The 287,075-nt window shown below is 41.4% G+C and overlaps 13 protein-coding genes, 1 long non-coding RNA gene and 4 other non-coding genes across 29 annotated transcripts; 8 read left to right on the forward strand and 10 right to left on the reverse strand.

Annotated features, from left to right (window-relative positions):
* Positions 1-30,066: 30,066 nt before the first annotated feature.
* LOC141014946 (retinol dehydrogenase 12-like) lies at positions 30,067-35,450 on the forward strand. Its single transcript, XM_073488889.1, has 7 exons — positions 30,067-30,165; positions 30,433-30,548; positions 32,357-32,512; positions 32,598-32,702; positions 33,971-34,180; positions 34,327-34,519; positions 34,892-35,450. Exons 1-7 carry the CDS (start codon positions 30,152-30,154, stop codon positions 34,992-34,994), a joined length of 897 nt encoding a protein of 298 aa, XP_073344990.1. The 5' UTR covers positions 30,067-30,151; the 3' UTR covers positions 34,995-35,450.
* A 2,248-nt stretch (positions 35,451-37,698) lies between these two features.
* Positions 37,699-45,814, forward strand: fasn2 (fatty acid synthase 2). Its single transcript, XM_073487818.1, has 6 exons — positions 37,699-37,756; positions 38,243-38,396; positions 39,214-39,374; positions 39,498-39,704; positions 39,838-40,019; positions 40,262-45,814. The coding sequence occupies exons 1-6, from the start codon at positions 37,699-37,701 to the stop codon at positions 45,812-45,814; spliced, it is 6,315 nt and encodes a 2,104-aa protein (XP_073343919.1).
* Positions 45,815-47,771: 1,957 nt separating this feature from the next.
* On the reverse strand, positions 47,772-54,991 carry pks1 (polyketide synthase 1). Its single transcript, XM_073488076.1, has 6 exons — positions 54,934-54,991; positions 54,697-54,850; positions 54,463-54,623; positions 54,166-54,369; positions 53,355-53,536; positions 47,772-53,267 (listed from the first exon to the last, which is right to left on the reverse strand). Exons 1-6 carry the CDS (start codon positions 54,989-54,991, stop codon positions 47,772-47,774), a joined length of 6,255 nt encoding a protein of 2,084 aa, XP_073344177.1.
* A 1,351-nt stretch (positions 54,992-56,342) lies between these two features.
* On the reverse strand, positions 56,343-64,598 carry LOC141014495 (ATP-dependent zinc metalloprotease YME1L1-like). 2 transcript variants are annotated; one of them, XM_073488312.1, is made up of 18 exons: positions 64,379-64,598; positions 63,625-63,744; positions 62,596-62,764; positions 62,339-62,440; positions 62,108-62,217; positions 61,527-61,677; positions 61,296-61,403; positions 60,665-60,838; positions 60,358-60,510; positions 60,138-60,270; positions 59,976-60,038; positions 59,174-59,286; positions 58,793-58,948; positions 58,498-58,649; positions 58,277-58,403; positions 57,983-58,056; positions 57,428-57,514; positions 56,343-57,332 (listed from the first exon to the last, which is right to left on the reverse strand). In XM_073488312.1, exons 1-18 carry the CDS (start codon positions 64,412-64,414, stop codon positions 57,180-57,182), a joined length of 2,181 nt encoding a protein of 726 aa, XP_073344413.1. In that variant the 5' UTR covers positions 64,415-64,598; the 3' UTR covers positions 56,343-57,179. The 2 variants fall into 2 exon arrangements, with proteins under 2 accessions (XP_073344413.1, XP_073344414.1); XM_073488313.1 differs by having other exon boundaries at positions 61,320-61,403; positions 64,379-64,594.
* Positions 64,599-65,002: 404 nt separating this feature from the next.
* Positions 65,003-70,914, forward strand: mastl (microtubule associated serine/threonine kinase-like). The gene is made up of 12 exons (XM_073488429.1): positions 65,003-65,317; positions 65,401-65,538; positions 65,634-65,773; positions 65,860-65,948; positions 66,048-66,154; positions 66,243-66,402; positions 66,580-66,731; positions 67,059-68,063; positions 68,150-68,291; positions 69,597-69,710; positions 69,843-69,944; positions 70,603-70,914. The coding sequence occupies exons 1-12, from the start codon at positions 65,150-65,152 to the stop codon at positions 70,758-70,760; spliced, it is 2,475 nt and encodes an 824-aa protein (XP_073344530.1). The 5' UTR covers positions 65,003-65,149; the 3' UTR covers positions 70,761-70,914.
* A 683-nt stretch (positions 70,915-71,597) lies between these two features.
* On the reverse strand, positions 71,598-79,859 carry acbd5a (acyl-CoA binding domain containing 5a). Its single transcript, XM_073488121.1, has 13 exons — positions 79,768-79,859; positions 79,360-79,486; positions 78,533-78,653; positions 77,790-77,862; positions 76,637-76,754; positions 75,959-76,189; positions 75,592-75,774; positions 75,178-75,272; positions 74,860-75,085; positions 74,412-74,614; positions 73,593-73,652; positions 73,385-73,494; positions 71,598-72,964 (listed from the first exon to the last, which is right to left on the reverse strand). The coding sequence occupies exons 2-13, from the start codon at positions 79,454-79,456 to the stop codon at positions 72,952-72,954; spliced, it is 1,530 nt and encodes a 509-aa protein (XP_073344222.1). The 5' UTR covers positions 79,457-79,486; positions 79,768-79,859; the 3' UTR covers positions 71,598-72,951.
* A 1,611-nt stretch (positions 79,860-81,470) lies between these two features.
* Positions 81,471-139,457, forward strand: abi1a (abl-interactor 1a). Of its 5 annotated transcripts, XM_073488122.1 has the most exons (11): positions 81,487-81,681; positions 99,528-99,695; positions 117,451-117,627; positions 123,287-123,390; positions 123,999-124,151; positions 130,256-130,356; positions 131,582-131,776; positions 134,296-134,601; positions 136,539-136,625; positions 137,724-137,909; positions 139,108-139,457. In XM_073488122.1, exons 1-11 carry the CDS (start codon positions 81,565-81,567, stop codon positions 139,281-139,283), a joined length of 1,770 nt encoding a protein of 589 aa, XP_073344223.1. In that variant the 5' UTR covers positions 81,487-81,564; the 3' UTR covers positions 139,284-139,457. The 5 variants fall into 5 exon arrangements, with proteins under 5 accessions (XP_073344226.1, XP_073344223.1, XP_073344224.1 ...); XM_073488123.1 differs by lacking the exon at positions 136,539-136,625 and having other exon boundaries at positions 81,488-81,681; XM_073488124.1 differs by lacking the exon at positions 131,582-131,776 and having other exon boundaries at positions 81,488-81,681.
* LOC141014171 (uncharacterized) lies at positions 85,948-86,910 on the reverse strand. Its single transcript, XR_012180471.1, has 3 exons — positions 86,636-86,910; positions 86,373-86,511; positions 85,948-86,289 (listed from the first exon to the last, which is right to left on the reverse strand). It is a non-coding gene; the product is annotated as an uncharacterized lncRNA (long non-coding RNA).
* A 1,925-nt stretch (positions 139,458-141,382) lies between the features above and the next one.
* Positions 141,383-146,496, reverse strand: pdss1 (prenyl (decaprenyl) diphosphate synthase, subunit 1). 2 transcript variants are annotated; one of them, XM_073488128.1, is made up of 11 exons: positions 146,316-146,496; positions 145,611-145,678; positions 145,041-145,173; positions 144,616-144,743; positions 144,302-144,443; positions 144,110-144,221; positions 143,799-143,908; positions 143,616-143,696; positions 143,358-143,471; positions 143,171-143,251; positions 141,383-142,265 (listed from the first exon to the last, which is right to left on the reverse strand). In XM_073488128.1, exons 1-11 carry the CDS (start codon positions 146,469-146,471, stop codon positions 142,125-142,127), a joined length of 1,266 nt encoding a protein of 421 aa, XP_073344229.1. In that variant the 5' UTR covers positions 146,472-146,496; the 3' UTR covers positions 141,383-142,124. The 2 variants fall into 2 exon arrangements, with proteins under 2 accessions (XP_073344229.1, XP_073344228.1); XM_073488127.1 differs by having other exon boundaries at positions 143,616-143,908.
* An 81-nt stretch (positions 146,497-146,577) lies between these two features.
* On the forward strand, positions 146,578-151,568 carry LOC141014590 (protein adenylyltransferase SelO-like). Of its 3 annotated transcripts, XM_073488442.1 has the most exons (20): positions 146,578-147,240; positions 147,341-147,532; positions 147,610-147,728; positions 147,811-147,939; positions 148,241-148,305; positions 148,404-148,460; positions 148,570-148,668; positions 148,897-148,964; positions 149,059-149,146; positions 149,252-149,321; positions 149,430-149,502; positions 149,582-149,665; positions 149,755-149,884; positions 150,030-150,074; positions 150,161-150,242; positions 150,408-150,500; positions 150,629-150,705; positions 150,778-150,821; positions 150,937-151,016; positions 151,111-151,568. In XM_073488442.1, the coding sequence occupies exons 1-20, from the start codon at positions 147,156-147,158 to the stop codon at positions 151,231-151,233; spliced, it is 1,803 nt and encodes a 600-aa protein (XP_073344543.1). In that variant the 5' UTR covers positions 146,578-147,155; the 3' UTR covers positions 151,234-151,568. The 3 variants fall into 3 exon arrangements, with proteins under 3 accessions (XP_073344543.1, XP_073344545.1, XP_073344544.1); XM_073488443.1 differs by having other exon boundaries at positions 147,157-147,532; XM_073488444.1 differs by lacking the exons at positions 150,629-150,705; positions 150,778-150,821; positions 150,937-151,016; positions 151,111-151,568 and having other exon boundaries at positions 150,144-150,242; positions 150,408-150,496.
* A 118-nt stretch (positions 151,569-151,686) lies between these two features.
* On the reverse strand, positions 151,687-174,201 carry apbb1ip (amyloid beta (A4) precursor protein-binding, family B, member 1 interacting protein). Its single transcript, XM_073488317.1, has 14 exons — positions 174,030-174,201; positions 168,683-168,742; positions 167,497-167,584; positions 165,646-165,932; positions 164,090-164,167; positions 162,059-162,218; positions 158,232-158,353; positions 157,334-157,408; positions 157,046-157,189; positions 156,604-156,714; positions 154,620-154,718; positions 154,395-154,518; positions 154,218-154,279; positions 151,687-153,541 (listed from the first exon to the last, which is right to left on the reverse strand). Exons 2-14 carry the CDS (start codon positions 168,740-168,742, stop codon positions 152,912-152,914), a joined length of 2,040 nt encoding a protein of 679 aa, XP_073344418.1. The 5' UTR covers positions 174,030-174,201; the 3' UTR covers positions 151,687-152,911.
* A 3,823-nt stretch (positions 174,202-178,024) lies between these two features.
* Positions 178,025-183,683, forward strand: nell3 (NELL (neural EGFL like) family member 3). Its single transcript, XM_073487867.1, has 5 exons — positions 178,025-178,147; positions 178,278-178,978; positions 179,451-180,010; positions 180,597-180,663; positions 180,853-183,683. The coding sequence occupies exons 2-5, from the start codon at positions 178,297-178,299 to the stop codon at positions 182,382-182,384; spliced, it is 2,841 nt and encodes a 946-aa protein (XP_073343968.1). The 5' UTR covers positions 178,025-178,147; positions 178,278-178,296; the 3' UTR covers positions 182,385-183,683.
* A 14,898-nt stretch (positions 183,684-198,581) lies between these two features.
* Positions 198,582-214,311, reverse strand: gad2 (glutamate decarboxylase 2). The gene is made up of 16 exons (XM_073488378.1): positions 214,236-214,311; positions 213,896-213,958; positions 213,603-213,749; positions 212,702-212,935; positions 209,908-209,998; positions 208,084-208,196; positions 207,454-207,569; positions 207,009-207,088; positions 206,457-206,511; positions 206,255-206,371; positions 204,666-204,730; positions 204,492-204,570; positions 204,247-204,396; positions 203,569-203,676; positions 201,845-201,934; positions 198,582-198,960 (listed from the first exon to the last, which is right to left on the reverse strand). Exons 1-16 carry the CDS (start codon positions 214,309-214,311, stop codon positions 198,787-198,789), a joined length of 1,758 nt encoding a protein of 585 aa, XP_073344479.1. The 3' UTR covers positions 198,582-198,786.
* A 3,591-nt stretch (positions 214,312-217,902) lies between these two features.
* myo3a (myosin IIIA) lies at positions 217,903-271,925 on the reverse strand. Of its 4 annotated transcripts, XM_073488553.1 has the most exons (39): positions 271,749-271,916; positions 269,173-269,307; positions 260,293-260,397; positions 260,027-260,126; positions 254,289-254,365; positions 250,957-251,102; positions 246,940-247,005; positions 246,650-246,805; positions 246,189-246,230; positions 244,810-244,906; positions 243,915-244,031; positions 243,255-243,359; positions 243,018-243,101; positions 242,580-242,782; positions 240,242-240,340; positions 240,020-240,134; positions 238,848-238,974; positions 238,203-238,413; positions 237,135-237,282; positions 235,156-235,309; positions 234,840-234,928; positions 234,592-234,721; positions 234,029-234,111; positions 233,731-233,772; positions 231,955-232,035; positions 231,662-231,742; positions 231,375-231,580; positions 231,175-231,286; positions 230,387-230,549; positions 230,199-230,285; positions 230,002-230,125; positions 229,711-229,908; positions 228,543-229,557; positions 228,309-228,453; positions 224,738-224,829; positions 223,391-223,431; positions 219,658-219,765; positions 219,469-219,579; positions 217,903-218,025 (listed from the first exon to the last, which is right to left on the reverse strand). In XM_073488553.1, the coding sequence occupies exons 1-39, from the start codon at positions 271,914-271,916 to the stop codon at positions 217,911-217,913; spliced, it is 5,478 nt and encodes a 1,825-aa protein (XP_073344654.1). In that variant the 3' UTR covers positions 217,903-217,910. The 4 variants fall into 4 exon arrangements, with proteins under 4 accessions (XP_073344654.1, XP_073344656.1, XP_073344655.1 ...); XM_073488555.1 differs by lacking the exons at positions 231,955-232,035; positions 246,189-246,230 and having other exon boundaries at positions 219,469-219,546; positions 219,679-219,765; positions 228,543-229,135; ... (1 more) ...; positions 229,869-229,908; positions 271,749-271,925; XM_073488554.1 differs by lacking the exon at positions 231,955-232,035 and having other exon boundaries at positions 219,469-219,586; positions 219,650-219,765; positions 228,543-229,908; positions 244,810-244,912; positions 271,749-271,925.
* Positions 240,566-240,647, forward strand: trnas-gcu (transfer RNA serine (anticodon GCU)). The gene has a single exon. It is a non-coding gene; the product is annotated as a tRNA-Ser (tRNA).
* Positions 241,175-241,247, reverse strand: trnaa-agc (transfer RNA alanine (anticodon AGC)). The gene has a single exon. It is a non-coding gene; the product is annotated as a tRNA-Ala (tRNA).
* Positions 241,529-241,601, reverse strand: trnaa-cgc (transfer RNA alanine (anticodon CGC)). Its single transcript has one exon. It is a non-coding gene; the product is annotated as a tRNA-Ala (tRNA).
* trnas-gcu (transfer RNA serine (anticodon GCU)) lies at positions 241,716-241,797 on the forward strand. The gene has a single exon. It is a non-coding gene; the product is annotated as a tRNA-Ser (tRNA).
* Positions 271,926-287,075: the final 15,150 nt, after the last annotated feature.

Consider the following 287,075-nt stretch of genomic DNA (forward strand, 5'->3'; position numbering starts at 1 on the left):
TGAGGGCAAACTAACAGAACTAAAGGTGCGAATTACACCAAAGATGTCCTTTTTATCATGCTCCTGCTGGCATTGATGACTTGCATCCCCCGCTGCCTTTTCAATACAGCTTCCTATTTCCACAGTCTTGTTATCTCACCAGTGCTGCCTTTGTGTTGCATCTTTTCATCTCGCTTGGTGTTGTGACAGCTGGGTCAGAGGAAAGATCCTGCTGAGTACCGTCATGTAACAGATGTGGCCACGCTTATTTGCATGTTTGGTCTCCCTGGCACATGCTTTCATACACTGATGAGAATGTAACACAATGGCCTTGTCTGTCAAGGTCAGGACCTATTCTTATTAGTCACACTGGGCTGAGTCCGACGTGAAATATGGGAGAAAGTGGTGACATATTGGTGTTTAAATGGATTTTATTGAATCTGTAAAGTGAGGGCAAACAAATCAGGGCTAATTCTTTATGGTCAGCGCATAACAACAGATTTGACACACAACACGGTCAGCATGTCACACATTTCTCCCCCAGGGCGTCTGACCAGCGGTGCAGCTTGTTGCGTAATCAAGCGTGGCAGGCGGGTGACATATATTAAGGAGACAGGAACCACGCAGACACCTCGAAGCCGAGTGAAGGGAGAGTGAGGGAGTCCGAGGAGAGGGCTGTTTAAATGCACACCACTGCAGTATGCAGCCCACAGGTCTGACGTTGCACTTCTGTGTGATTAAGAGCCAGAGTGGAATCTAACCTCCAGTCAAGGGCAGTGACAGCGACTTCCAGAGGAAGAGATGCATCAGTCTACTGTAGAGACACAGCACTTTTACTCAATCTCATGCAGTCAGGATGGTAAACACTTAATAATTATTACTACAACCTCTATTATGCGGACATTTCTATGATTTGTATTGTCAGGAGACTAAGCAAACAAGCATTTGAGGTAGATAATAATAATTATTATTCATTAAACACTGGGAATAACTATTGATCTATGCTCGACTGTGAAAGCAGCTTATTACAACCCATATTTACGTTTTTCTGACGTTTGGTGGCGACATCTAGTGGTGGTAGTAATTATTACAACAGCAAAGGAGGGAGTCAGGCGAAGAAGTACAAAGAGCGAAGAGTCTGCATAGGCAAGAGTTTCTCCTTGAAGAACAGGATGTGTTGGTTTGATGTGTGAATTTGTCAGGCAGTCGAGTGCAACACAAGTCAAGATGGGGGCATTGTGGCATCTTTATCGAGTTGAGGCTCCCTTTTGGGCGGACAATTAAAGGACAGCAGTAGCTCAGTCAATACGAACTTGGCCTCCTGCCATCAGCGAGGCGCCGAACCCCCATACTGCGCGGGGACCTGATTATATGTCAGCCCAATCACTCTAACATCTGTCCCCAACAATTGGGTGGGTCTTTGTGTGCATATTATAACAATGGAGTGAAATTACATTTCCCTCAAGAGGATTATAGACTTATTCTCCTTCTTAACATCACACAATTGGTATTCATGCTGTTTAATGCTGTTGCAGTGGAGGTAATGTCAACACACTCTTGGTCAGGAGTTGAATTTGTGATTAAAATTGTCTCACCGAGGAACCGTGTAACTCTATATACCGCTGCAGGAAGGGAATGTGCTGATGCACAACACTGAGGTTGACCGCTTGATGAGTCCAGAGCTGCTGGGACACAAGTTGGGGTCTGAACAATCCTGGCTCCCCTATAGGTGGTGTTGATCATTTCTTGCTAATGAGGCCATGTGACACACCATGTGTGGGTGTTTAAGGAGGTCTTTGTGTGTTACTAATAATCCTGATGATGAACACTGTGTTTGAAACGTCATTTGTGGTAGGAATAAACCATTTTTGCTTTGTTTCCAGGATTGCAAAACTCCCCAGACATTTGTGCGCCTTCTCTTGGTTAGGATTATTGTAGGAGTGTGTGTTTTGTAATTTATGAGGAAATTATGAGGAAATTCCTAAAAAAAAAAAAAGATGCGGTTGACAGTTAAAGGTAGGGAGGGCGATTCTGGAGAAAGATTGCAGAGTCTCGTTCCCAGATCGTCAAACACCAACACTTTGGGTTAGAATTTCGGGCCGAATACCGACCAAAAGCATCTTTGTGGCTTTCTGTGGCCTGATCGAAAGGCCCCATGAATTACAAAACACACACTCCTGGATGGAAGAAACATTGTTGGGTTCATATCTGGGAGCTCCAAGTGCAGTTTTGTTCCTTAACTTGAATGTGTTACCTTCAGATATCAACTTGAATCCATGTTGTTTCCTCCGATTCACAGCTGTTACGTTTAAAAAACATTTTTTTGAGATGATAAAGCACAAAAACAATATGCATGACAATTCATATCTGCTTCTGTGCCCACATGTGCTGAATCTAGAAGTCATCAGTTTAAAGATAGTCTTCAGGAAGCCCTCCACTTAGCGCTAAGCATTTTTCAAACTGTGAGCAAGAATGGCCTTGTGTAAACATTTCAAAAGCAAATTTCCTCTGTAATTTCCTCCCCTCGGTCTTCATTGCCATTTTTATACAAACACCCACTTCTCAAGGAGAGTGTTTCACCGTCGTATCTGGAAGATCTGAAGTGCATGGTGACAAAAGCGGAATTCATTTTATTCTCCAGTATTGTTTGATTAGGAAATAAAGCTTTCAACGCCCGCCGGCCTTTAACCTGGCAACATGACGCATGAGGCAGACCTAATTTAAACAAATGCATTGCATCTCACGGCTTAATCCTTTTGTATAAAGCACATGCTGGTGTGTACTTTATATTACAGACATCCAATATTAACAAACATTGACCCTGTGTGTTACTTTGAAACCTACATGCAATAAGTTCTCAAGGAAGTTGGAGCTACAAGGAAATAATTTGGGAATTCATTATATTAATGTGTATATTCTTTAAAAACTGTGTAAATTATTCAAAAACATATTCAATAAATGTAAAGTTTTACTGTTGTGGTTGCAGCCAAGACACTTTGGGACAACAGGATATTTGCTTCAAACATCAACAGCAATGTTTTTACATGTTAATCCACCAGGACGAAGCAGTTCCCTCGATACACAAAGCAAGAATGCAAATATTCATGTAGAGGGGAGCCACTTTATTTAGATTCTCATGAGGGAAAAGCAAATAAACAGATGCTGTCCAAATTAATCATCTCCCACTGTGGCCTCTTCCTTTTCTCTTATCTCACTAGAATCAAAACCTCAAGTGCGTCCGATCTCCAGTTAAATATAGTTCCTTCCAATGAACAAATTAGCCGCAGTGTGAAGCTTTATCTTGCAAATGGAGAAATAAAATCACACATGCGTAGCTTTTTTGTGAGTATAAATAGATGCCAAAAAAAAAATGTTTTCCTGCTGCTCCATATTTACAAGAAGAAGCCTATTTCAAGTCCCCATACTGTAGCTGTGAGTTTAATCTGATCATCGGATAATCCTGCTGAATCAAACAATCTGGGTGTGTCATTAAGGACGGTTAAGACACATGGTGCGTTCACTGACACGCTACGTTCGGTTTAGATTCAGCTATTTAATCGTCCCTGTCGTGGGCAGGCTGGAAAATGATGACTGTGCGTTTTGTGTGTGGGCCTGTTTTTCAAACCCATAATCCACAAGATGCTTATTCATCTCGATGACATCACTGGGCACCGCATTCGTAAACTCGGTCCAAAGGCAGTGAAAGTGGACCCAACTTTCCATCCAACAGTGTCTATAAATGTTATGTCTGGCTCAGAGGTACCCAGGTTCACGGAAACTGCGTCTAAGCTAGAATTAATCATCAGAATTCATTGGAATCGGTGAAGAACAAAATGACCACATATGATTTTGTGCATAGAAAATATTTCACCCCTGTTCGATTGTATAGGATGGCTGTATCTGGCTCTGCTCTCTGTTGGCACTGCGAACACGTTAAAGGTGTTTCTGTCACATGGTATGGACCTGTACCAGAACAAACCCTCTGTGAAAATGTTATGTAATCCCTGGGAAAGGTTACGTGTCATACAGTGCATCCAGAAATCTGTTTTTTGAATTACACTGTTGAAGGAACCTGCGCCAAGCACACCAAACAAATTATAAGAACTGGATACCAACAAACTGGACGGATGCAAATCAGCCGAAAGAGGGACTGTGACCTCATAAGTTCCCGGAGACAAAGAGGCTTTTCTCACTTTTGTGCTTTTTTACTTGGAACTGACCCTTCGATTTATGGTGGACGTTGCTCATGCAGTTCTTTTTTATAGTTATTGCAAGCAAGCATGAGCTATTTCCTTGAGAAATCAATTCCTCTGAGAAATCCTTATGCAATCATGAAGTGGAAACTATCACGTATCACATGCAAGTTACGGATGGCGAATTGGAAACAACATGACAACATGATGTTTCTTTTGCAAGTGCGCACACAACTGAACCCTCAGCAGTGCAGCATCCTTGCATAAAAAATGAAATAGAGGACGGAAAAGGACACAAGGTAACAAACGCCATTATACATTTTACTTTACAGTACGTCTAGAATTGGAAATGTATCTTAACATTTCATTCAGTGGCTTTATACAAGTACTGTAGTCAACACATACACCCTACCCACTCCCAGGGGTGCTGCCATAGTTGTGTGATGTCAAACAACTGCTCCCTCACTAAGGTAGATAAATATGCCTGAGTTCATGAGTAGAAGAGCTACTGCTGTAAGTTGAGAGTGAGAACATGTTAGATGCACACACCATGTACACTACCCTGGACAACAAGCAACACAGTGTTGGGGAACTAGCCTCAGATGACATTAATGTAAATGTCCTGGCACTGCTCTCCACGAACGTCTTGCTAACAGGTTGAACCTGTGCCTCTGCATGCTATAACTCAATCGGCACGCTGCATTTCTAGCTTGAAATATAAAACCTGTTACTTCCTGTTCACCGTGAATCAGAACTCTACATCTATCTGTATCTTCGAACTAGATGGTCACAAGACTTCAGCAGCGCAAGAAACAAGATTATCCAGTTCACCGTGGACGGCCCTGTTTCTGACACAGTAGCGCTTCCTTATAAATGGTTGACCTTATCAGACTTGTGAGAAACCGTGTCACATTCCCTGTGAGTTTCAAGTTAAATTGGCATGAGAATCATAACTAAAACCCCTGAATCAGAGAGCCAAGTTGAGTTTTTTTAGCATGAGATGTTGCAGGAGAGGCAGTCGAGGCGAAAGCCATATGATGTAACATGCAGTATTGACTTTGTGCTGTTCAGCGTGAGGTCCCCTATACTGATATCTCCTGACTAACATGTTAGTATTTTCTACTGATAACAGAGAGAAGGGGGGTTTGATAACGGAGGGGTGTGCCACCCTTCGGAGGCCGCCCCACATGCATTGGTACAGTTCAGGAATAACCTTATCTAGGTCACCTACACAGAGCCTCACCACCTCCTCCTCCTCCTGCTCCGCTGGCCACACTGATAAGAAGAATGAGTCTATTCACTGAGCCTATCAGACTGGTGGTTTGCTCAGTGAGACCGTGCCAAACCTGTACCAGTCCCAGCCACCTCATTGTCCGTTTGATTGTTCCTTCCTCGACTCTCTCTCCCTTTCGCTCTTTGTGCCTCGCTTTTTCTCACACACACGAGGAGACGAACTTTTTTGAGGTGGAGAGATGTTTCGCCTGAATAGATTACAACAGTCACTCATTCACTGTCTCACTCTGTCCTCCCTTTGTTCCGTTCTTTCCCAGTCGCTCAGCTGAACGCGTCACCGTCGTTATCCACCGATTCCCCCCCCCCCCCCGCTTTAATTGCTCCTTGACCAGAGTCAAATTAATCCAGCCATAGACCGGATTTCTGTTCATGCTCCCGTGCTCCGTCGGTGGTATGCTGGCTAGCATTACCCGTAGGAGTAGAGTTTCCTGTGGAGCTGCAGGAGGTCATGTCTCTCGTGTTACCACCTCTTAACATGTGCTGGTGAAGGAGTGCAGCAATGTGACGATGTAGCTGCAACGTTTTCTGCTCAGCTGTCAGGTGAAAAATGTGCTCAATGCACATGTAATAGCCCTCGATGATGTCAGAGCTTTGATAAAGTTTCATCATTATTATGAGAGGGAGCGGTCGTTTATAACAATTATTTGATCTAAGTGGTTGGACCCTGACCACCATCAGAAGTTGAAGGTGTGATGTGTTGGTTTTAGATTATGTATTAAGGATCTAGTGTTTGGTTTACCTCTCCCCACTATCAGGAGATTACTGTAATCTACTTTTTTAGTCATCACTCCTTATAAATTATTTGGCAGCACTCGATTTAAAGATTACGTGACAGATGATTACTTATTGATGCAAAAATCTGCCAGTGTTTTGTTTATCCTAACTGATAATAGCATGAAAACATTAGACAAATAAGATTTAATGGATAATAAGTATTGACAATATAAACCCAGTCTGTCACCTAAAGTTCGGTAAGAAAACCGGATCTGATGTTTGTTTTTTTTAATGATATTTTAGTTGCCTACTTTAGTCTTGGAGTCATGTGTGGACATATTGTATATCGGCAGCCTTCATCACTCATAAAGATAAGACAAAGTAAATCACCTTGGAAGTTAAATTCAGGCCTCGTCTACATGTATATAAAATATTTTTTCTCAACGTGTAAAAGAAAAAAATTCTGCCTGCCTGAATTCTCCCTTCGTTTTGAAAAGTATCTAGCAAAAACAGTTACAAACGCTCAAACAAGCAGGTAAATGATAAATAAAGCCCACTTCAACAATACAGAACGAGCTTATTCTATTTAAATAAAATTATCCAAAACCGTAAATACCTAATTAGAACTAGCAGTGCTAACAGAATGCTAACCAAATTTAAACAAACCGATAGTCCGTCGCTGGTGTTCAAGGCAAATGCTAATTACCCAAGTGGGCATGCATTTGAAACCTTACCTAGAGGTGCAAATTTAAGAGTCCTTTCTACCAGCTGATCCTGAAGCTCTGCCCACACACACCAGCGCTTCAGTAAATCTGAACTTTACCTGACCCTAAACAGAGAGTATATGGTGCTGTGGAGTACCTGACCACCGAGACTTATATAAAAGTAAGGAAAACGTTGAACAGATGCCAGGCTGTGTTCACCTTGCCGACAAAAAGAGCCTGAGACAGAATCTCACTTCTTACTCTACTTTAAGAGAGAAATTATTTTTGAAAAAATCAATAATATATATCCTGGATTTATCCATTTACCCAACCCTCAGGAACAGTCAGAGAAACAAGCTCTACAATAAATGTTTCTGAATGATTATAAGTGTGTATTTTCAAAATGTATTTCTTTCTTTGTGATCAACTTTATAGCTTTCTTATCATTAATATATATCATCAATATCATTAACAGCTTATATGCTGGCAATAATGTAGCTTAAACATTCATGTTAGTAAAGCTTATCTGAATTTGAATTCAGCATTTTAAAAAATCTCTGTTTTAATGACCTAAAACTCCATTTGCATGTGAAGGAGAGGCCAAAACATAGACATACATCCACGTACTGTATGTGTGGACAAGGCTTTAGTCTAAAATACAGAGGAAAGCAAAATGGCCCCCCAAGATGCTTTGAAACCATTTTGATTAGGACGATGGTGACATAACATGTTACATAATAGGTACAGAAACAGTAAAATGCCGAGTGGATTGACTTCCAAATAACATCGGAGACAGATTCCCTCTATTCAGCTGTCACCTGAAAGTGCCATTGCCCTCAGTTACACGTTGAAAATACTGTATACATCGAATCTATTTAATGACGAACCACTGCACGTTGTTCTCCTCGCAAACACACAAAGATAAACCTTCAAAAAAACAGTAAAATCAAAGGTTCAGCACTTATCACACAGCACAGACACATCTGTCAGCGCACCACCACTTCGACAAAACATCACAGCTATTGTCGATATTCCTCAAGAATCCCTTTCATTTTAAGGGAACACTCGTCTGGCGCCATGTATGTTCAGTAGAGGAGGAAATTCCTGCACATAAACAGAAAGTACAGAAAGATCACGCCTTTGATAGACCAACATAGCCTAAATAGCTTCAATGAGAGTCTTCTGAAGAAGAGGAAGTGTGTGCTCCAACATGGGGTGATGAGGTGATAAAGTGCAGCAGCAGTGGCCCTCATCAGCTTTCAAACAGGCCGGAGATGATAGAGATTCTGGAGGTCCCCTGACAGGTCAAACACACGAGTACACGAATACTGTATGTTGAAGGACACGACCCGAATTCAGCCATGATTAATGATGCCTGGTGAGCTGCTCCAACACTAAAAGGAGCTCTCATTTCAACAACAGTCACGTCTTGACTCAAATCGCCAACTCACAGGCCTTCAGAAGTATCATTTCCTATTTCTCAGATATCTGCTAAACAGGAAATTCATCACATTCTGTGCCCCCATGTCGCTACTTTCAAAGCTACTGTGGCTTATTTTTTGTCGAACCTTGTGCGTCCTGATCAGACAGTTTGACTTCCTGTGATTGGCTGGTCAGTGGGCAACATGCTGATTGGTCAGTCAGCGCAGGTGTAAAGATATAAAAAGGGCATCGGGTCATCTGATCATGATAAACATCGTCAGTGAACTCGCAGTCAGACACACTGTGTTCATCGATACCACACAAACCAAAACCTCAGAGGAAGTCGGGTTTCATGACGGGTTTCACAGTCTATATGCCACCTGCAGAGCTACGGTTCTCGTTAAATTTACAGAAACTGACCTCATTCCCACGGATTATGAGGAAGATAACGTGTGAAATGTATCTTAAATTCTTGCCAATCGACTGAGTGTTCACCCACAGACAGAGAATGCAGCAGGGCACTAAATTGCATTTGTGTTGTGGGAAGCCGACGGCCATGGTTGTGACACTGTGACACAGAACTGAAAGCAATTAAACAGAATGAGCTGTGTGAATTTGATATTTATTGATGTTTTCAGATTTGTGGAAAACTTGGGTGTATGTAATTAAGCTTAACATTGGCCATTGACAGCCCACTGCCCTCTGTGTACATGATGTTAATGGTTCACCAGGGTTATCCTTGTTCAGACCACTGTATGGTGACAGCCCGAGCTCTGGTCAAATTTCAATTTTAATGTTTTTTAAATGAGCAACCGTCAATGTGTTTTCTAAGCTCTGTGCAAACAGCGGGAGAGGGCATCAGATACGATGCTTCATAGGGCGCGGTTGTCTTTTGTCTGCTCCAGACTTCTGGCACCAAACAGTATGTTGGTTCTCTGATAACATACAGTTACTATGATAACATAATGTACTGTATGTTCCTTCTGAGGACAGCATGAGAGGGGGAACGACCACCCAAAGCTACACTAACCTACAGATGAACGTACGAATCTAAATTATTATTTTTCCTCTGATACGTCTGCTTTTTAACCGAACCACCTGAACCACATATATAAAAAAAACAAGAAATATTTCTAAGAAATGAAGGCAGAAGTGAAACAATCCTAATACAAGGTCCATTTAGCAGCTGTTTGGGGCCAGATAAAATTCTTAGCCACCCCTCTCGTGAGTGCCCGCCCCCCCATCACGAACCTACATGTCCCCCCTACCCTCGTGAGTCTCATATGCATAATATGCATGTCAGTAAAGATAACTGTACGCATAATACGCTTGTAGCTGATATTTTACATTGGCAACTTTTTATATTCACTACAAATCAATAATAAATATAAGGGGGCTTGCCTAACATGCAGTTTAGTACACTAAAATGTGTACAGTGTGAAAGCACTGGACACTTAGCTGGAATAAATATGATAATATGACATTTTACAGCACAAATGTATTGAATTTATTTGTGTGAGGCAATTCTTCAATGTCAGTATTTACACTCTGCACAATTAAATCAAGTATTTACACTCTGCTATTCTCAAAGCTCTCCCTCGCCGTGGTTATAAAACACTGAAGTATAGGCCCATAGTACAAGCGATCCTGCAGCATGTCTGTGCAGTGTAGCACAAACTGAACGTAACTGAAGTGTCATCCACCACAGCCGCGCGCCTCCGGGCCCGACGGCTGTTCAACAGAACACGAAACGACAGCTCCGTTGTAAATGTGACAAAAAAGAAACGAGGAAGACCTCGAGGGTCAGGGCTGAAAATCTGCGGGATGTTTATGCAATCATGTTTGTGTGTGTGTAGATGGTAGGAGGGGAAAAAAAGATAAACAACAATCGCTTACAAATGATGCATGGACACATTCCAGCACGAGCATTGTTGAGCCATCACTACATCTGTTTCATCAGATTAACACGACCTCTCTCGCTGTCCTGAGCAGGTGCATTGTGAAATGTTTTCTCTGAGATACTGGACAGCAGCCGGATGCAGCTGAAGACTCACTGTTGAGACAAAGGCAAACATATTTCTCCACATAATTATGCTCTGACCTTTGACGAAGAATTTGTCCTCCAGTCTATTTAACAGAATCTCTCGTGCACAGTTTTTGAAAGATTTGCATCAACTGTTTACTTAATGCTAATGCTCATAATCCATTTAAAGAATAGCCTTTGCGAGGTTATAGCATCAAATGGACGTTAAGGTTCACGTGTGCAGTTTATGACCACTTGTAGCGCCACGGAGCAACGTTTTGATGAGTGGGCTCTCATTTTTGTTAGTATCTCAGGCTCTTTTATAAGGATGTACATGCACATTCCTACATAATGGGCTGCAGTAGGTGGTAATCAGCCTCTGTGGTACATGCTGAGGAAAACGAACATGAAAAACAAAGTGTAGCTCAGTTGGGACCATGAATTCTTAGGATTCGAGTTGCCAAATGCAGTGGCAATAAAGCAAATTCACCTCAAAGAATGATTAAATGTTAAATAAAAATGTGTGCACCAGAAACTGTGGCCAAGATTGCGTAATCATGAATTAAAACGAGGAAGGAAATGCATTCTGCACGTTTGTGAAACATCGAATGGTGATTTTTTTTTTTTTTTTTTAAGAATTGGTAATAAACAAATTAGTTAATTACTGTAATTTAAGTAGTTGTGGTTGAGGTTACTTCCACTCCTGCTATTGATGGCTTGGTCTGTGGTCTCTAGAGAAGAAACAGGCATCATTATTACAAGAAGAGTTAAACTGAACACTTCTTTTAACCTTAGTCATTTTTTTGGGGCACTTGCACTTTTATGAGTCTGTAATTGTACTCATAAATGTAGTCACGTTTTTCAAAAGTTCCCTGGGACCAATTTTTGCATTAAAATGGCATTATATTTGTATTCCAGGATTATTCTCCCTTCACAGAAACCTCACATGGACACAAAAGCAAAGTGGGATGTTTGAAAATGGGTTCATCACATATTAGGTAACAGCATCACTGTGCTTCCTCTTCTGCTGCTTTGATGATTTGTCCTGATCTCCACGCAGATAACGATGATTGCGGTTAATTATCTTGCTGTAATACACACAGGCATCAGGAAGCCGGTGCTGTTTTCTATCGCCGTTGCCTCATGAGAGATGCTGTTTCCCAAATCTGCTACATAAGCCTGCTGACCTGAATTCAGCATTTGGATGCTCAGTTTTTAATACTCTTTGACACGCAGGCACACACACTGCTCCGGGGTTTCTCTGCTGCAACAAATGCTCATATTTCAGCTTGAAATAGATGTAGAACGGACGACTTCATTTGCTTGACATTTCTCTGACCTACACATGTGATGTCGCCTTATCTACCCAGCTCAAAAACCAGATACTGACTGTGTCTCAGTGTTGGCAAAGCAAACACAAAATGCCTCCGTCATTTGAAGTAAAAACAGACGGAGTAATAGCCCAGCTGATTGCCATCACACTTCCTCCCCAGCGAGCATGAGGGGTCGAGAGGCGTCTTTATGCAACCAGACACGATCTGTCTGGCACCAACATATCAGCGCGAACTGATGTACAAATAACGAGAGAGATGAGGGAACAGGTTTGTCCTAAAGAAAGTCAGGTGTTCAGGGATAATGATCACCTTTATCTGTTTGTACATCACACATGAGTGGCCATCAGGGTTTAGACATGTATTTATAGAGGATGGACCAAATAAAAGAAATGGTATAAGCAGTATTTAAGCGGTAAAACTGAGAGTGTCCAGTGTTTTGGAGTAAGTCTTGGCAGATTATGATTCAGTTTTGTTTAATTGTTTTTGTGACAACAGACCAAAAGGTCAGTTTTGGTGCAGGACCCATTTTATTTTGTCATTTTTGGCAGTAACGTATGTTTATATCAAAATCCCCAAAACTGCTTACATATGTCAAACCCTGCTGTATTTTGCGACCATTCAAAATCAGTGTTGGTACAGCACATTCACTCAAGTACTGTACTTATGAGATACTAGTACTTTTTTATATATATATACTTCCATTTACCGCCACTTTATATTTCTACTCCATTACAATTTGGAGGCAAATATTGTACTTTTTATTATAATTATTTGATAACTTGAGTTATGTTACTTTGAAGACTAAGTTCAGTAATACAACATGTAATCAATGAATCAAATTAAGTATGTTATATTATAGGTTAAGATAAAACGTATATTACGTAGTTATACCACCTTAACCAGATTCAACATGTGGCACAAGAAAACAAATCAACAGAAAGGCAAACTCGTCTCCTTGCAATGTGAAAAAGTCTATTATAACCTGGTTTACCTGCATTTAAAAAAAAAACATAAACATGCTAATGTTGGCGTAATAGTATTTCTGCACTATGCTATTGCTACTTCAACTTAAGTCCAAGATCTGGGTGAATCTTTTAGATTTGTTTAAAAGGAGATGAAGTGCATTCAAGCATTGTTTCCTGCAGCGTGTCAATAAAGGTGAACACAAACATATTGAACACCTGATAAATAAGGGAGAACTTGTTCTTAGCGCCGACGAGCTACATGGTTGTTTCAGAGGCTAATATTTAGAGTCACAACACAACAACAAACTGTTTTCAGGTTCACAGGGATTACATTTCCTTCTACTCAAACCAGCATTTCCCTTAAGGTGATTACGAATGAACAAAGGTGTGCATTTATGAATAATTAAGACAGCTTTAATTGTGTTAATTTGCACCTGAGGCTTAGCCCCTGTTCTGAGGAATTTAACCTGATCCCACGAGAACTGCTGAGTATTTCTTTCAGAAACAATGAAAAGCATTGTAAAAAACATGCTGAGCTTGTGAGCGTCTCACTCTCAGTTATGTGTCAAGGTCGTTCTTAAGATCCGTCCTTAGAAAGTAGATCTCATTATCTTAATATAGCACACGACAGCTTTAATCCAAAGCCTCGCTGCAAACGCACAGTCACAGTCGCCGGCTGTAGCGCTGTGAGACGGCGTGCTCGCTGACCATTTAATATCTCAGGTAGACAGGTTTAATAAGATTTTCCATTTTCACCTCAGACTTTAATTCTGTTGGTCAAACAGGGCTTGAGTTCCCCAAAGACCTCTGAACAAGCCTCTCAGCAAGAAAGCATATCAGACAGACGCTTGATAAAAACAGGCAAAATGCCTGGAGCAAATTTGTATTTTAAAGCTGCCGTTGGAGGACCCCTTAAAATAAAAATCAGACATTGAGTGGGACAGATTTTACACATTAAAGTCTGTTTATCAGTTTTTGGAAGAACTACAGGAAGAAATGTTGTGTAAAGCCTTTTGTAGCTCCAGAAGGAGCTGCGTGAAATCTGAATGATGTCCTCAAATGACATTTCTACAAAACGTGTCATATCACATTATCATTAACATTTACATGTTTGACCAGAGTTTCATATCTGGAGGTGACGGAGGTGGTGATGGAGTAACAGTGTGTCAGTATTGGTGTGACACCAATGAGTATTTTCAAGTAGACCTCTGGACGATCTTCAGACATGTTTGTGTTGACCGAAACGGGTCATTTACGCCAAAACATGATCTTCTACGAAACCCCTAACCAAGTGTGTTTTGTGCCTAAGCCTAAACACAGCATAAGCACAGCATTGTCACAACATAAATTAAAAATTAAACCTAAACAAATGCAGAGTTGCAACGCAGAGATATGTTAAGTTTCAGCATTCGGTTTGTAGAAACATACATTGCCAACATTTATTGACTCTTTTCAGCTAAACATAGCAATATTGATGTCACTGTCTGTCCTTGCGGGTAAAACATCCGTAAAGGTCGTCTATTTCGAGCCACATTTTTTTTTAGGTGGCGACCTCTATGACAGGAGCAAAGGAGGAAGTCAGGTGGCATAGTATGAAGGGTGACACATGGTGGATTCCTTTGCATTTTTACCTTTTCGTCACTATTTACTTTATAGTGTTTTTCTTGTGAAACGTGCAGTGAACACAACCTTGTAGTTCTCATTTTCACTTTCATCCAGTTGATTTGTGCTCAACAGAAGTCCTAAAGACTTGTCACACTCATTTGCAGCAGGCATCCATGTTTTTCAGAGCAGGTGCACTGGGACGCTTTTAGCTTGGAAGTCGGAAGTACTGACTTGGGATATATTGGCTTCTGACAAAAGATGACATCGTAACATACTTAACTTGCTGACTGAATGTAACTTAACATATTTAATTTCACCCAAACTACGTTCTCTTCCCAAACCTGACCGAGTATTTTTGGTGCCCAAACCTAACCAAACTGTGTCCGTTTCATGTTAGCCACGTGACAACAAAGTTTTGGTGCGATTAACTGTTGAGTACGTCTGTTCTTGGTGCTTTCCAACGATCATATACGTTAGGCTATGTCGTTTTAGGAGTCATCGGCATTCAACCGACGGTTTCAGGACGTGTTGTGATGTCGACACATGACAAAGAATGAATGCTCTTCACTTGGATTACAAGCTAATAGCCACAATGTTGTTACTGTATTTTATTCCATTTCTCTCCGTCTCATGTCTGAACATGGCAACAGAGGATTAAATGCATTGTTTCCTATCGCACAAAGAGGATTAGCATATTAAAGTGCTGCAGGCTTTAACACAGGCAACAATCAGTAATGACCTCAACAATTGTTGCGGACTTTGTGCACTTGTTTACAGGCTTTACCGAGGATCTCTGCCAGGTTGTGCCGTTTCACCACAATGCTTCTTTTTTGCCACACCATGCCAAACCCATATGAGGTCCTTGTTGTTGTGGTGAGCAGGTACAGTAAAAAGCCCTGTGAAGATAAGATATGGTGAGAGGTTATGGATCTATGTCAGGAAATGAGGTCGATGCAGCAGTAAAGGTTTAAGACTCTGCAGTGAGGAAACTAGAGCACACAAAGGGCATAAAATGCAGTAAGCAATAAAGAGAGAGAAAAGAGGCTGAAAACAGCAGCTTTTGTTTGGGGATTACAGAGAAAGAGGTGTGGAAAATGTATGGATTTATTTACAGTATCACCGTTAAATGACTGATTACTCACTTAAAGTAAAGCTGAATTATTTATTACTGAATTTGTGTCCTGTAAATTGATTTAATGGCTTTAAGAGTGTACATAATTTAAAGTCGAAAGAAACACTAAACCCAAAATCTACAAAAAAAAGTCTAAATAAATGTTGATTTTGAGACCTCAAATGAATTTCTATGATTATATGCCTTAAATTCATTGTACCAGCAACATCACGGGGCTGGTTATGTAAGTTGTACCCATTCTATCACAGGGATTGGATCCAACCGAATGGATAATCCATCATTCTACATTATGAATATTATAACAGGGTTTCCAGGAATCTGATGCCCTGCAGATATCAGTGTTGTCCCCTTTTGCTCATTTATCTAAGTCATAATTCATCAGCAGTCCATTAAAAATTCATGTATCGTATGGTCACCATACTCTGCATGTCCCAGCTATCACACCAAACAGCCTGTAATATAGGAAAAATGGAGTATTGATGCAATAAATACCAAATGAGCAGATTTTTGCAGCTTAATAAAGTACAGATAGATAACTTTGGGTCCAAAAAACACTAAATAAGCGAAAGAGGCATTTTGTTGTAGTCACTTCCAACAGATGGTCCTCCTGACAGATGGAAGGTCTCCCTCCTCACCTGAGGACGACCATCTGTTTGAAACATTGTCACTCATGTCCGCATGAACTCAAATAAGCTTGGGAATGAACAAGACAGAACATTTCTGTTATTTCTCCTCTATTCAGTCCCTAAAAAGAAACCCTACACAAGCAAACAGACGCACTTTTGTGGCCCTTGGCTCTTGTACAGGAGGACGAGTAAGAATGCTGTCTTGCCAGTAAACCAGGGGGAGATGGGTAACTGGGAGCCAGAAATAACGGGTGTGGGGGATTGAGCATACACGCTGCGTTTGCCAAGTCTTCCCTCAAAAAAAAAAACACTCTTGTACGCCTTATAAATGGAAGGCACAGAAACAAGGCCAGTTCCCTTTTGTGCCTATTGAAGCCTGAGCGACTGAAAGCACAGAGGACGCCTGCAGTGACACACAATACCCTTCAATTTGCAACATACAGTGTGATAAGATGTGAATATGAAGAGTGGCAATCTCGAGCCTTGTCTGTGCGCTCTGTGAGCTGGCGGAGGGATTTCAGCATCTTTTCTTTTTAGCTTTCCAACCACCACCTGCCACCCGTTCGTCACCTGTTGGTTGGGTGTGAGCCGACTGCACAAAGAGCCGAAATGCAAAAAAGGATTTTCTGCCCACATCTTCAACAGATCCATTCACCGCAGTCTCCACACACTGTACAACATCATGCAGGAATTCATTTAAAACGGGTTTTGGTATCGATACAGGCCATTTTTGGGTTGGGATGCGGTCACACACACACAGAATGAAACATCCGGTCGCAATGCAAATCCACATCTTGGCTTCATGTGGCAAAATTTGCAGCCACAACCAATAGCAAAGATGCGTGCGTGCTTGACCCCACAAACGGACTACAAACCAGCACACTGAGCTCCATGTTTTTCACATCCTACACTGCTCAACACCGGCATTTGCATATGTATAACCACAGCCTTATCCAGGAGTTAGCTGGAGTCAGGCACTACCAAGTTGCCACACTGAGCTTCACGCAGCTCTTCCGAAACCTATGGGTGTTTTTTTTGTAGTTTAAAGAATGAAAAATATGTGATGTTAACTTGTCTCCATTTTCACAACTCATGAGTTGTGTTGAGTTGACTTAACTAGGCTGATTATTCAAGTTCAAGTTGGAAACTCTTCTAAAGTAAACCTGCATAAGATGTCTCAGTCTTGTTATTGTGCTGTTCAACAATCTTTTAAAGCCTGAGAGTTTTTGTTGTTTTTGTTTCATTTTCTTTTCCTCTTTTCGTCTCGAACACAGTTTGATTTCGTCAAAGTGGAAAAAACAGTCTGAAATGGTTTAAATCCTTGATCATTCTTTCCCACGAGCCACAGGGGAGCTTCAGAGTTCAAAGCTAACATTCTGATTTTACTGCTTTATTGCTCATCACAAATGAGAAAAGTAGGAATCTTGTTTGTTTTTGGGAAATCTCTCATAAAGTGAATTGATGAAAAAGATTAAAAACCTGAAGCCATCAGGATCCAGCCTGCTGCTGGTGAAAAAAAAGTGTTTATACAACAACTTTCTGGGTGATGGTGTGTGTTTAGCAACCGCTGAGACCTGAAATTCCCTCAGGGACACACACAGAAACAGGCATGAATGGAATATCAATAGTCCGTGGCTTGACCGCTTCTTCTTTTTTTTCTCCACCAGAATAAAAAGAAGTGCCAAGGATCACAGCTTAAATCCGGTGTGTTAGGCGCTCATTCAGATGCATATGAACCCTGCGAGTTTCTCTCTCGGCCCTGTGCTCCGGCTCGCTTTTCCTTTTGAAAGTCCAGTTTTCTGTCCCTCCGGCTCTGCAGCTCGAGTGGGTCCTGTGAATAGCAAAGAGCTCCCTTTGCAGCTGACCACTTCTCCTTTTTGACAGTGACAAAAGTTTCCAGAGAAGACGTGCTTTGCATGGTAACACTGGGTAACATTATGTATTTCAGTCTATTCATAGTCGTCATTCTGCATGTTGGATTGTTGGCGTCAGAGATGTTGACGGCTGCAGAGACAGCAGTTGAGAGCACAGTCTATGTATAAACAGTACTTCTATATATACTGTATGTACTGTATGTGTGTGTGATTTACAGGCAGCAGCAGTTGTACATACTTGTCTGGCAGTATGTACAGTTTGGTGCAGTGTTTAATATAACACCTACTAGTGGAATCACTGCAGTGCACAAATATGGCAAATTTCCAGCCCACCAAGAACAAGAACAGCATTCAGCCTGCGTTTCAAGGTCCTTGCATATCTGCAGTAAGCTTTTATTATGAAAAGTCATGGATGAATTAAAGGGCAGCTACACCAATTTTAGTGTGTTCCTTTAGTGTTCTCCCGCCCATATTGACGTTTGTTGTCTGGCGGTGACCTCTAGTGGTCGCGGTACGTATTACGGCAGCAAAGGAGGAAGTCAAGTGATTAAACAAGCACAGGACTTTCATCCAGGAGGCCGCTGTTTGTGCCCAACCCAAAGTCAACGCCGAGCTATTTTTAACTTACGTCAAGTACATTACGTAACTTAAGTTACCTGTACGACAAAGGTCTGGCACCTGTTGCTATTTTGGGAAATATAATATATGTTGTTTTGGGAATCACTGACAATCGACCTATTTATTCTCTTAGGTATGAGGATGTGTTGTAAAATATCCAGTGGCTTCCTGTCCAGTGGAAACACCGTCTCGATCAGTGGTGTCTGGCTTGCCAGCCCTCTCTATCACACCATCACCATCCCCCTCACCCCCTGACACGAAACACAGCTCACATACGTGTAATGTGAACGTAATATAACTGAAGTTGATATGTCAATATGGATCAGTACAAATTTGAACATGCCCGTGGTTTGTAAAATATTTTTCAACTGGGCTGAAAACAAATATTCAGTAACAGTGTCATACTGTTGTAAAGCAAAGACAATATATAGATAGCACAGCAACTCAGTGACCCACTACAGTGGTGATTTATGCTCAGTGTGTGAGCTCTTTTTAATCCATTTGATCAGCGCTGTAGTCTAAATAAAAATTGGGATTATGTGAAGGCTTACATAATGTAATCCCTGCACTGAAAGGAGACTCAATCAAATCTGCGTCCGAGCGGAGTTCTTCAGAATTTCATTTAACCGGCAGTGAGCGTTTCACAACCGGTTGAACTCCCTAAGAAAGGTTTTAGGGAACTTGTGCATACCGCTCTTGTAATTTATGTGATTTCCCAGCTGTCAGCGAACATACACTGACCAGATGTGTGAGGCCTGTACCTTCGTGTATTTCCTCTACGTGTCAAGGGGAAACTAAAAGAAAACAAAACTCTCAACTTCAACATTTGCCAGATCATTCTTATCATTCTTCCTCAGCATCTCTCGAGATGTCTAAAGTTTCACTGCAGGCTGACTGAGTTATCAGTCATAATATCCCACATAATGAATATGTGGCAAATTCTGGCCCTGGATGAATGAGGCCCTTAAATAACACAGATTTGTACTTTGTCATCATGTGTGGCTGTAATGTAACCCACTCAGATTACATAAAACATTGTCCCCAATCCAGTTGCTCCTAATGAATCATCTGGACTCAGTTTGTGTATTTTTGGACCCCGTCTGTCTGAGAAAAGGGCAGAAGAGTTCAGAGTCGTTTGCTGTTGTTACTCCCCCTTCAAATGTTTTTTCATGCCACTCATCCATCACAAACCCTGCCCTCAGACCAAATGTGCTCTTTATCTTTGGGGCCAGCATGCACATGTGTGTTGTGTGTGCGTGTGTGTGTGTGTGTGTGTGTGTGTGTGTGTGTGTGTGTGTGTGAGTGTGTGCGTGCGTGTGTGTGTGACTGCAAAATGACCCTTTCCAGCAAAGTCACAGGACGTACTCGTTTCTGCATAATTACATAATTACTGTGAGTTAGTATTTACTTTGTACAGTACACTAAAATGTAGCAGGTGAGTAAGCAACCTAAAGTGGGCATACATTACATGCAAACATCTAATAACTGAGCAGTACAGCGTGTTCTCAAATCAAACTCTTCTGTGACCTGAGGTTCAGTTTACTGTCGTGCCAAGCATCCTTGTTTTAGTGCATGTACTATATTATGTTGTGCATTTGCTGATAAGCAGTGGCAGTAAGTTGCTGATGCGTGTTTGGAAAGAAACTGAATTTAGCAACCGGTTAAGCACGTAAGCTCAAACAAATTGACTGATACCCTCAATTAGAGTGACTGGCTCGTGATGCCCACCTCTTCCAACCACTCTGTAAGTCGAGCTCTCCATTTCAAACTTGTATGGCTGAACTGTATCTAACGCATGGCAAACAGCAGAGTGCGAGTGCCATTGCTAGTTTCCCAACTGTGTGCCCATGGGCCGTGTTGATCTTAAAATGAGGTGTGGTGAGGTGCATTGATGGCACGTTGCTATCTTGAGGCAGCAGGGGGTGATTGCTCATGCCATTGACCAACAAAAAAGTCACTGGTGCAGGATTTTTTGTGGAAATTTAAAGGATGCGTTATTCAGATAGCAAGATGCGCTCGGCTTTAATGATCAGAGAGGCGGCTTTCACTCATTTTAAACATTTTCAGCTCAACTCTGTATTGCCTTTTTTAAGAAAGAGAACATTAAAAGGGCATAATTCAAACAAATCAATGGACAGCATTGCAATCAACATACAGAAACAACATCAACAACAAAAAATACATACAGTACATGCACATAATACAAATGTAAAAGAGAGAAATAAAAAGAAGAGAAAGATAGAAAGAAAGGAAAATACAAAAATAATCAGTAAATAAAATAAAATAAAGAATCGCAGCCCTATTAGCAGTACGTCATTGTGTTCCAGGAAATGATTTAAAAAAACATTCACACACAAGAGCAAGGTAAAGAGTCATTCCTTTCACCCTTTAACATTTCAATGTTTAAAAGAAAAAAATACAGATTTTTCTGGGTTTTAAACTTTATTGGAAACATTTGGCATCATGTAAGTACACAACTCAACAAAATAAATAATAAAGGTCCAGACTTATTCAGCATCATCAGCAAAACAAAGGAACAAATATAGAGTGTGTTTTTTTTTCTATAGACAGAAAGACAGAGAAGGTACAGATCAAGGATGAGCCTTGGTTTTATTCATTAACATACCAACTTAAGCCTCAGTGCTTCCAGTCCATGCAAATCATCCAAACCAAGAGATAATGATTTGTTTAGTTACATATTCTGGTCAGCATTTAAATGCCTTTTTGATTAGCCAGAGACACACAAGGATGTATTTCATCAGGAATCCTCACAGAGTCATTCATCAGAGAGCATGCAGCTGTTATCTCCCCCTCGCTCTATCTTAAATCCTGCTCATTGTGACTGCGGGATAAGGTTCACTCATACAAACACGCCTTATTATTGATTGTTAATCTCAGGGAGATGTGTGTGTCAATAATTGCTAAAGAGCTTCCATCGCCACTGTTCCTCCTCCGTCTGATGAATTATGAGGCGTACTGTAAATGTCAAAGCGTCAAAGCAGCCGGTGTGGGAACGATGGACACAACAAACACCCACGATATAAATAACTCTTTCATGTAGATTTTCTGATATTTACGCTTTTAAAGGCATCATAAAAGTCATGTTGACAGGCAGAGAAGATATCAACAATCTGCTGATCCAGTGGTTTAACTTCCTGTGACAAACTAACGGCGTATGGAAATAAAAGGGCAAAAGGTAGCTCCAAAAACATCATTAATGATTGATATTAATATCAAGATATTCAAGCTATTTTGATATTATAAAACTCCATGTCACAGGGGTCTGTGGGGAAATCCTGGTGAGGTCAAGGGTGAATCACAGGGATCAGATGATACAGTCGGGTCACTAAGGCAGACACCAGTTGCTCAAGTGCTGACGGGTGATGGCTTTCTCTTTGGCACTAATTGTTGGATAAAGTTCATACCAAGTGGGGGCTGCACCTGATACGTCTGAGGGAAGAGGAAGCTGGCACTGGATCCAGCTCAGTCGGATAGAGGGTTACACTTTAACTGTAGTTCTTTAGCAATAAAAGTTAAGAATGTTGATAAAATTCATCTCCATACTGGTTGATTTATTATAATTGCTTGCGTAAAATAATATATTACACTCTGATATCGCATAATGAGGGTGCCGCTCCCATGAGAAGTATTTGGCAAAGGTGACAACTGGGACGACCAGGAGAGTAAATGTGTCATGAGGCGAGGACATGGAAAGATACTACAGGATCAGTTACTGTGCAGGGTTGTGAAAGGGTACATCATGTAATGATAAATGTTTTTCACATGGCTGTAGAAAGGTCATAAATTCATTCATGATTAAAGAAGTCAATTACGGTCGACAACACAAGATGATCACAGCCAAATTAAAGTGAGGACACACGAAATATGATAAGGACATTAAAAAATAAGTAAAAAAATACCAAGAAATACCAAAAAATATGTCTACAGTGATCTAGAAACTATTTCATAATAAGCATACCGGACCTTCACCAGAACCAACAGATAAACAGATGATGCCATATCCACAGCCACATCAGAATGCTGTTTGTTGACGTCAGCTCCACACTGAAAGCAAACTCACCCGTGAAGCTGATTGGAAAACGTCACACTCTGGGCTCGAGTACCACACTCTGCAAATAGATATTGGACTTCCTCACAAGCAGACCCAAGGCAGAATTGACAGTCACACCTCCTCTAATCTAGTGCTCAACACTGGAGCCCCTCGGGGATGTTTGCTCAGCCCCTCCTGTTCACCGCTGACTGCACTCCCAGACATCAAGAGCACTCTATGAAGTATGCGGACGACACCACCATCATCGGCCGCATTACTTGTTATGATTTCTCGATCTTGATCATCCATGTGCTGCCTCAAAAGTGTAAGAAAACACTGAGACGATACTTGATGTGCAAAATTGTTGGAGAACCCAACAGAAAATACGATTTCCTTTTGGTTTAGTGCTGAGATTTTTGGTGCGTATTCAACCTGGAAAGACAAAGAAGTGTACCGACCTCTTGGCATTTCAAACACTCCCAATGCTCCGTGACCTAGTTGTAAATTGAGCGTCTCAAGGATGGAGGGCAATGACCTGAGTGAGGACATAAGTTGTGAAGCCGGAACAAGAGACACTGGGGAAAGCAGTTGTAGACTTGTACAACTGTGTGTTTTATTTACGTACAGGGCATCAGAGACTTGTCTTTCTTGTGACTCCTAGTGGCTCCTCAGTCACAACTAGGAGTCATTTACCCTGGATTCATAAGGTCTGGGATTCGAACCCTGGTTGGGGTAGGGCCTATCTGTTCTCATGTTTGCATGTTCTCCCCATGCGTGTTCCTGTTTCCTCCACAATCAAAATATGTAAAAGAGGTTAATCCTCTGGTCAGTGCCATATATCAGAGGGCTCTAATCTCTAGTCAAACTATCCTCACTTTTTCATCAATAGCGTAGATGCTGCTGTAGCATCAGTTATTTCAGAGCTGGAGAGTGTATGTCAGTGAAAGAAGAGCAAAGAACTGAAGGCTTTTCTCGATGGAAAAGACGTGTCGCCTCTTTTCTCAACTGACTTCGGTAAGAGTTTGATTTACCAGCTGACTTCGCTCTCCTACTGTTGATCTGATTGGTTGAAGCTCGCCCATGAGAGACGGTGATAGACAGATGGTTCGTCCGATCACATGCCAAGTATTTTGATAAAGTTCCCTTTTCCATACAGCTTCTAGCAGTGCCTTTCCAGATGGCTCCATGTAACAAACCATCTGGCCTCTCAGACGAAGGGGTCAGTAGGACTCACAGTTGCCTTATTCCCCTTTAGCCTGACCAAATTTCAAGCAAGCTTCTTAAAAACATCCTGCTAGTATGATATAATATACAGACTTTTACACCGAAATGTGATTTTATATCTCACACAGCTATAAATGTCATAACGCAGCCATTAAAACAGGCCTTCCTGTCCCCGAAGGAGCTCACTGTCACAGCTTTGAACTACAGTATTGACTCCTTGAGACGGCTCTATAAATAGCACTGGACGCCTGTTTTCCCAGGGCCCTAATGACTGTCTGCTCACCCTCAAAGGGCAACGCAACCTTAATCTACCACAGTGCCATCTCGCGACAATCTTGAATTATCTCTATCATGGACAGAGCAGAGCACATTAACAGCTTTAAGGTTGGTGTTCGGACACAGATGCGGGGGTGATGCACGCTGCCACCGAGATGAAACAGCGAGGATCAAAAGCTGGATATTAAATTAAGGAGCTGAAAGGTGGGATATCTGCGGAAAGCTGATTAATGCATCTGGTGCACCTCTTCTGGAGTATTTTAGAAAGGCAAGGTGAGATTGTAGGAAGAATCACAACCTATTTTCTCCATCAGCTTCTTACTGTGAGTGGTGAGGTCTATGATCACACAATATTCTGCGAAGCTTCAAACTGTTCTGGTGATTTCAAGTGATAAATTTGCTGTGTTTTTAATGTATTGTGTGCCTCTCACTGGTTTGAACAGTTGAATCAGAATCTGATGACAGTTGTCGGGCTGTTTGCTCATTACTGCTCATCAAATATGATCGAAACCAAACCCAGGCCGTCGTGAAGAGGCAGATTAGAGGAGTTTTATTGTGTTTCACTTGAAATAAATCATAATATGAACCAATGTTTCTACAAATTTCTTCTACAAAGATCTTATGCTTGCGCCCCTATGCTGCATTTTTAGTGGCTCTCTAGACCCCTTTTAAAGGGACACTTCACCAAGATTATCCATGTGTGTTTGCCCCAATGGCTGATTATTTCTTAGATTTTTTTAACCTTTACGAAACTATTTTTCCCATCTTATTGAAATGTTCTTTGTCAAGTGTTTTATGATGATGATGATGAAGGCCACAAACCAAAACATGCTGGTCTGACATGGAGTTGTTGTTTATACTATGGGCCTAAGGGTTGTTGGAGTCTTTAACTCTTTTTAACTGAAATTTAAATGTAAATAGCTGCTTATAGCACCACAATGGAAAATCAACTCACCTACATCCCCCTGAGTAGGCAAAAATCTGTTGAAGCCAAAAATAGTTTAATATTGATAATGTTGTTGTAGTCTTTAAACATAATAAAATATAACAAAAAATAAAATAATTGGATTTAAGAGAAATTAAACAATCTGTAATATATCCCATTAGTTTCAAACTCATAATCGTACAAGGGGAGATTTGGATTCCTGCACACAGGCTCATACACAACCTGTACATTAACACCAAAAAGCAGAGTTGAGTCCATAAGGGGTGGAGGTGTTGTGTAACATGTGTTTTTTCACAAACATGTTGTATGATTTAGATAAACGAGACAGGAAACACTTCCCATTCCTTCAAAAAACAACTCTGGCCTGCATCACACAGGGAAACCTTTACATGACCCTCCAGTTTGTGCAGTGGCTGGTTTCTCCTGAGAAAACCAAGACTGGTGAGAAAAATGCTGTCGGCCAATTACATGGGGAGCTGATGAGGCAGAGCTAAACACTGCGGTGTGTTTGAATCAACAGTGAGGGGGTAAGATGAAGAGATCTGTCATCTGGTGTTAAAGCAAGACCTCAGTTTAAAGAAAGACTGTAATTATGAAAGTATAGATCGCTATCTCGGGGGAAATGGTGCAGCAGTTGAAAAAGCCATTACAGGTCGGAGATTTGAATCAGTAAAGAGGGACAGTCTGAGCAAATGAATGGCACCGTTTATGTGTTATGTAACCAGTGCAAGAGGTGAGGGAGGCTAAGAGGGCGAGGATCTAAATACAGAAGCACAGCGGGGGGCTAGACTAAACAGAGTATGAGTGCTGGGGGAGCCGGTGAAGGTTTGCCTGTACAGTAAAGGTGATGAAGAAACTCGGAGATGATTGTCGCCTCCCACAGCTTCAGATCATTTGAGGTTTGGTAGATGAGAGCTCAGTGTACAAGGCAGACTGCTGGTCGCCTGTGTGTGTGTCAGGGGAGGCAGCGAGGGATGTGACCTTGGAAAGATATTGTTGTAATGTAAACAGCAGGGCGGATCGCTCTGCCAGCTTTGCCACTGACCTGATTTTTAGAGGTCAAGAAATGTGTTATTTGTATTCTGTATTTAAACACAGTCATTCTCCAAACCACTGTGTTTTAAATGTTGACGTGGACCTTTCAGCCCGTGTACAGCATCACGGAAAGTCATACTTCAAAGTAGGATCACGGCGTTACATACACTTTTACTTAGAGATACAAGTTTTCAAGACATAACATTGTTAAGAAGTAACGAGTTTTGTTTGTAGTGAGCACCTACATTATGTGGGATTTGTATTTACGACAGTGGTGTTTCACTCAGAGACTGTAGGAGGCGGCGATTCGCACAAAAATGCCAATTTCTACATATAGTTGCTTTAAGGAAGAGGAAACAGCTGCTATTTACTTGGTTAAATCTTAAATCAATTTAGCTAAATCCTACAGGTAAATATATCTGAAAGATACACTGTGACTCCAGTATATAGTCACAGAAATACCTCTCTACGGAACGGATTTCCACGAAACTTGGACGGAGGATGGGTCACGGACCAGAATAGACCCCTTTAACTTTTGCATGATAAAGTAAAAGCTGCAAACCTGAGTTGTTTACATACATGTGGTGGTGGTGGTGCATTAGCGCCACATGTTGATGATGTAAAAGTGGGAGTGCATGTTTGTATGTATACATGCAAGAGACAAGCAAAACAGATCCACGTGTAAAACATTGCTCCACCTTTTAATTTTTTTTATATCTGTCTTACGTTCTTGTTATGTCTTGCAGGGTGGGTCTTGGCCCAGAATAGATCCCTTGCTGGATAAAGGGACGGATCGAGGAATTTTCTCTTACTTTCTTTAACATTGTGAGTCTTTTTCAACATTTTCGGTAACTTCTCTGGGAATAATGCATAGATCTTTATTAAAAAAATTTTAAAAATCAGGCATATTTTTTGGATGGTATGAGTGAATGCAATTTGATGTCGATCCTAGATCTGGTGATCCTAAATTATGAGCAGTTATGGGTGGTTTAAATTTAGAGTGATACAAGGCTATTGAGTTTGATATTGGATTAGATTTGATAAAATTAAAGGGGTCTGATGGGCCTTGGTGGAGGTATGCGCTCTATTGAATGCCCTTGCAGGTATAAATGTAATGTGGTTAGGGTTGGAGAGTGTGGGTGGAGACATTTTTCTTTCTTTTTCGTTTGTTTTCCTGTATTTTCTCATACAATTTTTCATCCTGCATTTATATGTTAGTCAATTGTTTTGATATGTTTGTAGCTTTCTGTCTGAACAGTGTAAAACTAATTGTTTTTTTTTAAGTTGGTCACAAAAAGGTTTTGAACAAGGTGATTAAACTTTTCTGTGAAAAACATTTTATCAGTAACAAAGTTGTGCATGTTTTTAATCTTCAACCTCTTCTTACCTTTATAATTATTTTCTTATGGAAGTGCTCTGTAACTTTGTTTTGAAGTGCAACATAAATAAAAATGTTATTTTCATTTATCTTTTATTACCTTGATTGTTATTATTCAGACATTGAGTCTTGTGTGATGAAAGCCAGTCAGAGTTGGTGTGAAATCTTAATAATTAATGTCTACTAAATGCCATGTGTAGTTTAATTACATTTCACAGATTAGTATATCACGCCACTGACCACAGTGACTCAGTGGTTTGGATTATGTTTCACATTTCTTGTGTGTTTACACATTTAAAATCAACAACTTCATCACCTTTAAGTCATACTTTTGCTAAACCTGCAGTCATATCAACCTTGGATGTTCTCCTTCAGCTTCTTCTCTCTCGTTTATTTGTGTTTTCCCTCCCATGTACCAAAATAAAAACTGGCATCCTCTTGCTCTCCATCTGCCGAAGTAAAGTTAATATCCCATTATAGCTAATGGATTGTTCTCATAGTTTATTCAGTGCATCCTCTTGACTCTCCATTGTCTTCGGCTGCTGGGAAGCTGCTAATGCGGCGCCACTAATAGCTCATAGGTAAACTGTTATGTCTGATGGTTTTTTTGCCCCCGATGACAAAACAGTAGCTCATCAACAACAGCAAACATAAGGGAGGAAGATGACGTGCAAATAATACACAAATAAGCCAGAGATTGTTATTATATCACATGAATGATGTAACTTTAATGTGTATTTTCGTTTGTTTACCTGTTGCACCTGTTAAATAACATGTACACTGTGAGTTAATCATAATAAGTCATGCTGTCATGTAGTATATGATATAATAAATAAATCAAAAATTAATCAACAGCCACTTACAACCACTTCCTGTCCCACATGCCACCACTTGTTGCTTAAATAAACATGGGAAAAGGAAGTCAAAGACAGGAGGTGGAGGGTCTGGGGATACAATCAGGACTGGAGACTGTTTTCTAATCAGCAAGGATCCAATTATATCCCACACACACACCTCTGTCTTTGCTCTTTGTCAAAATGCACATGTATGCAGGCACACACACACACACACACACACACACACACACACACACACACACACACACACACGACACACACACACGACACACTCATACACTCCTTTGCTGACTGATCTTGCACAGAAAAGGGAAGGAAATGTTTGCTTACGCACAATCAGCTGATGACCGGCACAGTGTTTCCTGTTCTAATGACCTTCTCGCCACAGTGTAATCCCACTGTACGCTGTAATAATGTCTCTAAGGTATGAATGAACCATTCATGGAGCTCTGGAGAGGCTCGACGGGTGATTAGGTCTTTTCTGTTTCCTGCAAATGATTTGCCAGCAGAGTGAGAACTCAGCCAAGGACATGATCTCCCCAAATACCAACCTGTTAATCTGTCTACAGACACAACACAGTATCTCAAGGCTGGTGGCTCCCACAGCTGATTCATGGTGGTAGGTGATCATTGGCTGCCATCTTCTGGAGAAAGCTTGAAGTACAGAGGAGTGATGGGACATAGTACTGAGTGCTGTATTTTTAAACACTCCAAGTACTGTACATGTTATATCTCTTCACAGCCTACAAAACTAGGACATTTTGCTTTGTTTTTATTAATTTCCCCTGCCATTTTAAACTATACACATACATTATTTATTTTATTTAATAATTTAAAATCATAAATATCTCTAACCAAGTAACATAATTGAGATTTCTTTGAAATAACTCCCCAAATTCATCACAATAATTACCTCAATATTTATGGGAAATTATCCCAATATTATTCAATAATAATATTCAATTTTCCAACAAGCAGTTAATAAATACCTCACTGCTATTTAGTGGACATAAACTAGTTTAAAAAGCAGAGACCCGTTGGAAGTTTCCTGGAAATATATTAAAGAAATTGCAATTATTATTACTATTTATCAACTGCTTATTGGGGAAAAAAAAGGACAATATTATTATTAAATCATGTTGGGGTCATTTGGGGTCATCAAGGATATACATGCATGTAATAAATATAGTAGCAAAGACGCTTATAAATAAAATAAATGTCTATAATAAATAACAACACTTGGGATAGTCACAGTCATCATCACTTTCTGAGTTACGCGTGGCTCTCCCTTTATCAGATGTGGCATCTGTTAATGGGAAAATCACAATAATAAATGTTAGAGATAAACTTTGGACTCTGGCAGTAAATGATGACCATGATCTGGTACTATAAGTCTCCTCTGATCCAAGTACTGTCCCCAGCAGCATCACCTCCATGCCTGCTAAACATAGGCAGGTGGGAGACTTCCTTTCTAATTCAGCAATATAAGACTAAGAATAAGAATAAGACACTAAGAATAGTGGTCAGAAAGCACTTTGTCCTAATTGACTTGCCAGTGTCTTTATCTAATTGTCAGATAACAGCTTCTGTCAACTTTACCCCACTTCCCACCCTTCCGGCGGCGACAGTATTACTAATCGAACACCCACAACACAGAGGACGGACCCAAACACAACGCTCAACCAATCAGCGTTCTCCGAGAGCGATTGCGTCGCAGCTGATTGGCTGAGGTCCCTGCCTATCAAGTGTAATTACCCCACGACATTTCCGCATCGCCGGTTTTCAATGTAGCGACGTTTTTTGTTTTTTTTAAAGAAGTTTGGTCCTGTTGAATGTGAGATTAAAGGTTTGTTTTCAGATTTTGAGGACAGCCACCACCTGACAGCTTGAAGTAAAGTCAAGATGCAGTCTTTAAGGTATGGACTCTTTACATTACATTCATGGAAATACTCATAATTAGCCTGCTGCTAATAATGATGTAGTATCAGTTATGCTCAGGTGGATAGCTAGCTTAATTTTGAATAACTTTATTGACAAGTTAATTGCTACACACTTGTTTTCTTCCTTTAGTTGACAGCAAACAAGCTTTTTTATTTTATTATTTTTACGTATTTTTGGAGGATGTGTTTTTGCTTCCCCTTTTCTGCTGGCTGTGAAGTAACACAGATTTCTTAACACCCTAGAAATCTCTTCTCTGGCCCCTGGTCGTCTGCTGCAAAGCTAGATGGCAAAACTGTGGTCATCACTGGTGCCAACACTGGGATTGGCAAAGAGGCAGCCCTCGACCTGGCTACGAGAGGTTGGTCTGACTGAAATCTGAGGATACACTTTGAATTTGGACTTCTGAATTTACACCTCACGCTCCTCTGATATTTGCTTTGTCATTGTGACGTGCACATTTTTTTTGTCATACCAATCCCAAATTGGGTGGAGCATAATTTGACATATTTCAGGTAAGATGGTGGTTTGATACCTTGGTTTCTGCAGTGACGACACAACAGCACCTGGAAAAATATAGAAATATTTAAAGACTAATTTAGAATAGACAATTCTAGCTCTAAAAAAGGACACATAAATAACAAATTGTATTGTATTTCACTTAATTTACGTGTTTGATTTGTTAAATTTAGGCTTTTTAAATCTGCCATACAAGAACTGTGACTGAATTAAATACAGTCTTAAATTGACAAAAGTATTAATCAAACCAGGTGTGCCCAACTGTTTCTTTGGGGGCCAAACTTGAAAGTTAGTGGTGGACCATGGGCCAAGCACCTGCTGTGTTGTGTTGTGAAGATGCAAAATTATCCCATATGGAAGTCCAGTGAGGCAATTGAGTAAAAGAAAATTTGGCGATACATTTCTTATGTCTAATCAAAATAGTTTCCTCTCCTGTGTGATCCGCGCCTCCGGCATATCGATTCACACAGACGCCGGCTCGCCTCTGCTGCAGCTCTGATACTACCTCCGGAGGTGGATCAGAGCCGCATCTGTAACTTTCACACAGATGGTGATGCGGAGAATTGGCGCATGATTCCTGCACTGAAAGGGCAGTGTGAATAGGGCTTATGGCAGAAGAACAGATGAAAAAATGTTTGCCAGGATAATATCTTGAAGCTCCTCTTCAGTAAATAACTGAAGTAGATGGGGACCTGTTTTAAAACGTAAGAAAGAAAAAAGCAAAGACCAAAAAATAAAATAAAATGGTTCCATACAGCTTGTCTGTTGTCATTCAAGTCTCTGCCTAGAGATCCCAAATTGATTTGAAAAGATGTTATTTACACCTTTTTGTTTGTTTTTTTAAGCTAAAAGTGTAGCTGCTAAGCTAGAAGAGTTAGCGTGCAACCCGTCTGAAGTCTTTTCAAATCAACCAGCTAAAAGTTGCCATTGTTGGGGCGTTTTTTGGTTGTTGTTTTTTACATTGTAAAACAAGTCCCCATGTACTTTAGTTGTTTAGGAGCATGCTGCAACACTGTTTTGCTGTTAAGCTCCAGAAATGTTTTGTGGACTACGAAACATCACCCGACCTTCCATCAGTATGGGGGTGAGAATATAATGACTGAATTTTCATTCTTGGGTGAATTTGTCCTTTAAAGCACTTGAACTTGATAGTTTTTGCTCAGTGGCACATGTCAGTCTGTACTTAATCAGTATCAGAGTTTGATATCCAGCTCTAATGAAAAGTTACAAAGTCTTATCTGTAGAGCTGAATACATGACTTTGTAGAGCCTGTAGTTCAGAGACTAAATCCTCTGGTTGCTTTACGAGAATTTCTTTTGAATTATTTTATTAAATGGTATTCATTTTTCATGTAGCTGCTTCACACAGTACACTGACATGAAATCACAACAAGGGAAACCTTGTTAAAACCCAGCAAATTGTAAAATATTATAGAAATAATGGCCTATTTCTTTTTGACCAGGTTGAGACTTTCTTTCTAAATTCCCCTTTACTAAACCCACTACACATCATGTAAACATTATGTCACAAGGGGGCGCTCTTCACCCAGATTACATGCACGTCTGTGAGTGCAAACTACAAAATCAGCATGTGTATACAAACATTGCTTATGCTGATGTCTTTTAAATGTTGTTTATTTTTCCACTTCAGGGGCAAAGATCATCATGGGGTGTCGCGACATGGAGAAAGCAGAGGCCGCTGTGAAAGAAATCATCGAACGCTCAGCCAACCAAAATGTTTCCTGCCTGAAACTCGACTTGTCGGACAGCAAGTCGATCAGAGAATTTGCTGAAGCCATCAACAAAGGTTTACAGTTGTTCCTCAGAGAACTGAGCACATAAAGGGATGTTAAAGCTGCACCATTTGACTTCTTAATGTTGTTTTCTTGCAGATGAGCCCAAACTCGACATCCTCATCAACAATGCTGGTGTGATGGTTTGTCCTTACGGGAAAACAGCAGATGGCTTTGAGATGCAGATTGGTGTCAATCACTTTGGTAAATAAAACAATGTTGTCGCTTAAGGAGTTAAAAATCTGTATCTAACACCTAAATGATCATTAATAACATATCCTTTTCATATACAATAGTTTAGAAAATCCATTTTATATGAATGTTTGCAGATAGTTGGCCCTTTTTGTGTCAGAGGAACTCTAATAATTTTGATTACCTGTCAGGTTGGACTGCCACCATCACTTAATTACTCTTAGTCCAAGGTTTGCTTTTATGTCTGCAGTGGGAGTGATCAGGATATTCAACACCTCCCACACCTACATGTAACGTCCATGAGGAGGCAGACTTGCTTTCCCCCTGCAGTTGGCAACTGTTTAACTTTTGCTGTAAAAATGTCTTGTTTTTTACTTTGGAAATGGTAAAAGCTCAAATTATAACCACATTCATACAGAGAGAGAGAGAGAGAGAGATGAGTTTAAAGGGGATTTTACATCTATTCCTTTCACACTCACCTGTATATAGCCCTCTATTGTACTTAATATCCTTCTGCTGTTAAATATTGATTGATGTATTAGAGCCTGCTCTCTGATAAGGCAAATATGTCAGATAAAGTGACCTATTATCACCGTGTGATCAGAACATTTGTCCCTGCCAAAGTTACAAAGTACCACATTTTTAAAGACACTTTTAATAACATCTTGTCTGTAAATTTGGTCGGTAAAAAATCCATGCAGTTTTTCTTTTTGATGAACATAAAGACACTTTTCTCACACTGCCGGACAAGTTTTTTTTTTAATACCCTATATGTAGGAATAAATTGAAATGAGGAAGGAGGTAATATAACGGAGATATTTTTATCGGAAATGGCAGAGGTCTAATTACCTCCGCCAAGGATGGGAATGTTTTCACCTTGTTGGTTGGTTTGTTGGCAGGATTACACAAAAACTACTGGACGGATTTCCACGAAACTTGGATGTAGTTTCATTGCGAGATGTGAGGCAGTTTTTCCACATTTACGTTTATTTCTCTGGGAATAATGTCATTCTAGTTGGACATAAAAAATTCAAATTTTGGCTCGATCAATATGACACTTTTGCCATTTTGTAGCAGTCCATTTATTATGTGTCTTAGTCCAATCAGTCCTGCGTTTACACCTTGGTGATTTACGTCTTTCACATCCTGTTATGGGTGGGATATTCCTCAGCCATTCTGCAGAGTTTATCAAGCTTGGAAATGTAAAACAAGATTCATTTTGCTTGTATGATACAATATCCTCTTTCTGCTTCAACAAACTTTGTTTCCTTGATTTCTAGGTCACTTCCTGTTGACGTATTTGTTGATTGACCTGATTAAGAAATCGGCTCCAGCCAGGATCATCACTGTGTCTTCCATGGCTCACTCCTGGGGCTCCATCAACCTGGAGGACATCAACAGCGAGAAGAGTTACGACAAGAGCAAAGCCTACTCTCAGAGCAAGCTAGCCAACGTCCTCTTCTCCCACACTTTGGCTAAGAAACTAGAAGGTGTGCATTTTACTCATCCCTGAGTCGTTTTAGCCATTTTAAATGCATCTTGTATCCTGAATTGTAACAGAAGTCAGATATTCAGGTATTGCACACATACTGTTTCATTCATGTTGTAGAGTAACTGTAATTGATTTGTCTATCAGGCACCGGTGTGACGACCTATTCCCTCCACCCTGGAGTGGTCCAGACAGATTTATGGCGTCACCTGAGTGGCCCTCAACAGTTTGTCATGAAGATGGTCAGTCCGTTCACCAAAAACTCAGTCCAGGGAGCTCAGACGACCATCTACTGCGCTGTGGAGCCATCACTAGAGAATCAGACTGGTGGATACTACAGGTACAATAAACTTCAAGGCCATGTCTCACATTTCATACCAACAAGAATGACATTAATTTTATTTTCCCTTCTCAGATTGATTTCTTTGAATAATGTTTAAAGGCCTGGAATACCAATCATATTTCATTTTAATCCCGTTAATCATCTTGCAACCCTTCACGTTTACATTTGGTCAACATACGTCCTGAGTGATCCGTTTCCAAGTGGACAGCTTTAGGTCCGTCAGTTCACACCTGGCATTGACATGCATCTCACTTCCCCGCTCTAGGAACTGAACCTTAAACTTATTATGCATTGAATCATGCAAGAACAGACTGAACATGTGAAAGAGATCAATCTGAAGTTGCTCACCTTGTCTGTGTTTGCTCACAGTGACTGTGCTCCTGCCAAGTGCTCAACGGCCGGTAAAAACGACGACCTTGCAGAGAAGTTGTGGGACCTGAGCTGTCAGCTGCTGTCGTTAACGTGGGAATGAGGCACTTGACCTAAAATCCTTCCCTTCTGTCTGTTGGGTGTCTTTACTAAATGGTGCAATATACTGTAACTTCTTTCACTACTGTCTGCCAAGAAATAATGTGCAAGACATTATCTCAGCATGAGTTGTCTTACAGCTACTTATTTTTCTAACACTTCTTATATGGATTGTTTTACATACTAACATACATATTTACACAACGTGGCACTACTTATAATTAAGAAAAATACTAAGCATATAACGTTTACGATTCTGATTTGAAGAAAGTATTTCAATCTTAAATACATTTCAGTTATTTTTTTGAACAGTTTTGCAGTGGATACTTGGATAAAGTTGTAGAATAATGCAGACTAAAACTGTTTTCTAATGAGTCATACTACAGTTGTCTACATATTACATGTTTCAAATCTTTTGTGTACCTGTATTTTCTCAAATTAAACTCAATGTTGCACTGCATCCTTTTGTTTTTGTCCCTACTAGCACATCCTTGATATTTCAATGTATACAGATTAATATTATTTAAAGCCTTAATAAGCATCAACTAACGGTTAATTAATAATTAAATAATGTGTGGTAATTATTTACTTGTTAACGGAGGTATAAATTTACACATTATTTAACGTTAAGATGCTTTTAACATCTGTTGGTATAGTAATAAGCATTTACAGTTAATAGAATAATTAGCATTGAGTAACTATTAACAAATGTCTCTTGTTAGCATTTATTAAGGGTTTGCAGTGCACGGTCCACTTGTCCACTTACTTGGTAAGACGGAGGACGGACGGTGGACAATGACTACCCTTATATACACTTTTATAAAAAATAAGCTGTTACATGTTAATTTACATCTTTTATAAAACATATACTGATATTATTTAGTACCTTAATTGATGGTTATTACTGTATAAATCAATATTAATAGTATTTTTTACAAACCATTAAATACTGTGTACCTTAGCTTACATGAACTCCATTTGTAAATGATTGCTAGACACTGCTTATGTGTTAAATGACTAGTTAGTTAATGCTTATTACTTCAGTAACTAATGTTTATTAATGTTACTCCTATTGTAAACCAATTGTTGCCAATATTTCCTCGCAAGAAACACATTTTTGTCCAACTGCATACTTATTTACAACGGAAAATGTGAATAGTCTGCACCACATTCTTGTCCAATATCTGCTGTTGTTTGCTGAGTTGCTCACCTTTACAGTGAAAAAGTGTCACTCAAGCATCTCAAGGACATAAGAGAACTAAATCCTTTTCTTGTGAGCATTCAATTTGTGCCTAAAATGAACGAGTCAGTCATTTTGAAACAGGGTGGAGGTTCTTCCTGCCTTCAGAATACAGATTAACGTGCTAGCATCTGTCAACAAACGTGATTTAACTAGCTGAGCTGCTACATTATTGCTGTTTCAGAATCAATCTAAAGGTTCAGTTATGGTCAAGTTTCTTTCTGATCCAGATGATTTCTTTTATTACTAACACTTACACTTACGCCCACACATTACCTCTATGACCTTTTTGATAGAGCACAATAAAGTCAACCGCAGTTTATGACTTTGATGCCACTGAATGATCTGTTATTGACTGTGGTGGGTTGATAAAGACAATAAAACAATGATAAAAAGATTACCAGGTTCTGCTTCACACAGCGTAGTTGGAAAATCTATTCATTGGCCAAATTATCAAACCAAAAACAAAATCATGTTATATAAGGTGAGGCTTTTTTGGTTGGTTTTTAGTTATTTCATTTAAAATAGTTCAATTGCTACAGTACAAATGAAAGCAAACACAGCACCTTTGAGTGAATTTTTGGTGTAAAACCATCTATAAAAGTTATCTTTGGCTGATTTTTATTAGCAAAACATAAGAACATGCAAACCTAAGATATTTTGCATACATTGTTATTCATAGCCATTATATATTTGAATGTGGAAAGAAGAAGAGAGTCTACTGGATACAGACAAAAAACATCTGGAGAGTTTTTTTTCGCTGATTGGTCGAGAGTGCATCTTCCAACATCTACTTTGATCTTAACGTCGCAACATAAAGCTCATTTAAGGTGAATTAAGGCCACACTCTTATTTAACATGTGTTGCATACATTGCATAATGCATTGGAGTAATGCTAAAACTGTTGTCTCATAAAGACAACTTCGCCTATTTCTTAACAGTTGCTTAATATAAGAAGCGGTAAATTATTATCTTAGATGAAGTTGCGAGGTTTCGTTTAAAAACGTTGCCCATGAGAATATTTTAAACTTGACTTCCTTGATCGATTGGATGATTGTTAGTCAGGGTATTAGTGTGATAAGGTCCAGTGAAACAAGACCCAGAGTCACCCCTATTGTTTAACATATTGATTTACTCATTAAACTTGGTCTAATCATTTGCGAGGCGCCATAAATGTGTGCACTGAAGTCCTTCATCTCCATGGCCACGTATACAATCAATCATTAATGTTTAATAAAGACAAGAAGCTGGCTATAAGAATCACCCGCAAGTCCAGCAGTGATACCATCACTGAGGACAAAGTCAAACGGTATGTAAGGATGCAGTAAGCCATTTCAAAACTGGACCAATTACACAGTTTTAAGAATGCTTAACATGTTTATTCCTGGATGCTGGAGGAAAAAGAGATGCTGACATGGTGATGCAGTAAAGATTTTTGATTTTTCTTTCTCAGTGATGTTCAGTCAGAATGGAAGAAGCTGAAGACGGTATTGCAGTGGTGGGCATCGGATGCAATTTTCCTGGGGGTGAGCCATTTGCTTTTGAGAACTCGATTTCAACTTTTAACTTCATATTTTATATGAAAATGTGTGATTTACAGATTTCTCTGTCTCTCACAAAGTGCATTATGATAAATGAACAATATCCCGGAACGTAGTTATGGAAAATCTAAAATCAGAAAACTACAATAAAATAACAATGTGCATCATTTCAACATTATTGGATGGAAAAATGTTTTCACTTGAGACATACAACCTCTTATGACCATCAGGGTTTGTAAAAATGAGTCCCTGTTATCCTAAAAAGGATGTATATTTTGTTCAATTTGGGATGCTATGGCCAAATGTTTTTCATAAAAGAATTTATACCCTTTTCATGATAACTTTGTCTTTGCAAATCAGGGAAATTATGCAGCTATAAAATGTTTTAACAACATCACCAGTATGATTATCTACTACAATGTATAGTACCACAATTGAGCTCCTCTGTACTTTATATATGTTTCCAAACAGGAGAAGGGCTTGACAATTTCTGGAAGGTTTTGGTGGATGGGAAAAACTGTTCTGTGCCAATTCCCAAAGAGAGATTTGACCTAACCAGCTGGTATGATCCCGATGACAGCAAACCGGGTAAATCCCGCACGGCCAAGGCTGCTCTCATTGACGGGTATGTCCTTTAAACTGTATGATAAAACTTCTTAAGATAGCCCTACTTAAATATATTTTGTAAATATGTGTTTAAGATAGTCTTATTGACTTGTCTTTGTCTTATGTCTCTAAAAGATAAATATTTTTGGCTTGGGCCACTATACATTTTTTTTTTTTGTAATGGGTAAATGAAAACAGACCATTTCTGTATTTTTGAGACATCTAAACATTTTTGGGACATTAATCCAAAAGTCTTCAAGGTATGTTCTTGATGACATAAAAAATATTTATGGATAGAAATGTTAATCCCATTTTCTCTTCAATATATATGATTATATTAATCATTACGGAGCAGCTTCTTTCCTCAGGTCATGAGACTCCTTAACTCATCTTTCACACTCTAATATAAAAAATTGGGAATTGGGAAACTATAGAAAAAGGGTGTAACTAGTGATAGAAGTGATTTTAGATTATCAAACATGAAGAAGGGGCTTTCCTCACATTTAAAAAAAACTCATATCTAGACGCACTTAACACTTTGGTATTTGAAACAAACCTGTCCAATGAAAGACTGCAGGTTAAGGTTCACCATCAGTTAATCTGCTGATTGTTTTCTCAATTAAATGATAAATTGTTTCGTCTATAAAATGTCAGAAAATGATGAGAAATGTTTCCCAAAGCTCAAGATGATCTAGTCAATTAATCATTGCAGATTTTCTCATTTTAAACTACTGTCATCACCAGGTTACGTAATTTGACTTTAGGCAATTTAAGTATTCAATTGTGATCTGTTTATAAGTTATTAAATTTGATTGAATGGTTTTGAATTTTCTCAGGTTCAATGAATTTGACCACAAGTTTTTCGGCATCAGCGACAGTGAAGTGGAACAAATGGACCCTCAACACAAACAGCTCCTTCAGTGTGCCTACAGGGCTTTGGAAAATGCTGGAATTCCTATGGAGAAGGCCAGCGGGACCAGGACAGGAGTGTTTGTTGGTAAGTTTGAATTTCCATCAGATGTTTACTATTGTTCCCTGACTTATCTCTGAATAATCTTCATGCGGTAACACCCAGTTTATTTGTAGTTTTCGTAACAGTTTTATGGTTCTTTTATTGCAGGCCTAATGAACAGAGATTATGAGACAAACGCTTCACACGTGCACCCAAGTGTGATCAACCACTGGACTGGCACAGGCCTTGCCATGAGTCTCGCAGCAAACAGAATCTCCTACATCTTCAACTTCACTGGACCCTCGCTGTCCATAGATTGTGCCTGCTCATCATCTCTTGTGGCTCTTCATTTTGCCTGTCAGTCCATTAAACAAGGTCTGTACAGTATGTCTGACTAAAGTCACTGACATTTTTTAGAGCAACTAATTGAAAAGCCGTGCCCTAGCACTGTGGTTTTAATTTAAAATATGGGGTGAGATTATGATTAATGAATGTTTTATCTTATCAGGTGATTGTGACATGGCTGTTTGCGGAGGAGTCAACTGTATAATAGAGCCAAGAGTGTTTGTTGCTCTCAGCAAGGCCAAGATGATCTCACCTGACGGGACCAGCAAACCTTTCTCCAACAGAGCAGATGGTTACGGTAGAGGAGAGGGCTGTGGTGTTGTTCTCCTGAAGCCTCTGAAACAGGTCAGAATATCAGAGTAATAAAAATGCAACACTTTCCTTTTTCTTTTTATTAACAGCCGACCATATCAAATATCAGATTAATATTGATTAATAGCCAACAGTCTGGACAGTCAACAACTTCCTTCTTCCCGTTAGACCTGTCTCTCGTCAGTAATGCTTTACAAGTCATAAACATTTTTTGAGATGATTTGGAATACAAACTCTCACTGATGTTTCATTTTAGTTCTGTTGTTGCTTTACAGGCTATTCGAGACAATGACCACATCTGGGGGATAATCAGCAAAACGGCCGTCAACCAAGATGGACACTCAGTCACTCCAATCACCAAACCTTCCATGACACAACAAGAGGAACTCCTGCGAAGAATCTACTCAGAGTCGGACTTCGCAAATGTCCAGTACATCGAGGCACATGGCACTGGAACCCCAGTTGGAGACCCAACAGAGGCAGGAGGCATCTCAAACGTCATCGCCAAAGTCAAACCTCCCGGTTCAGAGACGCTGCGGATTGGCTCTGTGAAGAGCAACATCGGACATACAGAATCTGCAGCTGGAGCGGCCGGACTCATTAAGGTTCTTCTAATGATGAAGCACGAGACCATTGTTCCCTCAGTTTTCTACTCTGAAGAGACTGCAAGCGTAGATACCAAAGCCCTGAACATTAAAGTTCCCATGGAAGCAGAAAAGTGGGAAGCCTCTGGTACAAGAATTGCCGGAGTGAATAACTTTGGCTTTGGGGGTACAAATGTACACGCTGTCGTCAAACAGCACAAACAGTCAAGTATTGAGCAAAAGAATGGTGAGAAACAGACAAAGTATTTTGTCATGTCAGCAAATTCACCAAAATCTCTTACTCTGATGATGGAAGACACCATTAAACAGCTAGAGGAAGGTAGCAAAGTTGACCTAGATTCTCTGTTATACACATCAGCATGTAGGAGGAGCCATCTGAAACATAAATACAGAAAGGCCATCGTGGTTTCATCTGTAGTTGATCTTAAAGAGAAGTTAAGTGCCACTGTAGGCAAAAACATTAGCCCGTCCTACTCAGATCCAAAGTTAGTGTTTGTCTTTTGTGGAAATGGCGTCACTTACCATGGCATGTGCAAGCAGCTACTAAAACAGGAGCCTGTATTCAAAGATAAGATCAAAGAGATTGCACAGCTTTTCCAAAGATTGAGTAAGCTGAACATCTTGGACGCACTTGAGAGTGAGTTTGAGGACAGTGACTTCAATAACCCAAATGTCATCCAACCACTCCTCTTTGCTATCCAAGTTGGTATTTCCTGCCTGCTCAGACACTGGGGTGTCAAGCCCGATGCAATACTCGGACACTCTGTTGGCGAGGTTGCAGCCGCTCACTGTTCTGGCCTCCTGTCTCTTGAAGATGCGGTAAAAGTCATCTTTTTCCGCAGCACTCTCCAGTGCAAAGTCACTGGGGGGAAGATGCTTGTGATCAGCAACATGGCCGTATCGGAGGTAACTGCTCTTCTCCCTCGATACTCTGGTAGAATTTGCCTGGCTGCTTTCAACAGCCCGCAGTCCTGCACCCTCTCAGGTGATGCAGATGCAATTGAGAGCCTCCATAAGGAGCTGAGCACCTCCGCTAATGGTCAGAATCTGTTCCTTCGTGTACTGGATGTCCCTGCTGCTTACCACAGCCACATGATGGACCCAATTCTGCCAGAAATCAATGAGACAATTGGCTCCTTACAGGTGAATGATCTCGACACAGAGTTGTTCTCAACAGTGACAGGCAAGGAAGTCCAGCAGGGTGATTTCTGCACAGGGGAGTACTGGGCTAGAAATATTCGCGAGCCAGTAGCTTTTGAGCAGGCAGTGAGGTCAGCAACTAAAGGAAAGAAGAACACAGTCTTTGTTGAGATAGGGCCAAGAAGGGCGTTGCAGAGAAACATCATGGAATCTCTGGGTAATGACACTGCTGTTCTTGCATCGGTGCAGCCAGAGAAAGATCATGAAACAATAATGTCTGTTGTTTCTAAGTTGTTCGAACTGGGTGTCCACGTAGATTGGAACACCTTCTACAGAGGGCATGAGACAATGCCACTACCCATCCCGAAATACCAATTTGATTGTTCGAAAAGAGATGTTATCCTTGGAGGAGCCCAAAAAAACACAGCAAGTAATCATCCTGTTCTTTGTCAGACAGGAAGTGAAAACAACATTTTCAGCTGTGATCTGAAGTCTGACTCTTCTTTCTACCTGAAAGAGCACAAGCACAATGATGTGTCCATCATCCCCGGTGCCTTCTACGCTGAGTTGGGTTTAGCCGCATTCATGGCCACTGCCAAACCGAAAGTGCCGCTCAGCTCAGTACAGCTCACTGTCAATTTTCACAGCCCCTTTGTTTTAACCCAGAATTCACCTGAAATGAAGGTGCAGCTAGAACAAATGGAGAAAGAAACTAAGTTCACGGTACTCTCCCCATCTGCAGTGTATGCATCAGGCACAGTGGTTTCAAAGAAAGAGAGGTTGATTGAGGAGCAGTGCATTTCAATACCCTCCATCTACAAAAGATGTAAGTCAGTGGTGAGCTCCCAGGAGTTCTATGGGTACCTCTCTTTAGGAGGCTTCCAGTATGGAGACGTCTTCAAGAATAAGGGGGATGTGCACTATGGGGAGGATCTCAAGGAGGCTTTTGCAGTTGTCACAGTCCCAGATGAACTGCAGCCTCAGTTGCATGACTACTGCATTCATCCTGTTGTGCTGGATTTTCTGATGCAGCTCCTCCCAGTTGCAGTAGAGCACATTTTTGCAGGTAGGCCAGGATTTCCTGCCAAAATAGGAAGTTTGACCGTGTTTGAACCCTTGCAAGATGAGATGATTGTCCATCTGAGAGCGATTGATGTGGGCGTTAACCACTTTGAGGTTTGTGGTTGCTTTGCAGATAAAGAAGGAAGAGTGTTGGTTGAGGTTAAAAATGTGATAGTTAGGTACCTTGGCAGTCGCTCTCATGTGGTTGAGGAGTATTTCTACCATAATGCCTTTAGTGTCGTCCCTGAAGGCATCACATCTGCTACTCCGCCCAGGGCCTTGGTTTTCTGTGACCATATAGGGATCGCTAAAGGCCTTCAACAACATCTGGACTCTGGGTCTAGGTATGTTTCCTTCACACATGCAAAAGATATCTTGAGCCATGGGTTTCCTTCTCTGTTGGCAAATCTCAAAATAACAGATATTGAGAAAAACTTTGATGAGGTCTTGTTTTTGTGGGGCAAAGAGAACCTCACTTCTCTGTCAGCTGATGTTGTCCTGCAGAATTTGGCAAGCTGTCTTGAGACATTCCGCCAAATAGTCCTTGAGCTAAAGCGAATCCGCTTTCCGAACTCCATCAGAGCAGTCACCTACTGTTCATCGGACATCACACTGGACCACATAAATCCAGGTTTTGCTCTCGCTGGCATGACCAGATCATTTGCCGCAGAGATACCAGATCTTTCATTTCAGCTGATTGACATAAGCACTGTCTCAGCTAAGGACATTTCAGCTCTGTCTGAGGTCCTAAGATCTTGTCCTTGCAACAAGTACCCAGAGTTGGTGGTGAAAGACGGACTGATTCTGAAACCTTCCATTGTCCGTACTCCGCCTGAAATCATTGACAGTTCAGAGGCCAGTTTTAACACTATGACGTCTAAGCCTTACATCCTTCAGACAGCTGATGCCCATAAGATGACTCAACTGAGTGCCATTCACTTTGAGGAGGAGGTCCAGCCACTAAGTGATACATCAGTTGAAATTCAGCCTACTAAGATATGTGTTCATTCATCTGATTACTTCCCTGTCAGTGCTTCACATCTGAAATTTGGCCAGACACTGTACTGGGACAAACACTCAACACAGAACCACAAGCTCCTGGCTCTTGATTTATGCGGTACTATTACAGCAGTCGGAAAAGATGTCAGGAAATTGAAAGTGGGAGACCATGTTGCTTCCTGTTATCCTGTGGTGGCAGGCGGCAAGGTCAGAGTTCCAGAGGAAGTGTGCTACAGCACCAGGCGGTTCCCATTCCTTCAAAAAACACCCTGTGTGTCCTACTTTGTGCTAGCATGGGAGATCCTGCACCGAACCTTGCCCAGAACCAAACATAACCTTGGAATCGTATCATCTGTGGCTGATTCGGCTCTGATGAAAGTCTTGGCACTCACCTCTTACAAGTCAGGTTGGAATGTGGTTGTTGGCACCAACCGCAATGGATCTTTTGTAGACGCCAATCAAATAGATGCATTTGTCCTCTTGCCTCCATTTGATGAGTCTCTGATTGCTAAAATTTGCAACTTCCCAGGCGTCCAACATGTTGTCTTGATCTGTGAAACTCAGACTCAGTGTTCACTTGCTCAGGATGTGTTCCAAAGTGTGAAGGAAAGTGTTCGTGTGCAGACAATTCAGATGCCAGTCATTTTGCAAAAGGGATCGTTGAGTGCAGAAAGACCACACATTTATCACTGGCTGAAGTCCTTGAACCTGAGTAGGAAATTTGCTCTTGAAAGCTTCATCTTGCAGGGTGTGAAATCTGAAAGCATCAAGAGCCTTAATTCAGAGAAACAACAATCATACTTCAACTCGAAGAAGCTGGCTGTTGTTTCTCTGAAGAAAGAAACCAGCAGTCCGCAGTCTGACATTCCTCTGCTGCATACAAAGAAGCAGCTTTTCCGAAAGAGAGCAATGTACATAGTGGCAGGTGGGCTTTCTGGTCTGGGCTTTGAAACCGTCAGGTTCATCTCACAGAAAGGGGGTGAGAACATTGTTATACTCTCCAGGAGCAAGCCCACACCAGATGTGCAGCAAGAGATACATAATGTGGAGAAACAGTGTGGAAACTACATCACTGCCATGGAGTGTGACATATCTGTGTCTGAGTCTGTGCACAAGGTTATCAGTGTCATCGGCCAGAAATTCCCTGGTTGTCCAATCAGAGGAGTGTTTCACAGTGCAGTTGTCTTGCATGATGGGCTCATTGAGACCCTTGACAGATCTCTTTATGAGAAAGTTCTCAAACCCAAAGTAAACGGTGCGCTGAATTTGCACAATGCAACACAGCACTGTCAGCTGGATTACTTTGTGTGTTACTCCTCCATCTCAGCTTTTCTGGGAAACGCATCACAAACAAACTATGCAGCCGCCAACACATTCCTCGACATGTTCTGTCAGTACCGGCGCAAACTCGGGCTGCCTGGCCAGTCAATCAACTGGGGAGCTCTAAACCTCGGCCTCCTCTTGAACAAGGAACATTTCCAGCGGTTTCTGGAGGCAAAGGGGATGATGGTGTTGGATGTGGCTGAGATTCATAAAAGCCTGGAGCAATGCCTTGTGATCAATCGACCCCAACAGGCTGTTTGCAGGTTTCATTTCAGAAACATCAGGTACAACATCCTCTCTCAAAATGTGGCCTTGACCCTGCGCTTGTCCGCACTGGTAGAGGAAGCTTTCCAAAAAACCAAAGAGACAGAATCTCAGACTAAACAAGCAGAGTCTATTTCACCTAGAGAGTACGTTATCTCTCTGCTCAGTGAGACCGTTGGCATGGACAGAAATGAGCTGAAAGATGATTCACCTCTTTCATCTTTAGGCATCGATTCCATGCAGGCCATGACTCTGCAGAATCTCATCTTTCAGGGGAGAGGTGTGAATGTGCCGTTGGTGAAACTATTGGATCCCAATGCCACACTGTCAACAGTAGTAGATATACTGAGTAAAGGAGGTGAAGGTGAAAGTTTCAGTGAGGACTCAGAGCCTCTTCCAGTCGCAGTCATTAAGGTTGATTCTACAAGATTGTAAAAATTACAAATGCACATACAGAAATGTTAATGCCACATGTTTTTGTTGTAAATTTTTGGCTCTGTTTATTGTTTTGGTTCATTTTGGTATTTCACTTTTACTACAGACCATATTATTTTACTCACTCTTTTGGAGACATGCTCAATTTGAAATGGATGGGTGTTTTTTTAATCACAGTTTTATTCGTTCTGTTTATTGTTTGTTATACAAAAGAGAAAAGAGCCAGCAGAACAATGAAATACCCAATTTTTGTTGATATTTTTTTAGTTGCGAATAATTTGTAAATTAAGTACCTTCTTTTTTTTATTACTTTAGTAATGTTTAATAAACTTTAAAACTAATCTGTAATTTTTTAAGTGTCCCACAGGCTTCGGTACACATAATGCTACCGTCAACCTTCTTTTATCTGCCTGTTTTACATTCACTCATCTCTGTTAGGTCATGGTCAGTTGTTATCACTGCCAGCTCATCAATTTTGATGTTGATTATCACCTTTATGATGATGGAAAGAAGCATGTGATACAGTATTCTGGCATGTCTCATAAATCTTCAATTGGGGCGTATATGATTATTGAGCCATTTGCTGTTTGACCACTAATTTATCACACTGTGTGGACAAGGACATTGTTCTCTTTGTGCATGTTGCCACCACAAGGAAATACATGCAAATAACATAAACACAGATACAGTAATCATTTTGTTCATGTTTATAGCAATGATCTTCTACTACAATATATATCCTCTCAATCAAGAAATGATTTGGCTATAGATGGACAGATATTTGGCATATTGCAGCAATTGTAAAATACTGTATTTTTTTGATAATGTAGCAATTTTTAATGACCATCGCTGTTGTTTTAAAATGTAATACCAATGAATTCTAACACTTGTCATAGCAACATGTTATTGCTTTTATTTTCTGCCTCTTTATGAGCAATAAAACAATCTGCCATTTTATCTGTGCTCTTGATAAGGTTGAGTTATTTACAATTGTTTCTTTCATGCAGATTACACAATTGCAATTTACAACACAAGAAGTCAATTTGAAGGCCTATTCTTTTTCTTTACACTGTCAAATATGCAGCTGCGCGTCAGTGATTACAAATATTACAAAATCAAATAAATATGTACAGCTACAAAAATCCATCTGAAAGTCATTTCAGACAGAAATACATTTTAATTTGAATGTTAAGCATTGAGTGTCCAAATAGTGACAATAACAGCTGTGTTCGATGGCATGAAGACATGAGCTATATCAGGCTTTGGGTACATAAACAATAGTTATACTTAAACAATACTTAAAACATAACATCAGTGCTTTTGTTTATTGCTATCTCATTTTGTGATTTAATAAGCTGTTTTGCAACAAGACTTAAGCAAAAGAAATGTCAGCTGAATAACAACACATCCAGGAAATGTAAATGTAACAAAAGTACACTGACAATCACAGTTATTTTACAGATATTCCAGAGAAAACCTAACTTAACAACATAAATATACACATTATAATCAAAAATCTGAAAGTAGTACAGCACTGTATTTAAAAAGTTGGAAATGTGCCAAGATGTCAGTGTAACCACAGCTATAAAATATACTTACTAACTATAAAACATTATTGTGGGTTGTATAAACAAGCACTTGCTCACCTATGATTTCTGCTCCTGTCTGGGAACCTAGTGAGATCACTCTACTCTGGCTCCTGGCTCAACCTGTTCACCTTCCTGCCCTCGTCTTCGTCAAAATCCCTCTTTTTTATAAAAATAAACCTTTTACTCAAAAACTCCTCTCCTTGTCTCTGCCTCTGGGTCCGCCAGCAACCCGAACATAACACATTTGACTGCTACCCTAACCCTAACAGAAGTGCAGTCCCTGTACAAAAAACTAAAATTAGTTTACAATCACAAAACCTTGACTTACTTTTATTCAAAGCATTTTTGATGTAGTACAGTACAGGGAATTATTCATTCTTCATTACAATAGTTTCCAAAGTGGTCAGTGTACTGTTGGGGTCCAATATTCTAACCAAAGGTATATTCACACCTGTCTCTTGGAAGATCTTATTCTGCAGAGTCATGGCCAACATCGAGTCAATACCCAGCGCACACAGAGCTGAGTCATCACGCAGCTCGTCTACACTAACATTGCTGATGTCACTCACAATTGTTCTCAGACTTCCATGTGTGGAAGACAAATGCTGATCCTTGAGTTCATTACTTGCATCATCTTTTAGCTCAATTTCCACTAAAGCTGAAAGCCGCTCTCTGAGAGACGCATTTTGTGAAAGTACATGAATGTGAAGATTTTTGAAGTTGAACCTGCATATGACTTGTTGTGGTCTGTTCATCAGAAGACACTTTTCAAGCGCCTCTTGAATGTCACACACATCCATTGTCATCATCCCTTTTGCCTCCAGGAACTTTTGGAAATGGTCTTTGTTCAACAAGAGACCAAGGTTCAAAGGACCCCAGTTGATGGACTGTCCAGCAAGTCCAAGGTTTCTCCGATAATGGCAGAATGTGTCGAGGAAGGAATTGGCTGCTGCATAGTTACACTGTGAGGGATTACCAATGAATGAAGAGATGGAGGAGTAGCAAACAAAGAAATCCAGTTTTTTGTGAAGTGTTGCATAGTGAAGATTTAGAGCTCCACTCACTTTGGGCTGCAGCACCTTTCGAAAAAGGGACTGATCAAGGGTCTCGATTAAAGCATCATGTAATACTGCTGCACTGTGAAACACTCCTTTGATTGGACAAGAAGAAAATCTGTGTTCAATCTTTGAGATCGCATCAACGACCTGCAACGACACAGAAACGTCACATTGGACATTCATGATTTTAACCCTATATCTTCTCTGGAGGAGCTCCATTTCAGACTGCATTTCATCAGTCGGAGTACTTCTTGACAGTGTTGCAATACAACCTCCACCATTATGGGCAATGAACTTTAATGTCTCAAGCCCCAAACCCGAGAGCCCTCCAGTAACAATATAAACACAGTTTTGTTTAAAGAGTTGCCCAGGCCTTGTCAGCAAAGGGATATCAGACACTGGACAATCAGATTCTCTGTGATGCAGAACAACTTGTTGCACAGTCTTTGTTGTGAAGTAGGACTCAGCATCTGTGTTAGTCTGAGGCTCTTTTGTGCTTGATACTTGAAGAGTCTCCCTTTTTAAAGGTAGAGATGCTGTATCGAAGCCTAAAGACATCAGCCAATTAGAGATATTCCTGTTATTTTCTTGCAGATTGGCTCTCTGGAGAACATTAGCCATGTCTACTTTATGTACATGCATGTGTTCACACTTCAGTGCAAACATGTTTGCTGGCAGTGAGGATGACATTTGATTGCTACATACAAAAATAAAGTGTCTGTCATGTCCTCCACTGTTATACAACTCCTGCCAAGTGTGATCAAATGGGGGCAGAAAAACAACTGCAAGGCTCTGATCAAAATGTAAAAGTTGTCGTCTGTAATGTGGCCGAGAGGAAACGTTCCAGCCTGACCTGTTTGCTGTCAGAGCCAAAACTTTCATCAGAGCAGAGGCTAAGCTGGAGGAGATAATGAGCAGCTTTCTCTGCTGTTGTTTCACCTTAGACAGCACTCTCTGCAGGATCTCCCATGCTAGTATAAGGTAGGAAACACATGGAGTCTCTTTCAGAAATGGGAGTCTCTTTGTGCTGTAGCACGCTGCTTCAGGTATTATAGTCTTTGCAGTAGCAGCGACTGGATAACATGAAGCAATGTGATCTCCCACTCTTAGATTAAAAACATCTTTCCCAACAGCGGTGACAATGCCACTAAAATCTAAAGCGAGAAGCTTATGATTCTGCGACGTATGCTTGTTCCAATACATTGTGTTGCCAAAGTTCAAATGTGAAGCGGTGACAGGAAAGTAGTCAGATGAATGCACGCATAAGTTGGTTAACTGGATCTCAACTGACTTCTCTTGGACATGATTTATGTTTGTGTTGAAGGGGATGGCAGATAAGTGAGCCATTCTGTATGGATCAGATGTCTGTAGAGCAAAGTCGCTCACATTAACTGAGTCGATATCAATGTCATTTAAACCACCTTCCTCGATCGGGGTCCTTGCTATTCTTGTTGTTGATGCTTTCCCTTTGCTGATCATGACCTCTTGTTGCTCGCAGGTGTTTATTACCTGAACCAACGTTTGAATGTCTTCACTTGTCACAGAAGCAAGATCAATCAGGTGAAAAGAGAGACCCACCATCTCTGCTGCACAAGCCCTTGTCATACCAGCCAGCACAAAACCAGGATTGACATGGTCCACGATTGTTTCTGTCGATCTATAGGTTATGACATGGACAGTCCAAGAGCGTTTGCTCTCTTTCAAGGCTAAAACAATCTGGCGAAAAAGCTCACAGCAGGACACCAAGCAGTCCAGTGTCGTCTCAGATGACAAGTGACTTAGATCCTCAACACCCCAAATAAAGAGAACATTTGTTAAATCCTCATTGGTGTCCAGTGCATGGGACACTACATTTCGAACTTGGTCTGCCATCCAATGCTCTTTGCTCTCCACAAGCACTGACTCTGGGTGTATGTATGGCCTGAGTCCTTTAGCAATGCCAAGTTCATCTTCAAAAACTATTGCTTTTATTTGGCAGCTCTGTAAGTCTCTCTTCACAGGAATTGCATTGATTTCATTGTGGAAGAACCAAGACAGAAGAACATTTGAGCAGTTGCCCAAAAACGAGATCCTCACACCCTTCAGTTCCACTAGTACATGACCTTCTGTGGTGCAAAAGCTACCACATACCTCAAGGAAGTCTGGAGTCTCTTGTGTGGCTCCTAAGTACATGACCATTTCCTCTTGTAGTGGTCCTGATATGACTACACTACTGAGAGCTGAGGGGAATCCTTGCTTGGCTGTTAGCTGTCTGATAGCTACCACAGCAGTCATTTGCAAGAAATAGTCTAATATCACAGGGTGAATGAAATAGTCATGAAGGTGTTTCAGAAGTTCATCGGGAACTTGAATGGTTGCCACAGCTTCCTTGAATTCCTCTCCAAAATGCACATCACCAAGCTGTCTGAAGACAGAGCCATATTCAAATCCCGCTTGTGAGAGAATTGAATAAATCTCTTCTCTCCTCATAACCGATTTGCACCTTTGGGAAATCAAGTCAAGACAAATGGTTGGTTCTTCCAACAGTGGTGTGCCATCTGTACATCTGTATGTGCCAGAGGCATGTGTTGCGACAGAAGACTGTATCTTAAATGAAGCGTCATTCTCTGCATGATCCAGCGTCACTTTCAACTGATTACAGTTTGAGCTGAGTGTAAACAGGCTCTCAAATCTTACACTGAGCTGGATCAGAGAAACAGGTTTCTTTGGCCTTAAACTTGCCATCACTGATGCATAAGCAAGCTCGACATACAATGCACCTGGCACAATGGGAACACCGTTGTTTTTATGCTCCCACAGATATGATGCAGTGTCTAATGAGAGGTTGCATGTGTACTCTTTGTCACCCTGCTTTATTTGGGATATGAGCGTATGAGGATAAAAAGCAGATGATTCATTAGCTTTTCTAACAGCATCAAAATTCAACTCTTTCTTTGTGTTGTCGAACTGATAGACTGGAAAAGCTGTGGGTAATGTCTCACAACCCTTGTAGAGCTGATGCCAGTCCACACTGATGCCCAGTTCAAATAGTTTGGCCACGGTAGATAAGATTGTGTTGTAATCTCTCCCTGGCTGGACAGAGGAAAGAACTATGGCGTTATCGCCCAAAGTTTCATGTATGTTTCTTTGGAGAGCCCTTCGAGGTCCAATCTCCACAAAGACTGCATTTCTTCTTGACTGCTTGTCTTTGGTCACAGCACGCAGTGTTTGTTTGAATAAAACAGCCTCTCGGATATTCCTTGCCCAGTACCTGCCTGTTGTAAAGTCACCATCAGAATAACTGTCTCCAGTCACAGTTGAAAAAAGTTTGCAGTTCTTGTCATTGCCAACCAAAGGATCAATACTTTTTTCAATGTCATCTAGAATAGGGTCCATCATATGGCTGTGGTATGCTGCTGGAACATCTAGCTCATGGAGGAAGAGATTTTTTTCTGTAAAGACAATCCTCAGCCTCTGATGGAGGAGGTTAATAGCATCTGCATCCCCTGATAGAGTACAGGACTGGGGGCTGTTGAACGCTGCGACACAAACTTTTCCAGAAAACTCTGGAAGGATTTTCAACACCTTTTCCACATCCACATTACCAACGATAAGCATTTTCCCTCCTGTGACCTTGCTCTGAAGAGTACTGCGGTGGTGCAACACTTTCACAGCATCCTCAAGAGACAGGAGACCAGAACAGTGAGCAGCAGCGACTTCACCAACAGAGTGTCCAAGCACGGCATCAGGTTTGACACCCCACTGCTTTAGGAGAGCAGCAATGCCAACCTGAATCGCGAAAAGAAGAGGCTGAACAACATTTGGCTTGCTGAAACCATCATTGTCATTCTCACCAGCAAGCCACTGACTGATGCTGAAACTTTGATGACTCTTGAATAGATTCTCAACTTCTCTGACCTTATCTCTAAAAACAGGAACCTCTCTCATGAGCTGCTTGCACATACCCTTGTAGGCAACTCCATTTCCACAGAACACAAAGACCACCTGGATGTCAGACCTTACTGACTCAAACTTGGTTTTCAATGTAGATGTCAGCTGACTTTCTAAATCTGAGAGGGAAGATGTTGGGAAGACCTTCCTATATTTGTGTCTCACATGACTCCTTCCACATGCTGAAGTGTACGACAGTGCCTGTAAGTCAACTGTTTGATCGCTGCAAAGCCTCTGGTGGGTGTCAGTGACGGACAGGATCAATGATTTCTCAGAGGCTGCAGATATTACAAAGACTTTTGGACAGCCTTTTGGGATCTGTGAGGGAACGTTGGTCTGTCTGTACTCTCTTACAATCGCATGTGCATTTGTGCCTCCAAACCCAAAGCTGTTGATCCCAGCAACCCTTTCTAAAGACCCATTTGTCTCCCATCTTTCAGCTTTAATCGGAATATTCATCCTCAGAGATTTTACATCTATACTGGCACTGTCTTCTGAGTAGAAAACTGAGGGAACAATGGTTGAATGCTTCATCATTAGGAGTACCTTAATGAGTCCGGCCACTCCAGCTGCAGATTCTGTATGTCCGATGTTGCTCTTCACAGAGCCGATCCGGAGTGTCTCTGAACCAGGAGGTTTGGCTTTAGCAATTATGTTAGATATACTTCCTGCCTCTGTTGGATCTCCTACTGGGGTTCCTGTCCCATGTGCCTCGATGTACTGGACATTTGCAAGGTCAGACTCTGAGTAGATTCTTCGCAGGAGTTCCTCTTGTTGTGTCATGGATGGTTTGGTGATTGGAGTGACTGAACGACCATCTTGGTTGACGGCTGTTTTGCTGATGATCCCCCATATTTTGTTGTAGTCTTTTAAAGCCTTTGTATAGAAAGTCACACTGTCACACACTGTACATCATTTTTTAATGACGTGATATTAACGTAAAAAAACAAAATACTTGCTTACGTTTTTCAGAGGCTTCAGGAGAACTACGCCGCAGCCCTCCCCTCTACCGTAGCCATCTGCTCTGCTGGAGAAAGGTTTGCTGGTCCCTTCAGGTGAGATCATCTTGGCCTTGCTGAGAGCAACATACACTTTTGGCTCTATTATACAGCTGACACCTCCACACAGAGCCATCTCACAGTCTCCTAGTTGAAATAGAAAGTTAAATAAAAGATGGAACATTTAAAGGTGTAATTTGTAAGAATTCGAAGGCAGTTCCAAAATTATTGGAGGCAGCATTGCCGTTAACTACTGTTCACTATTCTCTATGCCTCAGCTATCTTTGGCTGCAGCTACTAGCTTCTGTTAGCAAGTAGCTCAGTTAGCCGTGGAGCTAAGTGGCCTTACTAGCTGCCTTCAGGGATCAAGGAACACGGTAGTCGGGGACAAGAGAGGTATGAAGCAACGGAAGAGCAAAAGGTGAGACAGAGGGGATAAAAACATTGTGTAGAGCTGGAATATTTTCAAATCTGACTCAGTGAATTGAGTATTTATTTCGACCAAACTAGAGGGGATTTTAGAAAGACAAATGAGGCTGTTTTGGTGAGTGAGGACTATTGCCTTGCGCGTTACAAAGTGGTATTGGGAGACAGGATGGGCCAGGGCTAGCCGGTTAGCATGCTAACTTAAGTAGACCTCTGCAACACAGTACATAGATGTCTTCCACGAACACTTGAACACTTGTTTCTTTACATGTTGTGGACAATATTAGTTCATTTCTTTAATATTTTAAACTAAAATTATGGTAATTTGTTGGGAAAATAGAACCAAATACCTTGCTTTATAGCCTGGCAGGCTAAATGTAGAGCCACCAGAGATGAAGAACAGGCACTGTCGATGGCAAAAGAAGGTCCGGTGAGATTAAAGGTGAAGGAAACTCTATTAGCAGCCACACTCATTGCCGTCCCAGTGCAGTTGTAGTGGCTTATTGTAGTGGAACTGTTACTTTGGAGCATCTCGTAATCCTTGTTCATCAGACCTGCAACACCATTAGAAAAGCAGAGTATGTCACAATTTATGCATGATGAAATCTCTTATAGTTTTAAATGTGTCATTGAATGATAGCGGTCACCTATGTAAACTCCAGTTCTGCTTCCATTGATGCTTTCCATCGCCACTCCTGCATCTTCTAGTGCCCTGTAGGTACACTGCAGGAGAAGTTTGTGCTGAGGGTCCATGGAATCAGCCTCGGCTTCAGTAATGCCAAAAAACTTGTGATCAAATTCATTAAACCTGCAAAAAATGAAAATAGCATGTCATAATTGAAATTCAATAGAGGAATAGCACTTCATTTTAATCTGCTTACCCTTCTATAAGAGCTGCTTTGGTTGTCTGTGTCTTTCCTGGTTTGCTATCATCAGCGTCATACCAGAAAGTGGTGTCAAACCTCTCTGCTGGAATATCCACAACACAGTTCTTCCCCTCCAACAGAACCCTCCAGAAATTGTCCAACCCCTCACCTAAAAAAAAAAAAAGATAATTACCTTAAAACAAATGAAAAAGAAACATAAACTCCTTGAAATTCAAAATGCTTTCATATTACCTCCAGGGAAATTGCATCCAATCCCAATAACAGCTATGTCATCCTCTGCATCCTCCATTGTTCCTTTGAGATGCTGGTGAAATTGCTTTGGAGACTTGTTATTGTTATTTTATACAAAAAGCCAAAGTGAAATTTCGAGCCTCTCCATAGTGAAGCGTAATGTTCAGGCCTGCTTGCTGTCTTTTGTCAGAACTAGTGCCTTTGTAGATCCCACCCTTTATAAACATTGTGCTAGGCATCAATGAAAAGGGAGAAGGGGGCACAACAATGCCCTGTCTTTATGCATCTCAGTTGGCTTCATCTGGAACTAAATACACTGTAAGTTAAGATCATTCAAAGGGAGCAGTGAATACGCTTTTGTTCTTGTTTTTGCAGACTAACAAAAGAACACACTGTATACTAAGAATCTAATTTTAACTAGCAGACTTCAAAGTCCTCTGACTTTTCATTTTGACTGCAACCTGTGGCCACACTATCTCTGACAGGATTTTCCTGAACATATCATCATTAAGGTGAACATTACTGCATTAATCAGGTGTTCAAAGAGATAAAGAACACAGAAGAGGAAAGACATTTTTCTATAATTTAAGACAAATGTATGCTTCCTGGAAAATAAGAACATTTAATTGGATGACTACAGAATCTCATATGGATGTACAGTGTAGTAGTGAATTAGTTAAAGCTGGTCTAATTGAGCTTCTCCACAGGGAATACACTTAATGGATACCCTCATCTGATTCCTAATGGGATGGGAAGATTGTATTTGCTTGTTTCTTATGATATGAATATAAACTGTGTTGTGTTTCTTTGATTTTTTTTTTTCATATAATGAGACTTATGTTTGAAAAGGTTGTGGCTCCCTCTTATGGGATGTAATCATTGTGCTGGTTGTAGTTAAATATAATTGCCTCATTTGTGTATATTAATTGTGAAATTGGCTCGATCATTATCTACAAAGATTATTCTCTTCACACCATAAACATTAAATCCGTCATGATACTCTACACTGCAACATTTATATGATTATTTTATATCTGTTAGTTATATCGGTTGTTTGGCAGCCTCCCCTCCACCTCCCAATGTGAAAGATGGTTAATAAGCATAGGTTAATGTGACATGTCACATTTGGTACAAATGTCAATCTTGGATGAATCTGTGGTGTAAATGTTAACTAATAACATATTCAGGTGACTGGACTGGCAGGCAACTGTTTCAAGCTAAAAAGCCAGTAGGTGTCTGTATCTGTACAGCTCCAGCAGACTGAGAAAGTTAGCAGATAGCAGGTGAACATAGTGGAATATTAATGTATTCAGTGCCAGGCTACACCTTGTTGCGCTGCCCCCCAGTGGCCAAAAACAGTCAGTTAATGCAAGCTTATGTTTGATTTGAGTCAAGAACTGTACAACACCTTCATGGGTAAGAGTAACCTTTATTTGAGCTTCAAAATGGCCTTTGTCTAAAGGAACAAACAGAAGCACAAAGCCAAATCCTTGTACACGCTTACAGTATTTACAAATTTCCCCTCGTTTATCAGTTACAGGTGATCTTAGAGTAGGGCATGAGGGCCTATCACTAATGTCAGAAAAAGAGGACACACCTTTGGGCACTTAAATAAATAAGAATACACAAAATAGATAGCATATGGTGGATGCAACTGAAGGACATCATGTTTTTGAAACAACACTGTAAAATGAAGAGTTCAGCATGAACAGCGATCGGTATCACCTGTACCTTGCTACAGCCAAATGGTACATTCTAGATTGAGGTAATTTAAGGTCCTACGGTGTTCACACGTCTGTACAGATTTAAAATGAGACACAGACACATGAATTAAATCATCTCACCTTAATTAATCATGATCTTTGTCTAAATCATTTGTATTGGAACCTTGTTATGATACCAAATATGACTCTGATGTATAAAACTACGACAGAAGTCATTTATCTTCAGAGCAGATGACAAAGAGGCCACTGATATAACATCTTTGTGAACTGTAGTAGACAAAAATGTGGAGAACAAATCCAATTAAACCTCAAAGTGCTTTAAAACTGCTGTGAAACCTCTACAGGGAAATGCAAGTAAATGTATCAAATAAAACTTTGTATAAGGGGGTGAAACTTAATCGTTTCAGTGTCGTCTTCACATTGATAATAAGAGGGATACAAACAAATGAAATAAAAGGCCTCCAAAAGGCCTGTGCATAATTGCACAGCTTCATATATACAGGATACAAGAGTCTAAAATATCTACTGAGGTATCTGGTGGTCCAGTGATTTGCCCTCCAGCACCATCTTGATCTCTTTGGCGTCAAGAGTTTCATACTGTAGCAGGGCGTCAGCTAGCGTTTTGTGCTCCTTGCTGTAGGTCTTCAGGAGGTTTTTAGCACGTTCGTACGAGTCCTGGATAAAAGGGAAAGATTGATTAATTAGAAAAGGTAATGAAAGAGGTGTTAATAGATTAAAATAAACACAGAGAGTGCCGTGGGAAAGCTCACCTTGAGTAAAACCCTGACTTCCTGTTCGATGGCAGCTTGTGTCTCGGGGCTCTGCTTGGTTACGTCACCGTAGGTCATGACGCCGAGCTGCAACACACAAATTACATCCTTAGTTGAATGAACAAAAGACCTTCTCAAGCATTAGTTTCCATCATTATAAGCTATGGTAGGAGTTCAGGGTAAGACAGAGCTGAATTGTCTTGGGTGTAATTATATGTTGTCGTGATGTCAGAGGATTGCAGGTTTTCAGTCCAACTTCACAATAAATCTGTGTCTGAAATTAACTACTGTAGTGTTTTGTTGTAACAAAAACAACCTTACATGGTTCAAGTAGGTAAAATGACAAAAAGAAGTCAAGTATTGATAACCTGTTCAAAAGTATATTAACACTTGGCTTTGTGTAAACACTTTCCTGTATTAAGTATAAATAAAGGTTCCTATAGCAATGTATACACAGTAAAAGCCCCAGGAGAGCACTGTTCAGAAACTTTGTCTTCTATGCTCATGGAAAGGACAAAAATGTTCACTCATCAACCACATAAATTCAAATTTTACCTTGTCACTCATGCCGAACCTGGTCACCATCATTTTAGCTATTTTGGTTGCTCCATCGAAGTCGCTGGAAGCTCCTAAAATACACAAAAACAGGAGAAGATTTAACCAATGCCTTATTACAAACAACAGAAGGATAGAGTCAAAATTATCACACATGTTAAATATGAAATTAATCACTATCTCTCTAAAGATATTTGAGGATGTCATCTTCAGCTTTTGGAAACGCTGATCGACATTTTTCAACATTTTCTGACATTTTACAGACTAAAAAGTCAAGTTGTCTTATTCTCGCACCTGTGGTGATGTTGTCATCTCCAAAGATGAGCTCCTCTGCTACTCGACCGCCCATACTGACATCCATCTGAGCCAGCAGCTGAGCTCTCGTCTCACTCCAGCGGTCATTCTCTGGGAGCATGGACACCTAGACGACAGAAAACAGGACGGATTAGCTTTAGTTTATATAACACTGAGCACTTTCTGTTAAACTAATGTTAAGCCACAAGTAGACAGCTCACATGTCCAAGAGTTGGGCCTCGAGGCATGATAGTGGCCTTGTTGATGGGCATTGCATCTTTGGTGAAATAGGCAACGATGGCATGGCCCGACTCATGGTAGGCTGTGATGGTCTTGTTCTTCTTGTCGATTTCAACGCTCTTCCTCTCAGGGCCTGGTTTAAAAAAGGATAAAATAAAAGGATTCATGTTATCTCTTGGTAACATTCTTCCTGTCTCCTAACCGGAGTGTGTCGAGCTAATCCGTCTCATGTGACGTGAGGGAGGCAGAGCGGATCTAAACACAGCGTGTATTCACCCATGAGGATCTTGTCCTTGGCGAACTCCAGATCCTTCATTGTGACCATCTCTTTCTCGTCCACGGCTGCCTTCAGGGCTGCCTGGTTGACCAGGTTCTCCAGCTCCGCACCAGAGAAGCCCACTGTGCCTCGGGCGATGATCTCCGCATTCACAGCTGTAAAAGAACAAACACAGAAGAAAATGCCTTCTTTATAAAAAGGTTGTCAGTGTTCGAGAGGCAACACAAGAATTCTCACAGCTCTGAATGCTTTTAAAAGAGTTTCAACAGCTTGTAAGTGCAGGATCACTGAAATGCTAACAAAAACTATGACCGGTAAGGACGCATATTAGTTTCAGAATGTATCCTTAATCATTTGGAATATTTTACTCTGAGACTGACCAGTGTCCACTTTGATCTTGGAGAGGTACCAGTTGAGAATTTCAGTGCGTCCCTTCACGTCCGGGCGAGGGACCGTCACCTGCATGTCAAACCTTCCTGGTCTTATCAGAGCACTAAAAAAAAAAAAAAGTAGCAAAGTAGAATTAATTAAGATTCATAGTACACAAATCTTGTGTTTTCTTTTGTTTGATTAAATTAATAAAAATAAGTTTACTTCTTTCAGAACCAGGTGGCAAGTGAAACTCCTGGATAGGTACATTTGTTTCTGTGCTGGTTGTGTTTCATAATGTTTGAAATGAATGCTCTTCCTCAGGAGGAACTTCAGTTTGTAATAAGAAACTGACAAAATGTGGCATAATTGTATTATTTTCTTCAAATATACCCTAACCCTAACCCATGAAATGGTTCAATTCACAGTGTCATACAGAAACTAGGACAAGGCTAGAAGGCCGAGGCATCTGTCAGAGGACAAAGGTTACAGAGTGGGAAGTTAAAAAAAAACGGAACAGTTTTGTAACATTGACTATATCTACATACTCAAAGGACAACCGTCATACTATATCTGGAGGACCCTGACACCTTTCCAGCTTCAAACTTTTGAGAACAGCTTGTATATTGAGTTATGGAAATGATAAATACTTCTGAGTTTGTATTATTACTTCATTAATATTGTAAATATTAGATTTCTGAGTTTGAGTTTCTTCTCTAAAACTGCATAGTGCCCCTTTAAATAAGCAAGTGAAATGCTAGAATTAAAAAATTAAATGAAATACAAACATTTGTGTTTGTATTGTAAACATACTTATCCAAAGCCTCTGCAAAGTTTGTAGCACCAACAACGATGACGCCTTCATTTGGTTTAAACCTGTAAAATACCAAAACATTAAAAACAGGCAGTAAAAGTTCTTCACAACATTTTGTGAACACTACAGGGTATTGAAAATGTCACATCCTGAAAACTGACCCGTCCATTTCAGCCAGCAGCTGGTTGATTGTTTGTCTGGAATAGGGATGCATAGGAGACTCAATCCTCTTTCCGCCAACGCTGTCCAACTCATCGATGAAGATCACACAGGGAGCATTCGCTTTTGCCTCTTCTGCAAACCACAAAAAAGGAGACATTGTCGTCGTCTGGTTGGTTCCTCAACTGTTTACTCAAATGTTCTTACATTCAGCAGACTTACTGAAAAGGTTCCTGATTCTGCTCGCACCAACACCCACAAACATCTCATCAAACTCTGAACCGGAGGCGTAGTAGAAAGGCACGTCGGCCTCCCCGGCCACAGCTCGCGCTAACAGAGTCTTTCCTGTGCCTGGAGGACCTACAAGGAGGATCCCTGAGAGCATAACAGAGGAAACTAATAAGGATACAATCACAGCATATCAAAAAACACAAGACAAAACCATCTGACAAATTTGTGCATTCAGCATTTTTTGCTTGGACAATGAAAATAGAGGAAATGGAGCATGTGGAGAAAATATAAAACAGACCTTTAGGCAGCTTTCCACCGAGAACAGTAAACTTCTGGGGGTTCTTGAGAAACTCGACAACATCTTGTAATTCATTCTTCGCCTCCTCCACCCCTTTGACATGCTCAAATGTCACATTCTTCATCTGGATGGGGTCGACTGCTGAGTCGAGACCAGATGTGGTGCGGAACCTCACTGTGAAATCCAAAAACAACTGAGGTTCAGTACAGTAACAGCAGATAAACGTCTTTACATTGTCTCAAATGACAGACAGTATAACTGCTGGTTACATTATTCTTACTGCGTCACATATGTAAATACGATAACATCCAATATGCTTCTTTTCTACCATTATCACTTCCAACTATTTGAAAAGTCCCAGCACCCTGGCATGAAAACAGACATAGTTGATATCAATATTTAAGCATGACTACACAATAGTTTGTAGCAAGTATCAGTTTAACTCTACATGCACACCACAGGAGCTGTCTTATCTGATATACTTTAAGGGATTAGCTTGAAAGTACACATTAAAAATATATGATATCAGCCATTTAAGCTGAAAATAGAGACTAACAAGCTTTGTTCTGTTTAACTTGTGCATGTAGGGTTGTGGGTTGCAAGCGTAGGAAAGAATAAAACTGAAACAAACCAGCATCAGAAAAGGAGCCTTTACCCGAGAGAAACGGGGTTCTTGACAAGCCATAAATACCAAGAAGTAAGAGGACCAACAGGATCACCCTGGTTCTCCTCAGCGAGTCTGCCAAAACAGAGCAGGGATAAAAGGTTAGATAAGAAGTCCTTTGTGCCAATCGTAGGATCTCTGCGTCTTAACTCAACACTGCCAACCGAAGAAACCCTGCTACAGCTGCTGACTACATACCTTGTGTTCTCTGAGTGTAGGCCTGAGACCTCATGAAGCCCTCAGTGAAACCAGTCTTGAAAGCCTCCTGCTGGTTGTCTGGAAGATTCTTCTGTTGGAGCAGGTGGTCCAGCGATTGCGCCTCTGGTCCCTTTTCCCTCTGGAGCAACCCCTGTGATGAAAAAAGATGGAGAGTTGGTTGGTAAGCTTCAAGATTCGACTCTTGTCTCAGTGCTCACCGTATAACCAGTTTGTTTTTGTTTGCTGTGCTTTGACACATCAACATGAGAGCTACAGAAAAAACACACAACAGATGGACAGACAACGTTGTAGTTGCTCCCAAAAATGCCATTTGAAAAACCTGTCACTTTCCTATACGTCAGCAGATAATGAATCTAAACTTCACCGGTCTTTAGACTGCGATGGAAATGCAGACAATAGCCGGCTGAAGGAACCTTTTAGTTCCTTGAAAAGAAATTCCTGGGACTAAAAGTTTTAGCTACTTTTGGTTTAAGTCTCATGTGTACAATCACAAAAAGGTGCCACTAATCTTTCCATTGGACACAATGTTACACTGCTGAACTGTGCAGTGACATGCTGACCTTCATGAAGGCTGGTGTGTAGGGTTCAGACTCCACCGGGCCGTCATAACCAGACTCCATTCGTCTTGGCTTTGTTCTGAGTGTCTTGAAACCCCGACTTTGGACCCATACTAAACAGAGACACACACGTAAGGAACATGAAAACATTAAACACTACCCTGAATGCCAAGCTGTTCATACACACAGATAACTTACACAAAGCAGGTTATGTTATTAAAGTCACTTTCTCACCAGGCAGGAATTGTAGCTCTGAGCACACTTCTTTTAGAGGACTGTGGTATTGTCTGTGGAATATTGGAGAGCCAAAAACCGACAACCTTCTGTGTGAGAACCCTGTCAGACAAAAAGTGCAAAACTTAACCTCACTTTACATATATCAACAAATGTGTAAAATTTGTTTCTTAAAGTAACAAAAAAGTCAAAAAGACGTTTTCTCAGAAAACAATAAAGCTGGGTCGCCTTTCAGCTCAGCGGCCCGAGCTGCTCACCATGCTTGTTGTGGAAGAAGCTGTCTCCGGAAACGTGACTCGTCCTCCATGGCGAAGGAACAGCAAGAGGTTCTTCTGGTCCCGATGTAGGCAGTAACCTGCTGACCAGCTCATCCAGCTGACTCACCCTGATATCTGACAGGCCAAGGTCCCTCAGACTCACAGTGGGCTGTGAAGGAAGGAGAGTAAAATCAGGTCATCTATACCTTTTGTAAGGCAATAATTGTGAAAATAATGACCTCTATGTGGCTTTTTAAAGCCTTTACAAACTTTTTTGACATACTTTTGAAGAGACATACAGAAGTTAACTTATTGAAAGATACACTGAACAAGTTTGACCTGCTTTAGTGCTCCAGGATTTGCAAAATACACTACACAAAATTAGTTAATGCATGTGCATGGATATGCAATTAAAGTCAAGTGAAATGTGTCGCATTATTTTCGGGGACCAAAAATATTCACAACACACAAAATAAATTCAGATGTCAAAGAATAAGCAATCAAGTGAAACACTAAAATATCCCAATATCCTTAACTAATTGTGAGTAATCAGTGTGAACAGTACATGGACAGACGACTTGACAGGTACTTGTAGGCTTACGAATACATAATTTAGCTGGTGTAAAATTGAGAAACACCAAACCTTGCAATTTTAAAGGCATAATGCTTAGTGTGTGTTTAAGAAAAATTCTACTGTCGTTATTATTATTTAAGATATTTTTTTCCTATGGGAAAACCTGTGGTATGAATGATGAAATGAAATGAAAACACTTAAAACAACTTTAGTAAAGATTCAGTTAAGTTTAAAAATAGGGATTTGTTTTAGATATATTTGATTGTGTCTGAAAAGAGGTTTCCAAGATGTTGCTGGCTACAGATCTGCTGTTTACCACAGGCTGTCCAAAGTAACTAATCCATGTTTCTAATGTCCTGTCCAATATCACCCACTAAATCTTAAAAAAAACAATGTCATTGATGATGCGCCCTCCTGGAATAAAGCCACGAAGCCGTCCATGATGTCCTTCTCACCTCTTTGAGATATGAACTGTGCTCTGGAGCGAAGTCTCTGTGCAGGGTCTGGACTGAAGCTGTGGCTGAGTTCTTCAGAGAGTGGAGGGCGTTGATGAGCTGGCTGAGAGGCAGTATCATCTGTCAGATACACAAACAAGAGAAAGGTGAAAAACAGTCTACCAAAACATGGAAAGACATGTATAATCTTATATGTGTTATGTGTACTAAACGCTGACATAAGTTACTGTTTTAAAAAAACACTCCTTCAGGTTAGTATCTTCCAGACAGGACTGTTATGTCAGTGTTATTCAAGCTGACTCCACACAAACACACACAGAGCTGTGTGGGTCACATACGTCAGATGTATGGGAGTTATGTAACCTCGACCCTTTGGAGATTTCGTTTAGCACACTTAATTTTACTTTAAACATCTTTGTTCCCACACATAGCAGGTGACACAGCCACGATGACCCAAACCGCACGTACACAGCTCGTCTGCTCTCATATAGCTTACGAAGACAACGTGACGTAAGCGTGGGCTGATTATGGAGATATGCACCGTTGACTTGTTACTGCTAGCATTAGCCGAGCTAAAGTTGTCATTGACCGTGAGAGAAGACGGGACATAAACAACGATAAACAGAGCCTGTTGTTGATATAACCCCCCCTTACATCCTTTCTGACATTATTGCTGAAGGACACATGTTGCTAAATTGTCAAAAGGGCACACACCAGCTAGCTTAATTAAAGAGCTGCTATCCAGGCGGCTTACCTGCTGTGGCTGAAACGACGTTGACAGAGAAAACATTTTTGCCGGATGATAAAGCAAAATCAGGATTAGGAGGGTTAATATATGAGGAGGTACCCTCTGTGCAACTTAAATGGACGAGTCCTCCCGGGAGCCGTGTCCTTTTTGTTTTCCTTGTTACACAACTTTCAGCAGCTTAGCTTTACGCCAAATGGATTCTCCGGCATCCGAGGTCAAATGGACTACAAAGTGACGTCAAAGGGGAATCATTACCGGTTGCTGCTTGCATCATTACATCGCTTGTGGCACTCAACCCGCAAATTTGTTTAAAAAAATGAATTGAAAATGCCTAAAAATATATGAGAACATATGTTTTATTTTCATTTTCCCATTGTGTGGCTTACAGGAAAAATAAGCTCGTCTGTTCTTACACAATTTCTATATTGACTTCCATGTCTGTTCCTGACCGCCTGACAAAAAATAACAATATCGAAAATGTGAAAGTCGTTCTAAAACATATCTTATTTTGACAGAAAGTAAAACACGTGATTATTTTGCACCTGAAATGATCAACTAATACTTAATTACCGCGCACTTTAAGGACATTTTACGCTTTTCACGCAGGCATTTACTTGGACAGCTAAACGTAACGACAGCGGACCCCGCGAAGGAGCAGTAGAATTCAAAATTTCAAAACAAACCCGAGACAGTTGTTTTAACATGCAAGTGTTTACTCCCAGCTCGCTGGCTGTTACGGACACAACCCAGTACCTCTTTTGAGAACTAGTTAACAACATGGACGCGGATGAAAAGCACGACTCCGGCGCGAATGAAAAATCCGTGGATATTCCTAAACCGCCCTCAATCGAGGATTTCACCGTTTTGAAGCCTGTCAGCCGCGGCGCCTTTGGCAAGGTCTACCTTGCACGGAAGAAGTGTAATGCGCGATTATATGCCATTAAGGTGAGTCGGTTTGGTCTTTGACGGCTATGAATTAACGAATAAGGCTTATTTTTGTTTTTAAATGGTGCATTTTTTGCCTTCAGGTGATGAAGAAAGCAGACATGGTTGATAAAAATATGACGGGCCAGATGAAGGCGGAGAGAGATGCACTTGCTCTGAGCAAAAGCCCCTTCGTGGTTCACCTGTTTTACTCCCTTCAGACAGCCACCAAAGTCTATCTGGTAACATTTATTGGCAGTTAACTTACAGTAACTACTTTGTGAAGTTGTTACTTGTACAGCTGTTGTTAAATCTTGTATTTTTATGGTGCTTACAGGTGATGGAATACCTCATTGGTGGAGATGTCAAATCCCTGCTTCACATTTATGGATACTTCGACCAGGATATGTCTGTAAAATACATTTCAGAGGTTGCACTGGCTTTGGACTACCTCCATCGTCATGGTATAATCCACAGGTACTTTAAAACTTATTCTTCAAGTGAGTATAACATTGGTTAATTAGTCTCACGACAATGCATTTACCCAAATTCTAACTTTTTAGGGACTTGAAGCCAGACAACATGCTCATATCCAACGAGGGTCACATCAAACTCACAGACTTCGGCCTTTCTAAAGTGAAGCTTGACAGAGGTAGGGACTCCTATCAGCCTGTCATTGAACAAATTGTGACCATCACCACTAGTAACATTAGTAATATTTCCCTTATTTTGTCTCCGTTCTCTCTCTCAGAGCTCAGTCTTATGGATATCCTCACTACTCCATCCTTGGCGAAACCAAATAAAGATTACTTCCGCACCCCGGGTCAAGTTCTCTCCTTAATCAGCTCCCTTGGATTTGTAAGTGACTTTCACGTGGAGAGATTTCCTATTTATTTGCATGCTTCATGCATAATGACTCTTCTTAATTTAATTACCTTTAACACAGAATACACCTGCAGCAGAGGGCAAGCGTCACTGCAGCACATCTGCTGTGTCCAGCCCCATGTCCTGTGGCAAAGTAAGACAGAAGAATAACTCTCTTGGTTCTCCTTTGATGAAGAAGAAAGATCAGGCGTACTCTCCGACTCGCTACCCTTGGAAAATGGGTATGTCACGGCGGATATCCAAGAGACGTCATTTGTTTTTCATTCATTAATCTTGTGGAATAACTGGTTATGCAGGACTGAGGCTGGTGCATAATATAACTCCCTGGTGAGATCTTGGCAGTGAAAATGTGTGTCAAATACATTAACTGTGTTGGCTTATCTCTTTTGTCTCCATAGGGCAGAACAACATTGTGTTCAGTCCTCATAACCTGGCTAAAAATCTGACTCCCACGCTGCTGAAGACCAGGAAGAGGTTTGAGACGATGAGTGCAGGCAGCGCCACCACCGACACTGAAGGTGGCATCAGCCCACTGTGGGAGTGTGAGGAGGTCAGTGGTTGTAAACCTATGTAACTTATGACTTAATACACGTGGCATAATATTCAGGTCCTTAGTTTTATAGAGATTGATAGATACATACTTAGTTGATCCTGAATCCACACAGTTTCTGCATCTACACAGGATCTTCATTTCAGATACCGACACACATCCACAGGAAAAGACGCGTGATGTTTTAATGGAAAAATTGTTTTGTTTTGTTTTTTAAACCCGGCCCTAACTTTGCTACTGATTCATTGAAAATGCGTTCATCAGATCCGACACTGTTCATTCCTTGCTCTGATAGTAATTTATTTTTCTTTTATCTTTCTTCTTCAGAAAGAAAATGAGCATACAAATGGGCAGAAGGGAGGGGGGCATCCTCAGTCCAAAAGGCCTGAACAGGACTCTGCGCCCACCAAAGCCGGCACCTTTGGCCTCTCTGCTAAGGCCTCAAATGAGTCAAATCTGGACCAGTTTGCAGAGAAAAAGTCTCCAGCAAACCAACCAGCTCGGGATGATATTTGTCCATCAGCCTTGTCTGTAAAAAGAATGTTTTCTGATGTTGAGAGAAGTCCAGAGCCGTTGGAGATCCAAGCCAAGAAGAGTAACGCAAACTACAAGAGATGCTACGAGATTCCAGAGGAGACTGCGAGGTTTCACACTGGCCTGACTGGAACATTTTCCACCATCCAAATAGGTGACTTCATAGCCTCCACAGAGGGGATTGGGTTAGTTGAAGAGCGGATCCCCAATCGCTCCAGCCCCATCACTGTGACCAAAAGTCTGTTTTGTGAACTGGAGGAGCCGACAGAGGACGTGTTTGAAGATGGAGCCAAAGACTTGTCGCATTCAAGCTTCACATCACCACTCGCCGGGAGCAGTGACATTTGCAGGAGCTTGAGCCTCGACTCTGACGGGTCTATGCATGAAACGTCTCTCACTATTGAAAGTCAGGCATTTCTGAACTCAAACAAGTGTTCAAAAAGCAGGAATTTAGTATCACCTGAGTTGCTCCCAAAAAATCCATGTGCTGTTTCTACTGAAACACCCAAACTTGGTAACTTTGGTTGGAGAGGTGAATCTCAGTGTTCCTTTTTTAACCGGCTCCCTGATCTGGCCTGCAGTGTTGAACAGTCGCCCTCGTTCCTCAAGCCGCGAAATGTCGTAGCTTTCCGTAGCTACTGTAGCTCCATTAACCGCTCCAGCATGTCAAGGGTGTCCCGGCTTAGCATCGGGTCCGTTGAGGCTATGGACATGTCCACAACAGCCTCTTATCACACTGCGTCCGGCACTGCAACACCAGTGCAGAAAAGACCAAACGGTTACAGCTCTCTCAATCAGGTAAGCATGAAAGCTCACTTATTGATAACATGTCATACAGTTTTTGCCATTTTTCCTCATTTCCTGTTGTTTCCCTCTCACATCAGACTCCTCAGCCCATGACGACCTCTCACACACCCTTCAGGACTCCAAAGAGTGTCAGAAGGGGTGCGCTGCCTGCTGAGGGTGTTCCCATTTTAGGAACTCCTGACTATTTGGCTCCAGAGCTTCTTTTGGGAAAACCACATGGTAAGAAAAGGGAATTCAAAATCCCAAACACCACACCAGCGGCTCTATTGAGTGCTGCAGGACTTGATCCTAAAACCCAGAAATTAGTTGGCATTTTTGCACGTCCGGTTACCTCGGCTGCCTCAAAAGACATAAAAGAGGCGTTCATTTGTGAAGATTATCTTGCAGAATAAAGTATGCAAGTATCATAAACTTTTATTTTCTGCAATAATCCAACATCTACAGGAAAAAAAATGGGTTTTTTGTTGAGGGAACCGGGGCAATGCTAACTTCCGGGTTAGCCTAAAAAATTCCCTGCAGCACTCAATTTGACTGCCAAAAATAGCCCAAAACAGTCTTAATGAAATTGACACTGGATGGTTGACTTGGCAGTCCTTGTGACAGACATTCTCTTTAAGTTTCAGGAAGTTGTCAGTACGGTAAGTTTATAATGATATTGCTGTTTTTGCAAGCGAGCTTGCATGATCACCCAGCCTGCTAATACGCTAGAGGAAATGAGCTGATTCTTCCCCCGTTTTGCTTTCCCCTCTGGTTCTGTTTGTTCCCCTTGGATTGGTGAATAAACTGGGGGCTTGATCAGAGGAAAGGGGATGGCATTTTCAATGTGTGATTACAAAGACTAAATAATGGGATCATCTCTTTAACATTAACCTAACATCATTGTTAACGGGTGGGGGATCAGAATTGTTGTGGCTGATGTTCTTTTAACCGGACAAAACGTTTTTTCTGCTCTTGAAATCTGCAGATTTTGGGTAACTCTGGCACATATCAATGTGCTGTGGCACTGGCTTTATTTCTGACATTCAGCAACTGACATCTAAAATAGCATCTAATAATAGCCTATTGATCTGATGTGCTATTAGTCATTGAAATTTGAACCCACTGAGGCCAGTATCTCCTGTCAGTTGCACAATGCCATTTGTAGCATGATTGCCGCTATTCAGATTCATGAACAGTCAGTCTGTGGCATGAACGATCCTGTGTGTCAGTGTGTATTCATCGGCTGTCATGGTTTTTCTCAGCTCCATGATAGATGGTCATGATTATTGTAATTTAGGTATTGAGAAGCAAAACTATTTAAAACTACAATGCCAGACACAAATGTTCAAAGTCCATGTGTGTTAAATCGGTTCCTAATAATTCTAAAGAAATGTGAAACTTGAATCCCACAGTCTTCGGTCTAACTTAGTCCTTGCTTCTGCCACCGCAGTTCAATTAGTGCACACTCTAACAGTAATCGCGCTGTTTGAAGCCAGCTGCTGTCTGAAATGAAATGTGACTGTTTTTTTCTCTGCCCCCGTCCAGACTGCATGGTGGATTGGTGGGCGCTAGGCGTGTGTCTTTTCGAGTTCCTCACAGGTGTGCCGCCTTTCAACGACGAGACGCCTCAGCTGGTCTTCCAGAATATTCTCAACAGAGGTGGGTTTGGATTTTACCACCAAGACACTCTAAAATATATGATTGACAAGTATTGTTGTGTGAAAGTTTTAGTTGAACAAATGACTTGATGCTGTTAATGACGGGCTTCTTTTACCACCTGAACAACTTTAGATATTCCCTGGCCTGAGGAGGAGGAGGAACTGTGTGTCAACTCAAGAAATGCGATTGAAATCCTCCTGACCATGGACATGACCAAAAGAGCTGGCCTAAAGGGTGAGGACAACTCTTTTTTAAAAAAAAATTATTTCAACAATGTATAACACTGCTGGTCCTCAGATAAAGTGATTAATAAAGTTGATTAAGGGAGAACAAGTGATCGACAGTGTACAGGCCAATTTTGTTTTTGTTTTTTTGAGATAGTTTTCATCTCCAACCCATTTTTCAATTATGGTAAAAACTTGAAACATATTTGATTAATATATATATACATATGGTACACTTGAGATTAGTAATGCTTAGAAGAGCAGCAGGCTTATATTTTATTGCAATATCTCAGTATAACGGTTTCACGTTATCATTGTATATGATTACATAATTAGGACTGAAGTGAACACTGTTCTTTTTTATATAATTTCACAAAATATCTAACACATTTTTAATGACTCTATTACGGTAGCATTTAATACCATAGATAAGTAAATGTACTTAAAAGGTAAAGGTTCATTTATTGTCATTTTACAGCACCGGTGTTGTAAAAGTGTGTTTAGTCCCTTTATGCTACATGACAGAAGAATAAATAAAAGAAAAACAATCTAGTCTGTACAATGGAGTGTTGAGGATGTGTTCAGGAGTGTCAAAGCCTGTTATATATGTTATAACTGTCAGTTAAATGGGAAATGCACTCTGATCATTTCGTCTCAACATCCACCAGAGCTCAAGCGTCACCCCCTGTTCGAGGGCTTGGACTGGGACAACCTGCAGAACCAGCCGATGCCTTTCAAACCTCAGCCAGAGGACGAAACCGACACCTCGTACTTTGAGGCGAGGAACAACGCTCAGCACATCGCCGTGTCTGGCTTCAGCCTGTAGAGTTACAAACAGCAGCAGTCGACCACGTTCGGCTGTCGATGAATCACTTACTTTCATTGTGAAACACTCGGAAAAATCAGATCCGTTAAATGAATGAATACACGGTAATGATGATTATCTGTTTACGGTTGTTATATTAAAAAAAACAACATTTTACCTATGTGCAATCACTGGTCATAAGAAGACTGCTCACTTACTGTAGTTTTGCATTGTTTAGCAACTTCTTTTAAAACTTAGTATTACCCAGTTCAGTTATGTCTCTTAAATGTCTTCTACTAGCAAAATACTAGTAGATACTTATAATAGGCTTTGGTTTGTGTGTTGGTTTAGTGTTATATTGATCAAACACAAAATGAATATGTATGTAAAGTCATGACCAGGGCACCTACAGCCTTTCTTTGCTGCACTGTTAATGTTCCCCTGTTGTTGGCAGACTGGGTGGGCGGGCCCCCTGAATTTCTCTATGAGGGGTTACAATACTGCTGAAGAGAAACATGCTAATATATTCACCAATGATGTATTTTATATGTAAATCTTGTTAATAATGTTTAGTGCTGTTGTTTTAAGACTTGTCCAGGTACTCTGTGCTCTAACAGGACTGTTTCTTGCTGCTTTTATGTTATTTGTATTGATAATTTTGATATCTCTGTTTTCCACACTACTAGTCTTTTTTTTTTTTTAGATAAGTTCACTTGGCTTTCCTTTTACTTGTGAAATTTTATCTTGTTCAACCTATAAAAATGAAAAATACAAATAAAATCTGTTTGTAACATGATGTACTTCGTGTGATATTTTTTCTGTTAAGTAGCTGTTAAGCTGTTAAATAATCTGGACGAATGATTTATGAAAACTTTATTTTAGGCTTGGATTATCACATGCAAACACCACTCTATCCACAGGCAGAGAGGGTGAGAAAGCCTTAGTACATTTCAGTAGAAAGTTAAACCTATTCATTTTTTATTAAAACATAATGGCTCTGGAAAGATTAGTGCTATCGCAGATGCAAACATTTGTAAATATGATATAGTATTCTATATTAATAATAGTTATTCATGGGAATGCAATTAAAATACTGCATTTTAATCTGAACTGTACAGCTATTGTATACAATTTGTATAGATCTCACTGCTTTGCACACAATTCAGGATTACTTTCATTCACACAAAATCTTTCCACGATAGTCGTACAAACATTGTTACATCACACATTAAAATTATACAATATAGAAAAACGTGACCGCGTAAACAACACAGACAGTGACGGGGGTTATGCATCAGACAGCTGTCCACCTCATGGCTCACTAGGTAGTATGATTAATGATTATTTGGTCCAGCACTGGAACGGTTATGCTACTATATGTGGATGTTAGAAAATCATAATGCCACCTACAGTATAAATGTACCTTGTGATGTTGAGGCACTTCTTCTATTTGAAAAAACAACACAGACTCGGACGTAAAGCACTGAAATTGATATGCTGTAGGACACGTGATAAGAACCTCGCCTAGCCTATACACAACATTAAAGCGGTCACCTTAAACAAAAATCTCACGTACGCAGCAGAAAGCTTGCCTGCGATGCCTTCACTGTAACTGTTGCTAAAAGCAATAAATATTAACTTATTCTCAGGATTTAAAAGAATCTCACATATGAATATATTTTACATTCAATTCTCCTTTCTAAACTATTACAGTTATTACAACATTTTATCATAGCAGCATTGCCTGGGCAACTAATGACAGTGAACTGTGAAATTAAAGCATTATGCTCAAAACAATAAAGTATAGGGCCCATTTTTGTGCAACAAAGCCTTAGTTATGGGAATAATTGAGAAGCTATTGTGTTTGTTGGCTTATAAGGACGCTGACAACATCCCAACAGTTTCCCCCTGTCAATCTTATAGAGAATAAGATTCTGGTACAGTGGTATCAGCTTTCAAAAGGTTGTATAATCACAGGCTGCAAGCCCATACATTCATGTTTCTATTTGATTCCACATCCACAGTACAACACACTTCAGAGGTATCGCCCTCTCGCTCATTACTCTAGGTTCCTTCTTCATAGTGCAAAAGCAAATTACTGGGCTGTGGGTCGAAGCAGGGGGGAGTTACAGCCATTAGCAACCCAAGCCAAAGACATAAAGAGGACTCTTCTTTATCGTCAAAGCCCATGGGTGTTTGGGTGAGAGCAGGTTCAGTTGATTCGTCTGTAAAAGAAGGAGAAGATAAAGGAGTTAAATTGGGTATCGCATGAAAATGATAGTAGATACTTCGGATGAGCTAGCACACCACTATCTGTATTTTATGGGAGCCCATTACTGCCAGTTAAAGACAGAAAATTAGGAAAATTTAGCCTTGATAAAAATATATTCTCATGGTAAGTTTTTTTTAAGTAAATGTCAAAATTATGAGAAAAAAGTAATAAGAAAGAAAAAGCAGAAATTATGAGATATTATGAGATGAGAGAAAGTCATAATTATGACATGAGAAGTCCTGACATTGATATGAGTTGATCAGAAGTTGCTTTATTCCTTATTTATTAGACAACTATTTCCAGAATAGCCTCAGAATTGAGCTTCAGAACACAACCCTGGTAGATACGTTGATATTTTGCTGTGAAAGAATACCTTCTCCTCCTCTGCAGGTAAAGGCGAATAAGCCACTGTACCACAAATGGCCATATCACCGCAAAGGCCAAACTGGTTGGAGAAATGTCAAAAGGCCACCAGGATGGTTTCTAAGAAAGTGGAAAATTGAGTAAGTTAAAGTAGCAACAATGAACATTACTTCAAATGAAACATCATAGTGGTCAAATATGTTTAAATCGTTTTATACCCGACTCTTCTTATTCACTGGAGGTGGTAGATAGGCTGGAGACAGAGACATTGATCTTGCCTGCAGAGGGCGAGAAATAAAAAAAAAAGAAAAGTCCATAAAAGGAAAAAAAGTAAACGGCATCAACATATGAGCGTTTCAGTCAAAAGTACAAAGTACAAACTCCTTATCTTCTGTCCTCAAAGCCTCATCTCCGCTCAGAAGTCACAGCTAGCAGTGTTAATTTTTACACAGTGTTACTGTCTAACCAACGTGTTAGTCTTTACATGAAGTCAGAATATGATCACACTCATTCAAAAGTATAAAAATAAGCTTCCTCTAGAGTTACAACATCTATAATATGACAGACAGACATCCATAATAAAAACATTTCACAAAAAAGTTGTATCGAGTACTAAAATACAGTCAGATTAACACACGTTTAGATATTAAAAATTGTTGACTCACTATATTGGATGTAACCAAATTGCTTTGTAAATTATTACAACAAAGCAAACATTTATTCAAACACCAAAAATAGATCGTCACCTTTACCCCTCTTTTATTTCCATCCAGTTTCTCTTGTTATTCAAACAGAGTAAGTCGTCCCAAGCGGTTCAAACCAGGTCATGATTTTCTGTGATTCCAACCAATCTTCTAAAAACTCACAGTATAATCTGAATTATTTGCTTTTGGTATTTGCACTGGAACTCAACCAGCTGAATCTCTTAGTTATCTCTCTTATAATCACCTAAACTAAACTGTTTTAGGACCGTTATTCCTTTCATGTCGCTCTTCTTTCTGAAGTTAAAGATGAATGAGAGGACAGACTGGTCTGACCTGGCTTGCAGTGAGAGCCTCCAAGGTGTGCAGCCTCTCAAGGACGCTCTGCATGTCCTCCTGCAGTCGGGCCAACGCCACGACGATCTGCTCGTTCAGGCTCCCTCCGGGTGTCCCTGCTCCTCCCCAGTTGCCCCCGTCCCCATCGCCACCACCGTGCATGGGCACCAGAGATCCAGGGCCGAGGCCTGGAGACTTGGAGCCTTGAAACACAGAAGTTATTTGTGCTTAATACATGTTCACACAATACATACATCCAAAGAACATGTTAATGTGTCAGTGGCCAATCAAATCATGTAGATTTGACAGTAAATAATAATAATAATCTGTTTAAATGTAACTTTTTGCCCCTAAAACAAATCACCCATAATTTTCAGAGCCAACTGTGATGTCTTTAAATTCCTTGTTTGATTCCTGGAATATAAAAACCTTGTTAGGATAACCTTACCTCTTCCTCTTCTGACCAAAGAGCTGTCCGGCATGCCTGCATTCAGCCTCTGTCTCTGTGTCATCCCTCCACCGTTCTCTCCATCTTCCCCTCCGCACCTGATGACCCGTGGTGGACTGTGAGCTTCCTCCTGGAGCTCCTGCGTCACCTGTGACTCCTCTAGAGGAGGCAGGACGTGGTTCTCCTCTTCATCCAGGTCGTCTAGAGAGCGGTTGTGCTCTGAGCTCTGTAAAAGAAGCACATTACCATGAATCAATAATGGAGGAAGAGCTACGGCGCCTGTGCTTAAGAAGAAGGGGGATTTAAACGGCTTCTTGCCTCTTCCTGGCCGAATTGGTCCACAGAATCACAGTAGACTTCGCTGTCTGAGTCGCTGGCCAGGTGACCGGGACCGGGGGCATCTACACCAGGATCTGAGATCAGTACAGAGGGCACAAAAGGAGAAGAGAAAAGCTCAGACTGCAGAGTATTTAATAGTGACATAAAGATAGGCAGCGTTCCTTTAATTTGGGACTATAGAACTTTGTGTCCCATTTCAACAGAGCCATTAAAACTCTTCCTGGAGCAGCTGATGTGTGAAGTGTTACGTTTCAGCCACAGCTCCAGGAATGAAGTTTAGCAGATTATGTGATCACATGGTGCACTGATAATTGGGCACAGGCAGCGAGTGAGCTGAACCATTTAGAAACATTTCAGACACAATGTACCATCAAGAGAGTCACTGTTCCTTACCTGTGTGGTGACCGTTGAGCAGCGGCTCACCCTCCTGGGAGTCCTCGCTGTTCAGGGCGATCCTGGAATGATTCCCATTGGTCAGATGGGTGCCCCCGTTAGCCATTTTACCATTCGACACGGGCGTTTTGTGCCTCCTGGCTGAGCCCTTCTTCTTTGGCTGTGAAGCTGCTGATTTCTTGTCTGAAATAAAATCGCAACAAAGAAAAAGTATAGTTAAGTATAATTAAGTATATTCCTAACCTTGAAAACATAACAGGTAATGAAGGATTTTCCAAACTTTCAAGACTTTGTAAGAAACCCTTTAAATGCTTTTCCTAACAATATTTTCTGGCAGTTTATATAAAAAAAGAGAGAATTTTGTTACCTTTTCTGACCTCCCTTGTCACTACTTCTTCTTCTTCCTCCTCCTCCTCCTCCTCTTCTTCTTCTTCTTCCTCCTCCTCCTCCTCTGGTGTCTCTTCCTCTGACGTTTCCTTCACTTCCTTTGATTTGAGCCTGGCAGGACGAGTCTCCAGAGTGCCGTTCATTTCCATCGTTCTAATGATGCTCTTCGTGACGCCTTTTGACTGCATTGAATTCAACGCTGTGCCAAAGCCTGTGTACAATATAACAACAAACTAAAGACAATGCTTACTTGAATAAATGAGGTATATAGTAATCTCTTGACCTAATGATTACTTTAAAACAACACGTTTTATCATCATTTATCTGAGAATGAAAATGTCTAATTTTGATAGCAAAAGAAACCTTAAAGCGTGCTATGCCAGATGTTCTGTACAACTAATTAAGCATACGTGACGCTAAAAGCATCTAAGCTACAAAACACCAAACAAATTCTAAACTATGCCACCACAAACACATATTTATACAGTCATATACTCGCCTTCCAGTTGCCTAGCAAACATTGTCAAACGGGCTGAGCATCAAACAAGAGGCAAATTATAAAAGGTTAAGCTCCACGTGCTGTTTATGATATCAACAACAAGCAAAGTTAAAGGTGGAGGAGGAGGTGGAGGAGTTACACCTGCTGATAAAAACCCACCTGTGCTCAGGTCTGATATCTGTGAGATCTTTTTCTTCTCCTCTATCAGCTCGTAGAACGGGCCAAGGACACGCAAGAGCTCCTCCACCTCGTCAGTCATGGGCATCCCCTCCAGGATCTACGCATCAGATACAGCAACAAATGCAGACTCAGTTAGAGAAAGGTTTGAATTTAAGTTCAAACTGTGAGTATTTCTTTATAATAGGGCTGTGCAGTATGACAATATCTATCCTGTGTATGTAGCTTTTATTTTAGTGATGGTTGGTATGTATCGGAGATATAAATCATCTGATATTGGGAAATTTATATCATCTTCTATTTATCTGTATCGGTGAAATTACAGCTAATAAACTGAGACAATACTACGCAGCCAAACTGCTTTCACTGATCTAGCGAGGGCTGCATCGAAATGCTCAGCAGGTGGCGTGAGCACCTTTAAAGTTGGATTGCATTCCGTGAATAAATTTAGAGGAGAAGAAAAAAAAGAAGAAGAAGAAGCATGGCATGCAATATGCACGATATAATGTAGAGCTACGAAAAATTTAATTTCTTTCCCTCAGGTGTGTTTATACTACAGATTAGGAACTTCTTATCGTATCGTATCGGCCATTAAGAAGCAAGTAATTATCAATTCTCTGTATCGGCTTAAAAAAAATCCTGATTGTGCATCCCTAGTTTATTTTGTTATGCTGGAAGTCAGCACAGCACGAAGCAGGCAGCAACTTTACAAGAAGGCAACACAAACAAACATGGAGGACCGAGAACGTGAGACACAACTGTGTCAATTCCAACAGGACCGGCAAAGTGAAAATACAGCTGCTATAGTTTATACACTTTATTATTATTTTCTAAAATATCATCTCCTGACAGAGACAAAACTTGAACTATTTATCCTGTTAATCACGCTAATATGGTAGAATTCAATGTTGTAGATTATTAAATGTACATGATAAAAGTTAGTTTAAACCACCATAAAACAATATATCTCTGCAACCCTAATCTGGATATGAAATGTCTTCTAACAGGATATGAGATTTTGGTCATATTGCACAGCCCTACCAATAAAACTGTTATTGTGCAACATAATCATACAATATAATAATATTATCATTATCTGCTGTCAAAGTAACTTGTGGAGAATGGAGAAACATACCAGCTTCATTTCATCAACATAGGCAGCCATTGCTTCTTCTTTTGGCATATCTCCAAGAGAATTCCATGCATCCCTGAAGATTTAAATTTAACATAATCTGCATAACTATGATATCACTTTATCAAGTAAAAATCAAACGTTTACTGTGAAAAGTCGAAATCATCAAGATTCACTTGGAACACTTTTTTTTTCTGTCATAAGGCCAGTTTCTGTGCGGTCAGTGCGTTCTTTGTTGACAGTGGGTCAAACGCTGAAACTTAACTATTCATTTGTAACAAGAGCTATGACTAAACTACGTGTGTTGCAACCCCCCTGCTAACGTAAGGGGACCATGAGGGAAAACTGTCCAAGCTAGTGGGTAAGAGGTTACATTCCAAGTAGAGTCCAGAGATTAGCTTACACCTTGAGACCAAACAGAGGGAGATGAGTGGAGAGAATTTTTACCCTGTTGTGTTTATCACGGTGAGGTCAAAGTGGGCAAAAAGCAACATGTTGAGCAACATGCACAAGTCAAATAATGTTTCACTGCATGATCAAACATTAAATGTAATGATTTGCCTTGAAGATTGTGGCATTTATGCGACTCTTCAAGGTGACAAATATCAGAAACAAACAGAACAAATGGTGCAATTAAATTCCCAAACTTTTGTCCCAATAAATGGCGAACTAGCGTAGAAGCCCTGTCTGCACTCAAGACAAAATACAAATATATTAACGGAGTGGAAATTTTGTTTTGTCATTACCATTTTGCTTTGCCAACTGCGTCCCAGAAACCAGGTCGGGGTATATTGCACGGTCCCACAGTGGCTTGTTTATAGTAACTGTAGAACTTGAGCATCATGTCATTGGACGGCTGAAAGGGACCTGAGGGAAATAAAACTATGATTATAGAAGCTGAAAATGTGCAAAATGTCTGTTTACTAACCACTTCATTTTACAGGTCCAGAAATTGCAAGGTAAGTAGGTGGTAATTACCAAGCACCATATTTGAAATTTCTTTAAAATTACCACAATTATTACCTCGAAAATTACTCTCACTAACTGAGTAATTTGATTCTTGTTTATGAAGTTGTATTTATATGTGGCTGCCTATTAAAAAGGAAAACTGCTCCAAAGTTGAACTGATCTGCTTAAATTATAGAAACTAGTAGTAGAACGTATTGAAATTAAGCTTCAACGACACAATATAATATAATGGCCTGCTGAGAGGAAGTTAGACAGAAACTAGTTGGAAGTTTCCTGACAATAGTTTTTAAAAGGTAATTATTGTGGTAATTTCAAATATACTACTTTGTAATTGTCACCTACTTAGCATGACATTTCTGAAACAGCCTCACATCTGTGAATGACTGAGACAACACAGACTTTAATAAGTGACTCTTGTGATTGTGCATTAAGACTGCTGGCAGGGAGACAAGGGTCTGTACACAGCTAGTAAAGTGGGTTAAGCCTTTTAAATCCAGCGCAGACCAAGCTGTTGCACTGCACCTGCCTAAGTCTGATACCTATCTGTTGAAGCCTTGCAGTGAACTGGTTAAACTGGCCTGAGTGCAAGTTGCAGACCACTCACCATCAGGGGGTAAACTCTTGATGACTTTGACGGCGGCATCAAACCTCAGCTGGATCAGACGCCTCTCATCCTCCACGTTAACTCTGTCCACCTCCATCGTGACACACCGAGGCAGTCAACACAACACCTACAAGACAGTAAACACACCACTGCAACACGAGAAGCGCTGACAAAGATATGTTAAAAGCTCATTTCTATAATAGCATTTAAGCTAGCTGCGACTAGCTAAACTTGTCAGATACTGTAGCTACAGTGTGTTGTTACCACCAGTAGGAGGAGGCTGGTCGTTTGTGTATGTAGGACACATATTTAATATGCGACACACTTCTAACTACCTCGATATTTGTACTAAATACAACCTAAACTTCCAAACTATCGACGGAAAGGCTCAAAAGCGATGACACTTACCGTTTAAGTCAACGGCTTATCTGTTTATGCGAAGGCGACCTGTCTTTAGCCCTGGACTAGACGCCATGAACAATATAAAGCCAGGCAGAGGTGTACACTGGGAGTTGTAGTTTTCTATCGTATATCGACATGTACTACAAGCGCCATAATCCTCCGCGTCTTTAGTGGAAATGTAGTTTCAGGACCCGAAAGCTGCTTTTACAGAAAATTAAAAATGTCTCCTGAATATAGCAGAGAAGTATTTACAGGTGAAACATAACAAATGTAATATTTTAATGACATCCCGCATCCATAACGCCCATGTACTTATCTAGAGTTTAGTGTAAAACTACACATCCCATCATGCTCCAGTCGATCCATGTTTTTTTTTTTCTTCAGTTGGAAGAGTGATATATATACGGGAGAGAAAAGCAAGAGCTCTCACTGTGTCTTTATTTCCGAGTACGACAAGTCAAAAGCAGAAATTAGTCGATTATTTTAATAGTTATGGAAGCCCTAAAGGGCCATGCATTCGTACATTTTATTTCCTCCGTTTTCGAGTTAATTTCATTTGTTTTCTCGAGATCTCGAGTTATTATCTCGAAAAAACAACTGCCGGTTTCCCGAGATAACGGGATAATTTTCTCAAAATCTCGAGATAACAAAACTTTGTTTTCCCGAGATAACGATATACTTAATTCGAGATCTTGAGAAAACAAAACGATAGTGTAGTATATTAAATCATTGCAGGAAACATCATTCAGTGTAGCAATGTCAGAGGAGCAGGAGCATATCGATCACCGCGTCACATATCTTTTCAATCAAGGCCTGACACGGGCTGAAATAGCATTATGCCTTGCTACTACAGATAATATACACATTAGTGTGCGTAATCTAAAAAGACGGTTAGCAAGGCTTCAGCTATATCGGCGGCGCAATCTAAGTGAGCCTGATGTCGTCGTTAACTACATAGCTGACCAGCTACGAGGTCCCGGGCATCTCCATAATCTCAGGCCTATCATATCACAGTCATTATCTCGAGATCTCGAATTAATTATATCGTTATCTCTGGAAAACAAAGTTTCGTTCTCGAGATAAAAAAACAAAGTTTCTTTATCTCGAGAAAATTATCCCGTTATCTCGGGAAAACGGCAGTTGTTATTTCGAGATAATAACTCGGATGAATGAATGGAGGAAATAAAATGTGTGAATGCATGGCCCTTTGGGGCATCCGTAGCTATGCTCCTGCTCCTCTGACATTGCTACACTGAATGATGTTTCCTGCAATGACTTAATATACTACACTATCGTTTTGTTTTCTCAAGATCTCGAATTAATTATATCGTCATCTCGGGAAAACAAAGTTTCGTTAGCTCGAGATCTCGAGAAAATTATCCCGTTATCTCGGGAAAACGGCAGTTGTTATTTCGAGATAATAACTCGAGATCTCGAGAAAACAAATGAAATTAAGTCGTTATCACGGGAAAACGGAGGAAATAAAATGTATGAATGCATATACATATATATTAATTAAGTATGTTTCAAGTTTCCCTAAAAATCAAGTTTTACATTGAAGACTCTTTTAGGGATAGCAAGTTGCTAACAGATAAAATACTCGTCCCACTTTTAAACCTCAGAGTGGCTCCTCCTCCCCGGCACAGACGATCTGGGGCCTGACGTCACGCCACAGCGAGGGCAGGAATCCCACAATAGCATTCAGAGGATCTTTTTTTTTTTTTTCGAGGCAGCGCTGAGCTGGTGGCTGTTTCAATCAAAGGGAAGGCAGAGGGGAAGGGAGGCTCTGCGGAGAGATGTAAGATGGCAGAGCTACAAATGTTGTTAGAGGAAGAGATTCCTGCCGGCAAACGAGCGCTTGTGGAGAGTTACCAAAACCTGACGAGAGTAGCCGACTACTGCGAGAGCAACTATGTCCAGGTAGGAGAGTTTTAACCAGCCGCGTTGTGTTCAGGCTCCCTTTTGTCGCGGGATTGAATGGTTGTTGGGACAGGAAATGTGGATAAAGAAACTGGGCTCGGTTGTGAAATGTAGCTGTCCGCCACCAAAAAAAAAAAAAACACAACAACTTGGAGCTGTGATAACAGTTCGTTGTTTTACTCCAGAGGGGGATTTATCTGTTCGTGTATCACATTTATTCGGTTCACACAGAGGGTGTGTCTACTTTTTTTTTATTACTACACTGGGTCGCTTCAAAAAACTGCTCCCACTCTTGACTGCTCTCAGGGAGGCCTGTGTGTCTCACAGCAGCTCTCTGGTGAAGTTTTACCTGCTCGAAATTATTCATTTTAACACACAAGAAAGAAAGCTAACGCAGTTTATTCTCCTTTAAATGAGCAAAGCGGCGTACAGCGAGCGCGAAATTACAAGCAATATAGGAGTTCTTTGCATCCCATAAGGTCATTAAACGCACCATTTAATACCACAGAAACAGTTTAGACCCCCATTGGGATGCTGCAGGAATATTACAGTGGAGGTATATGGACTTGTAAGCACTCAGTGCTATTAAAGCAGATGCTGTAATGTCAGTGCGTGGCTTTTACTGCTGCTGCACGTTAGATAAGTTAAGAAAAGTCACATTAAATGCACGTAAGACAGCTTATTGTGAGACTTATGCAGGATGTAATGTTGTGTGGGACAGCTCAGCTTGGTTGTAGCTAGGCTGTGAGACAGATGGAGGAATGTAAAGCAATTGTTAGTTGGTCAATAAAGGTTGGAGGTATTGATTTTTCTCCCCCTGAACTTCTTCATGGGAACGGAGGTTGTTTTAATCTCATGTGGCCTGTATAGGGCTCCACATCTGTCTTCTTCCTCTTGATAAACTGGCTGATTCTGTGTTATAACCTCCTGTCTGACACAGTGGAGCTGAACTACTAAGCCTGCCTGCTTTAATATGGTGTCACAGTGACCACACTCTGCATTAATTTTAGTGCAGTTATAAATGCGGTAAGCCACCGCTGAGAGAGAGAGAGAGAAAAGAGTCCGAGCTTTGTCTGATTGAGTGACAGACAAACAAACGGTGGCGGTGAGAAAACATTTTTTCAGCAGGAAGACAACCCACCATATCTGCTACAGAGAGGGTGTGTCCGCTCCAGCTGTACTCCCCAAGGACTCCCTGTAATTTTGTTTTCTTCCTCGTCCTCGGATGATTTGGCACGGCGATGCACGGCTCTGAAGCTGTGTGCCAGTTAAAGCAGCTCTCAGGCCAACACTGCAGAACAACAGGGCGGTCATCTTTTAAAAGCCAAATGGGACTTTTTTTGGGGGGGGGGGGGCAGGTATTTGTCATGACAGTTCAGGTGAAATACTTGATCTGACTGTGGAGTTTCCTCGCTGTGGATTTTGTTTGCGACAGCCAGCTGTAACATGAGACGGAGGGAGAGGCATTGCAAACTGATTTCCCATGACAAATGAGATCTATAATAAAAGCAGAAGCAGTTTATATTAAGTTATGATGGGAATTTTCTTTACTTTCAAGTCCATTTTTAGCAGCGTCAAATAAGCAAGTTTTGAAGGCCAGTGTTAATATCTTAGCCTATCTGTTTTTGCAGATATTTAGTATTTAATACGCCATTTCCTACAGAAATATGAAGAATTTGTTGACTGTTTTGCAGATCTGGGTATTGAACCTTTACTGACAAACAGTTCTTTAGCACAGATTATTGTAAACTGTTCAGTACTGAAAGTTGATGTTGAATATCTGGTCAAAACTTTGGCTTCTTTTGGTTTACTTTGCTCTTATTATCTTGGCACTAGTTGGTTGATTTGAAATTATACTTAGCCCTTGTTTTAAGAGCCTAACCAATATATCAGTCAGCCGATATTGACCCACAGATATATCGGTATTGGCGTAAATGTTACTCGAATTGAAAACTCTATTACCAACCAGCATCAGTTGGTGGTCATCGGATGCCCGGTCTGATTTGTGTTCTTGTCTCACATCTTGTTCTGTATTCAGACAGTTCCTGATTTAACTCATCAATTTGCCATTTTTAGACTTGCGTGTATTCTTGTTTTTCGACGTTTCACTTTTTTTTTTAACAAAAACTTTGGCTTGTTCTGTTGGATGAAAATAGAAAAACCCAAAGGTCACTTTTTCTGATCAGCAACAAGTTTTAAAGTTAAAACAATAACCAGCCCTGGCTTTAAACGCCAATACTGATGCTATTTCATTGCCCATATTTGCCCTAATTTTGTCCAAAGCAACTCACAATTAAATTAAGGTGATATGAAGTGATAACTGATAATAAGAGATGTTTCTGCTGTTTGTGTCGGGGCTGTATGTCCGGTAAAGTTCTGGAGTTTGTTTTTTACATATGTGACCCTGCTTTGAACGCAACACAGAGGCTGTTTGTTACTTTCTACACCGTACATGTCTGTAATCGGGGTAAACAGGTGAGCTGTAACCATGGTAACAAGTACATGACAGGATAACACAAATTCAGGGCTTTAACTCACATTAACTGCGTCGGGCTCGAACGCCAAAACCAGAACATCTGTCGAGTTCAGGTCTGTTTTCGGTCCCGAGCATCAACCTAAACATGACCTGTGTTGTTTGAAATGTCAAGAATTTAGTGTTTCTTCCCCAAAGAGGCTCCAAAAATAGTATTTAATATCCTCACAGGACTAAACATCTCCACTGAGAAGCAGACTTAATGACACTTAAAGTGTCATTTTCATGTAGCTGTGGGTAAAGAGCACAGCGGGGATGCATGAAGTCGACAGCACTTGATGTAAAATTCGTCCTAACTTTAACTAAACCCTTTGAAAAGTTCAGTTCGGTGTGTTCAACCGATTTTTATAGCAGAGCACCTTGTTTAAAGCGCTGCCGTAAAAAGCAGGATTTTAAGCTTTTCGGCACACTCACTCTGTGTGAAGCGAGTGTCAGACCAACAGCGCACTTTTCATAAGCCCTCTCTGTCTGCTGGAGATAGAAACACACACACACACACACACAGAAAACTGTGCACAGAGAGCGCACATGTCAACATGCCTCAGCTTGAATCAGCTCGTCCTCTCAGCACTCCTCCCTCCACATTTCCATCTCTCTCCCTCTCTGTTCTCTCTCTCTCTGTTCTTGTCATGGAGGCTTTGCTGTTGTGGACTGTGGTGCAGCTCAGCAGGCTGAAGCAGATGGCGAATTCTCCGTTCAACCACGGACAAATCGCTGTCCCACTTTCCCCGACTTGATAGTGACTTTTGTTTCGTCCAAGGGAGTGGTTTTTGGACTGCGTGTCTAAATGTGTGTGGGTGTCTGTGGTATATGACACACTGACAGGTCAGAGTTATGTTTCCTGTTTGCTCCCTGGAAATTCCTCCTCTCCATGTCAGGAAGTGGCTTAATAATAGAGCCAGAAAATGACCTTTCACATTAAGATACGGCCACAGATATTATTCTGAGTAATCTGGCGTTTTATCTTTAAATGTTTTCCTGTTTTTGTGAGGTAGTTAAGGGGAGAGAAACAGCCAGTCTTGGAAGATATTTTTGCTCACTTTCTTTTTCTTTCTGGTCGATTGGAGTCGCCGCCGTGTTTGTTTAACCTCTGTGACAAGGACGCGTACTACACTGTATGCAAAGTGGGCCACCTGGCCATGTTGGCAGGACACACTCTGAGAGCTGCTGGCTCCTTTGTTAAATACAGCGACGCTACAAGTCAGGTTCTGTTAGCTGTGTTTGATATTCGCAGAACTGAAATGATTGATGGTAAATAAATCTGCAGATATTTTGAAAATGTATTAACAGTTTTATTTCTTTTTTCTTATTCCAGCATCTTCGTGTGAATGTTTGCAGCCTTTCTTTGTCATACAATAGCTTAGAGATGCGCGATATGTATTTTTAAAACCGATAATCGATAATTACCTGCTTCTCATGGCCGATACTGATGAAATTACTGATAATTTCACATTTTTGTATTTTAAAAAGAAGTTCCTAACCCAGGGCTCCAGACTAACTTTTTTTACTAGGAGCACAGTGGCCCCTAACTTAAAATTTTAGGGGCGCAAACAGAAAATTTAGGGGCGCACACTATAAATCGAATTGCAAAGTTTTCCTATCATTTTCACTGTATTACTGATAAATACTTTGACAATAAATGCATAAACTACAATCTTATAAACTTGTGCAATAGTTTTAATAACACAACAGTTATACAGCTTAAAAATACAAAATGAATATTTATGCTCTACTGACATCAACAGAACAAGTTGTAGACATAACTTGTGCATTAACACAAAGATCTACAAAAGATCGCCCCTTGGTGGGGGATAAGGTGCTTGTGTTGGCCAGCCCTTGTAATTAGGCCTCCTTGTACGTTGAGCCTGATTGAGCCACATGTCAACAGCCTCTTTGGCATCAAAATCATCGATGCTCGGTCCCTCCATACTAATTCTGATTAAGTCCTCAACAGTGTCCACATGAAGTGAGCCCCTGACATCTGACTTAATCCTCTTCTGGGAAGAGAATCCTCTCTCGCACACAGCAGAAGACACTGGGAGTGCAAGCATCATGTGTACAAGATGTAGGATGTTCTACAAAGAATAGAATAATAGTTTAGGTTTCAGTCGATCAAAAAGTCATATGCCAATTAAATTAATGAGAATATCATATTTACTTTGTAGTCGGAGCAGAACGGCATTTTGGTCAACATCATCCCCCACAGGGCATGGTATGACTTGTCCATGTAGTTGGTAACAATGAAAATTTTCATCGACTGATACTCCTCTCTTGCCAGCTTGGTATCACAGCCATTTCTGAAAATAGTGAAAGGAAAAACTTATCAAACTAAGTTTCTGTAGGATCAAGGTAAGTGTTTGAAATGCTGTTCTGTGTTATAATGTTTATATGTTGTCATGATCATTGATAAGAGCTACTAACCTTGTTAGGATGGGGGAGAAGTGGTCCAGCAGGAAGTCCAGCTCCTCTGCACCATAATCTGTCAGGAGATGTCTTTGTTCAGGCCAGGAATCGTGATTGAATATTTTGAATGACCTCACTGCCCTCGTTGTTGCTAATGAGGACCCTTCATCTATCAAAAAATACAAAGAGAAAGAGAGATTAAATGAAAAGAAAGATAGATGTGTCATAATGATATAAAATTGTACTGTGTTTTCACTTGCCAAGTAGACTGCTGAACCTCTGCTTCAGGTGCAGCACAGTGCACTCTACTGTTGCTTTTACTGCTTGTTGCAGCTGAGGTGTGCTTTCCATTGAGAGTCCATCTGCTCCCAGACCAGAGACTTCTCCTTTGATGGTGACCCCCTGCGTTAACACAAGATTCAACATTAAGAGAAATATTAAAAATAAATGAATAAATAAATCAAATCTAAAATAATATAAATACAATAACTGCTCACCTGATATTTGTACAAAGGGTGAGCCTCACCATCACTCTCTTGTTGTCTTCTCTGGGCCTGAAGGTCTGCCAGTAATTCTGCTAGCCTACCACCTGGCTTGCATCTCACTGACATGGCCTCAACAGTTGCAATAAGATTCTGAATCCCATTCACAGCCTGTAAAATATTTTCCATTGACATATGAAAAACTATATATGACGAGAGCTATTTGTAATGTGTACTCTTGTATTTAACAAGGTTGGACAATATTCTTATTAACATCTCAACATTACCTGAGGCAAAATGACATCATTTCTTTGGAGAAGAAGGCTGAATTTGCTAATGGCCTCAAACAAGTCAGCCAAGAAGTGAAAGAAACCCACAAAGGCCCCATCTTCCATCATCTTCTTGACCTGCAAGACATAAGTAATCAATATCAGTAATTTGTATATATCTATCACAAATATGAAATCATTTTGAAAATATATACAGACCTTCCTTGCTCTCCCAGCAATGTCAGCATTGGTTGATGATGCAGTCAAATGTTCCATGTGGAAGTAAACTGCTGTGAACTGGCCAGGATTCTGCAGGTTTCTGTCCTTTCCTCCAGGTCTCAGTAGGGTTTGCAGGGCACGGTTTACATGTGCAAGCCAGCGTGTCCCACTGACACTACCTGGTACATTGACATGCACACCCAGCTCCTCTCCAAGTGCTCGCAGTTCTCTCATAGACTTGCTGCTGTAGTGGTAGGTTTTCCAAACCATGTTGAGGAGACTGTAGACATGATCCACCATGGGAATTTTCCTTTGCACTGACAGCATTGCCAGCTCCAGCCTACAATTAAATTAAAATTAATTTGACTTAAATTTAAACATACATAATTTCTTAATAGCCTATCTTTAGCCTGATGGTTCACCTGACCTACCTATGTGGCATGCAATGAAATGGGACAATAAAAGCCCCTGCCTCAGCTTGGAGAAGGGCTATTACACCTCCTTTATGCCCAAGATTGACAGCTGCGCCGTCAGCTCCCATGGCAACTGTCTTGTCTAACCACCCTGTCTCTGTCCCTAGTTTCTTGAAGGCCTCTTTGGTGGCATCATATACACCTTAAAATGAAATCACATATTGTGCACAATTATTTATGTGTTAGTCCTACCACCAGCCTAACAGCTTAATCATTATGGTGCCTGTTTGCCTTCATGAACTGCAAAACATTCACAACAGAGAAATCTTCAGAAGTTACTGTATTGAGTTTAAACATAATTTGAGAGAAAACATACCTTGAGCATGTGCATGTTGCACTTCGATGTGGCCAATCAAAACATTTGTTGGTTTCCCTTGTTGCAGGATCCTGGCATATATGATTTCACACTCTTTTGTTGACTTATCTGTGTCCCCATCAATCATGATTGACAGATACGGAGCGTCCTTAATCTTCTCGTACGTCTTCCGTTTCAGTGTATCTGCGATGATGCCAACAAACTGTGCGCATGCTGTGTCGTTATTGTATGTTGCGTTTAGTTTTACACCATTTTTCCTTTGTAGATCAAGTTGGCCTTTAAATTTCGTAAAAGGCAGTTCTTCTTTGGCAATGAAATATGCCGTGTTAAACTTCATTAGCAATTCGGCCTCCTCGGTGCACTGGTTAGCAGCCTCTTGTCTTCTAAATGCCACTGGGAGTGGAGCTGCACTTTCACTGCACAGGTCGCGGCACATTTTATGTTTCTGACTGGCGTTGTGTTTGATCAGCGTGTCGTGTTTTAATTGTGTAGTGCCCGTCTTATCAGCAAATTTTGTGTTCCCCGCATGTTGTGGGTATCGACAGCAGAATTTGCAGTTCATTGAATTGGTCTCCCTGAAATACCTCAGCCAGGTGAACTCGCGCAGCCACTCATCACGAAAGCTGAATTTCCTGCCTTTTTTCGCCACGACCGTTTCCTCACAATCTGAGTCGGACTCATTCTCGGGATTTGTCTCTGTCTCTTGTCTTCTATCATTAGGTTTAGGAAGAAAGTACGAACTAATAGTCCGCTTCGCCATTGTCCATTGTTTGTAGGAGACACCGCTATGTGAAATCTGTGGATTCGCGCGATAACCCCCAAAACCCGCGTCTTTTCACACATTAGCCTATCACAGTGGTCATCACCCCCCCCCCCCCCCCCCGCCGCCGCCGCCGTTCTCACACACATTGGCCAGCCTTCTTCTTCTTCTGTTTTCGTCTCTTTTCTTCTTCTTCTGGAGTTAATGTCGGTTGGCAAACCAGTCATTCAGGCCTTACCTTTAACTATAGTGGGCTGAAGTGTAGAACAAGTTTGTCAGCAACAAAAATATTTAATAACAAAACAAAAAAAAACCCAGCAAATTTACTGGTCGCGCATGCGCGAGTAGATGAAAAATTTACTCGCACTGTGTCTAATTTTAGGCGCAAAATGCGACCATTTGGTCGCAGTCTGGAGCCCTGTCCTAACCTGTAGTTTATGCACACCTGAGGGTCGGAAAGGCTAAGATGTAGTGAGCATAGACGGATGATTTAATACATCATCGCTCTAATAAAAAGTTGCAGCTCTAGCTCTGTAAAAGCACAAAGCACAGTAGATATTCAATGACATAAATCATAATTTTGTTACTTTGCACTTTCATTTCTTTCATTTTATTTCTGTATCAGTCAATCTCGTAATTTATTGACTGTCGATAAAATGTCAAATTTTTTTTAATATCAGTTTGTATAATATCAGAATGTCTGTTTGTTGTTTTTAATGACAAATTACTTGTATTTTCATTAAATACCTTTTTCGTATGAGGATTTTGTATTCTACTTTCATATATGTGACAAGCACGTATTTGTAATCTGTAACAAGACACTTCCTGTTGGATTAGTGCCCATCTCTGATTGTCAGTTAATACAATTTAATCGGTTAAATTCTTAACACTGATGAATAGATTATAAGATTAATCATTAACATCCGGTGTTGGCAACTACCTTCTTTCAGTTAATGATCGTGTAATCTGTAAAATGTCAACTTCAAATCAATTAATCAATAAATTGACCAGTAGTTTCTGGCCTAGAATACTTAATACGGTTTTATTGCAATAAGGTTCAATAATGCTGTTTTAAGACGCCATCAAACACTCATGTGGGGCTGAAACAATGGAAGAAGTTACCATCACCCATTCATGTATTCATTTCACTTCCAAAAAAGTAATAATACATATTATATCAGCATGTTATTACAGGGTTTCCCTACCTTTATAAGGCTCAGTCGCAGCACCCCAAGCCTTTTTGGGCACCTCCGAAGTCAAATTAATGTAAAAATGAATGTGGACAGCATCAAAACTAAAAGACATTTCCCAGATCTAATGGTTTTAGTTGCAACATTTTTTATTAAGCTTTTTGGGTTTCGTTTATTCTTTATCTTCTCCAGCATTTCCAAGTGTTTGTACACAGATATATTAATTAATGATCCAAAACCATGTCAAAGTCCTTATTTTTTTACTATAAAACATCTTCCACAAACCAAGGGAAGAGACTTGAATAATTTAAGACGTATACAAAACATGTTGCTAATACATTTCCATGAAATTGATTGTACTGTCATTACCAGGAAGGGATGGAGAATAAAGGTTGAGTAAACAGCATACAGTAAGATCAAAAAGGGAAATGGAAGTAAAATGTGTGGCAAACCAAGAGGTCATAAGCCAGATCAGGACCAGTGTTGCAAGCTCGGGGCATGTGACTTCGCCTGCTGAGCCAGCATGATGCCCACTCCGGCTCGGACTGTTCCCAAATGAGCAGTTTTGAAATGTCATGTTGTAAATAGCAGGTAGCATGTCAGAGGAGAAAGGAGAGACGGTCATATAACCTTGGTGTACCTGTCCTCTGCTGCAGGACGAGTGATGTGGGTTTCTCTCCTGGAAGCGAGCAGGTGGCAGATATATTTTTTTAACACAGTTCTGTCTCTCTGGGTTACTCCGAGTCCTCATTTCCTGTCCTTCTTTCCTCGACTTTCTCTCCGCGGAGTGGCCTGGTTTTTCTCCCAGCATGGAGAGGCCTGGCGGCTCTCAGCCTACCAGCCGGGCCCATTCATCCTTTTGACCACCTGTCACTCCTCCCCCTCAGTCGACCGGGGTTGGTTTGGTCCAGACTGATCTTTTCCATTCTGGTTAGAGTGGAGAAGTTTCATACTGACATCATTGTTTCAGACTTTTTAAATACTGTCTGCTTGTGGTCGATTCATACACAATTTCTCCAAAGTCACCTTTTTATGGAAAAGAGCTCCTCTGAAAAACAGTTTAATGTTTGTGTATGGTATTTTGTTCTCAGGTAGGGAATAGTGACTTTCTGCCTGGATGAACCAATTAACAAGTCACTCAAGAAAGGTTAATGAGTTTCCTCCATGTGCAGAAACTCTCCTTTGTGTCTCTTCCCTGACATACTGAAGGAATTTTTAATTGTGCGCTGGCAGTTCTTCAAGGTCAGGTAGACCTTATGGCCTTTCAGTCAGCCTCCATCTGCCCCGGTGTAGGAGGAGGAATTATGAATTCACGCAGCGTACCGCTGAGTTTTTATAAAGAGCCAAGACTTCGCTCAAGGAAGGTTTGAAGTTGTTAAGATGCTGGGTTTTCTTTATGCCCGACACGTTCCAGAGTCACTTTCAGTAACCATGTCTGTCTCCTCAGGTGGTTGTGTTGGTTTTTCACTTTTTATATTAAAAGGTGTAGATGGTTACTCTTCATTCTGAGATAGCTTGTTGATGAGATCTCTGTCATTTTATTAAAATCAATATGTTTTTCAGCTCTTTCTTGGATTAATCTTTTAAGTAGAACTACCCCCTTTCGCTCAGGTCCTTGTTATCATTCAGATGTTTGTTCCAACATCTGCAACATAAAAAGGGAAATTCTTGTATTTGTCGACCTTGATGCTATTCTCGGTCGGTCTCACACCTCCAGACATACCATTTATATTGTCCAGATGTGTGAAATGTGGATTCTGGGGGAATGATGTTTATCGGGGCTAGAAGAATGAGCACAAACATTAATCATAAGAGATATGAGTTCTTGTAATGAGACTTTTTTACAAAAGAAAATCCAATGGAAAACTCGGTTGTCTTCGAGTCTCACCAAAATGAACACAGACAGCAGTCCTCTAGAAATCCCTGTAACTGTTGTGGCAGTCTGAATTAGAGCTGTCATTCAAAGTCGCATTTGAAATTAGTAAAGATTGAATATTCAATGTGAATTTGTATTTGAAATTGAAATTCACTGTGTTTTAAGTGGAACAGCAGGGGGGCGTTCCCAAAATAAGCTGTCCATCTGACCTGTTGCATGCCCTTGAAGTCAACTAGGATATTGTTGGTATCTTCGCCAACACAAATTGGGATAACTAGTATGCCGTGCTGAAGGGACAATCATGATACCAGACTATCAGACTACATTTGTCGATAAATGTAAGGCTGTTTGCTGCTTTTAAAAGAGCCAACTTCCTTATGGTAATGCTACCGTGATATCAAGTCCTAAGTCACCTGTCAGCTTCTCGCTCAGGTGAGGTAGCAAAGGCACCGTGAATGAACTGAAGATCTAGAACATGGTTTAGCATTTGGCTGTGTGGATGCTTTTGATTTAGTTCAAACAAAATAAATGTGTTATGTGTTCGAATTAGATCTTTTGGAAAAGGGACTTGCCTCAAAACCCCACCACAGTTACCATAATCGGTATTGTTCTTGTTACTGAGAAGTCGCATTTGTCTGTGGTTAGTAACATGTGACCGTGGCCAGTAGTCACAATGAACAATAAAAAAGGGAATAACAATTTCTCTGTAATGACTGTATAATGACCTTTGTTCTTTTCATTTGTCACGTCTGATCAGATTTATGTAATCAAAATGCAGTTGTATAAAGTCAAAGGAAACATACTCAATACTTGTCACATCATTTAAACCAGAAGGTATCACTAGATAATGTATTGCAACTGGTTTTACCGTCCAGCTATTTTGTAATCTATCACTGTAGGAACTTAATGGCCAGGAAATAGCTTGAGTAACACTCCGCCAGATCCTAAACATGTCTTTCATGTAATCTCACATCCATTGGCTTCAGCTTATTCCCACTCAGCTGCTGGATGTCAGACAGCCTCATCAATACAACGTCCCACAGAGCACCGGCTCTCAGCTGTCTCACTTATCCGCACCCTGTCCAGTCTGCAGTAATCGTTGATCGATACATCACACGCAGCAAAGTGCCATGTGAGCGCTACGAACTTCCTGTTGGATTAACAGTCATTCTGCTCTACCCCTCCAGCTGAGGTGTTGGGAGTTTGTCAAAGAACTGCTTCTTTATAGAAAAATAAACCCTCTGCGGTTCTGTTAAATGTTTGTTTTTCTGTTCCTCCTTGCGTCTCTGACACTTGCAAGTTCTCAGGCAACACTTGAGAGTTTGAAGATGTATGACATGGTGCTGAATTCCAAACATTCCTGTTAGTTTTTTGTTTTTTTCGTTCCGAGAGCATTTCCCCTCCGGACATGTGGGAGCATGGAAACGCAAATGTGCTTGTCAGCTGTGCAAATCCACAGGCAGGCAGATTGCACAGTAGAAACACTGTTCAGTGTTGTTTTACTGCTGAATGTCCGTACATGTTTGAACATTTAGTGCAGTACAAACAGATGAAGGTAGTCAGTGAAGTTTGTGTCCTGTTGAGTGAATACCCCTCAAGAGCTGCAGCGATTAGTCGATTAGATGATTCATTGATTAGTTGATAATTAATCGAAGTATTATAAAATCGTGATATGGACAGGTGAATTAAAATTTAAAATGATCATTCTCACAAACTGAAAGTCACATCGCAATTGCAATATCTGTCGATTGTATGTTCATATGATCATTTCACCATACTGTGCAGCCCTAGTTGATCAACATTGATAATCTATTCATCGTTTCAGTCGTTTTTCAAGTAAACAATTCAAACATTTGCTACTTTCAGCTTCTTCAATATGAAGAATTTGCTGCTTTTCTCATTTATGATAATAACCAAAGAGTCCTTGGGTTTTGGACTGTTGGTTGGGTGAAAGAAGCAATGTGAAGACATCGCTTCAGGCTCTGGGAGATTGTAATGAGGATTTTTCACATTTTTGACATTACCAAAGCCAAACGATTAATTTATTATTCTTGAAATAAAATTAGCAGAATAATCAATGAAGAAAACAGTCTTTGGTTGCAGCCTTAAACCTCTCACGAGTTTTGTTTTTCGCTCACTTCCCTAGATCCTCTGAGTCATGTCAGGGAGTCAGGAGGAATACTCATTTTGTCCATTTTCTACTTATGCTCAGGCTTTCTGGGTGGAGGGTGAACAGTTTCAGTCCTCAGGGAGGAAGTGCGGATGTTTCCTTCCTACTGTGTCAGTGCAGCCGGCGGGGCCCTGACTGGCACTGAAGCAATGCGCCACCTTGTTTCTTGTACTTGGGTGGCGGTTGTCGGCCGTTATCTTACCCGACTGGATTGGCGGCGTAGTGAAATTGAAGTATTCAAGCAACAAATCCATTCTTGTGACTGCCACTCCCTTCTCCCTGCTAAATTTATCAGCCCACACACATGAGATTTTGGAGAGTTCCTAACTTTTTTATCACAAACTTTGCTTCACTGGGTCTGTATTTTTTGCTCTATTCAAGCAGTTGTTTGATTATCTAGCTTGCCTCAGCTCCGAGCTATAATTTCATTGTGCGTACACACATCTTGCATTCCTCCGTACTCCCTTTAAAAACCCGGCTGAGGTGCTGACAGCCTGTCTTCTACTGCCTGGATATTCTGCACTCTCTTTCAGTCATTACTCAGCTTAGAAATATGAGATAAAGAGCCCCAGGAGCGCTAAAGCTCTCTGGGAGCTCACCTCATTCTCCCGCTGAGGTTTTGTACTCTCAGCTCACCGGTGCTGTTATTTACCTTACTGAGCAAGCACACAATTTGTTCCTTTCCTGGGCGAATGTCTCCAGCGCTGTTTGATTTTTGAATATCTGCTGTACCCCTGCTGGATTCTCCCCAAAGATGGATGTAATAGGGAGTAAACAATCTTGGGTAATTGGACAACAAGTCTGGTTAGTGTTTAGGATTTGTAGACGGCCGACCTCTGATGCGTGAACAAGTGAAAGGACGAGGGAGGGCTTTAACAAGAGCAGACGGCTCTCAGATGCCGCCAGTGGCGATGCAATCAAGTGTCGCATCTGTCCTCCCAACGCCCACCGCTGACCTCACATCGCGGCTCTGGCAGCTAATGCAGCTCAGATCGGTTTATCCAGAAACACGAAGAAGCTTTTTTCACCGTACAGCATGTTTTCCAACACGCGGACTCTCTTGCAGTTCATCAGCCTCTGTTTTAGAAAGTATTTCAGTGCAACTGACCGCAAACATGAGCTCTGGACTTGAAGAAGAATTACAGTTGTATGATTACCACGAGGCCAAAGATTTAACCTCGTGTAAACCAAGCGAGGAATTGACGAATTGATCTGATGACATTGTAGTTGTGGTCACTGTGTCACTGGGGGAGGAAATAACTGAGTAACTGTAGTAGGGGGGGATGACTGTTAGTAGTCATTGGAGAACTTATTTTAAGGCTTCATTTTTAATTTGAAACGGATGCACTTTAGTCATCTTGTGCTGTTTCGTCTTGAAGTTAGTGAGAGACATTTCTTTTTATTCGGATCCTGTCATTGAATTCTTTTCCTTCAGCTTGTATGAAAACCACACACTGTCTCTTTCTTGATCTTCATCTCTTACTCGGAGGATAAAGCGAGCATTCATGCAGACTACATGATCAACTTAAAGAGCATGAAAGTGGATTGGACACATCTTAAAAATCAACTGCAGCCATTGAAACACACAGGACAAACAGCGTCACATGATGTTCTTTGGATTGAAACGAAGACTATAGCTTGAATGAAAGTTTGTAAGAGATGCAGGATGTAAATTTGTATTTCTTTATCTATTTGCATCACAGATCAGCATTTGTGCACTGAAGCATCAATGGTGCTGTTTGTCTATGCACTACAGCTGCAAGAGTAAGAAGTGAAATACGCAGTTTTCTTATTATTGCAATTACAACAGCAAATCAATGCAGGATGTAACTTTATTTTTCTGTAGCTGTAGCATCAGTGATGCTGTTTGTCTGAGCTCTGTAGCTGCAAGATATCAACTAAACCGAGTTAAAGGGTACACCAGCAATTTAGTATTGCACTTTAATTAAATTGAAAAACGAAATAGAAGCAGCAGAGGCCAGGATATCCGGATTTAAAGTCCCTAGAATGAGTAAAGGATCAAAAGATTTCAGATTCATGTATTAATCATCCTACAACACAGGGTTGTACAACAAAATGTAAGTTGTAGTCCCCCTGTGCTACTCCAGAAAAACAATTTTTTGTGCGGGGGATGAGTTGAGGAGTCTCGCAGCCTGAGGAAAGATTTTCTAGTTTGGTGGAACGGCCAGAGGCAGCAGGGCGAGCCTTGAGTCCTACATTTCCAAGAATGCAACTTTTTTTAGTAGACCCTTGGTGCCTGATAATAAACACCCACATCTTTCATACTCCACACTCATACTTTGTTGCGCAGACTTTCCTTTTATATACTGTATATATAAAATTGTAAGCCAAAACCTGAGATACCCCTGATGACATGTTCAGTATTATTTTCTCAGAATTTGGAAAGCTCCCTCCAGAGCCACAGGAGATGATATACAGCTGTGTTTACAGGCTGTAAACACAATACAATGACCCTTTACTGCAAACCAGGAAAAGATGACACATACAGTATGGCATTTCACAATAAAATGATATCCAAAAAAACAATATACAGTATATTGTCATATCACGATATATTGTATATATATTAAGTAAACTGAATTCATGTGTAAAAAGGGTGGAAGGCCACTTTTAATTGTGCAGTTTTTCAGTGCAGTCTTAATATTGCAGTTGCTATTTGCATTGCAAATCACAGCAAAAAGCTGTTGCTTTACATATCACAGTTGAACATTTGTGTTAGGTGGCTGCGGCATCAATGCTGCTGTTTGTCAATGCTGAGTTAAAGAGGTACACTGGAAATTCAGAATTGCATTTTCATGTAATTGTGGGCCTTTGAAGAAACAGAATGATTGAAATTAAAGCAGCAGAGGCCAAGATGCCCTGCAATTATTATTCCCTTGTATGCGTCAAGAATAAAAAAATCTTACATTTGTTGAGTGCAGTATCTTAAGTAGACCCTGCATAGTACTCATGATAATTAAACTTAACTTCATGTGTAAAACGGCTGGAATGCCCCAGTTTCTCAATATTACAGTCGATATTTGCATTGCAAATCAAAGCGAATAACTATATTTTTTCAGTTTTTTTTTTTTTAAATTCTAGGACTCTGCAGTAGAAATTAAATTCTCCTGCTGAGAATTCTCGTAGCTTGAACAATCATCTCTTGCAGCTTGATATGTAGGCCAGCAGTTCTGTACAGGCAAGCATATGTTGTTCATTAATCTGTTTGAAATCTCTTGTCCCTATACAGCAAAAGCCCATCTTGCAATTTAGAAACTGCTGTCGTGAATATAAAGTTGTTTGTATGTTTTTGTTGTTCCGTGAATTTCCACCGCAGCTGCTGCTCCATCCACCGCGCTGTATATTGCAGCGTCAGTTAGTAGTAGGTGTCTGTGTGTGCACATGAATGACTTACATGCCTTCAACAGATGGCCTTTTGCTCCGAGCCCTCAGGAGGAATCTCTCCTCCTTCCCTGGGCTGTTATCTCACAGCACATCTGCTGCTCTGATCCCCGCTAAAAAGAAACGCCACTAACGCTGTCACCTCCTCACCCGGCCGAGGCTAACCGGCAAGGCAGCTCTCCAGGTTGGGAGCTTTTAGCCGTACGGATTGCCTCTGGATTAGTTACGCACTGCCACGGGGAATCAGTAATGAGAGCGACATGGTTGTTTTCATTATGTCCGGCCATCCTCTCATGACCAAATGTTACCTTTTTTTCAGTTTTGCCCCTAACCACAACTACCAGTAATTATCTCCTTCGCCACTACCATGATCACCTACCCCCTGCTAAGGCAGCCTGTTATCACAGCACAGTGTTGCCCCTCCAGGCGGTGCTCTTTGGACTCAACTTTATGAGTGAGCGCTGTTAGGAAGATCCCACAGAGATCAAACATGATGGCTCAGTTTGGAGCTCGACTCTTTGCCTCAGCCTGTTTGATGTGAATGTGTGATTAGCACAGTTTGTCTGGTTTAGCCACTTTTTATACCTCTGGAGCTGTCAGTCAGCTTTTGTATCAAAGCACTTGTCCATGCATAGAAAAAAATCCTACATAGCCAGTTTTTTAATGCTATTGAATTACTTCCCAGCAGGTGAGAGTGGTGCCACCATGGAGGTTCTTGACTTTAACACAATAGTTAACGAATGCTACAACCAGGCAGAAAAAGAGAAGAAATACAGCAGCTGTATCCTTAGTTTGCCACGTAGCATTGTGAGTTATACCTTGTGACAACTCTGTCACTGGCTAGTTAGCCCACTAACCAGCCAGCAGCCTAATGCTAATGAGACTCATTGTCTGCATGCTCAAAAAGCGTGAAGTATTCCTGGAAATCTAATGCTAGCTTCTACTAAACACATTAAAAAATACTTCCCAAAACTTCTGTACCATCCAGTTACCAACTGTAAATATTAAAAGGAGCCTCCCTAAGTAGCTACATTAGCTTGCTTTTTTGCAGAAAACGTTAGCTGTAGCCTGCTTTCACTTCACACGATTTACACTAATATTTTTGCCAAAATATGGCTAAATACACAGATTTTTGTTGTCGCTAGTGCGGTTAGCTGTTAGCTTTTGCCATTTGTGATCAAGCAGACATAGTTAAATGCTGCAAACATGAGCAGTTTAATGTCCTAGTGACATACACATTCAGCCATACACACACACACACACACACACACACACACACACACACACACACACACACACACATATACATATATATATATATATATATATATATATATATATATATCTATATATCTATATATCTAATCTATATATATATATATATATATATATATATATATATATATATATATATATATATATATGAGTTAAAAAATGCTGTTCGCTGTTTACACTCGGGTTAAAAAATGCTGTTCGCTGTTTACACTCGGTTCTCACAGCTTCCAATATGGCTGCCGTGGGATCAGTTACATCATCTCAAATCCCTCCAGAGAGAGTATGGTATCTGGGGAATGAAGGGGAGGGGGTTCTAGGCTGCGCTATTGGCCCGAATCCACCACAAACCTGACCTGAATATGGGGCTCGGTGATGGATGCCAATGTTGTGTGACATTAACAGTAACTGGGTTCCTCTTCCATCTTTTTCTCATCTGTTTTTTTTTCTCTTCCTCTCTTTAATCCCTTTCCGTGCTCAGGCCCAGGACAAGAGGAAAGCTCTGGAGGAGACCAAAGCCTATACCACCCAGTCCCTGGCCAGCGTGGCCTACCAGATCAATGCCTTAGCCAACAATGTACTCCAGCTGCTGGACATCCAGGCCTCGCAGCTGCGGCGCATGGAGTCGTCCATCAACCACATCTCCCAGGTCAGAAATACACAGATACACACACATTGACACCACAAACCGTACAGCTGTGAAGAATGGTACCCCACATTTCCCACTTCTCTTCTCACTTTCACACTGACGCTGTTATTTTCAAACACAGAACGGGGTCTCTGTCTTGTCCATGGTTCCTTTTTATTAGTTTGTCAGTCTTGTCCAAGTGTCTGACTGGCTGTGTGTTTAGATAATGACTAGTGGTCTGTTTGTCTTTCTGTTAACATTGCAAAACACACAGTCAATCTGACTCGTAAAGTCTGCATCTATTAGTCTGCAGTTCAAATGACTAAGCAGCCCTAACACACATGGGGGCATACCAGTAGTAATATCTAATGTCTTGTCACACATATCACCAATACTGTGCATGCAGGTAATCTTTTCAAACCTGTCTATTTTAGTTTCTTCTTTTTTGACCCGCAAATGCCACACATTTTAGCAATAAGAAACCTATGCACACCTTTAGTTAATTGTGAACTGGTGTTCTCACAATACTGAAATCCCTGACTTGGATACAATACCTTGAACCCCAGGCATGCCTTGGTTTGGCTCTGTTTGGCTTGGGGCTTGAGGAGTTGTAGCATTTATTCACCGACATACAGCCTGAAGTGTACACACACTGCACTGTTACGTTCAAAGCTATACCGTGATTGAGGTATTGAGATTGAGTCCCAGGTTATTCTGTTCCAAACCGACAGCGAGTGACGTCAACATGATGGCTTTTGATGGCAAAAAGGGATAGATCTCAAGGGGTGGCTGGTCTTGCAGTAAACTGGCAGAAACCCTGATGTGTGTGCGTCAACATGCTGTCTGTCGGAGAGAAGGGAGAGTGAGAAAGCCTTGAAATGGTTTCAAATATTCATAATCGAGATCAACACACTGTCCTTTTATTGCAGATTTCAGTCCTCAGATTTAAGTTTTACCTGGTGAAGGTCTTTAGGACTGAATCGTTGTTTCTCCAATAAAAGTTTTTAGCAAGTAGAAGGACAGTGTGCGGGAGCTCTCTCTTCTCTTTCTAAGTTTTGAAGTTGAGAACAGCTCACTAACAGAGGGCTAAATGATCGTCAGAGATTTTGCCACACCCTTTATACACAGGCAGCTAACTCTCTAAATACCTGGTTGCATATGGTCATTGTGGGGAAAAGTTTTGAATTAAAGAGCAGGACTGTATAGAAATATACAATTTTTATTATATCACAATTGCTATTACGATACAAACATATACTGTGATAAAGAATTTCATACATATGGCTCAGTTGAGTTTTTCCTGACCTAACCTTATCCGTTTGATAGCATGCTGCCATGTGCAGGTAAATCCAGCCGCTCATCCAATGAAGGCATTAAGAGCTCAGACAAATCAAACAGAGAGCACCAGCCATGTGGCATCACATAGATTAGAACTGGTAGGCATTCACCTAACCTGGAACAATTATAACCCCACCGTGGTTGAAGCAGAAAACATTCTTTAGGAGTAGCAGGAGGAAGGAGTTCCTTTGGGTTTTGTCTTTCCCATGTCCGCTATCTGTGTTTTTCCTCTGACGGAGCTCTGCTAAGAGTGCCAGAAATTCTTTCAGGATACTCTGAAGGTCAGATTTTCAGTCTAATGGAGGGAAAGAGGACTTGTGAGACCTGAGGGCCTGAGAGAGAGCGAGAGAGAGAGACAGGGAGAGAGATCCGGCAAATCAGAGGAAAGGCAGACGGAAATGGAAGATAGATGATGACAAGCAAAGAAAGGCGAGAGAGAGAGACCAAAAAAGGCATATTTGCACTCAGGTTTTCGAGTCAATATCCTGACAAACAGCATTCAGCTAACACCAAGGTCACACACTGCCGGCCTCCGTCTCTATGACAACCCCCTGGACCACGTCAGAGGAGCATATGAAAGACAGTTAGAGATGGTACTTCAGATGAGCAAAGAAAGCCATTCCCATACGTTAAACTCCAGGCTCAGCTTACATTGTCTGACTTCTGTCTCCGTTGTAAATGCTCATCACTGTCTTTTGTCTTGTGGATGGGAAATTCCATCCTTCATGTGCTATATTTATGCTTCCCATGCTTGTGTACTTTGTGTAGTCACGGTGAATGGCGTCCCAGTGGGTCAGCTGATGGTCGGTCAAGATTTTCCCCATTCTTTTAGCAGGGTTTCTTCTTTTTGTTAGCTGACGCCCCACATGGTTTGTTACACAGAACTATCTGTCGGTACCATTCGGTAAATTAAAGTACCGCAGCAAGTCAGGAGAAGAGCGCAAACATCCTTTCCATCAAAGGAAGACTTCTGTACCGTTCTCTTGTTTCTCTCCGTCGTTGTCACACCCAGTCGAGGTCAGACATCATCAAGGCCGTTAGTTAGCATCTGTGTCTCCATTGGGCGCAGTGTGTCCTTCATCATTGGCACTGGACGGCCCTTGTCAGCAGCATTTTGGTCGATTTGAGGATGTAGAAATAATCACTCTAGGTCGGCAGATCAGTGCGTGACAATGGAAACGGAAAAAGAAAGGAACCAGCCCATCAAACGTGTCGCTGTGGTATCTATGATTTCACCAGGGCCTTAAACCACACCCGTAGCTGCCAGTACTTCCTCAAAAGAAGTTGATTGGTTCAGCCACAACTACCTAGCTTAAGGCCTGGCACGATGGATTTGGTCTTTTGATCGTGATCTTTTTGTTTCAAGTCAACTGAAGTCAATCCGAAGCAGAACTACAAACTCATTTTCCCTTCAACATCGTAGCTGCAAAAATAACACACTAATCCTTCTGTGGGCTCTCTCATCATTATCTAATTTGCATGTCTTGTCAACTGAAAAATGTGAATGATTTAACAGCTATGCCTTGATAACTAACTAGAAAACGCAGAATGCCTAATGATCCTTGCATTCACAACATCTTCATCTCCGTCTAGTTGGATAAGCAAGAGGAGAGGTCCTGATGTGTTGGCCGTAATGAAGCGTAGCTCAGTTTTAATAATAAAGAGGCTGGGCTGTGAGCTCTGCAGGCTGTGAGCTCTGCAGGCTGTGGGCGTGTTTTATTGCTCTCCACGGTCCGGTTCAGAGGTGGATCATTATCATGTTGCCCTCGCTGCTCATGGTTGTGAGAATAGCGGCAGCCCTCGAGGCCAGTGTTGCATACTGCTGAATGGGTAATAGGGAGGAAAGCCTGCAGTTGGCAGGATATACTGTATGTTGTTTTAACAGTGCAAAGGCAAGGAAAGGACCCTCAGGTGAATACTTCTGAAACACGGGAGATCCGACTCCTTTATTCTCGAGACACCATAAACACATCTCAGAATTAACTAGGCTGTACACCGACATATTTTCTTCTTTCCATAGTCTTCCTATAAGTCTTTTTCTGTACCATCCATGCCTGAAGTGAGGACGCCTCAGAATGTGGCTCTCTGACATTAACATGTCAGTCAGTGTGTGGCGAGACGTTGCTTGGCGTCAGGGCTGTTTTCCTTCGCTCTGCCCACAGTTGCAAGGGGTTCGCTCTGGTCGGGGTGTGTCTTCTTAGTGGTGACATGGAACCAATGCATCCTTCTGAGATGAATACCAAGTGTATTGTACCATACTGTACTGTAACAGACAGTAACAGTTCAGTCCTGTTGTGAGTCATAAGAGCAGTTTGCATCTTTTAACATATCTTTCACAACAAACGAACTTCAGCCTCTGCAATTTTTGAATCTTATGTTAAAGGAGACACACACTGCTCATATTCAAGTTCATGATTTTATTTTAGGTTATTACTCAGATAGTTTTACGTGCCTTAATGCTCAAAAAACGCATCAGTTTTCTCACACTGTCGCGTACAGCAGCTCTATAATTCCCCCTCTGTCTGTAATGCCGTTAAAGTCCCCGTCCTGAATACCTAGTCATCTCCGATTGGTCAGCTCATCAGCTTCATGGGCCGGAAATTAAAGTTATCTAAAAATTTGCAACAAATAAGCACAGGTTTGACAAATGTCTGAAATATACCTTATTTTGTGCTGACGGTTTATGTTTTGGATCCAGACCCTGATGTTCGAAACCACTAGATTAATCTACTTATTGACTAATTGTCAGAACACTAATGATAAACACAGAATGATGATAGACACCGTTCATTATCTAGGAATATCAGCATTTTGGAAGCCATTTTAGTCTCGACAAAATTTGAATCTCATGTGCTAGAATTAAACATCGTTTTAAACAGTGTGCAGTGTCTTTATCAGGTCTGTAGCACCTTTACCTGAATTTTTCATTGATATTCAGTGGACGTCAGGGTCGGGCTGTGTGTGGCTTAACTGCGAAATGTGTGTGTTTTGAATCTGTGTGTGCAGCTACAGATGCACAAATGTTTGTGTGTGCGCTGACAGGTTTGACAGGTTGTTTGTGTGTCGCCTCTCCCGCTGTGATTGCCATTCACAGACCGGGGTCGCTCTGCAGTACCGAGGCGGAAGGGCTGATGGGGGAAAATAGAGTAGCTCGCGGGGCTTCCACCTTGTGTTGCGTGTGAAGTGGCTGCTAAGAGGCTGCGAACAGGGAGCGCTTTGTCCGTCCGGAAGAAAATGCCTCACATTGAGAACCTCTCTGTGATACCCCGAATAAAGAGGGAGAAGAGTGTGTGTGTGTGTGTGTGTGTGTGTGTGTGTGTGTGTGTGTGTGTGTGTGTGTGTGTGTGTGTGTGTGTGTGTGTGTGTGTGTGTGTGTGTATACAGCCTGTGTTCGTGCTGCAGCTCCTGTGTCCTTTGTCGCATTTTGCTTTTATTAATACACCAACTTTTTTACCTCAGCCCTCAGCATGTTTTTCTATTGCAACAAAAGATTCCTGTTTTAAATACTGTCACATCTTTAGTGTTAGCTAGTCTTCGTGAGAAAATACAAGCTCAAACAAAGATAGAACCATTACCTCCAAATTGAGCATGAAGACCTCAGAATACCCAGTAATGCATTCACACTTCAAACGTCCACACACATGCTGAGTCATAATGGACACTGTTTTGATCTTTTTTAAGCACGTGGTTGAAACGGTTTTAAGTGCAGCCCTTCAAGAACATCCTCTCAATTCTTTTAAATTGTTTTTGGAGCATTATTAGCAAGAACAAGTGACCAATTTTGACCACATCTGTGTCACGGCAGCGTGTCAGTCGAGGAGGAAATGGTGAGTCAGCCGCAGGCTACAATTGCAGGAAATTCTGGTCAGCAAAACCTTAATTGGGGGTCAAGACTTCACAGCAACATCAGTGAAGTCCTAGAGAAATAAATTGCAAAAGCCAAATTCATCCTTTCAATTTGTAAACAGAGCTGATTAATTGATGAATTGATTAGTTTTCAACTATTAAAGGTGCAGTAAGCTATGTAAGAATTACTAACTTCAGTAGGAGATCAAAACTGATATTTCTTCACTCTCTGTTGATCATTTTTGAGGGTTTTAAAGCAAAATCTCTTAGAAATTGTACCTTTTAAATTAACCTCCAACTATTTTGGTAATCTATTAATCTGTTTGAGTATTTATTAAGAAGTCAAAAAAGTCAAAATTCTCTGATTTCAGCTTCTTTAATGTGAGTATTTTCTGGTTTCTTGACTGGTTTCTTCCTCTATGACTGTAAACTGAATATTTTTGGGTTGTGGACATAACAAGACATTTGAGGATGCCATCTTGGTCTTTTGGAAACAACAAAAAGCAGCGCTAATTGTAAATTGGACTGCTGTTATACCACAAATTGACCACTTAATGTTTATTAACCGAGTGAAAATCTGAGTGTTTTCATCCAAAACAGGAATTGACCATGTGGCGCTTAAACAACTGAAAGATTTATGGACGTGTTTGCACAAAATCACATTTTACAACTCACTGTTCTGCCAGTGCAGCTGTGTTTTACAGTGATGTAAATGACCTGCACTTACATTTTGAGCCGGCCAGTGTGCGGACTGAACCCAGCGACCACAGCGATGAAGCAGCAACAACAACAACAGGCTGGATGCAGAAAGCAGCTGACACACACACATCTCGAGTACACTCCCAGTTTGCACCCGCAGCTGCAAGGTTCACTGAGATGCTGTTACTACACTTACACAATCTTCTTATCTGATCACATGAGTCAGCCCACAGTTCGTGGATTCGGTTTTGTAATTGTTATCTCAGTCTGGCACGCATTTTATTGTTTTGGTTATTTTTCATTCCAGTCCTCATTCCTCGGATTTACAGTTGCGTGTCGTTACACTCTGCAGCTAGTGTGTGTATGTGTGCAGTCCTGTGATAAGAGCAAACACGCATGCAAATACTTTGTGTCTGTGTGCTGCAGTGCTGCCTTTTTGACCTCCCGTCGAGGAAGGATGGCACTCATCCAAACAGGAAATGAAGCCGTATAGCTCTCCCTGTGTGTCTGCGTGTGTGTCTGCGTGTGTGTGCGCTCCTTGTGTTTCCTGCTGATCCTTGCCTGTGTATTTTGGTCTCTCTCCTGCCTCTCCTGGTGGTCTCCTTCACTTTGCCTGGCTGTGAAATGCAGAGTTTGTCTGTATTTTCTTCCCTCACTGTTGGATATTTAAACTATTCTACATGCCTCCTTCTCTCCTCAGTGGATTAAAGCGAGGTCTGTGTTTGTGTGGCCTGATCTTTGTGTGGTCTGTTGCCTCCGGGCACTGGTTATTTAAAGGTTAAATACATGGGTCTGATATTGGAAAATGGCAGATTTGCAGTCAGAGTATGTCTCAGATGTTTTAGAGGGGAGAAACACTGACAGTCACTGACTTAAATTCACGACAGGCCTGCAGCTAATGATTATTTCCATTATTATTTGATCTGTCGATGAACTTTTCGATGAATGTATTCATTTCTAGGTTTATAACATACAGAATAGTGTGAGAACAACATTAACAAGGTTCTGAGAGCCTGTCTTCAAATGTCTTGTTTTGTTCAGCCAACAGTCTGAAACCCACAGATGGTCAAGTTAAAATTATATGAAATGTCTAATAAATTTGTGAGGCTTGAACCGGAAAACCACTTGCTATCTTTGTGGGATGTAACAACTGTGTAGATTAATCAAATTGTCACTATTGTTGCACATTAGTTTTCCGTTGACAAACTCATTTAATAATCGTTTCAGCTCTAATTTAGTGATTCCATGACAATAAAAAACAAATAGAGATATGACTGTATTTGTGATACTACTATGTTGTTTGCAGTATTGATTAATTGATAAGTAGAGCAACAGAGAATTCATTTATTTGATTTTATGACATTTATTTAATACAAACACCAAATATTTGTTGATTCAAGGCTCTCCAGCATGAAGGATTTACTGTTTTATTCATCTCATTCCATCATAAACTGAAGCCCTTTGGACTTTTTAGAGATACAAAAGCAATTCCAGGGTGACATCTTCAGCTCTGAGAACTTGCAATAATTATTAACACATTAAAAAGTAATTCATCAAAAAAATTAAATGACATCGATTATGGAAATTATTAGCTGCTCTGTTCTTTCTTTAGTTCGTGTGTGTTTTGTAGCTGGAACATGGTGTGATATTTGTTGGCACGCAGTTGGCATCATCCTCATCTCTGAGCAGCTAATGAGAGTCAGTAGGGGGGAGACTGATAATGGTAAAAAAAACTGAATTGGAAGCAGTTTTTAATCTCGACTGGAAAATTAGTTTTATAAACCAGAATACTCAACATTTGGTAGAAAGTCATTGTGTAAAAGATCATTCTCTTATCAATATTGATCAACCTTTTGCAAATATAAAATATTATAGACAAAAATCTTGTATTCTTATCTTATATAAACTTATTGTACTACCCCTTGGGACTGCAACAAAACATATTCCCATCATATTATACTTCTTTTTTCCAATGTATCCATAAATAAAACGGCATGAAAAGGCCCATCACATTTTCCCAGAATCCAAGGTGAAGACCTAAATGCCAACAGACAGTCCAAATCCCAAAGTAAAACCTTCAGATCTTCACATTTGATCAGCCGCAACCAGTAAATGTTTGTCAGTTTTGCGAAATAATTAATTTCAATAATTAATCAGTTGTCAAGATTTGTCAGGATATCTCTCAATCTCTGCTTGATTAATCATTTATCAATTCAGGACCCTTTAGACTGAAGCTGCATTTGCTTCCTGGAAGTTGTGTATTTTCTGCGTGAGTTGTAACGCCTTGAATGTGAAGTCTGGCAGCGTGTGCATAGAGGTGAAAATCTGAGTAAGTGATGATGTGAAATGACTTGAGACTGATGTTGTTCAGTGAATCATCAGCTGCTCGGCTCTGTGGTTGCTTCCTTCTTCCCGCGGCAGAGCACCATCATCATTACCAGCGCATTCTTTCCCACTCAACAGCCCCTCTGCAATTACATCTAATCATTAAACCTCTGTTCTGCAATTTCCTCCCAGTGTAAGAGAAATGCAAGCAATTATTTGACAGCTCCATATAAACACAGCTGATTACAGAAGACACAATCTGTAGCTGTTATCTCTACTGTCATGTTGCTCTAAACCTTTGCATCATATAGGCTTTACTCTCAGCTTGTATGTAAACTTGAGCTCAGTCAGAACACTTTTCTTGGCCTCAACCCAAAAGTTAGATTGGCAAAAGTCAGCCGAGGTGTTTCCGTATGTGCTGTGTTAGCAAACAAAGCGTCGACCTTGGCATGCTGTCCCGACTCTTTTTTTTAATAGAGGGTTTTTTTTTTGTCTCTTCTGGGAGAGACAGTGCCTCAAAGGTTTCACACTTGCAATCCTCGCAACCTCCGCTTCTGGCTCCTTCATACCACACATCGGGCTGTTAGATTTACCAGAGGAATCCGGCTTTTGAGGGATGTCTAACAAGAAGCTGCCAAACTGAAAACTCCCCCCGGGGCGTTTGACCTCCCATTTTGGCTGCAACTGCAGATGGAAGCTCCGACATTCTCTGATTTGCACTAACTGCTCAGAGAAACAGCCCCACCAAAGGGCCTTTGGACAACTGTTTGACTGCACAGATGACGAGCTTCAGATGTTGCTGGCTGCAATCATGCTGAGAAACAGACCAGACAAAGACGCGTTTGCTCTGCTTTAACAGCCGTTTTGGCTCGATGCAGAGTTTGGAGGGCTGGATTGCTTGTACAGATGAGGCAGGACACAGTGACAAAGACAAGTGACAAGACTGGGGGCTGCAGCAGCCTGGAGGGTTAAAGGGGTATTCTGCTGTGTAAATAATTCATACTTACCAAAAGTTTTGGAATTGGTCCAGTGGATTGCCTCAGCTGGCAGCTGTGACATGTCATTCTTTGGGGCAACTCCAACTGTCAGAGTTACTTCCACATAAAGACAGATTCATATTCAAGTGTCTGACAATATAACAGAAGCAATTCCTACAGAAAGTAAAGAGTAAGATCCTTTTTGTAACCAGAAAAGTCCCTCTAAAGGAGAAGTCTTGCTCTGAAATATAGCTCGAGTTGAGCCGTTTTAGCGGACGTAACTTTGACGGTTGGAGTTTCTCTAAAGGATTACGGCTATGTTGCGGCTGCCAGCTGAGGCGATCTACTTAAAACAATTGCAAAACTTTTGGTATGAATCATTTACACACTAAGAGGCAGGAATGCGACCCCAGTTCAAATTTAGAATAAGGGGCCATAGAGCACTGGTTTCTGGGGTTGGGCTCTCCCATTGAGTCACAAGAGCCACCTGATAGGTCATGGTTAGAGACGTTTGATTTGATCATTTGCAAGTATGATAACCGTTTTCCTACAAATATATGTTTCTATTAATCAAAAGAGCACAAACAACACTAACACTTTCTTATCTGTCTGGTAAATATGGAGCTACAGTCAGCAGCGGGTTAGCTTAGCTTAGCTTAGCACAAACACTGGAAACAGAAGGAAACGGTTAGCCTGACTCTGTCCTAAGTTAACAAAATCTGTCTACCCGAACAAGTTTGTTTAATTCATACAAACCAGTGTGGAAAAACCGCAGTTTGACGTTTAATTTTGGGCACAACTGTCCCTTTTAATATCGTCTAAACAAATGCTGTCTGTACAAGAACATAAAATAAAATAAAATAAAATACAGTCAAAAATTGGCAAAATTTAATTCAGGAATCAAAGAAAGAGTTAACAAGAGCATGAATCTGAGGCAAACTTTAGTCTGCAGTTGATAGATTTTGCCACAGACACATTCTGGTTGGCACCAAAAAAGCATTGAGGTTTAATACTCAGCCCTTTTTCTATGAAACAATCCCAAAATGTTTTCAAGAATCAGTCCTCAGTTGTACTCTCAGCTCATCGACATATCTCACCCATAACAAGGCTCTTTGAGTCTTCAGTGGTAGATCATTACCAACATAGACATTGCTCCATACTGTCAGAAATACAGTGTTGCCAAAGGCAAAGACAGACGCCCATTTCTCCACCAACAGGAGACTCATCACACACTGATGCAACAAAACCACAAGGTGTCTTCATAATACAGCTGTATGATCACATTTCTAGTACATCTGACATTCCACAAAAGCATCATGTCTAGGACTCCTCTCTGAGGAAGTTATTTCAGGAAATGTAGGAAATAACTGTAGTACAAGCAGACCTGGCAGGTTGAGCAGTAGAAAAGCACACATCAGCACTTAACACACTTCATCATAAAAAAACTGCTGGAACACACTGAGCATCACAAATTGCTCAAATCCGCTCTCAGGGGTGAACGTGGCTAATAATGTGAGCATGAAAAGCTAAGAAAGCTCAGCGTTTCCTGGAAAAATAACAGTTAAACGGAGAAATGTTCGTGTTCTCATCGGGCTTTCTTCACCTGTTAGCTGCTCCGACCATTGTGAGAAATCCTCTTGTAAAGTAAGCCTGAAATTGAGGTTCAAATGTGTTAAACAGACGTGTGGTTCATAGTTATTATCTCCTCGTAATCCACAGAACAAGGATTTCCAATTTCTGGACTGCTGTAAAGACAAGCTTATCTTAGCTCCTAGCCAGGAACGGCCTTTAATAAGACCTCATGCCATGTCTTATTTCATAATCATTCGTAGATCTGGTTTATGACATTACTCGCCAGCAAAAATAGTCCACGTCTTAATGTTCTTGGATAGCGCACCATGGGAACGGAGTACTTTTCAGTGTGTGTGTGGTATGTGGTAGGAGCAGGAAGATTTTTTTCAAATCTTACCATCGTCTGCAGTGGAAGTCTTCCATTAACGATTGGCACACCTGTCTGGCTATCCACAAATATAAATACACCAAAAAGTATGTAGGGTGTGTTTGTCTCGTTGCCAGATTTTCCCCATGTTGTGTGTAAGCTCCCTTCTACGTCTACAATACATGCTCTGCAGCTTTTTTGTTTGTGCATAGCAGGCATTTTATTGAGGATATCGTCCGCTGGCCAGTCTGCCAAAGTGCTGAAAAGGCTGTTTTTTTTTCCCTCTAACATGTGCTGAAGTGAAACCAGCTGTCTTGATTCCATATCAAAGTCTACAGAGGTGTTTTTTTCCTCTTCTTTCTGATCTTCTTCTTACCTCATCCTTCACAACAGTGTGTGTTTGTCTGGTGGGAAGTTGTCAAGCTACGTTTGCGTAAGGCTTCGAAATTCCAGTCCTGGTGCTTTGATTGGAGATTTATGCACCTCTTGCCGATGTTGTGTGGATACATTCTGTCAATGCGTGGCTTGCTTCCCATAATACTGCCTCTAGTCTGAGCAGTCTGAATCAGTGTGAGGGAGAGAGGCTGGGTCAAAGGAGTTCACTGTGGAAAGGATCTCGTCATACATTTTGAGATTCATTATTCACTGTCTTAAGTCTAGAAATAGTGCCGGATACAAAAAACTGTATCAATGAAAAGAAATTAAAGCATCTGCTCTCCACTGCATACACTTAATTTATTGTGTAAGCTTTCGGTCAAAGATAAGACACACCAAACACACAGAGAACAATGCACAATGGTGGAAGAGTCATTATTCATTGACACACCTGCAGTGATAGAAGACGGTTACACACAGCATCTTATGAAGATTCCTTTACCTTTACCCTAAAAAATACAAGAATATGGATCTTCACCCATGGAAACATCACTTTAAAGTAGAGGTGTGCAGTTTGGATTAAAACCACTATCAGTGGCCTGGAAGCATTATAATATTGGCATGTCGTTGGTATCAGCCAACAAAGGCTTTAAAAAGAAATATCAGCATTTTTCCCAAATTAAAATTTTTGCCAATATGACAGGTCGATAAGTTGACGCTTTTGCTAATTATGTTTAACGATAGAGAAAAAAATTGCTTAGTCATAGTGACTAAGCAATTTTCTTAGGCATAATAATACGTTAATTCTGCCACAAGAGAGACTTGATGAGCCCTGCAAGTAGGCAAAAAAGATATGTGCATATATTGGTATCAGCAATTACCCAAAACAAGTTTGAAAATATTGGCATATCAGATATCTGCAAAAATCCAGTAACGTGCATCCCTAAGCAATAGTATACATAATTCATATCACACTATAAATTTACAATATATTGTGATAAAGGACATTTTCTGGAAAAATAACTAAACAAGTATTAATTTCTCAAAGTATTTGGCTAATCCAGCAATCCAGCCATTGTGGCTCCCCCTATTGGGAAGTACCTCTTGTGTTGTTTGTGGTTACCTATATTGACCTCACCTGTGTATATTGATTGTGTAATTACCAGAATACTTTCACGATCAGCAGTGACTCTGTTCAGAGAAACATGTATTTACAACGCTGGGTCTTTTGACATCATCTGGTTGGTATCCAAAAAACGATCCCAAGCTTCCCAGTTGGGTAAACATGTCAATGTTTCATCGAGGGACAAATCATCACGTCACTGGATTCCTGGGTGTTGAAGTTCAAACATTTAAAACAGCAGACCCTGTGTCCTGTTTGGAGCTCCAAGCTGGCCAAGTGCTGCTGCAACCAAAATGGCAACAATCTGGATTAAAAAGAAATAAATAACACATTGCAAATATTTAGGCACTTGTTGCTACTAACAACACAGCAAGGATCTCTCATCGTGGCAACCACTGCGCTGACTCACTTGTATCCCAAAATGGGAAACTTCTTCAGCCCAAAGTGATCTCAACTAGATTTTTTTTTTTTATTCTGTCTGGCTGGAACGTGTTGATGACGATGATGTTGTTGGCAGCAGTTCCATTGTATGACCTAGATCCTCAAACTAGTCAGATAGATGGGTGACTCTTTACTGGGTGTGGGCAGAACTGTGTGGAATAAGTGAAAAGACAAAACTAAAAGGTTACAGAAGAAGAATTGGGTGGAAGGAAAAGAAGATAATGGAGGCAATGAGTAAAAGAGCAGTTCAGCAGCAAGAAGAGGGGGCACTTAAATCCTAAAAGCCTGTAACTGATGGATTAGCCAAACACCAGAGCCAAAACTGCTCAGTGTGCTGGGAAAACACCCGCAGGCTTTAAACATATGGGGGACAGTGGTTGAAAACACATGTGAATCATCCACCTTTCAGTTTTGCAAGATGTATTCAGAGTTCAGTCTCTTTCCACTTAACACATGGACCATTGGGATCAAGTAAACGCCTTCAGTGCCAGTCAAAAAGTCATAGGACCAGTCAAAGGATAGATAGCTGTTGCTCAGATTGGAGCTCCCCACTGGGTCCGTCGAGAGGGGTTATCCAGAATGCGCTTTTCTGCTTAGACCTTTGCCTTTTTGTCAGATCCATTTAATGTTCTTTGGGCACCGGTCAATGGATTAGATAAAGCGCCCTCGACAGGGCGTAGCTGCCACTCGCTGTGTGAAAGTTGTGGTTTTGAATTTACCCGTTTGTCAACACTTCTGTAACATCAGCTCACACTGTTACAGTACAGCGGGGCTATTTTCTCGGTGAACAGGAAGGAGATGAACTCACAGTACTTCGCCTTCTCACTTCCCTCCTGTGCCAGCTGCAATGATGTTTGTTCGCCCGCTGCCCTCTGATAAGGGAAATGTGTTCAGCCTGGACCAGATGCATTCCCAGTTTAGCTGAAATATTTCAACATGAGATCTCTTGTTTAGGAGAAGTTTCTTGCAGTGGTTTGAAGTGGAACTTAACTATTTTTGAGTGTGGCTGAGAATCACTTCCTCTCCATTATATCTTGAAATAACAATGTTCCATAACTTTACAAGATCGCTGCAAGATTAAGAAATTATATGGATGGGTCAATAATTGATATGTCGTAAAAGCCACAGAAGCCCCACCCATATCACTAATGCTCAGTAGAAGGATACCAAGGATGTACTGGGTGGTGTTCAGGCTCATTTATGCTCAACGTTAGATACCCATTCAGATACACATGGAGCCTTCTGTCACTACTCTCTGTTCATTTCGTCCATTTTCTGAAAGCTTACGGATACGGACCAACGGAGCAGTACCTCCAGTAGTCGTGGGGAGCAGTGTAGCCAATAGTTCAGGCAAGACACGACTACTGGACAAGAGGAGGAAGTTTTAGAAATGGCGTAACTTTTTGAGGAGAGGTAATGCGAGTTGGTGAGAGGTTTTAAACGTCGGTATGATGGTACCTTGCCCGGCCACAGAGACAAACTGTTACTACAGAACAGCTGGGCGGAGAATGGATGAGAATTAAATGCGAGTTGGACGGTGGCGAAGGAAAATTGGCGGTCCATGCGAGACAGATTTGAGACTGCTATATCTATTCGGACTTAAATGGAGTATAAATGAGCCTTTAATCACGCTCTGCAGAGCCTTCCTGTCCTGGGCCGTGCACATCACATGCCAATTTCTAGCCGAGGTAAGCATGTCCAGGTCATAGTGAGGTGAATTGAGGTGAGAGATGTGCTTTGGAAGTAAAACTAGACCTGAAATCCCTACTTCTCATTTAATACTTACAGTACTTCAATCATAGCCAATCAGTGAACCCCGCCACTCCCCTGCAAAAGGAAGCCAAAAAGACTGATTCGATTTCGGCACAGTTGTGTTCAGACGATCATGATTTATGACAGTCAGAAATTTGGGCATTATCTCTGAGCTGTGTTTCAAGTTATTATCCCAAATCCAATCATGGTGGAGGCCTTACACAGTGGAGTTTCAAGTGCTGCTAAAATGGAATAATTGCGCATTGCTGTGTTCGCCTCATTGGGAAGACTTTGTCACCGCAGTTCGTTTTTTATATTAAGAGCCTCTCATGTTCTGGCAGCCTGGCTCAGGTTAAAAACGATGACTGTAGTCAATGCTCTGTCATTCCTCTTAATTCAAACAGACACACCAGGGCATTGGAACAGAACGGATGTTTCCCCTCTGTATGCGAAGTCTCCGTGGGAGCAATTATGTATGAGCAACTTTGCCTGTTATGAAATATTGATTCCTCTTTTTTCTGTCATTTGGAACAATCCACATTCTTCTACCCTGACGTCTCCTGTAAGAAGTAAAATCAGCTTCTTCTTTTTATAGATACTAGAACTTCTCAGCTCCCAAGTATACCTCATTTTGTTTAGAGATCCCAGCACTGACTGCGCTGTACAGGACTAGATTTACAAGTCAAACAGTGGTGTTGATTCCCTCCACTCTGGGATGAGTGATACTTGAAGGCGAAGTCGTCCATACAGTGGAACAGTGCAGCATAAAGAGACAGAGCTCGGTCCAGCTCCAGATCCCCGTGGCATGAAAGGAATCCTCTGTTGGCGCTGGTCGCTGACTCCTTCCCCCCCTGTGAGAGACCATCGTTTTACTGGGCTGCCCTCTGCAGACATTGCACCCTTTCATCTCTCAGAGGAAGGGCAGCTGCCGCTCCTGGACTCGTCTCTGCTCGGTGGGAGTGTGCAGGCCGAGCAGGGAATGGAAATACAGTGGTCAGTGACGGTCATGACATCTGTAGAAGATTTGACAGTAGTGTTTGTACATGATAGTCATTTATCAAGCAAAATTGTGAAACATACTTTGGCTCTGACTTTGCTGCTTCCTTCTGCTTTATATCAGTTAGTTGGTTAGATCAGAGGCCTTTATTTCGCAATATTTGCCATTTTATAGACCAAAAGATGGAACAATGTATCAAGAAGGTAATCATCAGATCAATCCATATAAAAAGTAATCGTTAGTTGCAGAGCTAAACCAATAAATTGGGTAGACTATCACAGATGTATTGATATCTGTGTACATGTTTGCTGATAAGAGAGAAGACAATGCATTACGGAAATGGCAAAATAGGCTGGAGGTTGTTTAGTTTGTCCACCAGAGAGCACTGAGAGTTCTTTAAAAAAGAAAAAATATGTATCTTAATTACCTCAAGCAAGGATGTTAAGTTTTTCGCCCATGTACCTTTATTGGTTGGTTGGTTTGTCTGCAGAATTACACAAAAACTACTAAACGGATTTCAATTTCATGCTTTCCAACATGGAGTTTTATTTATAGTCTCTTACCAACGAACATATATAGCTTCTTAATTATACATTGTATAAGGCTGTTTATTCTATCCTAGGATGTCAAGACAACATGAAACATTAATACATTCACACACCCAAGCCATAAAGTGTCAGTGTGTGGGTGTGTGTTATGTTTGCAGAGGGCAGGGGGTGGGGATAAGAGGTATATGAGAATTGTGTAGGATGAATTAATACACATATGTCTTATCTTGTGTTGATGGCAGGTTTATTCTACACTGTAAAAATGTTTGTTAGTGATAAAAAAACAACAAATTTAAGGGCTCTGTATCGAGAAGTTCACACAAAAAATACTATTAAGCAATATTTTATTACCATACCTTTATAAATCCCAAATATCAACGCAAGTATCATTCATATTGAGTATATGTCAGGCTGTAGGTAGCTGCAGGCCTAGATGATTTGGTAATTAGATTCACGCTAACCAAGAGGACCTACATTAAGGTTTTACCTCATTGGCTGTGTAGCGATTAAAACTGTGTTTGGTGATATTTTGTAGAAAAATACACTCATCTGGGGTCAGCATCAAATAAAGGGTTCTTATCCACAAAAGTTTATATGACATAAATTCACCTTGTATGCACAAATGAAAGTATAACTGGAAAGTGATCAAGTACTTTTGGGAAATCTAGACCACTGCCTCATTCAAGCTATAATACAGTATTCTTTATGATCAGTCTGTGGCTGCAAACATGCACCATGCAGAGTTCAAACAAGGGTAGCATGATTTCTGAGTTCAGTTTTCCAATAAGTTATTCTTGTCATTTTGGAGCCAACAGCGTGCAAGCTTTCCTAATGCATCTTTAAAGTAATTAGTTTTATGAAGGGGACTGGGGAATTAATCGAACATTGGTGCAATTTCAGTAGGAAAACACTCTGGGTCTCCAAGAGCATAAATAATGCACCAGGACTCGGCCCGAGTATTTTGCTAAAGGAAGATGGAGACATTTCTCAGCTAATAGAAATCTGTAAAAAAATATGATTAAAATCCACAAAAGACTTTATTTTATTCTCCTGAAATATGAGTGAATATTATCACATCTCTTTCAGTTCAAACTCATCACTCTCTGACTTTATATTTTCACATTTTTTGTGCAAGAAGTTTTTGATTTTATGAAATTGTTCCGACACACGTGTCTCTGTCATTCTGTCCAGCACCTGGTCTCCACCGCAATCGATTTAATAGTGAGAATTGGCTCTTGTAAAATGATTACGACCTCGCTGATGAAAAGCACAGCCTCATGATTTAATTAAACCTTCTTAAGCTGCTGTATGACGAGTTCATTCAATCCCAGAGGTCCCTGTTGTCCTGTGCGTCTCTGTGTTTCCACTTTGGCATCGATCACATCCCCTCATCTGTCCTCACTGTGTCATTTCCAGACGGTGGACATCCATAAAGAGAAGGTGGCCAGGCGGGAGATCGGGATCCTGACCACCAACAAGAACACTGCGAGGACCCATAAGATCATAGCCCCGGCTAACATGGAGCGGCCGGTCAGGTACATCAGGAAGCCCATTGACTACAATGTACTGGACGACGTCGGCCATGGTGTTAAGGTGAGAAGACCATTTATTACAGATTTTTTGGGTCTTTTTCTCTGCTTTAGATCACTCCCCACTCAAATCAGTTTATCTCTGCTTCTGTACTTCCACTTTCTTCTTCCACTGTATCTAATTTTCTTCCCTTCCCCCTCCTCTCGTTCTTGCCAGAGGTATTCCTATCTCCCTCCTTCTCTTCACTCTCCCACTTTGACTCGGTTTCTCGCTCACACTCCATCTCTTGTGCGTTCTCTTTCATCTTCAGAAAGCACCCCTTCTGACCCTACAGGAATATGTTCCAGTGTGGGTTGGTGGGAAACGGGTTGGAGGTGGAGATGAACTAAAAAGAGTGATTACATCATATATCTTTCAGAAAACAGCTCTATTCTTGGGAGCGTTGTGAAAATGGCAAGCGGAGACAAATTTTGTGAGACATTTTTAAAGCCACTTAAGGCCCAGACCACCCTCGTAATCACGTTCTCCAGTTTCTCTCAACCTTAGCAGAGGAATGATGCTGTTACAATTAGATTTGTAGTTTATTTCCACATCAGAACCATCTGAAAGGCTGGGAAGAAGCTGATTTTGATGTGATAAACTCTGCGGATGATCCGAGTGTGACATATTCACTCTTGCCCATTAGGGCTTGCTTTAGGGGTCACTGGGTCGTGCTGATAGTGGTGGTAATGACATCATTTCCTGACGGCCGCAGGCATTTTTGCGATCTCCATCCTCCCCCGTGAGCGCTCGCTGCCCCATCAATCAGCCAATCAATTGCAGCTTTCAGACAGATTGGATTAGAGGCCAGCCATTACCGTCCCGTATTGTCACTCTCAATTTACTGTGTAGGGAATTACATTGAAGCCTTCTGTCATGGTGGGATGGTGTGATGGGTAATAGGGAGTGAAGCGTTTTATTTGAGTGTGTTTCCCATGAAATGGACTAGTTTTTCACTGCTTATTATGAACTTTTTATATGGATAAAGGCATTGTTTTGTTACATACAATGACTTTTTCTTATTATTAAAGCAAGAGATTTTTGGGAAGTTTGCTGATTCACGCTTTTTTCAAGAGTGAGATGAGAAAAACGATACCACACTCATGTCTGTATGCTAAATATGGAGCTTGATACAGGAGGCTGTTAGCTTAGCCTAGCATAAAGCAATGGGATATGGCTAGCCTGGCTCCGTCCAAAATTACTAAATCCACCATCCAACTAATTTAATAACGTGTTGTATCTACCTTTTATTGGAGATCAGCAGCTGAGCACAGTGAATCGATGGATGCCGAGAAATGGTTACAGCATGTAACTACACATAAAACCACAACTTGTCAATGTGACAATCCACCTCTGTTTTTGTCCCGGTCAAACGAGAGGAAAAGTATAATTTAGTGAGCGTTAGAGGTGCTGGAAGGCAGATTTACGAACTGTGGAGAGAGCCTGACTAGCTGTATCCCCCTGCCCTCCAGTCTTTGTGCTAAGCTAAGCTAATTAACTCCCAGCTCTAGCTCCAGAATTGTGCTACTTTCCATTTACCTTAAAAGTTTGAAGTCAGAGTTGTTAAGCATGTCACACAAGAGTTGACCACGATCCAGTACAAGAAGTTGGAAAACCAAGATGGACGCCTTCAGGAAAACCTCAGGCGTCACATAGTGCTTCACAAAAAAACATGAAGACGACAAAAAGCAACCAACATGAAAAGCAGACAAACAAAATAAACTAAACAAATTAAGCAAAAGCAAGTCTAAACAAATAGGTCAAACAAAATAAGTTATTATGACAGGCCTAATAATGTTAATAATTTTACATTTAAAGTACATTTTATAGAATCACAGGGCAAATATCAATCAAAATCAGAGTCAGGTTCGTGTGAATCATCCTCAGTTCTGACACGACAGTGTTAGAAGAGCTGCTCCGAATCAGGATACCACTACATCATCTCACAATGGTGTCAAATTACTGAAACCACCGCGTTTCATGGCTGCTGCGAGAGAGTTTGATGTGTCTATTTTAAGAACATTACGTATTACTCTGGGCCTAATCTCAGTGGATTTTCTGCTTTAACTGTCTTTATAAAGGCTGCGTTTAGTTAGTGAATGTGATGGGGAACACACATACCCACACACACTCCTGCAGCAGCCCTACATCACTCACCTCCTCTCATCTATGCATGTCACAGCCCAAAGAGCCAATCAATACTCAACATCGGTACTCCATACTAATTCATATAGTGTCCTGTGATGGCTGCTGTCAGATGCCAGGCTTGTATGGAATATCTATAGCCATGGTTTACTTATTGACCAGAATCAATACTTTAATGGGAGTTTAAATCATGTCTATTGCCCTCCGGTTAACTGTGAAACTCGCTGCATGTGCGTGTGTTTGCACCGGCCTAAATGTTGAATTGGTTTTACGGCCTCACACAGTGTTTGTATAATTAAACACCAAAGCACGGGCTGCGATACAGAGGAGAAACATCATGTAGCGCTCTCATACATTATTGGTAAGAGGCTGTTCTCAGATCCAAAGGAGCGATAAAGAAGAAAGAGAAACGGCACAAAGAGAAGGTGAAATTCATCTAGCAGATAATCAGATTCTTCTCCGATCACGGCGGCATCATATTAATAACTGAAATGTCACAAGATCAGGATGTTCCTGCATCTCCAGGCGTACTGACAGTGACATGACGCTTTTTAGCTTTAATATGAAAGATGAGATTTATTCTCCCAGTCAGCTGATGTTTAATCTAGTCAGCGGGGCTTTCGGAAATCAAGGGACGCTGATGTCAGGTGTTTGAAGTTAGATTGCAATCCTTTGATAGCTTTATGTTGTGACAGTTATGAGTTTACAAGATTAGCTGAAAGGGATGGGTCGGGTTTTTGGTGAATTTTGATATTCTTCTCATTAAAATAGACAAAGTCTTGGCTGTTTATTGTATTTCCTTGTATGCAGTTATAAAGTCAACATCCTCTTATCCTTAAGATTACAGTTCTGGTTGATTTGGTGTCACCTGTAGTCACTGGCATTCACAGGAAGTCTAGTTTAATACCACGACAAACACTCCTTGAGCAGCTCGGATAAACAGCAGAAGAGCAACTGTTGCATCTGTTTACCGTGCAAGCAAACAAATAAATGGTTTGTTATTTCAACTGCAATCAGATTTCATTCTGCCCACGGCACAATTAATTTCCCAACAACAGCAGATAGAAGTGACTTTGTTACTTTGCTGAGGAGTTAGAGGTAGTGGTTGGCGATCTGACGATTGTAGACTGTAATCGATCTTGAAGGCGCCAAAATCTACTTTTCAGGCGAATCACAGAGATCACGGTATTTAGTGCCGTCTTTCTTCTGTCTCCAACTTCACATGACCTCGCTGACAAGCAGATCCGCTCTACGTGAACCAACCAATAGAGTAATGTAGCCAACTAGATGGCTGTATTGATTGAACGGATTACTTCACTTAGCGCTTCCTTGGATTACAAATTGTAGACGATAAAATGTGATAGGAGGTTGTGCCAAAAGATCTGTTTTTAAAGCAACCCTCTGTTTTAAAGGTGTAAATGGAGAAATTCATCGGCCGCTTCAAGTTGAGCTATTAGTCTACAAACAAGTGAGACAATCTCACTTGATTTATTACCTCAGTAAATAGTTTCCTAATGAGTTTATGGTCTCAATCGCTAGTTTCGAGTCTTCCTCAACACAGCATGATGTTCATTTAGTAAATTATGGTCCCATTTGGAGTAAAATAGATGATAAAACAGGATGCTTTATGGCATTGCTAACTTGTGATTAAAGAGTTGCTACTATGGCCCGTCCAACCAGGATATCCCTCCCTGTTCTGCTCTCCTATCCAAATATGGTCACTTCTGGGTCCAAAAAAAACAAACAAGATGGCAACTCTGTTTCAAAACCGTAACCCACAAATCAATGGGCAAAGTCACACTGGGTCTACACTTAGTCACAACACATTAATCATCTTGTTTAGACTCTGTGTTGGGGTGTATCCTTGGTGACTACCCCGACCTCAGGAAGCATCTCTGTCCTTTATACCGAACATTGACCCGACAGACTCGCCCAACTCTGACAGACTGCATTGCTCTAGATTTTCCAGCTCGACATGCTAAGCCTTTTTGGACTTGATAATGACCTTAATCTGAACCTGTCTCTCCATAATTCAACTTGGACGATGTTACTAAAGCATTTCCACGCTGACAGTCTGGTCTGTGCAGCAAAACCGACTACAGTATTTGCCGGGAAGATACGGGGACGGCAGTAGCGGGCCTTAGCATTTCTACCATGACCTAGATTGTGAATTGACTCTGGTCTAGCTGTGATAACCCTGGGAGAGTGAAATTTACCATTCACAGATGCACTGAAGGTGTTTTCTGCTTTTAAAGAGGCAGAGATCACTTCATACTGACCTATGCCATGAATGTGCTTTTGGTTTCACTTTCTCTTTTTCTCTTGTGATGCTACAATGCTTTCTGCAAAGGCCACCGGGGGAAGCTGCATTATAGATGAGCCACTTGACTCTGCAGTTGTCAAACCCTGCTATGCTGGCTCTATATTCTCTTTGACACACGAGTACAAAGGTCTTCTTTATCGCTGCCAGTAATGTTATGATTATTTAAGATAAATGAATCGAAAGAACACAGTAGATCTAAAATTTATATTTTTGAGGCAGTCTTTTGATCCACTAAGGTGAATTTTTCAGCCTCAGACGCCATGTTAAGATAAGACTTGTTTTACTTTTGCACAATAGCTCTGCCATCAGATCCCTGCAGTTTCCTTCCAGTCTGACTGTGCCACTGGGTGTGGCACTGTAGTTCTAAGTAAAGAGAGCAACAGTCACAGCCAGCCACAGTGTTTTCCTCTTCTATCTGCTGACCTGCCCAGGTCTTACTAAATGTTTACTCAGTGTAAATACAACGAGGAGTCGTTTTTCTCCTCCTCGCCTGTACTTTGACTTCTACTGATCCATTCAGACATGGCCATTTTGACATGCCCTCTTTCTGTCTCTCTCCTCTGTGTTCTTTTTTTCCCCTTCGCCCACGTAAGTGGCTAAAAGCCAAGGTAAGTCTTGTTTGTCACATGACCCCTTATACCGTAATGTATTATTGATAGATTCGTCCAACACCCTTTCACAGCAAATCCCTTTACATGTGGTTTTTGTTGTCATTTCCCATTAACCGACTTGTACTGTAGTCCTCTGAGGCTCTGTAACAACCTCCTTGTCATTTACCAACTGTGTATGTCATTATTTACTTTACATGTTGTGTAGTTGTCCATAAATATTCTTTTAGTTTATTCAAAATCCTTATAGGCTTCCCAGAATAAAAGCATATGCAGTATATAAAGTTTTTTATTGAGTTTGACTTCAGTTTTTTCAGTAGTTACAGTATGTAAGTGTTTTGCAAGAGGCCCAGCTGAAACAACCTGGAGCTTTCTAACCTGCAATCAGCAGCAAACGGCCTGTGACTTGACTTAAACACAAGCTGCATTGGCATTACATAACCCCTCAAATGTTCCCAACTGAAGTACATACGTCTATGCTGTGGAAGAGTTGTCATCTGGGCAGCCTATAACATTTGATTTTTGTCACACAAGTAGTAATCATCACCCACGCCGCCTGAGGTAATTTGTTTGTTAAATAAGTGGCTTTTCTTTCTCCTAACCACAGCAACATGGAAACAATCAGGCGATCAGAGGAGGAACACTATCGAGGACCAATCCGCCGACGCAGAAGCCGCCGAGCCCTCCCATGTCAGGGCGTGGCACGCTCGGGTAAGATTTCCATTTCAGTCACCGTGAAAGGAAGACTAATCCTCTAATTATCAAACACAGAATAAAAAAGCAGAGCTCTTGTGGGGGCGGTTCAAGTACAAATCCCGTTTATTTATTCATTTATTGGATTATTTTTTGGGCATTTTTAATAAATACATGCGAGGTGAAGAGTAAGATGAAATAACACGGAGAACAAACACTTCCCACTGAGCTAACAAGACGCCCCAGGACATTATGTTTCAACCCAAGTGAGTTCGTGTTTGCTGTGTTTTGTGGTTTTGGCTCATTATACACGTTTGGAATAACAAAACTGATGTAAGCGAAGCCAGAGAAAAAGAGAAAGTCTGGAAACTTTCATGGATCAGTGTCGGACAGGTCTCACACTCTGATGAACCCTGTCGTTGGCAGTCGGTGACACTAATCAGATATTAATTCTGAGAGTAAACTTCCAGCCTGTAGCACACAGCAATCCAGCTGGGTAAACTGATAGGATTTACAACGCTCTAGTGAACACTGTCTCGCAGTTTTGATAGTGGGATTTTCACAGAATCATGATCATTCTCATCACTGAGTTATCGTTATTCCTTTTCCACCTCTGGTCGCTGCAGACGCAACACGCCCTTCAAGACCCTGGAGCCGGTGAAGCCACCGACAGTGCCGAACGACTACATGACCAGCCCTGCCCGACTAGGCAGCCAGCACGGCCAGCAGCACAGCCCCGGACGCACGGCGTCGCTCAACCAGAGGCAACGCACACACAGGTAGATGAAAAAAGAGCGGGCACACAGTCTTGTCACAGTCTTATGCTTCACATGTGCCGAGAAACAGATTGTTCATCTGCTGATTCCGCTAATTGATTAATCTTTGAAAGCTTAATTATGCAACACTTACATAAAAATGAGTTTTTTTTCTTTTTAGAGCCATTGCCAAACAAGTTTACACATTGCTGATTAAGCCTATACCCTCCAGATAAATCTCTCTGTATTTTGCAGTATACCAGAGTATTTAAATGAGGTGTCTGTGGAGACAGTCCTGCACTGACGCACCTGTAGCAGCATTTTTTATGTCAATTCAGCTTCTTAAATGTGAAAATGGACAGCTTTTCTCTGTTTTATATCATTAGAAATAGAATATCTTTGGATTTTGGACTGTTACTTGAGGTTATTGTGGGCTTATAAATTATTATATAAATAATTACTTGCGAGATTAATAGACGCAGACACATGATGACAATTATATCTGCACTTCCCAGGAATATGTGGACACATACATTCTGTACTCACACAAGTTTAAGTCAAGCTGGGTTTATTTATACAGCCTACAACTCTCCCAAAACGTCAATAAAATAAAAAATAAAAAAACTGCAGGAAGAGCAACAGAGGATGAATCCCTTTCCCAAAATGGACGAAGTGGTATTAGAACTGCAACGTTGAGAAATAAACTTGCAGTACATAACACCTCCAAGAACTACATAGTGCTGGTAGCAGAATCATTAAGCAGCAACAGCAGCTCGTAAGCAATTTTAAGAAGCAACTCTAGGTTTTGTAAGTTAAGCCGCTTGAAGCCAATTTGTACCAACTGATGCAAAAGTTTGTGATATAAACTTTCACAACAAGCCTCGTGGACAAGTTTCTAAAACCTGCAAATGAAATATTATTCAACTTTGCACTGGTTCGTACTACTACACTATGAAATAACTAATAAAAGTAATACTTCGTAAGCTATTTTGACAGCCTGTTGCTAAAATGTCTCAATTAATTTTAGCTCTCTTTTTAAAAATGGAAGGAGGCTACCTGTAGTGCGCAACAATTGACATGTGAGCAGAATAAAAGGTTTGCCGCTCTGGTTCGGATCCTCATCCTTAAAGAAAATGCATAATTCATAATCCTCGCTGACAGTGTTTTACTTTTCCAAAAGCAAACAGGTGTAACAGATCACAACACGTCATCATCTCAAGTAACGTCCCCCGCAAAGCAGTAAAGACTCTCACACTGACCTGAAAATGAAAAGAGTGCACGTGTTTTGGGTAAATACCATAAAATATTTAGCTTCTTCGTTTCACTTCGGCTGGTGGTCCCATTTAGGGGTGGGCGGCATGTGTGTAAATGTGTAAAGCAGCGTAGAATCAGATATGTCTGACACTGGGACGCTGGCCGATCAATCGGTGGATCGCTACTTTGCAGAGCTTTTAATAACAGCAGGTACTCCATACTTTTCTCCCCCATTTTGGGATAGGTATGAGTGGAGTTAGTGTTCCATCTACACCTCTAACCGAATAGTAAATGTGCACTCAGTGTTTCAGTAATGTGAAAAAAGCATCTCTCTAAAAACCACCGGTGCCAGGTAGTTCTAATCTCTTCACTTAGTTCAGCAGCTCGGAGCACTTTCACACCTCCTCCTCCTCCTCTCCGCTGCACTAAATCCAGCATTTGTCTGACAAGGCTCGGAGGGTTTCTTACCACAGCCTGAATCACTCCCATATTAATATCTGTAAAAGCCTCAGTTATAAAGTGCCGTTTCAAAAAAAAAAAAAAGTCAACTGCAGCATGGAAACCTTCAAACGTGGCTCTCAAAGATTGTTACCCAGAAACCTCCACGCGGGGGAGGCGGGAGGCGCTTTCATCAAATTTGAGTTACGAGTGAGCGAAGTGGCCTCATTAGCTAAAAAGCCTGTTATGCTGACTGTGATGCTCATAAATATTGCATTACTTTTAATTTTCCCTCTCCTCGCCCCAACTTCCCTTTCTCGCTCATTCACACAGATATCCCTCAGTTCTTCCTCGTCTTTATGAATTAAAACCAAACTCCAGCTCTTCTTCTAATTACTGGCTTCAAATGCTTGAAGGCTGCAGAGCAACGGCAGCAGATCTCTCGCCTGTTACAGATCTGTGGTTTAAAGACGCTCTAATGTCCCTTTCACAAACTGTCCTCAGAGTCGGGGCTGCACCCACCCTGCTTCAGCTAATATTGCTGTGGCATCACTATTTGATTACACCGGCTCGAAGTCAGCTGCTCTTGTTCAGCTCATCAGTCTCTGCCATCCTCTGCTGAGGTCTAAATTCAATATAAGCATCTCCTGCACGTACTTTCCCCCCTTTATTTAATATCTTTCTGTGGGAAAGATAACACAGTTAAGTCATGCAGGTATCATTGTTTTAAGAAAACATGCTTATTACAGCCTCTATAATATCCTGGTGATAAAATGTGATAACCGGGATTCCAAGCAGGATCAATTTAAGATGGCGTATGACTCTGTGGATGAAGCATAAATCACAATGCAATAAATTATTTAAAAAAAAAAGAGGAAGTAGATAATAACTGTGTGTAACTTCATCTTCTTGTAAGTATTCGACTTGCCTTTCCCACTTCTTCAAAACTGTGTCAGCTCTTCTTCCTCAGCTCTTCTCCTCCACTCCTTCATTCTTTGTTCATGTTAGACCAAATTAAAAGTAATTAGGGTGTCCCTTGAGGCCACGGGGCAAAAGCACTGACCGTGAACGATAGTGTCTCACAGTGTCCAGCAAAGGACCTTTGTTGCGTGTCGGTCCTCATGTATTTGCCATCATCTTTCTAAAATGGCATAATGTGCCACCACAAAAAAAGTGGTTGAGGGCTGAACGATATGCATGTATAGTGATTATTTTGACGGATATTACAATTGCACTATGAGACAGTTTTTTTGTCTTCTAAAGCAGAGTAAGATGAAGTCAGCCACTCAGTACAGTAGCTCCTGTATGCTGTTAAAGAACTTTTATTTTATTTCCCATTTTTTATAATGGAACTTTTGCATATGGGACTGGTTTCAGTTGTTTTACTTAGAAACTTATGTATTTGTTTGTTTGTGTGTTCGACAGGGACAAAGCACAGCTTGGTAGCTGTACCATAGTGTATAATGTAATGGGTTTATAATCACATTGTCTCCGGGCAGGAGACAGAGACAAGATCTCTGTTAAGGAAATAAAGACTATAGTGTAAAAAAACAGTTACAAGACAGCACATAATCACTATACAACAAGCACAGCAACATGATTTTCAAACATTCAAACACTGCAACAATAACAATCAGGTTTCCTGAGATTAAGTTTATTTATGTGTGATGGGAACATGATTGGGTCGATTTCTAGCCATGATTTTATCTCAAATTTCAAATCAGTGAAGCTGCAGCACTCTTACATAACGGCTCACTGAGCTCCAAAAATCGGTCGCTCTAACAGAGAGGGTTGATTTGCCAAACTCAGAAGATCTGTTTCGTATTACGCAGTCACCGTTGCTGGTCGTCCCTGTTGTCCACGTTATCTGAGCACAGTGTCATTAACTCTTTTAATGGGGAAGGAGCCAGACCATCGTACACTAGACAAGCATCAGCAAGACACGCAAAATGCTCAATGGTTAGGAAGTTCCACCTCTAAATGATGTTACAGTAGTGGTAACTCGATGGCTTTTTGTCCCGTGCCTTGAGGGTTTGCTTGGAAAGTGTTTGTAGAGGAGCAAGCGTTGTTTTCCCAGCTTGTGTTGACATATGAGTTAAATGAGGCTTTTCAAATATGCAGTTAAGAAAGCAGAACTGCGGAGGTTTAATATTTTAGCTGTACATAAAGGGTTATATTTACAATTGTCTTATTTTGCACCAGCAAGCTTAGCTTCCTGTTTACCTTCCTGTCAGTCTCTATTTTTAAATCATCTTGTCATCAACTTTAAACCGTGTGCTTTAACACCTGCACGAGTATTAAGCCTCAAAATATTGTGCAAAAATATTTTAATTTAGCATAATTGACCTTTTTTTATATACCAGTTCTGTCAGGAGAGCCCTGAAATCACGTAGCATTATCTTATTATGCTAGATTACAGCAACCCCTCTTGTTCATCTTCTGCTTCAGGTTATTTATGCACATCTGAAACCTAGATAACAAGTTTGAGTCTTTTGTACGCGAGGAGCTTTCATAATTTCACTTTTTCATCTTAGATTATGCTCTGGGCGACTTTATAAGTCTATTTCTCGCTAAAGTCAAGTCACATCATGTCACACTGCCTAAGCACACACTTTTTACATATTGTTTTTACTTTTTTGTGCCTTTTCAGTGAGAACAGTGTCTTTTCTTCATTTGCTCCAGGGATTGTTGTCAGCTGTGAGCAAGTGAACTGGAACTTTTTTTTTTTTAGGCTTAGCTGATTTCTAAACAACTCGCTGTGGTTGAATGAGGCAGGAAAGTGGAGCAGGAGAGAAGGAGCTGAGTGCTTTTTATTTCAGAGTGACTCTCTTGAAACAAAGGGGGAAGGATAGGGTAAGCAAAAGCTGGGGAGGAGATAAATGGGTTAGCGAAGGAATGGGTAAGTTATACAGGGATTAGATAGGATAAATCCAGAACATGCAGATGGGGGGAGTGAAGTACGGCGTTCACTTCAATAGAGGGATGACACGATATTGTTTTTAGCCTTTATCCCCGAAGACACTTAGCTCCCACCGCCACCAACATCCTTCAGAGGGTTACCCCTGCTGGTTGTGCCTGGAGAGCCCCAGGGCTTGACCGACATGGATCGGAGAGGGGGTTGATGGGAAGGGGATAAAGAGATGCAGGGGGGAGGTGGGGTTTCAGAGGGATGGAAGGAATCAGAGGAGACAGAGGGGTGAGGGGTGAGGGAGACGGATGGGGGATCACTTTACATTCGATGAAGAGATGAGAGGAAGAGGTCGAGGGATGGTTAGGGGAGAGAGGTAGAGAGAAGGATCAGTTAAAAAGCGGGGATGAAAGAGGAAGGAGAGGCTGGAGCAGAAATGTGGATCAAGGCCAGCCCGAGAGAGAGAGAGTGGGAGTGGGAGTGGGAGGGGGGGATTTATTCGGTCAGGGCATTGATCTACAAGCCCCGGGGTCAGACACAGGGTGAAACAGCGCTTATACTGTTTTGTAGCACTGGCATACATCCGACATTCTCACTTCTTTATCCTCAGAGGATGGGCAGTATTGACGTAATCAGACGGATGGATATGATGTTAAAGTTATTTAGTTGTTTTGCCTCTTAACATTAAATGCCTAACAAGTGAAATAACGGTGCCACTCTACTGTAATGCAGCTTTTCAGAGGCCAAAAATAATAACTTGAAAACAGAGAACATTTTGGCTTGACCATCAAATCCACTACGAAAAAAAGCACGTGTGGGGAAATAAATGAAACTTTGTCATTTAAACACAACTCATATGTGGTTTTCAGACATTTCACATGTGACAAATTCACATGATGTGGCCTCATGTGATTATCAGATGCAACCCGATCCCCAAAAAGTTGGGGCAGTGTGTAAACCTAAATACATTTGACTGGATATACTGGCAACAGTTTGGTAAATTGCACCTCAAATCCATGTGTGAAAACTGTTTTCACGAAACTGATACACTTATGTCTTAGATTAGTCTGTAGATTATTCTGCAAAGGCCCAGACTTAATACACAGCGCTTCAGATCATGACTATAAATGAGTTGAGGTGTTTTGGGCCGATCAGAGTTTGAAGCCAGGTATTATTCGGCGCTTTGTATGAAAAAATCATTCCTATCAGTTTCAACCCTGGCCTCATTTTTATTTTATTGCGTCAGTCTGAGTCTCAAATTGAGTGAGTCATACCTGCTCACCTCGGCGTGTCACTCAGTCTGCAGCTCAGTCCTAACGAGACAGAAACGATCCGAATGAAAGAAGAAGTAAAAATATGGACAAAAGTAAGATACTTAATACTTTCAGGTCCAATAGTTTTACAGTCTGATATAATGAGGACAGGAGCAGCAGGGTCCATGTATCTGCAGTTACCTGCTGTGCAGTCTGAGCAGGTTGCCCTGAATAAAACGATGTCCTCCTTCTCTTCTGTCTCTCTCCTCCCTCAGTGGAAGCAGCGGGGGTAGCAGCAGCAGGGAGAACAGCGGCAGCAGCGGTATTGGCATTCCCATCGCCGTGCCTACACCCTCCATCCCCAACTCTGGACCAGGTGAGCCACAGACCAGTCAGCCTTTCACAGTGCTGCTCACCCATCTCAGAATTTCATTAGTTTTTTTGTTTTTAAAGGGTTTTCTTAGCCTTTCCCATGCTCCAGACACTGGCTGAAATAATTTTCTGTCCTGATAAGAACACTTTTGACTATGAAAAAGCACAAATATCTGCTATTTACATTACAAAAATAAATCTGTTTTTGCCCTCGGAAACTCTTATCAGTTGCAGTCTGGTCTGTTTGGCCTGTGTGAAATGAGATAACACTCTCTAAACATTGACAGACAGCGATGAGGATACAGTCTATGCTAAGAGCCTCTGAGCCCGAGTTTACCTTTGTACATAAATTAAACGGTAGACAGAGTGAACTCCTACATAACACCACAAAGCGTCACATGCCTTTAAAGGATAAGTTCACCCAGAAATGAAATTTCAGTCATTATCTACTCACCCTCATGCCGATGGAAAGGCTGGTGTAGTTTTGTAATCAACGAAACATTGTAGACAAGTAGATGGGGACTTGTTTTAAACTTGTCGGCATGAGGGTGACTATATATCTAGGTCTAAACCAAGTTGAAGGTATTAGTTAAAATAGAAATTTGGAGCAACAAAGCAACAAGAAATATATTTCTTTAAATATATTATACACGTGTACAGTAATAATAGGCATTAGTTGCTGTAAGATGTAAATGTACTGTACTATTTGCAGATAGTGAGACGACACTACACAAAGCCTATGTTTATCAGACAGGGATTATGGAGGCCCATTGTGTTCTAAGCACAGCTGATTCTCTATCCTACTGTGTAAATAGGCCAAGCTGCGTTAGGCCTGCTGCTTTATGGTGGAACAGTAAGGCCCACATAACACCATGCGCACAAGCATCGTACTGCATCACACCATACACAAGCCTGAGATGCTACTGTGTTCAACTTTTGCAAACGGTTTGAGCTGAACGAGGCATATTTTAGGTTCCTGTAGCAGCGCCAGGATCAGGCCAGCAGCTCAGAACTAACCACAGCTCTCCCCAGAAGCCGGTCGCCATGGAAACACTCAATTCATACCACAAAGAATTGTGCGCGGAGACAAAGTCGGAGCACTCCTCCGGCCCCGAAGGCTTCTCGAGTAAAGTGATGTGATGTTATGTAACAGCGTCGAGGTGCAGGAGGCTGCCGAGGACACACTCTGCTCTGCTTAAAGTGGTTTCTAACGTAAACACTCCTTTCAGTCACGCCCATGTCCGCTCCCCCCGGAGCACCTCCCCCACCCCCTCCTCCGCCACCACCTCCTTCCATGGCCGGGCTCGCCCCCCCAGCTCCACCACCGCCTCCTCCCATGAGCGGGTTTGCCCCCCCAGCTCCACCACCACCTCCTCCCATGGGCGGGTTTGCCCCCCCAGCACCACCACCACCGCCACCCTTAGGTGAGACTGTTCGACCTCCGAGGCCGCTCCCGACGACTCTGATGGTGGATAATCAGCACGTCTACTGTGATTTCTCTCATGGTGGAGACGCACAAATGAGGGTGGTGAGGGTGCCTGTGGATGGGTTTCTGTTTGTGCACACTGCAAGCGAAAAGATTTGGTCGACTCATGTACAGTCCATGATTGTGAAGTAGGGCTGCATAATATGGTTTAAAAAAGTCATATTGTGACAAATATTGCGATATGATTCACGATGAGTCATTTCCACTGAAAGAACTATAAAAATCATGGGGTCTGTACCAAATTAAAATGTTTTCTCACATCTGGAGAGCAAGATATGTTTGACGGGGAATCTCTGCAGCATTACAGAACTCTATCAAACATAACTTGTCACTTGCTAGACACAACTACAGCCTATTAAATCAAATAATGTAATATAGAAAATGAGACAGGATGCAAGTCTGGTTGTCTCTTGACTGATGGCGGCTGTTTCAGTTGACAAACATGCTGACCTTTCAGACATCAGCTGGGTTCCCTGGTTGTTCAGCTCTGTAGGAAACAACAGGCTGATGCTGATTTTCTTGCTTGCAGTGTGAACAGACTGTATTTGTAACAGGTTAAATTCTATGTGAGGAAGTGTCTGGCTTTCAGTTCATTAACATTTTTCTTAATCCTCAGCGGTGGTGGTGGTGGTGGTGATGATGGTGTTCTACTTCCTTAATTTTTCACCAATATGCAATGATTTGCTAATAAAAGAAGTCTCATATCACCTGAGGCCTGGTGAAAGTTAATTACAGCCAGAAAATTGTTCATATTCATTTGACCTCAAGCTGCTGTAGATCTGGAAACAACAACTTTTACAACTTAATTTCAAGAATTGAAGATCCTGTATCCCATACAAAGACACAGGATGCATCAACCTTAAGGACCTTGAGACTTCTTTTGCAGATATGTTACTGTTTTATCAGAGTTATTTTACTTTTGTTTTTTTTTTTACTGGAAAAGTAAGTTTGGATAAAGCTGCATCAGGCAAAAAAACAGAACATGCCACGCTAGTAACATTAAGCTAGCTAAATCACCAAATAACCTCGCATCGGTTAGGTTAGCATGTTCAGATATTTCCCCTCATTGTAGATAAAAAGTCGTAAAACAGTCACGACTATTTTTACATTGTGTCAGTTAAGTTTAATATATTGTTTTGCCTCTTTAAACTGTTTTATTGTCGTTTTTGTCGCAGTTTGTGACGCTAAAGTGACTTCCTGTTAGCATAGTTGATTCCTTTTTAATATAACAGCGTTTCTTAGCGACAGGTTTACACCCATTTACATACTAAAACATTTCTAAATTGTTATTGCTTCAGCATAATTTATTGACAAACTAGTTTGAAACTAGTTAATAAGTACTTAAGAAGTAAATGATGTAGCCTGTCTAGCTGCCAGTTATGGTTATTCAAGACAGTGAGACAGCGACATCATTAAGATGTCACATAATGATTTCTGGGTAATGAAGTTTTAAAACATCTAAACAGCCATTTGAGCGCTGGAAACGTTCAATTTTGCCTAATGCAGCTTTGATTCACATGGTGTATCGACTGCGAACCACTGAGTGATACTGGCTTTGATTTACTGTCGGCTCTGCACGGCTGAGAAGCATCCAGCTGTTTGATTTGTGTGTGTTCGTACCGCAGCTGCTTAAATCTGATTCATTCCAATCTTCAGCAAGATGATTATTTGAAACATTCGCATTTTATCCTCTGAACATCAGCGCACACTCTCAGCTATAATTACTCCTGTCGATATGGAGAAGTTTGTTTGCTCCCGTGTTCCTCTGAAGCTCTACTTCCTCTGGTTCCACCCATCCCTATCTGAGAGCAGAGGCCTCTCCTTAGAGACACTGCATTATCCAGAAATGTAACAGGAAATACTCTATTTAACCCCGACTCTTGCCCTTTCTTTCTCTTTGTTTTCCACACACACACACACTGCATCTATAATCTTTAATATTTTAGCATATTTGATGTTGCTGTTGTTGGAAGAGAGGATTTCTGACACCCAGCCCAACGATACTCTTCTTACGATTGCTCATTTCTTATCAAAAAAAGTAAAATGTGTGAAGTTATATTCACTGCCAGCTCTGTTGAAACCTGAAGGATCAGTCTGTTCTGCTGCTGCTCTCTTCTCTTTGCTCACTGAATCTTCGCTGCATTAGGCAGGATTTATTCGGATGACCTTTTGGGACTGTTGTGTTTCATTGTACCTTCATGAAATATCTCTGTTTAACGGTGTCGTCAATACACAATCTGTGTCACTTCCCGAGATCACCTGCTTCCTTTAATTGCTCATTGATTGCCTTTCATAAGCTGTCGGGCTCTAATCAGGTTTTAAAAGCTCACATTATCTTTTACCATCTTGATGATTAACGTTTTTGGGTGCTTTTCTTTTCCCCCCTTCTTCCCCTTTCTGTCTAACCCTCCTGTCTGTCTTTTCCTCCCCTCCTTCCCTTTCTTTGGGTGTTTCTAGTGGTGGCCCCTGGGCCTGGTCTGGGCCCCGCTCCAATGTCCCAGTTTGGAACCATCTCGCGGCAGATTTCGCGGCACAACCCCTCCAACTCCTCTGTCTCTATGGTTTCGGCCACGGGCACCTACCGCCGGGCGCCGTCGGTCACTTCCCAGTTCTCCTTGCAGCAGCAGCAACAACTACAGCAGCAGCAGCAGCAGCAGCAGCAGCAACAGCAGTTACAACTACAGCAGCAGCAGCAGCAGCAGCAGCAGCAGCAACAACAGCCTCATATTAATGGAGGCACTCCTGGCTACGGCCAGAACTCAAGTAAGGCCCTTCTGTCTCCAGCTTTATAGACCCTGAATTGTCTGTGAAGCACAAACAGTCACATTCTTCCAAATCGTGACAGTGACAAACTAAAGCAAGCTTACCTTTGTAGACCAATATTTCATATCTGCAAGTGAGTCACTGCTCTCTGAAGGTCAAGCTTGCATTCTTGTCTGAATTATTGACTTTTTCCTTAAGTCTGAAAGTGCAGGTTGAGGCTTTTTGTCTACCTGTATTGATGCAGAATGTCTCGTCCTTCAGTTCTACAGCAGATACCAAGCAGACGATCGATGTCTGCTAACAGTGCGTGTCTGGGCTCATGTAGAGGCATGGAGAGAAGTTAACCTGTACATATATTTTTGTACATCATTTCGGTTTTGATTCCCTTTAAACTTAATGAAATTCACTGCTCTCCAGTCCAGGGTTATTAATAAGGATTATCTTGATTCTGCCTGCATCAGAATCTCGAAATGCTAAATTATCAGTCAGGACTAGTCGATGTGGCTCATCGCAAGTAGAGCCCGACTGATACTCCATTTTTGGAGCTGATGCTTATCCCAGTATCAGGAAATATTGATATGTCTGCCGATACCAACATACATTTTTGCAATGATCCCTCGAATGTTGTTATCAAACACTTGCTAGAAAGATATGTAACGGAGACAGGATATTTTACAGTTTAACAACACACTATTGTCTCAAACGATTAAAGAAATGAATGCACTGAAACAGTCAAATTAACTGGGAAATTTCATTAGTGTTGCTCAATATATCAGTATTTTATCATTATCATGATATGAGACTATAAAAGCATCCATGTATGCTTTGAAGTCTCTAACAAAAATCTTTGTATCGGCTTATATTCGGCAACATAAAAGCCAAAAACCGATGTGTATATATATATAATATATATATTGATATGGCCAACCGATATCTCTGGGTTTGAATTCCACGGATGGCCGTCATTCTTTATTAAGTCACTTTTTCAAAGAAAGACTTGTCGGCTTCTCGCAGCTTGAGGTAGCAGGAAGGAGCAGAGTTAGATCACCTTTCAACTGTCTTGGCGGAGGTTTTGTGGTCACACCTGGCTGAGATTAGATCACAATGTGAGCCAGAGCACCTCCAGATGTGGCCGATCACATTCCGACCCTAATGTGTTTTCTGAGCATTTACACCTGGCGGTACCGTGTTTTTTTCCAGGTAGAATATCCAGAGACAGATCGCGTGTTATCACCAGGTGTAAGTGGGCTCCTCATGCCTGATGTGCAATCACTGAAGCACATGGGCTTCATGTTGATTGGTGTCTCTAACTTTGGATTGATCAAACGATCTGGAAAATGTCTGAAAAATCTAAATTAGGAAGTCAAACTACTCTGCTCATACCTACAGCAGGTCTGAGGACAGTTGGAATGGGGTTGATCTCAACACCCAAGGCAAACAGCGCCTCCCTGTGGCCACTGGCAGCCCTGCTTCTTTTCGAGCTATGAGTAGGAGCGGTCTGATTGACAGAAATCAGACATAATCCGCCCTTTATCCTCCTGCCTCAGTGATCCCCAGAGACCGTGTGAAATCTCATCACAGTCACAGACGTCACTGAACTCCTCAACGTCACGTTGGTGTTTGATGCTGCGGCTACAGACAGTCGAATTAATTAATCCGTAATTGGCTGTTTTCTCTTTAAAATGTTGAAAGGGTAAAAATCGAATTTGGAATTACATTAGCTGACAGGTTAATTAATTTGACTGAGGCTTTCAGCTCTGTCGTGATCTCACTTTTCTCGCAGTGTGTTTGTGTCTTTTTTCTCTGTCGGTGTTGTGTGTGCTTGGGATTCGGGTGCACTCTTAACTGTCTGTCTGTCTGTCTGTACATTCTCGGTGACTTACGGGCTTTCTCTCTTTTTGTCCACTCTCTTTCTCTTCCTCTCTGCTGGCTTTCAGTGTCTATCGCTCCCCCTCCTCCCCCCATGCCCCAGCTGACTCCACAGATACCTCTGACTGGCTTTGTGGCCAGGATGCAGGAGAGCAGTAAGTGAAGAGGATAAGACATACTTCTCCTCCTTATCTGTGCCAACTGTTCCCACTTCCAGAACACCCAGCATGCATTGTTCTTGTTCATCCTCTCCTCCACTTGTCTGTTGAGAACAATTAATACCGACGTCTTGCAAGAATGTGTCTCATTAGAGTGTCGTCACGGTTTATGCAACTTTTTAAGTAGCTTTATCTGCTGTTTGGAGACAGATTTACTCTTCAGCTGTGAACCCATTTTTTTGTTTCTAAGTAACGGCAGTAAAACATAACAGCTGGAATAATCCCCCCCACTTCTTTTTTAAAATATGTGCAGTGGAAAAGCTTCCACCACCCACACTGTTTTTTGTGATTTAGTGTCACGCAGCGGGCTTCATCGCCGACTGAAGCTTGGTATTCATATGCTGAATTTTCTTGTAGCACTGCAGGGTTGAGCTGAGGTGAATGATAATGTTTAGAGGAAAAAGTGCCAAAAGTCTCTCTGCAAATAAGAAGTGGAGAAGATGGGAGTCTTTGCTGCCCCCTGCTGGTTCAAAACCTGCAATACGGTCAAATATTACAGCTGAGCCAGTATTAATTACTTTATTTCTTGACAGGAAGTAGCTTAAGAGTTCTTTGCTGGGCATTTTTTACCAAAAAACATTAAAAGAAATTGCAGTGTTCAATACAAAGTTGATTAAAATGATGGTAAAGCTATTGATTTATCTTTTATATAGCTTTTTTCCCAGTGTAGATGCTGTCAGGCAGACCTATAACCTACTAAATAGCATGACTCTGCATGTATTATCCATCAGAAGATCAACTAAGCGTTCATAAATCCTGTTTGGTTTCTTTTTTTCCACATTTGCTCGTTTGAATACAGTTTCAGAGCCACACGAGAGGAGCACAAACTACTTCAGAGGCTTAAACATTCAGTATATCATCAGGCCTAACAGTGATGCAGCCTGCTTGATGAATTTCCTTTTCAAATACCTTCCACACACACACTCTTCTGCATGTCTTATCATTTATTCTGCATGATTCATGCATGGCTCATGTCGACTGGTGATCCTTGACCATCAGGAGCTTCCCATCTCACACCTGTGTCTGTTTTAACAGTTGCAGATACTCCCACTCCGCCGCCCCCTCCGCCTCCAGACGACATCCCCTTGTTCGATGACTCTCCTCCCCCTCCACCGCCTCCTCCGGTTGACTACGAGGAGGAGGATGCCGCCGTGGTGCAGTACAACGACCCCTACGCTGACGGAGATCCACAGTGGGCGCCCAAGAACTACATAGAGAAAGGTTTGCTCAAAAAAATAAACCAATGTCAGGGCTGCAACTCACAATTATTTCAAATATCGCTTAACCTCAGTGATGAAATGTAACCGAGTACATTTACTCAAATATTGAACTTAAAGGTGCATTATGTAGCTTTGGGGGAGATATTTTAATCAGAAGAGAAAGATCTTTATTGACTGATTTTATTTTATTTTTTATTTTTTTTGCCGAAACAAACTGACCTTAAAGTACAACACAATTTCATCCTGTTTTACTAAGTTTATATTTGGCGGACCCTGCCACCGTTCTAGCTTCAAACAGTGTTCTAGTGGTCCACAGTGTTCCTCTGAGAACAGCTTGTTTATTCAGTTATGGAAAAAATAGATATTTCTGAGTTTATATCATTACCTCATTAATATTATAAATATTAAAACTCTGGTTTGAAATTCTTCACTAAAACTACATAATGCCCCTTTAAGAACAATTTTCAGGGTACTTGTACTTTTATTTTCTGCTACTTTATACTTCCACTCCTCTACATTTTGTAGGAAAATATAGTACTTTTTTACTCCAGGAGATTTTACATTGCAGATTGTGAGTACAGTTTAAATTTGTGTATTTTTTTCGGCTTCAGATAAAGAAAACACTAATTCCAACAATCAGAAAAATGCTGAGTATAGTAAGTATAGTCGATGTTAACACATGTATAATTCACTTTTATGTGTACCTTTGAAAGTATCAAGTACATTTTTTACCCGAAAATGATTTTTAAGTACACGTAATATTAGATACTTTGAGACTTTGTCGTATGGATGACTTTTACCCAAATAATATTTTAACACGATTTCATTACTTGTACTCAAGTATAACTTTTCGGTACTTTTTACAACACTGCCTAATCTGTCGATTGTTTCCATGATTAATCGATAGTCTGATTTTTAGTCTATAAAATGTCAACCATCCTCAAATTGTTGCGTTTGTCCAACCAAAAGTATAAAACCCAACAATTCTTCATTTAGTGTCATAAATGTCAAAGTAAAGCAGTAAATCCTCGTATTTAAGAAGCAGGAAGCAGCAAATGTTTTTAGATTTTTGCTTGAAAAATGACTGAAACAATAAATTGATTAGCAAAATAGTCAACTGATCATCGCAGCTCTAATTCCACGTATTCCCAACATTGGATCTTTTCCTGATCAAACATCTCCCTCCCTGTTTTTTTTAGTGGTGGCCATCTACGACTACAGCAAGGACAAGGACGACGAGTTGTCGTTCATGGAGGGCGCGATCATTTACGTGATCAAGAAGAACGACGACGGCTGGTATGAGGGCGTCAGCAGCGGCGTCACCGGACTCTTCCCCGGCAACTACGTGGAGTCCATCATGCACTACGCCGACTGAAGGGACCTGGCAGTAACAGTACAGTCTATTTATTCAGTCATATCATAATCCACTGAGAGACTGACCGCAGCAGACTCCTGAGACGCATAGACATAACTGTATGATCCCCCCTTTTTGATATGACAGAATGTTCTTTCCCTTACTGATTGCAAATAAAATGAAAAGTAATATCTATTTAGTTTATTTTGGTGTTATATGGGTGGGCGGGGGACATTTATGGGATATGTAAAAAAAAAAAAAGTTTCTAAAGAATCGGACTGCACGCGCTCACACCGGTTGAACTCAGAGACGATGCAGCTGAAGGATGTACGACGTCATCATGCCTGGACAAAAAAATTCAGAACTGAAACCTTTATGAACAAGAGTATTAGGTCGAATGGAACAAATAAAATATTAATGTCATGTAAACACCTTCAGTTGAAGCGTTTGTACTGTCAGTTGTATATAATGTGAGCTGCAGCCACTCCGGGTTTATGTAATGTGAAATTCAGTGAATGTCGATTATATGATAGTTTTCATTAGTGGCGCCCTCCTCGACTCCGTAAAGGCTCCAAACGCAGACAGCCTGTCGATAATCTACAAATTTAAATACTCTATATGGTATTTCAAAGATAAACAAATACTCCTGAAGATCAGTCTTGGCAAAAAAAAGCATGCAAAATTTTATGAGATATAACGTAATCCTAAGTTTATTGCCATTATGCTTCCATTATGTTGTAAATGTATTCAACTTTTTTTTTAAAAATTTTATGACACTGTTGAAATCACTGAACTTTTCAGACTCTGGAGTGAATTTCAGGCTTTCCCGTGGTCTCGCCCTCTAAATGCCAACATGTGTTTGATTTGCATCAGGGATAGACCGATTATCAGAATATCAGAACATCAGAACCGATACAGAATAATCTGAATGTACTAAGGCCGGAGATACACTTGCTGTTGAACCACACGTCCGCGTAGACAACCAGCTGCGTGGTGAACGTAGTCGTTCACATACTTGCCTGTATGCTACGCACGTTAATGAAGGATGCGATTAGATGGCACACGTTAGGTTGTCCTATTGTTGCTGCCGCGCTTACTGACTCCTAAACCCTGTCAGATCCCCATACTACGCTACACTGCTGCTACTGTTCATGTGCATAATGCAGCTTGTGTAACGTTAACTGTTGAGGACGTGAGAAACGACCCTCGAACCAACACTTTTGTCTGATTTCAGAAAATAGGATGTCATGACGGACTAGAAAGCTGATATGAACTTGATAAAGTCTGGTGTCTTAATTAGTTATCGGTCTCCCTAATAACTAATAATCTGTATCGGTCTATCCCTAATTTGCATCCTAAAAGTGATATGGAGTTTACTTTTTCATGCGTTTGATCTGTTTGAAGCACGAGAACACATTCCATTTTCCCTGCTTACTATCAAGCATTTAAAGATTATGTCACATCACTGTTATTAACTTCATACTAATCCACATGAAACCTGTAGGATCCATTGGTAACATTGGCAATAATGGCCTCTGATCAGAGAGCAGGTGGTGCGCAGTGACGATGAAGACAGGAGCTGTGGTGCCTGACACTGCCATGTGACAATTCAGCTGTAACATTAGACCAATAAACAACTCTAATACCTCCTCAGTCCTCCACCGAGCAACAGGGACCATGTCGGACGCTCTGAACATGAAATCCTCTGGGGTGCACAGGTGTACATATTTTAACTCAAGTTAAAATCAGCCAATCAATATCAGATTTCACTCAGGTCTAGGATTCAACTTTATAACATTGTTTTTTTTCTGTTGGCCCTTCAACGTACATCTTCATTAATTTTTTAACTTCCACATGTCACCATTCCAGGATACTGCAGCTAATGCCTTGATATATTTTGCCTGTTCGCTTTCCAATAAAAGAAAAAAAAAAGTGTGTTCCAGCTCAATTTCATGGGTAGAAATATTGAAATCTGTCTGCCCTCCATTTGTACATATAATATGTTGATTGAAAAATTAATGTACAGTCTTTTATAATAAACAATTCTATGTACAACATGTGTGTGTGGTCACTTGGAGGGAATAAGGAAGGAGCAGAGGCTTGGTTTAAATAAAAAAAAAAACATAATGGAGGTTTATTGAGAACACAGTCATTGCAGATGATAAGGCCTTGGCTGCTACAGGACAGTCTCCCTGTAACATTACACAAGTCAAAAAGACACATGACTTTTTGGCCTCTGGGGGTGTGGACGGATCTCGGAGGACAATAACACAGATCCAAACACACACACCAATGACAAAGTGTCACTTTCATTTGGAATCACAGATTTTTGCATCGCCTCCGCTGCTCAGCGCCAGCATGTAACAAACTGTCGAGTCACAGTCGGCTGGTTTTGAGTCCTGGGAGGTCGTTGCAGTTACAGTACTGTACGTGAAGAGTTGGGTTGCAGCTTTCAGTGCCATCTGTCCGTGTAAGTTATATTGTCTATACATTTCCTTTTTTCCAAATCATGACTTTTGATACCATTCAAGAATCAAACCGAGTTGCGCTAAAAAACACGTGGATCATACATACATTATTAAGCAACTCGGCCTCATAAATAAATTTTTGGGAGTGGTTGAGAGAGCCATGAGACTGATACTAGTTCAGAAAGACCCCTGGATGCAGTTTTGATCCCTTGATTTTGATTAAGAGTTCCATAGTTGGCACTAAAACCAGCAGCAGGGGTCCTTCTGAACCAAACTCCCATCGCTTCTCTCACCGTTCTTTTGTCCGACCCCGGCCTGCGTAGACACGTGTGGGTGCAGGGTGAGCTGCTTTCCCCACAGCTAGCTGCCTGAAGTGAGGCTCAGCGGTGGACGATCACTTGTCTCTGGTAAGCACCATCTCAGTGAGCCTGATGAGGGCGTCCCTCTCTGCCGACGGCCGCAGCATGCTGATTTGCCTGATGGCTTCTTGACAGTAGCGCTGGGCCAGGTAGGTGGTCTGTTGCACGCCATCGCTCTGGAACCAAAGAAGAAATCGATCAAACTAAAGTAAACTTTACTGGGCGTTTTTGTTCTACTTCTCTTTAACAGTTACACATATTCCCCCTGTTGCATTTGCGGAGCATTCTGTGAATTTTAACATCTTTAGGGAGCAATGAGTTGTACCATTAATTATGCGTATCAGTGTCAGAATCAACATTACAGATCTAAAGCCCACTTCTCAATCACAAACGGAAAGCACCCACAGCTTAGGTAAGGTTTTAATATCTTGATAAAAAGGTGTTGATCACAGAAAGTTTACAAAATATAATCAATATCATTTATTTACGATAAAGCTGTCCTATTAAATCAAGTCTTAAAGTCTAGTTAAGGAAGACAGGGTGTCAAATTTCAATTCTAAATAATAATTTTACATAAATATGTAACAGGTTATGAGACTAAAATACTGAGGCCTCAATATGACCTACATACGCAAACGAGACCATCAGGGAGAGGACTGGTTATTTCTATAATCTAAAAGCCTGTCACCTGGTGGGATTCAGACTCATCCGGGTTGGATAAGTTATAAAATTAAAACTATTTTTGAAAGCAAAGCACTGAGGAGGAATTGAGGAGGCAAAAAAGCTGTTCTGTAGTCCGTTGGCACTAAAATAAAGCTTACTTTGTTACTCCATCATCTTTTGTCCACAGAGCTGGCAGAATAAACACAAAATTAAAGTTCCTTGTAGTAGCTTTAAATCTGACGTTAAGGCCTTAGTGTGGTACATAAAATATATGGCACCCATCACACTTGACCCCATGTAGCCTCTTTTTAAACAAGAATTTGAGCCGTCAGTGCTGAAAAATAAAACGTTTAAATCAGATTTGGCAGAAGCTTGTATCGGTATACTTTTTTGTTGGGTCGTGTATCACTGGTCATACCTGAAGGACGTACTGCCAGGCTTGATCTACATCTCCTTTGGAGGTGAAACGTCTCATGATCATTGCGTGGAGCTCAGGAAACTGGAAAGACAGAAACAAATTGAAATTGTACCTTCCAGTTGAATCAATTAAATGTGCAGTTTCTATGAAAACACACGACTCACTAAAATGCAGATGTTGCTCTCACCTGTTGACAAGCAAACAGGACCGGTCCGGTGGCCAAGCCCAGTTTGAGATCTGCAGCACAGGGCTTCCCCAGCTGATTGGCTCCTGATGTGAAGTCCAAGACATCATCCACCAACTACAGGACAGAGAACAATTATCCCATGTAGTCATTTTATATACAAGTACCTTTAGAAATTCAAAATTCAATTGTAGACACCGTTATGTTTTGGATATCAAGTCTAACAGGTAAAAAAGATTTTAAAAAAGGATCAGAAATTACCTGAAATGCGATGCCGACATTCTTCCCGTACTGAAAGGCTATTTCATGAACTTCAGGATCAGAATTTACCAGAATGGATACCTTAAAAGAAACAGAGGAGACAGTCAACAAAAAGCATTGAGTGCAGAAGCAGAGGCTTTCCTCCAACTCTGTGATATTTGGGTGTAGACAGAACGTACATACTGCTTTACAACTGTTTGCAATAAGACTCGCTGTCTTCTTGAAGGTTTTCTCGAGGTAGTGTTTGAACCTCTCGTTCTCGTTCTCTTTGGAGCCCAGCTGCATGAATTCACCTGCAATATATTAGAGTTTGTTAACGGCGCAGTGCAGACTCTGAACAAGTCACAGCTTCCGGTGTGCAAAGTTGCCCAGTACAGCTTCATGGACAACTCAAAAAAGATTTTCTATATTAGACATGTACGAAGTGTTTCGAGGCCAAGACGTACGTAAGTGACTGACGTGGCACGATGGCATGAACGATCTGATTACTGTACCTCGCACCAGGTCCTCGATAACCTGGGAGAGCACCTTTACCACTGTGATGTTACCAATACGAGCCAAGGCCATGGAGGCCGCTGAGAGGATGAAATCTCCAGCCAAGATCGCCTGGAGGAGAGAAAACAAATGACATTAATATCCATGTGAGGACTAAAGAGAAAGTCCTGAGCCGACTTTATTTCTCTTACCTTTCTTTCACCCCAAATTTCATTGATGGTTCTCTTCCCCCGCCGTTTATCTGATCCGTCTATGACGTCGTCGTGCACCAGGCTGGCAGTGTGGATCATTTCTGAGATCATCGCTATGGCTCTCTGCCCCGGGAGCAAATCCCTGCAGGGACAAACCCTGGATTATGCTTCATATAACAATTCAGGAGTCATTACAGGGTGTGGTGCTTTTTCCCTGTTACAACTGTATCAAAGGTCACTTTGTGTTTGTAGTAGCAGCAAATAAAACATGAGATTCTGCTGGAATATTTTGGTCTGGAGTGATTCAATGTTACCCAGATCTGTTGCTGTGGATGTTGAGCGCCCGGGCCATCAGGACGACTATCATCGGTCGGATGGCCTTGCCTTTGCCATCAAAGTAGTAGTCACATAGATGTTTCAGCTCTTTGGATACAAAAAGCTCCTGTGAGGCAAAGTAACAAGATCATGTCTTTTATTTCAGCCATAATCAACCAGTGTCATACACCACATGACTGTAAATTGGCTTCTGTGTCTAAATAATATGTTTATGAGATGACAACACATGGCTCACTCATCTGTTATTGAACTGTCCCTGCAGCTACAAGGTCAAATCAAGGCAAAGACAATACCAAAGAGGCTCCAAGACGAGCTTCAACTGCCCTCCTGTCTCTTAGCTGCAAATTAACATTACTTCTTATGTAGACACACGTAGCAAGTACACTCTGGATTTAACATGTACCTTTCTGATGTCATCGTATAAACTTTTTAAATCTTTCTGGGCTAACGTGAAGGGGTCCTTCGGCTTGGCATCGCTGTGTATCGTTCTGCAGCAGCATGACTGTAGTGTGGGATCGAGCAACCGTGACCTGTGTCTGGAGAGAAACACAACACAGACTGTGAATACACTGTCAATTAGATGAATGCACTAGCTTATGATGGCTATCATTTTTTGCAGAGATTTACTGAAGATGTTAGATTTTTGGGGCCAATGGCAATATAATATATGGCCGATACACACACGTTTTGCAGCGATCTTTCAAATGTGGTTATAAAAATACAGAAATATGCAACATAGGCAGGATATTTCACACTGTAACTTTAAACTTTACTGTCTAAAATGACACCAAAACATGTTTTTCTGCAATTATAATGTATTTGACAACCGATATATCTGTGATAAGCCAAAATCGACTGACAATACTGGCCAACCGATTACTCAGTCAGGCTCTGATTTATCGTTTCGTCTATTTAAACCCCCTGTGACTGTTACCTCCACAACAATTTGGTTACAGTTTTTAAGACAACTCACCTGGTGATAGATGAGGTTAAGTTTAAAGTTTTCGGCTTTATCTGTGTTGGTAGTGCTGATGGTCGCCCCTGAAATTTAAAAAAGGACACGACACCAAAAGACTTTAGAGTTTATACTACTTTTAGACCTACACCCTTGTGTTAGTAAACTTAATTTACAGAAAGAGGAACTTAACTATCTGCAATAACACAACATGGTATGATAAAAAAATATAAATAATATTAAATAAAACAGTCTGAAGCCTTCATCTGATCATAACATATTGTACTTTTTACTTTAAAATAAGTATTTTGTTAATGAGGTCTGGAGTAGCACAGGTGACTCAATGACAAATGAATGAATGAATGTTGGGGGTAAATAAAGATAAATGAATGGGGACTGGGTCTGACACAGGTTAGATTTAGATGCACAGCTGGCTCAGTAAAGCACAGAGCTGAGTGTAATATCAGGAGCAGGTCTTGACCTTTATGCCAGCTGAGCACTCAGCTGACACTCCCTGCAACAAGTCTCCATTCATTTAGGATATTCTTACAAAAACAGAAGTAACTCTTGCAAAAATACAAACAGCACTTACACAGCCAGGAAATGTCACAGACACTGAAGTAATAAACACATTAGAGGAGTAAAAACCAGCATTCACAGAGGCAGGCTGGCTGCCCGGTGGTGTGTATGACCTTCCGGGGGTTTGACAGCCGCAAAACTCACCTCGTTCCCCGGCCCGCAGCTCCAGGACGTCCGCCCCAGAGAGGACGCGGACACGGACACGGACCTGACGTTGTATTGCCACAGGGTTTCAATTAAACCCGCGGTCGTACAGTTTGTACTCCACCTCCGGCACTGCCTCCACCACGGACCCGCCATGTTCCCGAGAAGCGTGCATTAGGACGGGGTTATGTATTTGAGCGGAACCGGAAATAGAGTCAGCGGGCGTCGGCTGATGACGTTTCATAACACGGAGTATCGTTAGCCATAGATGGTCGGAGAGTTTAGGAGCTATAAACTACCTTCTGAATTAAATATTTATCAGGAATGCAGCGGAAGATGTAAACTATACTCACCTATGTTTAACGTTAAACTAAAGTTATAAAATGTCTCAGAAAATATACTTAACTAGCATATCTGTGACCAGGCTACTAGTTAGCCGGGTAGCTAGCTAACGTGGTTACCATAGCTACCGGTGTTTCACAACAGCTAACGCTAGCAAAGCTAACTAAGCTATACGGGATATTTTGAGGGTTAACCTGACCTAAAGTGCGTTTACATGCCCTTTTATTTCCACGGAAGGGTTTAAAACTTAATATTAGGGTGGCTTTTAGATTTATTTCTTTAAGTGTTACTTTAAAAACTGACAAAAGGTGAATGAAAGTAACTTTTTCAGGGGAGATAAAGCATTAACATGTATGCTAACTGATCGTCTGCTAACATTGGTAGCTGTTTGCCAGTGGTGTAAAGTAAGTTGAATAAATGTACCTAACAACCTAAAATAGCAGAAAATACTTAAGTACAAGTACCTCCAAATTGTATTTTAGTACAGTGCTTGAGTAAATGTACTTAGTTACATTCCATCACTGTATACAAGTACTTTACACTTGCACATACTACTGTGTATGTTCATCTACACTACATATAGGTCATAGTTTCTATCTTTTTTTAAATTTATCGCTACATTATTGCTTACAGTGCATGTATATTTAAGGCAGCGGCAGAAATGTGCTGTACTATCCACACAGTAGTCTTTGCTCTGGTAGCAGCAGCCAGCTTCTCACCTGTACACGTCCTGGAGTTCTGTCAAAGTTCTGACCGCGACTGCCACAGTCATGACAAAACCACGTCAGACAGCGTCAAATCCAGGTGGAACATCAGCGCTTCAAACCTCATACAGGACCTGGACCAGTTCAGAGTGTCCTGCAGGAAGCTCATAGGTAAAACTGAGTTTTGTGACATTACAGGTCGATGTGTTTACAGTGAAAGGGTCACTATCATCCCGTCCTCTCTGCAGAAGCATTCCCAGTAGACGAGGTCGACGGCAACTTCGTTCGCACCGTAAAGAGCTGCATATTCTCCAAATCCATTCCAACCCCACTGAAGGGCCCGTTAAGACTGGCAGCAGTTTCAAAGGTGATGTAAAATCATCAACAGCATCTCATAGTGTTTAATTAATAATAACAAGAACTCATTTTATTTCATATTGTCTCTACAGGATGTCATTGAGGGGATCTTAGATGTAGACGTGGCTGTAACACAGTCTGATGAGTTCCTGCTTTATGCCAGCGGTGGCAGACTGCTACCAGGATCTGTACCACTTGCACACAGATACGGAGGTCATCAGGTAGAGTTTGTTCCAAATGTGTTTAATTAGATGAAATAATCCGCGTTTTAGTCATATGTCCACAGCCTGGCTGAGTTGAGTAACTAACTAATCTTTTACAGGTTTCTTTAATCAAAAAACATAAACAGACTTTCTGTTTTTAATCTGGGATTTATACAGTGTAACCTCAGCAGACATGTAATCAACTTTCTATTGGGCAAAGGAAACTTCCGTACCTTTAATTTAAGATGATAATACCTGTGAACGTCAGAGACAAGATCTGATCACTGACATGAAAATGTGCTGTACTCGTCTCCATCAGTTTGGCTACTGGGCGGGTCAGCTGGGCGACGGTCGAGCACATTCTCTCGGTCAGTACACCAACAGGTGGGAATATTTTTGAATTAGTTTCTTTGATTATTACAAGTAGGTGCATAGTCAGTTAAACTTTCAACTTATTTTCCTTATGAATGTTTGCACCGCAGGAAGGGGGAAGTATGGGAGATGCAGCTTAAAGGCTCTGGAAAAACACCTTATTCAAGGTATGTAGGTTATTTTCCAGCTTACCCTTTTTCTTCCTTGTTTTCTCCTTGTTTCTCTTTTCCCCACATCCGGCACCATTGCATTACATGATACCAACTTTAACTACAGGTCAGGAGATGGTCGAGCTGTGATCCGTTCTTCTGTGAGGGAGTTCCTGTGCAGTGAAGCCATGCATTCCCTGGGTGTCCCAACCAGCAGGGCTGCCAGGTGAGAGAGGAGGGCGAGGTTTAGGTTTTAATATTTTGCATTGGATTGAATTGTTTTTCCTCAAATGTATGTTGATAATTCTCAGGCAGTATGACTTTTAGCTAGGCCATGTACCTCCTGAGAAAAGGCAGAAATGTTGGAAGAATTTGAATCCGTGAAGCAGCTGCATGATGTTCTCCTGATTGTTTTGTCCTGTTATTGATCTGATGATGCTTTGCTCTGTTTTAGTCTCATTGTAAGTGACGAGCCGGTGATGAGGGATCAGTTCTACAACGGCAATGTGAAGACAGAGAGAGGTACAGACAACAACTTACATTTCACTCGTTATCAGCTACATTTAATCTGCGTAACATGTTTTAGCCAAGCTTTTTATTTTGTCATTTTCACTAGGAGCTGTTGTTCTCCGGTTAGCCAAGTCATGGTTTCGCATTGGATCTTTAGAAATTCTCTCTGAAAGTGGAGAGACAGATCTCCTGAGGTGAGTCAGGTCACGTGATCATAATGTCAGTCATTCTATGGCCTCCTGAGGCAGGTAATATACTGCAGCTTGTAACATGATTTTTGTTGTTCTGCTGATTTTTAGAAAGCTGTTGAACTTTGTGATTGATGAACATTTTTCTTCAGTTGATTCAGACGACCCAGATAAATATTTGGTAAGTAAAAATATAAAAATGTTTCTGGTAATATGTTGTACATGATTTGTTTGTTTAAGGTGTTTCCTTGTTTAATGCTTTGCTTTGTGTTGTACTTTCATGTTTCAGGTGTTTTATTCCACAGTTGTAAATGAAACGGCACACATGATTGCCCAGTGGATGTCGGTTGGGTTTGCACATGGTGAGAACCTCATCTGACTGAAAATCTGATCACAGAGTCTTTACCAACATCTGATATCTACTGTTTGTCATCACGACAGGTGTGTGCAACACGGACAACTTCAGCCTCCTCTCCGTCACCATCGACTACGGACCGTTTGGCTTCATGGAGGCGTATAACCCCGGTATGTACGATGAAACATGTCGGTGTTGCACTGAAATAACTGAATGCCTTGCTCTCATCAGATGTCTAAACAAAGCTGCGATGTTGCAGATTTTGTCCCCAACACATCTGATGACGAGGGCAGATACAGCGTAGGAGCCCAGGTCAACGTCGGGCTGTTCAACCTGGAGAAGCTGCTGACGGCTCTCAGTCCTGCGCTTTCTAAGAAACAGCAGAAAGAGTAAGAAGAATGACATGATGACTGTTTAAAATATATATTTTGTAGTACATACATCATATTTTTCTATATTTGTGCTCTTCACCTTTTGAAATTTTAGATTTTCTTAGCATCATTTTCGGCTCTTTTTTCTGTTTTTCTTCCTCAGGGCTAAAATCATTTTAAAAGGATACGCTGATATTTACCAGATGAGGTGAGCTCTGTGTGTCTCCTTTACATCCAAGAAGTGATGGTACATCAATAATATATTTACCAGCCTCAGTCATACATGTATTTCAGGTTTCACCAGCTATTTAAAGCTAAACTGGGGCTTCTCGGTGAAGAGGAGGAGGACGGCTACCTCATCGCCTTCCTGCTGAAGGCAAGTCTCTGACAATGCGACGGATGCTCACTGTGAAAGACAGTTTTTTACATTTTTACATTAATCTCTGTCTACCAAGTCAATTTCATCTCACTGTCTGTTTACTGGCTGTGTACAGATTGGATTTTATTTGCGCCCCAAATCTAATTGGGTTTGTCTCCCCAGATGATGGAGGACACACAGTCAGACTTCACCATGACCTTCAGGCAGCTCAGTGAAGTTTCAGTGGAGCAGCTTCACAACAACAACTTCACACAGGTGGAGCTCAAGTGGCACTATGTGATATCCCTGTGCTCTCTGTTAGTATGGAGGGTAAAATGGTGCTGCAGATCAATTTTGTTTTTAAGGCATCTCTTTCTGATACTTACCTTTTTGTCCTGTATTAGACGTGGGCTCTTGAAGACTTATCGTCCCACAAGCTCTTCTCTGATTGGCTCGACATGTACCTGCTCCGGCTCAGAGGGTAAGCAAAACCCATTTTGTGATTTTGGATCTGGATTGGATTTAAATATTTCTCTTTGCTCCCTTTGTTCAGACAACAAGCCGGTAGTGATTTGGATCGTCAGCACAGGATGAAGAGTGAGTCACTAAATCCACATATTAGTGTTGCTTTGACCGTGAAAGATAAGCAGTCATTTGTGGTTAAAGACATAAAATAAGATGAAAAAGTGTCATTGTGAAAAACATCTTACAGGTGTGAATCCTCGATACGTGCTGAGGAACTGGATGGCAGAGTCTGCGATAAGAAAAGCTGAGATGAATGATTTTTCTGAGGTGCGTGTGTGATATTTCATCTCTATCAAGTACTTTTCTGTGGCGAGGCGTTCGACCGGTTTTAACCTGCTGTCTTTTATTTTCCCACCACAAGGTGGAGCTGCTGCACCACATCCTGTCCTCTCCCTTTGTTACACAAGAGACTGCAGAGGAGGCGGGCTATGCAGCAAGACCTCCACTGTGGGCTGAGAGGTTAAAGGTCAGCTGTTCCTCTTGAGTGAACCGCTGGAAGTGGAGAGATACTCACATCAACAAGAATTACAACGTAACTGAGCTTTTTTTTTGTGACATTTTGTTAAATTCCGTCACGTCTGTGGAAATTATTTGGTTCAAAATGTCAAGGTCATTGCTGTTTAATGTTCTCGATTACCCAATATTTATGGATACAGTGACCAGTAAATATTGGATGCAGTTCTTAGTGCCAAAGATGACTTAATTATATTTGTTTTTGTGCTCATACAACTGTGATCTGACTGTTTGACAGCTAAATACTTGCAAATGTCTTCCATGTGATTCCATAGTGACACCAAAATAAAAACAAAGGATCTACTGCGGAGGCCGTCCCGTCGCTTTTTTTAAGGATCTACGCTCGTGTACAGACTTTTCACCTGATTCACATACAAGAAGAAGACACAGTAATTCAGTACAATAAGAAATGCTGTCCAGTTCATTCATTTCATGTCCCACCGGGAATTTTTTTGAGTATTTATTTCGGCAACAGTTTAAAAAGCTACCGTAATGGGCTACACTTGTGTATTCCCAAATAACTGGTGTTTTTATAGTATTTACAGCCCTCCATACAAACACATGACAATATATATACAATTCTATAAATGTTTCTCTGAAGTATGACGACAGCGGTATATTCTTATATCATACAAAACAAAAATATTACACCTAAACAGATGTTGCATCATGTTTTTTTGTTTTTTTTCCCAGTTAATTGAGTGACTGGTGTCTGTAAAACTCAAGCTTTCAATCACAGAACAAAACAGGGGCTTCATTACAGAAACAAATGTCCTGGCTGCTTGTATCACATCCTACCTGTGCTTTGATATTAACCTCTCCAACATGCTGACATCAGTGTTAGCCTCTCCAGTAGGCTAACTTAGATATTAACTCATCCAACAGGCTAACATCAGAGTAAACTTCTCCAAATGGCAAATATCAGTGTTAGCTTTCCCAAAGGCTAGCATATGTATTAGCTTCTCAACAGGCTAACATTAGTATAAGCTTGTCAAACTGGCTGGCTATCATGCTAACAACAGTGTGAGTTTCTCCAGCAGGCTAACGCCGGCGTTAGCCTCTCCAACAGGCTACCAGCAGTTTTAACGTTAATGCTAGCTTCTCCAACAGGCTAACATCCATGTTAGCTTCTCCAATAGGCTAACATTAGTATTAGCTTCTCCAACAGTGATAGCCTCTCTAGCAGTTTTGGTATTTAATCATAATGTTTCAGTGTTTCTGTTGTTCCCCATATTTATTGTCATTGCTTACTTGCCTAACAATAATGGTGCTTCCACTTTGGCAGCTATTCTGAATGCCATTACAACTTTGGGTTGCGCAGTAGCTACATTTCCTGAAAGCAGTTATACCTTAAGATCCCAAATGTCATCCTTAACCGATATAAGATTCTGTAATGAGGCCCCTGGTACATAACAATCTGAACTTGTTAAAAGTTGAACTCTTTGGTCTTAATCATAATCAACCTCTCAATTGATTTATGCAAGATTATGTGTTGGATAAGCAGACTAGAAAAAGGGCGGATGGAGCACAGTTTTCATGGAGAGATGAAGTCTATGGCTGACTGATGTCCACTGGCTCCATGTTGATGTTTAGTATTGTTGTGGATGTTTGGTAAAAATCAAGACATGGCAGTTCCTACTATACTCGGGCTAATGATTGCTACGCTTCTTGTTCATGGCCATCATCAGTTCTGACATGAGGTCTCCATCTCCTCCTCCTCCTCCTCCTCCTAGCGCTGGTGTAGTCCTCTTTGGCGGAGCAGGAGGAACCTTCTTCGCTGAGCCTGTAGGCCGCAACGCCGCTCTTGGGGCAGCAGCAGGTGGAGGCGGAGGAGGAGGAGGTGGTGGCGGGACTCCTCCAGCTCCTGTGAACATTGGCTGAGGCGGAGGCGGTGGTAGAAACCCTGGATCCGGTGGTGGAGGAGGCAGATACTGGTCCATACCCCCGAAACTAGCTGAGGGAGGCGGTGGTGGTAGGCAGCTCATAGATGGTGGAGGAGGTGGCAGCGAACCAAAGCCAGTGGCAGGAGGTGGAGGTGGAAGGAAGTCTGGCGGGGCGTCGTCAGTGGGTGGAGGTGGCGGTGGAGGAGGGAGGTTGTCCAGTGGAGGTGGAGGGAAGTTGGTTGGCAGGTGTCGCTGCGGGGAAGCAGATTTAAAGGACTTCTTGGCAGCCAAAGGAGGAGGTGGAGGAGGGAGGACTGGGTCTGGAGGTGGTGGAGGAAGGACATCCGCCATTGGTGGAGGTGGAGGAGGAGGTGGAGGTGGGACATTTCCAAAGTCCTGAGAAGACAGAATATAACATAATGATACAATATGTCCAAGAGGGGAACATGTTTTTAAAATGTCTAAACAAAAACCCATCTGAGGTTGTTCACCAGGCAGGAAGTGATACTGATGGCATTATGGGAAATGTAGGATCAAGCAAGTTTGAGCTTGACTCGTACGTTGGACAGAAAGTCTGGAGCTCTCAGCCTCTGTTCTTTAGATTTTGACCGTTCAAATGTTTAAAAACCTTTTTAAAATGGCATCACAATGTCTCGTTAACACGTTAATGTCTTAAATTTGCTTGTTTTCTCCAACTAACAGTTAAATATTTGTAATTTATTGTCACATATGACAAAGAAAAGCAGCAAATACTCACATTTAAGAAGCTGATACCAGAGAAATATTTGGTATTTTTGCTTGAAAACTGAAGCGATGAGTCGAAAATTAAAAAAATGATTGCCGATTAATTTTCTGTCGACAAGTCATTGCAGCTCTAGTTTTGTTGTCTTTCCATAGAAATTTAATTTAAAAAGGCTGCTTTTTTTCAGTTTTTGTCATTTTTAATTGAATATAGCTGAATATTTGGGAAACTTGAAGGCATTTTCTCTTTTTTCATAGACTAAACAATAACAACAGATACATTTATAATGAAAATAATCAATATTTCCACCTGTAATTCAGAGTTTTGTACCTTTGAAACAGGTCCTGGTTGGGGCTTGGGCGCATGACCGTTGGCCTGGTTTGGTGATTTAGCTGGCAGAGGAGGAGAAACACTGTGAGTGAACATACTGTACGAGTAAAATCACCACATCTGGGTTGTTTTACATCAGCGAAACACTCCGTAAAGGCAGCTCGTGTGTCGTGCTACCTTTGATGGTGGGCGAGGGCGTTGATGGATTGGAGCTTGATGGAGTGCTGCGGTTCGTCCACGCCGAGCTGACGACGGCCTTCTTCTCGGCTGTTTTATAGTTTTCGTGCAACGACACACCGTACTGGAAGTGCAAGAAACACACCACAGAGAGAGCATGAGTTCTGGTCCCAGTGGAGATTATTTCCTGTTATTAAAACGCAGAGCTAAGAGTTAAATTTTTACCTTTGCGATACGTATTCCGGTTACCCAAAGGTTCATGGTCCAAGCATCATCACAGCACAGGTACTTGATGTACTGAGACTCTTTTTGGATCTGAGGATGCTGAAGAGACAAACACAGATGGTTCAGACATCAGAGTAACACAACACACACAACCGGACCTTCAGTGTAGCACACATTAAATGTGATGACCACCAAAACACACTAACATAACCTCTGAGGTGTCACATGAGGCTGTGAACTTCATCATTTTAGCTGTTATCCAAACGTGGATGATTTTAAAGGAGCACGCCGCAGATTTAACATTGAACTCCTATAACATTATTGTGCAATGTCCAAAAACAGTTATCAACAATTAAACAAAGACTTTTTTTATTCCAACCATTATTGTATGGAGTCATAGGAGTGCCATAAAAAAAATAAATCATGAGAAAATAAATGTAGAAACAAAAACAGGAATAAATGAAGTAAATAAAAAATGTTGGACTGTAAAATAAATAAATGAAAATATAAAGCCAAAGAAACAAAAAATATAAAAGACAAATTAGCATTTATTGTGTATACATGTATTTATATAATTTTGATGACTGTAGTGGAGATTTGCTTATGTTATAAACAGCTAATGTAGCCTCAAGTCGCTAGCGTTCAGCACCGATGGGACTTTGATGTGTAAACTTAAAACACAGGCAGCCACCAGGGGGCAGAGTGAGTCTGGAGCCTGGGTGTTAACAGGAAACACCAGTGAAATTGATGATGTGTTTCTTAATTCCTGTTGTTTGAAATAGTCCAGTCAGCATTTCTGAATGAGAAACCATGACGCTAGAAGTGAAATGTTTGAGTGCATCCTGTAATTTGAGGGAAATACGAGATGTTTGATGCTCAAGTAGTCTTTAAAGTAAGTCTGCAAAATCTGACTGCTTACAAAAAATATTTGCCGTGCAGTGCATGCTTCCAGGTCCAGCATTAATCCCACAGTCAATTGTTCCACCCCGAGGAGGAAGTTGACTTTGCCACAACATAATACATAATGAGGGTGGTATTAGTGATTGGCTCGGGCTCCTCCTCTGAATACATAACAGCTAAATCATGAAGCAAAATTTTTTTTTGCTTGCGTCCTTGCATTGCTGCAGCCTGTAAACACACCGCCCCACCAAAGTGTCAAACACGCCCAGCTTCAGCTATTATTGTAACATCTGCGTACCATCTACCACGACGAGAATCAGCTTTTTGTCTGCATGACTCGAGACCATGTTGAAGCCAGGCCGGCCTTCGTGTCTCAGTATCCACTCTGACAGGTCATTTTCCTTTTGCCCTTGGCTGGCAGCACCTTAAAGTCCCTTCAGCTCAGACCTTGAAGACTTCACTTGTGGGTAATTCACTTTCTTTGCCTCTCTAAGCTCTTTTCCCTTTGATCCCCAACAACTAGTCGCATGGTATCTGCTGATTCCAGTATTTCTCAGACAAGATAGGGGAAAAAAGAAAGAAAGCGGACTTTCACATCCTTTAAACACTGACCACCGTCTAATTCTTACTTTTTTCACGTCAGTCAGCATTTCTCGCTCTTAAATGGATACTGTAGGTACCTCCCATTACTGTTAATATTCTCAGCTTCAAAGAACTCCTCTTAATTAAACGCACTGTGCTTTTACAGTCGTTCCTTTGAAAGATATATTAGGAGCTGCTTAAAAAGTCCTCAGCTCGCTTTCTCGCCACTTGGGTAAAAAACTGTCTCCTTTCACTTCTTCAAATTCAACTATTTATTACATTTCACATGTCCAGAAAAGCTGCCAGCTGTCTTCTCGGAAAACACCATGCAACAATTAATTCTGCGTACAATATGCTGTTTGGTATACGCCCCGAAAACAAACACACAGGCTGTTACTGTAAATGTTTTCTGTAGTATCATGGTCAGCAGAAGTCGCAGCTTCTCTATGAAATCAGTTTCGCAGTGTAAGGGTGTGTCCAGATAAATGTACTGCTGACCTACCTTCAGAACGAAGCAGAAGTCGGTCGGAGCCTTGTATTTGCTCTTGAAGTCATTGCCGTAGTAGACGTTTAAATTGTCGAACTGGACGAAGCAGACGAGGTCACGGGACGACTGGAAGGAAATAAAGAAATGTGTTATGAGATGATCTGTAGTTTCTTTGTTTCAACACTACAGTAGGTGCATAATGTCCTGTAGTAAGAACTCCTCCAGCAGGGAGTAAAAGCTTGACTTATATTTAGTGTTGCGTGAAAACAAGAGTGTGGTTCATAAAGCAGGAAGACTACACACTAGGAGTTTGTAGTCCCAGAGAAAAATAACAAAAGATCAACCTTATATTTCTCAAGGTTTCACTCGTACATTGCATGAATATCTAAATATCTGCAGGAATTTGTGTTTATAGTCTGGTCTTTGCCACAAAGCGATTCCCTTTTGAACCCCTGACCTTAGTTTTCCCTTTGGGCACGTAATAAATTCCCGAGGCCCTCAGCTGGAAGAGCCGCTGCTTCCAGGACTTCTTGCCGTCTTCTTTGAGGTGCAGCACGGCCTCCAGATCAGGCACGATGATGGAGGTGCCGCAGAAGTTCTCCTGCAGAGGGGAAGGAGGGATGAAAGGGGGTCACTGAGAGGAGCTCTCACCGGGAACACTGTCACTTTAAAGACAATATTTCACTCGAGGTTTATGTGTGTTTGTGTGTGTGTGTGTGTGTGTGTGTGTGTGCGCATATTTTACCTGTATTAATAACTCCTTGTCTTTGTCCTTTATGTCTTTGAGAGATCTCTTATCCTTCTTCCATAGATAAAAGTTCTGCAGGGATAAAACATGAAGTGCATTAATGATTGCAGTTATCAATATCGAAATTATTTGATCTAGATGCAGCCTCAGAAGTTTTTTTTCTTGTCTGTTCAAGAATAAAACACAATATTAACTTTAATTAATTATCAATTTTTAAGTAATTATTTTATAAACACATATTTAAAATCAGAACAAAACATTGCATCAGCATCACGAGGGGAAAAACAATCACGATCACCTCTCAGAAACCCCTGAACCCTGCAGGCTCTGTGTCCCTGTGTGACTGGCCTGTGGGTCTGTGTTTTCATTGTGGTGAGAGAAAGCCTGAGGGGATTTCTATTTTGGTAGCTCCTGTCAAAAGTTAAAAACCATAAATTGATCAGGACGTGTTGTATAAAACAGATCTGTCTTTTGTTGGGGGGGGGGGGGGGGGGGGGGGGGGTGGAAGACATGATGGAGTAGTTTAAAAATAAGAAATATCTCACTGGTTTTTCCAACCCGGCTGTTCGTCTCTGCCAACAGACCGAATCCATTAAACACTAGCGAGATTATAAAGGGTTCCCATTATATCAACAAACATGCCAAGATCTTGATGTCTTTTGCCTGAAGCTGTTTTGTCTGATATATTACAGTGAGGACATAAATGTAAGAGGTCATCCTACATGGAGGAAAGACATCTCATAACTCACACGGTGAAACTGGCCAGATGGCACGAGGCTGAGACAATGTGGAGATAGATCTGCACAAAGCAAGGCCAGACATAATGAACCAGCCATCGCTGGATATATGAGATATACGAGTATAAAGATACATACAGTGCAATGAGAGGACCAACCTGTGGGTTTTTGAAAACCTCATTTTTTCCCGGCCGCTCTTGAAAGAGGATTTTGTTCTCGCTGTCCCTCGTCCACGCTAAGAGAGGCTCCACAAGGTTCTCGTGGTCTTCAAACGTCCGTTCTGTCAGAGGAAAAGCAAAGATGTCAGCAAACTGGGGGTGGTAGTATTCAGATTATCCACTTTGGTGTAATCTTTATGTGATTACAGCTTCTTTCTATTTATTTGGATGGCATATGTCTGGGGTTTGCAGACAAATGAGACAATCCTGGTGATTATTAGTGGAATCCAGATGTTTTTATGGGGTGAAAGCATACTTTTTTGGTTCTTTTTGTAAAAAGAATAAAAGTTTAATGAAATTTCAAGTAACGAGGTAAAAATGAAACACCAAAATATGTTTACATTTTGTACTACCATGTCATTTGCAAGTGCCTACATCATTTGAAGCCTTAATTATTTTTTAAAAGGGGAAAAAAAGTCATTGAAAGTGAAAGTTTTATATTTTTTGTAAGTTTTGTGTACTGTGTACGTGTGATGTTAGTGTTGGAAGCATTCATCTGTTTGTCATCTGCGTAGAATTGACACCTGACGACTTCTCTTTTCAAAAATGTAGCTGCATTCATATCTGTATATCTGCATTCATTTGTTGATAGAGATCAGCTGAGGTCATGCTCAAGTTGCTAAGTGGACTGCAAGCAATGACACACAAAACTCTGGTCGCTGCTCACAGAAACTAAATCACCATCAGACACGTATCTGATGGGTTGTAAGATTGAGGTTTGGGCAACAGAAGACTCCAAACAACTTTATTGTCAGGCCAACATGTTTCTGTAGGGTCAGTTTTGATCTCTGTTGACTTTCGTTCCTTCTCCATGCTCCCTTGAATTGACTGAAGTTTTGCCAGAAAACTCTACTAAAAGGTTACGCAACCAAACACTTGTTCAAACAGTGACGACATCGGTTATTTCAAGCACTGAAAAACAACAAATTGTGTCATCTTCCTGGTGAGGGCAGTCTTAAAATGTTGTGGAGTAGCACTAAAAAGTCTTACAAGGTGGAACAAAGTACCTAAATACAGTTGCTTACTTTCCACCGCTGCAGAAAACAGAACTAATCTTGTCTCTATCAGCCCATAAAAGATCATTTCTCAGCGCATTCAAGAAGAAGATTAAAAACGTCCCCAGAGCCGACAGTTCATTATTATTTAAACCAGAATCTGCAACAGTCTTTAATCTCACTTTGTATTCTCCTTGTCCCTTCTGTTTTATCTAAACAAATGCGTCACCGCACGTACAGTTATTCACTCTGTCACGAAATCTTTAAATAGGCTGAGCTCGGCTCAAAGTTAATTTCCACAGCTGTACAGTACAATTGTCTTTTTCAAGCAGGATGAATGAAGGAGGGGCTCAATAAAAATACAAGACTCCCCCTTTTGCTGGAAAGACTTTTAATGGGACTATGCCACGAAAACACATTAAGGGCAATTTCCACCACCTCCTCCTCCTCCTCCTTTCTGCCCACCCAAACACTCAGTGCCATAGATCTCCATCATGTACTGTACATTTGACTGTAGTTTAGCCACGGTCCCCAATTACAGGATACAAGCCAAGGTGGAGGCATTAAATAAATTGCTGCCAGGGTTCCAGTCTATAGTTTGACTATTACGATCATTAAATGGATGGTGTGACTTTGCTGCTGGAGTGAGTTATTAGGAGTAAAAATCCCTTTGAACTGCATTAACCACATGGTGTGTTTCCAGTGGCGTGCATGGTGAGCACATGGGCGAAATTAACAGTGGGGATTTGTTTGAAGATGGTGTTGCTGTCGAGCTCCGCGGGACTTTATTTGTCATGACTTTTTTTTTGTTCTGAGTCGTTGTTAGAGCGTAACGCACTGGGGGGCTTTTACAGACATTTAATAATAAACTATCTCAAACTGTTTCCAATGACAAGCTGTCTCGTTAGTCAGAGATGACACAAGGTCCTCTCCACCTCCCGTGCTCATGACTCAAATGAGCTAATCGTAAGATGTTTGGGATGAATGACAGGCTTTAAATGGCAATCAATGTGTCAGAGAGCTAATTTAAACACGGGCTATCATTTGGTTAAAAACAGACTGTGTTGACTGAAGGGAAATACACATTTCCTCATTTGTTTTGCACCTCCAGCAAAGGCCTATCATCCTGTGAAATATCCAGAATAAACGAGTGAGTTCCTCTTTAAAGCAGCAATTGTACTTGTGAGTTTAACTTTAAGTACCTGGTGTTTGAAGTATTAGTAACTCGGCCGAAAGAATCTGCTTGATATTTTTGTTTTTGAGAACTGAAGGAAGTTGGTAGCTTTTCCTAGCAATTTTACATTCCTAAAATTTTTTTTTTTTTTTAAATGTTTTCTGTGGTTTAAGTCTTAAGCATAATAAATGGAGCCTGAGGCTGAGAGCCACAGACAGATTCTTGTTTTACGTCCTCTTATGGAGTTAGTTGAAAATAAGAAAAATATGGAATAACTCCAGCCTTACCCTTTAATTAAATGTTTCACAGCTTAACTGCATATACAATTACTTGAGTATAATTTTCAAGCAAAATAATATTGACTCAGACTTTATTGCTCACAGAGTTAACGACCTTACCATCAGTATCTAATTGGAAAAAGCTTCAGGATGCAGTAAAATGACTCCCATTTCTGAATTATCGCTGTAACAATCTGATGAAGTTGTTAGAAAACAGAGAAAGCAGGTGGTAACGAGCAGCCGCAGAATCTAAGAAGTGCAGCAGCTGAAGTAAATATAGCACAGACGGTCCAGACGGAGGATTGAGATCATAAGGCTTCTATTTCCGCATGACAGGGAGGATGACTGACAGTGTCCGATACAGCAAATTAAACCCACCTGTCTACACTGTATGTGTGTGCGGGAGGGAGAGAGAGGTATACAGAGAGTGTGGAGGAGGGAGAGAGAGATGGATGGGAGTGAGATCAATGTTTCATTGTGAGCTCGCTGCAGCGTGGCTGCCGTCGTGCCAATAAAAACACAGTCCATCATCTGGACCTGAATGAAATATCCCACCCTGCACATTGTGTGTGTTCAGTTGACAGTTCATATAAAAACACACTGGAGGCTTATGTTGTTAAACTGGTAGTCTACGGTACATATTTTTCTGGTTCTGTTCATAAATTAGCCTACAGCTAACAGATTTCACTTGCAGTGTAATCGCAATTTTGTTGAGAAAGCTCAAGTTATCAACATTCCCGTAGTAATGGCATGATTTTGTTGGGAATCCAACCCAGTGACAGGCATTAAGAATAATGTTTGCCAGTAAAAGGTCACATAGAGGCATCTGTATAAAATTGAGATTACATTATTGTTAACTACGGCTTTCAAATAAATCAGATACAGAACTTTTTAATATGTAACCATTTATTTGCTTGCTTGTATCTTTTGGTTTCTTGTAAATGCAATTTCTTTTCAATCTTGCATATTTTCATTTTTTTGTCTGTCAATTTCAATGTTTTGTGTCTTATTTTTATGTGCTGTATTCCTATGTCTTCCTGTAACACTTTGAACTTTAATGTCATGTATAAATAAACTTGCCTTGCTTATAGATAGCACATTTAAGGCAATGGTGATAATTGATGGTCTAATAATTGGTCATAAACACTTCTAAAACTGTACGGAAACATTGCATCTGTCTCCATATGCTGATGACACACCGCTTTATGTGACTGCGACTCATGATGACATAAATAAGATCTAAGCGCTATGAAGATGTAGCCACAACACTGTGTAGCATGAACCACAGTACAGTATAAATAATGCTATGCGGTAACTCACCGAGGTTCAGTTCAGGGTTGGTCTCACACAGACTCCAGTCCACATTGCAGTCGCAGTGAGTCTTTTCAAACAGGTTGTCCAGAACCTCCCTCACATTCTGCCTCTCGTCGACCATCAGAGTCTTGGAGCTGCCGTCGTTCAGCAGCACCTTCACCACCAACTGTCAAAAACAATATATATTTATTTTACTTTGCTGTAGTGAGAACTCCTGCGTAAGGGAATAATTTGAGCTGGTTATAATGATTAAGATAAAAAAAAAATCCCTTGTGAATATTGCCTTTTCACATGTGAAAAGCCCTGTTTCATATTGAATATGTGCACATGTGAGCTGAAATGAAGTGAAGTGATTTTTCACATCTGTATGAAAATTTGTGAACTAAAATATTTTATGTGAAATTAAGATATTGTCACATGTGAACAGAACATTTTGACATGTGAATGACTTTTCTCACGTACTGTAATTGAAAAGTTTCACATGTGAAAACCTAAATTTTGCCCCCTTTTTCTTGAGTTAACTTGAGTTTGTGAATACATGAGTTTCTGAGGTACTGGTAGATTTTCCAGTCTTAACACGAAGTTAAGCTAGCTGTCTCCTGGCTGTAGCTTCATATCTAATGGACACATGTGAGAGTGATATTGATCTTTTCATCTAACTCTAATAAAGGAAGTCAACACGCATTGTTTCCATACTTCCTTTGTTTTTTTTGCTTCTTCTGCTTGACAGGTTGAAGTTAAACATGTTGTGCAGAGCAGCAGGTGTCTCTGAAGCGAGACTTAAAATCAACCCTTGAAGCACATGCTTGTTTGCCAGTTTAATTACAGGCTGTGTACAGTAAACGGTTGTTTCCGTTGTCTAATGTTAGTTTCACTGGAGAAGTTGAAGCATCAGCACTTCTGTCTCTCCACTCCACTGAACTTCTTTAAATCTCTTCAGTAATTTCTTCTCCATTGTGTTTGTCTCTTTTTGGCTGAGACAAAGTTGGCTGAGATTAATTTTTGCCCTGGAGCGGAGCAGTGCTTTCCTCACAGGCTCATATGGCCTCACACTTCCTCTCATCTGAAACAAATACAGCCTTGGAAAGCTGAGGAGTTTCACAGAACCAAGGTCGCTCAGTCGCTTGCCTTGTGTCATAAAAATGTAGGTTTCAGAGATGTTATCACAAGAGGATTTAAAGTGTTAGATCGCATACTTCTCGGTCTTGACCTTCCCTGTAAGACAATACGGGTTTGGCATGTGGTTGAACGAAATGTCACTGGATGTCAAGTTATTTTTCCTCTCATGCAAGGTTGAATACATATCTTCAAAATACATGATCCTTGTCTAAAGCGCGCTCTGGAATCAGTGGGTTTATCTGAGACCTGAGGGCCTCAGCTGCCAGTGGTTTCTGCTGAAAAACCACTGAGAGCGCACCTTGCTCTTCTGTGTCTAACAACCCCGGGACAGATGTTCCTGTGAAACTGGCCAGTGATCTGTGTTTTCTCATATCCGCACACACATGGCTGGTTCCCTTTCTTCTTCTAGGGATTTATAATCACTCTCCTAACAAGGAAATTGACCATTAAATCAGTCACACCCATGTACGTTTTAACCATTCTCAGCCAAGCATTTCGTAGAAGCAGTTAAATCATCCATCACATCACCTATGATTAAAAAAACAAAACAAAAAAAAACCTGGTATGCAATTGGCAGGAAACTAGTTTGCATGAAATTGCGGTTCCTGATGTGAGTCTTTGCATGCAAGACCACATGTCTGTGTTTTGTTGACTGCTTTGAAGATGAGAAACTGTCCACATATCACCCAAAGAGGAAATAGCTATCCTACAAGGACGTTGGCTGGATGAAAAATGGCCATTCATTGCTGTGATTAATGGCTCTTGCAAAAAAAAAAAAAAAAAAAACACAGAGCCATGCTACGTTTGAACATTACGTCCTTTACAGTGACGTCCACGTAGCTATAATTCACAATGTCTTTAAAGTTTACAGTTGCCAGCGGACGTAAGATCAGAGGCTTGGATGTTTGGCCGTCTTACCTTCTTCACTTTAGCTTCCTTGAGCTTCTCAAGAGCGAGTTTGATCTTGTCTGCTTTCATCTGCGCCTCGATTTCCTCCTAAATAGGAAAAAAATATGTATTAATTAGTATATTGAAGAATAAGTGCTCACCTGCCATCAGGTATAGTCTCATATTAAAGAGATGTACCTATGATAGCATCAGGCTACATGTGTATACTACTCCAGGTAGCTCATTTTCTGTAAATGTAGCACCTCAATGCTGTCAGGAGGTGTTCTGATTTAGTTTTAATTTCACAACCGGTGTGTCCATTCAAGAATTTCATTCGGGACATTACATCTAATCAACTGGATCTCAGTTAGCAGGGATGTGATACCCCTTTTCTTCCGCCGTTCCTGCCTACAGTGCAGCTTTAATGAACTTGCACACCTCCACCTAACAATGACACATTCTCTGCCCCGGCACAGCTGGTGTTTTTACCTCAGAGGGATGAGGTAACAAACCCTGCTAAAGCAATAAGCTCCCGTCTGGCTTTACCCTCCCCACACACACTCTCCCACCACTGCCACATATAACCTCCCCTTCTCCAATCTTTGGGTATTGATCCTGTTACTCTTTCCTGCCTCATGGCTGTATGTGTTTGATCTGTTCCAGACAGACTCGGCTGTTTCGCCTCACGAGTCTCTGTAGCTGTAACAGATGCCTCCATCCAGCAGCAGCTTCGCCATGATCTCACCGTCCTCACTGTTATAGGAGAATACCACTCTTCCCAGTTCCACGAAGACAGTAAGAGCCCACCAGAAATTTATATGCTGGGAACTGGTGGTATTTTCGTCGTAATGCTGTCTTGTCACGCACGACGCTGAGAGCACTTCCTCGTGGTAAACCAATAAAAGAGAGATTGTGACATTGCATTGTCTCTTTCTGCTTCATGTTTCTTGTGTATTATATTTTAAGAGCATGAGAGTGCACAGAAATGTTCCTTTCTTCTTCGCTATCTGTCATCCATTATCGTGCACCCAAAAGTCACACTTGAGTAAAAGTAAGGCTATCATATTAAAGGGGCTGTGCGTATAATTTGCAGCAATTTACATGTATTAATCACTGTTTTATTGGCCACGTGCACCGTGACATGACTTTCCCCGTCTCTCCCGGTTGCCTATAAAAGCCTGTAGGTGATTTGTTTAAGTTGCTTAAAGGAGACCTATTATGTTTTATATATAGGTTCTTGTGCCTGTAAAAGATCTTGAAAGTTAAAAAGTCCACACCAACAGAAGCTCCTATCTCCCACAGAAAACGCTGCTCCTGAAACGCCTCGTCAGTACATATTAAGTAGCAAAAAAGCAAAATACTCATGTAAAGTACCTCAAATTTGTACTTAAATACAGTAATCGAGTAAATAAACTTGGTTACATTCCTTCACTATCATTCCTTGAAACAATAACAACCAAAGACAGCTCTCTATTACTCTGACAAGCCTCGATAAGACTCTCACTTCTTTTATTCTGGACCACTTCCCAGTAGAGAGGTTTACAGGTTCTTGCTTCTTTAATCTTACAAACTGTGGTCTGGCTCACCATTGTAGGCTTTGAAGACTGAGGAGGTGGTAAAGGGGAGGCGGCGGAGGAGGCCGGGGTGCTAACAGTGCTGCTGGTGCTGCCTGCAGGGGACGTCGGGGAAGCGATGAAGGGGGCAGGGTGTGCGCTCAGGCCCATAGGTGGTGGCGGCAGGTCTGGCGGGGGCGGCGATGGCACCTTCAGACCTTGTATGTCTGCTGCGAGTTTCTCTTCCGTCGCTTCGAGATCGGCCACCAGATCAGCCATGAGAGCATCCAGATCATTGTCTTCCAGCTCATTGAGGGACTCTGGTGTTAGAGGGAAATCAAACTCAGGCACAGTATGTATATAAAAGACACAGGGCATATATGTTTTGGAGTTGTTAGGAATTTGAGGTGTTTCCTCGCTTTCAAAAGTATTTGACCAGTCAGCAGAAGCTTTAATTTTGTTGGCACAGAGAAGACGTCTTAGATCCTTTTTCTGAACTTTCCTCTTAAACATGAAGAACTTTCATTCCTTACAGGTTCCCTTATTTTATGTTTTTATTACTCAATGCAAAACCATTAAATTAAATCATTTCTTTCACTTCATTCCACTTTCATTTTTACTTACTTACTACTCCCATGACAATTAAAGGCTGGTGGTGCTGTTAGATTAGGCTGGGCTAAAACATTCCTTAACAACTAATAAACCAATATTAAGCCAGTATTTCCAACTAATAAACCCTTTTTAAAGTCTGCATTTTAGGACATGCTAGCTGTTCCTCACCCACTGGACTGGTGGTTAGACTGAGATCTCAACCTTTTCTGGATGTACTGCCATGAACTTTGACCACTTCCTAACTTGCGCACTCACACCAAGCAAGGGTGTAGTTAAAACGCCTTTATAAGTTAGGGCATATCAGAATAAAAAGTCACAAAATTAAAAACATCATGCCCCCCATGAGACTGATAATGTGATTCAGAGTGAAATTTCTCAACAACTACAACACGGCTTATCAGGAAATATCAAAGTCCCCTCAGGGGACAGCTGGGTTAAACAAACACTGGACTTTCACTCAGAAGATCTCTGTTCTTGGCCGACATAACGTCACGTACAACACGTAACTGAGGTTATGTGCGGATCATACCTATGTTTACCGTAACTTAATACTTTTAGCCCAAACCACAGAGTTTTTCTAAACCTAACCAAGCAGTTTTAGAGCCTCAACCTAACAAAACTGCATGCGTATGATGAATGCCCTGACACTTGTCGCTGCTACAGTACGCTGTTGTTTTCGTAGCGGTGATATACGTCATTTTGGGAGCTGCTGGAAATCGACCTATTCAGTCACTTATCATCGAGGACGTGTTGTGCTAACCATGAGCATACTCACGTCGTCATTCTGTTATCATGCTGATGCTAACACTTAGTTTTAGTTTAGTTTTAGGAAGGTTTGTCGGAGGAGCTGTATAAATAAACATTATTAGAGAATACCTAAGTACTTAATTACACGTCTGCTAAAGACAACAGGGATTTAAAGTGCTTGTAACTGATGCCGTAACCTTGCTTAATCATTACCCTGCTTGTTTTACAGCCCATAAGAGCCGGAGTAATTAGCGCGTACAGTGACCCCAATCTCCGTCTGAAATCACCTCTTGAACAGTAGCCAGATACACATGCAGGGCAGCTGACTGCTGTTTTTCTACCTCTTCACGTCACTGCCAGCTTTCAAAGCAGTCTTGATCATTCATCAAGTAATTGACGAAACATTCGATATATCGTGCCCTTGCACAACTGCATCGTTGTACTGTAAGTCATCGTGCAAAAGTTCGACACTCAGCTCTTTGTTGGTATTTCTACACACAGCGGACAGACAGAGTGTTTAGTCACCATTCAGGTCGGTGAAGCCGATGGAGAAGTTGACTTCCTCCTTGGTGCTGGGGAGAGGCTCGGGAGGTACTGTTTCCTGACCGAGACTCTGCGGGGGAAAGAATGAACAAGGCGGTGTGTTTATAAGAGCATGAATACTATACCCTGCACAGCCACAAGACCCCCAGTGGCTCGGGGAGTTAATCCACAACACATTCTGAAACATAAACTGTCCCCAAACATTATGCAAGAAGGTATAATGTTTGCACGTGTAATGTTACATCTGCTTTTAGGTATTACACCCTAACAGAGCTTCTGTGTGTTTTATTAAACCCCCTCTGGTGGAGTGCCAGTAACTTATGACTAATGACTGGTGTGTCGGGGAAAGACATCAAAGTGATCAGCAGGACTTTTCACTAAGAAAGAAATGTGTAATCCCCGAGCTGGCTTATGAGGTTGGCATTTGACCTCCCCCCTCCGAAAGAGAGTGTAATTTATGGCTGTTAGATGACCACAAAGAGTGTTTCCCCCCGCTGCGTCTGTTGTGCTTGCCAGTCTAGAGTGTCTCTGTGATCGATGGCGGGCTTTAGTGAGTTTGTCGGCTGTCTCCAGAGAAGAAAAGTCTATTCGAGCTATAAAGTGAGAGAATTAACCACAGGAAGTTCAATGGAGAGAATGTGTTGTGTTCGCTTGTTGTCGCTGCATTAGAGGTGTCAAAAATGATATTTTAATGTGGAAACAAAGAGGATGTAATGTACTGTGACAGCTACAAACGTTAGTTCCTGAAAATGAAAGAGGCATTTATCCAATTGAATTTTGAGGACTGTGTGTGTATATTCAATAAAAACAAAATGTACCAATAGACTCAAATTATAGACACACATTTAACAGGAAATAGCACATGTATTGTAAATAATGAAGTGAAACCAAGGCTTAAAATTATTAATACTGTTACTGTTAACTGTGGGTTTTATGATGTGATAAATCTTGATGACTTTAATCAATATTTGATGTAATAACATGATAAACCACAAATAGACATTTGATTTAGTTTTGTTTCTTTAAATTTCAAAATACTGTTGTAAAACTAGTAATGAGATATTTTATAACTACACTTTTACTCCAATAAGTAATAAATAATTTAAAAGACAGTGAAGAGTTAAACAGTTTGACCCTTCTGTCTTACAGGTGTCATGACTTAACTCACCTGAGTGAGGAGGTCCATCTCCCCCAGCAGGTCGCTGAACATGGCGTCGATGTCGTCCATCTGTGAAAAGTAACAACACAGAAAAATACTTAAAGATCAGACTGTCAGACTGTAAACGTATTCACCGTGTGACAAATACCGTCCACTGGTTAGTCACCCTGTGAATCAATGACCTGTATTGAACGGTGCTGCATACAGAGTTTCCATTGATTTGAAACGGTTGTCATGACGAATGACAGTGAAGGAATGAAGATCCATCTGCGTGGTGAAACAAGAGCTCAGTGGTAAGACTCAGTACTGCTTCTTTACTCTGTGCAGTTGTAAAACGTGCCCCGAGGCCGTAATATCTCGCATAACATCTCCAACCAGACTGAGCAAACAGCAGTATTTATGTATAACTTCCAGGCATTCATTTTCTCGCCGCAACTTGCTGTGTCTTGTTGCACATGTCCAACGCCAGGGACCAATATTATTATTCATTTTTGTTTCATTTTCTACCAGAGGTGTACAATAGATCCTGCACTTCACTACTGAAATCAGACCAATCATGCATTCACAGTACATGATCACAATGCAGAAGGTTTATTTTGATCATTATGGATGACAATACGAATTAATTTCAAAACCTGAATGCTTAAAAGTAAAATTTAAAATACTTCATAACCACATAAATGGATCCCTGAAACATGCGGAGTAAAGAATAACCAACCGTGCACAGCATGAAAGTATGTACAGTATGCCGTCCATCGCACTTGAATCCCTATTTCTCAGAGCAAATGTTATGATGGGCTCGAATGTGCAGTCAAAACAGAGTCCCTGTTTTCTTACAGCGGACCAGGACCAGTGAGGGGAGTGGTGTCAGTGGGAGTTCATGCAGTTACTGTACACGGTCGCTGAGCTTTAATTCCACAAATGTAATGGGCTGTATTTCAGCTACTGTACAGCTCCAGTGCCTGCTAATGGTGCCTTCAATGACTGACCTACTGCAGTATCTGATTGAGGACATTTACACAGACAGTGTGGCTGCTGTACCTGCTGAACCAGTTAATTCTGAGTTTTGGCAAAATCCCCATCATCAATAAAATGATGTCGTCTGATCGTGGTTCTGTGGTCACTAATGAGTTTCACTGTGGTTTTTAGCTGGCTAGCAGCTAGCATTTTATTTTTAATCCGCCTTTAAACTGAAAAAACAAATGTTTTGTATAAAGTTTGTAACATAATATGAATCAAACAAAGTGCTTTTTTTTTATTCAAGGTGTTAGCATCGATAATTTTGATAACGGTTTAGCTATGAGCTATTTTTCAGAATAAGGTAGGCTCACCTACTAGCCTAGTGGGTTTCTGACATAATGGTGACACATGGTTATGTTTAACTGCAAGACCTGAGACGCTTATACTTCAATATAAAGTTAAATATGGTTGTGTTAGACCATTGAAAGAGCTACAGTTAGGTTTGGTGTGGTTGAAGCAATGGTAACAATCTACTGGCCATGACTTTCGGCATGCTTTATCAGAACTTATGGTGGCTTCACAGTGGCTTCAGTGTGTTAAGTTCACACTTTCAACGCATTGTTTTTTATAGGCCTCTCTTTAGGTGTTAGCCACTAAACTAGAACACTATCTAAAGCTATGCCCACCGCTTAATCTCATTGGTTTAGCTCGACCAAGGTTTGCATAGCTGAATCTCCAGACTTCACTTTGTTTTTCTGCTGTTATGGTCCATTAGATCTGAAAATATTACCTCTAACGGTGTGTAACTCACTGCTCTCGCTCATCACAGTTTGGAATCTGCTTAGCAAACATTTACGTCCAGCAGGGAAGAAAAAAAAAAGAAGAAAACATTTGCAGAGATTTAATCAAAAGCAAAGTAAGACACTCAGGGGGGGAAACCCTACGTCACACTGCGGATGAGACAAGATGATCGTGTTCCAGACAGGAGTTCATTCAGTCCTGTGACATGATGTTTCTCATTTGAACGTGAAGTGAATCAAATATCGTTCCAACACCTAACGTACGGCGGCTGCATGTGTGGTTTTTAAGAGAAACGGTGGATCTTCTGATTACAAAGAGGGGAAAATTGGCCAAACTTCTCTGGTTGTGATGACGTAACATCGAGTATTTAAAAGGCTGATTGTTGCTCAGTAATTTCCATTTTTGCACGTGTGGGTTTGTTCTCATCGTTGTAGCATGTGGGGCCCGCTCCTCCACCCCTTTACAAGAATGGTTTGCCCCAAGGAGGAAGTGGTACGCTTCCTGCCACTCGCAGTGTCGAAATTGTAATCGGAAATGGTGACACCTGCAAGCTTAACACCGCTCTTTCCTTCACTCACACTGTGTCACATTTAAAATACAACAGAATTTCCAACGACTTAGTTTGTGGTTGGGACGTGATATTCTGAGTAATGGCAAAAGAAAACCTCAGAAAACAAAAAGTGAACATTTAATTTAACCTCATTAATGACTTTAATTGTTTGTTTAATGTTTTTTTTTGTTTTTTTTTTGGTATGACAACCGTAATGCAGCAGAGCTCCCTGCAGCGACCGCAGTACCATTTCGATCAACGTCAGCTCACGTTGCTCGCTAACAACCACGCAGCGCACGTAAACACTGTGAGAGGCTGATGCCATTTTATTTAAAACCCCATAAGGAAAAAATAAGCGTCTGCCAGATCCCTCCAGGCAGCTGCTTTTAGAGGCCAAATGCATTAAATGGAGCGCTCCCAGCCCTCAGTTTGTAGTCACTTCTTCTCCACATAAATAGGTCCGCATTCATATCTTAATCAAACAGCTTGAGGAAGTTACACTTTTTTCTAACTTTATTTATAGGTGTGATATTGTAAGTACAACATCTGGTGCCATTATAATATTGAAATGATTGTCAGCACAGCCTTTTAGAGCAACAGTTTAACATTTTAAGAAATAAGCAAAGTTAGATGAGAAGATCGATTTCTCTGTGAAAGGTCGAGAGAGAGTCTGATTCCCAACATGTAGAATAATGGCGCTTTAGGATAGTGGCCAGCCCGACCTACCGACCCAAAGTGTCGGTCTTTGACAACCTGGGAAACCGAAGGCATCAGTGTTTGACAAACTGAGGTTCAACGATCAACTATCTTCCAAATTGGATACTTAGATTAGCAACCGAGTATCAATCCAAACAGTCGAATAGACCCGCCGGTCCTTCGTGTCACTGTAGCGTTTGGCCTCACGTATCCCTGAAAACAACACGGTCTCTTTGTTGGTAAAGGTACCGATTACAAACATGCTACGTCCAGATACATTTTCGAAATAAAAGCACCTAAACTACTGGGTTAGATCATGGTTTTGCTTCACAGGGTTGCACAAAGCACCCTTTGGTATCTGTACAACCGGAAAGCCATTTTACAGTGCGGTCAACATTGTGAAACAGTTAAAGTTGGGTGAGGTTTAGGACAAGATCATGATCTCACTTCAAATAATGATACAGTTTCAGGTCCTCGCAGGCCAACATTTCATCACGTTAATCAGCGTCTGTATGACACTGACATTTCATAATTTGGTTAACGTTGTGAAATGGTTTAGGCACCAAAACTACTTGGTTAGGTTTAGGAAAAGATGATATTTTTCGCTCCCCATGCTGATACTGCACATTCATACACAAGTGTACTTTTCGAGCCAAACCGTCACCTTCACACGCTGACTTCTAGTGAATCGCCAGGTTCGCTATTTCCCCAGTCTTTATGCTAAGCTAAGCTAACTGTCTCCTGGCTCCAGCGTCATCTTTGTGCATAGATATGAGAGCGGTATGGATCTTAATCTCGTCAAACTCTTAACCATAAAGTGAGTAAGCTTATTTCCCCACACCCTGCATTTCCTGAAACAACCATGAATAAAAATAAAAACTTTGGCTGTAGATGTCATGGTTGACATGGATCTGTTGTGAAGGCATGAAAAAGATTCTTATCGGTAATACTGGAGAACTTTCATAGTAAGAAGATCGTCCGGCATGACTAACGCCATTTAACGGAACAATGCCTGATGGGAAAAAGGACTCTGAAGTGAACTCAGTTTTCCAGTTTAATCCAACATGTTTCCACAAGGAGGACAACCTGAGGCCTCATTTCCCTTCAATAACTGCATTCACTCCACAACAAAAGTTCATATTTGTGAACTTCACATTACTTTTGGACAATTCTGCCTCTTAGCACCAATTTCTGCTCTCTTTCCAGAAACCGCTCCGGAGAAAATATGTGATTTGTCAGCATTCATAAATATTATTGGAAACAGTCGGGCATGAAATCTGGCGCCCTTCCAAACCCGCACAATGCTTTGAGAAAACACAGCACTGTACTTCGGGTATCTAAAGAAAGAAAAAGAGGCTGAAATATAGCACGAGAGTGACTTCTGCATTCCTCCAGGAAACGTTTCTCTCCTAAATAATCTCAAATACACTTCAGCCTCTCCACACGTGTGCAGCTAAGTTTTTGTAAATGGAAACCAGACAATAACTCTGCAATAAGTGGCCGTATCGAAGCACAGAATGTTTACCATGATGTGCAGAAACTCCCTCTCTTACTCCGATCGAACGTCTGTACTAGGAGCTTAGGCAGATGTGTTTAAAGGAACTGGATGTACTTTACATGACAGCAGCAGAAACAAAGCGCTAAAGGGCAGAAAAATCATACCTGGCATCAAACAATACGAGATCTTATCTTTGTTCGCTGGAGACAGTTTGTGCTTTTGTAGAATCAAACATGGAAAAAAACAATCTCTTCACATTTTCTACAGCTCCATCTGAGTCATTGTTCAGTCCGTGTATATTTTCTGGCTTGACAGGAGTAAAAAAAAAACAGAAAACAAGCTGTCAACTTAATGGTTTTTACATCTTACATCCACTGATACATTTCCTAAGAAATGCAGTCCATTCTTCTGTGATTTAATCTCATCTCATGAAGCCAAATGTACTGAATGTTCCTATATTCAGGGACACACTGACAGCCTTATTAGCTTTAAAATAAGGGTCCAACCCTATCGGTTTCATGTGGTTATTGAGTCATACAGCAGTCTGAAATTAGAGCCGGGTCCACCCAGTTGGAGAGCAGACGAGAACACACATATGAACTAACACCCTTTTCATCATAATAAGCCTAAATGCTGCCTTATCACTGTAAGGGGAACTTAATTAAACCTTATCTCGTGAGTACAAAGACAACAAGTCCTTTGTGTCAGTTTTGTGTAAAGTTATAACATAATTTGGCAATTTCTTGCAATCAGATTAAGATTATTTTACAGAAAAGTCAAAGTCATGTACGCTGTGGGTGTTCACCGTTAACCAGAGGTACAACATCCAACTCAACAGAGATGTAACTCACCTTTTCAAAATGTGTTAATCCTCGTTTCACCTGTCGGTTTCAAGACTTCTCATCGGTTCCACCTCGAGATATTATTCTCTAACACAGCTCGACACGAGAAAACAGTCATATACAGTCAGATTTGGGTGTGCTGCAGTGGATTGCATCTAGGCTCTCTGACTTCTTCCTGCTTAATGCGGAAGTTCAGGTCCAGACCTGTCACTGCATTCCAGCTCAGAGCTCGACAACTTTCACAACAGTCTTGTCTAGGCAGCGCTGGGCCGTCCCTCTTATCACAGCCTCCTTATCTGCACCGAACTGCAACTGTTTCAACGACGTAAGCGTGGAGAAAGCAGGAGAGAACTGTCAATCGTGGTGCTGATTGACAACCTTCTTGAGCAGATGATGAAGGGTCATGAGGGGAAATTAAAAAAAGCGAGGTCTCAGTGGGATCAAGGACAAGAACGGCTGATTCAGCACGAGGAATGTGGCGGTCTCGGTTAATAATTCACCTCGCTGGAAACTGATTTACAGCAGCTCTTTAGGCGGGAGTGGTAATGTGGCACGTCATAACAGCAAACTAGACTCCAGCTGAGCTCCAGTGATCTAGATTCTCTACACAGATCCATAAATGTAGAGTTATTTGCTCTACACTGTTAAAATAAAGTTAAAAGTCTCATTTTGCACAATCAGGGTGTCTCAGGCTCACAGAAATTTGCTTCCACTGAAACTCAAGCGCTTTTTTCTCTGCTCAAAATCAGGAAGAAATGTCTCAAGACACTGGTGTGATGCAACAAGGTCAGTTATCTTCGGGGGGGGAACCGAGGAGAGTCAAGCTGTCAAGCTTTGAATAGCCTCTGGCTCTTATCGGACCATGCAGACACAGATAGCTCTATTTATTTGCATTTCTCCTTGGGTCAACCTGGGAGGCCAGAAAACAAGGTTTCACATCTTCTTTTTTCATCTCATCGTCCACTATCAACTTTCCCACGTTGCTACCCTCATTTTCAACCCCCAAGCCTCTTCAAAAAAGGAAATATTACTTTCCTTTTCCATTATTTTGCCGTTATTAGCACTTCTGGTTTTGATTCAGGCTCTCGGCTCCAGCTGGAAAAGGCCGACCACCCTCTCTGTGGCAAAATCCTGTCATCAGAGCGACTAAGCTCCACGGGGGGAAACCAAATAACCTTCAACGATCTCCAAGAGGCTTTCGTGACTCATGATGTATTAAACAAACACTCAGGGTACGAAGCATGTGTCCTATCCACCACCCCTCGTTTCCCACTCTCTCAGCGGTTGACAAACAGATGGACAACTCAGAGCGTCTCCTAAACACCAGCGTGACGGAGGACATTTCTCAAACAGACACACTGATTAACGGCGGCAGAGAGAGGGGCGATTTTTCTGCTTTGTTTTGTCTTTGCAGTCACTCTTCAGTCGCTGAGGGTGGTCCAACAGAGTGGATAATTATAATGGTCTTATTTTTTTGTGCTTTCATCTAATTTTGTGCTTTGCAAACTGCGATTTTAAAGGATAAGTTCACCAAAAAATTAAGATTCAGTCAATATCTACCCGTCCTCGAGCCGATGGAAAGTAGAGTGAAGTCCACCAAACATTTCTCGAGCATTGCAGCATTCTCTTGAATCCAATTTGGCATCTTGGGGCTTCCATAAAAGTACACCATACAAGTTTTATGGAGCCATTTTCTGTTTTTTTCTATTGTTTGTTTATTTTTTTATGTCCCCAACTAGGAGAAAGCTGCAACGCTGTTCGGCTGTGAAGCTCCAGAAATGTTTTGTGGACTACAAAACCTCACCCGAACCTCAGAAATCCTCCAGAGGATGCACACAAAGCCCTTCTTGAGACAGAGCAGCACTTTGGTTCAGAAGTTGCAGAACCACAGATGGTAAGGTGTGAGGTGTATAAGAGGGGCATAGTCATTAGTCTCCGACACACCTCTAAATACCTTTCCTTTGGCTTTTTTTTCTGCTTGAAAAGCAGAATGGGCTGGTAATGACAAAACCAGGGTTCACCTTGCAGAACAAAAAAGCATTTGTCAACTGTAGCACTGCAGAGGACAGTCTGTCACAGTGATGATGTGAAAAGTGATGCATATCGGAGTGTTGTGGTGCCCTCTGTTTGTGCTCTGCTGTATTGTACATACCAAACACGCCTGAGCTCAGTGGGTGGTGTGAAGCAGTTAGCGGCCCGCACCCCTTGTTTTCTTTGCGGAGCACCGATCCACTCTGAAGGTTTACAACAGGAAAACAGCAAAGAGTGAGTTGGATGCAAGATGTTGTTATGCAAGTAATTTAGGTCTCCGATCAGCCCCCCCTGCTCCGCTTGGCAGGATTTAGTTGCCAACAGAATCTAACAAACAAAAGAATTTGAGATCTGTTTTTATTAATCTTGTCGGTCTATGGAGGCCCAGGCCTGCCAGGTTAGAAAAGTTAAACCTATTAAAGTAAAAATACGAAGTTATGAAGTCAAAATGATGATTATATTTATTTAACAGAAGTCAGAAATGTGAAGTAGTACATCAAAATGTTTCATTTATTGAATGAAAAATCAATAAATAAATGACAAATATAAGATTGTAAAGTAAATATCATAACATAATAAGTCAAAATTATGAAATATTGAGTGAACATTATGAGACATTAAAACAAAATGATGAGATTATAAATCAGAAATATGAGAAAGTAAGTAAACATTTTGAGACGATGCCTCAAAATAATAAATCAAAATGACTTGAGATTAAGTTAAAATAATGTAAGAGAATAAATTAAAGCATTAAGGAAAAAAGTTAAAAATGATTTTGAAATTATTATTGAAATTATGAAACACTGAGTCAGAATTTGTGTTCTCGAACAAAATTGTCATAAATATGAGATTTTAAGTGAGATAAGTCAAAATGATGTGAGAGTAAATCAAATGCTATGAAAAAAGAAGTCAAAATTATGACACTTAAAAATGTTTTTTAACGATTTAAGTCAAAACGATTTATTTCACAAATTTGAGCTGCAAGTTTTTAGACAAAATGTCAAAATGAGTTTAAAAAAAATCCAAATTATAAGAGAATAGGTCAGAAGTTTTAGAGAATGAATAAAGAATTTAAAGAATAAGTTAAACATGTTTATTGTACGACAAAACTGCTTAAAGTGACTGATAGAAAGTGAGGTACTAAGTCAAAATTATGAGATAATAAATCAAAATTATGTGAGAGTTAGCCAAAATCTATGAGGCTATAAATCAAAATTAAGAGATAAATTAAAATGTTGGATTACTGACTCAAAATTATGAGATCCTGAGAATTTCAAAGTCAAAGTTACGAGACTGGTCCGATTTTTATTGTCTTAACGTCTAATTTTCCCTCCTTTTCATGGCAGCATTTGTCTTCCATACCTGCCTGACCTTGAAGTAATTAAACAGAAAATTACGTCAGAACCTGCCAAACTGCAAACATCCCGGCACACATCAGCCTCAGATAACCTCCCATCGGACATGTGTTTGTGCTGAAACACTAAAAATGAGAGTAGAAGATCTGGGTCCCAAACCCAGCTGTGGGCTCCACATTCCTGACTCCTGCCATAGGTCCCTTTCACAAAAAGTTTTGACCTCTGTTGTCTCCGTCTATAAAGAAGCAGGGCGCTCGGTGTTGACAAGGCCAGTCTAAGTGAAGGACAGTGGGTCAAGGACCAGCAGCTGTCTCAACATTGCCACTTTTTTTTGCAGCTTGGATGGCCTGTAAGGTCACAGGAAAGTCAATAATGAGCAAAATGAAAAGTGACAGTCATGGAGGAGGAGATCATTTTGGTCATGCATGGACAAAACTTCCCATTTTTTCCTTCTTAAATCAAAAAATTTGAGCCAGAACTCATATGCTGTGATTCAGTAAAAGTTTCCTCTTCCCTCAGTGGGGAATTCCTGTATGCAGAACAGGGGAGGTGAAGGGTTAATTTGTGGCCGGGGAAACCTGATGCTAATTAAGTCTGAGGAATGCCACATACTGACATCGTAGCGCAGGAGCCCTCAGAGTGGGTCAGGCATGGAGAGAGGCAGCAGTAATGCGTCTGTCTAATGTTTTTATTCCTTACTGACAGACCTGAGAGGCAGCATCACACAACCTGGAGCTGAAGGTAATCATCTGTCACGAGCTGTCCCTCTCTCTCAAGCATGATAAAGTTTATTTTCATGACTGATTGACTTTTTCTTGGAGATTTCTTCCAGATGTATTATTTGGGAATCTAACTTTTCCCTCTTTTGCAGGGAGGAAGAGATCAAGCTGATGCAAAAAATGGTTTTAGTGGCACCGGCGCTGTTGCTGCTCCTCTCCTGGGCATCGCTGCAAGCTGTCGCAGAGATCTGCCGGGGGACGCACTGCTCCGGCGCGGAGCACGCCGATCCAAGACCGTGCACCGGCGCGCACTGCCCGGGGAGCAGATCCTCCAGACCTCCCCGCCAGTACAACCCGACGACGCAGGGGAGGGCGGCGCAGATAGTCGCCAGCCAACACCACGCGTACCCGGGCTCTCCAAGAGCGGCGTCGGAAGCGCATCACCCGGCTGCGCAGCCTCTCCGCGGGCGGCACGGTGACAGCGGCGGCGGCGCGCGGTTCAGAGCGCTGGACGCTCTCCCCGCAGGGTGCACCGATGTGGACTGCGCCGCTCTTGTGAAGCAATTTCAGCCCACTAATGACACCCGAGACTGTAGAGGGATCGAGTGCAGACTGCCGCTGAGGATACGGCCAAGTAAACCTCGAGCGAGGTCGTGTGTGGGAGAGGGATGTCTGGTCGGATCAGAGGAGAGCGTCTCCTCCGCCGCCGCCGCCGCCAGCCAGCTCCCTCCTCCTGTCCATCTGTCCGACAGAGCCGCGCAGTTTCTGGGAGATTTTCCGGAGCTTGGATATCCGTCGCCGGAACTTGGCAGCGCGCCTTTGGGTGTCCAACTCACATGTGACATCAAGCCAGGTCTGCTATCGTCATCATAAATGTCATCTTATAAAATTAACTGTGGTGTTTAGTTGATTAAAGGCTGATTAATCTCTATAAAAGGGGCTTGTGAGACATTTCTGGTTGAGAGACAAGCTGATGAATTATTGTCTTGGCCTGATTTACCAAAATGCATTGAGTACTCCTCTTTATTGGCTTTGCCCCCCTTTTCCCACCTGTGATCAGCAAAAGTGGATTATGGTCTAGAAGGGAAAAGGAAGACTATGTTGACCTTTATCTCCAAATGATATCTGCAGCCGCTCAACTGGAAAAATGTCTCAGAGTCAATTGTCCAGAAAATGTAGAGAGCTTTGATGTCTGTCCATATAGGAAACTTTCATCGACTCGGCCAACAGGAAGGGGTCACTGGGTGTTCACACTTTGTTCCTGCACATCTCATTTAATCGCCTCCTCCACCCTCTGTCTGATCTCATCTTTCATTCTGCATCAGGTGAGAATGAAGTTCCCTCCGAAGATGCCCTCATCCTGCACCTCCAGCTGGCCAAGGGTCAGGAGAAGCTGGTGGAGGCCCTGCGAGCCCAGCAGGTTGTCATCCGTGACCTGCAGCAGAAGCTGGCGGACCAACAGGAGGCGCTGCTCTCCCAGCAGAGGGAGATCCTGGATCAGCAGCGGCGCATGTACGAGCAGATGGACGTGGTGAAGGCCCAGTACGGCCTCCTCTCGGACACAGTCAAGCAGGTCTCCTTCCAGGGCCTGCAGGGCGAGCTGCAGAGCTACTTCGAGAACCACCTGGCGGGGCTGCAGAGCCAGGCCCGCAGCCACCTGCAGAAGTCCTACGCAGTCCACAAAATGGACGTGGACACGAAGGTGATGGATGTAGTCGGGGAGGCTCATTTGCCTCAACCTCTGCTGGGGTGCCCGACGCCCTGTGGGCAGGAGGAGTTCTGTGATTTTCAGAGGGATCCACCGCAGTGTGAGAAGTGCACCATGTGTCCGCCGGGCTTCTTTCTGATCTCGCAGTGTTCTCCGACTGCAGACAGAATGTGCCAGGTGTGTGACCTTTCAGATACTGATGCTTCCTCTTTGACTAACAGCCTTGTCGCTGTATTTTTACTATTGTCTTGATGGTGTGACTGATATCTGTCCTGCATTTGTGTTATCTGCGATGTGTGAAAACCAACTGCAATCGAGTGTGACTGGGTTTCAGCTGGTAGCTGTCAGTGGTTTTCAAGCATATGTCAGCAACACTGAAAGGAGACACTGTATTTTAATTGTTTTTCTATTTTGGGTTGCTACTAGAATAGTAGTAAATGCTCAAAAAGTGCATCAGATTTGAGAGTTTTAGCTCCTGTCTCTCTTCTGAATATCAGGTCTGGTCTGATTGGTCGGCTCTCATACGCCTGAGCTGGCGCCGCTCAACCGCGTCTCTGCTCCGCTTTTTGACTTTCAAAACCTTTTACATGCACGAAAACATGGAAGGAAAGGAAATAACTGAAAAAGCAAAAAAGGCAAAAAATATCAGCTGTCTGCAGTTTCAGTGAAAAAACGACGACACTGGCAGCCAAAATCGCCTGAAACCTGTTATTATCATCCAAAATGTATTCCTGATGATATTCTCAATTTGTATAAATTGCAGGACAGAGATGAATGCCTTGAATTACCAAACATTTGTGGAGAGCGAGTGAAGTGCCTTAATACTCCAGGTGAGTTCAACACTTTGCTTATTTCCCCCTAGAACCATTTCCTCCCTTTCTTTTATTCATATATCTTATTCATATAAAATCCTGACAAACAGAAGCCTTTTTTTTCCACTGACAAAAAAAATCCTAATGCACTGCAGCTCTTATATCTTCTTTTCACTCCTTGGATTCTCTCTGGTCTCGACTCCACAGGGGGCTTCAGATGCCTGGGAGTGTCTGACAGAGATGCAGTGATGGGCTTGTGCGGTCACGACTACTTCTACAACCAGGAGCTGCAGGAGTGCCAGGCCTGCTCTGACTGCGACGGAGAGCCTGTCGCTGTTCCCTGCACAGCCGTCATTGACTCTGTCTGCGGCCCGTCTTCAGAGAGCCGCCTCTCCCAGTCTTGGCGGGCCAACGTGGTGGTTCCCCCTCCACGGACTTCTGGCGCCAACATCTTCCCCGGGCTTCAACTAAAAATCCGAGGCAAAGAGACGACGGATCTGCTGTCCGACGAGGCGGGGCAGGTGACGTTCCTGCAGCACGGCCTGGTGTGGTTGGATCATAACTTTGCGATAAAGCACAGCTGCAGGAACTTCCTTCAGGTGGGGATGAGGCTCAATGGGAGCCAGGAGGAGGAGGGTCGGGACCTCAGTGCTGCTCGCATCGAACAGCCAGATGGGAAGTACTTCCAGGGCGTCAGCATCAGCAGCGGAGTCGAGGTGGAGCCCAACCACACCTTCACTCTGCTGCTGAAGAGCCCAAATCAACACTGCAACCACAGCAAGGATATTCACGTCTACGACGTCACCACTCCCTCTTTCAGCCTGCTCTGGTTGTCTCATGATACCGGTGCCGTGGCTATGACGGCTCAGTTGTCCCTGTTGGCGCACTACCAGACCAGCTACCGCCCAACTTTCCGCATGACCTCAGTGTCCGACCCGTATATGATCATTCTAAGTCACGACAACCGCGGCGTGCGCTTCACAGAAAGCGGTGTTGTAAAGTTCGTCCTCCAGCAGGCGCTCTACTCCATGGGCCAAACCTGCATTCGAGAGGGTTTCTCCTTGATCGCCTACACTAATCACAACGGGACTGGCCAGGAGGTGATGCAAGCCTTCAAGACGGGCGTCAACTACAGGGACACCTCCATCACCCTCTCTGGCGCTGTGAGCGTGGACAGCGGGGACACGCTCAGCTTTGAGATCTCATCTCCGTCCCAGTGCAACATCCGCTACTTCGGGGACAGCACTGGGATCAGTATGCTGAGCCTCATCTGGATTCCTTCGGCGGTGTCATCAGCCCTGACTGCTACTGTGTCCAGGACCGGTCTGCCCTCCGGAGCAGTCAGGAACAAGCCGCTGTTATTCCAGCAGATCAGCGCGGACACGCCGCAGGTTCATTTGGCACGCTCAGGGGAGCCGAACAGCCGGAAGAACTTTATATTCCACGACAAAGGGACGGCGAACATAGCCCTGAACCTGAAGCTGATACACTCTTGCAATGTTGTTAAACTCACCTTGCAGCAGGTGGGCGGTCAGGGCGGGCAGGCAGGTCCTGTGGCTCAGCAGGTGTCTGGTTATATGCCTGAGGGGAGCCAGTGGGCCAGTGTTGGGCTGCGGGCCTCATTTCAGGTGCAGAACGGTACAGCTGTGTTTGTTACTCTGGACTGCATCCGCGGACGAGTTAACCAGATAACACACGAGGGCGGCACTAACATTTCAATCCTCTGGGTTGCAGTTTGATCCAAGAAGGGATGAAACCTTCAGTAACACACTTTGTGAAAAAAAAAAGAAAAAAAGACAGTTTTGCACGATATTGAATTGCAGAGCAGATTCAACAACTTACCAAATGACGGAAGAATACTGTTTGATCATGTATTACACATATTTTGTCATATTATTGTTTTAAATGCATCAGCTGTTTAGACTTTTATTGTGAAAATCTCTTTTGTGTATGATGTACATCCTGTAAGTACTGCCTTTGCTTGAAGTACTTCGGCTGGTTGAGCAGTGACCAATTCTTCATGTGAGTGCGAGTGTGTGTGTGTGTGTGTGTGTGTGTGTGTGTGTGTGTACAGTATGTATGAGTGTGTGTACATACATGTGCAGTGGTGCTTATATATGTGTGTGTATGAGCGTGTGTAAACACACACTGGCATGCCTACTTTTGCATATGAGTCGTACGTATAACCTTCCATTCCTGCACATATTTAACTTGCGTACTGTATGTAACAAACCTTTCTGTATTATATCGTTAAGCTGTAAAAAAAAAAAAAATGGTTTGACATTTCAGAAGATATGCTTATTTGCTTTCTGGAGAGTTGAAGGTCATATTGATAACATTTTCAGTAAGAAAGATCTTGTTTAAAAATAAATAAAACATCTGCAGAGCTTGTAGAAAGGTGCAGAATAAAAGTATCTCTACACAGCTGGTTCCAGCTTCTAACAAGGTTTTTGAACTAAGAGTATAACGACGTTGGTGTCACGTTTCGTCAGCGATCAACAGTCTTGGTAGTTGCCAGTTTGGGGAAAAGAAATGTAAAAATGGCTGAGTTCTACGTTATGCGCCGAGCATACCGTACTGCCCTAATGCTAGCTAGCTAGCGTTAGCGACATTAGTTAATGCAACAGCCACTTGAAGGGGCGGATGATTGGTACAGCAGCGGTGTTGTAACGTAAATGCAATGGTAGCGGGACGATGGAAGGCTGAATGTTATCAATGACACCTTTAAATGAGAAGATTGACTCCAGTCTCAGCAGCTGGTTAGCTTAGCCTAGCACAGAGACTGAAAACAGTGGGAAACAGTTAGCCAGGCTCTGTCAAAAGGTAACAAAATCGACCTACCAGCACCTATAAAGCTTTCTAATTAACGTTATAACTTATCGATACAAAAACTGCAGTAACTTCAGACCAGTAAGACCAGTCTTTGTGCTAAGCTAAGCTAACCGACTGCTCCTGGCAGCTTCATACTAACTGTACCAACATAAAAGTGGTATCGATCTTCTCATCTAACCCCAGAACATTAAGTAAATACGCGCATCTTCCAAAATGTCACGCCCTTCAATGCTCTGAAGAGTTTTGTCATGCAAGAGCTGAACGTATACGAAAATACTATGTAGTAAACTTTCAATACGGAGGAGTTTTGGTTTTTGATGATGTTTTTGATGATATTTATTTGCCTTTTATAAAACAGGACTTTTGCATTTACACTATAGAATGCATATATTTGTCAGACATGAGAAAAATATAAACATATGTCCAGTATAATAACGATAAAGCACTGAGTAGGCAGTGTTGATACTCAGATACATGCAGTGATAACTCCTATTTTTATTTGCACGCGTATAGTTTAACATAGTATTGTGGAATGTGTCATACTTTGTTATTCTTTTGCCTAAATGCTGTTTCCCTGTGAAGAGTCGCCCATGCGTATCGGTCCTAATTGCCTCTGTGTGTATTCTGTCCTCGAAACAATTAGGCACAATTAAGTGTTGGCAGCGAAGCCGCCACTGAAATTCTTCAGCTTTATTCTCACTTCATTATGTTCAGTGTTTTTGTTTCTCTCTCTCTCTGTTGTTGGGCTTTCTGCACATGTCAATGCATGCATGTTTGTTCAACACCAAATAAAATGTACATATATTTTGCCAGAAAATGAAATTTCACTCCAGCTTATAAAAGCTAAGTTGCCTTGTTGGTTTTAATCCAAAGAAATGTCAACTTCAGGGCCAAAAACAACAATCAGAGGGAAGATATTTCACCAGTTTGCTGGATGATTACCGCAGGCCTGTATGTATTTAATTTAGCATCGTGTGCACCTGAAGCATTCCTCTCCAGCCACATCACCTGACCTCTCACGTAACCTTTATTCCCGTATCTCGACATTGATTTTATAGTGGACTTTACCTATCATGAAAATCAACATTTCACAGTGAGCAGCTATTATTTTCCATTAAGTTTAAGGGTAAAAGTTTAACTTTCAGACGTTACTCATTCCATTTAATCTCCAACATGCTGAACCCATTTCAAAGCCACCTTATTCAGCAGCAAAGGTGCCAAATTTGCAGACATAATACCTGGAAAGTCATACGCTGTATTTTCCTCTCGATTGGTCTTAATCAAGTTTAAATTATTCCTCCATCTATTACCTATAGCAGAGCTTTTCCTCAGTTTAAACAAATAGCCTGCGAGTCAATGAGAGGGAGAGAAGGGGGGGGGGGGAAATAGGTCTGGTTGTGAGAAACAATCAAATGTTTCTGTCGGTTGTCTGAATTGAAAACAGGTGTTTGAGCGGAGCGGTGCTCCAGATGTCTGATGCTGTAGATCAAATGAGACCCACAGCACATGAAGAGCTTCAGAGACATCAGAGGGAGAAACGGGGACAGTGAGTCAAAGCAGGAAACAGGGAAAAAAAACAGGAGAGGAGTTTGTGTTTACTGAAAACGTCGTCATTAAAGCTCCCGTATTCGATATCGTCTACATTAACAGATAATCAAAGACTACATGCTTGTTTCACCCAGCTTTGTAGTTCCCCCTTACCTCTAAAATGCTTCTTCTATTTCTAGCAACCAGCAGCTGTTTCCACCAAAAAAGCTCACCTCATGCTTCCCAGCCTGCGCAAAATGGCAGACAGATAAAATTAGCAATTAGCTGGTGAAGCTGCCAAGCCAAACGTCTCGCAGCTATTGCAAAGAGCCAGTTATTTTCTCCTGGAATGGGTCGAGGCCAGAACTAAAAAGCAGAGAATGGAGCTAGATTCATCAAGTGGCTAGAAACACTCCAGACAGGGTACACTGATTGTTAGGAGACCTAATGCACACAGGTGAGATCCATCAACGTGGCACCCAGTCACTGAAAGTTTTGCTACTTCTTGGCCACTTTCTAGTGAACAATAACCGTTCATTAACGACCCAAACCTCAGACCGTACCCCACAGTCGAACTACTTGTGATCCGCCCCAGAAAAAAAGAGAGAAGACATCATTGTAATTAAAAGACAGGGTTTATTACACACAGCTGGGCTGCACAGGATGAATTTTAATATCTTTGTTGATCTCGCGCCGCCATCAGGTCGAAATATGATATGTTTAATACTTTGTTCTATAACCAATACCTGCAGAGCTGATGGCATCTGAATTAGCTTACCTGTACATGAACGTTTGAAGCTAATTATCAATTGTAAGCATGCAAACACGCAAAATTAAGCATTGTCTTTGTGAGATGGTTAGTGTTCATCGCAATGCTGTGCTTATGCTCAGGTTAGGTTTACTCACAAAATCCACTTGGTCAGGGTTAGGAAAACATCACGGTGTGGCTTAGAATACATGGTTTGATCGCCATGATCAAGGGTGGAGATGGTTCGTCTTCCCGCGAAAAATAGCCGGTTTTTGTCCCACAAAAATGGCTGGAAACGTCCCCAGGTGTCCTTAAAAATATCCGGTGGTGTGACTCGAACTGCGGTCTGCTGTTTGGCAGCCTTGTTGGCTTGTAATAATGGAAAATTAGGAATAAAATTACGAGCATTTTGAAATACTTTGATTGCAGTCGAGAGGAAAATGAGCTGAAAGCTGAGAGCTCACCAGCTGAATAGCGTAGCTTCATACTTGAACTTGACTTAAACATAAAATTTCTTCAATTCAGATACAAATAACACCAAAAATGTGTTTTAAATATGGCCAGACCTATAAAAAATGTGATCAAGTCAGCGATTGTTATATGCCATTTGCGCCTTAACATAACTTTGTACAGTACAGTGTTTTTGCAGCATTATTCTGTAACTCAATGGCAAAAACCTCCAGAATGAGGACATTTAAATTTCGCAATGGATTTAATTTCCATATTTAGACTACTTAGTGTGATTTATCCCCAGAAGAAACCAACAAGCTGCTTAAAAAATCAGCGACATCATTACAGACTTTCCTCACACCTCGTAAATCCACTGTCGAGCACCCCGACAGTAACACAGAGCGGGGAGGACTGCAGCATCAAGCCCGACCACATGCTCTAAACATTTCTCTGTAGACAAGAGGCCTCGGCTTTTACAGTAACATCCGCTTCTGATTAAAGCGAGCCTGTCTCCAGCTTTGTCCTGTTTAAGTCAACATCGGAGCAGACTGGGGCCAGGTTTGGGTTAGGAGGGTGTTCACCTCGACCACAAATCACTGACTGATGTGTCTATTAACATGACACCATGTTGTAGTTTTCCCAGCACCCATGAACAAATGATGCGGATTTATAGGGTTAAGTTACATATTTTCCAAACTTTAAAATGAGTAATATTAGATGCATTGGCGTGTTTAGTTCCTGAAACAGTCGTGCTTTTTGTAATCATCAGAGATTTCTGTTGTGTTTAAGTTACTTCCTCACATGCCTTCGACTGTTTGAGTCAAATCCAAACACAAAAACCCCTCAGAAAGCAAATAAACTCACAACAGATGCATTGCGGTGATGAATGATGCCTCTCTGTTTTGCCACAGTTACGCTGGCATGCAAGTCTGCAGCCCATCCAACACGTCCTCAGACCTCAACGACTGGATAGGGGCGACTCCCAGAACAACATACATGACTGTTGGAGAGTACTAGAGAGAGGGGAACTGGACCTTTGTCGTCACGTGGTTGACGTTAGAAGAGTTTGGTCAGGGTGAGGTACCAAAAGACTTGGGGAAACATCATGGTTCAAATGTAGTATGTTAGGAAAAAGTTATGTTACGTATGTGACATAAGTTAAGGATGACTTTTGGTTTCAGACGGGACACGAACAGCAGTCTATTGTCTTTGTTTAACCCATCAGTCCACCCCAACCTCTTCCTTCTGCGTACCTCGTCGTTCTTTATACTACGTCACCTGACTTCCTCCTTTGCTCCCGGCACATTTACTACAGCCACTAGAGGTCACCACCCGACAATAAATGTAAATATGTGTCGTACGAAGCTGCTTGCACAGGCGACCTACGTGGCCGTTTTCTGGTGGCGCATCAAACTCAAACTGTTTTACTTTAACAATGAAAACCATGAGCTTTCTTCTTAACCTAACCACGTCATTCAGGTACCTTTATTCTGAAAGTTTAACTGGACGTTTTATGTTCATTACTGCTAACTTGACCAAAGAGGAGACGGTGTTTTCACGAGTAGGTAGTGGTTTTTCTCCTCAACATTAACCCGATCATCAGAACAATCTTTACATGTCATATGTATCATATTGATATTACTTCAAAATGCATCATATCACATCCAGATGACAGAGGGGTTCAGAGGGGATGGTGGTGGAGTTGAGCGAGAAGGCCGCCAATCCAGCGACCGCAGATCCAGACTGCGTTTCAACACTGTAAGTGTGAAACCACTGGATATTTTAAAGAAGGCCTCGGGACAATTTCCAGCTGAGATTGTGGCCGTGTGTTTATCATCTCTACTTTCTCTGCCTCTGAGAGAAGTTTGTCTAACTTTGTTGCATCTTAAGTGCAAAGCTACACAACCCTTATATGTGAGTTCGTCATAAGTGGTTTGTTTTCAGTCGTCGTTTCATCATTAATTCTCCGTCATCCTCCCTTTCTTGTGCGTCCACTCATCTGTCGCAATCCCCTCCCCTCCGTCGTCCATCTGTGCCGGTGTTTTTCTCCTCATTAGAGAGCTTACTGATGCATGAGGCGATGGGCCGGCAGGTCAGTAGCCGCTACACAAAGTGGGGCTCATATTGAACAGCCTGTGAAAAAGTTTCTCGCTCTGACAAACACACAAAAAGTTGACCATCAAGCTCTTTGAATTCCTGAGATTTTCTACGTCACTGAACATGGAAAAGTCTATCAAAGACCACTTATTCTTTTATAGTAGTGGTTGGTTTCTCGAGGATGTTTTGTCAGTCGAAACCTCTACTACACTTGGAAATAATCATGCAGGACATGCTGTATCTCCCTTTTCCCAGACTTGGCAAGAGTTCTGCATAGTTCCCTCCAGTGTCGGGTAAATTCCCAGATCACCAGGAATGCATTTAATTTTCTTGTTCTTTAGCTGACCTTAATCATTTCTGCATCAAGGGCGATCCGAAACTCCCGAGCCACGGGGATCAGTCAGTCTGGGCGTGGAAATAAATACCTGTGTGCGTGTGTGTGTGCACAATACACACATGTATATGTAAAAGGAAGTGAGGCCTGTCTTGCTGTCTTCATGAAGAGGCCGTTTAAAGCGCTGATGATGAATAATAGGTTGGCTGAATGTGTGCGAGGGAGTCCCTCTGGTGTATATTTAAATGGCGGAGAGATGCTCTCTCACTCATATCAACTCCCCTGTGGTCCGGGAGGTTAATTGCTTTCTCCAGCAGGCGCTTACAGATTAACTATCTCACTGAATGCATCCATACAAAATGACTCTGCATATACCACAATAAGTTGGGCAGAGTTGCCTGTGTGAGTGTGTGTGTGAGAGTGTGTGTGTGTGTGTGTGTGTGTGTGTGTGTGTGTGTGTGTGTGTGGTGCTTTGCAACAGAACATAGTGTATGCTACAGTCAGGTAGGCAGGCAGGGTGCACAGCGAGGTCAGAGAAGCTAATGAGCACGACTGACTTTGACGAAAGAAGCGAGCTCAACGGAGGATGTTTGGATGAAGTAGCCTTCAACAAAAGTGAAATAGTTCTGCATTTATGTGATTAAAGCAGACGCAACAAGGCAAGCATGGATTTGGTGATTTGCAGGTGAAAAGATGGATATTTTCACCTGCAAAGTCAAAGTTTTTAGGCCATGACTTAGTCAGAAGGGGCAAAAAACGGACCTAATAACCAGAAGAATTACGTCTGTATGGGATCATTACACACATCCAGCACCAAGGACAAAATAAGAAATAAGAATAAGAAAGTAAGGGTGCGGTAGAAGAGCTTGTTGGTCTTTAGTTGCCTAACGCTGATAATATCTTTTGCAATCATCCTTCCTTTACTGTAAACCTGCAGCTGCCACATGCAAGTATTAGCCAGAATTTTCAAAACTGTCCTTGAATGTGATTTGTGGTTTTGCAGAATCATCCAGTATCAACATTCTTATCAGGCAATGACACTTTAGCTGGAACCAAAACCAAAAGTGAGCACACTGTGAATGTTGGTAATTACACAGTTTTCCCACTGTTTCGTTGTGTCTTTTTAAAAAAGTTTGGAGAACCTGGAAGCTTGTTTAAAACACGTCTGAGTGTCTGATTGATCGTGCCTCTTGCCTCATTAGACTAGTTTACAGGAACAAGCTGTCACGCCGGAGCAGAGAAGGTGAACCCAAATGCAAGTTTTTGTCAGGATCACGGCACACAAAGAACAGGCAAACACAAAGGAAACACAACAGCAGGATCAGGGAAAGTCAACGAAGACTGAACCAAAGACTGGACTTGAACACAATCTACCCCCAAAAACACCATAAACACAACACTGCCATACTGCACTCACCTCATAAAGCTGATATGGTGAACATGTGAGCAAATCCTTGTTTATTTACAAATCAAAGACATACGGAGCAACATTTGCTCTCATTTTACACCATGTTTCTGTCCAACATTCACTGTTTTTTCCAGATGGCAACCAACTGAATACCCCTCCCTTCACTTTCTCTCTCCAAGCATGAAGGAGAACCTGCGGGGGCCTTCAGGTAACATCAACCCAATCACAAAAATTCATCCTATCAGGCTCAGATTACATGTTTACGTACTGACTTTCACTGCAGCAGGCGGAGACGGGATGGTGGTGGTGGAGTTGGCTGCCAAGCCAGTGACCGCAGTTCCTGACTGCGTTTCAACATTGTAAGTGCGAAACCACTGGATATTTTTAAGAAGGCGTTCGAGACGACTTCCAGCTGAGATTGTGGCCGTGTTTATCATTTTTACAACACCAGGGTTGCAAAACATTCCCTTTATGCTAAATCACAGAAACACCAACAACAAAACAAACTATTTTAAAGAGTGAAGGGAGGAGTCTTCTGCAGCTCTTGTCAGATGGCAGCAGGGTGAACAGACTGTGGCTGGGGTGGGTTGTCTTTAAATAGCCTTCGGGCTCCGTGCAGACACTAATATCACTGATGTTCTGTAGCTGGTACCAGAGATGTTTCGGACAGTTTTAATCACCTGCCGTGCATGAACCATACCAGTTTATGGTGTTTCCAGGATGCTATCTATAAAAAAATAGATATTTCTGACAGTAAGTCGGGACATCTTGTGGCAACAAAACCAGATGTCTTTAAGGAGACTTTGTGACAAGTCATGATGTGAACGAAGCGACCAAAAGCAGGTATTTTCAGCCAAAACATGATCTTTTGTCCATTCTGGGCTACTGTAGAAACATGGCGGACTCCCTGGAAGAGAACCTGCTCCCTCTGTAGATACATAAGGCTCAATCTAAGGTAACAAAAGCACAACAAATCATAGATTCTGTTGATCATACACTAATAAAAACATAGTAATGAATATTATATTCTCCCCCTAAATCCTGCACACTGCTCCTTTAAAAATACTGATTAGAGCAGCTTTAAACTTAGATGTCTTTTGACCTCCAAACCTCCAAATCCTCACAAGGCAAACTCCTGGCCGGACAGCTGATAAATAACACAACATGTGGGGGGGGACAAAAACATGCCTTTGCAACTTCTTCTGCTGTCAGCCAAGCATGCGGCCTCTCCCCTAAGGTGGCCGGGCTTTCATGTGTTCGCCGACGCAGTGTCAGAGTGAAACCGAACACCAACGGATGACCTACCAGCTTCTGGGTTGACATTAGGGCAGAGGCAGAGTTCAGCTAGCGTGAACGCCACCAATTCCAACAGACACCAACATCTGGCTCGGCTTAGGCGCCCTACACACACACACACACACACACACACACACACACACACACACACACGGTCTGTTTTCAGGAAAGACTTCAGTCGTTTATAGAAGCATGAGAATCCTTTTGGCCTTTCTGTCAGAATGCTTTGGTAAGCCTCTTCTCAAGCCAGCCACCCTGATTTTACCATCTGTTGCTGCGCTCATAACTCACCGCCGAGTTTTGAGAGAAGAGTATCTTCTTCGTCTTGAACTTTACGACATGTTTGCTACACTTCTCCTTTCTGCAACCTGTGTGTTTGGACAGCGCAGCTCTTCCTCTTCTTCTTCGTGTAATCACATGTAGGATTAGAGTGTCGGGACTTTACAAGGCGCCGTGATGCGCTCCACATGGCCCGGCCCGCTGCGAGCGCTGAGCAGATCTTCCAGGAGGAAGGAACCTCGCTGGGTGAATCTCTGAGAAATGTCTGACCTGGTCATTCAGTCATTACTCTTCTTATTCCTTGAGTTCATTTTCAGTCTGTTAAGCCAGAGATGAAAATATTTACACTCGGTGGAAGTTTCCTGTCACGAAGATAACTGCAGCAGAGTCTGCGGAGGCAGCGTGTCAAGGTTGATTGAAATTAATTTGGTCTCCCGACACCAGGATCCAAAATGTGGTGTCAAGAGTGCACATAGGTAACTCCTTGATGATAATTAATGGAGGATGAGCTGACAAGTCATTTTGTCTCAGTGTGGCTCTGCAGCAAGAACAGTGGGTCGTAAAAACTCCCCATGTGGGCTGTAAGGGAGGATATCTCGCAAAATCACCACATGTGTGCATCCTGTGTCTGATGCTTGGTGGGTCTGTGTGTGTTATGTCTTCAATGTGGTTTTGCACAACAGACATGAAACCAAAACCCTGTGGTTGATGGTAAGTGATCTTTAAAGGAAATACTGGCTGAATTAGTGTTTTTTTGTATGTATTTTCGTGATCCCCAAAAAGATGAAACCTCCAAACTTTTGTGAGACCCCAAAGCTTTCCTCCAGAGCCACCGTCATGCCATAATTTCAACTTATTCGCTAGAAAAATTAAAATATTAACAGGTATATTTGTTCAGTTATGGATCATATTTATGCAGACGATGAACCCTTTCCAATTTGGACACTCCATGAGATGTCACCCTCAGGTGAAACTGGCAAATTTGCACTAAAAGCTAGTGAAAAATAATAAGAAACCGAGGCAAACAATGAGAAATCTGTTGAGATTCATTGTCCCCAGATGAAGAATCCTCATGTTTCTAGAAACCCCCCGTTTGTCCTCTTGTACCAGCTTTAGGCCAACATTTCTATTTGTATGCAGCAAATGTCAAAATCTGCCGGTCAGATCATCATCCCCTGAAGATGAACCATTTCCATTTTGGACACTACACACTTTGGGTCAAAGTGTCAGCCCCATTTACACTTTGTAATTCAGCAGCACTGCAAAACTACAGCCTCCAAAATGACAATAAAGTTGAATCAATCCCTCTTCAAATAAAACTAAACATCATGCGTCATGAAGGATGGTTTTATGAGGCTGCATCAGTCGTAGCTTTAGCCAAGTTTGTAAGAACTATCTCGGACTCATCTCATTAATTTAGTAACCAAGCAAAGAAAGGAAGAACATGAGGTACAGTTTTCAACCAGATTTGAAGGCCGAGCAGTGAGGCAGATTTTCCTCTTTATCTTCGACTCTGTGGGGTTCCAGATTAATCAGTGACTGCGTTTAACTAACTTGGACCTCGTCGCAAACTGCTGTGTGGAAACAGTTAACTAACTGAATGATTACATGTCATGTTTGTAATGTAATAACCATTCATTTCCTCTGAGCGGCTCCGTTCAGAGCCAGCTGATAGTGTGCTCCCCAGATGTTTTATTAAAAACACTGCTACATACTGTAAATATCTCACTTTCTTATCTGGACCTTTATGTCACCTAAATAAACACATACAGTGACTCTCAGGTGTCTGGTTGTGGAGCTAGTCTTTGTCAGACACGGCGATTATTCCCATTTTGATTGTATTTACTGTATGTGCGTTCGTGCACAGGAGAGGGAAGACGAGGCGAAGCATCTGGGAACCTTTCACATACTTGTTTCATCCTCTCTTCTCTGGTTTGGACATAAAAGGAGGCTGTAATCAGAGATGATTGAGACGGATCTGTAAAAATAACAGCTCGTTCAGACAAAAACGGAAAACAATATTTATTTGCCAAGAAATTCCAGCCACATTTGCAGTACATGTCTATTCTGAGGTCTGCTGCTCCCTCATGACTGAAGTGTGGGGCAGCAGTGCCACCTAGAGAGACGTTAGCAACCTGCCAGTGATGTTTCCTCACCGGAGTGACATGAGAATCAACTGTGATTATTACATTTCTATTAATATTATCTTTCAGACATTTTGTGTTCAGATCTGCTCCTAATTTATGGTGCATTATAAGATATATTTTCTCATTCATGTTTAATTAGTTTTGTTTTGTTTGCAGGGCTGCCACGGGTCCTTGAAATCTGTGAAATGTTGTGAATTTGGGGGGGAAAAAATCAAGACCTTAGACAAATGGGTCATTGAAAGTGCTTGAAGGCATTTTCTTTTCATATTTTTCTATATTGTTGTCTGTGAGCTTCTCTTAAGCCTGTGTCTGTGTTGGGTCCTTAAATTTTGGGCCTGGAAAATCCTTGAAAAGTCATTGAATTTACTTCAAGCATGATTATGTAACTGTTACCTTAAAATAACAGCATCAAAATCATTTTAGTCAATGGTCTCTCTGCCACTCTGACCCCCAGCACTTGTTTCTGCGCTGTGTAACTTTGTTTAGCAGGTAGGATCACAGTGTGTGATGCTTTAGGGCACCAACTATCACTGATTTTGCTGAGAGTTTCCTGAAAGCTGCAAGTTAGCTCAGCTAGCTGACGCCAGGGATAGGTGGCGATAACACTGCTATCACAGCAGCTTTCCAGGTCTGGGTCCAGAATGGGCAGCAGAACAGGAGGAGTGAGCAGCCAGCGTAACTGGGCTAATAGCTACAGATATGATAGAGGTGAAGGGACTGAAGAGGACGCTGATGGAGGAAGCTAAGAAAAGAAAAACAGTCAGAGATCTAAAAGAAATAAAAGTTTGGAAAGGTCATGACGTGATTGCATGTAGTGCTGGAAGCCTTGATGGAGGCAATAATGACAAACTGTCTCTCTGCTGATGTGCTGCTTTGTGTCGAGCATCATCTGATAATTTTAGAGGCACTGAAACAATCGTACACATTACATAAACATGAACAATGCTGTACCGACATCACTGATACCCTCTTACCTTGTAGTGCCACTTGTCATGTCCCACTTTGCTGTTCGAGGACTTTCTCACCAGTTTACGTAACAGTTTAAACTCTCCTGTTCATGTAACACTGTGCTTTTGTATGAGGCACAACAAACGTTACTGAGCAAGGATGAAGAAAGAAGAATAACAACTGCAGTGATCTTTGTTTTGACAATATTTATTTCTATTTTCCCAACAGTAACATATAGATCAGGACAAATGAATGTTTGAGAGAAGCTAGCACAGCAGTTTTGCAGGTTATATGATTCAAAATGGCACCATATTCAGTAAATGAACCGCACTCTGAGTACTAGGGATTTTAATTGTTCTCATAAACAAACCATATTGCCCGTAAGCAAGAAACCAGGGTATATATTTTCTTCTATACTTCTGTGTTAAAGGCTGACAACACTTGCATTAGACAAGTATTTGGACAATCAAATCTAAATTCTGTTCCTCCTTACATCCCATCGAGTCAAGGGCCTTGGTGAAACAAAAATCGGAAACGGTGACGTTGCAGGCACCATGACACGAGCCAACATACCGCCTCAGACGTACAAACAGAACGACAGCGGGTAGCCAAGAAACGTTAAGAGGAAAGCGCGAAGGATTACGTCGTCACTGCTACCAGAGGAAGCGGAAGAGAAAGAGAGAAAAAGGGTCGTTACAGGTGCAGAGCAGAGAGAAGCTTTCAGAGAGACATGCTGTGGGACTACACACATATATATAGATATAATAGGTTACGTTCGGAGCTGCGACAGTCTTCAAGCGGAAGAGAAAGACAGAGGATAGAGATAGTCAGATCAAGCGCGGAGAAGGATTACAATGCTAGGCGAGGTTAGCATGCTTGCGGCACGGAGAAACTTTTACAGGAAGCGCAAGACACAGAAATCACATGTAAAGGCTAGAGCGACAGTGCACTAATCTACAGGCTAGGCTATACATCGGACACTAAAGCTAATTACAGGAGCTACACAAACTGTATATATGTATATATATATTTATATATAAATAGGTATATAGGAGACTGTATATCAAACAAGCTGGATAGGCAAGGCATCGCATGCACGTGCAAAGGAAGCAAGTAGCAGCAGCAGCAGCAAGAGAAACAAAATGGCTTTCCGAGACTACCACAGTGAGATTCCTTTGTCGCTGTAATAAATCCGATGTTGTCTGTGTCACAGTGTGAACGCCAATCAGGACCAATAAACCTAAAAAAGTATTTTCTGTTGGGATGTAGGACAGTTAAACAAGAAGCTTTATAATATAATAAATTAAGTGCTTTCATTTCCAGCAGGCCCTTGATTCATGACACATTCAGACCAAAGAGCTTCAGTTACATTTTTGAGTAAATTTTTTTTTTTTTTAACATCAACTTATGAACAACCATTGGACATTGCACGTTATTAGGTCATGTGTATACTCTAAAGTGCACGACCTCCCCATTCGGAAGGAAAACTAGACAATACTGGCAAATTTATACTAAGGCAACACAGTTACAAACACACTAAGGTACACGTTGGCACATACCGTCAAGTATCACTTGTGCACAAAAAACACAGTGCTTCAGAGTCAAAATGGCTTTGCATATTCGTTTTAAAATCCAAAACACCGGAAGTCTCTGAGCGAGACTCATTTTCAAGGTGACATCTGTCCCGTTTCTTTTTTAAAGCCAGTCCCTGAAACACGTTTTCTTTGAAATAGCTAGAGGAGTCACAAACCAAGTCGAGTATCTGACATACGTACATACACACAGGAGAAAAAAGCCTTTTTGGACGAACAGGATGAAAATACAGGTAATCTATATCGGAGATTAGAGAAAATATGAATAACTTTACCTCACAAATAGTCTCTGGTTATATGTCTTATATACACTTATGTATACACAAAGATATGTACTTAGGACATCTTGAAATACTATTTACAATCTATGATCAAAAGTGATTGTACACTGAGCGACCATGTTTGAGCAAATTGTGCTTTTCTAACGTGTTCTAATGAAAATGCTACAGAACCTCTGTGACCAGGGTTCACATTCCCTCAACTAGCCTGCCTACGATAAGCATCTTTTTTATTTTATCTGCTGACTACTGTGCGTAGTAGGAAACTTGATTATCGTTAACTATTGTACACGTGAATTCACCGTCTCTTTTGATATTTTGCAGGGTATTTCGATTTGGACCCATACTCGACTATTGCTTGTGAATGAATAAAGAAGAAATCTCAGTTGCAATGCTAAGGGACGCTCCTCCCCACTCAACGATTTAGTGCAAGTGATGTCAGGTATACAGTAGCTGCAAATCTGGTGAAGTTCCTGTATTCAGACAAAAAACACCATTATTGCCTCGTTCCCAGTTTCTTAAGATCCTCCATCTTTCTTTTAAGTGCTCATTCAAAAACACCGCTGACAAATAGCGTCTCTCGTTATGGTAGTGTAGATGAGGGGTTGACATCTTTAAAAGTCATAATCCTTAAGATTTCAGACATTTTTTACAATACAGCTCTCAGATTTCCATTCATGTGGCTGTTGTGAGAGGAGATTTTGGAGCAGTGGCCACAGTCGGTACTGCAGGTCATGTGAATAGTCTTTCCCATCATGACTGGATTAACCGCGCGATTAGCTAACAATGTAGCTCCCATTGATATTGTTCTTTAGTGGGTCAAATTAGCAATTAATCTCATTACCGAAACCCATTGAAATGCAATGAATTCAGGGCTTTAGTGGCCCCTCTGGGTCTGGGGCCCCTTAGCAGCTGCACACGTGCCCGGTTGGTAAGACAGCCTGGCTTCCTTCACAAGACTGTGTGAAGTGTTATGCTTTAGTGTTTATGGTCTCAATTGGTAGCTTCAAGTCTTCTTCAATAAATTATGGTCACATTAAAGTAAAATTTACAATAAAGCTGGATATTCTTTAGGATGTGGCACAGTTTTTGGGTTTCCAGTCGGATATAATTAGGATTTCTTTGCCAGCTCCACCCTCTTGTCCACATATGGACACTTCTGGCTCCAAAAAAACAAAATGGTGGCAGCCACAATGCCAAATTCGAGGCTTCAAAACAGTAGTAGTAACAAAATCTTAAGGATTAAAACTTTACGTTACCTCTGAAGTGTTGGTTATTCTCATTTTAGATTCTAACATGTAAAGCACACTCAGCACAGCTAAATATACAGCCTGGTTGGGAAATGGTACGAAATTTTGCTATGAGCATGTCAAACAAAATGGATTTAACAAGCATTTATCACCTTAAATACGCTAGAAAGAAGTGTGTGTGTAAAAAGAGTAGAAAGTCTTAGACGTAATAAGCAACGACATTAAACTGCAGAGCAAACTGTCAAAGGCTGAGGTGATGCGTGATGGACCAACATGCCTCGATAAATGCTTTGAACTGACTTTACTGTTGTGTATTTGTGCTGAACATTGTCTCGCCTTGTTTATTACATATTTCCAAACCCCTTTAACGGCCTGTTGTGGTTGGGATACTTATTCAACGCGTGCTGGTTCTGCTGTACATCACCAGTCGAGAGAATATTGTCCAAAAAATCACTGCTTGAAGAGCTATGTGTGGATGTTAAAGGCAGTTGATTAAGCTGAGGTAAGGTGAAGTGCTTTTTTTTTGTTTGTTTTAAACCAGAAGTTCAAAATGTAAAGTTACAGTAGAACACAACCACTTTTGGCACTTAACAACATACTCGGCAAATGAGAAATGATTCAAAAATAAACTCTTCCTCATCGACCTATTGCACAAGCATTTCATATCACCGAAGGACATATAAAGTTACATCACTTACACTACTCTGGGATCTACTACACTATAGGAAAAGGCAGACAGAAGCACTTTTACATGGCTTTGGACCAAATTAGTCCACGGCAAAGCTACAATACATAATATATGGATATATCTGTATATCTTTTTTTTCTCAAATATACTCTTAAATATGTGACTTTGGAGGAAAGAGAGAGAAAAGAAAAAGTTTACCAGTACATTCACGACAAACAATTCATCCGTCAAGGGGGAAAAGTACAGGAGGATTGGCGGAGACGAGTCTTATAGATCCTGGCCGAGCCGTTCAATCTCCTCGATAAGAAAGTCGATGTCCTCGAAGGTAGCAGCCGGGTTTGAGATCACCATGCGGAAAAAGTTGACCTTGTCTCCCTGTGGTTGGTAGCTGACCATGGTTGTGCCGTACTCCATCATCCTGGCCTTTATCACTGGAGCCACCTGAAAGAGACAGAATGAATCGAGACTATTGCAGAGGAATGGGATGAATTTCTATCATTCGGTTGCTTTGGTTCATTTGGGCAGGTGAGTACGACATCACACATTAGACCAGCCAAGGGAAGCTGTGTCTCTAGATTTGAGTTGGTAACTTGGATCTTGTATGTTTAAGTGTCATTCTGTATGCTAAGATAAGCTAACCGGTTGCTGACTCCATCTTAATATTTAATAAATACAGTACATTTCACACATTTACCACATATGAGAGTGGCATTGATCTTCTTTTCCAAATCTCGGCAAGAAAGCAAATAAGTGTATTTCTGAAAATGTCGAACTATTCCTTTAAATCTGTCCCTGTACTGCTTTAAAATCCATCCTTGCCCACTGACTAATTCATGCTTAATTCATATGTTGTCTACTCATTAGCTTTCTCATTACTGAACTGCCAGAGGGGCATACATTTGTTGGCACTAATTAATTGATGTAAGGAGAATATGTTACGTGAGTATGCTTTCTGCAATAATAATATAATTCCAATTAAGTACTCAAAAAGTGCAAAGTTTGGTGGGTGTAACTGAAGTTGGAAATGAGCAGTGGGAATCATCTCCATCGTCTCCTCTCGTGCACTCATAAGTCTGAAAAAACTGCCCGTTATCAGATCTGTTTGCTTCCTTATTTTTGTTTTCTTTCCATCAACTGAACAAGTCACATTTCCTCCTCAGATTCCTCAGATCCTGGTCCATCTGGTCCATTATCTCCCTCCAGTCTGACAGCTAAATCTGACACCAGCCGGGTTCACCACAGCGCTCTGACTGCTGCCACCCAGTTGAGAGGTTATCTCCGAGCGCAACGCAGTCACAGTCATTTATTTCGTGTCTTGATGGTGGTGTGTTTTCTGTGCTGTGACAGATCCAATTACAAGTTTGAAACTCATACTCCGTGTTTCGACCGAAGTCAACACATTAGGATACTTTACTGAGGCAAACATTTCAATATACGCATGTCTCTCTGATGTATCATTTTAAGGCTATTAATCTGTAAAAGAAAGGATGTAATGCTTTCATTTTATGTCTTTTTAGGGTGATTATTTGACCCAACAATCATTACTATAGAACCCAGACGAGTAGCCTCTAGCAACATTTGTTCTCTCAGCTTCTTGTCCATTTTAACTAGTTTGTTTGAGAAAACTGGCTTTAGTCTGATTAGGCTACAGTCCGACCGTAGCTTATAGGAATCGGAAGGAAGCGTAGGATACTAGTAGAAATTTGATCCACTTGAGTATGTGATTTAAAAGTAGCTTAACCACCAGATCATATTAAACTCACTACAGTCTAAAAATGAGATGTTTCTGTTTTTCTTCATCATTTCATTTAATCAAAATTAAGATTTTCCTTTTACAGATAACAAATAGATGAAAATCAATCCCTAACTAAGTGTGGTGAAAAGCCCAACAGCACACAGATTAACAAACCAGAGTGCAGTATGCTAACTGCTTAACTAAAGTACAGATATGCTACATTTTGGCTTGCTTTAAAGGTCTGTTTTGTAGTTAAAAAGCTGTTGTTGTGGCAATGTATGTATGGTAAGAAAGTAGATACTGTGTCTTGCCTTTATAGAGCAGCATAATCAACTAAAGGATACGCAGGAGGTTTAACTTGAGGTGACAGTTTGCTGCAGTGAGGACTTAAGTTAACTGTGACTCATTTGCTGTACCCTCGAGGTCAAAGATTATCTTGTAAGAAGTTTGATAAATCTGGGGGGATTAAGTTTAAAATATTTAAACAGACTTTAAAAACTCCTCAAGAAAGTGCAGTTGGTTTCCCCTAAACTATCCTGGGATTTACGTAAGGTCTTCATATACTTAATTGATAGTTCCTTTGCAATAAAGCTAACAGGAGGTCCCGAAATATATATATTTTTTACCTTATTGTTTGTTTATATTAGTTATAAATACTTGTATGTACAAATTGTCGTGTGTGCATAAGATAAAAGTCATCTTTCTGGACCTAGAAGGCTCCATTACTTCACACTTTTAAAGGGGCAATTTTGCGAGTATTTTCTGAGTACTTCCACCACAGCTCTGACAGTATAGAGACTGGTCTGGTCAGTACTGTAGTTTTCATAATCAGTCATTCCCTCTAAATCTCTTGCAGGTGTCCTGCTGCAGTTGGCAGGCCTGCCGTCAGTTTCTGTAAAATAGTCAATCAGCTGCTGCAGATTTCCGTCAAATCAGTCTTTTGACAATTTTCCAGTCATTAAGTGCAAATTGAGGGAGAAATCCTTCAGTTTGGACGCTTTCCTCAACGAGCTAATCTGGCAACATTACATCATCCCTCAATCTTCGTGTCGGAGTGTGTGGAAAAGAGCGAGCTGGCCAAACACTCAGTTCCAGTGAGGCGTGTCCACGGTGCTTTTTCAATCAAACTTTGGAAAAACAAAAGGAAATCTCTGCATTTGACGCGTAATGACAAAACATGGCAACGATTTATGGCTGATGGTTTTACAGCAGAGGAGCGAGGGGAGTGCTCTTTGTATGGCTGGCACGTACACCATCTGTTTGTGCTAATAGTCAATTAGTAGGCCCCTGCTGCTGTGGGACCCTCTGAATGGCCGCCACTTGAGCTAACTGAATAGCCTCAGTCCGTGATAGTCTCTCTCTGTGACAGCCTATTTTAAGCCTGTCACAGTTTACCTCATGTGGATGGCAAAGTATTTTTTTATTTTTTTATCCTGAGTATAAGTTGATGTCCATGTTGTCCCTAATGAGGAGGGCATGTGATATGTCAAGCTGGATAGGGATGACAGGCTTGTAGGGCAAATGAAAGGTGCAGTGAAAGGTGTTTTTTGGTAGATATCATAGTCGGGCTTCTTATCTCGGCTCACCCACCTTGTGCAAGTGTTTCTTTCTCTCCTCTTTGTCCTCCATGTAGCGGATCCCAGGGGGGAGGTACCAGAAGCAGACATTGGTGTGCTGAGGCTGCGGGAACACACAGAGTTGACAAGAGATGAGAGGAATAAACCAGCAGAGTCGGGCGCTAGCAAGACATGCAAGCTTAGGGCATTTCTGGCTATCGGTGGAATGTTTCCTGTTGATATGATTGTGTTATTTTATTTCTGTTTTTTCAGAGTGGTAGTTTTATAAATGCCAACATTGTCTCTGTTTTTTGTAAATTAAAAAAATGTAATGTTATTACTTATATTTTGGGTGTCCACTACAAAATGTTCATACTACCATACTATTTAGGATGCCAGAAAAAAGATTTAGTATGTCCCAATATGAAGTATGTGAAATGCAGTATGCCAAAGATACCAGGATGTCCTACTACACCCGGTAACATTTTGCAGCATGCAAGCCAGCATGCTTATCTAGCTATTCTGACCCACAATCCTCTGCACAGCGGACGATACGTCACATACGTCACGGTGTGTCATGCGAATATAAACAAAGCCAAAGGAGCACAAACATTTCACAGCTCACTGACAGATGACGGCTCATGCAATGGTAAGTATCAGAATAAGAGCAAGAGGGTCAAAGCTCAAGCTGCGCTGTCGTGACGAAAGTACTGTAGTATGTCCCAATGTATGCATACTGCATGCAACATTATGTACTCTGTAAGAGCAGCTGCAGTACATACTAAAAGTTGGAATTGGAAATTTATCAGTATCAGAATCGGCTCCAAAGATCTAGTCTCGGTCGAGCTCTACAATATACAACACACATATTTACCAATCATTCCTACCTGAAATCCTACAGATAGGTCAAAATAAAAAGTGCTGAAAGCAACCTGAGCCCATTCATTTCACTGAGCCAGAACAGATTCTGCTCAGCTCAAAAAGGAAATCCATTAGACATCACCGACAGCAGAGAGGTAAAATTCCTCCTCCTCAGATACTCTTTCTCCATCTAAAAGCCCCACACAGTTCAATTTTTGGGAACCTGAAGCCCCGCTGGAGCAGCCAGCCTGCCTGCCTGTGAGTAGAAAAGCATTCATTACCAACAGCTGACTAGCCATGCGCACCAGCCTCATTTATACAGCCGGGGCTGGTTCGGCAGCAGTATATTCAACATCAGACTGATGTAACGGCTCAATGGGAGGCACAGACAAGTGAACACCTGGGCCGATGCCCAGAGGACTTGGCTTTCTCCCATCACCCTCTGGGTTATGATGCTCTTAGCCTTTTTGTGGCTCGGCAGGAAAACAATAAGGCTTGAAACATTAAAGAGCTTTCACTATGAATGACCCTGTGTCCAAGCACTCCTTTCATAAAAGAGTTTTCAGCCTAATAACCCCGTCGTACACGTAGGTTTTTGCTGTTGCTCGGTAGAGGATATTTCAGACCCCATGCTATTCATATGCACATGAGCAATTACAGGCCGTTATGCTATTCATTAGACATAATAGCAGCACATTATACTGGCAGCTAGAGGTAAAAATGGCATTCATCCAACACAAAGCGAGGGCACACAGCATGCCAATCAAGTCAGCCATAATGATACTGAACACACTGAGGCAAAGGAAGCAGTGTGGACTAATGCTGGCTACTTTGCTCTGATTATGTGGCTGCAGATGAATAATCTGTGTGGAGAGTGAAAGTCAAATGTGGACATACTTTGCCGTCAAAGACCATCTCGTATCCTTCTCGGTCTTTGATCTTGTTGTAGAGGTACTCTGATAGCTCCAAGCACTTGTCAATCTGAGCCTCGAACCCAATGGTGCCCTGTTAAAGAAAAGGCTGTTAGTTTTGACACAGTACATAGAGAAGTGAATATTATGTAATGAGTGTACAACTGAAAGTATTTAGGCAACTGTGTGCATAAAAAAATCATATTTTACTGCTAAAAAATTAGATAAGAAGGTCCAAAATGTGTATTTAATTTATACTCTTGTGACTTTTACATGTGTCATGCATATAATATTAGAAAATATGTCAAAAAGCAAAATTAAAAAGGACACAATTGTGCCAAAACAAAACCAAAGGAAGTATAAGAACATGAGAGCTTAAATATCTGTGAATAGAGGACAAAAAAAGATTTAGTACACGAAGTCTGACTCAAATAAATGACGTAAATCCTACAAATAATGAAATAATGGCTCTTAATAAGTACATATAAAAATGAATATAAGGTATTTCTTGCTCACACAACAAGCAAAGAACAATTCCAGATAGAGTAGTGAGTAAATAAAACAAATCAAACTAATGATCATATAAAAAGGATAAAGACAAAATCAAAGCAAATAAAAGAAATAAAACTGGTAAAACAGAGCAGCAGCACTTGTGTTTCTTTACCTTGGCTCTCCACATGAGCCACAGCTTGAAGATGTCCACGTGGCGTCCACACTGCAGAGCTTTGTCTCCAGTGTCGTAGGAAAGGTCGTAGTGTTTGTCCTGCTGGAACAGGTAGCAGGCGTGCATCTGGTTGCAGTTCTGCATCAGACCCTGTGAGATCACATCCAGAGTGTTAATAATTATAACAACAATGGTCCAGTCATAGTATGTGAGAGTGAGGTTTGGTCGAATAGGATGAGGCCTACCTCCTCTCTGACCAGCAGGGCTGAACACTGCAGAGGGACCGACATCATCTTGTGTGGGTTCCATGTTACCGAGTTGGCCCTGAAGTTAACAAATATAACCAGCGATGCTTTAAATCTTCATACACTTCTAACACTTAGTCAGTTTGTGTTCCTCGACCCAAAAATATCACTTACCTCTCAACTCCGTCCAGCTTCCATCTGTGTCTCCTGGACATGAGGAGACTTCCTCCCCAAGCACCCTGACAGGAAACACACACGATAATCACATCAATCAAACATATTTTACTCAGCTGTACTAGCTGATACATTTGCTTTGCCGATTTATCATTCCACCCCTACTGTTAAATATCGTGATGTTAGTCAGGACATGTTGCCCACCTCAAAAATGCTCCATACAACTGCAGTGACACTTTCTTTCAATGGCACAAATGTCATCTTTTAATTTCCAAAATATATTTTAGCCTAGAGCTAAAACAATTAGTCAATTATCAGATTAATCGACAAACAGAAAAATAATTGCTAACTATTTTATAATCAATTAATTGTTTAAATCATTTTTCAAGCAAAACGTCCAAACATCATCTGGTTCCAGCTTCTTTACAAACTGAAACGGATATTTTTCAGTAGCATATTTTCTGACATTTCACAGAACAAACGATTAATCAAATAATTGCTTCAGATTTGCATGATGGTGGAAATCCTTCATTTTTCAGAAGCTTTTTTTTAAACCTTGGGGGAACAAATTGTGAGAGTGATGCTTTTTGCTTTGTCACATGTGATGGTATTGATGATTGGCTATCAGCATCATCACTTTAATCATGTGGTCTAAATAAAGGACTGAATGTCAGGCGCTTGTTTGGATGTTTTTGCAAACATTTCCAGATTTCCCATCCTCATTATGTTTGCAACTGCGACCACGAGATGCTTCTCCCCTCACAACAACGGTTTTGCCTCATCATCAAGTCCAGGACAGGCCTGACCTAAACTCTTATCATCCCCACATTAACATCTTTTGAATATCATTGCACATATTCTTTATACTTCATTCTGTGATCTTTTGCACATTCTCTGGTCAAATTCCTGCATAAAAATCTACAACTCTTCCATTTCAATAAAAGTCATATTGTATTGGACACATTTTTCATATTTAATTGGCAATTCTCTATTTTCTATTTATGTTTCTTGACTTGCAGTACTTGCATTTCATCTTTCTTCTTACTATGGTTATTGTTGTGTATAAAAACACTGGGACAAATTCCATGTATGTGAAAACCAGCTTTGCAAAAACCTGATTCACATTCTGTGTGATGTTTGTTTTTTTTCACAGGAAGCTGCATCCACAAAAAGCAGGATGTTTTTCTCCAATCTCTCGCCGGTTGAGGAATGATAGATAAGGCCATTTATGTCTCTTAATAGAGGTGTCCCCCTGTCAGGACTAAATCACCTTCATTAATAGATAGAGTGCCTTCAGTGAGAGGGCCCATGATGGCAAAGTCAGGGGAGAAGATGATTTACAGCCTCTGTTCCAGTTTTTCTAATCCCCAGTGTTAGATAGGAAATGGCTGGCTCCTATCTGGGTCAACCGCAAGCAGTTAGAGGCGACACAGACATAATAGATTTGTCAAACTCAGTGCTGAGCTCCGTGTTTTCTAAGCATTCCTTCGGTAAAAGTCCTTACAGTGGAGCGATACTGCTGCGTCACGGAGGTTTTAGGGTAATAACATTTATGATTCCATACAAAAAGGTCCGTTTGTGTTACTCACATCCACATGCATCCAGATGTTGTACTTTTTGCAGACGTCAGAAATGGCGATGAGAGGGTCAAAGGCTCCGTACACTGTTGTTCCTGCTGTGGCACTGACAAAGAAAGGTACGAAACCCTGCAAAGGCACAAACAAAGGATGATTTCACATACAGGAAAACGGATCTATATATAGTATTTATAGCTGTGTTATTAATGTGTACCTTCTGTTTGGCCTCCACTATTCTCCTCTCAAGGTCAGCTGGAATCATTTTACCACTGCGAATGAAAAACAAGATTTAGTAGCTGTGGTTGCAAAAATCCTGCATTGAAGATCCTTATTAAAGGGTAACTTAAAGTGTGTTTACAGGTCTTGGGGAGGACTGTGAAAAAAGTAGTATAAAGCCTAAAAATAAATGGTTACCCTTTAAGAAATATACTTGTCTCCTGTATTTAATATATTATTATATACTGATGATTCAATATGTAATTTACTGTTGTAGCTGCTTGAGGTGAAGCTAGTTTTAACTATTTTCTATATAGTTTCTGGTTCCAGTGGTTTCCATCTAATCCAAATGGGAGAGGAAATAAGAAAAGTATGTAAAAAATATATATTCTGCTCCAGAAATATGTAATCTGTAATCTAAATTTTATAACCTTATGGCTGCGAACTTTAGCGGGTACGAGGCAACTATTCCACCACTGGAATTTTTTTTCTACTACCTTGTAACATGTCACGTTTCAGTTGTACAGCGGAAATGAGCGGCTGCCTTTACCTTTCATCTACTTTGATGCAGATCACACTCTCTGTCCCGATACCCAGAGCTGCTGCACCTTTTTTGATTGAAAAATGGCTCTAAAAGATAAAAAAACAAACAAAAGAGGGAACATGTTTAACTGTCTGATACAGGAGGAGAAAGATATATAATAAAATGTGTCTACTGAAAGGTTTGTGTGTTATTTAATGGCCTTTTTCTTCCCACACAGCATCTTTCAAACGTCCTTTCAAGATGAAAGAGGTGGCAGACACAGCCGTCACCTCGTGTCCTTCTGCGTCTGACACACATAATGTCGGCTTTATATCAGCGTTGGTGGTGTGAAAATGATACTTAAAAACACACACTGAACCACGGCTATATCATTCCTGCACAGGAGAGGAAGATCTTTGATCCAATTAGACATCTATTGATCATGCAGCTGAATTAAGACACAAACGCCTACATGTTCCGATGTGAAGGCCACCAGTCTGGGAACAGATGACATTCCTTTCTCCTTCACTTCAGGGAACATCTTGAAGCGGGCCAGCAGCATGGCATACATGTTAGAAATAGCACCACCTAGAGGACGGACAGGGCAGACCAGTGTCAGTCCACATCACAGCCTCAACTAGCAAGTCTCATGGGGATGATGCAGGGCTTCTAAACATGTCTGTGCATGTTGAAAATAACAACACAATAACAACAATTTGTTTACAGCGTATCAAGAGCGTATCGAGGGATGACACAGCATCCAAAAATCACAGCTCACTGTCCACAATGTCACAACCAATCACGGCCTTTGTCATTAAATTGTCCAATGAGCGCTCCTCGTCATGTGTCAGGCAGAAATGCGTGTGAGAAATTAAAGATTGGAGGGCGACGGGGAGGGAGGGGGCTTAAGTTGGAAAAAAGAAAATGATTTTATGCTAATTGGCTTTGAAACGAGTTCCATTTATATCATCAAAATGCAAATTGACACGTTACAACACCGCGCGCATACACACACACACACACACACACACACACACACAGGCAGTTCCATTTTCGGTGAAGACAGAGGGGTGTTTGGGATTGGCGCTGTCGCCTCACATACCGGGAGAGAAAATGCCATCTCCTCGCCCGTCTGCCCAGCCAATGATCTCCCTCATCTTCTTCAGAGTGACGTATTCCAGCAGCACGAAGACAGGAGCCACCTCATAGGTGAACCTGCCGTTACACAAGGGACATCACATGGTGCTGGTTACACAAAAATGTGCCATGACTCATCACCTAAAATAGCCAGTAAACGGACATTTTTTTCCTCTGGAGTTTGGAGGTATTTCGAGATTAAAGTCTATTTTTTCAAGGATAAGAAACAATCATTTCTGTACTAAAGATGTAGAATTAATGTTGATTTTACAGTCTTCACCTTAAGATTTAATTTGTAATGATGCTTTTGAACAAAATCTACCAGCATCCACTTAAAATTTACTGTTTTCTCAAGATTTACATTTATTTTCCATGTTAAAGGCTACTATTTTGCTTTCTCTTGTACAGGAGTCTCACATTTTCATCATCTTTACTGCACCTCATAGGTGAACCTGGCGTTACACAAGGGACATTACATGGTGTGGGATACATAAAATGTGCCATGACTGAAAAATAGCCAGTAAACGGTTTGCGTTGAAATCACCAGCTTTTGCAGAGGTAGAAAAATACAAGATTCTAACTATTTTTGTGCTGAAGATGCAGACTTATTGCTGATTTTACAGGCTTCACTTTAGATGTTAATTTGGAGTAATGTTTTTGAACAACATGTACCAACATCCACATAAAAATTAACAATTTATGCAAGATATTCCAGCAGCACAAAGACAGGAGCCACCTCATACATAGGTGAACCTGGCGTTACACAAGGGCCATCACATGGTAAAATGTGCCATGACTCATCACCAAAAATAACCGGTAAAGGGCCATTTTTCCTCTGGAGTTTGGTTGTTTCAGGACATATAGTATTTAGTTTGACGGCTCTTGCAGAGGAGGATAAAACACAAAATTCAAATTCTTGAGTGAAAAAAAAATAAAGATGTAGAATATTTGCTGTGTGCTGATGCTTTTGAACAAAATGTACCGACATCCACATAAACATTTACTGTTTTCTGATGATTTACATTTCTTTTTTCCAACATTTTGCTTTCTTTTGCACAGGATTCTCACATTTTTATCATCTTTGCAGCACAAAAATGTAAATGTTCAAAATGTGCCTCCTACTATGTTTTTTTCAGAGCAGTTTGGCTGTATATAAATAGGAATAGGTGACTCTTGCAGATGTAGATAAAACAAAGGCTTCACTCAGGCTTCACTTTAAGATCTTAATCTGCAGTGATGCTTTTGAACACAATGTACCAACATCCACATAAGCATTTACTGTTTTCTGATGATTTACATTTCTTTTTTCTATCTCATACAGTCTCACATTTTCTTCATCCTTGCTACACTAAAACGTACATTTCCAGCATGTGCCTCCTGCTCCATTTTTTCCCATGAATACATGAGCTGCAGTGTCAACAGCAGGCCTATTCTGCGCTGTCTCACAGTCGCCAAGCCGGCTGACTCTTGCAGACTTTATCACACCAAAAACACACGCACCAAAATTAGCTTCAGATTAGTCTGAATTTAATTTCAGAGCTAATTTTCTCCCCTTGAATCCCCATGGGGATGGGAGGTGAGGGGGAGGGATAAAAGGCAGAGGGGAGTAAAGGGGGGGGTCTGCCTTTCATTTCACCCTTTTCATTTGCAGTGATTGAGTGAAAAAAAAAAAGAGCTGCTATCAGCCGGAGCAGACGCAGAGCAGAGTGCACACCGACGGACCGGAAATGGAATTCATTGTCATTATCACCATTTAAAATCATGATGAAGCACATGGCCGCATACTTACATATTGGTGTTGGCAGTGGATGTTAGCCAATCGGCTGCCAGTCCGACCATGTCTAATCCTGTCGAGAGCTGATTGAAGTACCTGGGGTGGGCTGAAGGGAAAGGAGCAGAGGAAAAAAAATGAGAGGGTGGGTTGAGATAGATAAACTGTTCAGCTATCTCCATCAGGCGTCAGGAGAAATTGAAATACTTTGCTGCTTTTTATGTTTTGAGTTTTGAGGCGCATCATTTTCTAAATGCTTTAATTGCAGGTTGGAGATGTCGCAGCAGTGACGTTTAAAAATCATCTTGAGAAATAATGAAAGTGTTGTGGTGGAGCATCGGTAATGTAGAAGTCACAAATTGAGCTTTTCATCCATTGTTTTATAATAATCACACACAAAGGAGCTTTGAAAATGAGTACATTAACAAGAAACACTTCATCTTTTATTAAAAAAGGTGATTTGTGATCAATTTGGATGAATAATGTTTTCATTTTATATTATCAACAGAGGCCAAACACTTGACCACAATTTAGCATTTAAAAGCTGTATATGAATATTTACCATTACAAATAAACTTGTTAGGGGGAAAAGCACCAACATAAAACCTAAAACCAGGTGTTTTTGGTAAAATAAAGTTATTTATTCTCAAGGAAATTGTATAATGTACATAAAAAGAAATACCTAAGGCAAACTATAGGGATTGTGGGTGCTCTTAAAATCAACAGAAATAAATAAATAGGATTTGTAAAGTAAAAAGAGAAATACAAATTACTTCTCCCATTATCAGGCTTGGGGGGTAACGGAATACAAGTAACGGGATTACCTAATCAGGATATTTTTAAACAGGTGAGGTCACCCGAAGCCACGCCCCTTCCGGTTTCCCTCATGGGACGTATTTCGGAAAAACTAGCACAGTACTGAACTGAGAGACAAATACATATCTCACATATGATGTTGTCAATTTAAAAGATTATTTTCCAAGTCAATAAAGTCGCGGTTTGTCAAAAAACTAATTAAATATAAGACTGAAAATACGTAATTAAAAAAGACTACACAGCCAACAGTCGCGTTAGTGACGTCGCCTCGTCAAAACCAGTAACACAAACATTTTAGAGCTGCTCCTGTGTATTAGCTTGATCACAAAACTGACAAACTAACCTTTCACTTAACTACAGTCGTCAATATGAACAGATTTATTGTGATTTTAATCTTTTTCTGTACCTTTTCTCTGCCGAGTTGGCGGCCATGTTGTTGTCGGTGACGTATGTTGCGCGAGACTGAGCGGTTACACGTCAAACTAGATGATTTATTTTTTTTTAATCTTTACGACAAACTGCGACTTAATTAACATGAAAAATTATCTTTTTAATTCACTAACATCATATGTTTAATTAAAAATGTTTTTTTTTCTCTCCCCATTGACTAAGGTACAATTTCTTATTTCCGAAATAACGTCCCATGACTGAAACCGGAAGGGGCGTGGCTTCTGCTCTCTCTTCCGGTAGAATTACAGAATAAAAGATGTCATTAAAATACAGGTACATTGAGTAAAAAAGGGGATTACTTACAGGATTACAATTTTAAAATGAAAACATGACATAATAGTTTGTAACACATGACAATACACACTCGTTATTTAGATTAAATAAAAGTCATTTTATTGACATTTCTCTTCTTTTGTCTTTGTTTGGATATGTTTTGTATTGAGGTAATCCAAAAGTACCAGAAAGTAATCGAGTTACATTACATTCATACTGTGATACTTGGATTACTGAGGTAAGTAGAATACATTCTTAAAGTAACCCTCTTAACCCTGCGTATAATACAGTATTAAACAGTAAAATGTTTGTCAGCAATATTATGTAAAGGAGTAAGTGGGATGTATAATGCATAATACAAAGTATGTAATGTATAATCATATAAAGCAAATCTTTACAGGAGAAGTTAAATATATGATGCATTAATTAACTGTTAGAAATCTCCTTATATCTGCTAACAAATGTAACAGTAACAGCGTCTCATGCATCATGCATTACATATTTATAAACTGTTTATAAATGTGAATTACAGAAATTAAAGTAAAATATGAAGAAATAATCTTTAAAAATATATTTGTATTATATTTCTGTGTGTATTGTTGCTGTAATCGTCCTCATGAGTGTGTCAGTCAGCAGTGAGTAATGGCTGTGGCCTGCAGTGAACGCTGTTATTAGCCTATTATCTCCTACTTGGTGAACCAGATTTACTGCGTCACTGCATTTATCGGTCTGGTGGACAGGAGGAGAAAAAAGGAGGACAACTTCCAGGTTGATTTTTTTTATAGACACCATTTCTTTCTTTATCTATTCATCATTGTTGTCTGGTCTTCTCCCTTTCCCCTCCTTTTTTTTCTTTTTCTATCCTGAACATATTTTTTTGTAGAATATCTGTCAATAAAAACATCAGTACGTTCAATTAAAAATCTTTTCTAATGCTGATTTTGTATTATTTTAACAGTTTCTTGTAGATTTTATCATCAGTTTCGTATTTAAGGATCTTTTTGTGTTATAATCTAGGATTTGCACTGTGTCTGTGCCTTTTCCTTTTAAAATAATTTAGAAAATGTGTGTTTATTTTGGGAACATAATCATTTTAAATTGTGATTTCGACATTTTTAACATAAATCAGGCCTGCAATTAGGCCCATATATATGTAAAAATTGATTTAATATTTCCCAAAGTGCCAACTGATTTAACTTAAGCATATAAAAAAGTCAGATTAAGTCAGAGCTATATTTATCTATCATGTAGTCAGTATCAGACTGAGGCCTACCTGTCTTGATGGCGTACTTGAGCGTCGCACGACAGCTGATCAAGATATCATCCAGGGTGGCCGGTTCGTCCTGCAGCTCCCAGTTGTTCATCTGAAGCAGCTCGTTTGGATAATGAAAATCAATAACTTTCGTTTCCCGGTCGAAAGACTCCACGATGTAGGCCATTAAAATATCCACAACTTCCTGCAGGAAGGTCATTGTTTTGGTGTCGCCGTCCATGGCGGGTAACAGGTCTGTAAGAGAGGGGACATTTTGTGATCTATGTGTCTGGGAACAGGAGAAAAAAAGGTGTTTTCATGCAACATAAAGATGCATAAAAGTCTGGATTTTATTGTGAAATTATCCTTCAGGCCAACAAATAAAACAGAATATATTTTAATGATTTTAAAGGTGTAAAAACTGGTGGAAATTCTTGATTTCTGCGATGCTCAACACCCCAAAACCTCAGATTGTGCTGAAGGTGACCTCTCCACAAAGAGTCAAACACTGCAAAAAATGTCCAACATAACTCAGTGAAAATTATAGATATTAAATGTATATGTATAAGGATTTATTTGATCCAAAATGGCACATGTTCTGTCATTTGATTCCTTTTGATTTTTCATGTACATCCTTGTATTTTATGGACGCTGGGAACAAAGAATAAAGCGGGTCACCTCTCATTACGATAAAAATGACATTTAAATGAAGATTATTGAATAAAAAGTCGATTTATAAAATGTTAAATGCACTAAATTCATATGTTTGCTGTTTTTATTTCATTTTAAAAGAACAATGTCTGCACTTGGTATAAAAATAGCTGATTTTATGGCACTTTTACGCAAAAATAAATCACCACAACGCATTGCAAGGCCAAGCTCAGACAGATCAGGGGTGTTAGAGATCCGTTTGCTCTTGTACCTGTTGAATAGAGGTCGGAGAAGACCACAGCTCCTTTGGTGCAGTTGCAGGATTTGTTGCAGCCGCAGGTGCCTGCAGCTTCCGTCTGTGGCGGCTGCTTGGCGGCCGGATCGGCGGGTTTCTCCACTTCCCCGACATTGAGCAGCGCTTTGGGCGAACCACAAAACAGCGAGAGTGAGATATTTTTTAAGACTCTGGCGACAAATAATGATGAGGGGGGAAAACGCACGTCCTAACCCAACCCCACCCCATCCCATCCCACCCCATCCCTCTCCCTGTGAGGAGCGACATACCACATAATTTCGATCCAATTCCTCCGGAGAATTTCTGGGCCGCCGCTTGGCACCAAGCCCTGGCTGGAAGAGAGGAGATAAATCAAAAATGAGGATGAGCAGCGTCCAACTTTAAGATAGGAGCTGAAGCGCCATGCAAGTTGTAATAAAAACACGCCAAACATCCTTGCAATCCTGCAGGAAAACAAGACAAAAGCAAAGATGTAAAAGCAGATGTGGCGACTATAAACACAGCAGGCCAAATCCAGCGCACTGGAATGAGACAATGCACTGGAATTAGTCCTTCAGGAATTAGTCCTTATTTATTTTTTTCTCTGGAAGACTAAAAAAAGCCACTCACGCGTACTGGGGCTCTGACTCCCGGTGTTGGCCCCCGCATTATCTCCGCCAAGAGACCAGAAACCCTGTGATGCCATTGTCGCCGGTAGTTAGGAGCTGCAGGAGACAGAGCCCATCCACACGCGTCGACCCGGAGCTGTTCACAGCTGATGTGGTGCTCAATCTGACCAGACCTGTCCGCTGCCTGCTCACAATCCAGTCGTGCATCCGACACACGCGTTATGCTGCGGGGGCGAAAAGAAAGCGTCTGGAGGAAAAAGCGCAAAAAAGGCGTCCACGGCGGTGTTTCTGCAGGCGTCCACAGGTGCAGCGTCTGTCTTCCACGCAGAAAATCCGCAAACACTTGACTTGACTGAGATGACTTCAGCGGTCAGCGACGCTCCTCACTTCACAGGGGGATGGATAGTGCAAGAGGAAGTTCGGCTGCTTTGGATGGAGAAATCAAAATAAAGCACAATGGACAGGCGGGACAAAAAGGTTTCAGTAAGCAGCTAAAAGCTCCAGCTGCTGGTAAATACGCAGCGCAGAAGCCATGCCTAATTGCATCTAACCTAAATTTCACGTCACTACAGAAATCCCATCGTGATTCACTTCAAGTCATGACGAACTGCGTTGCGTCGTGCGTCGTGACTCCATACATCCCCGACACTTGGTCCCCCCCGCGTGCTCAACTCGCCCTCCATACACACACACGCACACACACACACACACACACTGAATGCCAACTGATTCATCTGCCCCGCAATCGTGGGTCTATTTCTCGGAGACCGGAGGCTCTAATTGCCCGCCTCCGCTGGAGGAAGCAGCGGGGCTTCAAATACACGAAGTGCGAACTAGTCCCTCCTCTCTGCTCTTAGTGCTGGGGCTCGTTACTCCGAAAGTATTTAGGCTATTACTCGTTACTTGTTTTCTTACTGTAGTTTTCAAGGTGAGCTCATTTTTTGTTGCGTAATTGCGCATTTTGGCACATGTAAAGACTGTCTTTACCATGAATATTGAGAAAAACATGTTTGATATCAAATGTTTTGTCACCTTAAAATAAAATTAAACGATTCAGTCCTGTGTGAACCCTCGTGTTCACTAATTACGACTCTGGATGCCCATCCAGAGCTGGTTTGTAGATTTTGGATAAATAAGGTAAAAAAGAAAAGAAAAGAATAAATAACTAGAAAAAAGTGTGCACGATTCCTCTTTTCTCCTCTACGTGCTGGGACTCGTTACTCCAAAAGTATTTGGGCTATTACTCGTTACTTGTTTTCTTACAGGCCAATAGTTCCCTCAGCTCCTTCTTTGTTGCGTAATTGCGCATTTTGGCACAACTAAATAGGGTTCCCAGGACATTCTTTACCTTAAGTGTTTAGAAAATTATGATTAATATCCAAAGTTATGTCTTTGTAAAATAAAACAGTCCTGTGTAAACCCTCATATTTACTAATTATGGCTCCGTATGGGCGCTGGTTTGTAGATTTTGGATAAATGATAATCTCTCTGCTCCAAAAGTATTTAGGCTGTTACTCGTTACTTGTTCTCTTGCTGTAGTTTTCAAGGCGAGTCATTTTTTTTTTGGTGCACCATTGCGCATTTGGGTCTTTTTACGCATATAAATATCATGATTATCCACGACGTTCTCCCTTAAAGTATCGAGAAAAAGCATGGTTTATATCCAGCGTTGTGTCATCGTAAAATAAAATTCAACCTTAAGATTAGCTAGTTAAGAATCTCGGTGGCTGGTTGGTAGAATTTGGATATCTAAGTATCATCGCCTCATTCCAACACATTATCCAATTTAAAGTACATGATCAATCACACACTGTCATCCTGACCTGCGCTGTTCTCTTATTGTTTATCCATGAATGAGGAACCAAACGGACCCTGCAGGCCTGAAAACCAGCCTGAGTCACATCTGTTATGAATCAGCAGCAGAAACCATTTAATGCCAAAAAAAAGACTGATTGAAATAAACTGAAGCCTTAAGCAAAGCCATGATACTTTTATATTTGTGTGTGGAGTGACTGTAAGTCTGTGGTCCTCAGTGATGGAATGTAACTAAGTACATTTACTCAAGTACTGTAGCTTACTTAAGTACAGTTTTGAGCTACTTGTACTTGCACTTGAGTATTTTCATTCTTCCCTACTTACATGTACTTTTGATACTTCAGTACATTTAATATCAAAAACTTCAAGACTTTTACTCAAGAACTATTTGTAGGGTGACTTTCACTCTTACCAAAGTAACATTTTAACACATTATCTTTACTTTTACTATGACTTCTGGGTACTTTTTTTAGGCCTACAGCACGGTGGTTCACTGTAGAGGCCTTAGTGTGATTTAGTTTTCGCTAGTTTTATGGAAGATTCAGGGAAATGTGTCTAAAAGAATCAATTAATAAAGTTTTTCTGATTGTTTGAATGGTGTAGCTATAACAACAACATCATATATAACAACTAGCCTGCTTTAATATTTTGCATGGACTAAACCAACAAAGTATAACATGTTAATTTACAGTTTTTCTTACTTTTTCGACTGCTCACCATGTTTCCAGTAGACTACTCATTCTAAGCTGAGCTAACTGGCCGCTAGTGTTAGCTTAGGCTAATATTTACCTGCAGGCATGACAGTTAACTCTCAGGAAGAAAAGGGATGAACATACTTTAAGACTTAAGGAGATCGCAGCTCCTTTAATTGTAAAAACATCAACCTTATTCCCTCTTTCTATCTGATCCGACCGCTGCCTACATCTGCTCATCCTCCGCAGGGTTTCTGACATTCCTCCCTTGCCGTCTGTGTTTTGTCTGGATTTTTTTTGTGGTCTGTACGTAGTTGTATTTCCACTCTGTGCACTCAGCATGTAGTTGGGAATTCACTAACATTTCCTGTGGGGGTTTCTCTTCTGTAAAATGTTACGTAAATGTCAGAGGTTGAATCTCAAAGAAGTGCTCGAAGCAACGTGGGAAAGAAGAAGAATTCACAGCAGCTGGTTTGATATCGACATGACGCAGCTGCTTCTGATATCTTGGACCTTTTTGATCACCGAGAGTTCAGTGTTTCAGTTGAAATGAAGCATTAAAAGGATGAAGGAAACATCAAGCAGGACTTTGATATAGTTTATGTTTAAATGAACAAAACAGACATTACAGCAGAGGAGAGAGAATGTACATTTCTTACAACATGACTTGATTTTCCAAAGACGCGTCCTTCAAAATGAAATGCAAAGTATTCAAGTGTAAGAGCATGGCTTTTTGTATTTACATGATCTATGCATATTTTATACAGTTCTATTACGGTGTTTAAACGGATAGAGACAACCTCACGCACAATATTTGACACACAGTTTTAGAGGGAAACGATTAGCAGCAGCAAAAGTAGCAGCAGTGATGTCTAGTTTAAAAATCACATAAATAAAACATTCATTTACAGCAAGTTTTTAAGTGTGGAGCGTTTTGTTATTTACATTTACCTTCATCCTGTCGATGCTGCGTTTAGATACTTTAGACTGGTGACTTTTAATCAGTGCAGTCGGTGCTTTTCACCTTTGTAACTAAACTGTTTCAGAGGTTTTCGACAAAGATGTGATAAATCAAAACCTCATATATCATACGGCACGATACACTGCCACACAGTGCGTATCGTGCTTCAGATTATGTGGCCAAATCACTCAGAAGTTCAGTCCTGTGCTCAGTAGTGTTTGATGAGCTTCCGTCTCTGCGAGGTCTTCCTCAGCAGATGTCTGAAGTCGTACGGGTTGTCCTCGCCGTGGCTCTCCATGGAGGCCATCCTGGGAACAGAGCGCCTGTCGACAACACAGGAGGGAACGCATTCAGCACAGAGACAGAAAAAACAGAACGAGAGAAAGACAAAAAAAAAAAAAAAAACAGCGGGAGAAGGGAGATGAAACGATTCCCGTTGAGGAGAAATATTTCATATTGTTTATCATCTTCAGGGTTCATTTATCATGAGCGTGGGCAGTCTGAGGCGACGGCGAGGCAGAGACTGGAAAACAGATGAAATCTCTACGTGGATTTGTCAACATCTGTCCACTGACCAGCCTGAATGCGAATTGCAGGGGTTGCATTTGTAGAAAAATAGAAGCACCACACTCTTACCATTCTCATATAACGGCACCATTTTTTGTAGGATGTATGAGCTGCTTTAAACCCTGCATCCATCACTGAGCAGCTGGGTTGTGTACTCAATTAATATTTTGAAATCAGGCAAGCAAATTCATTTTCTGTAATGTTAACTGGTTTTTATGGGGGTATCTCAGTTCATGCTGTTACCTAAATGCATCAAAATGCTTGCTTTTAACACAGTGTTTGGCATCACAGAGCAGAGCAGCCTTTTAAATCAATGTAGTAACCCAAACAGCTGTAATTTCCAGTAAAGTGTTTACTTTAGCACAGTGTTCCTGCAGATACATTCAAGTATAATGTATCATGTAGTCAGCGCACGCAGACTTTAAATCAGTGGACAGCTGGAGAAAGATCAAGGAGGCCATTCACAACCGAGACAGCTCCAGTCACCGGAGACAGTCATGAGGTGTGGTGGATAAACGTCCCAGAGAACGAGGACGTGGGTCGAGATACTTCTGTCGCAAAATAGAATTTAAAAATGTGTGTCATCAAAAATGGAAATTATGATAATAGGAATTTGAGCTGATGTGATTGTCCAGGTTTGTCCACAGGATCGTCTAAAAGGCAAGAATTATAGCGCATTTATGAGGCGTCAGAGTAATTGGGAAAATGAGTTCCCAACTGGAAAAGCTTACGTGGAACAACAACTCCAAAACTCTGGGAAAGTTTTGGTACATGACCAATCACAAGTGTCTAGTGCACGGCTAAACCCAGGATGCAGAGAGGGTGCTCTAGCAAAATAGTGTCGGGGGAAACCTAGTTTGCAGGCAGGGAGGCAAGCCCTGGCATTAATATTCCTAAATCTGCGAAAAAGAAAAGCTAGAAGCTGCTAGCTTGCTAACGTTCGTACTGTTAGCGTTCACAAGAGTTCAGTGTAAGTTAGTAACTTGCCATTTTCAGTGTGTAGGTTGCTAGCTTGGAGGTTGTTGTTGTTTCCTGTAGTGACAGGGATTTAGAAAAAAAAACAGTAACACACAGATAGCGGATGGGAGGACAGAGAGGTCAAATCTCTGACCTCGCAGATATAAAACCAGTCCTCTGACTGGACCATCGTAGGTTTCAGCCTTTACAAAAATCTATGCTTGTTTCAGAGGAAGACAAACCTGTTGTCACCGGCAGGTTTGGAAGGCTGTGGCTCGGTGACGGCCCTCTCTCGGGTCTGTCTGCCGGCTGCAGCTGGTCTCTGCTCTGCAGTCTGCATCGTGTCCGAGGACCTCCTCACTGAAGACCTCCTCCTCTCTGTAGACCTCCTCCTCACTGAAGACCTCCTCCGCTCTGGAGAACTCCTCCGCTCAGGCGTCCCGCTGTGTGACGTATCCTCTGTAGAGATGCAGGGTTCAGACCTGCTGGTGGACAGTTCTCTGTAGTACTGGTCGTCTACATCCAGCAGCTTTCCTGGACTGGAGCACAAACAGAAGGGACAGAGTCTAGTAGCTCCTAATACCAAATACCCATCATTAAACCAAAAGACATCTGGTGTCAGGTTCCTTTGAGATGTGGAACAAACAAAGTGCCTCTTCTGAAATATATAGTTTTCTTCTCTTTGTTAATATCATCGTCCTGAGTTATATATTGGATATAATACAAAGATAATACAAAATACTTTTTTGCATCTATTTTATAAGTTTAGGAGTAATTTAGGATGCATTTCAGACTTATTCAAGTTCTTACAGTGGAAGCCACAAAGAAGTTTATATAGACTCGTCCTACTGGCTGCAATCAAGACTTGATAGATCACAGGTGTGTCTCCCCTCGCATAGATTTAAACTGGACATTAAATATCTTAAAACATTAACACAAAGCAGCTTTAAAAACAGGACAGTGGGTATCAGAGTTTGATTGGATACATTATCAGACACCAGCTGAGTTGTTCATGGTTCTAATGTCTTTTATTCACTTTACTGTATAAACCTACTAGTTTGAAGGTTGTATTTGTTGTTCAGAGGACATGGCAAATGTTTTTTTTTTTATTATTGTACAATTTAAGGCAAAACTGAACATTGTGCTCGAAATATCAAAACTGGGGACTGACGTACTTGTTACAGACTTCCTGGATTTTCACAAGCAAAAATTTAAAAAGTAGTTAGTTTCAGGTTGTGTATTAATGATCCGCCTGATGAAATCAAGTCAGCTGAGTCAGTGATCTCCTTTTTTAATCCGCTTTAAAAACTTGATGATTTTATGACTTATCTGTTTTCTTTTGCTGCCTTTGTGAAACACTTTGTAACACTAACTTTGAAGATATACTACAAATGGTATGTATTTGATCTCCGATGAGTCCAACTTCCTTCTGCGAGGACACACCTGTGATCTATTGTCTCGATTGCAGTAGTTTGCCTCACATGTGAGCTGCTTCTTGAAGATCCTCTTGAAGTGTAAAGTAAATCATTTAGGACAATTGGTTGTGTTCTTCCTACTGTAGCTCATCTAAGTAAAGTGCAGTATAGGTTAATCATTCAGCTGTGGAAGAAGTATTCAGATCCTTTACTTAACTAAAAGTACTACTACCACACTGCAAAGAAACTCCAAAACAAGTCAAAGTCATGCATTAAAACGCTGTATGTAAAATGTTCCCTGTTTATTGTTAGATATGATGTTTTTTGGAATAATACTGAAGCCTCCCTTCAGCTCCAGAGATGCTGTAATGAAGCTGAACCTACGATCTGACCTCGAGCGAGAAAAAGTGTATTTCCGTGTGGAGATCAATACATCTCACACATTATTAACATGCAGCGATGGCTGCTATTGGAAATCAGTGCGTTCGTGACGACACAGCTGCAACATCCGAGTCGTCAACACTGCTCAGCAAACTCTAAAGTAACACTGTGATGAGTTTGAGGCCTGAGCTGACCTCATAACCACCGACACACAATCATCCCGCTGATGATTCATGATGAATGTTCTGTTCTCAAATGAAAATGTCCCCTTGATTGTAATTACAGTATCTCCCTGTTCTCTGGCTGCATTATGTGATTGGAGCGGCCTCGATGACATCGACCCCTTCAAATGAATATTTATTACGTTTTCACACACAGATCCGGATCAATACTGAGAACAATTTACATCGTATGATTAAAGTTCGGGAGAGCTTTTAGGTTAAAGTGGCTGAAGCTAATCTTTTTATAGCTAAATTACACGTTTCTGACAATGAGAAGCCTTTCTGTGACTACTTGGGTATTTTTTTCTCCCCCAGCACAATGCATGATGGGATATAATGCTTTGTTATTGGCCGCTACTTTTCACAGTGTATTGTGGGAAACTTTGAGTCAACTTTATAGGGTATAATATTTCCATACATAGAGTAAAACACTACAAAATGGCGGACCCACCATGTATACCACTGTATAGTGGGACGTGAGTGATTTTGGACGAAGCCACGGCAAACATACCTGCTAAATATTGGAATTTTAGCATTGCTATTGTGAATATTAGCATCATGATATTAGCATTTTACTCAAAGTACTGCTGTTTCTGAATCAGCCCGTTCTCACTCTCAACAGCAGTTTGGTCAATGGTCAAAGTACGATGCTGTAGGGAGTCCACATTAGGGGGTGTCTGGGTGGGTCAAACACAGGACCTCCACCCAGGATTCACGAGTTTAAGTCCTGTGTGTCAATAAAAGTCAAAGGTGACTTGTTTTTAACCAAACCATGATCTTTTCCTAAACCTAACCAAGTAGTTCTGGTGGGTAAACCTCACCAAACTGCAACTGTTTCACAATGTCAACAGTCTAAAGGTCAAAATATGTGAAATGTTTGTCAGCAAGCTTTATTCTGAAAGTCTCACCTGACGTTGCATATTTATTATTCCTATCGGGGTATGTAGAGCGTCGTAGTTTGAAGCTTAGGGCCACTGACCATATTGCCAGCATACAACCTCCCAGAAGTACTCGAGATCTAAAATTTGTGGTTTGCAGTTTTGTAATTTGTAGCTGCTCTTTATTTCCTGCTGAAGCCACCAGAGAACAGTTCACTTCTGCCCTGATAGCTGAACCAGAATTGGTTCACAGGCTGGTTCATCTCTGGTTCACTGCTCAAGCTAACTACCTTGTTTTTCCTCCGTTTATTTTCAACGAGCTGCTGTCGCTGCGATCGGAAACATAAGAGACTGTTTTCCCTGGTACAGAGGGATTTTATACAGGAACGGTGTCAACATCAAAATATGAACGACAGGTTGATTCACTGTTACATCTTTTGATTTTGGCAATATTATATACATATTTTTGGTTCTCTATCATTGTTTCTGATTAAATCTGACTCCTTATTTCTCCTTTTCTGTGTCTTCACTCCAATTTCCGATCATCACCTCTGTCTACTCTTCACTTTCCTCTTCTCTTACCACCCACGCTCTCCTGTCTCCCATCCTCCTCTGCTGTCAGCTTTGGGCAGAGATGCTATCTTTCCTGCTGACCTTCTCTTCCTTAATGATGCATGTAAACTGCTCCTGTCCATCGCCGGCTTTATTTATCTGCTAACAAATTATTACCCTTGATGTTTAGCGCTGTGTTGCACTGTGTGTGTGTGTGCATCAAAATGTGCGTGTGTGTGTGGGTGCCTCTTCAGGCTGCTGTGATAAAGTACCCTGGCCCCTTCTTGTTCAGCCGGCCCTATCGGTCTATCTTCACCCCCTCACTCTGGGCGGTGCGCTCACCTTGTGGCCTCTACGGCACATACATATGCATGAATACACACATCCACACACACTTTTTGTTGTGTGGAAAAATCCCACCTGCAGGTAAATTTAGCAACGTATACGACACATTTTAGGTTTTTCTTACGCCGAACATTAAATGTGTGTTTTTAGCGAATATAACCACGGTGAAAGATGAGGCTAATTAATTTTACCGAGGATGTGCGTGATGCTGCAGATCGTTAAGTTTGGACCCAGACACTGTCCTTATGTCGGCGCCAGGCTAGAGTCATTACTCTGGACCCGGCGTGCCAAGCAAGCGGGCAGCGCGCCAAGCTCTTAAAACAGTAGTGATAGGTTGTTAAAATGAGGTTGAAATAAGAACCGGCCACTTACTCCTCTTTCCTGGGCTTGCGTTTATCATCCTGGACAGACCTCTGAGTGGAGAGAGACAGAGGACAGGTTACTACATGTCAATCAAAACACTCGTCATCTCGAGCAAGAGAAAGTGGTTTCAGAACAGTGGTTCTCAACCTATCGGCTTGTAACCCCTCAGTACGAAGCAAAAAGGCCAGACCAGTTAGCTAAAGAGTAGCTCTAGCTAGAACTGCATCAATTCATCAATTAAGCGATGAGCTGTCAACTAGTAAATGAATTGCCAACTATTTTGATAATTGTTTAATTGGGTCTGAATTATTTAAGCTTCCAGATTCCTAAATGTGAATATTTTCTGGTTTCTTTACTCTTGACGCCGATGTCGGAAAAAGGACTTCCCAAACTCAGGAAGCGGGACCATCTGAGGAGCACATGAATGCAGCAGTAACATCTCCCTCAGGATGAATGCTAATAATTTGATGCTAACTTTTGCTAACTTTACTTCTAGCACCACCATCAGGTCTTTTTTTAAAATTTGTCCAGTTCCTGGTTTATACCTGCAAAACTAATTACAATCCCATCAGCCTCTGCTGTACATCGTTTACTGCTGATTAGCATATGTTAGCATGCTATCAAGATAAACTAAGATGGTGAACATGGTAAACACTATACCTGCTCAACATCAGCAAATTAGCATTGTCACTGCAGGCATGTTAGCATTTAGCTCAAAGCACTGCTGTGTCTAAGTAGCCATTATTTTATGTTGACCCCCTCCGCTGTTTCATGTGACCCTCTTGGGGGGGGGTGTGACTCTATGTTGGGAACCACTGTTTTAGTAGTTAGTAGAAACATTTCTACTCTCAGCTCCAGTACATGTGATCAGATTTGTAAGTGAGTAATCAAGTTATCATTTGGTTTTAAAACTAATTCAAATGCTTGTTAGTTAGTGATAAAGTTATCAAATGTTGAATGTCTGGTCTTCATTTTGCAGTTGCTTAAACTACTGATTGAATGCATTACAGTGTTTACAGTATAGATCAGCTAAAATGAAATGACGTGATTGTAAACAAACCTGAAGGGCTTGAAAAAGAGCAACTTTGCGTTGAACTATTGATCGCTGAAATCATGAAACATCACAAATAATTACATAAAGAAACTTTTCCAGACAACTCCTGAAACAGGCTGATACTTCTTGCTTCGGGAACATATGTAGTTACGAGTACTATAGAAAGAAAACGCTGCCAATCAATAGTGCATTGTGGGAGCCGACAGTCGAGAAAGCGGTTACGTCGTCGCATGGCAGCGCTCAGCAGAGCTTTGTTGTTGTATGTATCTGAAATCGTTCTCCATCTCTGTAATGTGACTCACATGAATCAGGTTGTAATAGGTGGAGTCCTCCGGTGTGTTGAGGGTCTTTGGCTGCTGGGTCCTGCGGGGGGTCCGCGACAGTCTCTTGTCAGCTGGAAAAGGGACAAAAACAGTTAAAAACATGCTGGGTTGTGATGCTTTACTTCCTTCTGTTAGAAGTGTTGACATGAACGGACACTCGGACCCACAAATACACATTTAAACATCATCAATCTATGATATTTGGTTTATTTCAGTGTTTGCTTTTAATTAAGTGTTGTAATTTACTTTACTACATCTCCCAGAATGCCTTTCAACAACATTTAAGAGGTGTTGTGTCATTTAAAGTTGTGTTTTTTGGATTTCTATGCAGAGAGTTTAAAAGATTTATGATTGGCCTGCATTCGAATTGCATTATGATACACTGAGGTTAACTTTAAGGCAGTAAAAGTAGTTCCTGTGATGGATTTCTGTCCATAATAACTACAGTTTAGTGCAGATTCTTCACAAAGAATAAGTGTTGTTTTTTAATCAGACAGCCAATAAAATATATTAAATCAAAAGCAGCAAAGTGACTAGTAACTAATGTTATCAAATAAATGTTGTTTTGAGTAAAAAGCAGAATATTTGCCTCCAAAATGTTGTGAAGCGGAAGAATAAAGAAGCAGAAAATGGAAATACTCAAGTACAAGTACCTTAAAATTGTTCTTAAGTACAGTACTTGAGTATGTTCTCAGTACTTAGTTGTGGGATACATGGACATGCCTTAAATGCTCAGGTCACCAGGGCACCATGAGCACTTTCTCAATGTCATCTTAAAGAAAAGCAGCACAATGTCTTGTGTTTTTCCAGCTTTAAGAAGGAACAAACTTTTTTGGTTTCCTGTGTTGAATTACTTTAAGCGTGTTGTTTAGTCAGCTGAACCTCCTGTCTGTCTTTCCTTAGATTTAATAGAGGGTTGTCATAATGTCTACAGAAACCTGTCACCTTAACAACACGATTTGATTTTGAGGAGTCGAGCATAAAACCGACCATCTATTCCTGTATTTACACCCACATGTACAGTTCACTGCTTCATCTATCATCTGAAAGTCCACCGTCAGATCAAACAGCTCGAGGGCCGGTGGGATCATTACATATATGGTTGGTTGGACACCGTGCTGACTTTTGACTGTGTTAACTCTTATTGAACTGCCCTCCATACACAATGTTTAACCCCTAAGGCCTTCAGCCAGTTTGAATTTTCCAACAGAGATTATGTGCAACAACCTTCGACACAAACAAAGTGTCCAATGACTTTGATCGATCCCCTGCACCGTATTGAACGTATAGAGAGAGGTGTGCTTGCGTAACATCTTCCATACTGTAGCGGACGTGTTGCAATCTATTATATTCGTCATGACTGATGTGCTGTTACTTTATTCCTCTTTCTAATATCGCAATTATGAGCATGTTACAACGACCTTTGCTCGCTGCTCATTATTAATCGCCGCTCATGCGGAGGGGGGAACACACGCAGCATAAAACAATCCATCATGTGCAGAAGCTCTCAGGTAGACGAGGTGAAAAGTTTGTAATATTATTGAACAACTCCATCTAAAGGTCACTCTGGATCGCGCAAACGAGTAAAGCCAATTTCACGCGCCCTCTTATTAATTCCTGCCATAATTGTTGGAAACGCTCGCTCACAAAACGTGATTAACATTTGACGACCTTTCCCATGAAGAACAATGTGACTGGCAGCGCTCTGCTCTCATTGTGCGTGTCGCAGATGATTCTGATCAAGTTTTATTATGTTAAAAAGACTTTACGAAGGGCGGCTTTGGACTGTCGATGGAGAAATGACCCGGTTGGGCTGAAAAAGCATAAGTTTTGTAGGAGCTGCAGCAGCCTTTGGAAATAACACAGATAATTCATTCTGCTTCACCTCAGGCAACATGCTGTGCTAAAGAAATGCCTGTAAAGGGCAAACATGCCTCGATTACAGGAACACTGTGCTCTACTGTGAAACTCTGCCTTATGTTGGTGAAAAAAATCTCTTTCTCTCTCTCTGTCATCAAAATAAAATCAGATTGAAGCAGATTTTATAAGCACACTGTGACTGCACGTGGAAAGAATGTTTTTGACATTTTGGGAAGCCTGCTGATTTGCTTTCTTGACTCTATATCTCGACTCTATATCACTCTCATGTCTGCACAGTAAATGTCAAGCTACAGCCAGCATCCAGTTAGCTTAGCTTAGCTGGAAACATGGGTAAACAGACAGACCGGCTCTGCTTAACAATCTGCATATCAGAACCACCAGAAGGTGAAGAAATAACAGTTTTTGACATTATGATGTCGATGTATTGTGTTTCAACGACATCCACTGAAGTTAGCATGCAAACCCGACCCATCTTGGTCCAAAGCTCCTGTGTGAGTAATGTAAACACTCCCCTAGTCCCCGAGCTCCCAGTCAGAACTGCTAGCTGCACGGCAAACTGAGCTAACTAGCTAAGGGCAGCTACAGTTAGCGGTTCCCTGGTGATATGCTGCCCCCTTACAGACAACATATTTATGTAAAGGAAGCAAATATTTCTGCATTGGCACTGAAAATGGTATTGGATGCAGTTAACTGCAACCAACTTGTCCAATGTGAACATAATTTGTAGGACACTGAGCTTCTTATATGATGTTTCATTATTTATAATGGAAATCTTTATTAAAATGGAGGCAAATCTGACATAAACAAACATATAACTTCAAAAGTTTTAAAAGACATTGTAAGACTTCACTCTGTGTTGTGTAATAAAACTCAAAGACCAAATGAAAGTCAGGATAATCATGATGCCAGCGAAGGAAAGACAATCACTGGTATTATTACATAATTATTACATTATATCCTCGAGACACCTGAACCCAACCGCGACGGCAACATTTTAGCTGCCAGCTCCGTTTTGCAAAGACGGCGAACTTTCAATTTGCTGTCTCCCCCCCCCGCGCTCGCCACCCTGAAAGCAATTACACCTATCACCTGTGCAAATCAAATTTTATTTTTGATGACACACTGGGAGGAGAAGCGCTTCCTGTTTTGGCACTTGACTGTCCCGGGCTTCCTGATCTAATCAAACCTCAAAAGACTGATAACATCTAGTTATTCTGTGAAAGGACGGTAATAAAATGTCGGGGTTTTTTTACATAAAGAAAAACATGAAAAGTGTGGAAATGGCTGGCACAAGCTCACACACCTTTAGCTTTGAAATAATAAGTACTGAACGGGAAGATTTAACAGGACTTACAATCGAGTCTCCGACATAATCATTTCTTTTCTTTTCAGTCTGACAGGGAACGGCACAGCGTCACCCTTACTTACTTTGGTGCACATGAACTCTATTTGGCTGCGTGTCAGCGAGGGATAACCTCAGTGCAGCAGAATCAAAAAAGACTCTTTGAAGGATGAACATATCAAAAGAAAAGATAAATTTCCTCCTTTACTCTCTGACGGTTCGGGGATCCAAATACACATTAACCTCGGGTCAATCCGTGCCGACATTATGCTCTGTATTTACTGCTTCATAATCTGTTTTTCACAGAGCCAATCTCAGTCATCTTACTTGATTGGTGATTCTGGGGAGCAAAGCCATTGACTGCTTTCCCTCTCACAAACATGCCGTTGTTCTCCGGGTTTGATTGATGGGCCTGGATGATCTCATTCAACTTCAGCTGCAGGGCCATGAAGTCCTGAGACGTCTTTGTGATCTGTCGACGAGATTTGACAAAAACAATATACGAGAGGAAAAGAAGGATGAGTTGGAGAGGTGATAAAAATGTGTGTTTGATGAAATGACCTCTTTGGAGAAGCTCTCCAGTTGTGCAGCTTGTGTCTGCGCCGTCTGCTTGTTGGCCTTCAGGTTCTTCCGGTCCTTGTAGCCTCTGAAGTTACTCTGGATCTTCACCGCAGCGTGCTCCTCCTCCTGTCTTTCCTTTTCAGCATCCGACTCCTCTTTACGTTCTATCTCCACGTCAGTAACATCCAGGACCTCCTCCTCTGCCTCCTCTATAGTTTCCTCTATGATGGCGGGTTCTTCCGTTGCTTTCTGTCGCGTTTCTCTGTCTTCTTTCAGTTTCTTTCGCTCCCGATGGCCTCTGAAGTTACTCTGGAGGACAGTAGCAGCTTTTTCCTCGTCCACAGAAGCATCCGGTTGGGATTCTGGCACTGATTCTTCTGTCTGGATCGCCTGTTCTTCTTTTTCTTCATTCACAGGTTCTGGTGTAACTTCTTTTTCCTTCTTCCTCTTCTTCGGAATCTTTCCTTCCTCCTCGAGGCGTTTACGCTCCTTGTGGCCGCGGAAGTTGCTCTGGAGAACCACGGCTGCTTTGGCCTCGTCTTGATCGTCTGACTTGACGTCACTTGAGGAAACATCTCGAGCGACGTCTGTTTCTCCCTCCTTTTCTGTTTCCTCGCCGCCGATTTCTTCTGCTGGTGTTTGAACTTCGGACACCTCTTCCTCACCTGCAGGGCTGCTCGCTGTGGGCACGTCTTCTTCTTCACCTGTCGGACTCGTTGCTTTCTGTTTCTTCGCTGGGATCTTGCCTTCTTCCTGCAGCCTCTTCCTCTCTTTGTGACCTCTGAAATTACTCTGGAGAACAGTAGCAGCCTTGGTTTCTTCTTCTACGTTGACGACCTCCTCCTCTGCAGCCTTTTCGTCCTCGTTTACCTCTTCCTGCTCTTCTTTTCCAGCATCTTCTGCTGCTGCTGGTGCTGCGTCCTCAATCACCGCTTCATCTGCCACCTCTGTATGTTCGTCATCTTCTGGCACCTGTGTGTGATCACTGTCGTCGTTTTCCTCTGCTTCAAACGTACTTTCATCTTCGTCGTTCTCCTCTTGTATGTCAGCTGGCTTTTCCCTTTCCTCCTCTTTGCCGGTAGGCTTTTGCCCACCTTCTTCTTCCACCACTGCATCCGGCGGTATCTCTAATTCTGCCCCGGCCATCGTCTTTTTTCTCTCCTTAAACTTTTTCCTCTCTTTGAAGCCCCTGTAGTTGCTCTGGAGAACCACGGCAGCCTTGGTTTCCTCCTCCTCGTTCGGCGCTTCATTGTCGGGAGCAGGGGACGTTTCTTCGCTGGTGCTCTCCTCCGGTTCAGGAGTCTTTTCCTCTTTTTCTTTCAGGGCTTTCTCTTCTTCCTCTTCTTTCTCTTTCTGTTTGGCTTCCCTACAAACAAAATTGGAACATCTTTGTCAAAAAACTTAACCACCAAGTTTGCCATCTTTCTTTAAGTGCTATATTGTGTCCTCTCTCTTATACCGTTTTCTTTTGAAGCTTTTCCTCTCCTTGTGCCCTCTGTACCGGGCCTGAATCTTGGTCGCAGCTTTGTTCTTCTCGTCTACCAACTCCTTGTATTTCTTTTTTGCAAGATAACCCCTGCAAACTGAAGAAAACAAACCAATGTCACAAAGCTTAGATTGTGTTTGATTAATGATTCCATCTCATATCGTCCTTACCAGCCTGAAACTGGACGACGAAGGCCTCAAACTTTGCTTTGCTCTTGTCGTCGGCCACCTTCTTCCGAGCTCTCTGACCTCTGTAAGCTGCAGAGAGCGAGTCGAAAATCAAAGCAGGAACGCTCGTGGAAAACATTAAAGAAACCACTCGCGTTCTGGTAGATAACAGAAGTGTACAGGTTACAAACCTGACTGCAGCACCAGAGCGCTCTGTTCTCGCTCTTTTAATATCCGCCGGTATCGTTTGGCTCCCAGCCAGCCTCGGACGTAAGCCTGGACCAGAATGATCCGCTGTGTGGCCTGCTGCACCATCAGGTTCAGATGTTCAACGTGGTAGTACTTGAGGAACACCTGAGAGAATTAAATACCTTACTGAACACCTTATCAATCTATTTTTCCCTTCACATGGTCAACTAACGAGCCAGTGACATGCTGTGGATTCATTTAAGACTTGACTGCAGCAACATGTTTCTTTACAGCTACTGCTTGAGCTAAAAGTTGGAGTTTAAGTCTCCATAAATAATCAGGAGTTTCTGTTTAGTGACACTTTTCTGCACTACACTTTGGTAAAAACTTGGCCTCGGTGACTTTTGAGGCTTGAATCCAGGTCCTGTGGTTCGATGGCATGCTCCCACTTACCATTGCCAGACAGCTACACAAGATAAAATGCCAAAGGTTGCAGAGGGGATTTGTTGCTGTTAATAGCCCATGCTACTCCTCCATAGACCCTGCTGCAGAGTGTTCAAATGTGAAAAATATTTCCGAGTGCATCGGTGCAAATGGCTCTAAGCTCTGACACTCTAACATTCAGGAAGCAGCTTCCTGTTTTTAGCCGGCGCTAATCGTCTGCTGAGCTGGTGGGAATGAAAAATGTCAGCTCAAACTAACTAACACTAATTCTTGTGCTAACTTCTTGTTGTTGATGTAAAGTGTACATACTCACACTCAGTTTAAAACATGAAACATCTCTACTGACCTTAGTCTTCCCCATTGCCCAGCTCTCCAGCTTTGCCTTCTCCAGTATCGCAGAACACGTTTCTTGAGTCACAGCGGGCTCCTCATGAGCGTGGAAAGCCAAGATGTAGTACCTGTAACAGTCGGTGTAATCAGCTGGACACTAGCACACATTTGATGCAGAGTACATCACTTAAATAATCTGCTGAGGAGCCTGCTGACCTCTTTATGAAGTTAGCGAACAGGATGCGGTGAGAGTAGCCCTGCCGTCTGATCTTGGCCGTCTCCAGGACTCCGGTGTACCGCAGCTGAACCAGGACCTTCTCTCGGTCGAACTTGTTGGCCTGACGGTCGTTGTTTGGTTTGATGCAGCGGACAAAGTGAGGCTGGCCTGCCACCATCTTGGACAGCAGGTCCATCAGAGAGTACTAGAAGGAGTAAAAGATGAGTTAGGCAGCTTGATTTGGGGCTTATGTGACAGTTTTGATTTGAAAAATAGAGAATCTTACTCTGAAGTAGGAGGCGACTGTCTGCGTTCTCATGTTGGTGGTTTCTCTCGGGTGGTAAGGCGTGTCTCCAGACTCACCCGACTGAACAAACAAACATAAAACTGGTCAAAAATCACAATAATTCAATCCTGTACTGTATATGTCTCTACCTACATCTTTAAGAGGAGCATGGGGACATTTTATTACAACAGGTCAACTCTGTAGTTTAGCATGAGCCTGTAGGTGAATCTTTAAAATTGTAAAGCGGGCCATATTTTTATCAGACTTTTTTCATCTTCATTTGAAAAAATCACCGTTTGCATTTGTACTGTGTCATCAAGAGGCACATGAAGCAAGCTTTTTTTTTCAGGCGTGCGCTTTAATTCCAGAGAAGGCTGCAAAAGAGACGCATAAAATGGATAAAACACAAAAAAAAGTGCCAAATGAAGAGAAGCTTTACTCCAAAAAAGTGTTTTTCTCAGTTGAAAATTCAAAATCAAACAACAGCTGTATGCATAAAAAGTGATCTAATGAACTGGGCGCTTACAAAAACGCACAGTATTTGTAAGGCAATAAACACAATGTAAAAAAGTAGACATACAAATGTACAACATCCAGCGTGTCTACATCTAAATCTCAGCACTATTACACTGAGGGAACCAGTTTACTGCGAAGCCATCAGCCCTAACAGTGTTTGCAGCATCTAAAATCCTCATTGTGGCTCTTAAGAGCGGAGCCTTTGATGAGCTTTTTGTCTAACATATGCAGATGAATGGAAATAGATTCAAGAACTCATCAAACACAGTTCATTTAAATGTAGCTACTGTCAATTGCTTTTAGGTGAGCAAATTGCCTCAGGCCTCACATCCAGCGAGCGGGCGCTGCCGTCGCGTACCGCTGCCACAATTTCAACAGATTCACAAAAGGAAGTTATGTAAATGTTTTAAAATGAAGATCCTATTTGGCCAGCGGTGACTGAAAGAGACGAGGGGTGATTAGTGAATGCTCGGGATGCAAAATGTAATACTTTCATACGCATTTTTTAAAACTTTGACTCACTGTGGAGGTAATTTGACTTAAATTAGTTATCAGCATGAGGCATGGTCCAAAAAACAGACAGTTTATTACAGCAGTGGATAGGGAAGACACATAAACGTCTATATTCAAGGGACTGAAGATGTGTTTATGCGTTTTGCATCCTACAAAGGTTGTTTAATGACACAGACTGTAAGCGGGTAACATCAGAAGTATGAAGAAACGAAGTACAAATACTTTGTTACTGTTTTTTCTGACAACTTTTTTCTTCTCCTCCCTATATTTTACAACAAATATCTGTACTTTCTACTCCTCACATTTTCAAAACAAGCTCGTGACTTTAGTTTTAAAGCATTTGAGGCGAACTATCAATTGTTTTAATATTCCGTCATCACAAGACTCATTTTGACATCAGTCATCACGCTGGGCAGATGTAGTGAGACGAAATGAAGTAAAAGATGTAACAAGATGTAAACAGACAGAGAAGGAGACTGTAACTGGGAGAAAAGTCGTGTTAGTGTCTCATATGTGCAGCGACTCTGCCGGGATTTTCTTATTTTCTCCAGTTTTTGCTGTGCTCAGGATGCTTTACCCACCCAAAATGTCGCTACTTGACGTCCTGGGAATGAGACTCAACAATCAACTATCTTTCTGGTGCATTTACGAACAGCTGGGACAAATCCTGCTGATTCTACCTCTAAGTTTAATAGTCTTTGAATTATATTAATATGACGTGAGCTTCAGTTAGCTTTGCACAGAGGGATACTTTTTGCTTTGAGTACATTTCAGAGCCTGTACTTTATTACTTTTACTTGAGTAAAGAGGTTGAATCAGTTCTTCTACTTTTACCGGACTCTTTTTTTACACAAGTACTTTTGACACCCGGCAAATAGCTTGTTTTGCATAAACTGTAAAACTGTGACATCTACACAGGATGTAGCCGTCAGTGACTCTACATGCAGACATTTGGATCTATTTGTACATTTCAGGAGATCTAGAGCGAGTAAGGGTGTCTACAATACTTGATACAAACTATATGGAAACATGTTAATTACCTCACTGAAAGAGAAAGAACTGTATAAGGTTAGGACTCCCATCTTTAACGACAGAAATGCAGAGACACACAGAGAGAGAGAAGGACAAAGGGAGACAAAAAAGGTAAGAACAGAAGAAACTATAATTACAGTTAACAAAAGAGCAGAAATGAAAAACACTGTAGACACAAGAGAAGGTGAACTGTTGTTCAAGAGTGGTTTTTGGAGAGTAAGGAAGTGAGACAATAGACAACTTTTCAGGGGAAGTTTCTCGATGTAGAAGATAATACGGTGATAATGCAGACAGTGCTGTAAGTACCTTGGCGAAGGTGATGGTGCGTGTCGGCGTCCGCGGGCTCCGCAATGTGTTTACGCCTTTGCCCTTGGTGTGGGCAAGGTTGCCTGCGAAATAAACAAAGGGAGGATGAGAGCCGGTTCACACAAACTGCCCCGACGCCTCAGCGGAGAGTTAGTCACACAGAGTCAGGGCTACATGCTTATTTTTTATCAGTTGGGGTAAATTAATCATAAGTCAGAAAATGAGCCGTGTCACACGGTTGTAACTCGACAGAGGAGTTCGGGAGTCTTTCTCTTTTCACGTGAGTTTACTGTTGATTAGCAGCAGCGCTCGATGCGACAGCTTCAAGACTACTTTAAGAGAGTGATTATGTGATTATTGGCTTTGTGATTCGATTATGACAGAGCTGGCTGCCTGCTCGGCAAGGTCGGCTTATTACAACAAAAGTCTGGCAGACGAGAGAGGAAAGCCTGGTCAGAATAAGGAACAATAGCCTTTGTGTTCTTAGAAAACTCTTTATTAAAAGGTAGCAAACAAACGTCTGTCTTATTTTTCTTAAGTAGAAACTCTTCCTGCTTCTTTACCTGTTTTGGTGAGAGGATGTGTGACAAGTTTGCGTGTGAGCTCGTTCTCTGACGACCTCAGCAGCAGGACGATGTCGGCCGGTAGCGTGTCCCTGTTCTTGGCCAAGAAGCCTGCAGCGTTGTAAATCACCTTGGAATTTAGTAGAGAGGGAAAATACTCGTGTGAAGGCCAACGCACATCAAGTAACCTCGGTTTAAAGCAGAACTTCTGTGAGTTTTGTGCATCATTTTAATCATATATCGATTACCTTTCCAGCGTAGTGGTGAATACCGAAGCCGAGGTCAACCCTCTTTGGTCTCCAGAAGCTTTTGGTCTTGAGGTTGTCCTCAAATTTCTCTAAAATGTAAAGAAAACATTGGATTACTCTTCCCACACTTTCTGATTGCTCTGACAAAGGGGATTAAACTTTGTTCAGCCACTCTGAGACGGTGAAACTTTCAGGTTCAGGGCTGGTAAGCAGTGCAAAACATTGAAGGAAATGGGGAAAGGATTGGTTGTTGCTGAGGAAGACCTTACACGTTCACTCAATGTTCCCTGGGCTTGTAAACAGTGAAGTTACTGACCTACGAGGGTCTGGTCGGTGGCCTGCGGGAAGCGACTCTCCTCATCCAGAAGTGAAAGCATCCCCATGGGCTTCTGTAAAAACAGGTCCAGGAGGGGCCGGTTGTCCTCGTACTCAATCATCCGAGCGTCCACCTCCTCATTCAGGTACTCGTCCTGTACAGACACGGTGAATATAATCATCCCTTTCATCCCCTGGAGGTACATTTTCCATGTAGTGTCATGTGGCCTACAATGTTCTCAGTCGGTCTAAAAAGTGTTTGGTGGAAACACAAGTTCCCAATCTGTTCATTCCCATATTGTTGTTGTTGTTCCCTATTATTAGACAAATAAACAGTCCTCTAGGGCTCGATCAGCTCCACCAAGGCCTGAGAAGAGACACGCTTGTGTTTATCTTATCTTTGGCGCCATCATTGGATCAAAATTTGTAGAATACACCTTTAAAACGAGTAACATTTCCATCAGTGTTCGTTGTTCGTCTGTTTAGCACCAATTAGCAAATGCTAGCATGCTAAAACACTGAACTTGATCAACATTATACCTATTAAACATTAGCATTGTCATTAAGCGCACGTTAGCCTCACTGATCTACGAGCATGGCTTTACAACGTGCACTTATGTGATGAATAACTGAATGACTACAAAGTACAAAATATCTTAATCACTTTTTATGTGCCCAGCATATCTTTTTTTAATGCTCTACATGTCTGATGGTTGATCTTGTCGTCGTAATTAGCGACGGATGTTCAGTCTAGTTATTATTCTGAGACCGTAGTTTTGGGATGTAAACCATCTGAAGCATCATCGTTATCACTGGAATGTGACAGTTTTTAAAGCTTTAGCTCTTTTATCCAGACAATATACCCACATTAAAGCCAAAATGTTAAAACTTACACTAAAAGAAGCTGTTTTTGTCTGGTTCTGTAGTCTCACTTTGTGGACTGACTTGACGCTTTGATGTCAGGAGTATCAAGTGTACCTTTAAATCCACTTTCTACTCTCACCAGTAAATTCCTGCTCTCTTATCTTTTCAGTGTCGTGTTTGAAGCCTTAACTTTACAGTAACAGTGACACGCTTAGAGATAAACTTGCCATCAGCCAAACCAATAACAAGCCAAAACTAATGCCAGAATTTGTCACCTCTCTTTGCACTGAAATCTGGTCCGGAGGGCAGAGTGAGCTAAGACCTCCACCGTGTACTCAGCTAACCTGATCACATCAGGTCGACTGACTCTCAGAGCTGCTAGTGTGACTCAGCAACATCACCGGAGACTTCTATTCCGACGAGAAAAAGGACAAAATGGGGGCAAACAACATCAAATCAGCGCGCTTATTCCAGCGTGACCTGCACACTGTGAAGCAAACGAGCCACACCAGGAGATCTGCAGGGACATATTGCGACGATATAAACACGTGTGTGAACATATATGCAAACATGGTGGTGAATCTGCTTTATTTCACTGGAGATGTGACAAGTTTGGCGATTCTTCTTCATCTCACGGCCGACTACAATTCCCCTATGCTCTCTATATATGGTGGCAGTATAGGACAATGTATTTCTGGGCCGGCTGCCAACAATACCCAAGAGTGAGATTAAGTCAAACGTTAACTGTCTTCAACTCTTAATTGACCCTCGTTTAGGGTGATTTATAGCTCCTCTCCATGGGTGAGACCAAATCATTTAACATTAGCAAACCATTCTCTGCCCCCCCCCCCAAGGCAAAACACACCCACGAGGCCGCATAAAGAGAGACTCGCGGACCTCATTCTCCCCGTAAATAAAGACAGCAGCATATTTTACCCTTGCCATCTCTCTTAAAGTACAGAGTGACAAATGAAGACATGTTATCACCATTTAGATGGAAATGAGGTAGTACCGAGGGGGAAAAATGCATACAAAGCGCTCTCCAGGACGGATTCAGGCACTCAGGAAACGTTCTTTGAATCCGGTGATAGTTTAAAGGTGGATGTCGGTCTTTACCTGTTCCCAAGCGAATATGTGCTGGTTGAAGTAAAACTGGATCTGCTCGTTGGCGATGTTGATGCAAAGCTGCTCGAAGGAGTTCTTCTTGAAGTTCTCAAAGCCGAAGATGTCCAGGATGCCGATGTTCAAGCCCTTGTCTTCCTCTCTGGAGGTGAGAAGAAAGAAAAAGTCGGTTTATTTAAACACAAGAAATGTCAGCGGTTAGACTCAGTATATAAGCACCCATGGATTAATCAACACCAGTGGTTTCTGCTGTTTTGGCACCTGAACCATTAAAGTTTTAATTATGGCTTTTTGCTTTGTGAGCCAGGAGGTAATTTTGGTCTCTTCTCAAACAGGTTTAATTTATTTTAGAGGTCAAAAAACAAAATTAAATCTGGAGGAAAGATAATTTGGGGTTTAGAGGTTGGAGCCACTTGTCCTCACTTGAGATTTGTCAACTCTGTCCTGAAGAGTAAACTGTTATTATAATCTGTCTAAAACTAAAGATGTATTGAAGCAAAAATATTGTTGTTGTTGATGCTAGAAGCTCCACAGCTAATGGGAAGGAAGCTAGCAGGAGCGGTAGCATCACTCCAGCCATGTTAGTGGGTCTATAACCCTGTACATGCTAATGTTCAGCAGCTATAACCTGTTTACAATGTTAAGCATCGTACTTTAAAGAGTTAACATGCTAACATTTGCAAATTAGCACTGAACACACATTATAACAAATTACAATTTATCCTGGAAGAAACATAACGGTGTAGCGTTTCCAATAGTTGTTAACACATTTCTCTCAAAACCACAGATGTAAACCTGCTCGTGGTGATTCAGGATTCACTAAAGTCATTAGGGTTCATCCTCTGGGGACCATGAATACCTAACTATGAATACAAAGTAGCTGTTAATATAGTTCGCATGACTAACAAACACTTGTTAGTCAGCATATTCCTCAGCTTTCACGATCAAACTTATAGTGCACAGTGTGTAATCCACACGACAGTAGAAACTTTCTGGGATGACCTCATTCTGCAGTCATGACAGCCAAACACACCGCATCACACTTCCCGCTCCTGATCTCACCCTGGGTGGCTGTCGGGCCGCAGCAGCGCGTTGATGCGGTTGACAATCCAGCTGAAGAGGCGGCCGTAGAGAGCCTTGCCCATGGCGTCCCTCACCTCCGCCGCCTTTTCCACCGTGTTGGGCCTGACGATTGTTTCTCCCCGGGCCACGACACAGTGGGAGGTCAGCGCTTCCTGGAGCTCGTCTGAGCGGATGCACAGCAGCGACGCCACTGCGGGGGCATTAGATAAGGGAAGGGATGAAAGTAAAAGTAGAATGAGTGCAAGTGATACATGCAGGGTGTGCAAATGTGCAACCTGAACTGTCCTCATTCAGACTCAAAAATAGGAATTATGTTAAAAAATAAGTGATGAAGAAAACTCAGGTTTTTGTGTACATCTATAACACAACACTGAGTCTCCATTGCCATCCGAATAGATGTTTGGATTTAGAAAAAATAATCAGAGGACAACAATGTCCTTTATGTCTGATAGCGATGTAATACTCAGTAGTCCGTCTGCACTGATGGGAATTGATTTCAGAAGAGTAGTTTAATTTAGAGGAGCAGAGGAAGGAGGCTGAGGATCGGGGGTGTAGCCGAGGTAATTTAAAAATAATACGTGGTTATACATCATCTTATACCCATCTTCTTTTCTCTCCTCTCACCGTTCTCCAGGACAGAAATGTTGGCGATGTCACTCTTGTCTGTTTGGTGCTCCGAGGCTACTGGGGAAAATTCGATATCGCCGGAGTTGAGGATGGCTGCCAGAGTGCTGTAAACACTGCCGAGCTCCTGCAGAAGTGATAGACAGCTATTTACTGTGAAAGAAACCCTGAGAGACAGTATGATGTTACCTTGATATCAAATGACATCGGGCACATCTAACAACCTTGTGTACTGGCTCACCTCAGTGGATTTTTATAGATAAAGATACTGTCTTTAAAAATATATCTTTATATATCAACTAATGTAACACAGTAGGACTCTGATTAAAACCTTATGTTATATATATATATGTGTGTGTATATACAGAGTTTGTGCTCTCACTGTTGCGCTATGAAGGCTAATGGTTTGGAGGACTTGTACTATTCTGGATTTAAGTTTGATTTTGTAGTTTTTTTCCTCGTGTGTCATGTTTTATGTTTTTACGTTTCCTGTCTTTGTCTTTTTCCCACCTTTTTTCCTTTTCACTTGTGTTTTATTAATTAGTCCTTTTGTATTTAGTCCATGTGTGTCTGTCATCGCGTCACATCTTTGCTTCATTCTGGCTTGTACTTTGTTTAGTTTTTGCTTTTGTTGTCTGCCTTTTATTTTTTGGAATCAGCTTGTTATTAAAGTTTGCTTTTGTGAGGATAATGCGAGAAGAAGTCGCCTGATGAGCAGTTACTGTCTCAAAATAGATAAAACCTGCCTCAAAGATCATCCTCATACACACACACGCACGCTCTAATTTCATGCACGACAAGACGTACTGTAGAAGAGAAGGTTGTTCCTCCAACTACTGCCAAGTGATTACAGGATAAGTGCTATTGACGTGCAGATCCCAGAGGCAATCAGTTCTTTGGGCCTCGTTAGGCTTCACAATGCCAACAGCTGACTGCCTACATGTGCCTGTAGCTTCATGCGCCATACATTGGATGTGACAGACTACTTGAAAAGCTTGTGTATTTTTTGAGAGCTCAATGATTAGTATACTCGCTTACATGTCGTCTTTTAGTTATACACAGATTTGAGACAGCATGTCTGTATGAATGTTAGGATCAAGAGTTTACAGTTAAATCCTTGCGGACAGACCACCTTCAGCTTCGTGCCCAGTGATTAATGCAGTAGTTTGTACCTCCAGGGTGAATCCGATGACTTTGAAGCACTGCTCCACTGCATCAAACTGCTCCTTGTAGAACGTGTTGCTCACTATGTCAGGCCCTAATTTAACGTGCTCGTTCCACAGATACCTGCGGATCAAAATGGAAACGCAGAGATCCCGATTGGGGTCACGGGAAGCAGCGTGAGTGGGGAAATAACAGTGTTTAAGAGAAGGGCTAAGGAATGTCAAACCTACTTAGGTGTTTTGCTGTCGGAGAGCTTGTAGTGAGCTAGTTTCTTCCTGTCAGCCAGGCCGGCATAAATGTAGTAGAAGATGTGGAAGTTCCTCTCCCCTCTGTGGAGACACACATAAACGTAGCTCTTAAAAGGGCGATACATGGAAATACTGCAAAGAAGAGACATTGAATGAGGAAGGAACAATACGTGCTAATAGCTAACAGACAGGCAGTGACATATGAATCACTAACACCACCGACGGAGTTGATTCAGAGTTTAAGTCTGTCCATCCAAGTAATATCATCATCAGGCTCAGTAGTCGGCTTAAAAGACCTGTAAATGAGACGAGGTGGCCGAGTGGTTAAGGCGATGGACTGCTAATCCATTGTGCTCTGCACGCGTGGGTTCGAATCCCATCCTCGTCGCAGTTGACTTATCTTTAATCTGCCCTGTTTACACGTCAATAAGCAATCAGTTTACAATGAAGCTCTTATTTCACCCAGACCTGGATGAATGAAAGTTACTACATCCCTAAACATGCTGAAACATTTTAGGGCATCAACTTGACTGATTCAGTCCCCAGCGGGCAAATAAAGTCTTGATGACAGGCTGGTATTGAATCAACCTGCGCTGTTGGGTTCCTGTGGCTGCCGAGGCCGGACCACCTGCTACTGTCTGTCCTGCTGCTGCTCCAGTGCAGCTGCGAGAAACACTCTGCCTGACAATATTTCTAGTCTACCGCAAGGCACTGCAGGAAAAGCATAAACTGAACGTAAAACAAAGAATGCTCCCAATCTATGGAGGAAGTTTGATGACTATCATGGATGACATGGAAAGATTTGGCATACTTTAAACTAGAGAGCATTTACAGTAAGTAAGATTGCAATCTGTCCATCCCAATACTGTCCCCATTTTTCACTCATAAACTCCTCAAGAGGAAAGTAAAGGCTTGTGGAGAATGCGGGCATCGATCCCGCTACCTCTCGCATGCTAAGCGAGCGCTCTACCATTTGAGCTAATTCCCCTGTCAACACTTCAGCTGCTGAGGCTCTACAGCCAGCTACTCTCCGTTGTAGGGGGGGAAGGGGGACATGCACTGCACAGTGGACCAGGAGGGCACTGAAGGACAGGTATAAACTAAAAGGAAAGTCAGTGCTGGTCCTTCTGATGCCCAAGCATACAATTGACAACTTTTAAACCAGAGAGCAATGTAAGTTAAGTTGCTTACTGACTGAACTACCAACAATACCGTGGAGTTGATTGTCTGTCACTCATTGTCTCCAGAAGACAGGAAAGTAATGTCTTGTGGAGAATGCGGGCATCGATCCCGCTACCTCTCGCATGCGAAGCGAGCGCTCTACCATTTGAGCTAATTCCCCTTCTGAAATCATTTATATTTCTCTGAAATGAAGGTCAAGCTAGGTCCCATTTTGTTCTTTGCTTTCTTTGTATGATAACAGGCTGAGTAGTCAGTTTAGAGCTACCTAACATAGGACAAGGTGGCCGAGTGGTTAAGGCGATGGACTGCTAATCCATTGTGCTCTGCACGCGTGGGTTCGAATCCCATCCTCGTCGTGTTTGTGTAATCTTTGATCTGCCAAGGGCCTCCACAGTGCTCAGAGAGTGACAACAGGGTTATTGTCTACTATATCTCTGCAGCAGCTTTGTTAGATGGAGAATATAATCCTAAAAAAGTCAACATGATATCAATCTTTTCAATAAACGTTGTTAAAATGTGTTAACAAGTCTTTTAGATAATCCGCAAACTAAAACCCTCCACACGGACAAACGCATCTGAAAACATAAGGCTCCTGGCAGAGGTTATTAAATATGAATGCATCTCTGAAGCACAATTCTTGTTTGCTATCCCCCGAGTGTTAGTATTCAAAGACAGGCTGAAGAAAAGGCGAAGCGACACACGAGGCTTGCAGTTAAATGAAACCCTCTGACCTGTGTGTCTGTTTTCTGATGCTATACTTGAGTCTGCCTTTGAAGGTCCACTAAGAATACTTGCGAGACACACAATCTTTGATCAGACAGGAAATAAGCTAGCTGCTCCACTTGACCCGCTTCGCTCCCCAGACACATGATAAGAGGAAAAGATAGATTGACTGAAGTGGAGGTTCGAGGCGAATGCCACCAGTAGCAGAAAGGAAGAGACACAGAGTCCATTACACATTGATCCCTGGCCAGCGGGATGAAAAATCACCTTCTTGGCAAATGTTCAGAAAACGTACAAACATATGATTTAAATTTATATGGATCAGATTAACAAATAAAGGTCAAACCAGTAATAAGTGTCATGAGGTCGCTTACGTTTGACAGATAGAGTAAAGCAAGAAAGAAGTGATATTTACACTGCCTGGTGGATGACTCGGGATTTCTCCAGCAGGTACTCAGAGATCTTCGCTCCGACCACCGTTCCTCCGTTGGTGAACTTCATCTCCAGGTACTTGCCGAAGCGGCTGGAGTTGTCGTTAATGACGGTGCAGGCGTTCCCAAACGCCTCCACCAGGCTGTTGACCAGCAGGATCTTCTCCTGGAGCGTCCGATTATTGGCCTGAATGAAACATTATTCCAGTAAGTAACTGGGAAATCAAGACAGTGGAAGTAATAATGCTTATGTCGAGAAATGATGCATGAATTCCTGTCACGTGTGAGGAATTTCTCATTCCTCCACTTATAAATCAGGCGAGAAGTGAACTGAATAGAGCTTTCTAGAGAGCCTTTTTTCCAGAGGATGGTCAAAGTGCTTTAATGGTGGCGTATGTGTTTCATGGACATGTATGACTCACCTTTCCAAGAACTGTCAGTTGCTGCACCAACAGATGAGCGCCCTCTGTTTTCCCAGCTCCACTTTCCCCACTGATCACAATACACTGTAGACGGAAAGGCACAAAGATTACAGTGACTCCACTGAAGCCAGTTATCTCAGAAACAACACATGTTGTTTCAACAAACAGCATCAGAAATAACCTCCAGCCCTCAGGAGGCTGTGAAAAACTAAACATAAACGCTTGCGTGAACATTACCTGGTCTGTGTTGTATGACACCATGGACTGGTAGGCAGCATCAGCCACAGCGAAGATGTGTGGTGGGTTAGCTGTGCGTTTAGCTCCTATGTACATCTTAGTGTACTGTGAAGAGAAGAGGGTTGAGAATACAAACAGAATACTTAAAACATGCACATGAATCTGATGGATAAAGCCGATTTTATGTCAGAATCATGAAGAGTTTTTTAATGACTTCATCTGCTATAGCGCTTTTATTAAGCATCTACGAAACTTACCTTATAATATAGCAATATATTATGCTAATATATACACTTATATAGTCTTATAAGGATGTATAAGGGCCTTATTACCTATCATATAAAGTGTTACCATATACATTATGTTTTTGTTGCGGGGGCTGAGGAATGAAAAATAGCGACAAACTAGAGGCAAAGAAAAACATGATGATTGGGATGAAAATACAGTCAGTCGGGTGTGAAAGAGGCAGGGAAACAGGGGCAGTGTGTGCGAGTGTGTGTGTGCGGAGGTGAGGCTAAATGGGATGCAGCCGACTGAAGAGCTGCAGAGGCACTAACGAGATACATTCAGTGCATTATTGACCAAATGTAAGAGCGCAGGTGCGTAAGAGAAAAACACACACACACACACACACACACAACGGCGTATACATCCACAGACCTGAGGAGTGTATATCTCCATCGAATGGAAAGGGTTGACGGCGATGAGGATGTCGCCCACGTACGTGTAGATCTGATCTCGTCCATATCGACTCTGAAGCTGCTCCGTGACGGTGTTCTGGAGGAAGAAAGCGACAGGCGTGATTCACACGACCGCTGCGAAATGTTTCCTAAACAAATGAACACCTAGATCAGTGTCAGGAGCTTATTATGAGACAACAAGCTGTACTTTAGTGTGCGTCCTGCCTCGAGTCAAGGCCTTGTGACGCCTGTTACGTCAATACATTATCTCCATGTCGTGCGGTGATTAATTCTCCTGTCTTCTCACTGCTGAGGACAGGTACATCAACAACAGCACTGCCTCTCTCATACCAGCAGAAGTCCTCACGGTGAAGGATGGGTGGAAATATCCGCTGGCAACTGAGACTGATTGTATCATTCAATACGTCAATGCAGCATTCAGATATGATAAATTGCTCTCAGCGTTATTTGTGCAAAAAGATGCCGCTGTGCATTTTTCACTACGGTTGTTCAACAGAGCGACATGGACGATCGGGGGAGAATGATGCAGAATGTCCGGCTGTGACCGGCCTTCAACTGCGTTTATATCAGTGTTTTATAATACAAGTAGCATCGGGTGCAACCATCACAATGTGTATAATATTTAATAGTTTTTAAAGAATACCATAGATGTTTTTCTGATGTAAATGGAGTGATCCATTTTAAGAGAATACTAGTCGTCAGAACAATCTCACTACACGTCCTTTCAGTAGCTGTTCTGAAGCTTTTGATTGTTTCGTGAACAAGAAGAACGACACTTGTGTTTCTGGTGCCGACAGGTGAGGGGAGCAACATTTTATTGTTCTGCTAGACAATAAAACTGTCGACCTTCTTACCTCGTCCAGAACTTCTAGGGTGGCGAGGTCTTCCACCTCGTCTGCGTCAGTCTGCGTCTTCATGTGGCTTCCTCTTTTAGTGTGGATACGTTCATGCCTGAAACTCACAGAACACACAACCAAGTCTCTCACTGAGCATCACGTGTAACGTTCTGTACGTTCTCCACACGACAACGTAAGAAATTTGAATTCAAATTCATGAACGGGTACTGTAGCAGTACACTGTGCTGCCTCTGGCACATCTCTTCACTTCAAACAAACCTGAAATAATGTAAATATAATCACAGCTTCAACTAGATAAACATCTCAAGGCAAATATAATCCTTTAGAGCATTAATGTTGAACCACGGGGCCCATCAGTGTGTAGACTGGTGTGTTCACCAAGTTCAGTAAGCCAGAAACTGACTGAAATAACACTTAAAGCCTTTTAATAAATGTTAAATCCGCCTCCAGGAAGACTTTTCAGTCCCATCTTTAGTGGCAAACACAGAGACAGAAACCTTTTTTATTTTCACAAACTCTATATAGGAAGGAAAACATCTTTTACTCCAACAGACCTCAATCTTTGAAAATGCGAGCTAAAAGAAATCTGGAGTAATTAAAATGTCAACCAGCTGCACCTATAAATGCTCAATGTTTTAGCTTTACAAGATAAGCAGCGCCTTGTGAAGAGGTTTGTTAAAGAAACGCCACCAGTGCTGCCTAAAACGCTGGAACTGGGCATCAGGGAGAGGGACACTGATACTTTCCGTACACCTGAACGCAACTTAACAGATTTTTACTGCACAAAAGCTCAAATTCTTTAATGGCAAGCGACTTGTAGGCTACACAAACACATCCATAACACAACATCCACACATGGTTAGTAGCATAAAGCTGATAAAAGTTATACTAATAACATACTGCAGCGTTTTAAAGCAGTCATTCCCAAACTAACGACCATGCTGCCCACCCAAACATCTCTGATCCGTCACTGAAGCGACATAAGATACGTGCTGGTGTTGTGCCGCCCACACTTTGGGAATCACTGTTTTAAAGCACTGGTGTCTGTTGTGATTGCAATTACTCTGCTAAAACTACCATTTATTAGAAAGTTATTGATGAACGTTGGAGCTCATCAGCTGCAGGGAAGGTCATAACCTCAGTTACAAGGCAGCGTCAATGTTAAAAGAAGGAAAGGTAGAAAAATACAGAGGCAACAACATGACCCGTGAGACAGATAACAATGTTTAGCAGGTGAACAATCTAAAATTAGCCCATGTAGTTGATTGCAAATACATGTGCGATCACAACTACAGCAAGCGCTCCGACTGCACTAAAACAAAGCCGATCATCATCTACTCCTACTGCAGCGTGAAGGTCATATATGCATTTGTTACCTGTCGTTACTGTCTGTGCTTCTGTCTGTCTTTCCATGATGGCTTAAACGACAGAAATAGGATTAACATTTCACGACCGTATGGGCAATACACACTTTCCTGGGCCAACAGTTTGACTCATGTGACACATGCTGTGCAGCCCGCACCTCCAGTGAAGCTGGAGCAGGATTGAGCTGTTGTTTATGTGAGGGCGACAGGGCTTGTAAAACATACAGCAAAGGAGGGTAATTTGGATTATACTGTCTGCAAACGTTAAGCTGCAGCCGAACATATATAAAACCCACTGACAGGGAGGCTTGCAGACTTTAAGTTTCTCGTGGGCTTTAAAACAAAATCTATCAAACTCGTCACGGTGAGTGAGTATCCTGCTCGTGCCGCAACAAAAATAGGAGTAGCACGACTGCTAACATGTCGGATGTACGTGTAGAAATGTGAGGTTTAGGAGAGGAGACGGACAGTACCTTGTTTTTTCAATGACTCCTATTTGTTGGTTGAGATCAATGAGCTCAATCAACTGCTTCTGCAATATTCTCTCTCTGCCAACAATCTGTTTGATGAACACATGCTGGAGCAGGTCTAGCACATTTGGTCTCAGCTCAAAGTCCTTTATCAGACATCTGGAAGAAAAAGGTAAAGGAAGCGGATGACGGCAATGAATTTATATTGGATTTACATTCAAAGTGCATCTGGTTATGTGTAAATGTTTATTATTCACAGAAGGCACAGCGAACACGGGAGCATCCGCACTCACTTGCAGATGAAGTCATTAAAATCGTCTGACCACAGCTCCGGCTGGTGGAGAGTAGGCGGAGGATTTCTGTTAAAGGAAGGAATGGAAAAGATAAATGGAAAGATAAGATGAGATGGGATTTACGCAGGCGGGCCGGAGAACAAAAGGCCGAGGCACCGAGCGGAACGACGGAGTGAAATCTTTACTATTCGTCATTGACGACGTCCGGAGGTGTTTCTGCGGCGGCCCTGAAGCAATAACAAACAGTGCTCCACCTGTGCAGCTGGGTGGTATGGATACAGCTGACTTTATGACAGAAAAGCAATAGTCAGTAGCATTGGATGTCAAATATGTAAGCAGATCTTAAAAGCTTAACGTTTAGACAGGCTAATGCTGTTCAGGGGGTCAAGCATAACAAAGCCTTACAACCGACAAACAGCTGAGCTAATTTGCTTTAATTCCTACTTCTTCTTTAAGTACCTTTTTTACAAGAGGGTTCCTGGCAAGTGGTGGGAAGTCAATGCTGCCTGCTAATACACTGGGGCCTCTTACACGACGGCTCTGACAGCGACGAATCGGTCTAATGAGAGGGCATACATCTCCTGTTTATCACGAAACACACCCGTTATAGACACCGTCTAAAAACTGTCCTGCTAATGCTGTGACTATTAAAGTGTTTTTATCTGGAAGACCAGCGCAGCCTCGCAGAGACTTAAATTAAACCACTATTTTGAGTTTCTCATTCCCTGGTTACGAATATGGGAGCGTATTTTGATTTTAATATCCGGTAAATGTTGTCGTGCAAGGCACGGTGAGGCAAATCTTCTATTTTGCACATAATGAAGGATAAATGCTTAAATCCTTTTACTTGTACATAATTAGAAGAGCACTTTTAGTCTTTATCTGCTTCAGAATGTGACGCTTTGAGCCTGGTTTGACTTTAGGACTGTCATCCCAGTCCCGTCCTGTTTTTCTCTGTTTCTGTCTTTTATTTAAGGGACAGACAGAAAGACAGAGAAAATCTGACTTGTGCTTGAGAATCAACTGTCGCCACGTCTTTCTCTTTTTGGGTTTAGGTTTATGTGTTGAATGTTCAAAAGAAGGTAGGTTATATAATGCTACATTATAACAAACTAGCTTTCTTGTTAGACAACCAACTAATGAACTACAAACTACTAACTGTTGGTTTGCATCAATTTTCTTCAAGGTTAGACCTTATTCCAAATGGTGGCTAGTAGGCTATGATGTCACTGTGTCACAGAAGCCCAGCTAGCTAACTGACTAACTAAAACAGTTAATTTGCTTCAATTTCCTTTAGACTAAAAACCCAAATAGTATAACTTCACTGAGTTATCTATCTGGTGGACTAACTTACATACAAACTGACCGGTTACCTGACTAAATAACAATTAGGTGACGCACTTTCCTAAATAATCCTCGGAACAAATTCCAAACGTTAGCTTGCACGACATTATTAAGTCACTAAATCCTAGCTAACTGAGCAGCTAACCATTTAGCAAACCAACTGCTAGCTGCCAAATCTCAAAATTCAGATCAAACCCTTCAGCCTATACCAATTTGCCCCATAGGAGCATGTGGAGCTGCACCTGGTAATGGTGCCTGCGGTTACAATCGACAGCATCGACCACCAGGAAGGTAACATTTGCTGCAGGAAATATATATGGTGCAATTCCAGGTACAAGCTACGCTATAAACAGCTGCACTGAAGGATGACAAATTTATTCGGGCATTGTGGAAAACACATCAAAATGAATGTCCTTGATGATCTTCTGTTTGTACACACTACAGCTTAAGTCAGCCTGAATTAAATAAGACGTGGTGCGGTTGATCCGGTGCCTACAGCATGGCTTTTTCTGAGACTAGCCTGACGAATGAACCCAGAGTCATGAGAGCAGGGACGCGAGGAGTGTGAACAGACAGCCTGAAGCTCTGGCTGCAGCCGTCACATAGATTCTGAGAAAGCTGCGTGATGGCTCCTGTGGAGCACGACCCCCGCAGCAAACACACAGGACAGCGACGACACAGGAGCGTGTATCTGACGTGTGTGTGTGTGTGCAGGAGCGCACTGTCTGGGGGCAGTGATGGACAAAGTGCTGTGCCGTTGAGATGACAGAGACGGTAAGTGCTTATGCAGCTCTCACACTGGAATCAGGAGACGATAAACAATTACTTTTCACCTTCAGCCCACAATACACGGAGATGAGAAAAGGCTGCGGCCTCCCCCACAGGATGTATGGGATCAGTGCCGGGAGGGGAGGGGTTTATGGATAAGTCCCTGTGAGCTGAAAAAGCCATTTGAAATAAAGAAGACTGTACTTTGTCTGGTGACATCTCAGTACAGAGAAGCAGGAGGCGGCTTTTCTGGATTGCAGTGCTGCAAACGACTGTGCATTACCCTGTCTTTACATCGCAACAGGCTGCATCACAAAAGATTGTGTGAGTTCAGTGTTTTTGCAGGCCTTCAACAAACAGTACCAGCGATCTACTGTTGGAAAAATGCATCTATTAAATGGTGGATAAAGTATTAATCTGTCAAAATAGTTACTGGCTCCAGCTTTTTACACTGCGTACCACTTCAGACAATATCAGGCTGTCCAAGTACCTCCTCATACCTCCTTCCTGTTCTGCAGATAACATTAGCAGGTGCCATGAACACTTCAGTTTCAACAGGGATGCACTCTTGACATCACAGTTTGAGTATTGCTGGTAATTTATCATGGGCGACATATGCCTGCGTGACGTGCATGCACAAGAGTTTGCATCAGACTGAAACAAAAAACAACATATTTCATTAACAAAATATATTTCTGGGATTCGTCCCACTTCCCAGTAGAGCTACGCATACAATAATTTGAAAATAGTGGCTTTAAAAGTACAAAGTACAATATATAAAAATAATTTTTCGTGAACTTAAGGGCAGTATTGTAAATAAAGTAACCTAAAGTCATACCTGAGTAAAAGTTAAGAAGAGAAAGTCACCAATACGAATAGTACTTAAGTAGAAGTGTTAAAGTATCTGATATTAAATGTACTCAAGTATCAGAAGTACAAGTAAAAGCATTATACATATATTTCCGTGTATGTTTAAAACACTATTGGATACGATTATCAGCCTGGCTGATTATCAGAGCCAATATTATATAATAATATATATAACTAGGAACTAAAGTTATTAAATAAATGTATTGGAGTAAAGTACAATACCTGACTCAAAAATGTAGTGCAGTGGAAGTATAAAGTAGTAAAGTAAAGTACAAGTACCTCAAAATTATACTTAAGTGCAGCACTTGAGCAAATGTACTTAGTAACATTTAATCGCTGCTTATCGTGATGTGAAAATGGTGTTTTGTTTTATAATTTCATCCAGTATGATGTGAAACTATTGAATAAACTCCCTGTGCTGTTTGCAAAAGTTAGTTAATTACAGCCTTGCACACAATGCTGAGAAAACGTCCTGTTATTCTGTCAGCTTTGTGTAAATTCCAGCTCGACGCTGACACATAATGTCTGTTCACAGATAAATGAATGCTAATGCACCGCCTGTCCAGATTACTGTATAATACAGTATATGCCCGCTTTCACATTGTCAAAGGGAGCTTTTATTTCTCGGCCCATAAGTTGCAATTAAGAAGTCACATGAAAAACATGCAGGATGTCAAACGGATAAAGACACTGTTGTTCCTTTACTTTGACACAGTCATTAATCATTTAGTATCAAAACAAAAGAGATAGGAAATGCATGTTGTGAGTGATGAATGTGAAGAGGGTCGTTAGTGTCCCCAAACAATCAATCAAACTAATTTCCAAGCATTCATAAGGCATAATATGAGCAACTGTAGGCTTTTAATTTAAATAAATCTAGTTTGTATTGAGGGCAGCGCAGCGGCTAACGGGTTAGCATGACCAAAACAGACTAAAATGGACTAAAACAGTGGAATAAGCCTTAATCGATAGCAGCAGAGTCACAGCCCTCTGATAATGACTATAGGCTGCAGTGTTGGTGTGATGCAGGCTCACCTGGGTATTTTGAACAGGGCTCTCATTGGGTGGAGGTCAGACAAGGGCGGGTCTCCATCTCCCAGCTCTATGGCGGTGATGCCGAGCGACCAGACATCACAGCGGGCGTCGTAGGTGGAGTCTAGCTGCTGCTCACATGCGATTACCTGCAGCAGAGAGAAGATAATGAAAACACCAACATATATAAAAACAGAATTACAAAAACAGCTACATATATGACTCAATCAGTGGTTATTAAAACATTATTCAGCTCAAATAAGCATGATGATTGAATATAATGCTGTTTAAAGTATCACAAACTTTGTCACTGACCCAAAAAAAAGCCAAAGTTAGCCATGAAACAACATCTTCAACAGTTAAACCCAGTGTCACACAAGCAGTGTCCACGTGTCGCTCTTGCACTTGGCCTCGCCTGTCCGTGAAAACAACGCAGTCTCTTTGGTGGTCAAGTTACTGATAACAAACATGCAAAGTCTGGTCACATTTTCAAAATAAAGGCACCAAAGCTACTTGGTTAAGTGTCCGAAAAAGCAGTCAGTTAAATTAAAGTCAGTTAAATCTCGGTGAAAGTCCTGCGACAGTCCGAAAAGGCCTTTGGATGAACTGCCCTCCAGACTTAGGCTTTCTGGCTCATCATATCGCATTCATACGTTGTTTTCCTCATTATCGCCTCCTGCTGGTAGTGCACCTTCATGCGTGTCATGGCAAACTGTTACCCTCACACGCTGACCTCTAGTGTATCGGCGGGTCTATCACACACTTTGGCGTGACACTGGGCCGAACAGTTCAAACTGAAAAAGTAGAAATTGCCCTCAATGACTCCCCGAGCTCGAGATGAAAGGTCTTTTATCCTGTTATATAGTACGTACTGAGAGGGGACTCAAGTTATAAAGTTTGGCTCTACTTCCTTATTAGAGAGTCAGTGTATATAAACACACACACACACACACACACACACACACACACACAAACACACACAAACACACGCTATACACCAAACAAACACGTAGCAGAGCAATATGTAAATCAAAATATCAAAGGAACCTAATAAAGACTGTAGCAAAACTCAGACAGAGCTACAGTCTCATCATTATCTGCTGTGAACACACACACACACACACACACACACACACACACACACACACACACACACACACACACACACACTCACACACTCACAGTCTATCATCATTGTCCTGGGGGCAACATGGTACCCAATCAAACAACATGAATCATCTCTGAGTGGGAGGCATGTGTACACATAACTGCACACAAACACACACGAAAACACACATTCACCATTACTGTCGCTTGTCTGGAATCAATACGATTTGTATCCCCAGCTGTCAATAGACATGTGCCGATGAACACGGACAAGACAAGCAGACAAATCGTTACAAGATCACCAATAAGACATCCTGAAAGACAAGGTGCGTACCACACACACACACACAAACACACACACACATCCCCTCTCATTGTTTTGTTTAATCAACTGTCCTGAAGACTTCTTTTGCCAAATAAGAAACTTTTAATGATCAAAAATGTACAAAAGAGCCGAAATATACTTAATTAAATTAAGGCAATAAAAATGAAGCTCCTTCAAAATGAATAAAATTGTGTAGATGTGACAAAACTTACCCCACAACTCAAAGTTACACAACCAGCGCCTCTTTAGAAAGTGTCCGAGACCGTGTCCGTATAAAAACAGTACTTCTTAAATCACCCAGAAATGTCGCCTTTAATGAAGAAACTCTCGCAAAAGTCAGCAAAAACCTTTACTTTTCTCGTTATAACAATACCGCAGATCCTTGTTTACAAACCGACTCCTTTAAAACCACAGAGCGTCTCCCGTCCACCCCGGCTGCATCATCTTCTTACACAAATGAGATTAAAATCTTCCTGACAGGAAACAACATTCATTGTATTCTGATGTAAAATTTGCAAGGCATGCAAACCTCATGTAAAAGATTTTTATCTGAAGCCGTGCGAGGTTCCTCTGTGACACACATTTAAAAAAACGAACGTACTGCGGAGTAAGTTTACCCATCGACCCTACAGAGGTTGCTAATGGTTCACGTAATCTTGATCAGTGTTGAGCTTAAGTGTCCAGATGGGTGGTGATGGGACGCCACTACGCGTTGAGGTTTTCCCTGAGGTGTTGCGGGTTCAGTTTGCTGAAATATAAATGAAAGGTGTCTGATTGATAACCCCACACATGCCTCGGTCTTCACATTTAATCATTTCACTGCTGAAGTTAAGCTGTATTCTCACATCTAGGATGTCTGCTTTCTCTGGAGGTTTATCCTTGTTTTTCCATTGGTGTGCCACATTTTTAAATTTAAGTATCTACTAAATGTCTTTGCCACTACTAGACATTAAAACAGATGCGTGTGATATCGGAAAATAACAATTCATATGATTCCCACATTATCAACCATGCATCCTGGCAGCAAACAATTCGGGTGAGAGACTCGGGTGTGTTATGTAAGTAGCACCTAATGTAGCCTACAGCCTAAAGCAGAGATGAGGAGCCGGTCACTAACCCTCACCCCTAACCCTCCATGACGTCTAAACTCTCACTTCCTGCACTGACAATAAAACATTGTCTACATTTAGCTGGAGGTATTCAGGGCTATATGAGAGCTAAAACATAAACACAGTGTTGAAACTGTGTCAAAGATGTTTAGTTTTAGTTTTATTATAATATGTGGGATATCTGTCAGGGGAAAGATTTAATCGGATCAGAAGACATATTAAAATACAAATAATGGTTTGTGAAGGCGTGTGCCTCGCAGTCATCCCGGTCTAAACATATAAACATAAACATATGCACCAATTTTCCCTTTTGCTTGTCATGTTCATAGAGATTTCATAGATACTATCATAGATAGTTAAGTAATTACACAATATCATTTGTTATTTTTCTAGTTTTTATTTTTATTTCAGCAAAATAAAATGTTTTTTCACATCTAGTTTCAGTTTTCAGTTTCAATTTATCCATAATAACCTTGCTCGTACACCACAGGAGAAAGTTACATTAACCTGCCATAAAAGCTGGAGGACGGGAGGGTGTGACTGGTCTAAAGCGAGCAGTGTTTTATGAAGCCATTTCTGTGAAGACAGTATATGAACTCTAGTGCACTGGAGCTATGATTGGACGGGAAACGAATGACGGAGGCCGTCCATTCCATTTTTCTCCGTGCACATTGTGTTTGACAGTGTTATCTCTCTGATGATTATTAACTGTGGCCCACTGGGATCTGCTCCAGGCTAATGTAGTGGAAAGAGAGGAGGCTGCGGGGGCGTTTATAGGCCGGGTTTTACTGTACCTCAGGAGCCATCCAGAAGGGAGTTCCCACAGAGGTGTTCCTCCTCAGGCGGGTATTTGTCAGCTGGGCCGAGACACCTGCAGGGAGGAGAATACACACTTTAGACATCTTAGCCTCGCTGTCAGGACGTGCACTCAGTGGAGACGATTGGAAATAACTTCCATGACGTGTTTTTTTCCAGACTGGCTGGTAGAAGTGATGATCTGTGAAAAGGGAAACAGTGAACGGTAAACAGCGGGGTGCTGCTCTCGTCTAGCTCTGATAAAGCCGTCACTATAGTGACGAGGAGGAAAAACAAAACACAAACACATGTACGCGCTCACGTGCGCACACAAAGCCATCAAGCTGTTTTTCTTTCTCCCTTCGAATGATAGATGGCTTTGAATTACAAATTCTCGTGTGACTGCAGGTGATTTTTCTCCGGGCATTTCAAGAACAACATTTGAATATAATTCAACTGTAAACAGGCTTTTGGCAGCTGGAGACAACGTTCAGCCTCTCTCAGAACAAGATATACACTTGATTTATTAGCTCACGTTGCGCTTTATCTGCCTGTATACAAACAGGGTTGCGGGGATGGACAAATTCAGCAAAAAAGGGAGAAAGAGAGAGCTTGTGTGTCCTGACAAGGAACATGCTGACCCACAATCGTGACTTCAGTCCAGTCCAGACCAATCAGTGTTAAGCCACACAGTGATGTGTCCCAGGGCCGGCTCTGCTGAAGCAGCAACCGCGGAGAAAAAAAGCAGAGCCCCCGAGACAAAAGCGGTGACCGACAAAACAAAAGGTGATCTAGTGCGGCTGCGGACCAATGCTTTCGTCTTGCACGATCATTTTTCTGTGCACAGTTTACACAACATACATGATTTTCTAACAGCATCTGCAGTTGTTTCCTGTAAAAGCTCATTATTATTGGCACACGGTACAGTTAATGTCCCTGATGCTCTGTTGGTGCTGGTGGGTTGAGGCCAGGGGTGGAGATGAGCAGTGCAGAGGAAAAAATGTGGCAAACATCGAAAGGGATTAGAAACATGCAGGAGGGGAAATATGCATAAGGCTGACACACACACACACACACACACACAGACATGCTGTCAGCAAACCACCTAACCACCACACAGTAACACATCAGTGGCATACTGTAGACACAAACAAAACCACCTCAGTAAACCCACACTGATCCGATCAACCTCACGGCTACACACACACACACACACACACACACGTCTCTTTCAACATACATAAGGTATACGAGTGTGTGAGGGTCCAGAAACACAATGAGGACCCTATTAAAGCTCTCACAGCCCCTCTCTTTCCGCTACATTAGCCCGGAGTGGAGCCTGGTGGGCCACACTTAATAATCATCACAGAGATAACGCTGTCAATTAGAATATTCATGAGAGAGCCATGAACGAGCAGCTCCCCTCGTTCTTCCTCTGCTCTTTTTTGGGTCCATCTCTTTGCTATTTTGTTTCTCTGCTGGTGATGAGTCACTGCGGGGGCTTTATCTCCTCAGCTGCTTAGTGCAGCGTGCACCCCTCCACATGAAAAACCATTAATGCCAGCGTGACGCAGTGCCAGCATGCAGCACAGAGGCGAGCACGAGTCGGGGCCCTTGTTTCCTCACCGCTTTCGTCACTCTGCGAGTTTTTATACACACAGGGCTTATTTTTAAACTGCTGCTTCTTCTTTTTTTTCCCCTCCTCTGATGACGTCACGACCAAAGTCTGATAGAAATTTAAACTCAGCGATGTTATAGAGATGCAAAGCAGCCATACAAAAGATGTTAGAGTCACTCTTGTGCCTTTGGTTTCCACTGTGGAGCTAAATTCTTTGCATGCTGAAAGAAAGTCTCAGTCGGCAGATGATAACAGAGTCTTAACCACATCTTATCTGCTCGGTTTGCTGCCAAACTTCATCTCAGGTGAATAACACGGCATTTACTGAGTCATGGAAAGATGAGAAATTCAGATTATCGCATTTAAATGCAAGTCATCTATGTATTTTATGGCTTCGAAACAGACTAAGAATCTACAGCCATGTAAGAAGCCAGTCTTGGGAAGTAACTAGTTACATGTAACTGCGTTATGGAATTAAACTACAAAATAAGAGGAGAAAATGTCATTAAATTACAGTTACATCATGGGATTACATCCAATTATACTCTTTTTAGTAACACCCATTAAGACCGTAACATTCATTCTGCTGCCATATTTTTTGGCATATTTTTGGACAGCACAGGTCGGCTGAAGCTGAATACTTTTCAGCTTTATTGCTCAGGATTTGTTAGACAAGTTATCAAAAAGTAATCATCTATAATAAGTAGATGAAATGTACAATATCTGTCTCCAAAATGGAGTGGAGCGGAAGTTGGAAGTCGCAGAAAATGGAAATACTTAAGTAAAGTACAAGTACCTCAAACTTTTTAACAGGGTAACTAATCTGTAATCTATTACATTTCAAAAGGAACCTTCCCAGCACAGATAGCTCACACAGCTAACGTCAGCATGCTAACATCCTCCCGATAACAATGCTAACATGCTGATGTTTAGCAGGTGTAATGTTTGTCTTGCTCACCATTTTAGTTAAAGATGTTCACATGCTAACATTTGCTAATTAGCATTAAACACGAAGCACAACTGAGGATGAGGATGTTTTTTCTTAAAAGTTCTTGGTCATAAATATATTTCACCTGAGCTAATTTCATGGTAATCCATTAGATAGTTGTTGAGATATTTCAGTCTATTTAGTCGTTTATCTGTGACACGACAAAGATAAACACACCAGCATTGCACAAACTTTTTCATATCATATTATGGTCACGCTGATGCTAATGCTGCTTCGTCTGACATTATTTAAGATCATAAATCATTATAACCCTGCTGTTTCCTTTCACAAAGAGAACGTTTCCTACTTTAATCTCTATCGCTAAACGCATTTGTTTTGAGCAGCAAGCGGAGCCGTAAGAGCAGATAGCGGTGAACGCATTCGGACGAGATAAGCTAACACGAAAGCTGAGACTGTTCGATGGTCCGGCTGCTTTACAGCAATTACTCTCAGATCTCAAAAAAAAATTAAAGCAGTGGTGATTTCTCTGTGATAATACCACAACTTTAAATGTAATTACTTCCTATCTGCTTTTTCAGGAGCGTCTCGCTAAACGACACGGTGAGCTGAGAGTTTAAACTTGTTGTTTTTTACGTAATGAATTTCTCCACAGGCGCGCCGACATAGATACTGTAACGTTCTTATCTTAAAGATTCATTAAAAGTTCAGCCAGAGAAACGATAAAGATAAGATGTTCTGAAGCAAACAAAATCTGAACATCACAACACAACAAAATGGTTAGATCTCGTTTGTGATGCCTCGATTTCACATTTTCAGATGAGCAAGATCTTCTCGGAGACCTTCGAGCCCCGAATGAAACTGTACTGTAAATATTTTAAACAATATCTAGATGATCTAATCCTTACAGATACTGGAACTAGACTTGGCCATTTTGACATTTCCCAGCAGATATGTAGGGACTCATGGTGCATTACCAGTTAAGAGTCTTTCTCAATGACACGTTAAACAGCTCAAGTGGCTGTAGATGGACATACTGTGCAGACCATGATCTGATGATGCTGTCTCTCTTGTGTTTTTTTACAGTGTACATACACCAAAGGCAAGTTTTTCTTGGTGTTTGTCAGTCAAAAGCAGTAATTTAATGACCAAAAGTCTGCTACTAACAACGATCTACTTTCAAAGACAATTTGAAACTGAAACAAGAAAACAGATGACACTTTACCAGCATTTAATAAAAGGAACGTTAATGAATTTGAGGTAATATAGAGTAATTGTTTTGTCTATAAAATGTCAGCAGATCGCGCTAATTGCTGATCACAATTTCCCAGAGTCCTGAGTGACATTTTCAAATTGCTCCTTTTGTCTGACCAACAGTGTAAATTACATTTGTTGTAAAAGTCCATCGATATACACTCTAAGTCACATGATCACTGAATATATGCCTGGATTTAGTATTTCACTGTGGTGTCACAGCTGATTTTCAGTATACAGCAGCAAAAATGAGGCAACTATGAATCTGTGAACTCATGGACAGCTGTTTGATCCACCGCTCATTTGGGAACATGGTGAATTACTGCAGTATTACTAGTTATAGTTGTTGGAAAAAGGCCCATCGAGCAAATGTAAATGTTTCTGTGCTGACCATTAAAATCGCTAAAAAGAATTCAAAAACCATCAGGACGCTCGACGAGGCTCTTATCACCAGATGTAGACATCATTAAACATTCATGAGACATTTTGAAATGTGCAGTTTGTATTACATCTCTAACTTCCTTAATTCCTAAAGAGCTCCAGGCTTTTCCTACTTCAAAACTGGTGAAACAAACAGGTGTTGAGAATCTCTGACAGCCATGTGAGGAGGAAGAAGCTGCTCTTAGGGCGACGGGTGGCCCGGCTCCATATTAGCTACTTCACATTCACATATCAAAGTGATCCCATTAATACCCCCCACCTCCCCACCTCCCTCTTCCTTATATAAGAGCTGTGCACTTTGTGCTTCATGGTTAGAAAAAGGCTTTTAAGAGAAGCCCACAATTAGCAGACTAAATGCAAACCTACACACACGTTGAGTGGGGATTTTATTTGTAATGAAAACAGGCAGCTGGTTTTTCAGCCCCTGAAGAAAACAGGGGGGGTGAGTCATCTCCCTCGAAATAGTCAGATTCACTTTGCCTATCGTGAGCCTTCGGCCCAAAGAGCTCTGGCTGTGGTGCTCTGAGTGCCTCATTTGGTTATGAAAACCCAAAAAGCAAATCAGCGCAAACACGGGTGAATAGCAACAATGTCCGCAGAAACGTACAAGACCAGGGTGTAATGGAAAAGCGTAATCGTCTGCCACCTTGTCGGGTTTGTAAACGTATTCCAGCCTCTCGAGGAAACTAATTAGTGGTACAATTTATTTGGCAAGCGGCTGAAGGTAATGGATTTGACCCTCTTCTGTTAAATAGAGCCATAACATGATTTTCACTGATTAGAGAAGGATAGTACAGAAAAGACACATTGTTAAAGGGACAGTTCACCCCAAAATCCCCCCAAAAAACAGCATATTTTTCTTCTGACATCCTTTAAGATTGTTTTGGTGTGAGCTGCCGTAGAGATGTCTTCCGTCTCTCCAACATAATGGATGAAGATGGCTTGCTGTGTTAAAAAATACTCTACAGCAGCGTCTCTTTGTAGAAATCACAACCTGGATCCTCTATTTTCTCTCAGCTGTGTCACAGCACACAAGAACATGTGCATCTACTTCAAGAGGCAACTTCTGGTAGCCAACGAGGAAGTGCCAAAAACTGCATCTCCTCGAATGGCCACTTGAGGCTCATTCCAAAAACGAGTCAGTCCCTATAAGACCTCATGTTAAACAGCCCAACTTCACAACACATATAAGTATATTGCCACCATTTTTTGTTTGCATGGTGCTAGATGCTAGCTTCCTTCTGCATAGTGATGTGGTTAGCGTGTAGTTCGGTAGAGAGAACGTAGTCCTTACACGAAACTGGGTTACACAAAGAGACATTGTTTTTTGGCGCTATGGTGAGAAAAGACAGACATCTCTACACCAGAACAATGCAGATGGACAAGTTGCAGTACGGGTGAGAGTTAATATACAGTATGTATTTTTTATTTGGGGGCAACCCGTCCATTTAAAGTTCGACTTTTGCAAAAAAACGTACCAAAGTCAACGAGTTTGATCCCTCCATGCGTTGTCAGCAGGATGTTGTTGCCTTTGACGTCTCGGTGGATGGTCTTGTTGATGTGCAGGTGCTGAAGGCCCTGCGCAGACAAAGTGGTTAATGGCCTTTTTTCTGACTAGCACCTGCCTTCAAAATGATCCCCTTTAAACCCCATTTTCATCGAAGCAGCGTATTCAGCGGGAGGACGTTCGATTGAGCTCGACATTACAGCATTGTCTCCCGTCCCGCTCGTTCAAAAGGCTTACCATGAGGGCCTCGTGCAAGATGTATGCAATAATGGCTTCATCCATTCTGTCTCCTCTCTTCAGCATGCCTTTGGCCAGATCTGTCACGGAGCCGCCATTGCAGAGCTGCGACACAAAAAAAGCCACAAAAGAAACGAGAATAATGAGAAGACGCTTGACATGAGTCAGCACTTATAGCTGAACTTATACAATATGCTGAAATCTGTGGCATCTGAGATGTGCAGAATTTCCAGCGGAGACACAGCAGAGATTGAAAACGTTTTGATCATAAGATTTCACAGTGAGAGAAGAGATGCTGAACATAATTCTGTCAATCTTTAGCAGCTTATCTTTTTCTGAGGCAGCTTAGCGAGAGGTGAAAATCATGCCCGTGGGGAGAATGTACATTTTTGCGTGCAGGGTTTAATCTACGCTGTGATGACTAAGCAGGGTAAATATTAAAACACGCACAAATCATCTTCAAATGAAGAACATCCTCTTACAATTTTAATACAATGCTGATGTTTATGTTAGAAATTACACACCGTTTATGGAACAACCTTTCATGCTGGAAACAGAAAGTACCCAGATAAAATCAGCAGCAGGAGCATTTCCTCCTCCTCATCGCAAAAAAAAACATTTGATTTTGTGTGTTTATAGTTGTTTCTTGTGGTACACAGCCTCTACTAGATATGGACTCCACTGTCAATAGCAATCCCTCTTGGAAAATTACAGAAAATTACCCAGGAGGTTGCCTTGGCAACAATAATAACCCTTAATTTGGGCCTTTCTTTGGGAGATGCCAGAGGTATACGGGAAAATAAAAAGCTCTGAGATGTCAATCACAGTGCTAGTGAAGATAAATTGTAGATCCTGCATATGAAAACTGTTTGTAAACACAGACCGTGTCGCTCTGGGTGGTTGAACATATCCACGGATGCATTAAACGCACAAACACATGCCACTTTTTCTCATTTTGCGTAAGACAGGAAATTTTCCTTCACATCTTTTTATGTATTAAACACTTGTTCTTGTATAATTACACTAATTTCCTGCGCTTGTAAACTGAAAGCTTAATTAGGCAATAGACATGCAGCGGTGTGTGGTTATTTAGGATAAGAATCAGCCCCCTGTGGCGATCGCACTAAAGAGAGGTTACTGTTGAATAACTTATATAACGCAGCATTAACAACAACAACTATAAGATTTGTTAGCTCGCACCTAAAATGACGGGGTATTGTACATAAAAGCACAGCATGGGGCTTATAGTGCAAACTGTATATTTCCTAAACTGGTTAGGGAAACAGCATGTACCTACATAATGCTGCATAACCGCGCCAGACAGCAAAAATAATGATATAATTTTGTATTATTACTCTATAAACGTCTTCCCCTGCAGTCCTAACAAAAAAGTGCTGACTGGTACAATACTAGCATCATAACACAGGCACAATATTTGCAGCTGCACACCCAAATCTACAAGTAAGCACCCATTTTGTCATCTCGTTATAGTTCCACCCACAGGGCTTGATTGCCTTTGTACATATTTTGTGTTTCTATGCTACTTACTGCAGCTAATTGAGTTAACCACAGGGAGCTATAAATTGCTTTTCCCACTCTTAACTTACAGTGAACACTATTAAAATAGATCAAAACACGACATTTAGTTGATTATAGTGATGTGAATACAAAATATGGTCCTCACTGATTGTTCTAATGAGTCTTTTTTTGATTAATTATTAATGTTAAGTCAGAAAATAATGAACAAGGCTGGTCAGGATGACTCAGAGCCTAAGCCTACTGAATTCATGACTTAAATAGGTTTAGTTTAGTTTAGTGTAGTTTAGTTTCAATCTTAAATCAGACACCATGCATAAAATACACAAGTCTCAAGAATGAGAAAAGATGCTTTGTACCAGATTTGGCTCTGAGCTAAAATGATAATATCAATATTTGCCGATTTATGTTCTGTTAATTGGTTCAGCTGTGGCTGATTTTAAAAGGCACTGTAATGCATCATAACCTCTTTCTTGTGAAACCTAAAATAAATACTCAGTTTTTGTTGTCATTTTGTTTCTCTTAGCCGTTGTTTTGTATCGTTGTAGTCATTATAATCTCTTTGTGGTTGTTTCACAAATTTTGTAGTCATTTTGTTTCTCTTTGAAGCTGATTCTTGTTTCTTTGTAGTCATTTTTTCACCTTGTGGTAGTTTTCGAACTCTTTTCTGACATTTTGTTTCTCTTTGTGTCATTTTGTGTATCTTTGATGTTGTTTTGTGTCTCTTTTTGGTTGTTTGCATCTTTTTGTGGTTGTTTTCAATCTCTTTGTAGTCATTTTGTTTCTCCTTGAGGTTGTCTTGTTACTCTTTGTGGGTGTTTTGCATAGTTTTTTGGTAGTTTTCGAACTCTTTTAAGACATTTTGTTTCTCTTTGTAGTCATTTTGTCTTTCTCCGTAATGGTTTTGTGTCTCTTTGATGTTGTTTTGTGCCTCTTTTTGGTTATTTTGCATCTTTTTGTGGTTGTTTTGAGTCTCTTTGCAGTCATTTTGTTTCTCTATCTAGCCATTTTGTGTCTCTTTGACATTGTTTTGTGTCTCTTTCTGGTTGTTCTGCGTCTCTTTGTCGTCAATCCTTTTGACTTTCCAACAAGATATGACACCAGTGACTCCCAACAGAAACTCCCTGCCTGCCCACAGGCCCCCACTTAAGTAATCCTTCTATACACTACATGCTAAGAGTGAAGCATGTGTTTGACCTTGAATAAGCGATGGCATAAGTTTTCAGCGCCGGGCCTCGTTTCTGTTTTCTATCCGTCTCTCAATCGACCTATCCATCAGGAGCCCAGAGAGCCGCTGCAGGATAGATGGCGTGTATCTCAGCTGCCACATGGGGAGCTTAATCACTCCTTCTCTCTACTATCAGACGTGCAGACAAACTGCAGTTAAGCATAGAATACCGCTGAGGCTTTCACAGACAGCGCAGCACTCTGACAACGAGCCGCGCCTGACGTCAGTCCACATCAGTGCTGCCATATCACCTGTCATCATTAAATTACACCGGGCAGACAGACAAATCCATATTAATGAGAGGTCTGCTGCCCTAGATTTAGCACAGCTAAACGTTAGCGCTCTCACCTTAGCCACAGCGCCCACTTCCAGAAAGTGATGCTCGACATGAACATTAATTATTTGAGACGTGGTGAAGACTCAAACCACTGCAGAGTGGAAACGATATATGAACCTTCAGTCATGGTTTGATTGAATCCTTGTGCAGATTAAACTGGATTTCCTACGAAGTAAGAGATATTTATACAAAACAAAGAGGTTTCACACAAATAATCCCAATTTCATAAATGACACCATTAAACTGTGATAGTGATATTAAAAACCAATGGGGACATACAAAACAGACTTGATTAGGGTTCGGACAAGATCATGTTTAGACTTAATGTAACCAGTTTGCTTTTAGTTAAAAATATACATTTTTTGGTGCCACAAAGACCTCGAGATGCTCTCAAACAGTGTTCTCTTGCTTGGTAGCCATCTCACAAACATGTACTCTGGAAGTAATGTGACACATATTGTCGAAATGTTGAATGTAACAAATGCAATGAGCAAATGCAAATGCAAGGCTTAAAAGAGGTGGGGAATGACACCCAGGTGACTCTCGCTCTTATTCTGAATCTGTCCCTGACTCACTGAGGACTTCATCCCCTTAGATTGCCAGCCAGAAACTCTGGTCTGTTTGGGTCCTATTGTCTTTTCCTGGCTGCCCCACGTCAGTCTAGTGAGGGAAACTGTGTTTATTCTTGAAACCCAAGCCCCTCTACACCTTCAGTTTGACATTTTATTTCACTGGGGCTTGTAGGAGCACATTTATTTAGTATACCCGGAAGAGACTTTTGTTTATTGGTTTATTGTCCAAGTAGCAGACATTGGGAAATCCCCTCTAGATTAACATGTTTTCTGTTTATATTGTTATGTAGGTTGGACTGGCCTGTAAGCATTTTACTGCCAGTACCGCCACAAACTAATGATATAAAAGATCTGTTAAGATCCACGACTTACATCTTCTTCTTGAATATCACGTGAGTTTCTACAGAACTGTCAATTTTCAAAGAAAAAGACTGAATACATTGAATACTGAGTGGGATGTTCTCCATTACAAATGAATCAGGTGCTTGTTTAGTCATGTAAATGAAAGTAGTCGATCAAAGACGTGTGAAAGAAGCGGATGAAACAGACGTAAAGATGAAACAGACAGGTGCTGACTTTTTTAGTGAACTATCTTTGATGTCCCTGCGAATATAATTCTACATTATATTTTTATTTACTGGTGGATTAACAGAAGTATGGATCATGTCTGCAACACTGAGTAAGCGTGTGTGTTCGTGTGTGTGTGTGCGACCCGCTGGATCACCTCCAGAAAAAAACACTACTATTGTTACTGTGGCCTTATCGTTTACACGGGCATAATAGCTGAGGTGTCTACTTTCCGGCACCATTTATTGAAAAGCCTGAACAAGGAATACAATTTTAAACCTCATTGTCAATTAATGACTGCAGAGGTTGGGATACGAGGCCAGGACGAGTCAGGACAGAGACTAATGAGAGTCGGTGCAGGCGGTGTTGGTTTTATTTCTGACTTTCAGAAGGTGTCTGACCAGAAAGCAATGTTCTACAAATGAGGACAAACAAAATGTCAAAAATCAGCGTCTCTGATGGAGATGTCGCGAACTCTTGTAGTAAAAATACAAAGCAAACACATCGCTTATTTCAACCTTGAATTAATAATCATTACTTCCTTGGCTAAATCACAACGCCATCGCCATCGTTTGAGGTACTTGTACTTTCCTTGACTGCAGGGAAATATTGTACTTTTCCCTCCTCTACTTTTATCTGACAGCTGTAGTTATGTTGTAGATATGAAAACATGTGAAAAGATTTAAACATACAATGAATTTAGCCTATTGAACTCCAGACTAGACTGATCTATTGTCATCAAAAATAGGTGTAGCGCTGCCAGAGCACACTGTAATGACCCGCCGTCAATTTTTTCCTCCTTGAGTAGATATAATAGTCGTAGTTGTCTGGTCTGCACTTGAAGATCCATTCATCACTACATCGTGAAATGGTTAAAGTTGTCATAATGCCAAGGTGGATTAAGTGATTTTCTCTCCACTCTATAGCTAGCTAACATTAACGTCCTTTAATTCATCATTCGCTCGTCTGATGGTTTCTTTATCTGCAAAGAATCATTACAAAGCCAGCCTGGTAAACGTTGCCAGCTTGTGCTGCATCCACAATGCCTGCAGGAAATGAACAGCCAGCGTAGCAACAGTTTCCTAGCCTAGCCGTCGAGCTTGACTTCTGTCTCAATGCCGCATTCATTACAATCTACCACATTCAGGATATCGCCTAATGTCATTTACCTTGGCTGACTGCTACATAATATTATACACATGATGTAACTATTCATAAAGTCAGTTTCATGTATGTAAACTTGAGCTGTGGTGTTGCATTACCTTCGAAACAAGCCACAACCATCATGCCCATGTCACTGCAGGAAACTAGACCTCTGCTAACTGTATACAGTGGTTAAGACCAGCTCCACCTCGGACAGCTACAGCAGTCAAATGCTACTTACACATTGAGTACTTTTACTTTGATACTGCTTTTACGTCTGTCATTTTACTAAATATTTTGAATGCAGGACTTTGCTAAGACACTCTGAGACTCAAATGAACATATAAACCAGGTGTTTGTCTTTTTTTAGTGATATATTTACAAATGTTTTGTTATAAATGGTGTTGACATACTGAAAAGGATGTAATATGTGTCCTACAAGGTCAATAAACAATGTTTCACAGCAGAGATGAGCAGCTTTTGGTCAAACCTTAACAAAGCCTTCTCCATGTAAAAGTTATTCTTTAACTACTGTCACTACCAGCATTATTATAATTGGCAGGAACAACAAAACAGCAGTAAAAGAACCAGAACAACCATTTAAATTTAGACCTCAAAGTGCAATAAAGGCACAACGTAATGCAATTGCAATTACGACATAGTGATTTTTCATTTTTGCATAATGGAAGAAGAGATCCATCTTTAAAGGTTGAACTAATCATTGGCCTTCATTCAACAGGGTCTTTGGATGAAACCTGGGAGCCCACAAATGAAATGCACATCCAAATCAGGTTTTTTATTTCCAATTAGAGAATAAAAGTCGCTCCGTGGTTGCTTTCTTTGAAGTATTTTTAACCTCCGTGTGAGCAGAATTAGGCAGTCGTACATGAAAGCCCGCTCATCTCTGCTCACATCCGCTATCAATAAATGAGCGCACTACAGAGCAAAGCCAAAAGCTTGCAGACCCCAATGAGCGACTAACAAAGTAGAGGATGCAATTTGTATGAATTCTTGTTCATAATGAGCGGCCTGTTGTCGGCGCAGGGCAGAGAAAGGCTCCTCTCAGCAGAGCTAAAGGATGGAAAATTACAGTTTAGAAAGGAGAGGACAGTAACCATGGTGAATGACCACCTCGCTGCCTGCTTTCCTGTCTCTTCACTGCTAAAACCCCTTCAGAGCACATGCACACACACACACACACAGACAAGCCTCTTGCTAAACTGTCAGGCAGTGATTTCCAGCCTCAGGATTAGCCACCAGATTTGGACTGCTGGCTGCAGATTTTTGCAAGGGAAATGTTGAAAATGCATATGTAAACCAGAGAGGAAACAGGGAGTAAGCAAAGTAGCAAAGCTGAGCGAACTCCACGAACACCAGATTTGGATTTTTACTCAATAAATGATTCCTATTAACATGATGCAAATCTATCAATCAGACAAATGTCTTTGTTTTCCTATGGTGCAGCATGTGGTCTGGTTATTCAGCATCTTAGATTGTACTTGATATCTTTGCAAAGTAATTGCAGGGTCCTCTAGAAAGGTCAGGAGGAAGGATGGCGATGAAAAGGGAAAGAAACACAAGCTGGAGAGGTGAAAACTATCTACTGGGTTAGCATAACACGGCTGCTGTTGATGCAAAGCCCAATGAGCTTGGATTACAGAAATATGGACAGTGTTCCAGCACTGCTGCACCTGATAAGAGAGAAAAAGGAACATAACAATGTGGAACAAGGTTGAAAGAGATGCACACTTCTTTCAGAAAAACATTTCTTTGTTGAGAGCAAAGCAAATGCATATATACACACACACAATTCACTGAAGGCTGAAAAATACATACAACATCAATGTCTCCTTTGTATGTACCCTTTATGTTAGCTGGGCTTTGCCTGCGCTGGGAAATAGATTTATTTTTCCCTTTTCTTAGCTCCTGCAAGGATATTTTTGTTATTACAGTATTTTTCATTAGTTCATAAAAAACAGAATATTGCTATGCCTGTCCTGCATAGTGTTGTGAAATTCAAATTCTGCTTCAAGCTACGTTATGATATCTTGTTTGAGCGGGCTTTGGACGACGACTTAGCTTTTTATCCATTGTTTGAAATGAGTCTGCATATGTACAGTATCTGTGTAATGAAATTACCAGAGATGTTGTTTCTCACATCTGAAGTTGCTAATTAGATTGTAAATAATGACTGGCACACGGAGGAGGAAGTCTTGACCCAGATATCTGTTATCACGACACATTGGCCATCACCCCCAGAGGCTAAATCATTCATGTTAGATGATATTTGTACCAGATTTCATGGCAATAGTTATTCAGACATTTCACTCACACTTTTTCACAAAAATGCCAACCCTATGGTGGCTTAAGGAGATCAGAAAAGGTATTTGGATTCATCCTCTGGGGACCATGAATGTCTTTACAACATTTCATGAGTTGGAGTAGTGGATGTTGAGACCAACATTGCCCTCCCTTAAGCCATGAAGATAGCGTGACTAAAAATGCTACGCTACATTCTTCAAAAACACTCCGTCAGAGACCTTTACGTTCACAGCTGTGTCAACTCTGCCACCACTCTTTCTTATCAACCCTCCTCAAGTGTGCTGACTTTGTTTACCAGATGTCTCCAGGTTTGCGCTGCTCTCTATCAAAGCATGAGCATAAATTACATGGTCGGAAAGTCAAAAGTCAAAAGGAAACCCACGTCTGCCATCGTGTTGGACCCCACCAACACTTCTCCTCCTCTGAGGTTGACCTCCATTACATGTTTGTCTGGAGTTTGACATTTGGAAAGGGCTACAGCAGGTATATGAAAGATGGAGAACCGGGGAGCTGGAGGCGAGGTTTTTTTAGATGTACAGAAAGCAGCTGTGGCAGCAAGGTCCCCTTGAACTTTCGCAGAAAATATCACAAGTACACACCTGCATGAAACCATTTCTGTATGTCAGCAGGCGTAAGAAAACACTCTTCAAGTCAAATGCAGTAATGTTTCTGATTTTAAATCGGGCCACTTTAGTTGCAGTCACCAATTTATCCTTTTTCTATCCTTTCCACCATTTTATCATGTTCTACCTAAAATCCAAAACTAGCGAAATCAGCCACAAGAGACATTTGTGCTCCAGGCTTTTAAGTATATCAACTGACGCAGTAAGACAGCCCCTGCACACAGAAATCCCTGCTCTCAGCAGGGTGTCCACGTCACGCGAGCTAACCTCACCCCAACACATCCAGGTTGTTGACCTGCGACCAAATCCCTCCGGTGGCCTGCAGGTAAACTCCTAGACTGCCCGTGGCGGCTTAAAGTGTTGCATAATCCCTGGCCAGATTTGGTCACCGCTGCACATACCTGGCGAGACGTGCCGTGTGAATCGGACCTTTAATCTGCAACTATACGCTTTTATGTCTGCACGGCACAGCCACAGCACACAGGCGATTGGTATTCTCAGTCAAATACATGGGTTGTGGCTTCTCCATTCAAATATAATAACAGTTCCTACCTCCAGCACCAGCCACAGCTGATCCCCACATTTCACGTCCTTCTTGTAGTACATTCCGAAGAACTTGACAACATTGGCATGGTCGGAAAGAGCTTTGAGGATGTTGTACTCCGCTTCGATCTCCTCGTCGATATCCTGAAAAGCAAGGACACACAAAGTGTTTATCAACCATGTTTCTATTCTGCTTGGAAGATACCAAGAGGCAACAGAGCTAATGGTGGCGATACTAGCTTTAGCTTCTCAACAAATATAACAAAGGTCTAGACGCTTTAAGACATTTTAATGCAGCATTCTTATGTATTATATCTTTAAAGCTCAACATTAAATCAGTGCAAAAATGACTAGATTATGTTTCCTTTGCCTTTGTAAATAAACACTTCTCTGAAGTCTGTTCCTGCTGTTGTTATTATGAAGTCTTCATCGCGTACTCTGGATTTTAATGTTGGTGAAAAGGGCAAATCCAGGACATCTTAATTACGGCAATTATTGGATACGCTTTAACTGTATGTTGCAGCCCTACAGTGTGATTAATACTAATAAGACAGGGGTATTTTACATGTAAAATCCAGCTGCTGCATATTTAATTTCAAAGGCATACACATCTATTTTCACCACCGAAACAAATTATCCAGTGTTTTATGACTTTATTTTAAAACTTACTAAGTGAATTCCTGTTGAATATTTTCAATTGTAAGAGAAAAGTCAGAAATACATAATTTTGTGAGAAAGAAATATGGTGTTGAGTCTCTCATGACCCCTCCGAACTATCTTGCGACCCCTTCATAGGGCCCTGACCCCATGTTGAGGACCACCTCTCTGCTGCATATTCAACGGCTGCTGCAAAAAACAAAATCTCAGGAGGCTTTTCAATATAGTCGTATCAGTCTATACATGAAATAATCAACCCAGTGATTAAAATGACGGTCCTCACAGACTAGTGGTCTGTAGATAATCATTTCTCAATAATGAGAAACAGCAACAAATTCACCAAAGACTAATGAGACTTTTTATTAGCACGAAGGCTGGATTTAATAGATGAAAATGGCTGCTCATTAGAGCTGCTAAATAAGCCATACAGTTCAGTGTACCTTCATAAATAGACAACAGAGGAGGTGTTATCATTTTTACAGGAAACAAGGACACCGTAATATGAAATTAATGATGATTCCTGCCTGTAATTGTTCTTCAGAAACAGTGATCTTTGCAGATGTAAGATGTTGGTCACCGCTCTTTGCCTAGTAATGTTCTGTACTTGGTAAATTTTATGTTACTGTAGAAAAATCATCTCTGCTTTACAGGATGGATCAAGGATCAGTCCCACGCTGCCAGAGAAACATCATGCATCTCTGCTCTGTGTCAAAATGTTCTTGCTTTAGGCCAAATGTGGTTTTGGCTCAATGTTTAAACGCTGCGCAAGCAAAGGAGCCCAGAAACGATGAGAGTGCTGCCATGATACATCCCACAGATGATGAACAATTCGTCAGAAGCAATTTGCAGAAATAATTTGCTGATGGTTGTAGACAGAAACCATCAGCAACGTCCTAAACGTCCTGTGCAGTGTGGAGTTTATCTTTCCAGTGAGTCAACCACTCTGCTGATGTTGTATCAGCTCTTCCAGAGATCTGTCAACACACTCTCCAGGACTTTTCCCACCTATTAAACTCCTCTGTGTAAAAGGGTTGCATCCTCTCTCGAAGGTCTAACCGTTGTAATGTTGCAGGAATGTTGAGCTTTATAGGTCGGACCTTTCAATTGTCTATAAGTGTGTTTCTTTCTCTCAGTGAACATGCAAAGTTGAGTAAATGTGATTTGTGATTGGAAAAGACAGTCAGCATGGTTGTGGGTTTGTTAGGTTTAGGCACCAAAACAACTTGGTTAAGTTGAGGAGAAAATACTTACAATACATTTACGTACATTGACTGACTTACGTAACATAACTTAAAAGCAAAAATCAATCTTGATGCTTGGTCAAACTCGAGACGCAATCCCTAAGTCTAAAAAGTAAAAAAGTAAAACTTTTTTCCCATGCTCAAGAAAACGCTGTGAAAGTGCCCTCTCAGATGCCCCTATGGAAGATAAAACATGATAAAGGGCCTTCTCTTAACTATAAATGTGTATTTTTTTCACCCCTGCCCCTTAAACATCTGACTAGAGGTCGCTTTAAGAAGTGAGCCTAGAGGGGTAACAACAGCATCAAACCTAGAAGGGTAGGGCCACTGACCAGGCTGCAGTATCTGACACACTGGGAGTGCTGATTTTATCACATCAGGGTTGTGGACTGCAGCTCGATATGACTGAGAGGATAATAAGTAGAAATTTACTGCCTGAACAACTGGAAGCAAATCGAAAAATGAACTAAAAGCAAGATGGATGCAAAGAGACAAAATGGTAAAACGCATCACAAGCTTATAGCTGCACTAAAAAGCACAGACTACACCACATGTATGGCACCGAGTGAAGACATTATCCAACTTCATATAACGCTAATAGTCGTAGAAGTAGTATATAACGTGAGATCTGTGCCTAAATGAAATGAGCAGCAACTTTTGCATTGAGTCATTTAAAGAGAAACTCACATGGATGGGATCGAGTATCTTCACAGCTGCTTTACTCCCATCGATCTTGTTGAGCACCTTGTAGACTTTTCCGTACGTCCCTTTCCCGATCGTCTCGATGATTTCCCAGGTGTCGGTGGGGTCTGGAAAGTTGTCGAAGACAATCGATTTCCCTGATTGTGGAAACATCTTCAGGAGAGATCTCCTGTGAAAGAAGAGAACATTGGTCCCTTTAGAGAAGAAGAAGAAGAAGAAAGTGGCGGCTGACGGAGAACAATACAAACTGCAGTCGGCACGGCAGGCTGATGTGCTTATACTGATATTAATCCATCTGAGAACTAGTAAACATATTAGTCAAGAGCTCGGCTGAAGGAGTCTTAAAGCCCAGGTGCACGAGTACATACTAGGATAAAAAAAACAATGAAGAAGTGGTATCACCTGCCAAGCAATAGTTTCACTATAGAGAAGTGTAACCAGATGAGTGGCTTGTCTCGTTTTCATGCTGGTTTGTTTGGGATTTAAACTGGAAGCACATCAAGAGTTTAACAGGAGGATAATCCAGTGGTAGCCGGGCAGTTGGGGGTTAACTTTGGGCGTTTGGGGCTTTAACACTTTAGTAACACTCTCCTATAGTAAAAGCAAACATATAATAACAAACATGAGAGTAAATAAGCTGTAAAACTACAAAGAAAAACAGGCAGTAAACATGTGTTCACCTTCTTTTACACTTCGCAGCCTTGTAGCTGTATTAGTTGGATCTTTGTTCGTGGAAAGAGTTTCATGTCGCACTGTAAGTCAAAACTCTCAGCAACGTCTTTATGTGAAGAGACTCGTTCGCGTCCCAAAAGACTGGGAATGCAATTATTTCTGGGATTCCAGTCGTATTGCATTTAACACGATTTAGCTACATGCTTGATGCAGATAAATGATCATACAGGATTACACTGTTACAATGCTGGATTACTGACTCACAGCGTTGTATTTTTGGGAGGTTTTTAAAAGCAAAACAAACACTGATACACAAATATTCATGTGGATATTGATACTAAATGTAAAAACCCTTCATGCGGCAGCTGTTAAAAATGAATCTCAATGTGTTATTTAAGCCTTTAGAAACTTTTAAAACTGTGTTCTATGGTAACTTTTTAAAAAAACAGCAACTTGTAAAAGTCAACTGCAGGATTGAGGTGTTTTTTGCTTCACCTCTTGATTTGTTTCTTGTCTCTGAACTCTCAAAGGGACGTGTGTGAGTCAGACAAAGCAGAGTAAAGTTTCACAGTAAACAGCAGACGTCTGCAAATGTAATTCCTTCTTCTGTCCGAAATCACAATGAAGTGTTTCCTCTACGATCACTCAGGAGTGGTGGACGACCACAGTGAGAACATTTCCACCACAGCGAGATTAAACGGTAAACTGAATAACCCAAAGCAAAAAAGTATAGGACTACGTAGCAGCCCTTTAATCATGATCAAGTAACACTGTGACCAACAGAGATTAGCATGGAACAAATACCAAGAATAACCCCCCCCCAGGCCATAAAACAATTAGAGAGGAAACACTGCAATGCAACAGTACAAACAAAGAAACAACAAGGTTGTATGTTTGCACGTAAATGTGCAGAGGAAAGTTAATCAGATAACCAAATGATCATGTGAGAGGAAACAATGCTGAATCCTGCACAACCACCTCTAAACACACTTTTCATAAAGCCTCACGATTTGCATTGAATACCAAAATAAAAGCATAATAAAATAATAAAACAAACTTACATTGTTCTCTAAATAAGACTTGGAACATTTTTGCGAAAAGTAATTAATCCATTTCTGTGCAAAAGGTGAGCATGGGAGCAGTGTGGTCAGGCCGGCCTGGCCTTGGCTTGGCTGTGAGTGTGAACCACGCAGCAGGAGGAGCTAACAGGAGCTAATCTCACTAGCAATTCCTCTGCTGCCATTGGAAACCATCGCTAAGTGCTAGAAGATACGGCAGGATTAGCAGGAATTAGGCACCGTTGCAGCGTGAGCCTTTCCCTATATAGATGCCCATTCATACACAATGGGAAAAGCTGGTTAGAGGCGCTAAGCGCACAGTGCTGTTCAGGCACCACTCCTCTTTTTTATTACCACTTTATTTATGTCTGTGGAAGATTAGCTCCAAGCGTGCCGTCTTACAGTCTCGTCCCAGCAGTTATTTTATCCTAAGTTATGATTATCATGATGATTTAAATCAGTTTGACTGAGAATAAATCAGTCCAGACTGAGATAAAAACTGGCAAACAAAGATAATATCAGTCATCGCGTATGCAGAGCAATTAGACTCCCATACATGCATCCTCATGTAGGTAATTGCACCTGTGTTAGCCTAATGTACAGTGTCTAAGTAACCTGCAGGCGTCCTCAATAATACATCGCTGCCTCTATATGTGACAACATGCTGTGACACATGAGACAGGAGAGCGAAACCAAAGGACACACACTGGACACCTCCAACAGGAGCACAGGCTGCAGGGAAATAACCCCTTAAAGGAGACAGTGTGTGTGTGGCTGTGTGTGTGTGTGTGTGTCTGTTTGCATGGGGTTACCTAACCCTGTGTGCCCTGGGGCGCCGGCTAGCTGTCACTCTCAGTTAGTTGTCTAGGGGATGTGGCATTAACCACAGTCTGTGTTCAAGCGCACAAATAATGAAGCGCACATGTATAACCGAGTGTGTGTTTACTGTACGGACAGATGCACCACGGTGGTTTTAAAAGAGAGAATACAGATTTTTATGATGTCAAACCAAAAGATAAATTACAGTCAAAAGGTCTTCAGTGGAAATCTACTCTTTGATGCGAGGGCAGAGGTTCGGACACTCGAAGCACTTAGAGGGAAACAGAAGATCCTTTTGGCTCAAGTGGACACCGGCATGGACTAATCTGTGACGCTGATGAGTGGGTTAAAGTTTCGGCTTAACCTTGGCACGAGATGGCTGCTTGTCTACAAGCCATGATAATCCGGCTCGCTGGGAAAAAGACCGGAGTCAATAAGTACAATACTTTCACTGAGAGCACACAAGTTTTGAGATGCAAATGGTTTAAAGATCCTCGAGTTTACATCACGAAGAACAATCCTATGTTGCAAACAGTAATTAAAGTATAAATACAGCCTGTTCATGAAACACTGTGGCTTCTTTTAAATCTCTACCACTGCTCAGCAAACAAACAGTACCATAACCTCGTCACACACTCATCATAACCATGCCGCTCTTAACAAATCATAGCGATGATTAACAAATATTTAAATATCCATATTTACTGACCTTTGATTGATGAAGATGAAGATGGTGAGAGGGAACAAAGCCGACAGGACCGCATAAATGGGAACGGTAAAGCATAGATTTAGACTCATACAGACATGCAAAGAAACACACAATGTATGTACAGGTATAAACACACACACACACACGCACAGCATCAACAAAAATGTGCTCAGCCACTCCCAGAGCTTTGCAAATGAGAAGTCAAATGAGGCAGCCATAGTTACTGTTTAACCAAAGAAGCAGATGCACACACATTTTTTAGGTCAGCCGAGCAAAATGAGAAGAATATTTAGTGAAATAAAAATACTTACTTTGTTTAAAAGTGTATTTACATGCTTGAGTTTCAGTTGTAGATGATAGCATTAGCAACCAAGAGCAGGGTTGTAGTTCCTGTGAGCCCCAACCTCCTCTGCTATGTATTATACATCAAGGATACTGCATAGCATACCAAAGTTATTAAGCTTGTCGTAATTACTTTAAGTAATTAGTTTGTAGCATGAAGGCGTCCAGTGGCCAGCAGCCGATGAGTCTGACAAGTGTCATAAATTAGCCTGCAGAAGAAGACACGCTAACAACAGGCGAGCGCGTGGACGGCAGCGAGGAGCGAGTCAGGTGCAACAGGCCATGACTGCACTGGAGTGCTCTCTGCATCGCTTAGCAGTGTCCCATTACACAAGGCACGGCTGGGGAAAGAGCCGCCGTGGGGCCGAGCCAGAGGTGGACTGAGAGTTCAGGTCAGAGACTGATGATACCTGCAGCTCGGTTCAGGTGAATTCAGTTTGTTAAATGTAGCATTTTCACATCAGGAAGACCTTATCTAGGGATCTAGGCCTAACTGTTCAACAGGATGTGCCCTGCTGAGCTTATTTAGCTTCCCAACTTAGCCTACCTGGCTAACCACAATTCACACACCTGTTTTACTAATTTTGACAAGAACTGTTAGCAAGCTTAACACTCCCACATCAGCATTAATTCAGCACTTGTTTAGCTTGCTAACACACAAGCTGTTAGCAATCTGAACTGCTATTTCCACACCTGTCTGTTTCTGTACTTGCTAACACACAAGCTGTTAACGACCTAATGCTCTTAAAACATTAGCAATATTGCCACACTTACTCAGCACTTGCTAAGGTTGCTAAGCTCTTAGCAAACTAAACTACTGTTTGCACACCTTTTTCGCAAGCTAACACTAGCATAATTTTCCTACCTGAGTAGCTAGCTAACAAATCACATTTTAGCAAATTGAATGACTATTTCCTTAGGCTAGCCTACCTGTTTAGCTACACATGAGCTTTTAGCAAGCTAAAACACTAGCGTTATTTCCACAGTTGCTTCTGACTACTCAAGAGCTTTATGGTCTCAAACCATTAGCATTTTTCCACACTTGTTTCCAAGCTAAATGCTCACTAAACCACTAGCATTATTTCCACACACATTTAGCTATCTAACACAGGAGATATTAGCAAAATAACCACTATTTCCAAGCTACACATGAGCTGTTAGCAAGCACTCACTTAACCCCAAGCCTCCACGCCCGTTTAGCTTGCTAACACACCAGCTGATAGCTCCAGACTTGATAGTCTTGCACGTTTAGAGGACATCTTAATTTTGAGAATCTTTGCGGCTAGTAATGCTAATGATGTGCAAAGTGTATTATTACTTGTCTTGCAATTGTGTCCTTTGTCTACATTAAAGATAAAACATGTCAATGCAAATAAAACTTTGAAACTTTGCCCAGTTACGTCCATTAACGTTGTCTTCATGTGGCGGGAGAGTGAGATTTCATGCAGCTATGACTCTTTCTGCAAACTATTGATTCTGCTCAAACTGTCAGAATAATTGCTCAAGCAGTGAAGCTGTTAATTTATCATAGAGACGAACAGATGGCACAGTGATTGTTTTCCCCTGCACACTCGGAGGCATTTCTGCATCACAGAGAGGAAAAAAATCCTCACTGAACAGTCTTGTTATTTAACAAATCAGCATAAAACTATTGGATCTGTGTATTCACCTAATTGTTGTTGCTCCAACTTGATCAACATTTTGAAATTGAAATCAAGTCGTATAAAACCATTTAGATCATTGTACTCTGTGTTATGCTTTAGAATAATAAGTGAAAAGATACTTGGCCGTGTTTATCAGAGGTAAAGGTTCAGTCCCTTCCAGTCGGTGGAAAGTCCAGTTGGTCAGTAAGTTGAAGTGACCTCTCCGGTCTATGTCGTTCCTGTGCCATGTAACATGACCCCAATTTGCAAGGAAGCATGTAATAGCAGGTTGAACTCCTCTGGAGAGCGCATGGCTGAAATATTGATGGCAGTTGCTCAGAATGACACATATTTGGCTTCGGTTGCTCCTAACTGCTGTGCTTTTTGGCTTTTTACCCCTGACTGGAGGGCTAACAGCCAATTATTGTGAGGAGTGAGGTGCAGACAAAGGACTCAAAACTCAAAAGATTTATGGGCATAAGAAGACAGGTATCGACGTATTGAAACAAACTGCATTGTTCGATTTTTATATCTTAACAAGACCATAAAATGTCGAAAAATCTGATAGATAGCATCCGGCTTGTTTTTAATTTTCACTGGAAAGAAGAAGAGGGAGATTTTAAAAGAAGGTTAAGAATCAAACGGCTGATGAGAGGATCTAATTTTTCATTTTTATAAAAACTACAACAGGTCCGGGGCCATAAAACCTCATCAATCCCTCTGCTTTGGGGACGATAATAAATCTGGTGGTGAGTGATGTCTCTGTCCATTACAAACGCACTGTGGATCTCATCTCAGTCCTCATCTCAGACCTTTTACCGATGACCCCCCTCGCTCTCCGTCCGGGAGGGACCCCTTCAGCACATCCTCCAGGCTTTGGATGCAGCAGCAAGGCGCCCTCATTTCCTGCTCCGCTGCTTTACAAATGGCTCCTGGAAGCTGAACCAAGACCAAGGGATGGAGACGCACTGATGGTCATAATAGCCGTATGATTAGAGCGGGCAAAGGTCCAGCTCAGTGTGCAGACTGGACGCAGCTCCCTGGTTTTCTAAAACTGAATAATAATAAGATAAATTATGGGTTTTAGTCCTTTTTTTGACATCTGACAGTGAATAAGTGGTTTTATGGATGTCATTGTTGTCGTCCAGGCTGAAATATGTTGACGAAACATATTCATGGTTCTCAGAGGATGACTTTTTAAGACTTTGATGATCCCCTGACTTTTGCTCTAGCGCCACCATCAGGTTGACCTTTGTGGGTTTTCATCGAAATTACAGGATCGATCGCCATTAACATTTGGTACAGATATTCCTGATGCCCAGAGGATGAACCCTAATGGTTACAGTGATCCCCTGCCTTTCCCATTTAGCATTATCATTATTATTATTCTCATGATCCCCTTAACTTTATCTCCAGCGTGACCAACAACTTGAAATTTGAAGTATTAAGTAAAACGACGGATGAAGTGTGATCATCAGATTGTGATACCTTACTGAACCTTTTCAATCGCCATCAAAAGCTCAGAATTAACTGCTGAAAACAGGTAGCATTAGGTTGTGAGCATGCTAGCATACTGATGCTAGCGTTTAGCTCAAAGGATTGCAACTAGCACAGCCAGACCCTTGTTTGTAAGTTACTCATGCTACAGAGAGAGAGGTACAATTAATTGCTTCCTGCATAGATTGTAGAAAAGATAAACCACCCATCGCCTGTATGACTCGGCCTCGGGGTGGAGCTGATTGCAAGCGGCCACTCTATCAGATAAATGATGGTATTGTGGTGATACCAGGATTGCCACTCCAGCACAAGAGAAGTCAGAAAATGTCCAATGGGACTGACGTTGACTGATGATGTATGAGTGCCTCGAAGGGATATTTCAGCCCCTACCCCTCGTAACTCTGTTCTGAGGGGTGACGGGGCATCTGAAAATGAAGAGCAGGGGTACAAAGTGGCATATAAAAGTCCCTACTTTGATCATCGCTCTACTAAAATCATTCTTTCCAACATGAAAACAGAAACAGTTATAAATAAACTTTAATCTCAGGGTTGTGCAGCATCTTTTACACCGTCTTTCCAGAAGTTTGCTCGTCTTTTGCCACTACTGTATGAAATATTGGATGATAACCGACGTGCGACACATGCAGCCGAATGTGTGACGTGTTACATAAGCAGTTAATAGGCTTAATTTCCTGACAGGTAACCTACATACTGCTCTGCTTCTCCCCCACCGATCAGCCGCGAGTCTCAACACCGTGAAGAATCATCCTCTCTGAGTGACGTTGTGCCCCGTGAGATATCTCATCTTATGAAACACATGATTAAATAATCCTTCTCACGCACTTTAGGGAACATCATGTCCTTCTACTGTAGTTTCTCACTTCAAGCACGTTGTGACAGCGTCAGAAAGTGATTTTTCAGGAAATTAAGATCATTTTTAAAGGAATTATTTGAGACAGAGGAAATTATATTTGCTAAACCTCAAACAAACACGCACAAAAAAGCTTTTGTTGCCTCAAACATACACAAACACAAGCTTCTACAGTCTGATTTCCATCGCTCTCTTCAACAGATCCACCGGAGCTGCGTTGCTTCTGCACTTTATCATCCGTTAGCGAATCATCCAAAGCCACCTGAAGACATTAAAACACAACAACGAAGCCTGATACTTAAATATTAGTGTCCTAAACATTTAAGGAACAAAAAGTGTCTTACCTGAAATTAAAGTAGCTGCTTTCACACATGTTTTCAGACCTCTACTGTGCTGACAGGTAATGTGGGGAATGTGTTCAGGCTTCAGCGCCGTGTTCGGGGGGGTTGAGAACAATTATGTTGTTGAAAACTAAGTGGCACTGAAATGACAAGCAAGACACTTAGCTTTGTCTCTTGTAGCCCACTCACTGAACTCTGACTCCACTGTTATTACGCGTTGTGTCATAAACGTGTCAGGAAAAGTGATTTTTCTTGGCTTCAGACAGAAAAAGATTAACGTCGGGTTATATAACTACGTTACACAAGAGCTAATCGCTTTTTTTGTTTTAATCAATACCTGTAAATTCACAGAAAACGTAAGAAATGAGATGAACGCAGCAGGCGATAAATATTTACATGAGCTCAAACTGCAGATCTGCTGCAGCGGTGGTGACACGCTGGTTTGAAGGGCAAGCAGCAGTTCATGAGGGTTGATTGATAAGGACATTGATTAGCACAGACACTCCCTCATTGTGTGTGTGTGCACGTGTGGGAATCGATATCAGGCTCGTATCGCTCCTGACATCAACACCCAGCCGACCGGGGCCCTGCGCTGTCCCGCGCCGCCATTAACAAGGTTAATACCAGCCTGAATGACTTCACTGAGGTTGGATCTGTGTTTTATTTCTCCAGGGTTTGATTCTGAGGCGCACGTGTTTAATATATGTATTCAGACTGCAAACCACTGATACTTTAAATTTGTACATCTGAATATTTTCCTGACCTGTTGTTTTGTCCTTAAACTTAACCAGACCAGAAACACAGCATTTCCCACAACATAAAGAAAACTTCAAGTACGTAAAGTTTCAACATATCTGTGTTTTTTTACTTTAAAAGTCTTGCTCTAAAGGAAAAGACGATGTAACATTTGCAGAAACTCCAAATTTCAACCGAAAACCGCGGCAGTAAGGGCCGTTCCTGCGCTGTTCCTGCTTTTAAAACATGCAACAATAAAACAGTTAAATGCAACATAATTCAACAAGAAATGCAATTATTATAGATTTTCTCAGAAAGAAGACACTAAGATCGTAGCTGCTGCACTTTGCACTATATATCTTTTTATGGTAATGTGAAAGCAGAGTGCAGTGAAGCTTTGAAGCCATTTTTCTCAGTTAGATCATCAGCACAGTGGCTACAGTTTGCCTTTATGGAGCAGTATGTTGTGTTGCTGACCTACACGAGCTGAATGTTGTTGACTTCCTGTGTACACTACTGCTAAAACAATCCATACAAACACTATATAACAGCGTGCCATTGTCCCCTTGTACTAATTACACGGTCATACTCCGAAGCGCAGAGTGAAATAATGGCACGGTGTCGGACACAATCAAGCGAAATCAGAGATCACTTCAAGGAGATTTAAGGAGGCGACGCTCTGATTGTTGATTCCTCTGTGATGCAGATCAGTGGACGGCTGGCTGGGTCTGCAGCACCCGAGTCGACTCCGTCTGTGAAGACTGATTGAATAAGGCTACTGATGAGGCTATTGTGGCCGTAGGTACGTGGTGTGAATGCCTGACAGGCCCCCGTCAATGACTGGCTGCCATTGTGGCGAACCACTGGGCCGTGACTTCCCCAGCTGTGGTATATATAGCATATCATGAGCCACTTAAATGAGTATCGGGATTGTGCAGTTGATCGAAGGATCATTAGGATATCATCGGTGCAACCGTATACATGCACGAAGCTTCATTTTCAGCTGATCGATGACTTTGTACATTGAAACGTTTATAGAAACGTTCTGGGATCCTGAGAGTTCATTTGTATTCCCATCCAATTTCCCTTTCCTCTCTCGTTTGTACAGAGGACAACGCCGTCTAAAGCATTTCACCTCGTCCGCTGATTATTTAAGCTGTGTGAAGACAAAAGTGCCTCGAGGTGAAATTGGGCAGAAAAAGCAGAATTGTTTGCATAAATTTGTTGAGTTAAATGCGACGGGGAGGAAAAACAACTCGACACACGGCTAATCTGACTGAAAACAGAGGAGTAGCTCATGACACCGGCTTGCATGTGATGCTAATGAATTTGTCGCAGGTTGTGTGATGTGGAGTCACGTGAACGACGGTGTATTTATAGCAGCCTTTGATATACAAAATTGAATTCTTGTTCAGATGTCTATAATTGCCAGATCTTAACACGGGGGGCTTCTTTGAGACATTTGTTCGTAGCGCCCTCTGCAGCAGCAGCTGTCCATTTAACCTGATCAAAGGAGGCAACATTTTAATTTGTGGTTTCAGTCAATTAGTTGTTGGTTTTAAAGGTGCTATTTGTAAAATATGGCCAACAACTGCTGCTCTTTGCTCGCAATCCTTGGCTGTAATTAGCTGCCGTTAGCTAAATAGCTCATGGCTCAGTTAGCCATGGGGCCACTGTCTTTGACCGGGACCGAGGATCACAGGGGGTGTTTGATGGGCCATGGGGCTCAGCTCTTACTGGATTTGGCAGTCTGACATGAGAGTGAACACGGCTGGACACCGACCGACTTTGACCGAACACAGTCTCCAAGATCAGTCAGTTTGACCACGAGGGAGTATGACTTTGTGGACGACAAGACGCCGCAGGCAGGGACACTAAAGGCTTGTGGAGGCAGAGGAAGGACACAGTGGTGAAAACGTCATGTTGCGCCAGAGAATTTTCACATCTAACGCTGAGAGTTGTGGATTTATTTCATCCAAACCAGAGGTGATTGTGGGAAGACAAACCGACAGTGTGTTGAGTGGAGATATTTCACTCAAAACCACAAACGTCAACCTCATAATGGCGCTAAAATATGTCAGGGGATCACCAAAGTCATTAGGATTCATCCTCTGGGAACTATGAATGTGAGTGTAAAATTTCATGGCAGTCCATCATGTAGCTGTTGAGATATTTCAGTCTGGACCGACCAACATTGCAGTCACAGAGCCAAGAAAAATCCTCTTGAACAATTGGTTCAGTAAGTAACTTGGTGCATTAGACAAAATGCGAACAACAAACTGTTTTTGACTTTTTCCCTCCCCACAACCCACTCAGTACAATCAGCAGGGTTCATGACACGGCGCTGACTCGCCCCAACAGTGACTCATCACCAAAAACAGTCAGTCCTCGTCCCCACAGGGAGAAGAGTTGTATAACGTCCTGATGCAAATGCCCTCAGTGTCTTTTCAGTATTCATTCTTCTCCTCAGATTTTTACATATGTCTTCGTCACTGTGTGTTTTCATCCGTGCGTCCCTGGAAGTCCTGAAAGTTTACTTGATTTATCGAAGGCAACAGCATCAAAACAAAACTGAGTTTTCGTGTCTTCAGGGGTTTAAAACAGGTGTTTTTCACAATTCAGTGAAGTTTTGGTTTCATCTTGGTGATATCTTTGGTGTTTAGCGATATGTTTTGTCATTCTTTCCCACAGATCTTTATTTTTACTAGATTTCTGTCAGAGTTTAGTCCAAAAAAGTCGATATTTCCTTGCAGCCAAAACACTGCACAAAAGGAAGGTAACAGCAGGGGATGTAAACATTAATGGCTTCCTCTTCGGCTGAGCTGTGTTCGTTAGCTTAGCCTCTCGTTAATGTGTAGATGCTTGCTTCCTTTAGCCTGCTGATATGTTGTAGTCTGGTAGAAAGAAATAGCACCTACATGAAACTGCTACCGTGATGCACTGGGGCCCAACAAATACTTGACTTTGAGTGTGTCCTCTTGAGTATTACTTTGAGTTTTCTTTTGCCTTCCTCAGCTTATTTTCGCAGAGCTGGAGTTCCCTGATGGAGCAAACATATTGAACACACTGATTAAATTGAATCAGCTTTTTGCTCCATATGGCTGCAGACGCTTTTCCATGTTTCGGTAACAGCGCTGCCAAGTTCAGCTGGAGATTCACAGCCACGAGCAAATACAACCCACCTCTTGGAAAAAAAAAATCACAAAGCACATTTTGCTGCGCAGAATATCAATGCACGGTCTGCAAAAGGGACGGGAGGTGCGAGGGGAACCTGCAATGTGTGAAAACAACAGACGGATTCATTGGGAAAAGCCACCACTGTGTAATTAACATCTGTTATCATAATAGAGGTCAAGCAGGAGAGAATACACAGAAAAAGCCCAGCTTCCCCTAATCTGACTGAATCCCTCCTTTCCAAAAAAATACACCCGGATGAGACGAGGGCCGTCACATCATTTTACACAGACAATGTGTGGCGTGCAATCACCATCATACTCCAAAGTGTATCTTTCTCACCAAGCGCCGACTTCTAGTGGGCAATACAAGACTATTATCACGGCAGACGGTCAGAGCATTTCCCCCGCGGCCGAACCGCCCATCTATCTGTGTTTCCAGATAATATGACAGCTATGATCGGCGGTTAATGGCCAGTGGCGTTTTAGTCATTTCACTCCTCCGCGTTCCCTTTTTTTTCTCCCTCTTTACTTCCACTTTTATCCTCTATCATTAACCCTGCTAGAGAAGTGTGACTGAGTCATCCCACCTGAGAAAACCTTTCTCATGAAAAGAGATGGCGCCCACTCCCGTGTGTTTTGGCGGACAGAATCAAAATCACCCACAGTTATCAGAGAAATATTGTGAAACATATTGTGCTTGTGCCTGGATCCAGTCCCCTTCAAATGTTTTTTTTTTCTTTTTCTTTTTGTGCCATAGATGTCTGGGTTCATCTTGCGTCACTGGACGGATAACCAACAGGATTTTGAGGGTGGGGTCGGGGTTCCTTCGCGCTGTCATCTTGCGTATTCTTCTACGTCACATCGCCTCTGTGTCCAAATGATGCATTCGTGGACGTAGCTGTCACATGAGCACCCATGTTTGGTAGTTTCTGAGGAGGAGACGGATGCCTTTACAGTTTTATTTCATTTTTTCGCTTGTTTTATGTCACACAATATTGAATGTACAGCTGCTGGTCATTACAAACCTCTTTCCAAGCCTGCAGTGTACAACCATTTATCATTTTCTGCTCTTACATCTCCCACGAGGCACCCCTGTCAGTCAGAGGACACCTGGGGGGTACAAGCCAAAAAACACAGCCAGTGCTTCTGACCCTGAAAATAGAGGTCGTAGCAGCTTTACATATTCCCCTCAGTGCGCAGAGACGAGGCCCTACAGAGAAATATATCAACTCTAGCGTCGAGGTTCAGCCGTCGCAGCTTTGGTAGATTATTGTACTGTAAAACATGTGGCGCCATCGCTCATGGATGTACCTCATATGTCGTGGCTGAGTGCAGCCATCTTGTTTCTTCCAGGAATGAAATCACGCTCCAGGCAAATCATGACTGTGGCAGCATGACGTCCCCACCCCTCCACATCGAGAGGGGCTGTCTGTGCCCGAATGTGCTGGATGGGGTTTGGTTTATAGGGTCCTGTTTTCTGGATTCCCCCAGAATACATTACACCCCCACCTTCCCCCCTTCCCCTCACTACCACCAACCCCCCTCCTGCGTTTTAAGCCTACGAGACTATTATCCAGCAGCCCCCAGTAAGTTCTTATCAGTGGCAACCAGATGGAGAGCGCACCAGCAATACCTCAAGACTTGTTGATCGAGCGGCGCTGGCAGGAAGCCTGTCATTGTAGAGCGGTTCTGTGGTTTCAGATTAGCATCTTCGCCCCTTTTTTTAAAAATCTATTTTATAATTGCCAAGAGAAGTCTCATTAACGGCTATTATATCATTGGCTGGATTTATTTGTCAGCGTGGACAGCTTGAAGGGTTTTAAAAGAGCGAGATTTACACGGCAAACACAGCGATTCTGTCTGAGGTTTGTTTAAACATGTGTCTATCTTTTTTCCGATCCACGACTTGTTCTCAGTATGCATATTTAAAGACTATAACAGTGGGAGCTTTTTGTTGTTAACCCGTCAGATTGAATCTAATCAGCTGCAGAAGGGCAAACTGTGCATTGAGGGGTGTCTGCATGATGCGTCTGGCCACAAACAATAGAACATGACAAGCGCGAACTGGATACAACACTGTCCTCTAGTGCCTCGCACCACCAGCACCCACTAAAGCAACCCTGCTGTCATCCAGCGGTGTCATGAAGCTAATAAGCACGAGGATCTGGCACCAGCTCGGAGAACAAAATGTCTGTATGTGTTTACGCTGAGGTAAGAAACTGTTGTTCGACTGCACCACGAGCCATCTGCAGCAAAAAGGACAGGAATAGGCATCCACCAGTACGCAGACTGCCGCCCCCCCACCTCAATTCTACCACAGGGGGAAATACCCATAATGCACTACTTGATGCTTTTGTATTGAATTGGCTTCGCATTGGTGCTCTGACCCACTTTTTCAGCCGGCGAGCAGGTTATTTTAAGATTTTCATTAGCGAGAAGACCAAGGGCAAAAAGGAAAAGGTGAAGAGGCTCAGACACACTCTCGGACCGAGTGTCCGTTCATTTTTAGGAATTCAAATCAGTCCGTCTGTCTGTCTGTGCAGCCTGTGTGTCACAGGAAGTGTTGCCTTCAAATGTAGGGCAAAATATGAGTAACTCTGACTCCTGATATGTCGTCCCAGAGTTATGAAGATGTCATTTTGGCTCAGGGGAATGTATCATCCAGTCAGAGCTCGATCCCGTCACCACTACTGTTAAAAAACACAAGATGCACCCTGCAGACATGCTCATGATATAAAGTCATTTAAATAGCAGAGGTAACATGGATCTCTATCAGAGGGCAGAGCTGATCATCGTTAAAACCAGACTCTGTTTGATTTGTTTTCAAAACGGGAAATTATAATCACATCACGTTACAATCCGCTCACATATGGCCAATAAAAAAAGTGAATTACACATATAAATAGCTACAAATTGTTACATAGAGCCCCTTTAATACCACAAAATGTTGTCACTTTGGACAGAGACTGGCCAACTAAGCTAACAGTCGTGTGGCTGCAGCTTAGCTTGGCACATAGTGGAAACAAAGGGAAACACATGGACACACTTTTTTTTTTATTCCTGTCAACCTAAAGTCCCCCTCTTGTCAAATATGTGACTTTTCTTCTTGTTCCTTGGATTGGATTTAAAAAAAAGAGGCGGGCCTACAGGCATGATTTGTGACATCACAGATGGTTTGGAAGTCGATCCTGGTCCAATATTCAGCATACAAGGTACAAGGTGGTTTATTCGTCATTATACAACACAGCTGCATAACGAAATGAATGTCTGTAAACTCCTTCATGCTGCACAGATTACAGAACATATATACAGTTATTAATATAGAAATATACACCAACATGTAGTCATTTGACATCTGGGAAACACTGTCCATCAACTTTGACTGTGTGTGAGCACCAAGCATCGATGTTATAAACACAGAGTCCACCTCTCCTCATCCAGCTGTAGTC

This window comes from Pagrus major, chromosome 19 (assembly GCF_040436345.1).
Source record: "Pagrus major chromosome 19, Pma_NU_1.0".
NCBI classification, from domain to species: domain Eukaryota; kingdom Metazoa; phylum Chordata; class Actinopteri; order Spariformes; family Sparidae; genus Pagrus; species Pagrus major.

Bases quoted from the DNA above. Each gene is read 5' to 3' on its own strand.
- acbd5a (XM_073488121.1), bottom strand. From the start codon at position 79,456: ATGGAGGTGGACAGAGTTAACGTGGAGGATGAGAGGCGTCTGATCCAG. The intron at 74,615-74,859 runs GTAAGGTTATCC...CTGTGTTTCAAG, and splicing joins TTTGGTCAGAAGAGGAAGAG to GCTCCAAGTCTCCAGGCCTC. The intron at 73,495-73,592 runs GTATAAAACGAT...CCACTTTCTTAG, and splicing joins CAGTGAATAAGAAGAGTCGG to AAACCATCCTGGTGGCCTTT.
- gad2 (XM_073488378.1), bottom strand. From the start codon at position 214,311: ATGGCATCACAGGGTTTCTGGTCTCTTGGCGGAGATAATGCGGGGGCC. The intron at 206,512-207,008 runs GTAAAGGCAGCC...TTTCATTCGCAG, and splicing joins TGCATCAAAGTAGATGAAAG to TGGTAAAATGATTCCAGCTG. The intron at 201,935-203,568 runs GTATGTCCACAT...GTGTTCCCGCAG, and splicing joins AGATGGTCTTTGACGGCAAA to CCTCAGCACACCAATGTCTG.
- pks1 (XM_073488076.1), bottom strand. From the start codon at position 54,991: ATGGAGGATGCAGAGGATGACATAGCTGTTATTGGGATTGGATGCAAT. The intron at 54,851-54,933 runs GTAATATGAAAG...TTTTTTTTTTAG, and splicing joins TGGATGCAATTTCCCTGGAG to GTGAGGGGTTGGACAATTTC. The intron at 53,537-54,165 runs GTATTTGGTTCT...TATTTCAACTAG, and splicing joins CTGCCAGGCTATAAAGCAAG to GAGACTGTGAGATGGCTCTG.
- nell3 (XM_073487867.1), top strand. From the start codon at position 178,297: ATGCAAAAAATGGTTTTAGTGGCACCGGCGCTGTTGCTGCTCCTCTCC. The intron at 180,011-180,596 runs GTGTGTGACCTT...TATAAATTGCAG, and splicing joins CTGCAGACAGAATGTGCCAG to GACAGAGATGAATGCCTTGA. The intron at 180,664-180,852 runs GTGAGTTCAACA...TCGACTCCACAG, and splicing joins GAAGTGCCTTAATACTCCAG to GGGGCTTCAGATGCCTGGGA.
- LOC141014946 (XM_073488889.1), top strand. The intron at 30,549-32,356 runs GTTGGTCTGACT...TTTCCACTTCAG, and splicing joins CCTCGACCTGGCTACGAGAG to GGGCAAAGATCATCATGGGG. The intron at 32,703-33,970 runs GTAAATAAAACA...CTTGATTTCTAG, and splicing joins GATTGGTGTCAATCACTTTG to GTCACTTCCTGTTGACGTAT.
- LOC141014590 (XM_073488442.1), top strand. From the start codon at position 147,156: ATGTACTTAGTTACATTCCATCACTGTATACAAGTACTTTACACTTGC. The intron at 149,885-150,029 runs GTAAGAAGAATG...TTTCTTCCTCAG, and splicing joins TCTAAGAAACAGCAGAAAGA to GGCTAAAATCATTTTAAAAG. The intron at 150,501-150,628 runs GTGGAGCTCAAG...GTCCTGTATTAG, and splicing joins ACAACAACAACTTCACACAG to ACGTGGGCTCTTGAAGACTT.
- apbb1ip (XM_073488317.1), bottom strand. From the start codon at position 168,742: ATGGACGACATCGACGCCATGTTCAGCGACCTGCTGGGGGAGATGGAC. The intron at 154,719-156,603 runs GTAGGTCAGCAG...TTGTCTCTTCAG, and splicing joins ACTTCTGCTTCGTTCTGAAG to CATCCTCAGATCCAAAAAGA. The intron at 154,519-154,619 runs GTAAAAATTTAA...TTGCACTTCCAG, and splicing joins CCGGAATACGTATCGCAAAG to TACGGTGTGTCGTTGCACGA.
- fasn2 (XM_073487818.1), top strand. From the start codon at position 37,699: ATGGAAGAAGCTGAAGACGGTATTGCAGTGGTGGGCATCGGATGCAAT. The intron at 37,757-38,242 runs GTGAGCCATTTG...GTTTCCAAACAG, and splicing joins CGGATGCAATTTTCCTGGGG to GAGAAGGGCTTGACAATTTC. The intron at 39,375-39,497 runs GTAAGTTTGAAT...CTTTTATTGCAG, and splicing joins CAGGACAGGAGTGTTTGTTG to GCCTAATGAACAGAGATTAT.
- abi1a (XM_073488122.1), top strand. From the start codon at position 81,565: ATGGCAGAGCTACAAATGTTGTTAGAGGAAGAGATTCCTGCCGGCAAA. The intron at 124,152-130,255 runs GTAGATGAAAAA...CTCCTCCCTCAG, and splicing joins CAGAGGCAACGCACACACAG to TGGAAGCAGCGGGGGTAGCA. The intron at 131,777-134,295 runs GTGAGACTGTTC...GGGTGTTTCTAG, and splicing joins ACCACCACCGCCACCCTTAG to TGGTGGCCCCTGGGCCTGGT.
- pdss1 (XM_073488127.1), bottom strand. From the start codon at position 146,471: ATGGCGGGTCCGTGGTGGAGGCAGTGCCGGAGGTGGAGTACAAACTGT. The intron at 145,679-146,315 runs GTGAGTTTTGCG...TTTAAATTTCAG, and splicing joins GCTGCGGGCCGGGGAACGAG to GGGCGACCATCAGCACTACC. The intron at 144,444-144,615 runs GTAACATTGAAT...TTGTCCCTGCAG, and splicing joins ATCCACAGCAACAGATCTGG to GGATTTGCTCCCGGGGCAGA.
- LOC141014495 (XM_073488312.1), bottom strand. From the start codon at position 64,414: ATGTTTTCTCTGTCAACGTCGTTTCAGCCACAGCAG. The intron at 60,039-60,137 runs GTCAGTTTTCAG...GGTATTTTACAG, and splicing joins CTGCTGGCTGAAATGGACGG to GTTTAAACCAAATGAAGGCG. The intron at 59,287-59,975 runs GTATGTTTACAA...TTTTTTTTTTAG, and splicing joins TTTGCAGAGGCTTTGGATAA to TGCTCTGATAAGACCAGGAA.
- myo3a (XM_073488554.1), bottom strand. From the start codon at position 271,916: ATGTTTCCACAATCAGGGAAATCGATTGTCTTCGACAACTTTCCAGAC. The intron at 246,806-246,939 runs GTGAGTGCGGAT...TTTTTCTTCCAG, and splicing joins TTTAATGACTTCATCTGCAA to ATGTCTGATAAAGGACTTTG. The intron at 238,414-238,847 runs GTGAGAGGAGAG...ATGCCCCCGCAG, and splicing joins CATTTCTGTCCTGGAGAACG to TGGCGTCGCTGCTGTGCATC.
- mastl (XM_073488429.1), top strand. From the start codon at position 65,150: ATGGACGCGGATGAAAAGCACGACTCCGGCGCGAATGAAAAATCCGTG. The intron at 65,949-66,047 runs GTAGGGACTCCT...TCTCTCTCTCAG, and splicing joins TAAAGTGAAGCTTGACAGAG to AGCTCAGTCTTATGGATATC. The intron at 69,711-69,842 runs GTGGGTTTGGAT...GAACAACTTTAG, and splicing joins CCAGAATATTCTCAACAGAG to ATATTCCCTGGCCTGAGGAG.